Source organism: Hemiscyllium ocellatum, chromosome 20, assembly GCF_020745735.1.
Source record: "Hemiscyllium ocellatum isolate sHemOce1 chromosome 20, sHemOce1.pat.X.cur, whole genome shotgun sequence".
Taxonomy (NCBI): Eukaryota; Metazoa; Chordata; class Chondrichthyes; order Orectolobiformes; family Hemiscylliidae; genus Hemiscyllium; species Hemiscyllium ocellatum.
The window spans coordinates 1,986,886-2,275,243 of NC_083420.1; the positions used below are offsets into that span (position 1 = coordinate 1,986,886).

The 288,358-nt window shown below is 42.1% G+C and overlaps 3 protein-coding genes and 2 long non-coding RNA genes across 9 annotated transcripts; 3 read left to right on the top strand and 2 right to left on the bottom strand.

The window, feature by feature from the left end:
• Positions 1-1,781: 1,781 nt before the first annotated feature.
• Positions 1,782-170,975, top strand: smg1 (SMG1 nonsense mediated mRNA decay associated PI3K related kinase). 3 transcript variants are annotated; one of them, XM_060840420.1, is made up of 63 exons: positions 1,782-2,093; positions 32,811-32,974; positions 45,216-45,368; positions 47,677-47,813; positions 48,014-48,072; positions 49,287-49,500; positions 49,841-49,966; positions 50,045-50,117; positions 51,748-51,845; positions 54,642-54,815; positions 55,074-55,298; positions 55,861-55,962; positions 59,400-59,669; positions 62,251-62,381; positions 63,020-63,181; positions 63,326-63,444; positions 63,524-63,611; positions 63,733-63,834; positions 65,385-65,525; positions 65,657-65,856; positions 68,353-68,549; positions 68,964-69,128; positions 70,016-70,170; positions 78,139-78,287; positions 82,156-82,357; positions 87,046-87,155; positions 88,734-88,881; positions 89,970-90,129; positions 90,559-90,679; positions 91,501-91,749; positions 92,233-92,520; positions 92,613-92,757; positions 94,352-94,490; positions 95,742-95,963; positions 106,002-106,182; positions 108,306-108,467; positions 111,314-111,531; positions 112,880-113,034; positions 114,766-114,988; positions 117,295-117,541; positions 119,209-119,438; positions 120,764-121,012; positions 125,188-125,326; positions 125,420-125,529; positions 125,652-125,870; positions 129,736-129,929; positions 132,488-132,660; positions 133,631-133,910; positions 134,855-135,127; positions 136,850-137,084; positions 137,184-137,410; positions 138,400-138,556; positions 139,137-139,326; positions 140,924-141,393; positions 142,001-142,141; positions 142,782-142,934; positions 143,894-144,073; positions 148,860-149,087; positions 151,937-152,148; positions 158,185-158,291; positions 159,028-159,207; positions 159,577-159,683; positions 168,640-170,975. In XM_060840420.1, the coding sequence occupies exons 1-63, from the start codon at positions 2,029-2,031 to the stop codon at positions 168,715-168,717; spliced, it is 10,971 nt and encodes a 3,656-aa protein (XP_060696403.1). In that variant the 5' UTR covers positions 1,782-2,028; the 3' UTR covers positions 168,718-170,975. The 3 variants fall into 3 exon arrangements, with proteins under 3 accessions (XP_060696403.1, XP_060696404.1, XP_060696405.1); XM_060840421.1 differs by having other exon boundaries at positions 92,649-92,757; XM_060840422.1 differs by lacking the exon at positions 1,782-2,093 and adding an exon at positions 39,552-39,656 and having other exon boundaries at positions 32,929-32,974.
• A 5,052-nt stretch (positions 170,976-176,027) lies between these two features.
• On the top strand, positions 176,028-188,527 carry arl6ip1 (ADP-ribosylation factor-like 6 interacting protein 1). Its single transcript, XM_060840098.1, has 6 exons — positions 176,028-176,199; positions 179,247-179,380; positions 181,705-181,824; positions 183,941-184,058; positions 184,855-184,939; positions 187,046-188,527. Exons 1-6 carry the CDS (start codon positions 176,158-176,160, stop codon positions 187,162-187,164), a joined length of 618 nt encoding a protein of 205 aa, XP_060696081.1. The 5' UTR covers positions 176,028-176,157; the 3' UTR covers positions 187,165-188,527.
• Positions 188,528-193,506: 4,979 nt separating this feature from the next.
• On the bottom strand, positions 193,507-200,627 carry LOC132825111 (uncharacterized). The gene is made up of 3 exons (XR_009645750.1): positions 200,561-200,627; positions 199,838-200,037; positions 193,507-196,679 (listed from the first exon to the last, which is right to left on the bottom strand). It is a non-coding gene; the product is annotated as an uncharacterized LOC132825111 (long non-coding RNA).
• Positions 200,628-210,659: 10,032 nt separating this feature from the next.
• LOC132825112 (uncharacterized) lies at positions 210,660-222,219 on the bottom strand. The gene is made up of 3 exons (XR_009645751.1): positions 222,052-222,219; positions 212,684-212,785; positions 210,660-210,915 (listed from the first exon to the last, which is right to left on the bottom strand). It is a non-coding gene; the product is annotated as an uncharacterized LOC132825112 (long non-coding RNA).
• Positions 222,220-222,683: 464 nt separating this feature from the next.
• On the top strand, positions 222,684-234,774 carry rps15a (ribosomal protein S15a). Of its 3 annotated transcripts, none has more exons than XM_060840102.1 (5): positions 222,684-222,762; positions 223,448-223,585; positions 224,209-224,288; positions 225,469-225,554; positions 234,645-234,774. In XM_060840102.1, exons 2-5 carry the CDS (start codon positions 223,453-223,455, stop codon positions 234,736-234,738), a joined length of 393 nt encoding a protein of 130 aa, XP_060696085.1. In that variant the 5' UTR covers positions 222,684-222,762; positions 223,448-223,452; the 3' UTR covers positions 234,739-234,774. The 3 variants fall into 3 exon arrangements, with proteins under 3 accessions (XP_060696085.1, XP_060696084.1, XP_060696083.1); XM_060840101.1 differs by lacking the exon at positions 222,684-222,762 and adding an exon at positions 222,769-222,853; XM_060840100.1 differs by lacking the exon at positions 222,684-222,762 and adding an exon at positions 222,808-222,900.
• Positions 234,775-288,358: the final 53,584 nt, after the last annotated feature.

Sequence of the window (288,358 nt, forward strand, 5' to 3'; positions counted from 1 at the left end):
CTGGCAAATGTAGCAGTACGATAACTCCATAGTGGGTGCTACTGAGACGGCATGGAGGCCCATAAAGAACAGGGAAAGTGTCAGAACCAGAAAAATCCTTGGCTTACTGGGCAACAAGATATCAACCGGGACAGGGATGAAAGGAGGGAGATATTGAAGACTAGGTGGAGTGGAACAACGAGGTTATTTCATACGAGTGTGTCCCCAGTCTGCACAAGGCATCCTGCCCATCACAATGCATCCCCTTTCTTACCAACAATAAAATTGTAAATAAAAATTCCACATTCACCCACCTTCCATTGCCCAGTAGAATTGAACTGAGGGCATCAAGTGGACAATACTTGGCCAGACCTTCAATAGACCAAAAGATGAATGGGCGACACTTAATACCTTATGTTTCTTTTAGGTGCAGTGAAGATGCAGAATGTGAGAAAGCGTGAACCCTGGGGATGACAGCCAAGAGCCTGTTGTTGGTGACAAAAGGTGAAGCATCAATAAAGAAATATAGGCCAGATTGAACAAGGACTGGACTGCTGGACAACACCAGAAGCTGGACAGATGGAAGAATGAGAATGAGAGTATGCAGAGAGGTTCATTGGCACTTTACAGATTCTGGCCAATTATGGATATATTGAAATTAATTCTGGGAGTAAAGTCACATGCCTCCCATGTCATTACCCCTACACCCCTCCCCTACAACACCCCATTATCCCACATGTTCCCCCATCCTGCATCACCACAGCATCTCCCTATCATCCCCATCTTTCCCACATTAACATCAATAGACAATAGGTGCAGGAGTAGGCCATTCTGCCCTTCGAGCCTGCACCACTATTCATTATGATCATGGCTGATCATCCTCAATCAGTATCCTGTTCCTGCCTTATCTCCATAACCCTTGATTCCACTATCCTTGAGAGCTCTATCCAACTCTTTCTTAAACGAATCCAGAGACTGGGCCTCCACTGCCCTCTGGGGCACAGCATTCCACACAGCCACCACACTCTGGGTGAAGAAGTTTCTCCTCATCTCTGCCCTGTATTTTTAAGCTGTGTCCTCTGGTTCAGCACTCACCCATCAGCAGAAACATGTTTCTTGCCTCCAGAGTGTCCAATCCTTTAACAATCTTATTTGTCTCAATCATATCCCCTCTCAGTCTTCTCAACTCAAGGGTATACAAGCCCAGTCGCTCCAGTCTTTCAGCATAAGGTAGTCCCGCCATTCCAGGAATTGACCTTGTGAACCTACGCTGCACTCCCTCAATAGCCAGAATGTCTCTCCTCACATTTGGAGACCAGAACCGCCCACAGTACTCCAGGTGTGGTCTCACCAGGGCCCTGTACAGCTGCAGAAGGTCCTCTCCCCCTCTTGTGAGGAAGGCCTTCCCATAACCTGCACCCACACCATCGACTGCGTGTTCCTCTAGCCCCATCACTGCTCACCCCCTCCTTCCATGACGTACCCTCCCCCCTCCGCTCCCCCCAATACCCCTTCCAGCATCAGCCCCTCCCCCATCATATTCCCCCTTCCCCAGCCCCGCCCCCAATAGCCCCGCCCCCACATTCTCCCACTGGCCCCTCCCCATTAATCCCTCCCCCACATCGCCCCATTAGCCCCGCCCAACCATCCCCACTGGCCCCGCCCCGTCGGCCCCACCCCCCCCCCACTCGACCCAACCCCAATTGCCCCTCCCCCGCTATAGCCTCAGGTTCACACCTCAGGTCGGCGGCGTCACTTCCGGCGGGCGGTTTTTCCCTCTCTCCTGACCCCTCCCCCCTCCTCTTCCCCCCCCGGAACCTTGATCCAAACGGAACGGAAATCCGCGCGGCCGGAGCAGGCGGAGGCCGGGGGAGGGGGTTCGCGGTGACTCAGACAGCCCCAGCCGCCCTTGGCCGCGCAGCTCCGCAGGCCCGGGCCTAGAGAGAGAGGGAGAGAGACACCCACCCACCCGCCTACCGAGGGAGAGGGCGAGGAGGAGGAGGAGGAGCGGCTTCTTCCCCAGGCGGGGGACATGTTGTGGCGAAGGGAATGAGCCACAGAGCCCTGAGCGCTCGGGTGAACAAGCGGCAGCGCTGGAATGACTGGGACCCGAGGTGAGGGAGGGGGCGGCCTAGTGCGCTTTCCGATGCCCCCCCACCCCCCCATAACACCCCCCACCCCTCCATAACACCCCCCCACCCCATCTCTCTTTCTCCCCGCAATCCGCTCCTCTCTCTATCAGCTTCCCCCCCCCGTCTCTGTCTCCCCCCATGTCCCCTGTCTACCCCCCCATAAGCTTCATCCAATACTCCTCCCTCCCTCCCTCCCTCCCTCCCTCCCTCACTCCCTCCCTCCGAAATACACACTCCCTCACTCCTCCCTCCCCTTTACGTTTCCCTCCCTCATCCTCATTTCCCCCGCATCGTTTTTCCGCCCCCTCCCCAATCTCTCCGTCCCGGCCCCTCTCTCCCTCCTCCTTTACCGCCCGGCAGCGCCGTTCTCCCACCCCACCCCCCCCCCGCCCTTTCTCGGCCTGCTTCCCCACGTGAGTCCCAGGATGCAGCCAGGGCCTAGTCCCTGTCAAATACAATAATCCCAGCGGCTGGTCAGGGTGGGTGGGGGGTGGTGGGGGGGAGGAGGGGGGTGGGTGGGATCGTACCAACGGCAATAAAATGAAGCATCTGCACCCAGGGGACCAGTCAAAATCAAAATAGTTAAAATAATTGACAGCTCTTGTCCATCGACATTCTAGTCAACGAAGGGGTTGAGAGAGGGAAGATTGGTTTCGTTTTAATGAGTTTGATCATTTCTTCGCTTAATATGAGGCATACCAATACTTTTTTCTACATGTCACCCAATACTTGCATTACCTCGATTTTGTTTTATAGCTTTAAGTTTTGGTGTTTCAGTTTGTTCAGTTTCTCCATGATATCATCTTGTGCTCAATGAAGTTTGTTGTATGTACTTACCTGAAAACTGAATATTATAGTTGATATTTAATTCGAGTTTAATCTTTGTAAAGCTAGCTGTTTTGTCAGTTTGGTTTTGCATGGTATAGGTACTGAAGCAGTTTTCTGTTCCAGAATTTATGGGGATTTCCAGGCAATGCATGTCCTAAGTTGTTTGCACATCATAAAGTGGAAAGTCCTGGCACATTTGGATTTTTACAAAATCAAAATATTACTGATGCTGGAAATAGTAAATATGTTTGGCAGCATCTATCAATATAAACCATTAATGTTTTGACTTTCAGCACAACCGATGAGCAGAGGGATCTTGGTGTCCATGTACACAGATCTCTGAAAGTTGCCACCCAGGTAAATAGTGCTGTGAGGAAGGCATATGGTGTACTGGGCTTTATTGGTAGAGGAATTGAGTTCCGGAGTCCTGAGGTCATGTTGCAACTGTATAAGACTCTGGTGCGGCCTCATCTGGAGTATTGTGTGCAGTTTTGGTCGCCATACTATAGGAAGGATGTGGAGGCATTGGAATGAGTGCAGAGGAGGTTTACCAGGATGTTGCCTGGAATGGTAGGAAAATCTTATGAGGAAAGGCTGAGGCACTTGGGGCTGTTCTCATTGGAGAAGAGAAGGTTTAGGGGAGATTTGATAGAGGTGTATAAGATGATTAGGGGTTTAGATAGGGTCGACACTGAGAACCTTTTACCGCTAATGGAGTCAGGTGTTACTAGGGGGCACAGCTTTAAATTAAGGGGTGGTAGGTATAGGACAGATGTTAGGGGTAGATTCTTTACTCAGCGGGTTGTGAGTTCATGGAATGCCCTGCCAGTAGCAGTGGTGAACTCTCCTTCTTTATGGTCATTTAAGTGGGCATTGGATAGGCATTTGGAAGTTATTGGGCTAGTATAGGTTAGGTAGGATTCGGTCGGCGCAACATCGAGGGCCGAAGGGCCTGTACTGCGCTGTATCTTTCTATGTTCTATGGGAAAAGTTTAAAATATAACCTGTTTTTAAGCAAGTATAGGAGAAAGGAAAATAAGTGTGTGACAAGATTGAACAGGAGAAAATAAATGGAAAACTGAAATGATATTTGGGTTATAAACATTTTTAAGATTTAAAAAGGACCTAAAGAATATTTTGATGTGGGGATGGTGTGTGTATGAAATGACTTGTCAGGGGAAGTGGTGGAGGCTGGTACAATTACACGTTTAAAGGGCATCTGGATGGGTATATGAATAGAAAGGGTTTAGAGGGATATGGGCCAAATAGGACTCAATTAATTTAGGAAATCTGATCAGCATGTATGAGTTGGACTGAAGGGTTGGTTTCCTCTATGACACTAAATCCTGCACAAGCTTCCACCTACATTTTAACAGGCTACAGTTGGAATGTTGAGATGTGAAAGCTGTTTTGTGCAAGAGACAGTATTTGATTAAACTATAACTTTTGATAAATGTCCTATTATGAAGATATTATGTCAGCTAAGTTGTCATATTTTGATTTTCATTACTGTGACCTTTTGCTGTTCTTGGCAGTCTTATCCTGAGCATGGGTTTTCAGAAACGCAATGTTATTAAATTCCAAACCTGCTCTCTTCTAATTTTAGGGATTTTTAATTAAAAGATAACTTCCACTTGATAAGTACAAATTTGTCTATTTCTGTTGGATGTGAAAGCAGTTTCTTGCCTGAATGCTTTGTGTGCTGATAGGCTTGTACTAAACAAACCAGTCATCACTGTACTTCCTTCGAGAGTTAGTGCCATAAAATGCACATGCTCCTAATTCTACAGGCTGGGTCAAAACTATTTTAATTATTATTTTTCTTTCAGTAATTGCCCATTAATGACCATTTTGGTAGCTTGAAACAAGTTGTTGTAATATAATGCACTTCCTTTATATTGTTACCTTTTGGGAAGATTACAGAAGTTGATTGTGGTGCTTATGTGTGAAGCTAAAAATATGTGGAAGAGGTTGCAGTGAGACATCTGAGGAGTAAATTACTGCATAGTTAACAGGAATATCGAAGCTCAGCATTTGACTGTATAATTATTTCCCTCTTTTCTTCACTCATGGGGTGCAGAGGTCCCTGGTTGGCCCAGCTATTTTGCCCATTCCTAGTTGCCTGTGAGAAGATGGTAGTGGATCACTAAAAGTCATTGCTGTTTGAGTTCCAGGATTTTAACTCAACAACACAAACAATGGCAACATATTTCCAAATCAGGATGGTGACTTGGAGAGAGGCTTGCAGGTAGTGATGTCCCCACGTATCTGCTGCCCTTATTTAGATGGTAGTGTTGTCTGTTTTGGAAGGAGCTGTCTAAGAAGCCTTTGTGATTAACTGTAGTGCATCTTGTAGATTTTGCACATGCCACTACTGAGTGTTCATGATGGAGGAAGTGGATCTTTGTGGATGTGATGCCAAGTTAGTGGGCTGATTTGTCTTCGATGATAAATTCCTGAGTGTTATTGGAGCTGCACCCGTTCAGGCAAGTGGCGAATACTCATTCTAACTCAGGAGTATGATGGAGTTTTGCCTTGTAGATGTTGAACAGACTTTGGGGAGTCAGGAGATATTATGTGTCGCAGTATTTCGAGCTTCTGATCTGCTTCTGTGTTTATGTGGCTAGTCCAGTACACTTCCTGGTCAGTGGTAACCTCCAGAATGGTGATGGTGATTCCACTAAACGTTAGGAGGAGATGGTTAGATTCTCTTTTTGGAGGTGGTTATTATTTGGCACTTGTGTGGCGTGTATGTCACTTGACACTATGCAGTAATCAAGCTTGAATATTGATCAGATCTTGTTGTATTTGGACCTGAACTGTTTTAATATCTTAGGAATTTTGAGTATCCCTAACTCTAATGTTATGATGGCGGGAAAGTCATTGAAGCAGCCTTGGGCCATACTCTTAAGCGTTCCTGCACATATACCCTGGAGCCGAGATGACTCACTTCCAACAATCACAATGAGATTCCTGTATGCCAGGTATGACTTCAACCATAGGAAAGATGTTCCAGATTCCCATTGATTGCAGTTTTGTTAGGGCTCCTTGATGCCAGACTTGTTCAAATGCAGCCTTGATGTCAAGGGCTGTTATATTCTCAGGTCTCTTGTCCATGTTTAAAACAAGGCTGTAATGGAGTCAGGAGCTGAATTGCTCTGGTGGAACCCAAGTGAAGCATTCGTGCGCAGGCTATTGCTTCGATGGTGCTGCTTGATGTCCCTGTGATGATGATACCTTCCATCACTTTACTGATAGAGAATAGACTGGGGCAGTAATTTTGTTTTATTTATTCATGGGATATAGTGTCACTGGCTAATTTAGCATTTATTGCCCATTCTCTAATTGGGTCTGGAGTCACATGTAGGCCAGACCAGGTAAGGATGGCAGATTTCCTTCCCTAAAAGATATTAGCTTTAATGTCATGTACTCACATGAGTACAGTGAAAGGTTCACAAGGTGTCATTTACAGCACCATCTTAGTTACAACGGTATCCAGGTATAGATACTTGAATAAATGCTTAGGAAAAAAATTCGAAAAATAAAGAAAAATGTCAGGCGTTGCAGACCTAGAAAAGTACAACATAGTATAACTAGAAAAAAAAAGTTCGGGATACTGTCTTTCATGATAATAGTAAAAAAGAATTTAAGACAATGTCTACATCATTTCACAGCCCTGGGCTCAGGGATGAGACTGGTATCCATGATACTGGGGACCAATGGAGGAGGCTACGATGGACCATCCACTGGGCACTTCTGGCTGAAGTGTCTCTTTTGCACGGGAGTCCACAATTATTAATAGGGATATTTATGAAACCTCCAGCATTGAGTCCTCTTAATTATCCTCTACCATTCACAGCTGGATGCAGCAGGCCTGCAGGACTTCAACCTGATTCATTGGTTATGGGATCACTTAACCTTGTCTGCTGGTTGCTTATGCTATTCAGTACAAGTCCTGTTTTGTATCCTCCAGATTGACACCTTAGTTTTAGAGATGCTTGGTGCTGCTCCTGACATGCTTTCCTGCACTCTTCATTGAACCAAGGTTGATCCTTGGTTTGGTGGTAATGGTAGGCCCGGGGGAATTGTTACGCCATGAGGACGCAGAATGTATTGGAATAAAGTTCTGCTAATGGCCCACTGAGCCTTGAAGATGCCTAGTCATGAGTTGGTTGATCTGTTCACAGTCTAATACATTTAGCACGGTGATAGCCTCTGTCGTGATGTGTGGCAATATGCATACTGTGAAGATGGGGCTTTGTTTCCACAACAACCCTTTAATTGTCTACTCTGACAATGTCTTTCAAGTTGGTCTCCTGTGTCTTGTAACTCTGCCTTTACTCTTGGCCCCTCCATAAGATGTAGGAGCAGAAATTAGGCCATTTGGCCCATTGAGTTTGCTCCAACATTCAATCATTTCTGGTTAGTTTCTCAATCCCACTCTCCTGCAACCCCTGATCCCATTAACAATCAGGAATCTGTCTTAAATGTACTTAGTGACCTGACCTCCACAACTTTCTGTGGCAATGAATTCCAGAGATTCACCACTGTTTGGCTGAAGATGTTTCTCCTCTTCTTCATTCTAAAGAGTCTTCCCTGCACTCTAAGGCTGAGCCATCAGGTCCTAGTCTCTCCTAATGGAAACAGCTTCCCAATGTCCACTGTACCCAGGACTTCCAGTACTCTAAGTTTCAATGAGACTGTCCCTCACCCTTCTAAACTCCATTGAGATCGACCCAGAGTCCTCAAATGTGTCTCATGTGTTAAGCGTTTCATTCCTGGGATCATTGTTGTGAACTTCCTTGGGACTCCATCCAGAGCCAGTACGTCCTTCACTCGTTCACTTATTCACATGCTTGTATCTCCTTGCCTGCCTCTGACTCTTTGATTCCAACTCCCTCACCTGAAGTGATTCTGTGGATGAACTATTAGCCGTCCAGTGGCTGACTGCAGTTCATTGCTCTGCATTTTTCGGTTACCTCTTTTCACTCCCCACTTCTAGGATCCTGAGGGGATTTGAGTGGGTGGGTGTCGAAAGATGTCTCCCCGTTTTAGGATGCACTTGAGAACGCAAATAAGACTACTCATAGGAAACGGAGGTGAGAACTTTGTTTAAGGATTGTTAGTGTGTACAGTTCTGAGGGCAGTGTTGCCTGGCACACTGAACATAGCATTTGAGAGAGACTCTTGATTGGAAGAGGGGTCAGAGTGTGCAGGGTAGACAAACCTGAGGCAAGGGGAGCAATGGCCTAGTTGTCTTATTGCTGGACTGTTAACCCAGAGACCCAGATAATGTTCTGGGGACCTGGGTTCGAATTCTGCCACGACAGATGGTGCAATTTGAATTCAATTAAAACAACAATAAAATCTGCAAGTAAGAGTCTAATGATGACCATTATAACCATAGTTGATCATTGGAAAAACCCATCTGGTTCACTAATGTCCTTTAGGGAAGGAAACTGCCTTCCTTACCTGGTGTAGCCTACATGTGATTCCAGACTGTCAGTAATGAGGGTAGACGCTTATCTGCACAGTGGGCAATTAGGGATGGGCAATAAATGCTGCCTAGAAGTGATGATTGCAGATGCTGGAGATCAGAGACAGGTGTGTGGTGCTGGAAAAGCACAGCAGGTCAGGCAGCATCTGAGGAGTAGGAGAATTGATGTTTTGGGCATAGGTCCTTCATCAGGAAAGATCACTCAATGCTGCCTAGCCAGCGATGTCCTCATCCCGTGAATGAATGAATTTTTAAAAAATCAAATTGTCAAGTGGCAAAACTAACTTGAGAGGCTGAGTGGCCTATTCCTGCCCTTAGTTTGTATGTTTGTGTATCAAACCACTCTTGGGTGCTGACAGCATTTGAGATCAGTGTGCGAGTAAATAAATGCACTTCTCTCCATGTTTGCCTCCATATTACCCACTCAGTCCTAAGCAAACTCCTGACCATGTGTGATCTTGTGGATGATTACGTTAACAGTGTGGTTCCAGTGTGACTGGAACTTGGCTTGTATGTGATGACACATGGCAATTTACTGAAGTCTCACTGTCTAGTTATACATTCCACCACCTGTCCCACTCAGTCATGGTGCTTTTGTGGCCTAGATAGGGAAGGGTGCAAGACAGGTCACAATCAGCGTATCTATACAGGAGTGAGGGGACATATTGGAGCTGGGGGCGGGGGGATCAGTTTGGGACTTGGGGTGCGCAGCAAAGAAAGAGAATTACAGTGTGTTCTTGCGCCTCAGATTGAGACCCAATTTTTGCTTCCACTTTTAATTTGGCCCATAATCTAGGTTAGCACTCTGTGAGCTATTGAGGGAATGTTGGCAGTTGCCTTTTAATTTTGGAGTTAAAACGTGTGTGTGTGTGTGTGTGTGTGTGTGTGTGTGTGTGTGTGTGTATGTAAAACATCCCATAGCACTAAAGCACAGTGTTTTCCCAGTGTCCTGGCTAACTAACACCCAGAACAGATCAAATCACTTCATTCACTGGTGTTTGTTTCTTTGCTGCATGTGGTTTGGCTGCTGCATTACTAAAGTGACTATACTTTATTGACTTTGACACCCTGAGATGGTGACAAGTTCTAAAATTTCATCTTTTATATCACTACTTAGAAAATGTAAAAGTCATAACTGATAGTTTTGCAATTGATTTTTGTTGATTTTGATGTAGTCAACTGCAGCATCCTTCATTCAGTATGGTGAACTGCACACTACTTTGGTTTTTATTCACTTGTGGGATGTGGGTGGTGCTTGCTGGACAGTATTTGTAATCTGTTCCTTGTTGCCCCTTGAGAAGGTGGTGGGGGTGAGCTACCTTCTTGAAGAGCCACAGTACATGTGCTGTAGGTAGACCCACAATACCCTTAGTAGGAAATTACAGGATCTTGACCTTGGTATGTTTCCAAGTCAGGATGGGGAGTGGCTTGGAGGGAAATTGCAGACAATGAGGTTCCCATGAACCTGGCTTGTCCTTCTGGATGGCAGTGGTTATGGGTTTGGAAGGTGCTGTCTGAGGATCTTTGATGAATTTCTGCAGTGCATCTTGTACATAGTATACGCTGTTGCTACTGACAATTGGATGTAGCGCAAATCAAGCAGGCTGCTTGCATGGTGTCAAACCTGCATTGTTAGAGCTGCACCCATCCAGGCACATGGGGATTGTTCCATCACACCCTTAAATTACACCTTGTCGACGATGGACATGCTTTGAGAAGTCAGGAAGTGAGTCGCTTGCTACAGTGTTCCTGTGCTGTAACCTGCTCTTGTAGCCAGTGCATATGTGTTGAGTTCAGTTGAGTTTCTGGTCAATGGTAACCCCCCCCTCCCCCCGGGATATTAATAGTGGAGGATATTGCCATCCTATGTATTGGGGCTGAGCTTAGATTGTCTAATATTGGAGATAGTCATTACTTGACATTTTCATGGCATGCATATTACTTGTCTCCTTTCCATCTGGATCTTGTCTTGGTCTTGTTGCATTTGATTGCTTCACTATCTGAGGAGTCACAAATGGTGCTGACCATTGTCTGCAGTCATTGGCAAACATCTATACGTCTGACCTTTTCGAGAAAAGCTGATTGATGAAGCAGCTAAAGATGATTGGGCCTCGGACACTACTCTGTGGAACATCTGCAGAAAGGTCCTGGAGTTGACATGACTGACTTTCAATGACCGCGACCATCTTCCCACATACCAGGTATCTCTCCAACCAGCAGAAAGTTTTAACACCACCCCCCACCCCACCCCCGCCCCCGCCCCAGCCCCCCCAAGATTCCCATTGATTACAGTTTTGCTAGGGCTCCTTAATGACACACTTGGTTGAATGCAGCCTTGAAGGGCTGTCGCTCTCCCCTCCCTTCTGGAATTCAGCTCTTTTGTCCATGTTTGAACCAAGGCTGGAATGAGGTCAGGAGCTGAAGGGCCCTAGCAGAGCTCAGACTGGGAGTTGCTGGCAGGTGCTGCTTGATGATACCTTCCATCACTGATGATTGAGATGATTACTGATGGAACGTAATGTATTCTGAGCCTTATGTGAAGGACATATAAGAGCAATGTTCCACCTTGTCAGGTTGATGCCAGTGTAGTAGCCGTACAAGTACAGCTGGGCTAGGAGAGCAGCAAGTTCTGGAATGCAAGTCTTCATTGTTGTTTCTGGAATGTTGGTAAATTGACTGCCACTAATCTTGGTTCCCATCCCAAATTCCACATCCCTACTGCTGACTTTACTCATCTACCATTTTCTCTGTTTACATCAGACTCTTCCCAGTCATTTTTGTTTTTTTTTTAAAAAAAAAAGAACGATTTAATAGAATGTTGAATTTGCTGGCAAGGCCAGTAATTGTTGCCCATTCCAAATGGTCATTGAAAGGATTGCTTGGCTGTTTTAGGTCTCTGTTGCATTAGCAAGTTGCTGTGGGTCCTGTGTCATGTAGTAAGACTGGTAGATTTCCTTCCATAAGCATGTTGGTGAACTAGATTTTTTTAAAAATGAGAGTTGATCATAAGAGACTAGCTTTACATTCTATATACCTGTATATGATTTCTTCATTTTAGATTCCATCTTCTGTAGTGGTGGGATTAAACCCCATGCCCAGTACTTCCATGATACAGACCCTATACCTCCACCTTTTTCATTATTAATATCTGCCCCTGCCAACCGTTAGTTGTTGAAACATTTGTTCAGCCTTTGTGACCTCTAGACTCTGCAATTCTTATCTAGATACTCTTTGTCAGGGTTCTGCCTGACCCGCTGTGATCTCCAGCATTTGTTCTTTTCACTACAGATTCCAGCATCTGTAGTAATTTGCTTCTGTGATTCTTATCTTGCCCTCATTTGGCTTCTCTTTATCTGCCCTCCATAATTTATAGCTCATAGTCATTTTTCTGTCACCCATCAGGTTGCACTTCATCAGTTTAGTGCTTGCCATTCTTATGCTGGGTAATTATATTTAAACAGAATCAAGTCCACACTTTTATGTGCAAGGTTACTTCCATGTTCGCACTCCACTGATGACTAGCTTTCCATGTTTATACAGCCACTTCAGTCCCAATTAACGAATATATCCATCATTTGTTCCCTTATTCCATTAAGTCTCAGGTATAAATTCAGACCAGATTGGATGAGAACAGACTTGTGTGGGCTTATCTACTCCAATCCTCCAAATTTGAAAGATCTAACTCTTGGTTTTTCCCGCAATGCCCTTTCCTTGCTATCTCTGATCTGCTTCAAAAGTGAGGACTGCAGATGTTGGAGAGTCAGAGTTAAAAGGTGTGTTGCTGGAAACGCACAGCAGGTCAGGCAGGATCCGAGGAGCAGGAGAGTCGACGTTTCGGGCATAAGCCTTTCATTCCTGATGGAGGGCTTATGTCTGTAAAGTTGACTGTCTGTCCCTCGGATGATGCTTGAACTGCTGTGTTTTTCCAGCACCATGCTTTTCGACTCTGCTTCAGAACTGCACCTTGATAATTCATTGCTCCTTTGCCTCCATCCTTTTACGTGTAATTGTTAGCAACTGTGCTTTGTACCAAGTTACCTAACTTCACACTGTAGAATTCGTTTTTGTCTCTACACATTCCTTTCTTCAATGCCCTTCAGAAAGTCCACCTTTTTGGTCAAGTTTTCAGTTGTTCCCCCCTTTGGCAAGAATTCAGAATTTGTGTTTGTCAATTAAGGATGTTACATAAATGTGGGATATTATGCACGTGCTGAAAGTAATGAGCCTGATCTATGTAATATTATCAATGTGCCACATCCTTGGTCTCCCATTGCTGTGGTCATTATTATGGTTATGTTGGCTTTATTGTCGGAGTGTCAGGGTTGTGAGTTCCTTCACTGCTCCAAGGTGGACTCAACCCCATTATTTGAGCTTAAGGTGCTGGTTCCCAAGAAGAATTATATTGCTATCTGTGAGCTGCTCTTTGAGGGAGTAATGATGGTTAAGAAGGATGTGAATGCACCAAAACACCCAAACCTGGCAGACAAAAATGGTCCTAACTTGCATATAATGAATGTCATGCAGTTTTTGCTCCTTAACATAATCTCAATTTCACTTTGTTTGATGTATCTTCTCCTGGTACTTGACAAATAAGGTCATCCAATGTCTGCATGACTACCTTCCTCCTGAAAGTGTTCTTGCTATGTTGGCAGCCTTGTCCTGAGACTGCCAGGTAAAGGCCTGAAGGTCTAGTGAGGACCATTTTTGCAGTGAGGCTGATGGATGCACTTTGAGATGGGCTGCTCTCCTGGGTGTAGGCATAAAAGCTGGAACTGGTGCAGCTACAGAATTCCAGTTTAGAGGTGGTTATGGACAGTCTCAATAAACGTGTTTTGTTTGTTGCTTAAAAATAAAGTCAATTGAAAAATAAAGAATTGTTCTTGCTATTTTCTTGTAGTCTGATCCCAAGCTGCTATCAATTTCTTTTCCAATTCGATAAAGTGCAGCACTGGAAAAGCACAGAAGCTCAGGCTGTGAATGTCTTGATGAAGCGTTCTGCCTGAATTGTGGACTGTCTTGCTGCTCAGATGCTGCCTGACCTGCTGTGCTTTTCTCAGTGCCATGCTTTATTGACTCTGACTCTCCAGCATCTACATTCCTCACTATCTCCTAATTCCTTCTCCAATCAAGGACCATTAAATATGTTCTTCTTCTCTAGCTGGCAGCGGAGGCATGGTTCAGTTTAGATTATTAAGTATGTTTGGTCGGGGTCGATATAAGACAATTTCAATAAAATTTTATAAAAGCTGAAAGAACTGTGGATACTGTAAATCAGAAATAAAAACAAGCTACTGGAAAAGCTCAGCAGGTGAGGTAGCATCTGTGAAGAGAAATCAGAGTTGGCCTTTCGGTTCTGAGGAAAGGTCACCCAACCCGAAGCGTTAACTTTGATTTCTCTTCACAGATGCTGCCAGACCTGCTGAGCTTTACCAACAAATTCTTTTTTTTGTTCATTGAAGCTTTCTTGTTCTTTGATTTTCTATTTTTTAAAATTAAAATATTCATGCTTACACATGAGATATTAAAAAAAATAGAATATGCACAGGTGTAGTTTTGAAATTTGCTTATCATGTGTTCTACTGTGTGAATTTGTTTTACCTTTGGTATGCATTCTTGAAATTTGACAGTTCTAAAACTTGAGATATTTACTTTTAAAGAACATTTGATCATCTTTCTATTTGCTTGTAACTAGATCTATTCAGAAGCAAAACAGATTTTGATCTTTACTCACCCAGCCTTTGAGCCTTTTGTTCACCATTGCTCTTGTATTTCAATGGGATTTTAATGCTGACCATTGGATTTGTTTTCCTCCAATATGACAAATATAATAGTCACGAGCAACTCAGGTGAAAGACCACAGCCATGTTAAACAATAGTGGGCATTAATTACTTCAAGGCAGAGCAAACATCAGCACTTCTCCTTTCTAGTTCTGGTTAGTACCTGTTATTCTCATGAAATATTCTATTTTTTGGAATGGCAGAGAGTAATGCAAAATACTGATTTTTAAAAAAAGTTAAATTTGTGACAGGTGGACAATTCTGCATAGTTTGTTCCTGGAAGGAAAGATTATTTTAAAATCAACAGAAGTGGTGTTGCTGACTAATATTTCACAATTGGATGATTGTTTCATCTCCATTATTTATCCAAACTTTCTAATCGTGTCAAATAATTTTCACCTGTTCGTTGCTAAGCCACTATTATAATGAGCTGAAATTATTCAAATTCAGTTGCAGGTTTGTCACTTCAGAATCAAGATAGTTCAAGTGTTTTATGTCCACAGACCCTGCAAGTGGCTTGGTTTTTATATTTGAGGTATGCATTTGCAAATTCTTGTGAAGGTCATGGGAAGTCAATTCCAGGTTGTAGTACTGGGGATTAACCTTATTATACACTGGATGCATGGTAATGTTTGTTTAAAAATATAGCTCAGCAGTGATCTTTCCAGCACATCAGTGGTTAGTGAACTTTTTGAGAGGATATTAAGTTAAGATCAAATAACAAACTTGTGAAATTAGTTTGCAATTAAGCTGATATTACTCTGGAATTTTAGGCAAGGCTCTTCATGATCTAAGGTTATTAATAGACTGCTGGCCATGTGTGCCACAGGTATTAGAGTAAATTTAATATTAATCCTTGAATGTTTCATAAGGTTCTTCAATACAGAATGTAGTTTCCTTTACTTTTTCATGTGCAAAGTTAACTTTAGTTGAAAATATTTATCCAATTTCTTTTTCTGCAGAAAGTGCATGTTTATTGTCCATCCTTAATTATCATTGAGAAAGTGGTGATGAGCTGTCTTTTGAACCACTGCAGTTCATCTGTTGCAGGTACTGCCACAGTGCTGTTAGGTAGGGGAGTTCCTGGATTTTGACCTATTGATGGTTAAAGAATATTAATTTGGTTCCAAGTCACAATGTTATGGCTTATAGAAAAGCTTGCAGGTGGTAAGGTACCCGTGTGTCTGCTGCACCTGTTCCTCCAGCTGGTTTAGTTTAGAGGTTTGGAAGCTGTTGTTGAAGGAGATTTAAGTTGCTGAAATGCATCTTGCATAGAATGTAGGCTGCTGTTACTGTGTGTTAATGGTGTAGGGAATAATTGTTGAAGGTGGAGGCTTGGGTGCTCATTAAGAGAGCCGCTTAGACCTGGAAGCTTTCAAGCTGCTTGGAAGAAAAAAAATAAAATGCTGCAGATCATGCAAACATTGGTAGGTTTGGCAGCATGTGTGGAGAAAGAGTGAAAGTTTCTTTAGCTCTTCTGACTATTCTGAAAATGCATCATATTGGACTCACTTCATTTAAGGAAGTAATAAGAGCCCATTGGGAAAGTCAAAATGAAATCCATCAGAGTCAGCGTATGGTGTGAAGGCTAAGCCATGTTTGACTAATCTGGTAGACTTTTTTGAAGATAAAACAAGCAGTTTAGATAATGGGAATCCTATCAATGTTTACCTGGACTTGTAGATGGGATTTGATAAAGGGCCATGTGAAAGCTAAATACACAAGCTAAAGCCACAATGGATTATGGGGTAGTTTATTAGATTAGCTGACTGACAGAGAGTTGGGATAAATAGGTCTTTTATTTTTGTTTGGCAAAATGTAACTAGTGTGGTGCCACAGACCTCGGGCCCTGGCTATTTATATTTGTGATACCTCAGGTATGAAGCAGTCCTCATCCTGGACAATATCCAGACCTTGGGCTGTCAGAGTGGCAAGTAACATTTTGTGGTGCACAAATGCCAAGCAATGACCACCTCCAATAAGAGGCAATCTAACTACCACTCCCTAGACATCTAGTGGGGATTTAACCCCAATATCAGCATCCTGGGAGTAATCATTAACCAGAAACTCTAACTGGATTTGCCAGATTAGATACAACGGCTACAAGATCAGGTCTGAGGCTAGGAGCATTGCAGCAAGTAACTCACCACCTGACTCCTCAAAGCCTGTTCACAATCTATAACACACGAGTCAGGAGTGAAATGGAATACTCCCCATTTGACTGGATTAGTGTGGTTCTAACAACACAAACTTGACACCATCCAGAACAAAGCCAACTTGATTGGCACCCCATCCACACCCTTTACTGCCAGTGCTCAGCAGCAGTTTGTATCTCTGCAAGATGCACTGCAGAGATTTGCCAAATATCCTTAGACAGTACCTTGCAAACCCATGACCACTTTCATCTAGAAGGACAATGAGGCAGATAGCATCACCAAATGCAAGTTCCTCCCCAAACCATTCTTTCACTGTCACTGGGTCAAAATCCTAGAATTCCTTCCCAACAGCATTGTGTCTACCTATGGCTTGTGAACTGCAGTGGTTCAGGGAGGCAGCTCTCCACCACCTTCTCCAGGTGCAACTAGGCATGGGCAATAAATGCTAACCCAGCTAGCAACACCCATGTCTAACGAGTGAATAGAAAATGTTAGTGACTTGGGTGTGAGGATGGAAGATGCTATAGCCAAATTTGTACAGCATTTTGGTCTAACCCGTCCATGCCGACCAGATATCCCAACCCAATCTAGTTCCACCTGCCAGCACCCAGCCCATATCCCTCCAAATCCTTCCTATTCATATACCCATCCAAATGCCTCTCAAATGTTGCAATTGTACCAGCCTCCACCACTTCCTCTGGCAGCTCATTCCATACCCGTGCCACCCTCTGTGTGAAAAGTTGGCTTCTTGGGTCTCTTTTACATCTTTTCCCCTCTCACCCTAAACCTATGCCCTCTAATTCTGGACTCCCTGACCCCAGGGAAAAGACTTTGTCTATTTATCCTATCCTTGCCCCTCATAATTTTGTAAACCTCTATAAGGTCACCCCTCAGCCTCTGACGCTCCAGGGAAAACAGCCCCAGCCTGTTCAGCCTTTCTCTACCGCTCAAATCCTCCAACCCTGGCAACATCCTTGTAAATCTTTTCTTGAACCCTTTCAAGTTTCACAACATCTTTCCAATAGGAAGGAGACCAGAATTGCACGCAATATTCCAACAGTGGGCTAACCAATGTCCTGTACAACCGCAACATGACCTCCCAACTCCTGTACTGAAAATGTGTTGCTGGTTAAAGCACAGCAGGCTAGGCAGCATCCAAGGAAAAGGAAATTCGACGTTTCGGGCCAGAGCCCTTCATCAGGATTCCTGATGAAGGGCTCTGGCCCGAAACGTCGAATTTCCTATTCCTTGGATGCTGCCTGACCTGCTGTGCTTTAACCAGCAACGCATTTTCAGCTCTGATCTCCAGCATCTGCAGACCTCACTTTTTACTCCCAACTCCTGTACTCAATACTCTGACCAATAAAGGAAAGCATACCAAATGCCGCCTTCACTATCCTATCTACCTGTGACTCCACTTTCAAGGAGCTATGAACCTGCACTCCAAGGTCTCTTTGTTCAGCAACACTCCCTAGGATCTTACCATTAAGTGTATAACTCCTGCTAAGATTTGCATTCCCAAAATGCAGCACCTCGTATTTATCTGAATTAAACTCCATCTTCCACTTCTCAGCCCATTGGCCCATTTGGTAACCCTTTTCGCTGTCCACTACAACTCCAATTTTGGTGTCATCTGCAAACTTACTAACTGTACCTCTTATGCTCGCATCCAAATCATTTATGTAAATGACAAAAAGTAGAGGACCCAGCACCAATCCAAATGGCACTCCACTGGTCTCAGGCCTCCAGTCTGGAAAACAACCCTCCACCACCACCCTCTGTCTTCTACCTTTGAGCCAGTTCTGTATCCATATGGCTAGTTCTCACCTATATTCCATGAGGTCTAACCTTGCTAATCAATCTCCCATGGGGAACCTGGTCGAACGCCTTACTGAAGTCCACATAGATCACATCTATCATTCTGCCCTCATCAATCCTCTTTGTTACTTCTTCAAAAAAGTGGGCGGCACGGTGGTTAGCACTGCTGCCTCACAGCGCCTGAGACCTGGGTTCAATTCCCGACTCAGGCGACTGACTGTGTGGAGTTTGCACATTCTCCCTGTGTCTGCGTGGGTTTCCTCCCACAATCCAAAGATGTGCAGGTCAGGTGAATTGGCCATGCTAAATTGCCCGTAGTGTTAGGTAAGGGGTAAAAGTAGGGGCATGGGTGGGTTGCGCTTTGGCGGGTTGGTGTGGACTTGTTGGGCCGAAGGGCCTGTTTCCACACTGTAAGTAATCTAATCTAATCTAATCTAATCAAAACTCAATCAAGTTTGTGAGACATGATTTCCCACACACAAAGCCATGTTGACTATTCCTAATCAGTCCTTGCCTTTCCAAATACATGTACATCCTGTCTCTCAAGATTCCCTCCAACAACTTGCCCACCACCGAGGTCAGACGTGTCTGTAGTTCCCTGGCTTGTCTTTACCGCCCTTAAACAGTGGCACCACGTTTGCCAACCTCCGGTCTTCCGGCATCTCACCTGTGACTATCGATGATACAAATATCTCAGCAAGAGGTCCAGCAATCACTTCTCTGGGGGCTTCCCACAGTGTTGTTGGGTACACCTGGTCAGGTCCTGGGGATTTATCCACCTGAAGAAGGGCTTCTGCCCAAAACGTCGATTCTCCTCCTTGGATACTGCCTGACCTGATGACCTTTTCCAGCAACACATGTTTCAGCATTTATCCACCTTTATCCTTTTCAAGACATCCAGCACTTCCTCCTCTGTAATCTGGACATTTTGCAAGATGTCACCATCTATTCCATGCTACAAAAAAACGTGGGATCGTTACTTGCAATGAAGAAATAAGAAATGTACAACTGGCTATGTATAGTGTAGGTGAATGGGCCAAAATGTGGCAGATGAAGTTCAATATGGATAAGTGTGGGTGTCCTTTTTATCCTTTTCTAAAAGAGAAGCTGATTACATTTAGGGCTGGATGTGGGCAGTAGGTGAGGGTGAGTTTGTTGGAGTAGAAGTCACCATAACCTGTTCACATTTTGCTGGTTTTAACTTTTGGAATGGAGCACGCAATTATTTAGATCAAATTCAGTTAACTAAGATTATCAATTTGGAATTTGGTTTTATCGTGGAGCCTGATAATTTTAACATTTGAATGGATTCTTAAAAACATATTCTGGTTCAAAATGCTGAGCTTATTTAGCATAGATTTTTCTTCTATTGTAATAGATCTCTTTGAAGATTGTATAATTACAAATTGATTTTGGCTTATGTTGGGAAACTTCCATTTTAAGGGAACAACAACAAAGCACTACTGACTCTCCTAAGAAATTTCAATTGCCCAGGAATGTTTTTTTTAACATTGTCGTGGAATGCTCTGAATGGATGTTATCTAGAATGTATGAACATAGAATGAATCCATCTCCATGGCAACTATTAGACTTGTCATGTTTTTGAAAACAAGAAGTTGAACATTAAGAATGCAAGCATATTAATAATGTGACATTAAGACAAGACAAAAAATGTTATCTTTATGCATTTCTTTAAGTAGCAAAATTGAGTTGCGAAATAAGTGGTTACTTCATTACCGCTGGAGATTACTGGATTCTTGTTAGTGTACTGTACTGGCAGTAACCAGTCACACGTGTCAGTGAACATGAATGGTAAAGTTAACAATCCTGATGATTAAGTGATTTTAACAAAGTTGAATATGACTTGTTGTACATGGAGAGCGTATGGGTTTTGAACAAATAATGTTTCTGACAGCTGGTAGTTGTTTTTATCATCAATTGGTTGAGTGTTGCTGGCTAGGCCACCTTTTTATTGCCTACCCCCAGTTGTTGAGAAGATGATGACCTGCTGCCTTGGACTACTGCAATCCGTTTGCTTGTATCTTAATCAATTTGGAAGCTAGACATCTACAGTTTTGTAATTTGAAAAATAGTGGAATGAAAATTGAAGGGTAGAAGAATTTGACTGGTGTGTTTTTTAAATTTTAAATATTTTTGGCAGTCTTGTGGTGAAATGGTAGTGATCCTACCTTTCAGCCAGAATGACTGTTCAAGTCCTACCTGTGCTGTGGGTGTCATAACATAAGTTATTTTTTTATTTTGAGCATCACATTTTTCCCTTAAGGAAGCTTTTAGCAAAGGATTTAAGATGCATCAAGTCTAGCAAAATGACCACCTGTAGTTGTTTGCCAAGTTTATGAGCACATTTTTGCAGAGTTTTTACTTTTATTTGAGCTCAAAGTATATTTTTTAAAACCAAAAATGTGATTATTGAGGCTTACCTAAGAACCTTCCACTGTATTGATAGTTTTGAACAACACAAGACGTGTTGGGGAGCAGTTGCAACTTTGCTATAGTAAACAGTACCTTAGTGAGTGACCTGACTTGGCCTTCAATTGATGACTTCAGGGACCATCAGTTATAGAGTCATAAAGATGTACATCTCTTGAACAGACCCTTTGGTCCAACTTATCCATGCCGACCAGATAGCCAACCTAATCTGGTCCCATTTGCCAGCACTTGGCCCATATCCTTCCAAACCCTTCCTATTCATATACCCATCCAAATGTGTTTTAAATGTTGTAATTGTACCAGCCTCCACCACACCCTCTGGCAACTCATTCCATACACACACCACCCTCTGTATGAAAAAGCTGCCCCTTAGGTCTCTCTCAAATCTTTTCCCCCCTCACCCTAAAGCTACGCCCTCCAGTTCTGGACTCCCCCCACCCCAGGGAAATGACCTTGTCTACTTATCCTATCCATTCACCCTCATGATTTTATAAACCTTTACAAGGTTGTCCCTTAGCATTCAACACACCAGGGAAAATAGCCTCAGAGGCTGGCACGATGGCTCAGTGGTTAGCCCTGCTGCCTCAGCACCAGGCACCCCGATTCGATTCCAGCCTTGGGCTACTGTCTGTGTGGAGTTTGCACATTCTCCCCATTTCTGCGTGGATTCCCTCCGGGTGCTCTGGTTTCCTCCCACAGTCCCAAGATATGCAGGTCAGGTGAATTAGCCATGTTAAATTGCCCATCGTGTTAGGTGTATTAGCCTGGGTCTGGGTGGGTTACTCTTCGGAGAGTCGGTGCGGACTTGTTGGGCCGAAGGGCCTGTTTCCACACTGTAGGGAATCTAATCTAATCTAATCTATTCAGACTTTCCCTGTAGCTCAAATCCTTCAATCCTGGGAACATCCTTGAAAGGGTTCAGGAAAGATTTACAAGTTTCACAACATCCTTCCAGTAGGAGGGAGACCAGAATTGCGCACACTATTCCAAAAGTGGCCTAACCAATGTCCTGCATAGCTGCAACATGACCTCCCAACTCCTGTACTCAATACTTTGACCAATAAAGGAAAGCATGCCAAATGTTGTCTTCACTATCCTATCTACATGCAACTTCACTTTCAAGGATCTATGAGCCTGCACTCCAAGGTCTCTTTGTTCAGCAACACTCCCCAGGACCTTACCTTTAAGTGTATAAGTCCTGCTCTCGGTTGGGTAGCTCTCAGTGCGCTGCTGTCCTTTGTCCAATCCTAAACAGTGCCAGTTATTAATATTAGAGTGTAAAAGTTGAAGTCTCTTGTGATGATCCACTTAAAGGGAATTGGACAGCCTCAGTTCTTGCTCCTATTGACAATTAGATTTAGAAGTTCTCCCTGCACTCATGCCTGTAGAATGTTGCATTTGCTGCTTTCCAAATGTGATCTTTGATATGAAAACCATGGAAAATTTTAGGATTTCTTTAAACCCCAGTTTGGAAGGAAATAAACTGTTTTGGTTGCAAAATAGTTGTAAACGAAGGAGTCCATTGAAAATAATTGGGTTAAAAACTGATTTCAAACGTATTTATCTTGGCTAGTGCATTTAAAGGTTATGATTTTGGTAATGCAATTCTACTGATGTCCAATTTAAGGGAGTTGAGGAAAGGAAGTATTCAAAAGCAAGATTGTGCTAGCTTAGTGGTTGTGTTACTAGAATAATAATCTTAACAAATCTCACCATGGCACTTTGAGAATTTGAGTTTAGTTTTAGAAATCTGGCAGTAGCAAATGATTCCATGAAACTCTGATAAATGGAAAAATGTCATAAATTGACTTATTAATTTCTTATCCACCCACACTATACTAAATATTGAATTTTTGATCTGTGTTGGATTAGAACATAGAACATTACAGCACAGTATAGGCCCTTCGGCCCTCGATGTTGCGCCGCCCTGTCATACTAATCTGAAGCCCATCCCACCTACACTATTCCATGTACGTCCGTATGCTTGTCCAATGACGACTTAAATATACTTAAAGTTGGCGAGTCTACTACCGTTGCAGGCAAAGCATTCCATACCCTTTCTACTCTGAGTAGAGAAACTACCTCTGACATCTGTCCTATATCTATCACCCCTCAATTTAAAGCTGTGCCCCCTCATGCTCGCTGTCACCATACTTGGAAAAAGGCTCTCCCTGTCCACCCTATCTAACCCTCTGATTATCTTGTATGTCTCTATTAAGTCACCTCTCGACCTTCTTCTCTCCAACGAAAACAGCCTCAAGTCCCTCAGCCTTTCCTCGTAAGACCTTCCCTCCATACCAGGCAACATCTTAGTAAATCTTCTCTGCACCCTTTCCAAAGCTTCCACATCCTCCTCATAAAGTAGTGACCAGAACTGTACACAATACTCCCAAGTGTGACCGCACCAGAATTTTGTACAACTGCAGCATAACCTCACGGTTCCGGAACTCAATCCCTCTATTAATAAAAGCTAAAACACTGTATGACTTCTTAACAATCCTGTCAACCTCGGTGGCAACTGTTAAGGATCTGTGTACATGGACACCGAGATCTCTCTGCTCATCTGCACTCCCTAGAATCTTACCATTAGCCCAGTACTTTGCATTCTGGTTACTCCTTCCAAAGTGAATCACCTCACACTTATCCGCATTAAACTCCATTTGCCACCCCTCAGCCCAGCTCTGCAGCTTATCTATGTCTTTCTGTAACCTACAAACATCCTTCGTCACTATCTACAACTCCACCGACCTTAGTGTCATGTGCAAGTTTACTAACCCACCCTTCTACACCCTCATCCAGGTCGTTTATAAAAATGACGAACAGCAGTGGACCCAACACTGACCCTTGTGGTACACCACTGGTAACTGGACTCCAGGATGAACGTTTCCCATCAACCACCTCCCTTCTTTCAGCGAGACAATTACTGATCCAAACTGCTATATCTCCCACAATCCCATGCCACCGCATTTTGTGCAATAGCTTACTGTGGGGAACCTTAGCGAATGCCTTGCTGAAATCCATATACACCACATCAACCGATTTACTTTCTTCTACCTGTTTGGTTACCTTCTCAAAGAACTCAATAAGGTTTGTGAGGTACGACCTACCCTTCACAAAACTGTGCTGACTATCCCTAATCAAATTATTCTTTTCTAGATGATTATAAATCCTATCTCTTATAACCTTTTCCAGCACTTTCGTAAGGCTCACTGGTCTATAATTACCAGGGTTGTCTATACTCCCCTTCTTGAGCAGGGGAACCACATTTGCTATCCTCCAGTCTACTGGCACTATTCCTGTAGACAATGACGATTTAAAGATCAATGCCAAAGACTTGGCAATCTCCTCCCTGGCTTCCCAGAAGATCCTAGGATGAATCCCATCCGGCCCAGGGGATTTATTTATTTTCACATTCTGCAGGATTTCTAATACCTCTTCCTTGTGAACCTCAATCCCATCTAGTCTAATAGTCTGTATCTCAGTATTCTCCTCGACAACATTGTCGTTTTCTAGAGTGAATATTGTCGAAATATTCATTTAGTGCTTCCACTATCTCCTCTGACTCCACACACAAATTCCCACTACTATCCTTGATTTGCCGTAATCTTACACTTGTCATTCTTTTATTCCTTAAGTATCTATAAAAAGCCTTCGGGTTTACCCTGATCCTATCTGCCAACACCTCCTCGTGTCTCCTCCTGGCTCTTCTGAGCTCTCTTTAGTTCTCTCCTGGCTACGTTGTAATCCTCAGGTGTCTTAACTGAGCCATCACATCTCATCCTAACATAAGCTGCCTTCTTCCTCTTGACCAGAGATTCCATTTCCTTCGTAAACCATGGCTCCCCTGCTTCCTCCCTGTCTGACAGGTATATACATATCTAGGACACACGAGCTTTTCCTTGAATAAGCTCCACATTTCTAATGTGCCCATTCCCTGGAGTTTCCTTCCCCATCCTATGCTTCCAAAATCTTGCCTAATTGCATCGTAATTGCTTCTCCCCCAACTGTAACTCTTGCCCAGTGGTATACACCTATCCCTTTCTATCACTAAAGTAAACATAACAGAATTGTGATAGCTATCACCAAAGTGCTAACCTACTTCCAAGTCTAACACCTGGCCGGGCTCATTACCCAGTACCAAATCTAATGTGGCTTCGTCCCTTGTTGGCCTGTCTACATACTGTGTCAGGAAGCCCTCCTGCACACGCTGGACAAAAACTGACCCATCTATAGTACTCGTACTATGGTGTTCCTAGTCAATATTTGGAAAGTTGAAGTCCCCTATGACAACTGCCCTGACTCTCTCACTCCTATTGAGAATCATCTTTGCTATCCTTTCCTCTACATCTCTGAGACTATTCAGAGACCTATAGAAAACTCCCAAGAGGGTGATGTCTCCTTTTCCTGTTTCTAATCTCAGTTGACGAGTTCCCAAACATCCTTTCTGCAAGTGTAATACCATCCTTGACCAACAATGCCACACTGCCCCCTCTTTTGCCATCTTCTCTGTTCTTACTGAAACATCTAAATCTTGGAACCTGCAACAACCATTCCTTTCCCTCCTCTATCCAGGATTGCTCATTCTAAACTGATATTTTATTTTAGAATGTTACAGATGTCGTGCATGCAAGTTCCATGTAGTTTGTTCACTAAAATAATTGTGACCAACCCCTTCATTCAGAACATGCTCAAGTCTATACCTTTTTTTGACATTAGCTGAGATGTTTTCTGATCGGGAAAGTTTTTGTGTTAGCTGGTACTTTTGAAAGTTGATTTTTGATCCAGAAGAAATGACAGTGAACTCAATTTGCTAGATATCTTCTGACATTTTGAATGTCTTTGTATTGTCCAGGCTTTTGTTTTACATAGGACACCTGGCAAAGAAATGAGCTATTCAGCCTTACCAGTCTGTACTAGAGTTGATGTACCATTTGAATTTCCATCTTTCCTCCCTCAAATTTGTCGTCATAATCTGCTGTTACTTTCTCCCCTGCGCTTGACTTGCTTTCCCTTATTTAATTTGCTCCCTATTATGGCAAGTTCTACATTCTCTTCATTCTTTGAATAAACATGTTTATTTTCCCTTTTCCATTTCTTGGTGGTGATCCTATGTTGATGACCTCGAGTACTGCTCTGGCCCATGAGAGGAAACATTCTTTCTCTGATCTCTCAGGATCCCTTATAATTTACAGTTCTCCATTAGGTCACCCAATTGGATATTTTCTCAAAAGAAATGTCACCTTGCTTGTCAGACCTTGATATGTAAACCACTGCATTCTGGTAGTATTGTTGTAATTCTGCCTTCTCTTAACTAAATGTACAGTCTTTGATTTATCTGTGACTTCATATGCTAATTATTTGTCCATCTGTAAGTTTATAAATGTCGGTGTGTGGTTTGGAGAGGAACTTGCTGATGGTGTGATCCCATGTCCTTACAGCTTCTGCCCATCTTGGTGGGATTGGTCATGGATATGTTGCTGCACTGTATCTTGTAGGTGATGTACACAGTGGGGCAGCACAGTGGCTCAGTGGTTATCACTGCTGCCTCACAGCGCCAGGGTCCCAGGTTCGACTCCAGCCTCTGGGTGCTCCAGTTTCCTCCCTCAATCCAAATATGTGCAGGTCAGGTGAATTGGCTATGCCAAATTGCCCATAGTGTTCGATGCATTTGTTAGAGGGAAGTGGGTCTGGGTGGGTTACTCTTCGGAGGGTCAGTGTGGACTGGTTGGGCTGAAGGGCGTGTTTCCATACTGCAGAGAATCTAATCAAAACTGCAACTCTGCATCTGTGCCGGAGTGAATGAATTGTTGATATTGTGATGATCTCCCAATTAAGCAGGCTGTTTTATCCTGGGTGGTGTTCAGCTTTGTGTTATTGGAACTGTGCCCAGCCAGGCACTTAGAGAGCATTCGATTGCACTTCTGATTTGGACCTTACGTGGACCTGGGTGAGCAGGTTTTCAGGAGTCAGGAGGTGATGTATTTACTGCAGGACTCCTCTCCTCTGACCTGTTTCTGTAGCTGCAGTACTGATATGGTTGGTGCTGTTCAGTTACTGGTAAACAGTAACCCCCAGGATTTTGATACTGAAGGATTCAGCAAAATAACCTCATTTTACATCAAGATGTAAGGGGGGGCAGGAAGTCCCTTTTGTTGGAGATGGTCATTGCTTAGCATTCGTCTACACATTTATTACTTCATAAATGTCAGAGTCTCGCTGCACTTGGGCACAGATCACTTCAATTTCTGAAGTCCTGTATAGTACTCAACATTGCGCAGTCATCAGTGAAAATCCCCACTTCTGACCTTGAGAGAGGGAAGGACATTGATGAAATAGTTGAGCCTAGCACATTATCCTGAAGAACTTCTGCAGAGCTGTGCTGGAGCTGAAATGACTGACTTCCAATCACAACCATTATCTTTTGTGCTAAGTTATACTCCAATCAATAATGAATTTCCCCCTGATTACCATTGACTGTAGGGCTCCTTGATGCTGTACTTGGTCAAGTGCAGACTGATATTAAGGACAGTTGTTCTTTGCTCAACTTTAGAGTTCAACACTTTTATCCACGTTTGGATTAGAACTGTAGTCAGGAGTTGAGTAGTCTTGGTGGAACCCATACTGAGTGTGAATGAGCAGCTTAATGTTGGATAAGTGCCATTTGATAACACTATCAATGTCACCTTCAATCATTTTTTGTTGATGTTGAGAGTAGACTGAAGTTGCAATTGTCCTGAGTGGAACTTTTCTATTTGCCTGCAGGCATACTCGGCCAATTTTCCATATTTTTGGTGGATGCCAGTGTTGTAACTGTATCAGAACAACTTGGCTATTCTGGAGAATGTCTTCAGTACTCTTGCTGGAATTTTGTCAGGGCTCATAGTTTTTACAATAGCTATTACCGTCAGGTGCTTTTTGATATCACGTGGAGTGAGTCATATCGGCTGAAGATTGGTATCGATGATGTTGGGACCTTGAGCTTGCCAAAATGGACCATCCACTTTTCTTTTGCGCTGCAGGGCTAAGCTCCTGTTCTTGAGACTGGGAATATTTGTGGAGCATTGTTTAATCGTTCACCACCATTCATGAATAAACATAGCAGTACTGCCGAACTTAGATTGGATCCATTGGATGTCAGATTGCTTCACTGTGTCTAATAAATGCTAGTTAAGTTGCCAGTGATGTCCAACATGGGCAGCTGAGGAGTTAATGGAGGCTGGTCTAATGTTGTGGACTCTTGGGGAACTCCCTCTCAGCTAGGATGCCACCACCTCTAGTGGGTCTGTTCTGCCGGTGGGGTAAGACAGCAGGGATGGTATCTGGGACATTGTCAGGAAAATATAATTTCAAGAGAATGACTGTCAGCCTCCCAATTACATGCCCCTCCCACCCCCCGCAAAAATTAGTAAGGAAGACTTGACAGAGTCAACAGGACTGGGTTTACTGTTGTCACTTCTGATGCTTTGGTCAATTTTCTATGCTATTTCTTGAGTTTTGTCAACACCTTGGAATTCAAAGTGTGTCCTTTTGCAATTCAGTCTTGATTATTCAGTGTATTCTGAACCTTGCCCCCTCACAGTTTGCTTAAATACCCATTTGGTTGTAGATAATAATGTTTCATTTTCTGAATGAGGTTACTCAGCTTACAGGTGTTCTAGTTGCTGTATTAAAAGACTGCTTTTGGGTTTAGTCCCGTGAGGATTTGTGTACTAACCATACCACCCTTTTGGTCCATATTGCTCAAGGGAAGGCAGTAGTTGGGTTGAAGCTTGATGGGAAGTTTGCAGGAAATGCACACTATTCCATCAGTACTCTGAGCTCACTGTTGCAAGAAAGGAGTTTCACTTAGCTAATGTATTTGGAAAGCTTGTCAGATGCATTTGTATTTTTGAATTCTTTCTTAAGAAACAGCCATGATTAATTGTTCCATTCATTTGCAATACCATGTAAAATAATCTGGCTTACCAAGGGAAGAGAAATCTGAGCTTCATTCTGAAACCAGGCAGTTGACCTTTCATGTGGGCACTTTTTACATTTTTGTAACTTTCTTTTATGCTTTTTCCTTTCCCATGCATATATACATGAGGTTTTTTGCAACAAGATGATTGAACATATAGAGTACCTTCTGGAATTGGGGGTGGAGGTGGAGGTAGCTGAGTAAAAGGAAACGGTGAATAGGGAACCAAAATAGGTGCTGCCCACACATTAGTGGGCCTGTGCAAGTACAGGTCTGTTGCTTATGGTGATATGACTGAGAATGATGAAGCTGGGTGTGTTGAGAGCTGACCAGGTTGCCCAATGCAGCATTCCTCAGGTGGGTTGGGTGAATGTGATGCATGGCAAGTCCATCATAAAGTAGTGGGGTGCCAAAATTGGTTGTTGAATTCAGTCTGATTTGTAATCTTAGCAATCCATTGTTGCTGAGTTACCAGATTGCTTATCTGATGTCTGGTACAGGATGCACAGAAATTTTCTCCAATTAAGTATTCAGAGCATTGGAGCTATTGTTTTCAATCGCTGCCAAATTCCATTCCCGAACTGCCAACACTATCCTTCTGACTTACTATCTGACAAGCCCGTCTCTCCACAAGATTGGTGTTACAGATGATCCTGAGATGAGCTTCTGACACCTCGGCCATCCGTTTGTAAGATTACCTCTATTCACTTTGTTTGCATTACTCAACTTCCCAATTTGACTGACATGCTGCTGAAGCTTATCCATGTCTTTGTTACCTCTGGGCTTGATTATTTCAACACACTCCTGGCTGGATTCATACTTTCTACCCTCCATCAGCTTGAGGTTATCTGAATTCCTATGAACCGTGCCTTATCTTGCTGCAAGACCTATTTCCCCGCCACACTCATGCTCACTCTTTTAAATTGCCTACCAGTCGAGCCATGTCATTGAATCATAGTCATAGAGATGTACAACATGGAAACAGACCCTTCAGTCCAACCTGTCCATGCTGACCAGATATCCCAACCTAACCTAGTCCCACTTGCCAGCACTTAACCCATACCTCTCTAAACCCTTCCTATTCATAGACCCATCCAGATGCCTTTTAAATGTTGTAATTGTACCAGCCTCCAACCACATGTCTTGAAAATTCTCATACTCGTTTTGCTAGTACATGGCCCTGAACTTCCTATTTCTTTATAATTATCTCAAATTTAACAGAGCTCTGAGATATCAGCTCTCCTTTAACTTGGGGCTCTTGGCCATTTCCAATGTTTCAACAACGATTTTTGTGCGTCTGATTTTGGAGGAACAAACATGAGCAAAAATTAGCGAGAGGTGTAAAAGAGAAGTAAGCAATAACTCAATTTTGAATTTTAAGGAAAACGAACAGACCTGAAATTAAAATGTACGCAAAAAGCATAGCAAAATTAAATAGCATTGCTGAAAATTGTGACTTGAAGACACAATTTATCTGGATGAGAAAAAAAATGGTAACTGGAGATGCAAATTCTTCCAAGAAGCTGTGCCATGATTTTTACTTGTTACAAAGCCATCAAGCAGCCTAATAGTTAATTACAGTCAATTCTCATAGTTAAAACAGTGACTGCACAGGAAGCTGAAGATTTCAACTAAACAACGCAACAGGAAATGAGCGAATGATATATTTTAATAGGCTCATTGATCCTTAAATATATAAGGTGGATCAGGAAATGTTTACAAATAAGTCGAACTGAAATTCATATTCTGTTTCAATCTCCTAATATTACAAGTGGGAGTCATTGTTTGCTGCCTGTTCAAATTACCATGTTGCTGCATGCACTGTTCAGTTGGCACTTATCATGTTTCATAATTTTATCATCAGTTGTCCTCAGGATTGATGTGATTTGTCTTGAAATGTCTTTCAAGGTGAAAGTTCAAAACATTTAGATTCTCAGAGGTAGATCATCTGGAATCAGGCAGATGGAGATTAATGTGAATGGGAAGTTCATTTTCCTGAGAGAACAGCAAGGGATTTATTTTCCTTAGAGAGCATTAGGGGTTCAGTCAGTCTGTTATGGAAGCAGATTTTGCAGCTAACAAAAGAACGAAGGATTGTGAGGTGCATGGCGACCCAATGGACCTGGAAAATCATTTCTAAAAGAATGTGGTGGTGTTGGTGGGTTGCAAAAGACTCCAAGTTGAAATTTGTTATACCATAAACAATTTCATTGGGCCTTTTTGGGCCTCATGCCTTTAGGCCAGTATTGCCTCTTCCTCCTTTGGTCGCCTTGTAGTCTTAGTTGGAGGAGAGTGGGAATGCAGGATTGAACAGCGTAGCAGGTCAGGCAGCATCCAAGGAGCAGGAGAATCGACATTTCGGGCATGAGCCCTTCTTCAGGATTCTCCTCCTTGGATGCTGCCTGACATGCTGTGCTTTTCCAGCAACACATTTTCAACTCTGATCTCCAGCATCTGCAGTCCTCACTTTCTCCTGCAGGATTGAACAACCAATGTTTAGTAAACAGAGGCAAGGGCTGGAATGAGTATACAGAAACAGACTTAGCAGGTCTGGTAGCATCTGTAAAGGGAAGGCAGACTTGATATTTCAAGTCCAGTGACCCTTCAGAACGAGCAACTACCATTTTTGTTTGATTTCCAGCATCTGCAGTTATTTGTTTTTTGGACTGGAATGAATGTGTTGAGGCATGTTTCATTCACTAGTTGCTGCCATACCACTACAATTTGTTTTCTTCCCTTAAATTTACTTTTGTGTTTTTCATAATTCCCTACTGAAATGACAATCATACCAGGGGCATCCCTTTTCCCAATCCTCCTCCTTTCATTTAGCAAGCCTTCTCTTTTCTCTCAAACAAATTCCAGCTCTAATATTTCCCTGGATTTATAGTTCAGTCTTCGATGCTTTCTCATCTATGGAGGAGTAGTGTGCACAAGCAGCAAAGCTTTGGTGACAAATACCAGATTTCTTTAGTTGATTGCAGTAAATGTTTGGGCTGTATAATTACTGTATCTGAGATGGGTAATTAGTGAAGCTGACCCAGTGATGAATAGAGAAAAGCTCAGGTTCTTATCTGCTCAGTTGTGATTAGTTGGTTTTCTATAAGCTGCCATTGTTGCCCCTGCTTCAATGTGGATGCCAGTTTCATGGTCAGCGCCTCTCTGGTGACTCAGGCTACTGCTGGAGCCACAGATCTTTGGGCAGGGAGGACAAGATTTACTGTGAAGAATGGCATGTTCTCAAGACAGGCTGTTTGTCTCTTTCCTTCTGCTTTTGTTGTTGGACCAGGCAAACTCTGGTGTGGAGAATTTCTGACCTAGTTTGGTGGATGAGGTGCAGTCACCAGTTCCCCTGTCATTCCAATGTCAATTTGACCCCCTTTCACTGGGGCCTTTAGGAGTTTCTTAAAACATTGTGTCCTCCCTGAAACTAGATGTCATCCTGTGGGTTGCACTCTGGCCTGGGGGCAGATGTTGCTATTCTTTAAATTGAGATGGTGCAGTGTTGATTCTCCCATTGCTTGGGTGACTATGGGAGAGGGGAAATTAGAGCGCACATGAGTATGTCTGTCTTGTCTCGACTGATCTATCTGATTTTCAAAATGGCTAACAACTTAATCTTTCTTGGAGGAATTGTTTTCCCATGGGTACTAGAGGAACAAATTTAATTTTTCAAAGATTATATTCGATAATTTTTCAAGGGAATTATAGAACTGGTTTGTTTTAAGAGCTTTATTGATGCAGCCTTCGAAAGTGCATCCAACACGTGACCAATCTGGTGGGTGTCATTCTTATTGAGACTGGGATGTTTTAAGTCTTGGCTCCTAATTAGAATTGACCAAATGTTGTAAGTGAACAATTTGTGTACTTAGATTGGAGCAAAATGCAAATCAGTGGCCCTGGAACGGGCCGCACAATCATCCCGTTTTTGGGTGTCACGTGCAACAATATAGTTCAAACACCGTTTGGAACTGCAGTCTTTCAAGCCAGACAGTAAGATGGTGTAGTCCCTACAATCGGGACTGTTAATGAAACTGAATTGTTGTGTTTTTAGAGCAAAAATCTTGCAGCTTTTGCAGGTGCAGGATTTTGTAGTTAGCCTCTATGCTATGTTTACTAAAGAGGGATTTGAATTCATGCTGCTTGATTGTATGTTAAATATTATAAACACTGTACTACCATTATATTTTTACTTCATTGTATGTTTCACTTCGTAGGATTGACAGTGCAACAGCTGACCAAGACAGTTTAAAGTATCCTTTGGCCAGGGATCGGGGCAGTTCTGCCTCTTACGGATTGCATTCTGCCAGTTCCGCCAGTGTGTCTCGGTATAGACACGATGATATTCGAATCCTCGCTGGATTTCAGAATGAAGAAGGGGGTAAGACGGCTTAAAGCCTCAACTATTTTCAACTCCAATTTCCTGACATTGAAAATCAAACTCCTTAATGGTGCAATATTTGCTGCTTGTATAGATTTTGGTTGAGTGTTTTATTCCCAACACATGATACTCAGTGCGTGAGCACATATTTTGGTCTGTAATGAACAACAAATTATTTGAGTCTCCTTAGGGTTCTGAATGTGGAAGCATTGCGTTATATTTGATAGAAGCAGTTGTGATCAATTGGTGGTATTTACCTGAGTCAGAAGATTGTGGTCCAACGTCTATTCCAGGATCTGAGCATCACAATAGAGGCCAAAATCTAGAGGGGGTGCTGTCTTTGCAATGAGACATTAAATTAAAACACTTACGCTCCCCAAGAGAATGTCTAAGAGTCAATGGCATTACCTGAAAGAAGTGCATGGAAATATGGTGTCTGTAAATCCTAACCAACAAGGCCAGTTATCTGGTCGCTGTTGCCTTGCTGATTTTGGAAACTTGCTATGTGCAAATTACTGCATCACAGTTGTGACATGCTTCAAGGATTGTTTTTTTTGGTGGAAAGTGCTTTGGAATGTCCTGTGATTGAGAAAGGTTGCATATAATTGAAGTTTTTCTTAAAACCTGCTTGGCTACTGCTTTATGGCTCTTGTGCATTTTCCATGTTTAGTTTTTTTAAAACAAACTCATGCTAGGACAGAGTGTAGCTGGTTTTGAATCAAAATTTATATTTTTAGTAATAAACGGAATTTGTTTATCTCTTTCCTAATTTCACATTTACACAATACTGCTGCTAATACTGATGTTAGAAGTCCCAAGGTTTATTCATTTATTTTTTTTTTAAAAAAGCAGTTGCGTTACAGGCCTCTGATTATTATCCATTAGATGAAAATATGCCAACGGAGAGACTTGCTTCACTTCCCTCTGAAGTGATCACTAGATTGATGTGGGACTGAAGTCTTTTAGATCAGAGTAGTTAAGGGTGATGGCTTTTCTGTAAAACACAAGGCAATAGACAATAGGTGCAGGAGTAGGCCATTCTGCCCTTTGAGCCAGCACCACCGATCATTATGATCATGGCCTCAATCAGTATCCTGTTCCTGCCTTATCCCATAACCCTTGATTCCACTATCCTTAAGAGCTCTATCCAACTCTTTCTTGAAAGTATCCAGAGATTTGGCCTCCACCCCCCCGCCCCCCCGGTCGATGTTCTTGCCGTTTGAGCACTGTAATCGTTTCCTCGTTGGTGGCCATGCCTGCAGCTGTCTCAGCTAGAAGGTCTGGAATTCACTACTTGTGGAATAGACAGGCAAAGGGGCACTTGTGAACCTGTTTCTTGATCGGTCCCCATTGACCAAGCTTCTTGGTTAACAAAGCTCCAATGTCTCCCCTTGTGGCCTGTGCCAAGTTTTGTTTCATAGTATTTCATCGTGTTTATTTGTATCTTCAGTCCAATGCAGGGTTTCACTTGGAGCTGGTGTACTTGGTCACTGCCTTTGTGCTGTCTGACACAGCATGCTAGGCCAGCTCCCTGGGGCAGCAGCAGGTATACCGTGGTCTGGATCTCCTGGGATCTTACCGTTGTCCCGTTTCCTGCCCCTCAGTCGAAGCAAAACACTCAGACACAGTATAGTTTTACCTCCTTCATCTTTATACCGGGCCCTGGAGGGAGAGAACACCGAGATGAGTTCTCGGTTGTCTTTGGAATAGCAGTTTCCTCATGAATTGTACAGTCATTTTACAGGGAGGAACATCCAGATAAGGCAACATACATGTTAATTGGGTGACCATTACAATTGGTGAGTGTCAATAGCAAAGATTAAGCCATCTGATGTTACACAATGTATTTTCTTAACCTTAACTGGCTTCACATAATGGGTACTTTTCACCTTGTTAACTGACCTTACATACTGAATGCTTCCAATATTGTTTGTTTTATAGGCTTTTTTATTGAAAGATAAAGGAAATTTTTAAACCTTTTTTACAAAATTACAAAGTAATACAAACAAATATAAACACTAATATACAATTAAATGTATATAAAAAAAACCAAAGCACAACAAAAAAAGAAACAAAAACTCCACTAACTACTAATCTATCCTACAAACAACCAAAGCACAAAATAAGATTGTGCATTACTTGCATTACTAGTAAGAAATAACATAATTAAGTACATACTCAAAATGGATTAACATAAAGTCATAATAAAACCCATATTTATATGGGACTCCTCCCCCAGGGGTCCCCAGACCAGCTTGAACCACTACCACAGCCAGACAAAAGCCCTTGACAATATGGCTGAAATATCAGTGTCTATATAATTCAAAAAGGGGTACCATATTTTATAGAATAATTCAGTTTTTTGGTGCACCATATTTGTGAGGAAGTCGAGGGGTATATTCCATGATTAACCTGTGCCAATTCGAAAGTCCTGGAGGGCCCTCAGCTGCCCAATTCACTAAGATATTTTTCCTTGCACAAAAAGAGAGAATGGAGAATAGTTTCCTCCCGTGCACATCCATGGAGGGCAGATTTGAGAAGCTCAGGAAAAGAGACACTGGATCCAATTCAATCTCTGTTCCCACCAACATTCGCTACTCTGTCCCAGTATTAGCGGATCTTGTGGCATGTCCATAAACAGTGCGTGAGAGTGCACACTTCTATTTTACATTTAGGACACATTGGGGATGTTCCTACCCTAAATTTTGCAGCTCGTTCTGGTGCTATAGAAGCCCTATGAAGTATCTTTAATTGAATAGCTTGAGTTCTGTTAGAAATAGAGATCATTCTGGCATTTTCCCACATTTCTGAAGGGATTTCTAACCCCAGTTCCTTGGTTCCATGTTTTAAACAGTCAATCCATGTCTTTCGATACCTAGTTAAGTAATGAGTGATAAAGAGTACTGACAGAGGGCGGCCCCATCGGCCGTAGCCCTCTTCTCTCCCTATCCGATTTGTAGGGACTATCCAATAACGTGGTCTTCTGTATATAATCTCGGATTTGAAAATCCTGAATAAGGTCTCCATTAGGCAGTCCAAACTTCTGGTGCAGCTCAAAAGACATCATAACCTCTCCATTGAACAGATCCCCTAAGCAAGAGACAAAGATTCAAAATCCCATACTCCTCTATGTTTGGATTAGATTAGATTACTTAGATTACTTACAGTGTGGAAACAGACCCTTTGGCCCAACAAGTCCACACCGACCCGCCGAAGAGCAACCCACCCAGACCCATTCCCCTGCACTTACCCCTTCACCTAACACTGCGGGCAATTTAACAGGGCCAATTCACCTAACCTGCACATTTTTGGACTGTGGGAGGAAACCGGAGCACCCAGAGGAAACCCACGCAGACACGGGAAGAATGTGCAACCTCCACACAGAGTCCCCTGAGGCAGGAATTGAACCTGGGTCTCTGGCGCTCTGAGGTGATCCAAAGTTGTAAATGGATCCTTTGTGGCTGAAGTGCAACATTGCTGGATAATGCAAGGGATATTGGATATTTAGGTCTCTTAGACGCTTCTTCACCTCATCAAATGCACTCTTCTTGAGGACCACGGCTGGAGAAAAATCCTGAAATAACATAATCCTGGAACCCTTGTGCATCATGGCCTGGGGATCCTTCCCTAGGACTCCGGAGGCTTCCAGGAGCATCTGCTTCTCTCTCTAACATTGGAGCCGAAACAGAACAGTGCGGGGGCGCTGGTCCGACCCAGACGTGCGTGCAGCAATCCAGTGGGCCCACTCCACCTGTACCTGGCCTGATCTGGACTCCAACTTTAATATTTGAGGGAGCCATTGCTCCAAAAAATCTGCAAGCTGGCCTCCCTCTTCCTGTTTGGGAAGGCCCAGCAACTGAAAATTTTTCCAACGACCCCGTTTATAGAGGTCGTCGATGTGCTCTTCCAAGGTCCGGACTGTCTGCTCGGCTGATTCGGAAGCAGTTTCCGAGGTCGTGGCCTTTTGCTCCGCCCCTCCAACGCGTTGACTGAGCTTTTCAATTTCTCCAGTTGTGCTGCAGAAGCACAACCGAGAACAACTCGTACCTGGTGCTGGACTCTTCGATGAAGGCGTCAATTCTCTCCTGCAGTTTGTTGATCATGGAGATCAGTCTCACCTCTGCAGGTAAGTCCCCCGAGGTGGCCACAGACATCTCTGGTACCCCTGCCTGTTGCAAACTGCGGGAATTTTTGCCTTTAGTCATTTTAAGAACAACACCAAACTGTTCAACTTTGATGTAAAATGACTATGCTGGGCAAAAGCTATTTTAAATGATTTACAAGGTGAGGTGAAGGTGGGTGCCCCACTTTGCCCAAGTCTTAGGTAGAGCACTACAGACTCAGACTTGCTGGGTTGCCGCCATCTTGAATCTCCAGCTTCCAATATTATTAATTGGCTGTCTAATTTATTAACCCATTACCCTTGCCTCCAGCACCCCATTGTTAACTGCAAGCTCTTATCTGAGTCTTGCTCGGCTGAACCTCTTGTTTCACAAAACTCAGAACTGGTTCAGAAATGATTTACTTGGATGTTGGCAGTGTTTTGAGGATTTGAGCTATAAGGAGAGGCTGATTGGCTGGGGCTGTTTTCCCTTGAGTGTCGGAGGCTGAGGGGTGACCTTAGAGAGGTTTACAAAATTGAGGGGCATGGATAGGGTAAATACACAAGGTATTTTCCTTGGGGTGGGGGAAGTCTAGAACTAGAGGGTATAGGTTTAGGGTGAGAGAAGAAAAATTTAAAAGGGACCTGGGGTGAAAATCTTTTACACAGTTTGGTGCGTGTATGGAATGACCTGCCCGAGAAAATGGTGGAGTCTGGTACAATTACAACATACAAAAAGCATCTGGATGGGTATATGACTATGAAAGGTTTAGAGGGATTTGCGCCAACTGCTGGCAAATGGGACTGGATTAGGTTAGGATATCAGGTTAGCATGGGTGAGTTGGACTGAAGGGGTCTGTTTCCATGCTGTACATCTTTGTGACTCAATGAATGTTATCATATTTGCTACGGATGAGGGTGAGATGAAGTTCCATGATTGGATGTGTATATTTGTGATATGACTTGCTTTATTTCTCGTGTTAAATCAGTTACCTTTTTGAGTGCTTTTTCTCTGATCTGTCGGTGTATCGAAGGATGTTTGCAGTCTTGGGTGTTCGTTTGCCTCCATGAACTAAGGATTCTTAACATTAATGCTCTGACTTCACGTAGTTAAATTAGTAATAACTTCATTTATGTAACTGTGAATGAGTAGTAGAGAATTGCGTTACAGTTTGCCCTGCCAATGTACAGTATGCTTATGTTCATTGTATGCATCGTGTTATGACCCAGGGTAAACCCTTCTGCTAATTTAAACCAGCCACACAGAAAAGATACAACATGTGCTGTAATCTGTTAAAATTCGAGATGCAAACAGCTATCCCAGAGGTCACTCATTAAAGTAAAAATGAACAACTTTATTCTTTAAGCCCAACAGAGAATATTAAAACCAACAACTATTTACACCTCCATTCTCTCAAACCTGACTTTTACCTCCCACTCTACAATACTAGTCCGATTTTTAAAAAAAACATCCCGATTAAGATTTTCCAAAAAAAATTCAACCTTCAAAACCAGTCAGCTGTTGAATCTTCAGTTTGAATCTTCCTGTACAGATTTTTCTGTCATCTTTTTGATGTTCTGCTACAAACTTCTTTTGGATAGGTACCTTTCAGAGAGCCGTTCTGCTGGCAGTCTGTACTTGGTGACTTGGCAGTTCTACTGCTAGCTGTTCAAAATGTCTGGTTTTATACCCTGAAACATAAGATCGTTTCATTGGTTTTAATTTTATCAAATTATTAAATTCAAATTTTATTGGATTCTGGGATTTTGAGGCATAATTTAAACTGGCTGAATTTGAATTTGTTTTTGTATCATGGCAACTCATCTGTACCAGATGTTACATTGTTACCGTGTTCAGAACGTTTTGTGCTGTTGCTAGCTTTTCAACTCTCTTAAAGGTACAGTGCCATTAAACCTTCGTAACAATAGCTAGATTAAAATTTTTGTCATTCAGTTTTAGATGGATTTGCAAACGCAGTTTACTGAATGGTACTTTCTGTTTAGTTTTGTCACTTCCAGCTTCATTAGTTTATCTAATATGCACAAGTGGCTTTGTCTGTTTAACACCTAAAAATTGTTAATCCCATCAGACATACTTAATTTTGCAACTTTAACTTAAAATGACTACAGTGGTTGTGCTTGCTTTTCTGAAAGTGCAAAGGTATCTAAATGTGGAGGTGAATAACTGGAAACAATACAAGTATTATGTCAACATTGTTTACACTAGCAGGTTAAAAGGAATAGTCACATAAAACCACAGCATTGAGGGAAACAGACTGTGTAACTGGTAGCCTGAGGGACTGCAGATGCCATATTGAACTAGCATGATGACTCTCAGCATGGTAATGATCCCAAATGTGCTGTATAATGTGGCATTTGTTTGTATTTTTAATTATGACTAAGGAATAATTAGAATTTGTTTGAAGAAATTGCTTGGGGCCTTTAAACTCTGCCCCTTTCTCTCTTTTCCTGTAGAAAGGAGGTCAGAAAGAGTAAAAGTGGGAATGAGAGCAGAGATTCTGCTATAAAGGGAGAGAATGAGCAATGGACAGTGTGCCGTAAGAGCCTTCCTTATGTCAGGTATGGGACTAGGTTAATATTACATAAAAAGCTGAACTTGGAGCACTGGGAATGTAACAACCGTTCATTTAGCTGTATTAAAGTATGAATGAAAGTGAACCAAGAGGAGACCAGATGTGGGGAAGGATCAGAACCAACAATATTGGAGAGGACTGCACTAACTTAAACAAAAACATGTTATACTATAGAAATAATGAAAATCACATAATGCTAGAGCTAGTGTACATTTCAAAATTAGAGTTTACTTTCTGTATTTTCTAAAGTGACTGAAAAGCAATGAATCACCAAAAGCCGTAGACCACACAGTCCAAGTTGCTTTGTTAAAATGTTTATTTTATGAGCGCTATTTCATGACCTATCTCCGCTGCTTCCCTATTCATGCTTTCCCAGAACATTGCAGCTCATGGCCAAGCAATCTTATTGGACCCTGATCTGCATATTTATCATGGAACTTACTGCCTATCTCTCGTGGGTATTGGTCAAATAATGCAGATTACTGTCAGGAAATGATAGGAAGACATTCAGGGTTCAACTGTATCATTTTAGCGCTTTCATCAGCTGGGACGTAAAACTGGTTTACAGGGCGAGGGTTGTGATGTGTCAATTAGACCATCTACACAATACATGTAACGATTGCTAGTTGTCAGTTTTATAATTCTAATCCATCTTGTTTGTATAGAGCTTTTTACTTTTTTGATGTAAAATTTAGAGCAATTTACTTTTTAAGTGTTCGTTCTGGTTACGAAGAGAACTGTATACCTGCACAGATGCATCTTGTCACAGGTGAAGCCAGTGAATATTCCATTGTGTTGATCGCCTGATTGTGAATAATGTTTTGTTCAAACTTTTGGTTCAGTTCAGGAAAGAAAGCTCAGTGTGTCAACACTTTTTAAGATCACCTGTTTAGAGTCATAGAGATGTACAGCATGGAAACAAACCCTTCGGTCCAACCCGTCCATGCAGACCAGATATCCCAACCCAATCTAGTCCCACCTGCCAGCAGTCGGCCCAGATCCCTCCAAACCCTTCCTATTCATATATCCATCCAAATGCCTCTTAAATGTTGCAATTGTACCAGCCTCCACCATTTCCTCTGGCAGCTCATTCCATACACGTACCACCCTCTGTTTGGAAAAAGTTGCCCTGTAGGTCTTTTTTATACCTTTTCCCCTTCACCCTAAACCTTAGTTTGGATGCATTAAAATAAATGAATTCCTGGAGCTACCACACCATACAAGCAAGGCTATAGGTTTGGTGTTGGCTGCAGAGTTTCTGAGCCATATTGTTCAGCAGAGACCTGGATTGTTAATGGGCTAATTTCAAGGTTTTTGTTTGGATACTTATCAAACTTAGTGCTGAACAATCCCAGACAGGAACATTTTTAGGAATTGGTGAATAATGCTAGATGCTTGATTGAGACTACCCAAACTTGTTTAAATAGCTGTGGAGGGTTCTCATCCCATTGGTCTAAATGGAATTTGCATTCCTGTAAGAGGTGGAAAAACAAGCTTCTCCAATTCCTTAATAAAAATAAAGTGCTGGATAAAATCAGGTCTGTTAGTATTTATGGAAAGGGAAGCAGAGTTAATGTTTCAAGTCCCAAATGGCTCCTCTTCGGAAGACAACCTCTTGTAAGAGGACATTAATGTTGGTGTATGTGTTCTTCAGTTGATGTGTAGGATCTTCCACAGACAGTGGTGCAACACTGGTGCCTCCTGTAGGTTATCCATGTTTTATTCCTGTACTGAGGTGGCAATCATGGCTGTGTGGTAGACCGTGATCTTGTTTCAGATTTTATGTTGCCATCTTCAAACATTGGATTTTTCAGATGGCAAAGGCTACACCAGCAGATTCCAGCTGGCATTCCTTGTCAGTGCCTGCCTTCTGTGAAAGGTAACCACTGAGACATTGAAAGTGTTTCACATTTTCCAGGCATTCCATGTAAATTCTAATCAACAAGACTGAAGTATGTATATTAGGAGCTTGCTGGTTGGGAGCTTTTCTCTTTTTAGTGTTGAGAACCACCTTGTCCTGCCTCAAATACGTCGGCAATTTCTGGGAACCCTTTTCTGACGACACTTCAGCGTCAGGTTATTGAAGCTCAGTGACTGAAGTCGTGTTGGTCTTCACTTTTGATTGGAGTCATCGGAGATTAACCATCCATCTGATAAGTAAGCTGCATTCCAGAGAGGACCTCATCTCTCGTAAAGTGGAGCATGGGCAGCTGGAGTTAGAGTGAACTAACAATCTTGCCTGATATTTGCCTTAACCTGAAAGGGATCTGTAGTCGGTCCACATGCTAAGGATCACTGCTTGCATATCATCATGCTGGCAGAGGATAGTGATGAATTTTAGCGGGCATCCATTCTTTCAAACTACCCCTCAATTTAAAGCCGAAGTCCTTTGTCCAGTTAAATAACAATCTGTGAACGAGTTGATATTAGATATGGTGACTTTCTTAAAAGTGACAAACTATGAAAATCATTTAACCTCAGCCTCTTGATGCTTTAAATCCATATTGAAATTTGGGAATAGCAAGTGTAATGAATCAGTTCAGAAGAGTTCTTGTATAATCCACCCTGTGAGGGAGCATTAGGAGATGCTTCTGTTGCTTCCACAGGTGGATTTGTGTTCTTTCTTGAAGCTTGTGATAATCATATCACCTTGAGCACAGAAGACTTTCCTCTTCATTCCAGATCTTTCAGGCAAGAGTGTGGAGCTGTAATTCTGTCTCCTCTCCTTTGTGTTCAAAGGTTTCGGGGGAATTCCACCACCTGTTTTGTTGCACAGGTGTGAGAAGGCTTTCATCACCACATAAACCAAGCTTATCCCTAACTGCATGTTAAGGGATGGAGTTGAAAATCCTCTGATTCTTGATTTTAAAAAAAGTTTTGAATGCTCCCTTCGATGGGTGTTAACACTTTCCTTTCCCTAATTCGATCTTCCTCATCCTTAGACTTCAAAGGAGTAAGTCTTTGAGTACTTCAGCCATAAATATTCCTTGACTGTGGAAAAGCTGTGAATATCATTCATGTCAGAGTGCTGTTGTCTACTCACCACCTGTTCTTCACGTTCCTCTGTATATCTGTGCCTTGTTGGTAAGCCCTGTTTCTTTTGCTTTTGGTTTGGGTCTAGAACATCTAGCGGCTGTTGATCTCCTGATTATTTTCATCAAACAAGTCCCAATATTTTCTCTCATAAAATTTGTTTTTTTCTTGCAGGGGCTTGAGGGCATCCCAAGCACTCTGGCCACTTCTGTTTTTCAGTTAAGTTTGACAGTGTTTTGGCCCTTAAGGCATTGTTGGAATTGGTCTGTTTTATTGGGATCCTTCAGAGTTGCAAAGTTGATTTTCATGGAATTCTGTTTTGCACCTGTCATTTGGGAGGCAGTCTGATGGACTTGATTGAAGGAATAAGTTGGTGATTGGTTAACGTCTGTGATTCTGAATATGGGCAAGACTTAATCGATCTGGTTCTAGTGTTTGGAATGTGTTGTACTTGGCTGCTTGTATTTGAATACGCAGATCTGGCAGAATATTGTGATGATGAGCCTGCATCCTTCACATTTGTTTAGGAAAAGAATATCGTTAGAATTGAGATATCCAAATTTCTATTTTGCTAGTCATCCTGTTTCATAGGTTGGAATTTCTTCCAACTCTGTCATTGAACTATCCAAGAAGAATAAACCTGTTCTCCTTTGGAGTACAATGGAAAATTTGGTCAAGTTTTATGGGAGAACCTTCTTTGATTTCATCAGTGGTGTGTTTGAGACGTAATGATAAAGCACTTGCTGCTTCCAAGAAGTAACTTGAAAGCTAGTTGACAAGCTCTTTAATAGCATGCCCAACTCCGTGAACTCTGTATACTTCTGATTTTCCCTTTGAAAAGAAAGTATAGCTCCCTGAGTGTTCCTTCACCTGCTCTCTTCAACTTGCTGGGTCTCTCTCAGTTGCTGTCACATAGCTGGAGTTGTCTGGCAGTAAACACCGTGCGAGGCTCTGTATGTTCACTTGCATGAGACTTGTGACTTTCCAGGTCCCAAGCCCCTCTACTTGTATCTTGCATACTTCTATAGCAGAAGATTAACTCTGCACCTGGCTATGGAGTTGGAAGAGGTGAGGGAGACTACTTTTCAGGCAGTAATACAAATGAAGAACTGTAGGTGCTGGAAATCTGAAGCAATAACAATTGCTGGAGAAACTTGGCAGCTGTGGCAACATTTGTTGAGAGAAAGCAGTCACTGTTTTGATTCTAGTGAGCTTTCATTTTAGCCTTGTCCTCAAGGGATGAGCAGAATGTGTCCTAACTAGGACTGCTCAGTCGCAGTTAAGGTTGCTGTCTCTTCCAAGTGGTAGACTAAGTTGAAACTTCCACCCTGCAGGCACTCTGCCTCTATTCCTGATAAAGAGCTTTAGCCCGAAATGTCGATTTTCCTGCGCCTTGGCTACTGCCTGAACTGCTGTGCTTTTCCAGCACCACTCTAATCTAGAATCTGGTTTCCAGCATCTGCAGTCCTTGTTTTTACCTGAAACTTCCACCTTGCCTGATCTAGAAGCTTCCAGATGATGCCAGTCTTTTCCTGTTGCTATTTGGCTGTTGAATGGCATGAAGGGTGTGGTTGGAAAGGAGGATGCTGTGTATGGTATCCTGTTTTTTCCAGTGTACATTCTTCCTCTTTAAATTGCTCTGGGAATATTTATTGGAATCTGTTGTCAGGTTTACTTCTCAAAATTCATGTTTTGATTTTTAGACTTATACTTCAAAACGTAAAGCATGAAAAATAAGTCTTTCCTAATGAAAGACCACTCTACAGTTTGGCAGTTTACCAGAGTAGATTCTTTGGTCATCACAATCTCAGTACTATCAGCAAGTTTTATTTCTGAATGTCCCCTCATATTTGCTGTGATGGGCAGAAATGATTAGCTATTTGATTTAATAGAAATGTGTAAAGACCTGGCATTTGTGATGTCAGACGACTGCTCTATTGTCAGCATTTGCCATCATTACTCAATCTGAAAAAGTAGAAGTCCAGAAAATGAACTTTAATTCCATCCTCCTCCAACAGCTGAAGAATTAAGGTCCTCTGAAGCAGAATTCCTAAACGCTCAGCAAATTGGAACCAAATTCTCTTTGAGAGCCACAATGCAGGTTTGATACTTGTTACTGACTGAGGTGACCACAAAGGTTTCATCTTCTCAACCTTGTCCCTCAGCTGAGGCGTGGTGATCCTCAAGTTAAACTCACCACCAATTGACTGGAGGGCAGCCCTTTGGTGCTCTGGCACTATGGAGAGTTTACCTTTGTTTTTAATTGTCATAGCATTGCTTTATATAGCTAATCTTGCTGTAAAAGCCACCGTGAAGCATTGTTGAAAAAGGTCTCTGGTTTTCAGAAGTGTATATTGTAGAAATACACACCGTACGAAAGTTACAGCACAAAAAGGGGCCTTTGTGGTCTTTACACTGATGTAGAATTTAGTGTTATTGATACTTTTCATAAAGATCACTAAGCAAAGCCTACCAAAATTGAGTTTTAGTTGAAATTTAATTTTTTTTACAGGCAGATATGATATCAATGGAGGACTTGGTGAAAATGCTTATGGTCGGAAGTCGCTGGGGCAAGAGCTGAGGGTTAACAATGTGACCACGGATGTAAGCAGTATTCAGCATGGGAGTCGTGCTTTAGCCACAAAGGAGATGAGGAAATCACAGGGTAAGAATTTTATTAATCTGGTATCTAGATAATAGCTCTCACTGGTGTACTTTTATTGTGATGAGGTGAGGTACAAAAGCTGTCCAGTTCGTTAGGATCTTTGCTTTGTTGCAATACCTGGCAATACTTTGAGAGATCTTAAATGTTGCTGAAAGAGACATGAAGTCGAAGCTCTTCGTCTGGAACTGGTATTCCTTTTTAGCAGTGATCAAGTTCTGTAAATGCCAAGCAATTATTTGAGAGTTCTCAAGCATGAGTTTCTGGTATGTACGCATTCAAATTTCTGGTCCATTCACAGTAGAATGGAAGTGGCATATTTCCCTGCGCAGAGAGATTACTTTGTGTTGTTTAATCGAGTAAAGGATAAGTGGTTACTCTAGTATTTTAGCATTGATTATCACAGCTCTGGGGAGATGGTGTGCCAGTTCTCAAAATGAGAACCACTTCAGTAATTGCTTCGGTTTCGGTGCATGACTGTTTGGTTTAAAAAATAGAAAAGTGTAGCATTTTAATGGATAATAGCTCCATCTTTACTTTCTCTATCTGAGTACGTGTTCTTTAATTGGCATCCATAGAACAGGCTCAGTACACATACAGGCTGAGGTTACCAGGCTGAGGTTACCAGGCTGAGGTTACCAGGCTGAGGTTACCAGGCTGAGGTTACCAGGCTGAGGTTACCAGGCTGAGGTTACCAGGCTGAGGTTACCAGGCTGAGGTTACCAGGCTGAGGTTACCAGGCTGAGGTTACCAGGCTGAGGTCCCACCTCAACCTTGTTGCTGACCTGAGATGTGGTGACCCTCCGGTTAGGCTGACACCAATTGTCATGAGGGCAGCTCTAATTGTCCTCTGGGACAATGGCAACCTAACCTTTTATTTTACTTGCTCTTTGTCTTGAAAGTACAAATTTATTTTTCTTTATTTATTCACGGGGTGTGTGTGGTGTTGGCTATGCAGCATTCATTGTTTATTCCTAATTACCCAGAGGGCAGTTAAGAGCCAACCGCATTGCTGTGGGGCTGGAGTTACATGTAGGCCAGACCAGGTAAGGATGGTAGTTTCCTTCCCTAAAACATCATTAGTGAACCAGATGGGTTTTTCCAGACAATCGACAATGAATTCATGGTCACCATTAGACTCCATTCCAGATTTTGTTTTTTGAATTCAAATTCCATCAGCTATTGTGGTGGGATTCATACCTGGGTTCCCAGAACGTTATCTGGGTCTCTGGATTAACAATCCAGCAATTAATACCAGTAAGCCTTTGCTTCCTGATAGTTGAACCCATAAAAGCATTTTGGGACTTTATGACAAAAGAACATGAGTGAAGATTGTGTACTTTAAATTCAAAGATGTTACCAGCAATATTTCCTAGAAGTTGCACAACCATGTAGCTGCTGGGAGGGTCCACATCCATGATTCTTGTACACATGCATTGTCTCATGGATCTGGACATTTTGGGTATGCACCTCAGAGCTTGGGGCAGCATAGATTACTCGATTGGAGAAAAAGAATGAGATAGGACTGTCTGCTAAATTCTCTCCTGAATGATTCTGATCTGCTGTTCAGGTTATGTACCCTGATTGACTCACTCTGCCAAGCACTAGCCTTAACACACATCAAAAGCATATCCTATCTAATCTACTGATTCTTTATGTTTGAAACCCTCAATCAAACATGTACTAGACTGTTATTCTATGCAAGATTGATTTGATTGAGGTTTTTCAAACTTAAAGAATTAATTTTATCATTTAATAGTCACATTGGAGTGCAGGGAAGGAATAGGCCATTTGGCCCTTTGACCCTGTTCTGCCATTCAGTAATGGTATAGCTGGTCTGCTTGTGGCTTCAAGTTCACTTTCTTGTCTGACCCTCATAACATTGCCTTGAATTTGTTGCATGCCCCAGCCTCCACGGATCCCAGAGCAAGAGAATTGTTGACTAACCTCTCATAATCCTCTGAAAGAAAATATCATCGTTGACCTGGATGGGAGCCCCCCCCCCCCCAAATCCAGGATGGAGTTAGTTTGTCTGTTGAAGGGCGATGAGTAAAGAGTGTTTCTTTGCATGAATTATTGCTGAGACCTGGAATAAACCTTCCTGAAAGAAAAGGTCACTTAACTTCCAAAATTGAGATTGTTGAATTTTTGTTGGGCAGGGGGTATTGGAGGTATGGAAATCAAGATGGGGAGGTGGAGTTAAGATTCAAATCAGCTCTGATCAGACTGAAGAGGTTGAATGGGAACTACTACTTTTCCCATGTTATTCACTTGGTTTATACTCAACTTTGTCAAACTGTTTAATTTATAGAGCGATCTTTATCTTATTCTGATGAGTCTCGACTGTCCAATCTTCTGCGGAGGATTTCCCGTGAAGATGACAGGGAGCGTCGGCTGGCTACAATAAAGCAATTGAAAGAGTTTATTCAGCAGCCAGAAAACAAAGTGGTGAGTTTTTTAAGAAAAGTGAGATGGAAGTGCACATGTTAGCATCCTAAGGGACAGGTGAATGTTGGGCCTACATGCTAAATGCTAGCAGCTCTCCAGTTGCTGCTTTCTAAGATATAAACATAGGGGAAATCGGCTACAGAGTCAGGTTTCTAATTTTATTGTATTTGTTGTATAATTGCAATTTTATCTTCTTGCAGGTTCTAATTAAGCAATTAGACAATGCTCTGACTGCAATACAGGATGTGCTTAATGAGAGGTAAGTGTGAAAATACATTGGTTTTGTCAGAATTTGTAATCCTTTTAAGGAACTTTATGCTTTTTAAAAAAAGATAAAATTCTTTCTTTGGGCATAATTCTCTCTAAAAAGTACCCTTGAGTTGTTTTGTATATGCATCCGCTGGATATTTCTGGAGCTCGGTTTGCTTTTGTGGATGGAAGAAAATAAATCCTTGTGTGAATTTTAACATTCCCATATTTACATAATATGAAAAAGTCATCGATTGCATTTGCTGAAATTATCTTTACACATCATTTCCAATCGTTTTAATTTAGCCAGTTCTATTTGGTACTACTTGGAGATTTAATTTTTAAGAGATTTGTAAAAATCCCAATCAGGCATTTGACCACAGAGTTCCTTCTGAAAATGGGACCTCAGATTAGCATGTCCTTTGGTGTTACGTTGATGCTCCAAGATACTATCTGGTGTCTTTTTAATTTGTGGACTATCATGTGTTATAAGACTGTAATCTGTTATACATGTAAACCAGGTTGCTAAGCCACTGATCTCAAAAGATCCTAATCTTTGAATAGTTGACATTTTTAGTTTACTGTTCTGGGATCTGTATAAGGCATTGTTTCCAAAATGTGTTCCCATGTGACCCTGTTTTTGAGGTTTGAAAGCTGCTCCAGTCCCTTGGTAAGTGATGGGGGAACAAGGAGAAGAACCTTCACAGCCGAGGCGGGGTGCTGTTGGTCATTGCTGCATTGGAGCTAGTGACACTGAAATTTCAGTTTGTGGTGTCATTTGGAATCCCAACCTCCACTCAGGGAAGTCCTGGTATAGAGTATTGTGTAAAATTTGCTTCGGCAGTAACTTACCTTTCATGGAATTTATTGTCTTGAATAATGTGTGAAGTGCTTTCAATTCAAACTAAACTCAGGTTCCAATTACAGTTTTGTGTGACTTTAAAAGTACAGTCAATGCTTAAGGGAAGTGGCTGTTTATTAATTCACTTCTACCATTGCAAATCCCACTTTTTGATGACCAGTTGATGGATTTTTAGTCTTGTTTGTGACTTGTTTCATTTGTTTAAATGAGAAAACAAATTGAATTTTTGGGGATAGCTGTAATTCACTGTAAACTCAGAACTCATTATTTATTTAAAATGTGTCTATATATATATATATATATAGAGCCTAGGTACATACATGCAGTGCAAGATATTAACACTTTTAATTTTTTTTCAACAGTAGTAAACTACTTCATGAACTACGACAGGAAGGAGCTTGCTGCCTTGGTTTGCTGTGTGTATCTCTGAGTTATGAGGCTGAGAAAATCTTTAAATGGATTTTTAGTAAGTTTAATTCTTCCACCAAAGATGAGGTAAAACTTCTGTACTTGTGTGCCACCTACAAAGCATTGGAAACTGCAGGAGAAAAGAAGGCATTTTCATCTGTAATGCAGGTTAGTCCTTAATTTTATGATCTTTCCTTAAAACTGAAATTAAGAATATTTTATTATAAATTCACTTTTGATACTAAAATATCTCATTTTGTGGACACACGTTAATGTATTTAGATAACGTGGAGAGCAGATTTAAGGGTGCTAAAAGGTTTTTGAGAGCTGTATTGCGTTTTGTGAAATTATCAAACTTCCAAAAATATTTTGCGTATCATCATTGAGAACTTTCTGTTTAAACTATTTTAAAACTTCCAAAAAGCATGAAAAATGGTAGTAAGCTGTCATTGAACACAGGTAAATATTTGTTTAGTTGGAACTAATTTAGTTTTTTTTCCCTGTCTAGCTGGTGATGGTTAGCCTGCAGACTGTTTTGGAAAATGTCGACACTCCAGAGCTGCTGTGCCAGTGTGTGAAGTGCATTCTATTGGTGGCTCGTTGTTATCCCCATATATTTAGTACCAACTTTAGGGTAAGAATAATGAAGGAAAAATTGAATCATAATTAAATTTTCTCAGTAAGCTGATATCTGATGCTTTTTATTTTAAAGGACACTGTAGATATACTTGTTGGATGGCATATTGATCACACTCAGAAACAATCGCTTACGCAACAAGTGTCAGGTAAAATATGGATTTACCCTAGTATGTTCTTAGTCGTTTAAAATTCTACTTTGAATTGTTAGCTATTTGAACAAAGTAGTTTAGGTAACCTGAAAATGGTATTGGCAGCAAGATCGATATCAGTAAAGTGAAATTTGAAACCAAGTACCATGTAACCATTTTCACTTAAATTATGTGTTTGAACCATTTTGTTCTAAGAATGCTCACCTTCATTATATGACCATCTCTTTTGGTTTGTATTTTTTTTATCACTTAAGGCAACTTGGTCTTTTTTTTATCTTTAGGTACTAATTGGTTGTCATTAACCTTAGTCATGATTAACAAAATAGAGTGTTTTTGGATGGTTGGTAATCTTTCCAGTTGCATTCAGAGAATCACTTGCAGTGAATGCTCATTCTGTTCCCTCATGGTTACCTCTAAGATCACTCCATGAGTCTATCCTCTTTGCCCTTCCTATTTCCCATTTATATGGTGCCCCTCAGTGATGACATTGAAAGCAGGGCATCACTATTCATAAGTATGCTCATGGTGTGCAGCTCTCATCACCGTCTCTGCTAACACCCCCACTGTCCAATTTGGCCGACTCCTTGACTAACATCATGTTCCAGATGAGCAGAAATTTCCTCCAAGTTGATGTTGAGCAGATTTTTATCTTCTAGTCTCTCCTGCACTTTTCTTTCATACTAACACCACTCTTTCCCGACCATCTGTCAGGTCTGAAGCTGCCATCAACTTTGAGCAGGACTTCTGACTGCATTTACCTACTAAAATTACCTACTTTCACCTCTATATCACTGACCAACTCAACGCTCATCCACACCTTCTGTTACCTCTGCATTTGATCATTTCGATTTGCACACAGCCAGTTTCCCATCTTCTGCAGACATGAACTTGAGGCCATTGAAAGCTCTGCCTGTGTCCCAACTAGCCATTTGTCAGCCTTGTGCACATTGACCTACATTGGCACCTAATTAAGGAACCTAAGTTTTGAAATTCTCATTGTTGTTTTCAGATTTCTGTATAGTTCTCCTCTGCACAGTCTCCTTCAGCTCCACAATCCCCTGACAACTGTGCTCCTCCAATTTTGACTCTTAGCATCCATGATTTTCATTGCTCCACAGTGGATAATGACTTCAGCTGACAAGGTCCTCAGCTCAGGAATACCTTCTCTAAGCACCCACCTCTTGTTCTTCTTTTCATTCCACTTCTTATAACCTGCATCTGACCAAACTGCTATGTTATCTCCCCATATAAATCAGTGTCAAATTTGTTAGCACTCTTATAAAATGCCTTTCCTATATTGAAGGCTCTGATGCATGCTCCTGCTGTTGGTGTTAAGATAATTAATTAATCTACTTTGAGAACTGTCTATTACCTGAACAAATGTTCAAGCCAAGAATTTTAACAACACCTTCTATCTGTTTTTAAAACAGTATTATGCTGCATTGATGATACAGTGCAACTTGCTAATGCCTTGATGATGATTATGCTCATTAATTGCTAGCTAGTCTCTTACTAGCTTGGTTAATAGTTGTCATTATTTTGTCACAAGCTCTTCTATGAAATTTTTAACTTGCTTTGCACAAGAACCCTTAAATTAAAAAAAATTATGGGATTTGTTCACACAAAGGTTGGCTGCAGTGTTTGGAACAGTTCTGGGTTGCAGATCTTGGATTTTCCACAACCCTTCTGGGGCAGTTTTTGGAAGACATGGAAGCTTATGCTGAGGTACGGTAGAGTCTTGACAATTGTGAAATTGAGATGGCCTTCTACATGAAAAAACTGACTCAGTTGTGTGAAACCGCTTCCTGTTTATTACCGGCTTTTTTTTTTAAACCAAAATAAGGGTTCAAAAGCTTTAACAAAACTAATAACTTTGGATACAGGAGATCTGAAACAAAAGCAAAGTGCTGAAGAAATTCAGGTCTAGCAGCATATGTGAAGAGAGGTCAATGCTGCAAGTTCAGTGACCCTTCATCAGAACAGCAAACTGGACTTGAAACGTTAACTCTGGTTTTTCTCTCCACGGTTGCTGCCAAACCTAAGTTTCTCTCACACTTTGATTTTGGCCCAAACAATAATTTGTTTTTTTTTCATAATTTGATACTGCTTAGTATTTAGATCTATTTTCACCATTCACTGGAAGCTACCTGTTCTTTTTTTGAATTATGAATTCATGAAATGTTTGAAGGCTTATGGACAAGATATTTTTCCAGAAAGTTCTGTTGATTTTATTGAACTATTATGCTGTAGTCTCTTAGAATGCCATTTCAAGAATGCATTGGAGAGTAAAGTTCAGTAAAAGAAAGGAGGGAAAAGTGAGGTCTGCTGATGCTGGAGATCAGAGCTGAAAATGTGTTGCTGGTTAAAGCGCAGCAGGTCAGGTAGCATCCAAGGAACAGGAAATTCGACGTTTCGGGCATAAGCCCTTCATTTTCAACTCAGTAAAATCTAATCTAAAAAGAAAGGCAAATTTGTATTTGTAAAGGACTTTTCTTGTCCACTAAATGTCTTTGATATTTTACAAGTGGCATCTAATTTACACTTAGCAAACTCCTGCAAATAGGAATATGTGAAAGACCAGATCCCTTGATCTGTGTGATGGTGATTTGCATCCAGGCTAATATTTATACCTCAATGAGAATTCACCTGCTGTTACGTTTGTAATGACTCCACACCATTCTCGCTGATCAGGTATTGTCTGTGTCTGCCAGAATGAGCTAACAGGTTTTTTTTATGGTTGTATTATGGAGCCAGCTAATGAGAGTACTGACCAAGTCAGATCCTCGATGAAACCTGGCTTGATAGATCAAATGTTTTATTTCAATGTAATCATCGTTTGTTAAAACATAAGCACATAAGGCTCCATGATTAGATTTAACGATAGAACAGAAGTTCATTGCGCAGAAGGGAAAAAAAACCTTAATATAGAGCACAGTTTGAAAGATCTTAGAGCACATGATAAATACCACCTTGTCTATCTCCAACACTGTACCTTTGCAGTTTCATAGCTAGAGCAAGTACCCCTTCACCTCAAACTTTGTAGCTGGTTCTCTTCAATTCTTTTGTCTGAACTATGAAGCTGTTTTAAATATTCACAAAACTGAAAGCTTAGATTTGCTCTCATAATGACCTTATGATTGCGAGTAGTGTGCTGTGTTCTGGAGAGCTATTGTAGTGCAGTGGTAGTATCCCTATCTGAGCCAGGAAACCTTACTTCTGGATCAGGTGGGATTTGAACTATGTCATACCATTTCTGAACAGGTCAATTAGGAAGTATCTATGCTCCTGGTCTGGAAGTTGCATTAATTGACTTTATACTAAAGTAATTTTTTTCCATGGATTGTTTTATATTCCGTTTGAGGAGAGAAATTGTATTATGGGATTGTAAGCCCAGTCAGATTTCATCCGAACTGCTTCAAGATTGGTTTCTTTCCTCAGCTAAAAACAGCTCTTGATTATACAATATTTACACGCCCACCCTAAATGCAACACAGTACTAACAATCTTTCATACACATTCCACGTTTCCCTACTTTCTGACAATTACTGGATTACTCCGTCTTCTTGACCTGCAATCATCTTCCTGACCTCTCTGTCCCCACCCCCTCTCCGGACTATCGCCCTCACCTTAACCTCCTTCCACCTATCGTATTCCCAACGCCCCTCCCCATGTCCCTCCTCCCTCCCTTTTATCTTAGCCTGCCTGGCACACCCTCCTCATTCCTGAAGAAGGGCTTATGCCCGAAACCTCGATTCTCCTGCTGCTTGGATGCTGCCTGACCAGCTGCGCTTTTCCAGCAACACATTTTTCAGCTCTGATCTCCAGCATCTGCAGTCCTCACTTTCTCCTAATTACTGGATTAGATCAATATTTTGGAAGGACTGACTAATTACTTTTCAAAACCCTTGTATAAAAGTACCCAATACCATATACCACTGTTTTGAAGTTCAAATTCTGAAAACCGAGTCTGTTATTTTCAAAACACATGCTTGACAGTTGGTGCTTTCAAGCACTGTCTGTAAGCTGTTTACACCAGGCTAAACCGTGAGCACTCTGGTGAGGAGTCTAACACTCTTGGATGTTGAGTGGTGACGCCAAATGAAATTGACCGATATATACAGCTGATCCACATCCGAGTAGCAGCTAAGTATAAATAGTACCAAATTTGTTGGATTGTCACCAGCTGGAACTCCCTTCCCGACAGCACTGTGGGCGTACCTACCCCTCATGGGTAGCAGTGGTTCAAGAAGGTAGTTCAGCACCACCTTCTCAAACGCAGTCCGGGATGAGCAGTAACAAGTCCTACGTCTCTGTGTGAAAAAGTAATAACTGGCATGTGATGAATTTTCCTCTGAAATTTGGTTTGGTGTGTGGTAAACATTTGTGTCAGGGCAGTGGTGGCCAATAACAGATTGGTCACAAATTCCTGCTCACTGCTGTGATTGATGGACAAGTGTCCATAAAAAATTAATTTCTTCACAGCTCTTGTGTGGTGAACAACTTGATTATTTGCATTTACAGGATCTGAGTCACGTGGCCTCTGGGGAAGCAGTTGATGAGGACATTCCACCTCCTTCAGTCTCGTTACCGAAGTTAGCAGCACTTCTGAGGGTGTTCAGCACTGTTGTGAGAAGCATTGGAGAACGTTTCAGTCCAATTAGAGGCCCTCCAATCACTGAGGCTTACGTGACAGATGTAAGAAAATGTATTGAGGTTATTTTTCTAATCCATCTCCTTGCTTACACTCATCTTCAATAGCTCTAACTTTTTTTTGTAAAACTTCTGTCTCCTTTGGATTAAATTACAAAGTATAAAAAAGTAGGCTTCTCTTTGAATCAGATCTAAAATCTTCATTGTCTCTTGATCCATCCCCATATCAAAGTTCAGAGAGCCACATGACTGGATTATAATATTTTGAGGGTATTTTTTAAAACTGTTTCTCTTTTATTCTAGGTTCTCCTGAGGGTTGTGAACTGTGTGACCACGGCAAAACAAGTTTTCTTTTCTGAGGCAGTATTGACCGCTGCAAATGAATGTGTGTGTGTTCTGTTGGGCAGCATGGATTCGGATGTAGCCAAACATTGTGAGATTACCATTACTTATGGATTGGATCAGCTGGACAGTTGTCAGATGTTTGGTGCTGAGTACATCATCTCTGTTTTAAACTTGTTAACGCTGGTGAGTCTATTAGATAGTTGAGGGTTTGTTTTTGTACCTGTTGTGATTAGCTAGAGCATTATAATTTGGATCTTGCAGCAAGCAAAAGCAATTTGCACTTGAGGCGTTCTCATAATTTCAGGGCATCTCAAATTACTGCACAATCTATGAAGTGCTTTGAAAATGGAGCCACTGCTCTAGGAAAACTCAAAAAGCCAAAGTATTGACAACTGAGTCCCAAAAATGTAGAGAGTAAGGTACATAATCTGGTTATAGTGATGTTTGATGTGGGATAGATTTTGGCAGGATGTCAGGAAGTGTTCTTTACTTTTCAAATGAAAATACAGAATTGTTTGCCTCCTTTATGATGGTAGATAGGGCCAGAGTTTGGTATTTCACTTACAAGGTGTATATTTAGCTCTAGAAATCTCAGCCCAGATTTTGTGCTTCCATTTGTGGCATGGGATTTGTATCTACCATCTTCTGATTCAGAGACTAAAATATTGCCACTAACACCTGTAACAACCATCTTGATTACAGTATATAATGTCAAAATTCAAAGAAAAATGATTTTGTTTTCCAGATTGTGGAACAAATAAATACAAAATTGCCAGCATCATTTGTTGAAAAACTGTTTTCACCACAGTCTAAGTTACTTCAGCTCCGTTTTCACAGGGAGAAAGAGGTATGGTCGTGGATGGATGAGTCGAATGCGCTGTTTAATAGTATACAATGATCCTAACAAAAACCGAAATTGCAGAAAAACCTCAGCAGCTGTGGAAAGAAGTCAATTAATGTTTCAGGCCCAGTAACCCTTCTTGAGAACTGATGGCAGCTGCACTTCACTCAATTGAGTCAACAGCATTAGCTGCTCACAGTGAGGTCTCCTCTACATTGAGGCATTGAAGGCACAGAACACCTATGTTTCATTTGCAGAAATGACATTGAGCTTGCTGTTGTCTGCCACTTCAGCACATCACCTCCTTCCCTGGCCAGCAGCTCTGTCTCAGGCTTGCTATAGTATTCCAGCAAAGCTCGAAAAACAGCACCTCATTTTCTGCTTGGGAACTCTACAGTCTTCTGGAGTCAATATTGAGTTCAGCGGTTCTAGAACTTGTGGCACTTTCTCCCATGTCCCTTTACCCCCCCCCCCAACGGCTTTGTTATCACAGTCTGCTATTACAAATCCCTACCCTACACATCAGGCCTTGTTATCACACAGGGCAAAATTGAGGACTGCAGATGCTGGAAACCAGAGTTTACATTAGTGTGTGTTGGAAAAGCACAGCAGGTCAGGCAGCATCTGAGGAGCAGGAAAATCGGTGTTTTGGGGATAAGCCCTTCATCAGGAATTTTTATCTCAGTCTGCAATTACATGTCCCTACCCCACACACCAGACCTTGTTATCACGCAGTCTGCTATTACATGCAACCCGTTAGCGGCTATTCATTCTCCTAGGCTGACCGTTATCCACTCCTTTGTCCAATTGTTTTGTGGCCTCTTTGGGCTCTATCTCTACCTATCATTTACTCTTTATTACCTCCACCCATCACCCTACCTTCTGCATAAATACCAAATTTTCCCAGCTACTATCAGTTCTGAAGAAGCCCTGAAATGTGCCAGACCTGAGTTTTTCCAGCAATTTCTATTTTTCTTTGATATCCTGCATCCGCAGTTCTCTTTGCGTTGTTTATATAAAGATCCTAATTTGGTTTATGTGATCATTTCATATAGTATATTGGTTTGTTGAACATGTGAAAATATAATTAGTTATTAGATCTGCTAACCCTTAAAGTTTCTACTTTGCATGTAATTTTGAAGTTGACTTTTTTGATAACTTCAAAATTATTTTGAAGTGGTAATAAATCTTTAAAAAGACTAGAACGTACTGAGTGTTTTCTTTGCAGATTTCAAGGCTGCCTTGAATTCAAAGGATGCTACATATTGAAATTAAATGGTTGCATTTAACTAGAGTGGAACTTTATACAAGGCTGCTTTTACAATAGAGTTTCCAGTGAAATTGGGAGGCTGCAAGCATGATCTGTTAAGACTGTTGTAGAGAGATGTTGCGACGTTACAGAATTTATAGATAGTAAACTAATGTTTAAGCTAAAACTGAAAAATGTAAGTATTGAACATGATGGCGATAGGTTGTCTGCGGCATTTGAAATACTCTACCAACTGTTTCAAGTGGTTCATACACTGATCTGATCATTTGTGAATACTTTTGTTCATACAATGAGAGTTTCATAAAATGAAGATATTTTGTAATGATTTCAAATGAGTGCTTAACTGTCTTTTTTCCTGTTGGGTGGAGTGTGAGCAACATGTTTTGCAATGAAACGTTACCACCCTTAATTAGCACAGTGGGCAGCTGATGTTTTGCACAACCACTTTCAATACATACAGAATAATGATAAAAACTTATAAACTAGGAGAAAGTGAGGACTGCTGATGCTGGAGATCAGAGTCGTGTGTGTGGTGCTGGAAAAGGACAGCAGATCAGGCAGCATCCGAGGCGCAGGAGAGTTGACGTATCAGGAATCACAAGCCGTTCTTGATGAAGAGCTTACGCCTGTAATGTCGATTCTTCTGCTCTTTAGATGCTGTCTAACCTGCTATGCTTTTCCAGCACCACGCTCTAGAAGCTTATAAGCCAATGTCATGGAGTGATTGGTGTCAGAAATATCAATTCCTAATTTTTCTTTTTTTATTTGTACTTAAATCTTAACAGACCTGTTTATTTCGACCATGAGATGTTAAAGCAGAAATAAGCCATTTAGCCCATTGAGTTTGCTCCACTGTTTAATGAGATCATGATTGATCTGATAATCTTCAAGGAGAAAGTGAGGACTGCAGATGCTGGAGATCAGAGCTGAAAATGTGTTGCTGGAAAAGCACAGCAGGTCAGGCAGCATCCAAGCAGCAGGAGAGTTGACGTTTCGGGCATGAGCCCTTCTTCAGGAATTCCTGAAGAAGGGCTTATCCCCGAAACGTCGACTCCTGCTCCTTGGATGCTGCCTGACCTGCTGATAATCTTCAACGCCACTTGACTTTTCCTCATATCCTGTTTCCTTACTGATTTAAAAATCTGTCTCAGCCTTGAATATACTTTATGATCTAGCCTCAAGCCCTCTGATAAAGAATTCCACAAATTCACTACCCTCTGAGAGAAGAAATTCCTCCTCATCTTTGTCTTAAATGGACAATCCCATATTCTGACACTATTTCATCTGGTTCAAGACTCTTGGAGCAGGGGAAACAACCCGTCTGAAGTCCCCTAAGGGTTCTGTATGTTTCAAAAGGGTCATCTCTTGTTCTTCTATATTTGAATAAGTACAGGCCTAATCTACTCAACTATCCTCACATATAGAGTCCCTCTATTCTTGGTATCATGTTAATAAATCATCCCTGGACTGCCTCCAGTGTCAGTATAGATAAGGGTTCTGAAAACATGAATGATTTATCATGTGGGACTACAAACTGTTGAGCTGCTCTTTCCAATCTCAGGTAATTGCCTTGGAGCTGTGTTTGATAGTTCAGTGTGTACTAATTTGTAAGATGTGTTTCTTCTTCGTAATGTAGGGGTAGGTGAAAATCAGTGTTGGTTTTATTATTTTCTTATAACCTGAATTTGAATATAAAAGCAAACCTTGTTTGTTCTGAATACTATTTAGATTTGAGTATCTTCTGAGGCTGCAATGCCCTTCTAATCTGTTTTTTTTTTAAAACCAGCAAAATGTATCAAATTGCTGACTGTTGAACTAAGATGTCAGTTCCTGTTTCTGTGTTGCTGTAAATCTGTCATATTGAGATTTCCGACCACTTTGTGTGAGAAACACACGGAAGAAGTTTTGCTCTCATTAACTCAGTGGCCCTGTATCTCTTCTGTTGTAATGTGGATTTGATCCCAGTTGAATAAAAGGGCTGTAATCGTACATTTTTGCTTCAAATATTATGCCAATTAAATCCCTGTTCACTGGTTTTTGTATTTGAATGTTTTGCATTAAATCTTTTTAGTGAGATGTTCAATTATGTTTTTCTAGTAAATTAACTTTAATACTTTTATTGAATGTCAGTAATTTTTTTTGTCAATTTATCTATCTATCTTTTCCTATCCAGGTTGTTTCAGCAGCACAATATGTGTATCAAGCTGTGCTAAGCCTGAAGAATATTCCTGTGCTAGAGACTGCTTACAAACTTATCTTGGGGGAAATGACATGTGCACTTAACAGTCTCCTTCAAGGCCTGACTCTTCCTCTCGTCTGTTCAGAGATACAGCATGAAGCTTTCAGGGACAGAACATTCAAAGAGGAAAATGCAGAGTTTGTAATAATATTTGACTTAAGTGCCCTTACTACAATTGGAAATGCAAAAAATTCCTTGATTGGTGTAAGTATTACCCTGATACCGAAGAGTTAAATTAATTATGTACTTGTATGGCTTCTCATGAAATTAGACTATATCTTGCTGAATCTTTTCTCAAATTTTGTTCACACTCTCACAGCGAAAGGATTAAGCTGGAGATCTGCTTTAGGTCATATACACCATTGCCGTCCATTTGGGGGACCTACGGAGAGCATTGAAGTAACAGCTGCCTTATTTTTCCACATTTTTGCTTCCATGAGAAATGCCTTGCTAGACTCTCCTCGGCCATAATAGAAATGTTGTCATCTCTGGAGATATGATCCCAGTTGACATTAATACCAGACAAGCCAGTTCCCAGAGTGAAACCAAGTTTGTTCGATTTTAACTTTGCCTTTTTTAAAACTGTTGCGTTTGGTTACTGAACACATCCACAAGGGACTGCCAGTGACTTTTAGAACACAATATTAAACAAGAAAGTATGAACTAAATAATAGACTAAAAGAAAGGTTGAAACAATTCCATGTGACATCAGAAAATCATTCAAATTCACACTATTCCTTTAATCAGAGTAAAATCCTTACAAACACCCTGTGCAGAGTGAGGATTAACTCCACAATAAAAATCTTCGTTCAAACCTAGGTTAGTATGGTTGCAGTTAGTTTCCTTGTGGCAAATCTTGGAGCTATGGATATGCAAGTGAATATGTAAATACTGCTTAAGTATTGAGACATTCGTGACTCAAACACCCTTTCAAGCAGTCGGTTCCAGACACCCACCATCCTCTGGATGAAAATAATTCTCAACTTTTCTTAGTCTCAATCCCTCCCACTATATTGCCTCTTACTTTTCCATTTGCTTCTGCTTTGCCCACTTGACCATTCCATTGATTTTCCACACAGGGACTGCTGTTTTCCAAGACCAGGAAACAGTTTGCGAGTGTGGTGAACTTGAGATTCCTGTGCTGTTTGCCTGCTCCCCTTGTTTAGTCTGCTGGTCACCCATTCTCCCTCTGTTTGCACCTGATGAAGTATGGAGGTGACCACATCATCTACAAACATCTCAGCCATATGATTGCACTATAGTAACCTCCCAGGTACCACTCAAGCTCCAAAACCCACGGCACATGTGTTCTGACTGAAGGCACCTCCTGACATGTGACTGTCCAGACCAGCAGGAACCTCCAGGATTTCCCAGAATGCAGATGTGTAAATCACAAATGTGCCTGAGCTTCCAGGTGTCTAAGCTAAATAGAATATGAAGCCTTAGTTAGATTTTACCCTTCCTGCTACTCAAATATAAGCTCGCAAAACCTTTTGTTTTCAGACAAGCCGCCAGAACCCCATAATTTTATTAAGCAAAAGAAGTTTAGTTTGGAAACTTTGGAATATGAATTATCAACTTAAATTTGTTGAGCTGTACTTATGGTCTTAATTTGAAACTGTACCCATTTGCAAGAGATGGGAAAGATATCTGTCTACCTGCTCTCCTGTGACACTATACTTTGCTTTTGATGAATTAGCCTCCCATTCTAGTTTTTCTAGTTTGGGATATTTTTGCTTTTTTTTTGAAACCTTGCTCCCATTGCTGCCAAGTCCCATACAGATCCATTCATTAAAATGCACATAATCAAAGCAGACTTCCAGCCAGGAATTCCAGGGTTGGAATATAAAAGCACTGTTGTGCTACTGAGACTTTATAAAGCTCTGGTTAGGCCCCATTTGGAGTACTGTGTCCAGTTTTGGTCCCCACACCTCAGGAAGGACAAACTGGCACTGGAGCGTATCCAGCGGAGATTCACACGGATGATCCCTGGAATGGTAGGTCTAACATACGAGGAACGGCTGAGGATCCTGGGATTGTATTCATTGGAGTTTAGAAGATTAAGGGGAGATTTAATAGAAAATTACAAGATAATACAGGGCTTGGAAAGGGTGGACGCTAGGAAATTGTTTCCGTGAGGCGAGGAGACTAGGACCCGTGGACCCAGCCTTAGAATTAGAGGGGGTCAATTCAGAACAGAAATGCGGAGACATTTCTTCAGCCAGAGAGTGGTGGGCCTGTGGAATTCATTGCCGCAGAGTGCAGTGGAGGCTGGGACGCTAAATGTCTTCAAGGCAGAGATTGATAAATTCTTGATGTCACGAGGAATTAAGGGCTATGGGGAGAATGCTGGTAAGTGGAGTTGAAATGCCCATCAGCCATGATTGAATGGCAGAGTGGACTCGATGGGCCGAATGGCCTTACTACTGCTCCTATGTCTTATGGTCTTATACCACTCAGAACAAGTATAAGGTATAATTTTGTAGCATGCAAAATGCAAATGTGAATTCTAATTAACATTGTGAACAGCAAGGTTTAAGAAGTGTTTTACAGCCTAGTTGTCTATGTGTAAGATATGTCAGTGAATACTATCCCTAAACTATGCATAAAGTTTTAAAGGTTCAATGTTTTAAAGCCTTTGTTTGAAATATGCAACATGAACAAGTTATGAAGTTCCAGAAGTACATTTTCCTAATCACAAATAACTTTTTGCAGTTTTTTTTGGGGTAGTTATACTTTTGCATGTTAATCGTTTTCAAGAATGTCTTGTGTCTTTCCCATACAGATGTGGGCTCTTTCTCCCACTGTGTTTGCCCTTCTCAGTGATAACCTTACAATTGTACATGCCAATCTTGCGGTTCATTATCCTGCCATCCAGTATGGAGTCTTGTACACTTTATATTCCCATTGTACAAGGTATGTCTACTCTTGTCACATTGGTGTAATTTCTTTTAATTGTCCTGTATAATTTCTGTTTCTTTCATTCAATAAAGTTAAATGACATTTTAACTAATGAAAGTATCTTCCATTTAAAGATTAATTTATGTTCCTCTGTAGTGCAATAGTAATTAATTTGTGGGGAAAATTGTAATTCTTCATTTGATTTGCAGACATGGAGTTAGTTTCAGCCTATTGAGACGTAACTTATTTAACCTCCTTCGTATCTGAAATTGCGTATTATAACTTGGTACATGATTTTAATTTGTGAAAGATGTTTTGAAGGTTTAGATTGTTACATTAGTAGGAGTGAGAGTTGGCAAATTATGGCCATGCAGCAAGAATTTTGGCCCAGAGGATAAAAGAATCCGCATGTTTAACGGGGCAGGTAGTTCGTGCTTCAGAAAGTTCAGCTTTGCACTAGAGCTTTGATATGCATCTACTTGTATGTTGTTTATTTTAAGTAAATTCGTAGGAAGCTGTGACAGCTAGAATTTGGTTGAAATCTCTATTTTTCTTTGAAATTCTAGCAATTTTCTAAAACTTCTTTTCTGGAAAAAAAATGGTCCAATGGTTTTTTTGCCTTTATGTAGAAATTGTTTACTTTTTATTTGCAGGCATGATCATTTCATATCCAGCAGTCTCAGTTCCTCGTCACCTTCTCTGTTTGATGGTGCTGTTATCAGTACTGTCACCATGGCAACAAAGAAACACTTCTCCATCATACTGAATCTTTTGGGAATGTTGCTCAGTAAGGATATCTTAAACCATGACGCAAGGTAAACCAGATTTTTTTAAAAAAACTTATTTATTCTTTTCCACCGAAACCTTTTGGTTTGAATTTTTCCATTGCAAATTCTTAAACATATAAGAATTATATACTTGGTTTACTTTCTTTTAAAACATGTTTTGAATCTCATCAGGAGGTTATTACTAACCTGGGCATTGGAGGTTACCATTTTAATGAAGAAATCAGAAACTTACGCTCCCTTGTTTGCTATCCCACCTTTTCACAAATTCTGCAAAGGGCTGCTATCAAATGGTAAGATTTCTGTCGATGAATGACTTAATCTTAATTTTTTAAAAAGCAATGTTTACATATTATTCCCTTTCTTAAACAGCTGTTTATGAAGATGCTTCAATCTGTCTGCAAGCATGCAGCAGCCTACAAATTATTTCTACTTCCTTGCCAAATGATCTCTTGCAAAGGTAGAACTTGAATTTAAAAAATCTTGCCATTCGTAACTCTTTGATTTGTGAGAATTCTTTCAGTACTCAGTTTTTCGGAGCCATGCCTAAAATTCACAAGCTGTTGCGTTTTGCTACACAGATGTGTCGATGTGTGTCGTGTACAGTTGGTTCATTGTGGAGTTCGTGTTAGGCAGGCTTTTGGGAAACTGCTGAAGACTATTCCTCTGGATGTTGCTTTAAGGTATGATTAATTTTAAAAGATTTTTTAACCATCCCTTCCAATATTGATTTGTAGAGACTTTGTTTATTGATCTAAAGTTAATTAGATTGTTAATGATTTGGAAGAGGGGCAGAGTGTATTTTCCTAATTTACTACTGATGCAGAAATAAGTGGGAGGACGTTAGGAATCTACAAGGGGATATAGATAGGTTGAATGAGTGAGGGAGTACTTGACAGAGTTTAATGTAAGTAAGTGTGAGATCCTGTAATTTTTGCAGAAAGAATCAGAAGGTAGACAATTATTTAAATTGAGGGACTCCATACAAGCACAGTGCAGAGGGATCTAGGTGTTCATGTGCTTGAAACACAAAAGATTAGCATTCAGATGCAGTAAGTAATTAAGCCAAATAAGGTTCTGGCCTTTATTGCTAGAGTTTACAGTTTAAAAGCAGAATGTTTTGGTACAACTGAACAGGGTGCCGTTGAGGCTGCACCTGGAGTACGGTGTGTAGTTTTTAAGAAAGGGCTTTTGCCAATGTGTTACTTTCAAGATTTACAAGGCTGATTCCTGGGTAAAGGGGGTGGTTTATCAAGAATGGCTAAATTGGATAGGCTTTTTTTCATTGGAGCTTAGAAGGGGGGTGATCTTATTGAAACAGACAAGATTCTGAGGGGAAACCAAAAGCAAGATACACTGGATGCAAGAAATCTGAAATAAAAACAGGGGGTTCTGGACGACATAGTGGGTCTGGCAGCATCTGGTGAGAGAAAGCTATCTTTTCAAGTCAGATATGACTCTTCAGAACTAACAACAACTTCCACAAATTTAACAAGTTCTTTCAGAACACCACGGCAGCTGCCTATTTTGGAAAACAGGAACAATCTGAATGCTTTCCTCATTTGTATCCTCAGAAATTCCTAATATTATGCCTGTAAGTCGTCATCACAACTAGAGTATCAAAACCCTTTCTATAATATGATTGAAACACTGTGCCGTATCCTTGGTCTAATAAGGATTTAAAGCAGGGTTTAATATAACTCTTCTACTTTTCAGTTCTGTACCTTTAGAAATAAAGACCGTTGCTTGTTTTTCTATTATTACTTTGCTGATCAACGTCATATTGGTTGATGTATTTGTATCCAAAATATTTGTTCCTCTACTCAACTGGGACTTTGATCCAAGTAATAAGTGACCTCCTTTCTCTTCCCACAAAAACGTACTGCCTCTCATTGAACCATCATGAGCTCGTTTGCCAATTTTTGGCCCATTTTGAAAGCTTATTAACATTGTCTTGTGATTTGTTACCCTCCCTCAGTGTTGACTATCCTTATTCTGCCTGTGTCAGAGGGAGAAAAAAACAGCAGTGGCATCTCCAAATTTAAAAATACAAATCATGAATGTAAATTATGAACAACAATGGCCCCAGAGAAATCCCACACTTTTTACCACAATGTAGTTGATTTTTCCAGTAAAGTCAGACTTTACTCTTTGTACAAAAACTTTAACTTTTATTAAAATGTGTAAACAATAGGACACTGATTATAAAATTGAATATATTTTTTCTTCACAGTAACAACAATCACACAGAAGTACAAGGGATCTCACTGGCTATAAGTAGTCATATGACTAAAGCTCCAAGTAACACATTTCATCCTCAGGACTTCTCTGATCTAATTAGTTTCATTTTGTATGGAAGCTGTCACAGAATTGGGTAGGTTTGAATGTTATTTTTAAATCCCTTTGCAAGTTTTTCATACTCCATAATCAAGTAATTGGCACTTCAGACTCTCAAATGTTCCTGATTGCCTCATGTAACTGGTGTAAGCTTTCCTTTACTTGCAGCAAAGATCATTGGCTGGAGAGACTGTTTCACAGCTGCCAGAGATTGGACAAGTATGATCAGTCATCTATTCCACGCAACCTGTTAAAGACAGAAGCTGTGTTATGGCAATGGGCTGTGTGGGAAGCAGCGCAATTTACTGTGCTTTCAAAACTACGGACCCCATTGGGCAGAGCACAAGATACATTCCAAACAATTGAAGGTAATAGATCACTGTATAGTCATATGCTATTATGTTTGCATTTCAAGTCTTATAGGGAATTCAGTCACTTGAGCTGTTTTCCATGAAACTTATCTCTTCCTTCCTTGACTGAACTCCCGACAACCCAACATCCTTTCCTAGTTCACTTGGGTAATGATATTATAAACATTCTTTTTCAACTACAGTCACCTTCCTTTTTAAACTAACAATCCATTCCCTTTTCAAAAAAAACTTTTTTTTTGCAACTTCGGCTTAATCTTTCCAAGCAGGTGACCAAAATACTCTCTGACACTTGATTTCCTTGACCTCGCCATCTCCATTTCAGGGAATAAACTGTTCATTGCCATCCGAAGAAACTTCACTGCCTTATGAGGAAAGGCTGAGGGACTTGAGGCTGTTTTCGTTAGAGAGGAGGAGGTTGAGAGGTGACTTAATTGAGATGTATAAGATAATCAGAGGGTTAGATAGGGTGGACATTGAGAACCTTTTTTCCTCAGATGGTGACAGCGAGCACGAGGGGACATAGCTTTAAATTGAGGGGTGATAGATATAGGACAGGTCAGAGATTGTTTCTTTGCTCGGAGTATTAGGGGAGTGGAATGCACTGCCTACAGCAGTAGTAGACTCGCCAAGTTTAAAGGGATTTAAATGGTCATTGGATAAACATGTGGATGAGAATGGAATAGTGTAGGTTAAATGGGCTTCTGATTGGTTTCACAGGGCAGCGCAACATTGAGGGCCGAAGGGCCTGTACTGTGCTGTAATGTTCTGTTCTATCCACTACAAAGCCGCCGATTCCTATAGCAACCTTCGCTCCAACTCCTCACATTCCATGTCCTGCAAGGATTCCATCCCATTCTCCCAGTTTGCCTTTGCCTGTGTCATGTCTGTTCAGATGATGCTGCCTTCCAGAACAGTGCTGCTGACATGGCTTCCTTCTTTCATAACCGTGGTTTCCTGCCCGCTGTGATTTGACAGGGTCCTCAGCCACATCTGATCTATCACCCGTGCTTCTGTCCTTGCCCCTTCCCATCTCTCTTAACAATGTGATCGAGTACCACTTGTCCTCACTTTTCATCCCATCAGCATCTGCATTCAAAGTATCATTCTCCACTATTTCCGACAACTTTGGAATGCCACCACTAAACACCTCTTTCCCTTGCTCCCCAATTTGTATTTTGCAGGGACTGTTCCCTCTGGGGCAACCTCGTCCCATCCTCAACACCATTTTGATGCAAATATCTGTCAAAAAAGAAATCAGTCTTGCTTTTGAATCTGCTGCCGCTGTCGTATTATTCCTGCACTCAGCTCTTGCTCCCTCAGCACCCACCTTTACCCAGTAGGCTGACGCCACTCATGGTTGTGCTCCCTGGATGTCTCCCTAGAAATGACTATCGGAAAAGACTGTGGTGAAATGGTGATACTGCTGGATTAGTAATCCAGAGTTCCAAGATAATTCACAATTGCTGGTGAAATTTAAATTCACCTAAAACTAAACAATTGCCTCTGCAATTTATCAATTTGGTGATTTATAAAACTAGTCTCAAAAATGGTGATCGTAAAAGTATTGTAGGTTTTTGACAGCAATCAGTCTGATTCTGAAATATAAAATACACAGAAAATGGTGGAGAAACTCAGCAGTCTGGCAGCATGTGTTAACAGATAACAGTTTGAGTTGATGATGAAGCAGTCCTGAAGCGATCTCTTGGCTTAAATGTGCATGAGAACTCTGCCTTCACAGCTCTCTGTGACAGAGTTCCACAAACCTGTAGGAGGAAATCTTCTCTCTTCACCCCCACCCCCACTCAGTTGTAAATTAGCACCTCTTTATTTAGAGACAATGCTTTGTGGTGCTAGAGTCTCCCACAAGGGGAAACATTATTTCACCATTTATTCTGTCAAGACTCTTCAGAATCTTCTGTTTCAGTGAGAAATGTTCGCTCTGTTCCTCGAGCCACACGTTACCCGACCTGAGCTCCGCCAGCATTTTCTCTTTATTTCAGATTTCCAGCGTCTGCAGACTTTTGCTTTCTTTTCAGTGACTCTCCCATGCCCTTTTTGAAGGAAGGAAATCTGCCATCTTTATCTGAACTGGTCCAAAATTATCTCCAGGTGCACAGCAATATGGTTCACTCTTAATTGTTAGAATGGCCACCAAGCCACTCAATTCCGAGGCAGTTAGGGATGAGTAACAAATGATGTCCATTCCATGAAAGAATAAAGGGAAAAAAATCGGCGTATGGCTGCTAAGACAGTTTTCTCAGTAGATTGGGTATTTTCTTTTGGTTAGGGGATCCCCTTTCTCAGGGGTCTCAGTATTTTAGTCTTTTCTTTCCCACCCTGGTGAATAATTACCTCAATATTTGTGAAATGGCAATCTGTCTTCCAGTAAATTCTTATTTTGGAGTGCTGAGTTCACTTATGTTTTGCAAATGTAGCATTCTGATCAATTGTTGTATGTTCCTAACCTACCAAATTTGACTCTCCAAATTCCAGGTATTATTAGGAGTTTGGCTGCACATACCTTGAATCCTGACCATGACATAAGCCAGTGGACCATGGCTGACAATGATGATGGGCATACTAGCAACCAGCTGAGACTTATTCTTCTACTTCAGTTTTTGGAAAACCTTGAGAAGTTGATGTACAATGCATATGAAGGATGTGCTAATGCACTTATGGCACCACCAAAGGTTAACATGAGTTTTAATCCCATTTCAAGTCTATTTGTATGGATTGCTCAAATCGTTCAGACTCGGAAAATACAGTACATGGTGTAACAAAAACACAAGCTGCTGATATCGTAACAAAAGCACTTTGCTGGAGAAACTCAGCGGGTTTGGTAGCATTGTGGTGAGGAAGCAGAGTTTAATGTTTCATGTCCAGTGAGTTTTCACCAGACCTGGTCTGATGATGTATCGCCAGACTGGAAACATTAACTCTGCTTTCACCCACAGATGCTGTAAGCCCTGTGGAGTTTCTCCAGCAAATTTTTTGTTTCAGATTTCCAACATCTTCAGTTTTTTCAGTCACATTGTGTGTATTTTTGTCTTGCACCGTTGGCACACTATGTTCTGCTTTCATTTATTTATGATCCTATGTTGCAGGTTATTAGGACATTTTTCTACACAAATCGCCAGACGTGTCATGACTGGTTAACACGGATCCGAGTGGCTATAATGCGGGTTGGCTTGTTGGCTGGGCAACCAGCTGTGACAGTCAGGCATGGGTTTGATTTGCTGACAGAGATGAAGAACAGCAGTGCATCTCAGGTATGTGAAACATCTCCCTGATCATGCTAAAATATAAGGAAGCTGCCTACAACCTGGCATTAAGGTATGCTTTTGGGATCGAGTTTGAGGCGAATCAAAGTGGAGCATTCTAGCTGCACGATTTACTTCCCTATCTTCGACAGTCAGGATGGATTCGATCTAATAGCTAAAGTGGAAAACTAGAAACAGTTCTTATGAAGAGTTGATTGGAATATTAGCTGCTCAGTGATTACCTTTAGGAGACAGACCAAGAAACCATCTAAACAGCAGCCCCTGGAATATACATAAAACTGGAGTGATCCATTGACCAAATGCCTTAAAAATGATCAAGACCTATCTGAAATCATTGTCTCACTTCAAAGTATGCAGTAGGCAAAACTTGAGAGGAAAGATCACTCCAGTTGAATAATCAACTGCAATAGTGCACAGATTTAATAGGAGGCAATCAAAATCCACTTCCATTCACCAGGCAGGTTGTAACTAATAGTTGGCAATCAGCATTACACAATTACCTTGAAATCTTGAGGTTTACATTTTAAGTGGGTTTTGTAATGTCTGGTTTGAGTTTATAATTTGGTTAGGTGATATAACAGATTTTTACTAGCATCACTTATCTGGCATCACTGAAGCAAATTCGCAGTTGAACATAGTTCACATAACAAACAAATGTAAATCCTGGAGTACTCTGAGTAATATCATTTGAAACATATTCATTTTATAATGTTTCAGTTATTTCATCTGAAATGATTCTGGCAAAAATGTTAAACCAAATCTGAGCTTTATTGTTCAAAAATCAGTACCTTTCATTGTCACAGCTTATTCATTTCCACTTCTAATGGCATGTCTTGTCCAATGCAGATAATAACCATTTTGACCGTTTTTATCAGGGAAATGAAATGGAGGTAACAGTTATGATGATTGTTGAAGCACTGTGTGAGCTGAATTGTCCTGAAGCTATCCAAGGAATGGCTGTCTGGTCTTCTGCTGTCCTTGCAAAGAGCCTTTCATGGATAAGTTCTGTGGCACAGCAAGCCGAAGGAAGGTATAAGTTGTTTTATTTATAAAGTTTTTTTATTTTAAATTCATTAAGTTTGTTGGTCTTCCTTGATTAATGTGATCCTAACCAGATGCTGCAAGATTGACCTTATATACTTTATCAACTTTTGAACAAAACATTCTATATATCTCGAAATAAAGCTCAGTGTAACAATTCATTTTAAGTGAAGAATTGAGTACAAATTAACAAACTTGACAAATTTCAAATAAAAGTTTAACAGTAGTAATACAGGGAGACCTTAATCATTCCAGTTTGAACTGGGAAAAGCTTAATGTTAAGAGTATGAAAGGAAAGGAATTTCTGATATGTACAGAACAACGTAATTGTCGTCAGTTCACCGGGAAATTAAGGAGGCAGGTAAGGTTGTATATTCTGTGAAATAAATAAGGAAACACGTGATAATTTAGATAACAGCATTCACTGTAGAGGAATAATGGAGACAGATCAGAAAACATCAAGGGTAACATTGACTAAGTGGGAAGACAATAATTTCATTGACTTCTGTACGTTTTGACTTTTGAGTTAAGCCCAGATTACAACTTTACTGGCTTGTCGTGGTTCTTGCTTCCTGCTTAGACATTGAGCCCACAATCGACACTTGGTTACTGGTCCCTGTTTCTCCAAATTTGCAAATATAGAATTCCATTCCTCGACTGGATAGCAAACTCTACTAATGTCACTTTCAAATTGTTTGCATGCCTTGATCTCTGAAAGTCAGTGCGTTGTTCACCCTTTCCAATCCAGAACGCATAGCATAATCAGTGATGTACGATTCTGATTGGCACAGCAGAGATGAAGTATATTTTTGATTTGGTTTTGGGGTGTGTGGTCAATCTGTAATTGGCCCTTGAGGGCGATGGGCATCAACTGATATCACCTCACCTGCAATAGGAGGGTATACTTTTGTTATTTTCCTTGGCCTGTTATAGAGTCAGAGTCATAGAGATGTACAGTATGGAAACAGACCCTTCGGTCCAACCCAATCTAGTCCCACCTGCCAGCACCCAGCCCAGATCCCTCCAAACCCTTCCTATTCATATACCCATCCAAATGGTTCTTAAATGTTGCAATTGTACCGGCCTCCACCACTTCCTCTGGCAGTTCATTCCATACACGTACCACCCTCTACATGAAAAGGTTGCCCCTTAGGTCTCTTTTATATCTTTTCCCCCTCACCCTAAAATTATGCCCTCTAATTCTGGACTCCCTGACCCCAGGAAAATACTTTGTCTATTCATCCTATCCATGCCCCTCATAACTTTGTAAACCTCTATAAGGTCACCCCTCAGCCTCTGCTCCAGGGAAAACAGCCCCAGCCTAGATTAGATTACTTAGTGTGGAAACAGGCCCTTCGGCCCAATAAGTCCAACCAACCTGCCGAAGCGCAACCCACCCAGACCCATCCCCCTCCATTTACCCCTTCACATAACACTACGGGCAATTTAGCATGGCCAATTCACCTAACCTACACATTTTTAGACTGTGGGAAGAAACCGGTGCACCCAGAGGAAATCTACGCAGACACGGGGAGAATGTGCAAACTCCACACAGTCAGCTGCCTGACGTGGGAATTGAAGCTGGGTCTCTGGCGCTGTGAGGCAGCAGTGCAAACCACTGTGCCGCTTGTTCAGCCTCTCCCTGTAGCTCAGATCCTCCAACCCTGGCAACATCCTTGTAAATATTTTCTGAACCCTTTCAAGTTTCACAACATCTTTCCGATAGGAAGGAGACCAGAATTGCACGCAATATTCCAACAGTGGTCTAACCAATATCCTGTACAGCCGCAACATGACCTCCCAACTCCTGTACTCAATACTCTAACCAATAAAGGAAAGCATACCAAATGCCGCCTTCACCATCCAATCTACCTGCGACTCCACTTTCAAGGAGCTATGAACCTGCACTCCAAGGTCTCTTTGTTCAGCGACACTCCCTAGGACCTTACCAGTAAGTGTATAAGTCCTGCTTCCATTTGCTTTCCCAAAATGCAGCACCTCACATTTATCTGAATTAAACTCCATCTGCCACTTCTCAGCCCATTGGCCCATCTGGTCCAGATCCTGTTGTAATCTAAGGTAACCCTCTTCGCTGTCCACTCCACCTCCAATTTTGGTGTCATCTGCAAACTTACTAGCTGTACTTTTTTATGCTCGCATCTAAATCATTTATGTAAATGACAAAAAGTAGAGGACCCAGCACCGATCCTTGTGGCACTCCACTGGTCACAGGCCTCCAGTCTGAAAAACAATCCTCCACCACCACCCTCTGTCTTCTACCTTTGAGCCAGTTCTGTTTCCAAATGGCTAGTTCTCCCTGTATTCCATGAGACCTAAGCTTGCTAATCAGTCTCCCATAGGGAACCTTGTCGAACGCCTTATAGATCACATCTCCTGCTCTGCCCTCATCAATCTTCTTTGTTACTTCAAAAAGCTCAAATCAAGGTTGTGAGACATGGTTTCCCACACACAAAGCCATGTTGACTATCCCGAATCAGTCCTTGCCTTTCCAAATACATGTACATCCTGTCCCTCAGGATTCCCTCCAACAACTTGCCCACCACGGACGTCAGGCTCACTGGTCTATAGTTCCCTGGCTTGTCTTTACCGCCCTTCTTAAACAGTGGCACCACGTTTGCCAACCTCCAGTCTTCCAGCACCTCACCTGTGACTATCGATGATATAAATATCTCAGCAAGAGGCCCAGCAATCACTTCTGTAGCTTCCCACAGAGTTCTCGGGTACACCTGATCAGGTCCTGGGGATTTATCCACCTTTAACCGTTTCAAGACATTCAGCACTTCCTCCTCTCTAATCTGGACATTTTGCAAGATGTCGCCATCTATTTCCCTACAGTCTATATCTTCCATATCCTTTTCCACAGTAAATACTGATGCAAAATATTCATTCAGTGTCTCCCCCATCTCCTGTAGCTCCACACAAAGGCCGCCTTGCTGATCTGTGAGGGGCCCTATTCTCTCCCTTGTTACCCTTTGTCCTTAATGTATTTGTAAAAGCTCTTCAGATTCTCCACAATTCTGTTTGCCAACGCTATCTCATGTTCCCTTTTTGCTCTCCTGATTTCCCTCTTAAGTATACTCCTTCTGCCTTTATACTCTTCTAAGGATTCACTCGATCTATCCTGTCACTACCTGACATATGCTTCCTTCTTTTTCTTAACCAATCCCTCAATTTCTTTAGTCATCCAGCATTCCCTATACCTACCAACCTTCCCTTTCACCCTGACAGGAATATACTTTCTCTGGATTCTTGTTATCTCATTTCTGAAGGCTTCCCATTTTCCAGCCGTCCCTTTACCTGCGAACATCTGCCTCCAATCAGCTTTTGAAAGTTCTTGCCTAATACTGTCAAAATTGTCCTTTCTCCAATTTAGAACTTCAACTTTTAGATCTGGTCTATCCTTTTCTGTCACGATTTAAAAACGAATAGAATTGTGGTCGCTGGCCCCAAAGTGCTCCCCCACTGATACCTCATTTCCTTATTTCCCAAGTGTAGGTCAAGTTTTGCACCTTCTCTAGTAGGTACATCCACATACTGAATCAGAAAATTGTCTTGTACGCACTTAAGAAATTCCTCTCCATCTAAACCTTTAACACTATGGCAGTCCCAGTCAATGTTTGGAAAGTTAAAATCCCCTACCATAACTCCCCTATTATTCTTACAGATAGCTGAGATCTCCTATAAGTTTGTTTCTCAATTTCCCTCTGACTATTAGGGGGGTCTATAATACAATCCCAATAAGGTGATCATCCCTTTCTTATTTCTCAGTTCCACCCAAATAACTTCCCTGGATATACTTCCAGGAATATCCTCCCTCAGCACAGCTGTAATGCAATCCCTGATCAAAAGTGCCACTCCCCCTCCTCTCTTGCCTCCCTTTCTATCCTTCCTGGAACATTAAGCTGCCAGTCCTGCCCATCTTTGAGCCATGTTTCTGTAATTGCCATGATATCCCAGTCCCATGTTCCTAACCATGCCCTGAGTTCGTCTGCCTTCCCTGTTAGGCCCCTTGCATTGTAATAAATGCATTTTAATTCATTAGTCCTACCTTGTCCCTGCCTGCCCTGACTGTTTGACTCACTTCTGTTCTCAGCTGTACCAGTCTCAGATCGATCCCGTTCCTCACTATCTCCCTGGGTCCCACCCCCCACCTTACTAGTTTAAATCCTCCCGAGCAGCTCTAGCAAATTTCCCTGCCAGTATATTAGTCCCCTTCCAACTTAGGTGCAATCTGTCCTTCTTGTACAGGTCACTTCTACCCCAAAAGAGATTCCAATGATCCAAAAATGTGAATCCTTCTCTCATACACCATCTCCTCAGCCATACATTCATCTGCTCTATCCTCCTATTCCTGCCCTCACTAGCTCGTAGCACCGGGAGTAATCCAGATATTAGCACCCTTGAGGACCTCCTTTTTAAATTTCTACCTAACTTTGTGTAATCTCCTTTCAGAATCTCAACTTTTTCCCTTCCTATGTCATTGGTTCCAATGTGGACAATGATCTCTTGCAGGTCCCTCTCCCCCGTGAGAACATTCTGCACCCTCTCTGAGACATCCTTGATCCTGGCACCAGGGAAACAACACACCATTCTGCTTTTTCTCTGCTGGCCACAGAAATGTCTGTCTATACCTTGGACTACAGAATCCCCTAACGCAATTGATCTCTTGGAAGCCGACGTATCCCTCGTTGCATTAGAGCCAGTCTCAATACCAGAAACTTGGCTGTTTGTGCTACGTTCCCCTGAGAATCCATCATCCTCCACATTTTCCAAAACAGCATACCTGTTTGAAATGGGTATTCCACAGAAGATTCCTGCCCTCGGTGCCGACCTCTCTCACCCTTCCTGGAGTTAACCCATCTATGTGACTGTATCTGAGTCTTTCCCCCCTTCCTATATGCCATCCATCTCACACTGTTGCTGTTGCAAATTCCTCATCGCTTCTATGTGTCTCTCCATTTGATCCACTTAATCCGATAAGATTTGTGTAATATGACAGATATAATCCGCAGTAACCCTTAAACTCCCTTTAAACTCCCACATCCTTCACAATCTACAGATTCAGAAAGGAACACCGTCTTATTCCTCTACAAAACACTGCCCCAGGTTAAATTAATAGCTATGGTTTATATTTTAAGTTTAATCAAGAGACTTATCTCCAAAAACATATTATCAAGAAAGAATCCACTATACTCACTACTGCAGCCTTTCTCTGGGACAGACTTAAAACAACAATTAACTTATCTGATTCTGTGCTGTGAACTTTGCCCAAACCGGTTCCTCAAAGATTAGTTGTGAATTTCACTGTTTAATTTTCCCAGATGCACTCCGATGTCCAGCGATACACTAATTCAAACAGCGAAAAGCAGAACTGTGCAGGTTCTCTCTCTCTCTCTCTCTCTCTCTCTCTCTCTCTCTTCCCCCCCCCCCCCCCCCGCACTGTCCTCACCATGTGCTTCCTTTGTCTGCTCTTCTCCCTTTTAAAACGGCTGTTGTTTTGACTTTTTTTTCCCAAAGTTCCTAAACAATGCAACAACATATAAAACAGGAATTGCTGCTCCTGGAATTGTTCAGGATGGGGGATTATTTGTTGTCATGAACATGCTCATAGTTTCAGTTTTTGCTCAATTGGTGCCGGTTCCTCATTAGATCAAGCACCCATCTCTGATTATTTTCTGAGGCCATTTCTTTGTTTTTTTTGTCCCTGTGGTTGTGGGTGCTTGGATCAATTTTCTCATCTTCTAAAACATGATGCAAGGGAAGAAAAAACTTAAAGCTATGTGAAGCTAATACTGAAGATCACAAATTATTAATATAAATTACAAAACCAGTGATATACATTAATACACACTGTTTATTATGAACTTGCAGTTTATGTGCAGTGTATAAAGCGGGAGATAGTGAGATATACATGTGCATTCAATTAATACATAGTCTTATTTGACAACCTAAAGGATTATACAGTTACAAATATAAGTACATGTTGTTCCAGTATTAACTCTAATAGTTTATTTAGCCCAACATTATCTTCTAAAACATCCTGAATTAACACAAAACTAATCTAGAGTATGGAAGTTATTTCTCCGTCCTACCTTCCAGGCCTTTACTGATAACACCAAATATTTTCCTGATAAAAGACTTAATAAACTGAATGGACTTAAGCCCTTAATGCAGCCTTGAAGGTTGAAAGTTCTTGCAGTATAGCTCAATGAAATGTGAAATGTCCAGGTGGAGTTTTTTGCCAAGTAATAAGCAGAATCACTTCTATATTAGTACCAAGGTCTACCTGGGCTGCAGAGTTGAAAATTGTGGTGCTGGAAAAACACAGCAGGCCTGGCAGCATCCGAGGAGCAGGAGAATTGACATTTCGGGTATAAACCCTTCTTCAGGCTTATGCCCGAAACATCAATTCTCCTGCTCCTCGGATGCTGCCTGGCCGGCTGTGTTTTTCCAGCACCACAATTTTTCAACTCTGGTACTCCATCTGCAGTCCTCACTTTTTCTCCTACCTGGGTTGCAGTCAAGTAGAATGATATAATATTAGGTTAATAATGAGTGCATGTGTTTATAACTAGACTTAATTATCATAAGATGACAGGAGCACAAATCGGCCTCTTGGACCATGGAATCCGCTCCACAGTTCAATGAAGTTGTAGCTGATGTGATCCTCAATTCCACTTTCCTGCTTTTTCTCATAACCTTGGATTCCCTGATGAAATGTCAATATTCCTACCACACTTTAGAAGGGAACACTGAAATTGTGAAAGGCCATGCCATAATAAAAGCTGCAATGAAAACAAAGGGAGAATAAATTGACAAATAAGTTGTGTTTCTTGGAGTGAAAAGGTACAAATTCAAAAGCTAATGCTGCTTGGATGGCGAAGGGAACCAAAGTTAAAATAAAACAGGAAAGGTGAGTTCTGACAAATGTGAAAAGCTTTCAACTAATAAGCAGGAAGATTATGGAAAGTACAGGAAGGAATTTAAAAGGTCATTATGTAAAATTGTAAAAAGATGTGTAGACCAGATTTTAAGTTTTTAAAAAAAACCTAAAATAGTTTCTCGATGTGCAAAGCATGAGCAATTAGCTTGGGACAAAAATGTCTTCATTTAGAGACAGAGGGCACAGCGAATGTTTTGTGCCTGGCTTCACAAAGGAATTGATGGTCTGGAAGGAGATGAAAGTAATGAACCAGGTAGTCTTATATTAAAAGGATAGGTGAAAGCTGCTAAATCTCTTGGATGGAATACCATTGATGATTTGAAAGAAGTGAAATTGGCACCAGTTGTCTTAAGCAAGATTATAAAGAAGAACTTTTTTAGAATTACGTCGGCTGACTCCGTCTCACCCATGTACCTTTTGGTAGGGTAGGCAATCCTTCCACACTCTGCCCTTGGGTGCAATTATTGTGGGAGTACAGAAATGAATTGATTTTAATTTTCCTATCCCACAGACCCATGATTGTGTTCCTTGAATTATTTGTGGTTTTAAGAATTAAATCTTTATTACTCTTGCTAATTTTTTTGTCACTTTTATTTATTGGAATATCAGTTTTTATTTTATGTGGTTGCAACACGATGTTTGAACTGGTCCATTGGTGAGATTTTTTTTCCTCCGTGTTCGATTTGTAAATGATACATTAGAGAGTGTGTGTACTTTTCAGGGCTTTGTTTTGGCACCCTATGAGTATGAAAGTGTGGAGAAGCTGACCTGATGGTCTCATTGTCTCTCGTTGACTTGGCTCCTTTTGATAGAGCTTAAGATGTTACTCGAGAGGGTGAAGTAATATTATGTGGGTTCTGACTTTAGCTTTTTAATTTTCTTGCTAATATTTACTTTGGGGGGTAAAATGTTATGCTACAGTTTGTTATACAGCCCTTGAAATATCTTCTAAAAATGCGGTTTGCTACATGACTTGTATTCTATCACCTTCAGGTTTGAAAGGGCATCAAATGAATACCAGGAGCAACTATGTGCCATGACTGGAGTAGACTGCTGTATTAAAGGTCTTGATAAATCCCTTCTCAAAGTATCCATTGCCAGCACTGGTAGTAACCTTGCCAGCCCGAAGCATACAGGGAATGGTGAGTGAGAGTTGGTAGACCAAATATGTGAAAAATGATACGTGATGTTCTTTATTTGAAAGAAGAATGAACTAAAGAAGGATTTGGTGTCTACTTTGTCATTATCGTGTGACTAGCTTGGGTAGCATAAACACTGCTGAAAATGTGTTGCTGGAGAAGTGCAGCAGGTCAGGCAGCATCCAAGGAGCAGGAGAATCGACGTTTCGGGCATGAGCCCTTTTCCAGCAACACATTTTCAGCTCTGATCTCCAGCATCTGCAGTCCTCACTTTCTCCTGGCATAAATATTGGCCAAATTACCAAACCTCTCAGTTGGGGATTATTGTGGAATGAACAGGATCATGGAAATACAAAATTCTTTTTCATTTTGTATAAGGGATGAAACATCAGTAGTACCTCTCTTCTGCTTTGGGTTGGTCTGACATTGCGAAAATGCCTTAAAAATGTCTTGTTTATAAGATTGGGTGATTTCAATACAGAAATGACAGCAGCATCTCATTGTTTCTATTCCACTAGTAGCTGTGTGACTTTTTTTTTCTGTGAGGTATGTGTAACTATTTCATCCTGATATTGCCAGGTCTCTAGTTTTTTCCTCACAAGCTTTACAAAACATCAACAATTTCCACTCTGCCATTTTGAGCAGTCTGATTTTTTGTTCTCCAAATGGAAGTTTGCTATATTTCATTCGGTGAGAGACTTGACATTTTCCTATATGAACAGGAAAAGTGATTTTGCTTTTTATGAAAGAAAAAACCTGTTAACAAGACCCGATAACAGCATTCTATTTTGGCACTCCTTGTACTCATGCAGCCATGGAAACGAGCTCCTCGTTCCAATCAGTTCATGCTGCCAAGAATCCCAACCTAAACTAGACACACCTGCCTTGGTCCACACGCCTCAAACATTTCTTATTCATGAACTTGTCTTTTAAACATTGTTACTGTACCCACAGCTGCCACTTCCTCTGGGACTTCATTCCATACACAAGCCACTCTTGGGGGTGTGGGTGAAGAGTTGCCCCTCGTGTCTGTCTTAAATGATTTTTCTCTCACCTTTAAAAATGTGCCCCCTAGTCTTGAACACCCCCACCTTGGGGTGAATGGCAGGTGTCGCTTCCCTATCTATACCCCTCATGGTTTTATAAACCACCTACACTCCAGTGAAGAATGGCCCAGCCTATCTCACCTCTCCTTCACCTCAAATGTATGACTCATTCGTGTTTAACTAAACTATGAAAGCAATGCATTTTACTGTGATACCACTTTGCCAGGAGGAAGCTGTTCTCAGTGAGACATAATCAGTGTTTACGAGCTGCGTTTTGGGCTGTACGTGTACAGCTTTTTAAAAAACTAATGAAAGTGTGCTGCCATTCTGGCTAGTGCTGAGCTGGTGTAAAGCTGCAACCTAAAACATTGAATAATCTACAGCTGAGTGCATTATTCAGATGGAAGCTGTGTTGTACCATTGAGCAAGTTTCATTGCCAGTTCTGTCCCTTTCAATCACCTTAATGTGGCTATTATTTTATAGAATCCCTACAGTGCAAGAAGAGGCCATTCGGCCCATTTGAGTCTGCGCTGACCCTCCAAAGAGCATCCCACCCAGGCCCAGCCCATATGTCCTAACCTCCTAACCCCACATTTACGAAGGCTCACCCACGTAACATGGACACATGGGGGCAATTTAACCTGGCCAATCCACCTAACCTGCATGTAGAATCACTGTTGTACAGCACAGAAACAGACCCTTGTCCATGCCAAGGAAGTTTCCCAAACTAAACTAGTCCTATTTGCCTGCGTTTGGCCCTTATCTTTCTAAAATGTACCTATCCGTGTCCAAATGTCCCTTAGGTATTGTAATTACACCCATCTCTACCATTTCCTCTGGCAATTCATTCCATACACACACCACTCTGGAAAAAGTTGCCCCTCAAGTCCCTTTAAAGTCTTTTCCCCCTCACTGTAAACCTATGTTCTCTAGTTTTGGACTTCTCCACCCTGGCAAAGAAACCTTTTGCCATTCACCTTATCCTTGCCCATCATGATTTTATAAACCTTTGAGGTCACCCCTCAGCCTCTGATTTTCCAGGGGGAAATGTCCCAACTGATCCAGCCTCTTCTGGATCTATAACGCAAACCTTATAGTTTTGATAATATCTGTGTGAATGTTTTATTGCACACCCTATAGCAGGGCAACCAGAATTGTATGCAGTACTCCAAATGTGGCCTTATCAGTCAAAACTGAAAGAACTGTAGATGCTGCAAATCAGGTAGTGTGTAAAGGCTTGGTATATGGGTTTGGGGGCTAGGGCATAGGAGAGTTCCGGCTCTAAAATGATTGAACTCAATATTGAGTGCAGAGGGCTGCAGGGTCCCTGAGCAGAAAATGAGGTGCTGTTCGTCCAGCTGATGCTGAGCTTCGCTGGAGCACTGTAGCAAGCCCGAGACAGAGATGTTGGCCAAGGAACAGAGTGGGGTGTTAAAGTGGCAGGCAACTGGAAGCTCAGGGTCTTTGTTTGTGGACAGAATGTAGGCGTTCTGTGAAGCGGTCACCCAGCCTGTGCTTTGTTTCCCCAGTGTAGAGGAGACCACACTGTGAGCAATGAACACAGACTAGATTGTGTGAAGTGCAGGTAAAGTGCTGCTTCACCTGGAAGGTGTGTTTAGGCCGTTTGGATACTGAGGAGGGAGGTGGTGAGTGGACAGGTGTTACACCTTCAGCGGTTGCAGGGGAAGGTGCCAAGGGGCTGTAATGGGGTGTTGCCAGTGAAGGAAGAGTGGACAGAAGAACAGTCCTAGTGGAAGTTGGACAAGGGAGGGGCAGGCTACTTCTCAGAACGTCTACATGCTGCCCACGCAAAATACCCTGAGCTTGCAGTTGTCTGCCACTTCAACCACCCCTACCCACCCAGTTCCCTGGCCAACATCTCTGTCTCAGGCTTGCTGCAGTGCTCCAGCGAAGCTCAGCATATGCTGGAACAACCCCTAGTTTCTGCTTGGAGACCTTGTAGCCTGTGGACTCAGTATCGAGTTCAATCATTTTAGGGTCTGAACTCTTCCATGACCCAGCCTCCAGCCCCATACACCAAGCCTTGTTATCAGTCTGCCATTACGCACCATCCACTGGTAGCCACTAATAGTCTCCATTAACAGCTATTCATCCTCCCAGCTGAATTGTTATCCACCCCTGTCTGTCCAACTGTCGTCTTTGTTTTTGGGCTCTATCCCCACCTACCATTTACTCCTTACTCCTCCCTCTCTCTCCCCCACCCTATCATCTGCATGTAAACCTGCACTTTCCCAGTTACCATTAGTTCTGAGGAATGGTCACTGGCCCCGAGATGTTAACGCTGATTGCTCTTCTCGGATGCTGCCAGACTTGCTGAGCTTTTCCAGTATTTTGCTATTGTTTGCGGCATTGTACAGCTGTAACACGTCATCCCAACTCCTGTACTCAGTGTTGTGACTGATGAAAACAAGTGTGCCTAATGCTGCCCTCACCACCCTGTCCACCTGTGATGCTCTTTAAAGAACTATGTACCTGCATCCCTAGGGGTCTCTGCTAACACTCTCCAGGACCATACCATTAACAGTGTAAGTCCTACCCTGGTTTGTCTCTCGCTTATCTAAAGTAAACTCCATCTGCCATTCCTTGGCTCATTTGCCCAGCTGATCAAAATCCCATTATATTCTAAGATACCCTTCTTCACTGTCACTATACTCCAAACTTACTAACCATGGCTCCTATAGTTTCATCCAAATGGTCTTGTAGACAGCAGGAGTACAAGGTGAATCATCTGACTTTGCTGTAATTTTATTTAACAAAAGCTGCAACTTTTATGTCATGATTAATGGAGCTTTGTTTTCTACAGCTGAAAGCAAGAAAACTGTCCTTACTAAACAAAGTGATACTTCTCCTGAAGTTGTGAATTATTTGGCAAATAAAGCTTGTGAATGCTATATTTCATTATCTGACTGGCCAGCTGTGGAAGAATGGCAGAATGGTATCCTGGCATTGAAGAAAAGTACCAATGGGTCCTCCATCCACCTGAAAGCTGATTTCAACTACATCAGGTCAGAAACTTCAGGCAGTAAGCTTTATTTTTCATAAAATGTGGCATGTGTTCTGGCAAAGTTCTGGGGTTGCTTAAGACGTTTTTATTCAGTCAAACCACATCTATTTTGGCGATGTGGTTTATTTTAAATTAACTTAAAATTTGTGACTTTGTTTACGTTGGCATTTTTAAGCAACCCTTCATGTATGTGTTCCAAGAACAACAACTCCAGCTTCGTGAATGGGAAATGCTGCCTGCATCCCAAAACAGCTCTCAGCATGTTGATCATTGTTTAAAGTTTTCTCATGTTTGTTCATTCCTGGGATGTGCGTGTTGCTGTTCAACAATTATTGGTGGCTCAGTGGTTAGCACTGCTGCCTCACAGCTCCAGGGTCCCAGGTTCGATTCCAGCCTCGGGCGACTGTCTGTGTGGAGTTTGTACATTTTCCCCTTGTCTGCGTGGGTTTCCTCCCACAGGTGAATTGGCCATGGTAAATTGCCCATAGTGTTAGGTGCATTAGTAAGAGGGAAATGGATCTGGGTAGGTTACTCTTCGGGTCGGTGTGGACTGGTTGGGCCGAAGGGCCTGCTTCTACACTGTAGGGAATCTAATCTTCATTTCTGTTGAGTGGTGATGGTGGGTCACCAACTTTAATTACTGTACTCGGTCTGGTGAAGGCATTCCACAGTGCTGTTACTAGCAGCCTCCTGGATCCCAGTGACTGAAGAAATTGTGATATAGGCACGCATTAGGCTGATGCCTTGCAGAGGAACTTCATCCTAAACATCTGCCTTTTTTGGTGTTGTAAGTCCAGAACTGCCTGACTAGCTACCAAGAAACTGTCGGGAAGCAGTGCATTGTATATGTAGTCAACCCATGGTATGCTTTCAAGGCAGGCATTAGTAAGTTCTGGCCACCTGAAGAAGGAGCAGTGCTTCGAAAGCTAGTACTTCCACATAAACCTTTTGGACGATAACTTTTTTTTAACTTTATAAATTGAATGTCATTTTTGTCTGCAAAATTGTAAATGGAGCAATTGGTGAGGCAGCCCAATTCTGATTTTATGACAAAGGGAAGATTATTGATGAGTCAGCCAAAGATGATGAAGAATGCAGATGAAATGAAGCAATTTGGCCCATTACGCTTGTCTGGTCTTTAGTAAAGCCAGCTGATTGATCCAATTTTCCTTTCTTTCTTTAGATCCTTCTTCAGTCATGAGATGTGGGCATTGGTGATAGGCCCAGCATTTAATACCCTCCCCGATTTCTCTGAGGAGCTGATAGTGAAGTGGGTTCAGGGAAATTCACCCAGTGGTGATGTAGGAATGATTATACTTCTAAGTCAGGAAAATGGATAACTTGGAAAAGGCTGTGCTCCCGTGCATCTTGTCCTTCTAATTGATTGAGGTTCTGAGTTTGGGAGGTACCATCTATGAGACCTTTGTGATTTTATTGTAGCACACCTTGGGGGGCCCCTGCAACCAATATTGATGTGGTCAGATAATGGTCCTTGACTGCAGTTTATTTTGGTGCAAATATATTTCAACCACTAGGAAACATTTCCTCCTCCATCCCAATTGAGTTCAGTTTTCTTTGTCGACTTGATGCAGTAAGAGTTCATGTGCTGTCTCAATGGCAACCTCTTTGTCTCTTCTATCCAGGAATTCATCTTTATTTTCTCTCTCTTGGCCCAAGGCTGTTTGGGGTTTGTAATTAAGTAGCCTTGACACCCAAACTGAGTACTGCTGAACAAGATATTGTTCAGTGCCTCCTCCATTCACTCTGCATATTATTAGGAGTAAGCCAATAGAGAGATATTTGACCGGATTGCATTTAGTCCTTATTGTCGACCTATCTGAATAAATGTGCATACTTTTGGGTCCTTACTAACGTTGTTGCTCTACTCGAACAATTTAGCGAGAGATATGGTTGGTTAGTTCCAGACTAAAGGTCATTAGCTGGGATAATATGAGCCCATACTCCTTGCTGGATTCTGTATACAGCTAGTTCTTCGTGTTATGTGGAGTGAATTGAATTGGCTGCAGATTGTTGTCACTTATGGTGGGACCCTCAAAGAAGACACAGCCAGAATTGAAGCTGTCTTAACCTCAGTTTTTAAACAACAAAAGTACCGAATGCAGAGTACTGCTGCCAGTTCAGTGTTGGCGATGACTTTGATTAGTTTCTAGGCATAAGAGTAGTCCTAGATTTCATTAAAATAAATGTGCAGCACACAGAACTTCTACTTCTACTTAGTGACTGCATTGGATCAGATCTGAGGATGAGAATAGTGACTTTGCTTTCAAATTGGCTAATTGGTGTTTTTTTTAAACTTGCAAAATTTTTAACAACGTAAGCATTAAAGGAACAGGAAATATTTTCTTTTGCACTTCTTCCTAATTAATAGTGACTGTAAGTTGTTTTCTTCCCCTGATTTCCTTGCAGTGAAAAGCATTCAGTGATAAGCGTGCTGTGGTGATTGATGCATGTGTGTAAGACCCAGAGGGGAAGCACTTTGATATTGAAATGTAAAATGAGATCTGGGAAATGAGCATTGAGAAATGAGTTGGTTGAGTGAGATAGCAGAGGCTCAGTTGGTACCTGTTGACCCATAACCCGTGACCATACTGCCTATGAGAGCAGCCTTCGAGGCGGATTCATGAAGGAAAGATAATTAGGAATAGAGCAGTGGTGTAATATTTGTTGAGATGATGGTTGATCTTAGATTAGATTACTTACAGTGTGGAAACAGGCCCTTCGGCCCAACAAGTCCACACCGACCCGCCGAAGCGCAACCCACCCATACCCCTACATTTACCCCTTACCTAACACTACGGGCAATTTAGCATGGCCAATTCACCTGACCTGCACATCTTTGGACTGTGGGAGGAAACCGGAGCACCCAGAGGAAACCCACACAGACACAGGGAGAACGTGCAAACTCCACACAGTCAGTCGCCTGAGTCGGGAATTGAACCCGGGTCTCAGGCGCTGTGAGGCAGCAGTGCTAACCACTGTGCCACCGTGCCACCCACTATCTCTTGACCATATGACCTGCCTTTGCCCTAATTCTTCATACCTTCATGAACTATACCTTAGCAATGTAAGATTTTAAATTAGTTCACTTAAAATTAAAATCAGTCGCTGTTTACAGAAGTGTTTAAATTTCCTCCAAACGTTACCATTCAGTGTGTAGAAGTATTTTCTTATCTTACTCCTGAAGAATCCGCTCCTAATTTTGTGATAATGTTCCCTGCAGATTCCTCAACCAGTGGCAGTCATTTCTTCTAGTCTACAGTGATCTCTTTCTCTTCATGCCTTGAAAGCAATAACAAAAATAGTGTTATGTGAAGTCTTTCCCCTTAATTTAACCTTGATTCCTGCAATTATTCTGGTATATTTATGCTGCACTCCCTCCAAGGCCAATGTCAGCCATTAAGGCTTTGATGTCCAGAACTACCCTTGATACTGGCAAGTGTGGTTGCACCAGCCTCTGCTTCGATGCCTTCTGGAATTCTGTATGAATAATGTTGGTAAATGCTCCCTTTCCGCTATTTTGTCACTACTACAAAGAATTGGTATAACCTTCCCACAATGCACACTGGCACTGTTTGGTTGAAAGCATTCAAGGTGACAGTCTTGCCTTTGTTATAAACTTGAATAATTTCCTGATAACAGATGTCTAGGTTAAATGCTCTTAAATCCCTGATGTTACTTTATTAACTTCTCAAACTACTCCTTCATTCACCGTAATTTGCTTTTGTATAATTTTAATGGCTTAGTGGTTCGTGATTTGTTTGTATTTATCGTTGTCACATGTACTGAGATAAAGTGAAAAGTATTTTATTATGTGCTAATCAAGCAAATCATACTGTACATAAGTTTGTCAGGGTGACAGAACAGAATATAGTGTCACAGCTACAGAGAAGATGCAGAGAAAGATGAACTCGAATATGAGAGGTGCATTCATAAGTCTAATAACAGCAGGGAAGAAGCTGTTCTTAAATCTGTTAGCATATATTTACAAATTTTTCTATTTTCTCTCTGATGGAAGACGGTAGAAGAGAGTATAACCAGGGTGGGAGGGCTCTTTGATGATGTTGACTGTTTTCCCAAGGCAGTGCGAAGTGTCAGTGGAGACAGTGGAAGGAAGGTTTTTACAATGGGCTGAGCTCGTGGAAGCTTTTCATCTGGTTTAGGATTTCTCTGTTCGGTCACTGGTTCGGAAACACTAACTCTGTTTTCTCTCCATAGAAGTTGAGAGACCCACTGAGTTTCTCCAGCAATTTCTGTTTTTGTTTCAAATGGTAAATAGGTATTAGTATTAAGCCCATGAGACACCGAAGCAAAAGCATGTGATCCAGTATATTGTTTCTGCTCTGCCATTCAATGAGATCATGATCTTCAACTCCACTTGCTCGCCTTTCCCCATAGCCCTTTGATTTCCTAACTGTTTAAAAATCTATCTGCCTTCCATGCACTTAATGACTCAGCCTCAACAGCCTCTGAGAGAAGAAATGTTTCCTCATCTTTGTCTTAAATGTGTGACCTCTGATTCTGGGATTATGCCTGCTTACCCTGTGGGAGACTCTAGGAGTAACAATCTTTCCGCATTTACCTTGTCAAGTCATGTAAGAATTTTAGTTTGAGAATTGATCTAAAAACACTAAGATGCAAGTATATTGAAGTCTTGTTATTTTGTTTCAGAGCCCTTGGAAGTTTTGAGTGTGGAGATTTCCCTGCATGTCAGGAACAGCTGGAACTGTTACCTGGGGAGGACATTAACTTCATCAATGGAGCTGTGAAAGAAAAATTAGGTATGAACGTGTACATCCCACCTGTGCCCCAGTTCAGCTGTCTTTTCCTCTATAGAATCGTTACTAATTAAATAGGAGTACCAGCAACAAATTTGCATTGTGATGATACTACGGCTTGAAGAGATGTATTTGTCCTGTTGTTTTTATTATGAAGAAAGGTTGAGACAGTACATCTCTATGACTCTGACCCGATAAGATGGTAAGCTGTCTGCTCAGAGCCAGTGGAGTAAGCAACTTGAGGCCTTGGGGTTTCTTTTTAAATTTTGAACAATAGAAGCAGCCTGAATGGATGGAGTCAAGCTCCCACCGAACCAGGCTTTTTAGAGTTAGGTTTCAGCAGTTGCTGGGGTCTTGAAGCTGAATGTGGAAGCTCTTATTCCTCTCTCTGTTACAGCTAAAACCTGGGGTTCTCTTCCTCCTACTAGAATTGAATGTGAGACAATTTCTTTTACTGAATTTACCTTTGCCAAGTGTGTTTATGGGATATTTCTGTATGGAACAGTTAATTGATAATATATCTATTATTTTGTTAAGCATTTCAATAGTTAGACTTAAGCCAATTTTTTTGTCTGTATTTTAACTGTAGTGTAAAAATAGTGTGTTTTACTTAAGATTGAGTTTGACCAATCAAATTGCATCTGGAATGCCTTACACTTTACAATAAGAAAAGGTTAGGGTTTGATCTTGTCCATACTAGTATATGCACAGACTATCTTGTTCAGTCCTTTTGCTACCATTCAGTTAAGGTCATGGTTGACATGTGCCTCAACTCCTCTTTGCTATTTTTGCCTTCCTTTCCTTCATCTAACACATTATTATCTCTGTTCCAAAAATTTCAAATATTCATCCAAAGCCTATTAATTCCATTTGATTTTCAACACCTCGAGCAGATTCCCCACTCAGACTTTTAAATTGCAAACTACACAGGAATGCAAGTTGTTTATGAATGTAGCCTCATAATTCATCTCTTTTCGCCTCTGGAGAATCAGTGCTGTACCCTTCCACAGGCAATATGTTCCTGAGATCCACTGACCAAAGCCAACCTGGCAAGACTCTGTTCAACACTCCTTCACTGTCCCTGAAGCATGTATACTGAACTGGATACTCTTTAAGATAAATATATTAACATGACTTCTAGAGTTACCTCTAGAAAATCTTTCCTTCCATTATTTACCAAATTAATAGCTGTTCTTGGATGTGCTTGAATCATTTTTTTATTAGATTCCCCACAGTGTGGAAACAGGCCCTTCGGCCCAACCAGTCCACCCAGATCCTCCGAAGAGCAACCCACCCAGACCCATTTCTCCTCTGAATGATGCTCCTAACACTACGGGCAATTTAGCTTGGCCAATTCACCCTGACCGGCACATCTTTGGACTGTGGGAGGAAACCCACGCAGACACAGGGAGAATGTGCAAACTCCACATACAGTCACCCAAGGTTGGAATCAAACCTGGGACCCTGGTGCTGTGAGGCAGCAGTGCTAACCACTGTGCCACCCGAATGTTCATCTGCATGTTCAAATGAGGATGTTTATTGATTAAGTTTAAAATAAATATTGAAAACGTATGTTTGTAGACATGAAAAAGCTACTTCCGAATGTGATGAGTCCTGACCCAAGGGAACTTCAGAAAGCCATTGAGGTTCAACTAATGAGGAGTGCTGTTTGTTTTTCTTCAACTATCGAACAAACAGAGCAAGAAAAGAAGCACCAGAACAGCACGGAGTGAGTGCATCCGATAGTGTTTGATAGTCATCTACATTTTATTTCTATTGCATTGCACTGTGAGTCAGTGAAAAATGTTCATGGTGTATTTGAAGGGCATAAGAAATAGAAGCAGGAGATGTTGCAGCCTATTGAGCCTCCTTCTGCCAATCAAGCAAATCATGGCTGGTTTTGAACTTCACTTGCTTACTCGCTTCCTGAATCCCTTGACTCCCAAAGAGACCAGGGAAAGAGAGCGTGAAGAGGTCTCACCTCCTGTTCAGTTCTAAATTATCATTCCTTCATCACGAAACTGTGCCACTGTTGTAGGTTCTCTTGTCAGGAGAAATAACTTCGGTGTCTACTGTTAGGAAAGATCCTCCAAAGAATCTTGCCAAATGGTAGTGCTTGATCCTTAATCCAACGTTCCATTCGTTCTGGCTGTTCAGTGCTAAACTTGACTGCTCCCAATTTTGTTTTTTTTTCCCCTAAATCTGTGTTTGAACACACATACATACACGCGCACACACACGCACGCTCGCTCACTCTTGAACAATTGCAGCCATGACACTGCATGTTTATTTCTGGAGAGCTCCATCTCAATTACTTGGCTGAATTTAACTGAAACTTTTATTACACCATCACATGTATTTTTAGTCTAAGAATACTTTGGTCATCTCCCTGATTAATCAGGCAGCTGTTAGCTGCTGCATGAGACTTTTGTTTCTCCTTAGGGATTCTGAAGCTAGGGCAAATAACACCATCTTTGTGTCATTTAACTGAAAAAAAAGGTTTACCAGTATTGAAATCTAATTGGGTGTCTCTAACTCGGCGCTTAGAACATTAACTTGGTGTAACTACTGTCAGTGCTTTAATGTATACAAGAAATTCAATTGTACTTTTCTACTCCCACCGTTCTCTGATTACCATCGATGCTGCTTTCTGTGCACAGGCAACAGGTACTATCACCTTTTGGTGCTTTTCCCAAACAGGATGCATTAAAAGCTGATAGCTAGAAGAAAATAAGGATTTTTCTAAAAATACTAACTATTGGAAATTGTACTTTTCAAAAGTAACGGAGTTGGTGTTGATTCAAATTTGTGATTTAGAAATACGGTCAGGTATCTGAAGCAGATGGCACGGGTTGCTGTTGGACCATTGAGACTGTCCACCTTATCAATGGCGGGGTCTCTGCCAATGCTGAGCACTCTACAGCTGTATTGTTCAACTGCACTTGAGAACACTGTGACAAACAAGCTGTCCACGGAGGTAAGTTTGTAGACAGGACTTGTTTAACATACTGTGATTACATGACATATTGCATAGAGCATTATATTGATGTTTAGTCTTGTCAGATGTTTCACTGAATAACTCCAGGCAAATTGTTATCAATATATATATCTGTTACTGTCCAAATCAATTGAATTTCACGTTTCAGTTCTTATCCATAATCCTTTATGTTGTACAATGCAAGGAAGTAAGGGATTTTTGTTCAGCATGGAGAAACTGGTCACATCTTGTTTGGTCACTGCTTCTGGAATTGTCACTCTACTTTGTCTGGTGTTGAGTTAGAACTCTGTTCAGGCTCCCCTGATGATAACTGAATTGTTTTAAAATATGCGTTAACACATAATTGGGAATGGCTGTGTAGTTTGTACCAACTTGTTGAGTTATGGAAGCCAACTGTTTTTGGTCTAGGATTGTCTTCTACCACTCTACAGTGAAGCTCTACAATCCTGTAGACAGCATGATGTCCGTCCCTGGCTTCAAGCTTTACGATACACAGTATTCCAAGCCCGTATAGCTGAAAAATTGAAAGGTAAGCAAAATATTTAATAGAAGAATAACAGCATTATAAAAGCATGCTACTTGATTGATAATTTTCTTAACTGCCCCCAAATTCCATTGACTTTACTCGTTTCCTTTGCTTTTCTGCCTTCTTGTGCTTTCCCCCAATTCTTCGTTGTCTTCCACAGCCCCCTACTCCTTCCTGCTTCTCCCCCCTTACACTGCATAATCATCAGATAGGTGAATCCCTATATTTTCCTAATGCCAGTCAAATCCAAGAGCAAATAAATAACTGAAAGGAGCTGAATTCTTAAGGATTTTTTAAAAAAGACATTCTATTGGATAATTGGGCAAGATATTGTCAAAGAATATTGAATTAGAATTAGGATCCCTAGTGTATGGAAACATGCCCTTTGGCCCAACAAGTCTGCACCAACCCTAGTATCCCATCCAGTCATTTTCCTATATTTACCCCCAACTCATGCACCTAACCTATACATCCTTAAACACTACGGGCAATTTAGCATGGCCAATTCACCCAACCCGCACATCTTTGGACTGTGGGAGGAAACCAGAGCACCTGGAGGAAACCCACAGACACGGGGAGAATGTGCAAACTCCACACAGGCAATTGCTCGAGGCTGGAATTGAATCTGGATTCCTGGTGCTGTGAGGCAGCATTGCTAACCACCGAGCCACCATGCCGTCCCTGTAATGTTTCAGATTCTACATATACATTCCTTAGGATGTTAAGGCACTGGCTGTCTGAAAGATTAAATTCATTTGTCGGGAGGAGCATGTAGTTTGGGTATTCAAAATTACTCTCAATTGATATTTTTGTTTTGTGTCCAGGATCCAGTACTTCAATTAATGGACATCTTATGGAACTTGGGCTCACAGCTGTTAAATTTGCTCGGAAGCAAGGGAATGTCCTTTTGGCCACCAAGCTCCTGGAGCAGTGTAGTAAGACTTCATTAAGTGGTGCTAACACAACTCAAGACTTAGTCCATTTGTTCAAACAAATGTCACTGCATGGCACTGTTCATGAAAAGTGGGGACCAGAGCTTGATATTGAGAAATCAAAGCTGTTGTACACTGCAGGTAACTAAAAGGGGATTTTTGCATTTTATATTTGTATTAAATCTTAATATTTTCTGTCTGCCCATCTTCATTTTGGCCTGCATTTAGTCACCTTTAAGAAAAGAGGCATAGAAATAGTCTGCTTTTAGAATCTTGCTACAGCCCAAGATAATTATTTTTAACCTCTTTCCCTTGAAATATAAATCTATTTTTCTTAAAGAATCCCAGTCATGACATGAGCTGTTTGCCTTGGCCTTAGCAAGGGCTGCTTTAAACTAGATGTTGAACTGTTTAACAAGAGTTATGGGAATAACATTTCTCTTTTAGTAGCAGCTGCCTCTGCCCTACTCAGCCAGTGCAGTGAATGCATTAGTACTTTCTGTGGCGAGGTTCTTGCTGACTTGACTCTGGTGAAATGTTTTGACTGAATGCATTATATCAGTCTAACAGGACTTTGCTGAGAAATTGTTACAAGTATCTGAAATATTTGATTCATGTCAATAGGTCATTCTACCCATGCAATGGAAATGCTGAGTTCTTGTGCCATAGCATATTGCAAATCCTCTAAAGCAGAATCGGCCGTAGCCAAGTCAATACTCACCTTGACCAAGTGGATTCAGGCAGAATGGAAGGAAATGTCAGTCCAGCTAAAGCAAGTTTTCAGAGCTCAGCAGCAGAAATCTCTTACTGGCCTGCCTACTTTGGCAAAAAGCATCCATACTTTGACTGAACTGACCCCTCCTAGCCTAATGGAGGAAGCAGCTTGCCCCAAAATGGTGGTTGAATCAACAGGTAAATGTCTTGATCTTTCATAGCAATACGCAAAAGCTTTGGATACATTTTAGCATGCTATTAAGATTGAATTCAAATTGTTCTATTTTCAGTGAATATTGGGGTTGGAGAACCTGATTTTGTTTTAGGGCAGCTGTATCATCTATCAGCAGTTCAAGCGCCCGAAATAGCCAAGTCCTGGGCAGCGTTGGCCAGTTGGGCTTACAGATGGGGCAGGAAGGTGGTTGATAATGCAAGGTAAGTGTGTGGATATTTTAGTTTCTAGATTATTCCGTTTCCCATAGGTTGGCACATGGGCCTTAAGAAACCCAGTCTGGTTAGAGGTCAGGAATAATTTACCAAAGCAGAGACATGTAATTCTGTCCCTGTTTTATTCATCTATTTTAATCTTCCTATTTTTGATATTATATAGCTCATTGCAGAGAGGCAAAGTCAATTGGAATGTGGGAGTTTCTGTGCAATATTGGCCGTGGAGCTGGAAGGTTCGAGGTTACTAGATTCATGTAACATGCCATAATTATGTACAAATTAAAAAGTGTTGATTGCAAATCGAAAACTGAAAAAACTGCAGATGCTGTAAATCAGAAACAAAAGCAGAAATTGCTGAAATAACTCAGCACGTCTGGCAGCATCTGTAAAGAGAAGTCAAAGTTAACATTTTGGGTCAACTGAGGAAGGGTCACTTGACCTGAAACGTTACCCTTGATTGCAAATCAGTTGTCTTGGCTTTAGCTAGGATATCAAAAATTGACGCTGTGCTGAGAAGATTCAGTAAAATTATAACCAGAATGTGGGACTTAAGTTACAGAAACTGGAATTGTTATCTTTAAACATAGAGAACATAAAGGGGAAATTTTCATAGAAAATCGTGCACTTGTATAGCATTTTTCAGGACACAGTGTCTCTGTAACTGATGATGTACTGTATAAAGTGCATTCACTGTTATAATCTGTGAAAAGGAGCAGCCACTTTGCGTGCACAGGTGCCACAAGCAGCAAAATGGTGACCAGATAATCTGTTAGTGTTATTGATTGAGGGATGAATATTAGCTTGTACGCTATGGATAACTTGTTGAAGTAGTGGCTATGGGATATTTTACATCCATCTGAAGAGGCAGGTGGCCTCAGTTTAGTGTCTTAATTGAAAATGGCACCTATGTGAGTGCAATGTTCTCTCATTCCTACATTAATGTTAGCCCAGAGTTTTGGTACCTAAGTCTTGGGTTGGGACTTGAACCTGGAACCTTGAGATTAATGTGACTGTGCTACCAGTTTAATTAAAGGTGAGACAAAATCATGACTTGATTGTGTAAATAGAGAAATCATTTCAGTGGTATATGAATCAGTAATGAGAAAACACAGCTCTGAATTGTAAACAAAAATCTCAAGCAAGATGGCAATTTTTTAATGCAATAACTCACTCAGGAAAGCACGAGTGCTGGGATTAGATGCAGTAAGAACTTTTAAAAGGGTATTGGATTAGTATTCAGAGGGGAAAGATCTGCAGATTTGAAGGAAGGAACTAGGAAAGGCAAGAATCAAAGCCAGCAAAGGGGTGATGGGTTGAATGGCCTACTACTGTGTGTCTATCCATGTATGATGATACTATGTTGTGTACATATGCATTTATATAATAGGAAAAGACTGATGCCCTGAGACAAGAACAGGAACACGAAGTCTGTTTTGTGGTCAAGGAGTGTTCATGCACGTGGCTTTTTTTAGATATTTTATTGATTGGAGATTGTCAATATTGTGGCCTATTTATACTAAAGAAAAATGTGTGTGGCTCTTGTAAAGCATCAGGATTTATTTTTGGGTCTGTTTTATTATAGTCAGGGTGAAGGGGTTTCACTTCTGACCAGAGAGAAGACCGATGTTCAAAATCTACTTCCAGAAAACACATCTGAAGAAGACACAGAAACTATTTATGGAATTTTGGGGCAAGCTTTGTGTCGACCAACAGGAATTCAGGTAAACGGTTAAAAACATTTCCTTTTGTTAGCGAGTTTTGAGAAGATTTATTGTTCAGATTGAGGCTCTGGATGTAAGTTTGCTCGCTGAGCTGGAGGGTTTGTTTTCAGACGTTCGTCACCATACTAGGTAACATCTTCAGTGGGCCTCCGGACAAAGCACTGCTGATTCCTGCTTTCTATTTATATGTTTGGGTTGCTTTGGGTTGGTGATGTTTCCTGTGATGTCTTTTCCTATGGTGATGTCATTTTCTGTTCTTTTCTCAGGGGGTGGTAAATGGGGTCCAAATCAGTGTGTTTGTTGATAGTGTTCCGGTTGGAATGCCGTGCTTCTAGGAATTCTCCTGCATGACTCTGTTTGGCTTGTCCTATGTTGGATGTGTTGTCCCAGTCAAAATGGTGTCCTTCCTTATCTGTATGTAAGGATACTAGTGAGAGAGGGTCATGTCGTTTTGTGGCTAGTTTTCTGCCTGATTATTCATGGCATAGCGTGCAAGAACTGTAACAAACACTACATTGGACAAACAAGCAAAAAGCTAGCCACCCAAATACATGAACGCCATATAGTCACAAAACGACATGACCCTCTCTCACTAGTATCCTTACATACAGATAAGGAAGGACACCACTTTGACTGGGAAAACACATCCATCCGAGGACAAACCAAACAGCGACATGCACGAGAATTCCTAGTAGCATGGCATTCCAACCGGAATGCTGTCAACAAACATATCAAGTTAGACCCCGTCTACCACCCCCTGAGAAAAAGAACAGGAAATGAGATATCACCAACCCAAAAAAGCCCAAACACATATTCTTCTGGAGGCTACTGAAGATGTTACCTAGCATGGTGACGAAACGTCTGAAAATGAACCTTCCAGCTCAGCAAGCAAACCCACATCCACTTCCTTTTGTGTTCAGAAACAGAAATTATTGGAAGAATTCAGCAAGTCTGGCAGCATCTGGAGAGAAATCAGAGTGAATGTTTCCAGTCAAGTCACACTCCGAACTCTCTGTAATTGTGTTGGTTATTTGTGGTTAAATGGCTTCAAATTTTTTTGTGCTGAAAGATAATTATCTAAGTTGTATAGTGAACAACTGAGTACAAACCGTTACTTGGAAAAAGTAATTTGTTTAAATTTGTATTTTCTCATATTTATAAAACAAGTAACTCTACTTCCTCCTCTTAATTTGAATTGAATCAGAGCTTAAATTTAATTTTAGCTTCATCTTTTGTAAAATTTGTTCTCAGGATGAAGACTTGGCCTTGCAGATAAATGATGATGAAGAAGATGACATGGTGGAGGTTATTTGGCGTCAGTTGATGACTAATTGCCCTTGGCTTGGTGACCAGGACGAGTGTGTCGTGGAAGGACTAATTGAAGTGTGGAGAAAAGTTGTAGATAGGATATTCAACCTTTATAAACTCTCTTGCAAGGCATACTTCACTTTCCTTAAACTGAATGCAGGTCAGGTTAGTAACCAAATTACCCATTGTGCAAATTGGTCTTACACTTTCGAGAGGAGGCAAAATGGGATACCTACTGCAATCAATTTGACAGCTTTGCTTGATCAATTTGCTTTTTAAATGAAAACCTTTTGGAGTTTTGTGCTAATGTCATGTCTTGCTAGGTTTTCATTTAAAGTCTGATTTTAAGACAGAAACTCTAGGAGGAGCTTTGTGCTCACTGGTGAAAGTCATTGTCTAGATTAATTCCATTAAATTCCACACAGTGTGGAACCAGGCCCTTCAGCCCAACGAGTCCACACCGACCTTCCAAAGAGTAACCCATCCAGACCCATTTCCCTCTGACTAATGTGCCTAACACTACGGGCAATTTAGCACGGCCAGTTCACCTGACCTACACATCTTTGGACTGTGGGAGGAAACCCACGCAGACACGGGGTGAATGTGCAAACTCCACACAGACAGTCACCTGAGGCTGAAATTGAACTTGGGACCCTGGTGCTGTGAGGCAGCAGTGCTAACCTCTGAGCCACCATGCCACCATCTACTTCTGGGATTTGCAAGAAAGGCTCAGAGGTTGGAGCTTTTATTGGAAACTGTGATTTTTAGGTTGACCCTGAAAAAAATGTAGACCTTGTTACCCTTACATATTGCTGTGGTGATTGATATGATTTCTGATATCTTGGTGACTTTTTTTTGAAACTGACAATCTAACCAAACAACATTTCCTTAGGTGAATCCTTTGGTCATCTGAGGAATGTATTTTTAGCCAGTCCAGTTATCCCTGATTCATTACTGTGCCTGGTTTGTTGTGCTCCTGAGCATCTATCATGTAATGACATTTTTGTGTAGCTTGGTATGACTAGCCCGGAAACCGTGCCATGAAGTAGCGGATCAAAGATGCTGTGGGAGATCTACAGAAATGTTTGTATCGTTCAACCTGTGTACTTGTGGAAGTAAAATCATAAAGAGGAGCCAGAATAGGCTGTTTGCCTCCATGAGCCTACTTTGCCACTCAATAGGATCTGGCTGACCTGACATTCATCTTTTCCATTATCTTCTCCTTTCCTGTGATTTCCCTTCCCTAATGATCTCTGCCCCACAGCTCTCTTGGCAAGGACTTCCAAAGCCACTCAGCCGCTCGTGAGAAGAAGTTTCTTTTCACCTCAGTCTGTAATAGGCATCCCTTTATTCTGAGACTATGGTCACAGGTCCGGCTGGACTCTCCCATGAGGGAAAATATCACCTCAGCATTGACCCATTAAAGACCCTTAAGAGTTTGATTTGTTTAAAATCTGATTGAAGATTTGTAGCTCGGGTATCCGTTGTTGTGGTTCTGCTCGCCGAGCTGGAAGTTTTTGCTGCAAACGTTTCGTTCCCTGGCTAGGGAACATCATCAGTGCGGTGGGAGCCTCGTGTGAAGCGCTGCTTTGATGTTTCTTCCGGTATTTATATTGGTTTGTTCTTGCCGCTTCCGGGTGTCAGTTTCAGCTGCAGTGATTTGTATCTGGGGTCCAGGTCGATGTGTCTGTTGATGGATGTTCTTGCCGTTTCCGGGTGTCAGTTTCAGCTGTAGTGGTTTGTATATGGTGTCCAGGTCAATGTGTCTGTTGATGGAGTTTGGGGATGAATGCCATGCTTCTAGGAATTCTCTGGCTGTTCTCTGTCTGGCTTGTCCTATGATAGTGGTGTTTTCCCAGTCAAATTCATGTTGCTGGTTGTCTGAGTGTATGGCTACTAGAGATAGCTGGTCGTGTCGTTTTGTGGCTAGCTGATGTTCGTGGATGTGGATTGTTAGCTGTCTTCCTGTTTGTCCTATATAGTGTTTTGTGCAGTCCTTGCATGGTATTTTGTAAACTACGTTAGTTTGGCTCATACTGGGTATTGGGTCCTTTGTTCTAGTGAGTTGTTGTCTGAGCGTGGATGTTGGCTTGTGTGCTGTTATGAGTCCTAAGGGTCGCAGTAGTCTGGCTGTCAGTTCTGAGACACTCCTGACGTATGGTAGAGTGGCTAGTCCTTTTGGTTGTGGCATGTCCTCGTTCCGTGGTCTATCTCTTAGGCATCTGGTGATAAAGTTGCGTGGGTATCCGTTTTTGGCGAATACCCTTGGCGAACTATACTGGCCAAGGGACTCAACTACAACCACAGGGATGCCAACACAGCAGACTTCCTAGCAGCACTAGAAAGCACACTCAGGAACAATGGACTGACAGAAGAGACACAACAAACAGTGAGACAAACGGTCGTACCCATGATGATAAGAAAACGACAAACACATAACCTCAACACCAAGGAGAGGGAAGCACTGAAAAATGACAAAAACATAATCATACTACCGGCAGATAAAGGCAGAATGACGGTCATCCTAGATAAATCTGACTACATCAGTAAAGCACAACAACTACTCGCAGACACCAACACCTACCAAATGAAGGATTCCGACCCCACACCACAACTCACCAATAGAATAATCAACACACTAAGGAATCTACAAAAAAACGGACAGATAACCAAAGCGGACCAGCAAAGAATGAAACCTGAAAGCAACAACACCCCCAGATTCTATGGACTACCCAAAGTACACAAACCAGACATCCCACTCAGACCCATAGTATCACTACCAGGGACACCAGCATACAAACTGGCCAAAGAACTACAACAAAAACTGAAACACCTAGTCAGCGGATCCAAACACTCCATACAATCAACACAGGAATTCTTGGACGTCATCAGGAAGACACACATAGACAAAGAAGAAACCATGGTATCATTCGATGTGACGGCACTGTTCACTTCAATTGACAAAACCCTAGCCAGAGAAACAATAGCCAACCTACTGGACATACATAACAGAACACAGGAGGCCAAACCTATCAACAAGGACGGCATACTTAAACTACTGGACCTGTGCCTCACCACACACTTTACATTCAACAATCAGATATACGAACAAATCAACGGAACACCCATGGGATCACCAATCTCGGGACTCATAGCAGAGGCAGTTATGCAAAGATTAGAACATACAGCCATACCACAAATCCAACCCAAACTCTGGATCAGATATGTTGATGACACCTTTGTAATCATCAAAAACACAGATATAGAAAAAACACACCAAATCATCAACGCCACACTCACAGGAATCCGATTCACACGAGAAGAGGAAAAGGATAGCCAACTCCCATTCCTAGACGTGTTAGTAGAGAGAACACCCAACGGAGAATTCACCACAAGGGTACACAGGAAACCAACACACACAGACCAAGTCTTAAACTATGAAAGTAACCACCCCAACACACACAAACGAAGCTGCATCAGGACACTATTCAAAAGAGCCACAACACACTGCAGTACACCAGAACTGCGAAAAGAGGAAGAGGAACATCTATACAAGGTATTCGCCAAAAACGGATACCCACGCAACTTTATCACCAGATGCCTAAGAGATAGACCACGGAACGAGGACATGCCACAACCAAAAGGACTAGCCACTCTACCATACGTCAGGAGTGTCTCAGAACTGACAGCCAGACTACTGCGACCCTTAGGACTCATAACAGCACACAAGCCAACATCCACGCTCAGACAACAACTCACTAGAACAAAGGACCCAATACCCAGCATGAGCCAAACTAACGTAGGTTACAAAATACCATGCAAGGACTGCACAAAACACTATATAGGACAAACAGGAAGACAGCTAACAATCCGCATCCACGAACATCAGCTAGCCACAAAACGACACGACAAGCTATCTCTAGTAGCCATACACTCAGACAACCAGCAACATGAATTTGACTGGGAAAACACCACTATCATAGGACAAGCCAGACAGAGAACAGCCAGAGAATTCCTAGAAGCATGGCATTCATCCCCAAACTCCATCAACAGACACATTGACCTGGACACCATATACAAACCACTACAGCTGAAACTGACACCCGGAAACGGCAAGAACATCCATCAACAGACACATCGACCTGGACCCCAGATACAAATCACTGCAGCTGAAACTGACACCCGGAAGCGGCAAGAACAAACCAATATAAATACCGGAAGAAACATCAAAGCAGCGCTTCACACGAGGCTCCCACCGCACTGATGATGTTCCCTAGCCAGGGAACGAAACGTTTGCAGCAAAAACTTCCAGCTCGGCGAGCAGAACCACAACAGTTTGATTTGTTTCAATGAGATTGCCTCTCGTTCTTCTAAAGTCCAGTGAGTAGAGATTGTCTATTCAACTTTGCCCATAAGACAATCCCTTCATACCAGCGATCATCATAGTGAGCCTTCTATGAACTGCTTTCAATGATTATATCTTCCCTTCAGTAAAGGGACCAAAACTGCTCTCAGTATTCCAGGTGTAGTCTCACCCGCATCTTGTAAAGTTGTTGTATGTCTTCCCTACTCTCAGGCGCTGATCCCCTAATAAGTACAGTTGCTGGAGTTCACAGTGAAGCTCTACATTCAAGGATGTTTGTCACCAATAGCTGCAGCTTTACTGAGTAGTTTCCAATATTTCTTTCATCTTGGATCCAACTGTAAGAAACTCAACGGTTAGCCACAATGTTTAAATAAGTTTACCTTATGGTTATTTCTAAATTTCATCTGTTGTAGAGTGTCTTTTTTTTTCACAGACATGCAGGTGATCAATAGCATTTGAGAAATAAGAACATGACCTTACACAAAGAACAGTACAACACAGGAGCATGTCTTTCGGCCCTCCAAGCCTGCGCTTCCACATTTTGCTCTTCCCTACTGAAACTGTCTTCACTTACAGGATCCGTATACTTCTATTCCCTTCCTGTCCATGCTGCTTTAACGCTGCTATTGTGTCTGCTTCCACCACCACCTGAGGCAATGCATTGCAGGTATACACCACCCTTAGTGTGAAAAGATTTTGCTCACACATTTGGTTTAAACTCCTTCTCCTCTTTCCTCTTCTACTACCCAAACTCCGCCTTCCTCTTCCTTTTCCCGCCACCTGTCCCTTGAATCTGTGTCCCCTAGTAATTGACCCTCCACCTTAGGAAAAAGCCTCGTACTTTCCACTCTATCTATGCCATTCACAATCTTAGGAACTTCCATTAGGTTGCCCCTCAGCTTCCTCCGTTCCAGTCAAAGCACCTTTCTTCATTGCTAAAATCCCCTGTACTAGGCAACATCCTGCTAAACCTTTCCTGTATCCTCTCCAAAGCATCTGCATCCTGTTGGGAGTGTGATGATGAAAACTGTACGTATGTATTGCTCGTACTCTGGGAGCATTTGAGTTATCAAAAGGCAAAGATAAAGAAGATTCCTGATTATTGCAGCAAGTAATTTTGAATAATTTCTCCCCAGCGCTTTTTAATGTTGTCCTTTTCAGAGAAAAAACATTGAACTTGCTTTAGGGTTTGCCTATTGGTTGGATTTTTGAGGTCTGACTATATTCCCTATAATACTGGGACCTGGATTCAGAATGGAGAAACTACCAGACAGCAACCATCCAAAAGATCTGTGACTTCCGGGATCCATGAGCAACTCTTAAATTTGTGACACCCTCTGGAAAATTGAATATTTAATTTCTGCCTTCACGAGATTTCAGCATCTCTGGCAAGAATTTACTGATCATCCCTCATTGTTCTAAAAAGGCCCATCAAGAGCACAGTAAAGAATCAACCATATTATCGTGAGTCTGGAATTTTCTCTGGACAAGAACGAGTGAGGAGAGGAGATTTGCTTTTTTGAAGGACATTAGTGAGCAAAATGAGTTTTACGACAGTCAATGATAGTTAATGTGGTCGTCATCACAATTAAGCTTTATGTTTCAGATTTATTAACTAAATTCAAATTTAACCAGTCACTGTAACGGTACTGAACTCATTTCATTCACCTGGGCATCTGGTTTACTGTTCCAGTGATGTTACCATTATGCTACCACCTCCCTTACATTATAATAACATAATGTAATTTCCTGTAGTTCTGGATACAATCCACTTTTCTGGAAAGTCACCTAGTATCACAGAGATTGATGGCAGTGGTGAGCCTTGGAATTATACTGGTGAAGGAATGTTTACACTGGGATCATTGCTGGGCAAGATACTGTAGCATTCATTTTAACAACGCTGACTTTGCAGAGTGGCTCATACTGGCTGAAAGGAAGGCTTTGGTCATTCCAGGAGATGTTGAAAGGCATCACTGTTAATTGTTGTTTTTCTCTCGAGCAGTGGGTGGCCAATGGTTTTGGTAACAGTTGCGGTTTCAATGGATGTAGAGTTCAAGTTGACTGCTTCCAGACAATTGAGGGAGCCAAAATTACCTGAAGTCCTTCAGGCAAAATATCTCTTGGAGTATTTCATGGAGTCAGACTTGATATGTAAATGCCTGTTGCTGACCTGACACCGGTAGCCAGATTTGTTTTTTTGAAAGGAAGATTTGTTAGATCAAAACCCTTGTGTCCAGGATTCACATTTTCTGAAAATCATGCAATCTGAAAGGGAAAATCATTTGTATTGATCACTTCAAAGAATTTTACAAATCATTATCAATGAATTATTGACCCGGGACTGGATGTCCACAGATAGTGGATTCGAGTTGAGGTGACTGGTGATCTGTACACAGTTGACATTTTTCCTACTGATCCACGTTTCTGTTGGAACCTGATGCTCATAAAATGAAAAAAATTGTTTTTTTTAATTGCAAAAGTTCATCTATTTATGGTAAAATGTTTTGGAGGAAAGTGTCTCAAAATACTTGAAATTAGAACAAATAACTCCAGTCTGGCAGCATCTGTGATGGTGACCCTTCTTCAGAACTGATAGTTTCTTGGAAAAGGTGATAGATATGCTGGAGACGGGGCTTTGGGTGGCGTCTGATAGAAAGGTGTGGACAGAACGGGTGGAGATGGAGGCCACAGAAAGAAACTTGGGTGACAAAAGGAGTGGTTGGTAATAAGCCAGGGATGAAGAAAAGCTGGTAATGGGGACCATGAGCAGGTGAAAATAGATTGGCTATACTGAAAGCAGCCAAGTCAAGACAGTGCCTGGAGTATGGGGGTGGCTAAAGGGCATAGGTATTCATGCTGAAAAATTATTGAATTTTTAAAATTCATTTGTGGGATGTGGGCATCGCTGGCTGGGCCAGCATTTATTGCCAGTCCTTGATTGTCTGGGAGAAGGTGGTGGTGAGCTGCCTTCCTGAACAGCTGCAGGTCCATGTGCTATGGGTTGGCTCTCAATACCATGAGGGAGGGAATTTTAAAATTTTGTCCTAGCGACAGTGAGGGAGTGGTAATATATTTCCGAGTCAGGATGGTAAGTGACTTGGAGGGAAATTTGCAGGGGGTGGTTTTCCCACTTAGCAGCTGCCCTTGGTTGTGTGTTTGGAAGGAATGTCAGTGGCGGAGGGAGTGGATGTTGTGGTTCTGATCGCTGAGCTGGGAATTTGTGTTGCAGACGTTTCGTCCCCTGTCTAGGTGACATCCTCAGTGCTTGGGAGCCTCCTGTGAAGCGCTTCTGTGATCTTTCCTCCGGTATTTATAGTGGTTTGAATCTATCGTTTCCAGTTGTCAGTTCCAGCTGTCCATTGCAGTGGCCGGTATATTGGGTCCAGGTCGATGTGCTTATTGATTTGAATCTGTGGATGAGTGCCATGCCTCTAGGAATTCCCTGGCTGTTCTCTGTTTGGCTTGTCCTATAATAGTAGTGTTGTCCCAGTCAAATTCATGTTGCTTGTCACCTGCGTGTGTGGCTACTAAGGATAGCTGGTCGTGTTGTTTCGTGGCTAGTTGGTGTCCATGGATGCGGATCGTTAGCTGTCTTCCTGTTTGTCCTATGTAGTGTTTTGTGCAGTCCTTGCATGGGATTTTGTACACTACGTTGGTTTTGCTCATGCTGGGTATCGGGTCCTTTGTCCTGGTGAGTTGTTGTCTGAGAGTAGCTGTTGGTTTGTGTGCTGTTATGAGTCCTAGTGGTCGCAGTAGTCTGGCTGTCAGTTCGGAAATGCTCTTGACGTATGGTGTTGTGGCATCTCCTCGTTCCGTTGTCTTTCCCTTAGGCATCTGTTGATGAAATTGCGCGGGTATCCGTTTTTTGTGAATACATTGTATAGGTGTTCTTCTTCCTCTTTTTGCAGTTCTGGTGCACTGCAGTGTGTTGTGGCCCTTTTGAATAGTGTCCTGATGCAACTTCGTTTGTGTGTGTTGGGGTAAACTTTGAAAACAAACGAAGCTGCATCAGGACACTACTCAAAAGGGCCACAACACACTGCAGTGCACCAGAACTGCAAAAAGAGGAAGAAGAACACCTATACAATGTATTCACAAAAAAACGGATACCCGCGCAATTTCATCAACAAATGCCTAAGGGAAAGACAATGGAACGAGGACATGCCACAACACCATACGTCAAGAGCATTTCCGAACTGACAGCCAGACTACTGCGACCACTAGGACTCATAACAGCACACAAACCAACAGCTACTCTCAGACAACAACTCACCAGGACGAAGGACCCGATACCCAGCATGAGCAAAACCAACGTAGTGTACAAAATCCCATGCAAGGACTGCACAAAACACTACATAGGACAAACAGGAAGACAGCTAACGATCCGCATCCATGAACACCAACTAGCCACGAAACAACACGACCAGCTATCCTTAGTAGCCACACACGTAGATGACAAGCAACATGAATTTGACTGGGACAACACTACTATTATAGGACAAGCCAAACAGAGAACAGCCAGGAAATTCCTAGAGGCATGGCACTCATCCACAGATTCAATCAATAAGCACATTGGCCTGGACCCAATATTCCGAACCTGCAGCAGACAGCTGGAACTGACAACCGGAAGCGGCAGATTCAGACCACTACAAATGCCGGAGGAAAGATCACAGAAGCACTTCACAGGAGGCTCCCAAGCACTGAGGATGTCACCTAGACGGGACGAAACGTCTGCAACACAAATTCCCAACTCGGTGAACAGAACCACAACAATGAGCATCCGAGCTACAAAGTTTGGAGGGAGTGGATGTTTATGGATGTAGTGCCAATCAAGCGGGAGTTGTTTTGTCCTGGATGATGTCAAGTTTCTTGTGTTGTTGGAGCTTCACCTATCCAGGCAAATGGGGAGTATTCCATCACACTCCTGACTTGTGCCTTGTGCCTTGTAGATGATGGACAGGCTTTGGGGAGTTGACATTTGCTGCAGTATTCCTAGTCTCTGACTTGCTCTTGTAGCCATTTTCTATATGTAGTGAGTTCACTTGAGTTTCTGGTCAATGGTGAAGATTGTGGGGGACTCCGTGACGGTAACACCATTGAGTTTCAAGCAACAATGGTTAAATTGTCTCATATTGGTGGTGGTCATAGTCTGTCCTTTGCAAATATTAGTTATCGATATGGAGTTCTGAATGGTCCCCAACTGAAAACAAGGTGGTGTCCTTTTGCACCAGAGCCCCTCTGGAGCATTGCAGCAGGCCTGAGAGACCAATGTTGGCCACAGAACAGGGTGGGATGTTGAAGTGGCAGGCAACAGGAAGCTAGGGGTAATTTTTACGTACAGAATGTGAGTGTTCCGCAAAGTGGTCACCCAGTCTGTGCTGCTCTCCCTAATGTAGAGAACACCACTTTGTGAGTAGCAAACATAGTAGAAAATACTAGTGATAAGAATAAGATGTGTTCACAAAAGAGAAAACAATCTTTGTGCAATTTAAAATTAATCTTTTGTGGATTAAATCTATTTGGTGAGAGCATATATATCGATTAAAAACGTGCTGCTGATTGGATATTATTGATGAACAAATATGGGTCTACTTTGCATTTGAAATTGCTCTTTGTTTAAAAAGCCATTATATCAGGGTTTTAAAGTTCCTTTGTCTATCTTCATTTCTCCTGTAGCCCCATCAACATTAAATCTTTAGAATATTTCCTACATTGAAAATTATTTTGCAAAATGTAATTTAATCTATTGGCCTGTTTAACATTTTAATCCATTCGTTTTGGAAAGTAAATTTGTAAAAGGAGTTGAATTTTTACGCTGTGTCTTGCTACATTTGCAGGTCCATGTGGATGGTGAAGATCCCAAGGTGATGCTTAATAATACCCCCACCAAGCAAAGCAATGATGATGTCATTGTGATGGCTACTCTGAGGTTGCTAAGATTATTAGTAAAACACGCTGGTGAGCTCAGAGAGGGCTTGGAGCATGGTCTAGCTACCACTCCCACAGCTCCATGGAGAGGCAAGTATCAACTGGAAATGACAAGTCGCCTCACATCACTGACGCCAAACTTTCTGTTTATAGCCTACAGTAAAGCAGATTGAAGTGAGGTCAATATTTGGGCAGCCTCGTTATAAATGGAAGTGATGCAAGAGCAAAGTGATGTCTTATCAAAGTGACAGTTTAAAGATTCCACATTGACTCTGGTTCTTGGTACTGTTCTGATTTGCTTGAAGAATTTACAGCTACGAGTTGAAGGTTATTGTAATACTGTGTGAGAGGCATCAACATACAAAAGTATTAATAAACCTGGAGAATTTGTAATTAACTAATTTTAGTGAAGGTGAATTTAGGTAGGAAGAGAAGAATTCAGGTGCTACTTAAATAGGGTGGAGGAGCAAATAAATTTGCATAGCTCACTAGAACTATCCAATGTTATTTCGAAAAAAAGCACATTTTGAGGGACAAAAGCGCTACTTTTCTGCTCTGTTAAACCTATCTGAAACCTTGGACAGACCATAGTGTACACAGTTCTGGTTTCTGTGTTCTGAAGGAACTAGCACCTAGAGATTATTTTTGAGAAAATGTTGAATAGACTTCAAGACCTTTTTCTATAAGAAGAGAGAAGTTATGTCGGAAATTTGGCATGTCGTTAGAACGTCCATATTGCCGCCATGAAGAATAATTGCAGCCAGTATAAGTGTTATTTAGACAGGATTTTATAAATTTGTGGAGGTGCTGGTATTAGATTGGGGTGAACAAAGTTTAAAAATTGCATAACACCAGGCTATAGTCCAACAGGTTTATTTGGAAGCACAAGCTTTCAGAGTGCTGCTCCTTCAGGTAGCTGTGGAGCAGCATCATAAGACACAGAATTTATAACAAAAGATTAGTGTCATACAGCTGAAATGATATGTTGAACAAACCTAGATTGCTGTTAGTCTAATGATAATGATAAATTTGAGGGAGAGAAGAGTAGGAAGATTTGTTAATGGGGTGAAATGAACAGCCTGAAAGGAGGCTTGTATGACCAGAACCAATAATTGTGACTTGTAGGGTTTCATGAGACTGATGGTGTCTCTCAACCTTAACTAGGTGACCTCCTGAGAAGTAATGGTCTTGGAGCATGCTTCCTATAAAATATCTGTAGTGCGCTTGGAAACTCTAACATAATGGACCCAGATCCTTTCAATGTCTTTCACTACAGTTTAGATGAGTCTTGGACTGCATTTCTGCCTCAGTTTGTTATGTAGCAATCTGATTCTGTAAACGGACAGTTTATAAACCAGTAACAGGAAATTATTCTCAAGTTACTGATCCAAAGAAGGCAATGGCTGCAACTGCCTCCCCCCTAATCTATTTGCCATTTATTTGGAAAATCCCTTTGGATTCAGTGAACAAACACGTTATGCAGTAAAAACTTTAGAAACTTAAATGATTTTCTTGAGAATTTAGAAGTAATATAAAGCTTATAAGTAATTGTGTTCAAAATATATGCAGAGTTCCTCTTGAGCTGAAACATGATGAAACTTCACACAGTCATAAGGCCCTCTGAAGATTAGCAAAAAGCAGCAGGTTTCAGCAAAAGTTAATCACTGTGAGATATGATAAAATCTCCAAGTTCCTGGTTGAAGTGAATCCTAGAGGCTTCATTAAGTGCATAATTCTGTCTTGCACTCAGTTGAGGAAATGACCACTGTTGAAGTGGTATTCAATATCAAACATATCCCCATAGTTTCCATGTATCTGCAGCAAGTGAATGAACAGATGTCTTGTGCACGAAGCCTGTTTTAGCTTTAAGCAGTCACTACATTTTGTTTATTTTTTTGAAAAACATTCAATAGAATGGTAGTCCTGGAAATGAGAGAAAGTGTGCAAAATCCTATCAGAACAGGCAATGCATACCGCTTCAATAATGCTGTAGCTTTAGGCAGTCATTCAGCTTTGTGTCTGTTAGATAATAAAGCAAGAAATTATTTATTCAGTTTTCATGAGAACGGAGTACAAAATTGCTGATTTGTATTTATTTTTGTATGTTATCAAATCATATTTTTACTGATGACTTTGTTACACAATAATTGAGCTTTATATTGTCTCCATGTCTTTGCAAAGAATGTTTATATTTAGTCTGGTCTTTGTTTCAGGTATTATTCCACAGCTGTTCTCGCGTTTGAATCACCCTGAGGTTTATGTCCGCCAGAGCATATGCAATTTGCTGTGTCGAGTAGCTCAGGATTCTCCTCATCTTATCCTGTATCCTGCTATTGTTGGCTCAATATCACTCAGTGGTGAATCCCAGTCCTCTGGTAATTAACATTTCTGTTGAAAATGTGTTGCTGGTTAAAGCACAGCAGGTCAGGCAGCATCCAAGGAATAGGAAATTCGACGTTTCGGGCATAAGCTCTTCATCAGAAATTAACATTTCTGTCTAGATATTAACCTGCTGTTAGCAAGGCCACTAGTAGAATTATAACTGACTTTAATGAATACATATTTAAACAGAAATAACTTTGTTACCCTAACCGCAAAAAATGCATTGAAATCTTGTTTCTGTAAATTATTAAAGGTGGAACACTTGTAATGTCCTTCTGTTTTGCTTTACAAATATTCCAGAAATATTCCTTTTTTGCTCATTTTTCCTTCTCTCGTGGGTATGTAGAATGTCACGAGAATGGTGGAAGCCAGTTGCCTACTAACTAATAGATAAATGCCCTTTCACTTCTACACCAGTATGAAATACTTTGAGCATGAGAGACTTATCAGTGAGGGAGCACTTTGGGGCCAGGGATCATAATTCTATTATTTTTAAAATAGTTATGGAAAAGGATAGGTCTTAACTAAAAGTTAAAAGTTCTAAGTTGGACTAAGGCCAATTTTGACAGTATTAGGCAAGAATGTTCAAAAATTGATTGGACGAGGCTATCTGCAGGTAAAGGGGCAGTTGGAAAGTGGGAGGCCTTCAAAAATAAGGTGATGAGGGTCCAGCGATTGTAAATCCCTGTTAGGCTGAAGGGTAAGGCTGGGAGGTGTAGGGAATGCTGGATGATTGGAGAAATTGAAGCTTTGGTCAATAAAAAGGAGCATTTGTCGGGTGTACAGCTGGGATCCAGTGTATCCCGGGAAGTGTGTAAAGGTAGTAGGAGTATACTTGTGGGAAATCAAGAGGGCAAAAAGGGGACGTAGCTTTGACACACATGGTTAAAGAGAATCTAGAGAGATTCTACAAATACATTAAGGGCCAAAGAGCAACTATGGAGAGAATAGGGCCCCTCAAAGATCAACAAGGCCATCTTTGTGTGGACCTGCAGGAGATGGTTGAGATACTAAAGTACACCATGTTAATATTTACTCGGAGACGGATATGAAAGCTTGAAGACTTGGAGAAATAAATAGTGAAATCTTGAAAAGTGTCAATATTGCAAAGGAGGAAGATGCTGGGCATCTTAAAATGCAGAAAGGTGGATTAATCCCCAGAACCTGATCAGGTGTACTTTAGAACTTTATGGGAAGCTAGGGAAGTGATTGCCTAGTGATGGACCCCTTGCTGAGATATTTGCATTGTTGATAGCCGCAGGTGAGGTACCGGAAGACTGGAAGTTGGCTATTTAAAGGTGGTAAGGAAAAGCTAGGAGACTATAGACCAGTGAGCCTGACATCAGTTGTGGGTGGGTTGTTGAAGGGAATTTGGAGAGACAGGATTTACGTATTTGGAAAGGCAAGAACTGATTAGGGATAGTCAACATGGCTTTGTGCATGGGAAATCATGTCTCGCAAACTAACATGATTGAGTTTTTGTTTTGAAGAAGTAACAAGATTGGTGAAGGCAGAGTGGTGGATGTTGTCTGTATGGACTTCAGCAAGGTGTTCGATAAGATTCTGCATGGTAGCCTGCTTAGCAAGGTTAGATCACATGGAATCCAGGGGGATGTAGCCATTTGGATATAAAATTGGCTCGAAGGTAGGAGACAGAGGATGATGGGAGAAGGTTGTTTTTCAGACTGGAGGCTTGCGACCAGTGGAGTGCTGCAAGGATTGGTGCTTGGTTCACTGCTTTATGCCATTTATATAAATGATTTGCGTGTGATTTTAGGAGGTATAGTTAGTAAGTTTGCAGATTACTTCAAAATTAGTGGTATAGTGGACAGTGAAGGTGGGCTCTCTAAGGTTACCAAGGGATCTTGATCAGTTTGGCCAATGGGCTGATGAGTGGCAGATGGAGTTAAATTTGGGTGAATACAAGGTATTGCGTTTTGCTACCACAAATCCAGGCAGGGCTCGCAGATTTTGTGGTGGGGTCTTGGGGTTGTGTTGCCATGCAGAGAGACCTTGTGGTGTAGGTATTTAGTTTCTTGGAAGTGGAGTCACGGCTAGATAGGGTGGTGAAGAAGGCATTTGGTCTGCTTGCCAATATCAGTCAGCGAGTTGACTATAGGAGTTGGGAGGTCATGTTGTGGCTGTAGAGGTCATGAAGCCATTTTTGGAACATTGCATTCAGTTCTGATAACCCTATTACAGGAAAGATGTTCAACTTAAAAGAAAAGATTTACCAGGATCTTGGAGAGTTTGGCTAGAAGGAGAGACTGATTAGGATGGAGCTATTTTTCCTGTAGCATCAGAGGCTGAGGAGTGAACTTAGAGGTTTACAAGATCATGAGGATAGGGTAAATAGCAAAAGTCCCCCCCACCCCCCCAGGGTAGGGAGTCTAAAACTAGAGAGGGAAACTATTTAAAAGTGGCTACCTTTTCACGCAGAAGATGGTGTGTGTATGCAATGAGCTGCCAGAGGAAGTGGTGGAGGCTGGGACATTTATGGCATTTAAAAGGCATCTGGATAGCTATATGAATAGGAAGGGTTTAGAGGGATATGGACCAAATGATGGCCAATGGGTCTCTATTAATTCAGGAAATCTGATCAGCATGGACAAGTTCAACCAAAGTTTGTTTCCATGCTGTATAACTTTTTAAAAAAAAACTAGTTCCAATTGTGCCAAATGAATTTTAAGTAGTCCTTAGTATCAAATCTTGGAGCATATGCTGAGAGAGCTGCTTTTTAATGGCTAATTGAGGTTACTGTCTTATGTCAGTTCAATTTCTTTCCAATTAATCTTGCTCCTTCACATCTAAAAAAAATTTTGTCACATTTCTTCTTCAGGAGCCAAACTGTCATCTGCAATTCCTACCCTGCTGAGTAATATCCAGGCTGAAGCTCTGTCTGGGGGTGAGTGTGAAGAAAATAGTCCTCCTGGATCTCAAGACAGTATCAAAGATGAACAGAAAACTTGTTTTAATGAAGATCAAGCAATGATGCAGGACTGCTACAGCACAATAGTAGATAAACTGTCATCAGCAAATCCTACCATGGTCCTACAGGTACTGTGAATTTTGTTACTAAATTGCAGTAAGAATTATAGTTTTTTTGTTTAGACTGTTCACTTTCAGAGATTTTCTGAAAATTTTATGCTCATGTATCTTACAGTCTCATCAATGAGGGAGTCAAGGGTTATGGGAATAAAGCTGGAAAGTGGAGTTGAGGGCTATCAGATAAGCTGTGATTTCTTTTGAATGGCAGAGTAGACTGGATGGGCTGAATGGCCTGCCTCTCCTGCATCTCATGGCCATATTGCCAAAATCTGTCCAAATCGGGAACTTGGTGAACTCAGAACAAAAGTAAAGGTATAGTACTTTTTGATGGCCGCCCCCAGATATCAGGATGACAACATTCAATGGAGTTTTTAAAATGAATTCATACTAATGACTGAAGCTGGAAAGCTGAGTTACTTTATACAGAGATGTCAACTGCTGAAGCAAGTGATCCTGTCAATTGTATTCTGGAAAATGTTAGCACGTGCCACAATCTGAAAATGCCACTAGTCCAATATTGGATCTCAAATCTTTACCTACAAAAACAATATAAAGTATTCAGATGATGGAGAACAGAAGTAAAAGCAGTGCTGGAGAAACTCAGCTCTGGCAGCATCTGCAGAGAGGGAAAGACTTAACGTTATCAGTTCAATATGACTTCTCTTCAAAATTCTAGACCTGTTGAGTTTACACAGAACTTGGATTTTATTTCAAATTCTCCACCTTCCTTCCTCCAAAGTTATTTGTGAATTAGTAGAGGAGCCATAGTTGTTAGTGATTATGTAATTAGTTATGAAGCTGCATTTAATAATTTTACCTTCTTTCCCCACAAGCCTATCTCTGAAGTTGGGGGCATGACAAACTTTTGTATTATTAACTTCCACTCAACAAATTTTGAACATTAATCGCAATGCTTTTTCATAGCTCATTTATTCCCACTGAGTTGTGCTTGAAAATAAATTATTTACCTTCCTCCATCAATGCCCAAGAATTAAAATCTGGGTGCCAGCTGTTGATGGTGAGTGGGTACGAACTGAAATGCTGACATTTCGGTATTGGTTGAGTATATGGTTGCACATGTGGATTTACATTTGTTAATTCTGGCTATACTTGGTAAATGTCAAAGATCCCAAAATACTTGGTTAATATTTATACAATCTTTCAACCCTGGATCCTGTTGAAAACTGAGTCCTTTTTTATTTAAATCTGAAGTGACTTCTGCAGTTTGTGAAAATACTGACGTGTAAACTTACAGACTGAAGATTGAGTGTTCACTTAGTCCATGTTTTTGAATTTATGGTGATCTTAGGTGAGAAGGTTTAATCTATTTTACCTTCTCGATGTGCTGGTACTGCAGGTCCAGATGCTGGTTGGAGAGTTACGGAGAATTACTGTACTGTGGGATGAGCTTTGGCTTGGTGTTCTTCAACAACAACACATGCATGTGTTACGACGCATTCAGCAATTGGAGGATGAGGTGAAGAGAGTTCAAAACAACAATACTCTTCGCAAGTAAGTGTTTCAAAGCTAGATGGAACCATCACAACAATTTGAATAAATTGTTCAAAAATAAAATACCTGGTTATGGTCCAACAGGTTTACTTGGAAGCACACTAGCTTTCGGAGCAATGCTCCTTCATCAGGTGGTTGTCACAAAGTGTGCTTCCAATTAAGCCTGTTGGACTATAACCTGGTGTTGTGATTTTTAGGTTTACTTGAAATTGCAAGCTTTCAGAGCTCCGCTCCGTCCTCAGGCATGGTATGATTCCTGAGGGAGTGCTCTGAATGCTTGCAATTTCAAATAAACCTGTTGGACGACACTTGGTATCTTCTGATTTTTGACATTGCCAATGTTGGACTGTGGACATCGCCACATGATAAACAATTTGTTGCATTCAGAACACAAACCTTTTATTTTCCGGCCATTTATAGGGCTAACCATGGTGCAAATAGAATTGGAAGTGTCAAAATGTTACTGCATTCAAAGTTTGTGCAACGATTTGTAGCTCGGGTGCTCGTTGTTGTGGTTCTGTTCACCGAGCTGGGAATTTGTGTTGCAAACGTTTCGTCCCCTCATCCGCTGATTCGATCAATAAGCACATCGACCTGGACCCAATATACCGGCCACTGCAGCGGACAGCTGGAACTGACAACCGGAAGCGGCAGAGACAAACCATTGTAAATGCCGGAGGAAACATCACAGAAGCGCTTCACAGGAGGCTCCCAAGCACTGAAGATGTCACCTAGACAGGGGACGCAACGTCTGCAACACAAATTCCCAGTTCGGCGAACAGAACCACATGTTACTGCATTATTAAAGTATGGCTTTGGTCAGTTTGGTGTTCTTTGTGTCTGAGTTACATCAATAATATGTCAAACTTCTTTCCGGTGGGAATCATTTATGATAATTAATATTGAGAATATATTCCATCATTTATCATCTTTTAGTTTTGAAAACAATCTTATTTGAAGGATATATATATTCCTAATGAAGAGCTTATGCCTGAAACATAGATTCTCCCGCTCTTCGGGTACTGCCTAGCCACCTGTGCTTTTCTATCACAGCACACTCCCCTTATTGGAAGGATGTAGATTATCCTAATTTTATTTATTCATTCAAGGAGTAAGGCTGTTGCTGGCTAGGTCAGCAATTATTACTCATCCCCAATTGCCTAGAGGACAATTAAACAGCAACCACATTGCTGTGGGTCTGAAGTCACATATAGGCCAGATCAGGTAAGATGGCAGTTCCTTTCCCTAAAGGACATTAGTGAGCCAGATGGATTTTTTTTTTATTCCCCTGACAGTTGGTAGTGGAGTTGCAGGTGTCATTAGGCTCTTAATTCTAGATGTTTATTAAATTCAAATTCCACCATCTGCCATTGCAGGATTAAAACCCAGGTCCCCAGAACAAGACCTGGGTCTCCGGGTTAAGAGTCCAGTGATAGTCCTGTGAGGCCATCATAGTTTTTTGATTAGAGTTGTTTATTAACCAAAATGTGCAGCTTTATTTGCTTACATGAAAATGAAGTGCTTGGAGTTCAGAGAACATTTTTGAAAGTCCTGTTAGATAATTATATGTGACTATTCTTTTGTGTCACCTTTGCAGGTAATTCCTCTGTTAAAACTGTTTTGTTTTCAACCAAGATATTGGGCTGATTTTGGGTGAGCACTTGATGGGCTTTGCAGCATAAAAGCTCTTTTGTTTACGTAGAATCATTTCAGTCTTAACTTCTTTGATAGGGAAGAGAAAATAGCCATTATGCGGGAAAAGCACACAGCTTTGATGAAGCCAGTGGTATTTGCTCTGGAACATGTGTGCAGCATTACTTCAGCTCAGGCAGAAACTCCTCATGAAAAATGGTTTCAGGACACCTACGGAGAACCAATTAATAATGCTTTGGAAAAACTGAAGACCCCATCAAATCCTGCTAATCCTAGCAACAGTTGGTTGCCATTTAAACAGGTAAGATATTAAAAGCAGAAAGGATTGCACACGTAAGACCATGAGCAAGACTGTTTTATTCAGTTTTTAAATTGGTGGAACTTATTCTCAGGAAATGTGTGTACAATGGGATAGAATGTGCTGTCAGTGTTCTGTCTAGGTATAGTATTTTAAAGTTAGCTTCAAAGTTGTATTACTTGAGTGCTAGATAGTAATTTTCATGTCATGGAAGGACAGGCTACAGAAGTAAAGAATTAGGAAGGAGAAAGTGAGGTCTGCAGATGCTGGAGATCAGAGCTGAAAATGTGTGGCTGGAAAAGCGCAGCAGGTCAGGCAGCATCCAAGGAACAAGAGAATCGACGTTTCCTGAAGAAGGGCTTATGCCTGAAACGTCGAATCTCCTGTTCCTTGGATGCTGCCTGACCTGCTGCGCTTTTTCAGCTAAAGAATTAGGAAGCCTAGCCATTATGGGTGGATTGATGGTAGTGCATTTTATGTATTGTTGTTTAACCTATGGTTGCATCTCATTTTTAAAATCCTCATCCTTATTTCCAAGTGACTCCTGATGCCTTCCTATTTCTGTAACTTTGTCCATCTCTATAAGCCTTTTACATCTTTGTGCTTTTCCAGTTCTCGTCTCCTTGTATGTCCTTTAATATTACTTCTCCATCCAAATGTAGTGCTTCAGCTGCCTTAGCTCTGAGCTCTTGAGTTCCTTACTAAAATATTTGTGCTTTTATTCTTCATTCTTTATTTTAAGATAACCAATCGCTTTGATTCAACTATTGATTATTTGACTTTATCTCTTTAGATGGTTTCACTAAGTAACTTACAGTTAGCAACTTTGGCTGGTTTACTATGTCAAATGTAAACACAAGCGGTGGTGTGGGAAAATTGTTGGCAGGAATCCTGAGGGACAGGATTTATGTTATTTGGAAAGGCAAAGACTGATTAAGGCTAGTCAACATGGCTTTCTGAGTGGGAAATCATGTCTCTCAAACTTGATTGCATTTTTTGAAGAAGTAACAAAGAGGATTAATGAGGGCAGAGCGGTGGATGTGATCTATATCAACTTCACTAAAGCATTTGACAAGGTTCCTCATGGTAGACTGTTTAGCAAGGTTAGATTACATGGGATATAGGGATAACTGGTTGGTTGGATACAGAACTGGCTCAAAGGTAGAAGACAGAAGGTGGTGGAGGAGATTTACTTTTCAGACTGGACGCCTGTGACCAGGGTGTGCCTTAAGTTTGGTCCACTGCTGTGGATGTGATGTGGATGTGAACATCGGAGGTATAGTTAGTAAGTTTGCAGATGACACCAAAATTGGGGGTGGAGTGAACAGTGAAGAAGGTTCCCTCAGAGTATAGTGGGATCTTGATCAGAGAGGCCATAGGGCTGAGGAATAGCAGATGGAGTTTGTTTAATGGAATGAGGTGCTGTATTTTGGAAAGGCAAATCAGGGCAGGACTTATACACTTAATGGTAAAGTCCTGGGGAGTGTTGCTGATCAAAGAGACCTTTGGAGTGCAGGTTCATAGTTCCTTGAAAGCAGAGTCGCAGGTAGATAGGATAGTGAAGGAAGTGTTTGGTATGCTTTCCTTTATTGGTCAGATCATTTAGAATAGGTATTGGGAGGTCATGTTGCGGCTGTACAGGACATTAGTTAGGCCACTGTTGGAATATTGCGTTGAATTCTGTCTCCCTGCTTTGGAAGGATGTTGTGAAACTTGAAAGGGTTCAGAAAAGATTTACAAGGATGTTGCTGGACTGGAAGGTTTGAGCTATAGAGAAAGGCTGAATAGGCTGGGGCTATTTTCCCTGGAGCTTTGGAGGCTGAGTGGTGGCCTTAGGGGTTTATAAAATCGAGGATTATGGATAGGGTAAGTAGCCAAAGTCTCTTTCTCCAGGGTGGGAATCCAAAACTAGAGGGCATAGGTTTAAGACGAGAGGGGAAAGATTTAAAAGGGACCAAAGGGCAACTTTTTCATGCAAAGGGTTGTGCGTGCACAGAATGAGCTGCCAAAGGAAGTGGTGGAGGCTGGTACAATTTCAACATTTAAAAGTCATCTGGATGGGTACATGAAAAGAAAGAGTTTAGAGGGGTATAGCCAAGTGCTGGCAAATGAGCAAAGATTTATTTATGATATCTGGTCGACATGAAAGAGTTGAACTAAATTGTCTGTTTCTGTGCTGTACATCTCTGACTCTAAGCGGAAGGTGTTGTCGCTAGTATAAAGCAAGGATTTGAATTTCCTTAGTTTTTAAAGTAAATTAGAAGAAAAACCTTGAGACATGTAAAATATCAAATGTGAATGTTTTGCAGATAATGCTGAACTTACAACAGAGAGCTCAGAAGCGTACCAGCTACCTGCTGCACCTGGAGGAGATCAGTCCACGAATGGCTGCAATGTCCAATACTGAAATTGCTTTGCCAGGTGAAATCTCAGCCAGGGATGCAGTCACAATTCAGAGTGTTGGTAATACCATCACAATCCTTCCCACCAAAACCAAACCAAAGAAATTGATGTTCTTGGGCTCTGATGGAAAAAACTACCCATATCTGTTTAAAGGTAAAATGAGAATAGCTGTCCACATTTTATACTAATATTTAACTTTGATTCTTGATGTTGCTGGTCCCTATTAATTATCACTCACTGGTAGCACCCAAATGAGGGAGCAAATATAATTCACTTTTTTTGTACTATCTGATTTAACAGATCTTCTGTCCCAGTGTTACAATGCATGCATAGTTTAATTTAAGAAATGTCCAATATTTAAGCTGTTTCTGTGGTATAGAAGTTCAGAAAAGTTAATAAATTAAATATGCAGCACAGAAATAAGCCATTCAACCCATCCGATCTATATTGGGGTTTATGCTGTACACCAGTCACCCATCCTTGTCTGTCATTCTTGGGTGCGGTGCTCTATCGCTGTGGCCTCATACTAATTGACTTGCCATCAAATGTGTTTTTTTAAAAGTTTTTTCATTGGATTGGGGTACTGTTGGTAATGTCAGGATTTGTATCCATAACTGCCCTTAAAACCAAACCATTTGTGTGACTATGCAAGAGTCAGGCCACACTACTGTGGGTCTGGATTTGCGGCTGTGTCAGATTGGGTAAAGTGTACCAATTTCATTTCCTCAAGGACTGGTGATCCATGTGGGTCTTTTGTTTAAGTACAATTGATCATTAGTGATCACCATGTCTGAGATCAGCTTTTAATTCCAGGTTTTATCAATAGCAGTCCACTGAAACTGCTGGGATTTTAATGAATGTCTCCAGAGCATTAGACTAGGCTTCTGGATTAAAAGTCCAGTGACAATATCTCAATGCTAGTATTTCCCTCATCTCTGCTTTCATCTCAACTATTCCTGTATTTCTTAATTAAAAATCCATTGTTGTCAACCTCAAGTAGTTTATTGAATTTAGGGAGAAAAACAGCAAACTGTTTTCTCTTGCTGCTTAAAACACTTTAAACATATTCTCTATCTCCTCCTTCCCTGCACCTTCCCCACGCATATGCACACGCACACCCCCTCCTCCACATTTTGCTGAAATACCTTGACTCCTTTCCAATTCATGGTTTGATCAGTTTATGGAATAGTTTTAAAGCAAATTGTTTCTCAAAAATGTTACCATGCAGGAGGAGAGCATTCACATTATTCACTATTTTAAAAACATTATCTGAAGACATCACAGCCTCCAGTAAAAATGTTATGAGCAAATACTAAAAGGGCTGTTATCTTTATTAATTGTGCTCTTCAGCGTTCTCTTGTTAACTGTATTAGATTAAATGAAAACCAGGAGGATCATTGTCTTGGTTCACTTTTCAATTGTGAATGAACCGAAGTAGCTATAGGAGTGTGGCAGCTTGGTGTTAGCTCCATGATAGCGGGTTCTAATGGCTTTATAAACCAATCTGGTGAAGGAGGCAACACTCCCCTTGTCCCTTGACAACAGTAGCTTCTTTGTGAAAGATGAGAGTGGTGGCAAAATATTCTCAAAATCATTCTCACAGTAAGTGCTTTCTAGTCATCGGCTCCCACTTCTTTGACAATGTAGATCATATCACTGACTTTACAATTGGAAATTTAATTACAAATTTTATGTAGGGTCAACCTTAGTGAGGTACAGTTTAACATTATGTAGTGTGTATTCTTATGAAAATTATCTTATCAACTTTGCCAGTGTTTAATGTAAGTGACTGGGTTATTCCCCTTTCCTTCTGTTCACAGGGCTGGAAGACTTGCATCTGGATGAACGAATAATGCAGTTTTTGTCAATTGTAAATACCATGTTTATAAAAATCAATCACCAGGAGACTCCTCGCTTCCATGCCAGGCATTACTCTGTAACACCACTGGGTACAAGATCAGGGCTCATTCAGTGGGTGGATGGTGCCACTCCCCTGTTTGGACTGTACAAGCGTTGGCAACAAAGAGACGCAACTTTACAAGCACAGAAGGTATGCTGTAGCTGTTTGGTATTTTCGGATTTAAGTCTGGTTTCCAGACTGGAGAAGTGGAGATTCCTGACAATCTCAATAGTAGAAGCCTTGTTTAAAACCATAGAAGTTTACTCATCATATAAGATAACCCCATTTCTACAGCATCAAATAATATTTTTGTTTATTTCCCGTGTAAGTCTACGCTTCTTCAAACACAATCAGCTGCACACTCATTAATGGTTAGCCTTCATTATCCACTCCATTAATCCATGTTTTATTTATCAAAATCTCTTATCTGCACAAGCAGGTGATAGGGACTGTGTTTCAAAGCTGTCTGGGAGTTAAGACATGCTTACCCTTTGCATCACAGGCCAGTGACATTTCAAAATGGCAGCCTCCTGTACCAATGTGATTTTATAGTTGGTGCATAAGTTAATCCATGTCTATAGGGATTTTAAAGGCTTCAAAGGTCAACTTTTGCACTGGTATCTGCATGAACTCTTTGCAAGCTCTGTCTGATATACCATCAAACTGATTACCTGACCAACTAAATATTTTTCATTAGCAAGCTGCAACCAATGAGCATAAGGGTGATACCTGAGGATCAGTGGAAAGTGGGGTTTAGAACATGTCTAGGGTTTTGCTGGAAACCCACCCCTGATAAGAGAAAGGAGACGAATGCTTCTAATCCTTCCAGCTCCCCAGCAGTTTGACAGGAGTACGTCTTGTATTGACTAATTGATGACTCCGGTCCTGGGCTTGCTGCTGGCTAGCTGATGGTGTGGTATTCTCCTTCCATCTTTAATTACTTTTGCATTACATCATGGATGCTGTCGATTTTAGAATGTCAATATGGCCCATGCCGGTTTTTCTCATTCATGTCCTGATGTGGAGTAGTAAATATTAAAATGGCTGAGAAGGGATTGGGTTGGAGCCGGGTGATAACCTTGTTGAATTTTAACTTTGTTAAAAGCTTTTCTTGCTGAGTAGAATGGGATTCAAAATTGATTCCTTGAGTTTGTGACACCAGAGTTATGCATTTGCTTTCTCTAAAGGTTTATGTCAATGTAAAGCTTTAACTGTCGAGTTTTCCAGAGTTGAGAGTGCTGGTGCTGGAAAAGCACAGCAAATCAGGAAGTATCAGAGGAGCAGGGGAATCGATGTTTCGGGCATAAGCCATTCCTGATGAAGGGCATATGCTGGAAATGTTGATTCTTCTGCTTCTCGGATGCTGCCTGACCTGCTGTGATTCTCCAGCACCACACTCTACTCTGATCTCCAGCATCTGCAGTTCTCACTTTCTCCCTGTTCAGTTTTCCAGAATGGTTTGTTTCTTGTTTCAGAACCAGGATTCTTACCAGGCAACTCAAAACCCTGCACTGGTGCCCCGACCCAGTGAATTGTATTACAGCAAAATTGGACCAGCTTTAAAATCAGTGGGTCTTACTCTTGATGTCTCACGGCGTGATTGGCCTTTGAGTGTAATGAGTTCAGTCTTAGAAGAACTGATGGAGTCCACACCTCCGAATCTACTTGCCAAGGAGCTGTGGTGTTCATGTACCACTCCAGATGAATGGTGGAGCGTTACACAGGTATGAGAAAAGTCTTAAATTGAGTAAAAAGACAACAACTCTGAAATCTTTACCTACATCTAAGCGTTTCCTGTATGAGAAACATTTGGGCAATGATAAATAGAATGCAGCAACACTGACTGATTTAGCATTTGAATACAATTTCATGTGCAAGAAATCAATATTCTATCTATATTTGAATATTGAGTAAGTTGTTTCAATATCAGTGATCTAATAGTCTTATGCCTGACTTGCTTCATCTTCAGAGACCAGCGCATTTGGTACATTTGTGATAATTTGGTATAATTACTGAAATTAATTTATTCCCAAGTTTGCATTCAGCCATTTGGGTGTTACAAAATAAGTTTAAATTTGGGTCACTGTCATTCAGTGCAGTATTCAGTATCCTGACAGCCATACTTGGAAATATTTCCCCTTGGACTGAAAGGAACCATTTACAGTAGTTTCAAGAGTGTGAAGATGACTCTTCACTGAGGTTTGGATGTCTGAGTCTTGTTGAGATACCCTATTGTCCTATACTTGCTCCTGACTAATGCACCTAACCTACACAACCCTGAGCTCTCTGGGCAGTTTAGCATGGCCAATTCACCTAACCTGCATATCTTTGGATTGTGGGAGGAAACCCACACAGATACTGGGTGGAGTGCTGACTCCACACAGACAGTTGCCTGAGGCTGGAATTGAACCTGGGTCCCTGGCACTGTGAGGCAGCAGTGCTAACCACTGAGCCACCTTTCTGATACTTTTAATGAGATTGTTCCACTAGTTTTTGGGTAGTACAATATATCTTGTATTTTTATTTTGTGTAACAAACTTTTATATTCTTTTGTTAAAATGTACACTAACAGCATCTTGAAGGGAGGCAGTGGCATTGCGCTATTATCACTAGGTTATTAATCCGAAACTCTGATGTTCTGGGACCAGGGTTCAAATCCCACCGTGGCAGATTGCAAGTGGGGGGGGGGGGGGGTAGTTAATCCAAATACAATCTGGAATTAAGAATCTAATGACCATAAAACTATTGCCAATTGTTGGAAAAACCTACCTAGTTCACTAATGTTCTTTAGGGAAGGGAACCTGTGGTCCTTCTCTGGTCTGCCCTATGTGTGACTCCAGACCCACAGGAATGTGGTTGACTCTTAACTGCTCTCAGAGCAATTAGGGACGAATATTAAACGCTGGCCCAACCAATGATACACACATCCCATGAGTGAATTTCAAAAAAAAGTTCAGTAATTGAACTGTACGGTAAAGAGAAAGAACAATAAAACTTATGGTTTAAGGCAGGTTTCTTTCTGGGATCTGGTTTGTCCAATAACAGCTGGGGTCATTATGAAAAAGGCAAAGCAATTGGTGCCCTTGGATCGACTACAAAATTATTTAATCAAAAACAAACAATAATTTAAAATCAGTTTCTGATGAAGGGGCCTGGTCCTGAGCTCGGATTGTGCAAATGGCTTAGACCCCTACGCTTAGAAAACATTGTGTTTCAGTTAAATTGTTGTAGTAAAAGTCACCAAATTTCCCTCAGTATTTATAATCAGCAATTTCTCATCTTGTGATTTTGATGCCATTCTCTAAATTTCACAATTTGGCTGATTCTTTAAATGGATAATACTCAGTTTTCCATGATTTTCTTCTCCTGTTTATTTAGTGAGGATCAACTAGGAAGAAAGGAGCTTACAATTGTATCACACCTTTTGCACCTTCTGGCAATCTGATTTGATTTGTGATGGCTGAGAAGTAAATATTTGGCATGATACTCTGCGATCTTCCTGTGTTTTGAATAATGCCTTGGGGGTGCTTAACACATTTATGAACATGTAGATGGGCCTCAGTTTGCTGTTCCTTTTAAAAGTTTTCTTAACTGAAATTCCTCATCTTTGGGGTTGATAAAATGTGGAGTAGGAAAAGCACAGCAGGTCAGACAGCGTCAGAGGAGCAGGAGAGTCAGTGTTTTGGATCAGGGCCCTCCCTCATCCTTGGAACCATTGTCACATCTTTCTATACTCTTTCCACTGCCTCCAAATCCTCCCTAAAGTATCGTGCCCAGAACTGAACACTGTTCCAGCTGAGGCTTAACCAGTGCCTTGTATAAGTTCACCAAAACTTCCTTGCCTTGTAATAAAGGCTAGATCAGTGTGTACTTCAGTAACTGCTCTGTCAACCTGTCCTGCCACCTTTAAAAACAAATGCACATATGCACCCTTTTGAGTTATACTCTTTATATTGACTTCATGTTCTTCATGTCAGAATGAATTACTTCACATTTCTCTGCATTGAAGTTCATCTGTCACTGATCTGCCCATTCCACCAACTCATCCTTCTGATGTTCTATACTATCCTCCTTTTGTGCAGTGCTTCCACGTTTTGTTTCATCTGCACATTTTGAGATTGCGCCCTCATCTCCAAAGTTTAGATAATTCATATACGTGAGGTAAAACAAATGTTGCAACTGACTTTGGGGAACTCCAATACAAACCTTACCTGTGCTTGAAAAACTCAATCCTGACAATACAGTCAGTTATACAGTGCGGAAAAAGACCCTTTAGTCCAATTTGGCCACACCAGCCAGATATCCTAGATTAATCAAGTCCTGTTTGCCAGCATTTGGCCCATATCCCTCTGAACTCTTCCTGTTCATATACCCATCCAGATGTCTTTTAAATGTTGTAATTGTACCAGCCTCTTCCACTTCCTCAGGCAGCTCATTCCATGAATGCACCACCCTCTGTGTGAAAAGGTTGCTCCTTAGGTTTCTCTTAAATTCTTCTCTCTTCACCTTAAGCTGATATTCCTCTAGTCTTGAATTCCCCTACCTTGGGAAAAAGAACTTGTCTCTTTACCCTAACCATGCGCATCATGATTTTATAAACCTCCAGAAGGTCACCCTTCAGCCTCTGACACTCCTGGGAAAATAGCCCCAGCCTATTCAGCTTCTCCCTATCGCACAAACCATCCAAACCTGCCACATCCTTGTAAATCTTTTCTGCACCCTTTCAGGTTAATAACATCTTTCCTATAGCAGCCAATCTTGTATCCATGTTGCTACTACTATGTGCAGTAATCTAGCTCACAAGAATAATGTGCAGCGTTGTGAAATGTGTTCTGGTCCATTTTCTTCATATCAACAGCAATCCCTGAGCATCCCCTCTGTTAACCCAACAAAAAAAACCTTCAAGTTAGTTAAACATCTCTCAGGAGATCAATGCTGGTTCTTCTCAGTTAACAGGCGTTTCTCCGTGTGACTGTTCTCAAAACAATCATTTGTTTCTCGAAGGTTCACAAGTATCAAAGCTAAACTAACAAGTCAGTAATTATTGGGTTTATTCTAACACTCTTGTTCACAGAAGAGTGAAATGTTTGCAATTCTCCAATTCTTCAGCACCTCCCAAGTCTAGGGAATGTTGAAAGATTATTGTTTGGTACTCTGTAATTTCCATGCTTGATACTTTGAATATCCTGAATGAATGTCATCTGAACCCAGTCTCTTGCCAACATCTAAAGAGAGATTAAATGATCAATTACCTCCTTATCAATTTAAAGTTGGCATGATGGCTCAGTGGTTAGCTCTGCTGTCTCTCACCCAAGTTCAGTTCCACCCTTAGCCAAATATCTGTGTTGACTTTGCCCATTCCCCATGGGTTTCCTCCCACAGTCTAGGGATGTGCACATTAGGCAGACTGGCCGTGCTACGTTATTCAGTGTCTAAGGATGTGTAGGCTAGGTGGGTTGGCCGTGGGAAATGCAGGGTAACAGGAATGGGGTGTGCTATTTAGACGGTCAGTGTGGGCTCTCAATGGCCTGCTTCCATACTGTAGTGATTCCATGATTTTCTGTCTCATTCAGAAATTTTTAAAAAGTTGTCTAATTTTGTTTCACTAAAATGCTAAACTAAGGTATAGGAATTGAGTATTTGATCTTGAGCTACCTCGGGCTCAAGAATTCCCTTCCAAAAACCTCTCTGCATCTTGACTCCCCTCTCTTGTACGGTGCTTCTTTAAAACCTTCATGTCTGACCAAGCTGTATGGTTATGTGATCTAATTTTAATGTGGCTTAGTGTTGAATTTTGTCTGATAAGCCTCTTGTTGTACTAAATCCATTGTGGAAATTGAGTTTACCCTAAGAGCATAACTTTCTCATTTCTGGTGATGGAATAATGTTTTATTTGCAGTCATATGCAAGATCAACTGCAGTTATGTCTATGGTGGGCTATATAATTGGACTTGGTGACAGACACTTGGATAACGTACTCATTGACATGACAACTGGAGAAGTGGTGCACATTGACTACAATGTTTGCTTTGAAAAAGGTAAACTGAATACTGAATAATTTTCTGTAACACTTATTATTCCTTCATCTTTGGGCATAAGGGTGTGATTGTTTTGCTTTTAACTACCTTTAGGCAAAAGCCTGAGAGTTCCTGAGAAGGTTCCATTCAGAATGACTCAAAACATTGAAACAGCGCTTGGTGTGACTGGAGTCGAAGGATTGTTCAGACTTTCTTGCGAGCAGGTTAGCTGAAAATTTGGGTCCTACAGCATTGTACATGCACACATTTAATAAATTGATCTTGCCACAAAATAAACTAGGTGCAGGTGCTGTTTTTCACTTTTCTGTTGTTTGTTCCCCTTCAGGTAGTTCAGATAATGCGCCGTGGTCGAGAGACCCTCTTGACCTTGCTGGAAGCTTTTGTATACGATCCGTTGGTGGATTGGACTGCAGGTGGTGAAATTGGATTTGCTGGTGCTGTATATGGTGGAGGTGGTCAACAAGCAGAAAACAAACAAAGCAAGAGGGAGATGGAGCGAGACATTACCCGCAGCCTTTTCTCTTCCAGGGTTGCTGAAATTAAGGTACGAACAGTAAATATTCCACATCAAGTATATCTTGAGCTCAAAACGAGGAAAGTCAGCCTCTTGTAAGTGAATATTTGAATTAATAATTTTATTTTATTTCAGATGTTTTCATGATTAGACATGAGACATACTGTTCAAATGACCCAGTACTTGCACTCAGGAGGCATCCATTTGCCTGACCAGAAAAGAACAATGCAGAGACTCCATATGGCTTAGCCCTGTTAATTTGCCAGGATTTCTTATAGCTGTCAGATGTTGAGTAATGAGAAAGGCAACACATCTAGACCTGCATCTGGAGTAGGGATATACTAATCATAGAATTCGGGTAGCATGGGTTCGATTCCCATCTCTGGCAACTGTCTGTGTGGAGTTTGCGTATTCTCCCTGTGTCTGCGTGGGTTTCCTCTGGGTGTTCCAGTTTCCTCCCACAATCCAATGATGTGCAGGTCAGGTGAATTGGCTATGGAAAATTGCCCCTTGTGTTAGGTGCATTAGTCAGGGGTAAATAATAGGGAAATGAGTTACTCTTTGAAGGGTCAGTGTGGACTTGTTGGGCCAAGTGGCCTGTTTCCACACTAGGGAATCCAGTCTAATCATACTAATGAATTCAATGCAGTATTCCCAGCTTTGAAGGAAGGGCATGATTGGCAACTAAATATTCAAGGATATAGACATTTCAGACAGGATAGGGAGGGAAGTAAAAGGTGGGGGGAGGAGTTGCATTGCTGGTCAGGGATGATATCACAGCTGTACTAAAGGAGGACACTATTGGAGGGCTTGAGCAGTGGGGAATTATGGGTGGAGCTGAGAAATAAGGGTGCAGTTACTTTGTTGGGGCTGTATCACAGACCTCCCAACAGTGAGCATGAGATAGAAGAACAAATAGGTAAACACATTATAGACAGATGTAGAGGCAACAGAGTAGTGGTGTTGACAGATTTTAATTTCACCAACATTGACTGGGATACACTTAGTGTCAGAGGTCGGGATGGGGCAGAGTTTGTAAGAAGTGTCCAGGAGAGTTTTCTAGAGCAGTATGTCTATAGTCAGATGAGGGTAAAGGCCATATTGGACCTGGTACTGGGGGATGAGCCAGGCCCAGTGGTAGATGTTGCAGTGGGGGATTTCTTTGGGAACAGTGACCACAGTTCTGTAAGTTTTAGAATACTCGCAGACAAAGATGACAGTGGTCCTAAGGGAAGAGCACTAAACTGAGCCAAGGCCAATTATATCAAAATTAGGCAGGAGCTGGGAAATGTGGGTTAGACACAGCTATTTGAAGGGAAGTCCACTTTTGATATGTGGGAGGCTTTCAATGATAGTGCAGGATAGGCATATCCATTTGAAAACAAGGGATAGGAAGGTGGATGACAGGAGAAATCGTACGACTAGCCAAGAGGCAAAGGGAAGCATCCATAAGGTCCAGGCAGCTAAGAACAGAATAGGCCCTGGAGGAATATCGGGAGAGTAGGACCAATCTTAAATGAGGAAATCAAGAGGGTCAAGAGAGGTCTTGAAATAGCTTTAGAGAGCAGAATTAAGGAGAATTCCAAAGCATTTTATTCTTATAAGAAGCAAGCAGGTAACTAGAGAAAGGATAATGAAGGAAGGCGGTGTGTTGAACCTGAGAGAATGGGTGAGATTCTGAATAATTATTTGCATCAGTGTTCACTGAGGAGAGGGACATGATGAATGTTGAGATTAGAGATAGAAGTTTGATTAGTCTGGATCACATTGACATATGGGAAGACGTGTTGAGTAGGCTAGAAGTTATGGTGGACAAATCCCCAGGACTGGTTGGAATCTATCCCAGGTTGCTGAGGGAGGCTAGAGAGGAATAACTGGGGCCCTGACAGATATATTTGTGGCATCCTTAAACAGAGGTGAGGTGCTGGAGGACTGGAGGGTTGCTCACATCGCCCTGTATAAGAAGGGTAGTAGGGATATTTCGGGTAACTGCAGACCAGTGAGCCTGATGTCAGTGGTGGGAAAGTTGCTGGAAAAGATATTGAGGGATAAAATCTATCCATATTTGGAGAAGAATGGGCTTATCAGTGATGGGCAACATGGTTTTGTGGAGGAGAGAGAGTGCCTTACCAACGAGGAGTTCTTTGAGGAAGTGACCAAGTTGATAGATGAAGGAAGGGCTGTAGATGTCATATACGTGGACTTTTAATAAGGTGTTTGATAAGGTTCTCCATGGTAAACTAATAGGGAAAGAGAAGTCACATGGTGTGCAGGGTGTTCTAGCTAGGTGGATAAAGAACTGGTTGAACACCAGGAGACAGGAGTAGTTGAAGGGAATTTCTTGAAATGGAGAAAGGTGACCAGTGGTGTTCCACAGGGGTCAGTGTTGGGGCCACTGTTGTTTGTAATATACATAAATGATCTGGAAGAGGGCACTGTTGATATGATCAGTAAGTTTGCAGATGATATGAGGATTGGTGGAGTAGCAGAAAGCATAAGGGACTGTCAGAGAATTCAGGATGATATAGATAGACTGGAGAGTTGGGCAGAAAAATGGCAGATGGAATTCAATCCAGACAAATGTGAGGTAATGCGTTTTGGGAAGTCTAATTCTAGTGAATTATATAGTAAACGGAAGAACCTTGGGAAAAGTTGATGAGCAGAGAGATCTGGGAGATCAGGTCCATTGTACCCTGAAGGTTGCTGCACAGGTGTATAGAGTGGTCAAGAAGGCATATAGTATGCTTACCTTCATTGGAGGGGATATTGAATATAAGAGCTGGCAGGTCATGTTAACATTGTACATGATGGTTTGGCCGCATTTAGAATACGGTGTACAGTTCTGGTCGCCACATTACCAAAAGGATGTGGACGTTTTGGAGAGGGTGCAGAGAAGGTTTACGAGGATGTTGCCTGAGGTTGAGTAGGTTAGGATTGTTTTCATCAGAAAAAGGAGATTGAGAGGGGTACTGATTGAGGTCTATACAGTCATGAAGGGTGAAGGATTCACTAATGAGAGGTCATGCTTTCAAGGTAAGAGGTGAAAAGTTTAAGAGGGATACACACAACAACTACACACGGAGAGTGGTAGGTGCCTGGAATGTGTAGCCAGCAGAGATGGTAGAGGCAGGCTGGGTAGATTCATTTAAGATGCTTCTGGACAGATGCATGAGTCGATGGGGAGCAGAGGGATACAAATGCTTAGAAATTGGGTGACAGGTTTAGTCATTTGGTTTGGATCGGCTCAGGCTTGGAGGACCGAAGGGCCTGTTCCTGTGCTGTAAATTTTCTTTGTTCTTTAGTCTTGGTTGAGGGTCTGAACCGCAAAAAAGGGCTGTTTTTGTAATTGTGTGTGAGATGGCCTTGAGAAAGTTGGAAGGTTGTAGGGCTGATTATTCCGACCTGGCTGTTCCACAACTTCCCAATTCTGCAGTAAATGGGAAGCCAGGGAAGTTCACTCCCTAACACAGCTGGGGTGAATTAAGACTGAATTATTTGCACACCGATACTGTGGCAATTACTTGTCAGTGTACAGGATGGAAAAAAGGTAAAAGAAAATGGCAGAGACTGAACCTGGACCTTAACTGCAATACATTTCCATATCTAAATGTTTAATAGTCAACTGAAGAGCATCCGTTATTGCTGAGGTAGTTAATACAGAAGTAGGAAAAGGCTGCAAATTTGCTTTAATGCTGTCCTGTCTCAACTTTGAGGAGAGACCATGCTCCTGAAGCTAGAGACTTTTGCAATCTTGGATGCTCAAAGTCATGGATTTCAAATTGTTTAAAATTAAATTCAAAAGCGGGCAACTGCTTGAATTTATTTGTCTTTAACTGTGAACTGAGTGTTTCGTTTTCTTAATCTTTTACTTTTCCCCCTCATCCATTACATTCAGGTGACCTGGTTTAAGAACCGAGATGATATGCTGGCAGTCATTCCTAAACTTGATACAAGTCTGGAGGATTATCTCAGTCTCCAGGAGCAGTTGACAAAGGTGGAGAAACTGCAGGGTAAATTGCTAGAGGAAATCGAATTTCTGGAAGGTGCTGCTGATGTTTCTGATCATCCCGCGCTCACATTGGAGCAAAGGTACGCCTCTTTTCAAAACAATATGGATAATTACTTGGTCGGTTCTCTCAATTAAAGGATCTTTTTGATTTGATTTGATGTATTCTGAATTTTCCTGAATACAAACTGTATAAAATCTAAACTGCGTCTGCAGTGTGCACATTACATTTACATATGTTTCTGTAATGTTGCCAAATTGTTTACAACTAACATACTAAACTTTAAAACATTTTCACTGATCAGCAAATATGCTGAAAATTGGCTGAAAGATACTAAAATGATTAGAGCCACTATTAAGGATAACTCAAAGCTGCTGATAACAAGCTACATCACTCAAATCTGACTTTCTAAAATTTGCTTAATGCTTGAGTAAGCCAAATTATGTTCCAGAAATTAAAAATTATCATCTTGATAGCCTTTCTGGGTAAGAACAATAAAAAGTAAGCTCTTACTGAAACACAACTTTAGAATCCGAGGAAAATATTTCTCATGGTTTGTAATTACATGAGAAGACTATGTAAAATTGGAAAATGCTTTCTTTACTTCCAAGCTTCTCTTCAGAAAGTTTGAGCTGGTCACGTAAAAGAATCCATTCTCTAGTGCAGTAATAGTGTTCCTGCCTCTGAGTCAAGAGGACTGCCCCCTGGTGGTAATATTTCTGAACAGGTTGATCAGAACATATATATTAAAGAGGAGCTGGGTTCTTCCCCAGCGGGGGCTTGGCCTCTGGACAATCCAGGGGAAAACAATCCAGAAAGGAAAGAGGGGAATGGATGTGTGCCGTGGTTGTGGGTATGTTTGCCGAGGTGGGAAGTTGATTTGTAGTCATTTCATCTCCTGTCAGTGACATTTTCAGTGCTTTAGATCCTCCTGTGAAGCGCTGCAATACTGTCTTTTCTGGAAATTATTGGTTCTGTTTCTGCTGCTTCCAGTTGCCAGTTCCAGTTGTTCATTGTAGTTGCCGATGTATTGGGTCGAGGTCAACGTGTTTGTTGATCGTCCATGGATTGAGTGCCATGCTTCGAGGAATTCTCATGCTGTTCTCTGTTTAGCTTGTCCTATGATTGCTGTGTTGTCCCAGTCGAACTTGTGGTCCTTGTCATCTCTGTGTCTCCTCGGGACAGCTGGTCGTGACATTTAGTGGCTAGTTGGTGTTGATAGGTGTGGATTGTTAGTTGTCTGCCTGTTTGCCATATACAATGCTTCATGCAGTCTTTGCATGGAATCTTGTAAATTGCGTTAGTCTTACACATGATGGTCTTTTTGTCCTGGTGAGTGGCTGTCAGTTTATGGGCTGTCATGAACCTGAGTGGTTGGAGAAGTCTGGCTCAATTCCAAAATGTGTTTTATATAAGGTAGCGTGGCTAGTGAGTTAGGTCATGGCATATCCTCGTCATGTTGTTTGTCTATGCTGCAGATGTTTATACTAAACTATAGATTCACAATAAAATCCTTGTAAATCTGAAAGACTAATTCAACATATGGATGTCTGTGAAATACTTCAGGTATTATACTGAGTAAGTTGCTGCCCATTCTACATAGAAGGCTGCATAGCTGAGCTCAGTTTTAAAAATACACTGATGTTCAACCTGTTTTTTATGCTATAACCCAATAGGTGTCCAGTATCAGAACGGTTATGTTATTGGATTAGTAATCCAGTGTCTTGGGTCAACGATGCAGGTCCTATCATGACAGCTAGAGATTTCAAATTCAGTTTATGAAATAAATCTGGGGTAAACAGCAAGCCTCTGCAGTGGTGATTATGAAGCTACCACCTCTGGGTCATTAATTTCCTTTCCAGAAGGAAACCTTGATGCCCTTGCCTATCTGACCTAAGCATTACTTCAGCCCCACAGAAATGTGCACTTTAGGGGAAGTGACAGTCTTGTGGTATTATTGCTGTATTGTTAGTCCAGAGACCCAGGTAATTTTCTCGGGACCCAGGTTTGAATCCTGCCACAGTAGATAGTGGAGTTTAAATTCAATGAACAACCAGGAAGTAAGAGTCTTAACGATGACCATGAATCTGTTGTCAATTGTCAGTGTACCTAGTTCATTCATATCTTTTAGGGAAGGAAAATGCCATCCTTACCTGGTCTGACTCTCGGCAATGTGGTTGATTCTTAACTACTCTCAGGACAATATGGGAAGAGCAATAAGCCCTGGCCTGGCCAGCAATGGTCATTTCCTGTGAATGAATAAGCAAAATAACTAACTAAGCCACACACTTAATAATTAATGTTGTGGACTGTACATTCTCAATCAATTTATGGACAAAAACGTTGGCCTTTACACCAATAACTACATCCCATGAACAAACTGGAAACAAAAATATCCTCTGAATTATTCATTTTATTTTCTGTTGCTTGTGCAATGTGTTGGATATAAATGATTAAACCTGATGGAAATGAAGCAAAACAATTTGAAGGTAAATACTAATGTTTTGTTCTGGGACTTGGTATTCCCAGATGGGAGTTGAGGTTCCATCCAGTGGAACTTTCTTGTACCTGCAAAATTTCTGAAATAGCAAAAGGAGTCACATTATCCATATTATAACTGTTTGTTGGTCTTGTATTTAGGTATTCAGAACATACCCAGCTGCAATCTCAACAACTGGCTGTACAGGATGCTATTCAAGTGAAGTTGAATGACTTTGAACAGTGGATTGCACAATATCAGGCTGCCTTTGCAAATCTGGAAGCGACACAGCTTGCAAGTCTCCTTCAGGATATCAGCACTCCGCTGGAGCTAGGTAATGACTATTCACTAGTAAAGCTGAACCACTAGGACATACAGATTTCAAGTGTAAGCTATCTTGTATTGTCAGACTGAAGTTTAGTATCCTATAGAATGCCCAGAATTAATTCAACTAGTGTGATTTTAAACGATATCTTTCACGGGCCTTCTATTTTCATATAAGGAAAAGGGTCAATCTGAAATGTTCTTTGATCAGTTTTTGCTGAGTTTGGTGTTGATGATAAAATTAGTATTGCAGTAATCCTACCAGCAATCGTGTGGGATTTTGTATGTCATTAGCTGGTGTGTTGCATGTGTGTAAATTGGGGCACTTCAAGTTTGTTTCAATACCGATCTAAATCCGTTTCCCTGACAGTGTATGGTGTGAACAGACATTTGACTGTTATATTTAGTCAGCATTACAAGTTAGTCTTAAAGGCAAACGAGCAGATTAGGAATTGTTTTCGTATTTGTTTAAAATGTAAAGCAATGCCCTTAGTGCAGTAAAGCTTCCTTAGTGAGGAATACCTGGAAAGGGTGGGGTTGTCTGCTGAGGAAGGGTTGGTCCAACTAAGCTTTCAGCTGCTGGAATTTACAGGTTACTTAATTGAAATATTTAAGATCCTGAAGGGGCTGAGCGGGGGAATCTCTGAAGAATATTTTGTTTTGTGGGAGAATTTTGAATGCGGGATCACTTTTTCTAAATAAGTGCTCACCAATGAGAATTTTCTCCCACTCATTTGGACTCTTTCCCCAAAAAAGGTATATTTAAGATTGATGTTGATAGATTCTCGCTAAGGAAGGGAGAAATTTTATCAGGCATAGTCAGAAAAGTGGATTAATTGCACCAGCCATGACCTTAGTGAATAGCAGAGCAAGCTTAAGAGGCCAAGTGGCCTTTTGCTTTGAATTCCTATGTTAATGTACAGTGTGCTAAAGTGAATGTCTTTCTGGTTTGAACATTTTCCTTGTTTATTTTCACACAGGTGCTCCAAGCTATGTACCAGCCACGACCTTCCTGCAGAATGCAGGCCAGGCCCACCTGATCAGCCAGTGTGAACAGTTGGAAGGAGAGGTTGGCGCACTGCTGCAACAACGTCGTACTATCTTACGTGGCTGCCTGGAACAACTGCACAGCTACGCTGCTGTGGCTCTGCAGTATCCAAAGGCTGTTTTCCAGAAACATAGGATGGAACAGTGGAAAACATGGATGGAAGAACTGATTTGTGATATGACAGTGGAACACTGCCAGGAACTGTACAGAAAGTGAGTTTTATGCGAATTGTGGCCACAAGTTAATTGGAGATTGAACTGAGCTTCCTTGTAAATTCAACAATCCTGTCCAGTCAATGTGAATACAATTGGCTTTGCTGTAATAGATAATCTGGACTTAAGCGGGATCTTGATTTTGTCATCTAAGTTAATGAAGAAAGTAAGCATGGTGCCCATTTCTTTTCATTGTCTGGTGATCTCTTACATAGTATTTAAGAAGCTTAGGTGGAGACGGAGATATGTGTTTATAAAATCCTAATATTCAAGTTCATAGGCACCTGGGAGATTAGTTTAGATTCCGTACAGTATGGAAACAGGCTATTTCACCCAACAAGTCAACACCGACGCTCCAAAGAATAACACATCCAGACCCATTCCCCTACTCTATATTTACCCCTGACTAATGCACTTAACAGCATGGGCAATTTAGCATGGCCAATTCACCTGACCACATCTTTAGACTGTGGGAGGAAACCGGAGCACCCAGAGGAAACTCACACAGACACTGGGAGAATGTACAACCTCTACAGACAGTCCTCCGAGGCTGGAATCGAACCCAGGTCCCTGCTGCTGTGAGGCAGCAGTGCTAACCACAGAGCCACCGTGCCGTAGGGAGGATTTGTCATTGGAAGATGCTGAAAGGTAACAGTACCTGGCAAGCTGAACCCATGTGCAGCCACTCTGGTTTGTTCAGGATTGTGGATAAAGTTGTTCTTGAATGTGCTTGGGTGCACGCGGCATAAACGTACTTGCCAACTAGTTGCAGATGGGAACAATTGGCTCAATTACAAATCTCCAGAAGAAATAGAATTTGATTTGAAGCAAATGTAGTGTAAGCCTCTACATGTGAGCCAGTACAGTACAGTGTTATTGTAAGCAATAAAGCTCAATGGGACCACATCTTTAGTATATGCAACATTAACGTGTTTGTTTCCTAGGTATGAGATACAGTATGCCCCTCAGCAACCTCCAACAGTTTGCCAGTTCATAACTGCTACCGAGATGACACTCCAGCATTTTGCTGCCGATGTTAACAGTCGATTAATCAGACAGGTTGAACGTCTGAAGCAGGAATCTGTCACCCTCCCGGTTTGCGAAGAACAATTGAAGGAAATTGAGCGCTGCATAAAGGTTTTTCTTCTTGAAAATGGCGATGAGGGATCCTTGAGTCTTGCTAGTGTCATAATCTCTGCCCTTTGCACATTAACAAGGTATAGTCTGACTGTTATACTGTAGCTCTTAACTGTAACCAAGAGAAATAAAAGCTTATCTTAAGAATTGTTATTTTAAAGGAATTTAAGATGATTTTCCAGGTTGTTTTAATTGCCTTCATTCAACGCTACATTTGTCACAGTGTTGGTCTTTTTACGAGGTTACTGTGTCCTTGAGGTTTTTTTCCCAAAGAGAGGGGGTAATTGGCCAGGCTCCAACTAGGTTGAGTTTGAAAGGTTTATTGGGGCCCTAAAAGATAAAGCCTCTGGCCTAAAGCTTTCATGTCTTTAAAAACAAACTGGTATAATCAAAGAGGACAAGGAGAATGTGAGGACTGCAGATACTGGAGATCAGAGTGGAGAGTGTGTTGCTGGAAAAGCACAGATCAGGCAGCATCCAAGGAGCAGGAAAATCGATGTTCCAGGCAGAATCCCTTCATCAGGAATGAGGCTTGTGGGCTGGGGAGCTGAGAGATAAATGCTGGGGGGTGGGGAGGGGGGGGGTGGTGGTGGTGGTGATTGTTGTCGGAGCTGGGGGTAAGGTTGCTGAGAATGCAAAAAGTAGATGGTGAGGGAGAAGGTGATAGGTCGGAGTGGTGGATGGAGCTGATAGATGGGAAAGGTGATGGACGGGTCATGAGGGCGGTACTGAGCTGGAGGCTTGGGACTGGGATAAAGTGGGAGGATAGGAAATGAGGAAACCAGAGAAATCCACATTTATCCCTGTGGTTGCAGGGTCCCAGGGCAGAATATGAGGCGTTTTTCCTCCAGTTGTCGGGTGGTACAGGTTTAGCAATGGAGGCAGCCCAGGACGTGCATGTCCTTGGTGGAGTGGGAGGGGAAGTTGAAGTATTCAGCCATGGGGCAGAGAGGTTGGTTGGTGTGGCTGTCCCAGAGGTGTTTTCTGAAACTATCTACAAGTAGGCGTCCTGTCTCCCCGATGTAGAGGAGTGCACATTGGGCGCAACGGATACTGTAGATGACATTGGCATTGACTCTCCTGCTCTTCTGATGCTGCCTGATCTGTGCTTTTTCAGTAAGACTTTCTCAACTTGAATCAAAGGTGTGTGCCCTGCTAGCTACATAACTAGCCTCCGTTTAGATTAGAGTTTTTGATTCCGTTCAGCAGCAGTGTTTGAAGAAAGGCTGCTGGTTCTCTCCCTCCTGCTGACTTCGTAACCTGTAAGCTTTTTGTGTCGTATTCACTCTGTGCTAAGTGGTCTGTTTATAGGGATTGTTGCAAGTGTTTTCAGAACAGCATCGCTAAGCGGGGATAGTCTATCGGGTTTTTGGCTAGTATAGGCTATCTGGTATTCTGTTTTCTGTTCTTTGTGTTTCATTCCAGAATTTTGTAAATAAATTCTGTTTGTTTAAAACTTGGCATTCGAATCAGCTAATTTACTTTGGGAATATCCACTGTACACTTACTGAAACAAATAGCAAAGTTACAATCTGGGCTACCTGCTTAAGGATGTTTTGAGGGATCGGGCTGAGTTCGTAACATTTTAGGGGAAAAATGCTTTTAGACAAAACTAGTGAACTGTCATTGGTTTGAATATCTGATGTTTCTGACATTTTGGAAATATAACCCATTGCTGCAGATTAAAAATCCTAATTGAAGTAAAAATGGAAGGTTGGTTTGTTGTTAAGTAATTTGTGCACATAGTACATTGTTGAGGATGCGTGTGTCCATCCTTAACTCTTTCTTCAATTATGTTCCAGACGCAACCTCATGATGGAAGGAGCTGCTTCGAGTGCAGGGGAGCAACTTGTTGATCTGACTTCCAGAGATGGTGCTTGGTTTTTAGAGGAGCTGTGTAGTATGAGTGGTAATGTAACCTGTCTTGTACAACTTCTTGAGCAATGCCAGCTGGTTCCACAGGATCTTGATATTCCAAACCCAGTGGAAGCATCAGAAGCTGTGTATTTGGCCAATGGAGTATACACCTCTCTGCAGGTTAGTGCAGCTAAAGGACGTTTCTCAGGTGTCAATAATCTGCTGACTTAATTCAAATAACTTAACCCTTTGTTAATGATTGGATATGATTTTCAACAGGAACTAAACACCAACTTCAGACAGATTATCTTTCCAGAAGCTCTTAGATGCATGATGAAAGGAGAAAATACATTGCAAAACATGCTTAATGAACTGGATAATATTATTGAACAGACAACTGATGGTGTTTCTTTGCAAATGCTGATCGATTCTCTGCAGGCGTATTTGAGAAACGCTGCAATGGGAATGGAGGAGGAAACCAATGCCCATTATATTGATGTTACCAGGTAAATGAATGGTTGCTTAATGCATTCCTTATGATGCTGATGCTTTACTTTTAACAGAAGAAAATGTGAGCTATGTTTAACAGTATATCACGCTACTGTTATTTATTTTCTTCGCCAGTAGCCTGGTTCTGTTATACTTTGAGCTAAAGAACAAGCAGCTAATACATGGTCCTTTATGCTAATTATTTTGCTGCTTATTCTACTACGAGAGGTCTTGAGGCAACTATGCCACATAATTACATGTAGTTATAGTAGCAGTGACATTGGGAGTGCTTTATACAGGTTAATTTGATATTGCTAGAGATTAAATAATTTCTTGAACTGTAGTAAAAACTTGGAGAATACATGGAATGGTATTGAATTGCCACAGCTGGTGGGGGATTTGTCTTGTGGTAATGCATGTGGTGGGCATGAGGTTTCAGATACGTATTGCAGCTACAGTTTTCTGTTGGCATGAGAAGCTGAATTATCCCTGCATATAAATTGAGGTGCCTCAGTAGTACAGATGCTGAAAATTAAAAGCAAAGTGCTGGAGAAACTCAGCAGATCTAGTAGCCTCCATGGAGAGCGGAGCAAAGTTACCGTTTTGGTTCGGTTGACTCCTCTTCACAACAGAGTTAACTTTGGAAACATAAGTGAGGTTTGGGTTGGCATCTATCCTATTGCCTGTTGAGAGGATACTTCAGTCAAATTCAATGCATACTTGCTGTGCTCAAAGGTCACTGTAGAGGGCACCACATTTTCAGATTTTTTTTTAATAATTGCACCTTCTAGTCCAAAATTACACAGAAAATCATGTTCCTGAAGGCTGATACCTTCTGCCTTTCTATTGAAAAGTTATCAGAGATTTTATTTAATATCATGAGAGTTGGATATAAGTTAGCTCCTTTGACACAAGATGCAATTTTGAGCCAAGTTCATAACTTTAATGCCTGCAGTCAAAAGTATTTAGAGCAGAGCCTTTATATTTGCTATGTTTGTCCCTATAGGATGCTGCGTGCCCAGTATACTGAATTGATTCAGCCAAGAAGCGTGGATGTTTCAGTGGAACAGACACCTAAAATGTCAGCTGGGCAAATGTTACTTGTAGCTTTTGATGGGATGTTTGCTCAAGTGGAAATTGCATTTGGTTTATTAATTGAGAAGGTAATATGTTTGTGTATATTACAAATCCCCAAATTGTTGTGCTTATATTGTGTAGATGTGGCTTAGTTTTCACACACTGAAGATGTAGTTGAATTGAAACTTTTTTCTTGTACCTTCAACTGTGTGTACTCTGTGTTATCCGATTTTGTGAAAGCATTTATCAAGTTATGATATGGTATTATTGTAGACCACCTTGTTCCTGATTACAGTATTTAAAACACTATTATTTCCTTCATGTACAATGCAGGTTATTAAAGCAATAATATAAATTTAGCAACACATATTGATCTGTAACAAAAATAGTAATTGCTGGAAAAGCTCAGCAGGTCTAACAGTGTCTGTAAAGAGAAATCTGAGTTAACGTTTCTGGTCCAGTAACCTTTCCTCAGAACAGACCCTTCTGAGGAAGGGTCACTGGACCCAAGGTGTCAACTCTGATTTCTCTTTCCAGATGCTGTTAGACCTGCTGAGCTTTTCCAGCAATTACTATTTTTGTTTCTGATTTACAACATCTGCAGTTCTTTTGGTTTTTATTTGTGTTGATCTCTCATTTTCAATTGTGTAATAATTATCCCTGTAGTTGAACAAGATGGAGGTACCATTGGCATGGCGGAAGATTGACATTATCAGAGAGGCCCGCAGTACCCAGGTCAATTTCTTTGATGATGACAATCACAGACTGGTGTTGGAAGAGATCTTCTTCCTGAAACGGCTACAAACTATAAAAGAATTCTTCCGACTTTGTGGTACTTTTGCTCATACGTTATCAGGTAATACTTGAAAGTTTGTTTTAAAATAATTCATATTATATAGAAGTTTGTTATTGCTGTTGTGAAAGGATACTTTAACACATGTATAAGGATGATGTCCACTTTTGAAGTCTGAACACAAGCAGCTGTCTCCACAGTTCATGCAGACGTGTATTAAAGTTGGGTTCTGTTGTACAACATAGTTATACAAAACAAGGTTAACGTTATTTGAAGTCAGAGTCCATTCATCAGTCTAATGATGGTAGGGACAAAGCTGTTCTTGAAATGTTGGTATGTGTTCATGCTTCTGTATCTCCTGCCTGATGGAAGATGTTGAAAGAGAGCATTACCAGAGTGGGAGGAGTCTTTCTTGGGCAACAAGAAGTGTAAATGGAGGCTGTAGACAGAGGGTTGGCTTCCATGATGATGGGGGTTGTGTGCAAAACCTTCTGTACTTCCTTATGGCCCTGAGCAGAGCAGTTACCATACCATACCATACCATACCATTCTGCATCTGGACAATATGCTTCCGATGGTACATCTGTAGAAGTTGGTGAGGGTCCTTATGGGCATGCTGAATTTCAGTTCTGAAGGGTTGTCCTTTCCCTCTGAGGTTGTACTCTCTGGTCCTACTCGTGGAAACATCATCTCCACTCAGTATTCTCTAAGTTAGAATGGATCCCCCTCATCCTTCACAACTCCATTGAGTACAGACCCAGAGTTGTCACCTGTACCTCCTATAACAAGCTCTTCATACCTGGGATTGCCAAAACTGCTCTCAATATTCCAAATGGAGGAGAAAGTGAGGTCTGCAGATGCTGGAGATCAGAGCTGAAAATGTGTTGCTGGAAAAGCGCAGCAGGTCAGGCAGCATCCAAGAAACAGGAGATTCGACGTGAAGGGCTCATGCCCGAAACATCGAATTTTCTGTTCCTTGGATGCTGCCTGACCTGCTGCGCTTTTCCAGCAACACAGTTTCAGCTCAATATTACAAATGCAGACTGACAAGAGTCTTGTATTCTAATCTTCCTGAAATGAATGCTAACATTGCATTTGCCTTCCTAACTGAATGGGCAAGTTAACCTCGAGAATCCTATTTCAGGATTTTCTTAAGTCCCTTGGTGCTTCAGATTCTGAAACCTTTTCCCCATTGAGAAAATAGTTTGTACCACTATTCTTCCTACCAAAGTGCAGACCCTCACACTTTCCCACAGTAAATGCTTTCTGCCACTTCTTTGTCCACTCTCCTGGCCTGTCCAAAGTCCTCTGCAGCCTCCCCACTTCCTCAACACAACCTGTTCCTCCACCTGTCTCTGTATCATCTGCAAACATAGCAACAACAGCCTCAGTTCCTTCTTCCAATTGATGTGTACTGTAAATTGTCCCAACATAGACCCCTAAATCCGGAAAAGGACCTCTCTCTCTCTCGCGCGCGCGCTCTCTCTCGCTCTACCCTGATTTCTGTTGGTCAGCCAATCCCCTATCCATCCCCTAGCGCCGTGGGCTCTGTCTTATTTAGCAGCCTCGCGTGTGGCACCTAAAATGTTTAACAAGTGTGTTTATTTTGAGTCGCTATGAATTCTCATTTGTAATGTGCACACTGTATTTTATTCTCCAGGGGCTATTCCTCTCGATGATCCCAGTTCGTTGAATGGTCCTGTACCAATGGTTAATGTAAAATCCATGTACAGAAGTTCCTGCTTCAGTGAAGATCAAATGGCCAAGCCAATAAAAGCTTTTACAGCAGACTTTGTAAGACAGCTTTTGATCGGCCTGCCAACCCAAGCCCTTGGCTTAACTCTTTGCAGTTACATCAGTGCTCTTGGTGTGGACATTATTGCACAGGTAGAAGCCAAAGACTTTGGTGCTGAAAGTAAGGTCTCTGTGGATGACCTTTGTAAGAAAGCAGTGGAACACAATATTCAGGTTGGCAGATTTTCGCAATTAGTTATGAACAGAGCCACTGTTCTGGCCAGCTCATATGACACTGCCTGGAAAAAGCACGACCTGGTTCGCAGGTTAGAGACTAACATTGCATCATGTAAGACCAGTTTTCAGAGGGTGCAGATACAGATTGCAATGTTTCAGGTAAGCTCTTGCTTTATGTTTTTACTCTCATTCTGTTTAAAGGCAAAGCAAAGTGTATGGAATACCCTTTGTTTGAACTGTCTCCTCTCCATCTCCCTCTCCATTTAGCAGACTCCACAGACACCAGATATGAAGAGTATTCTTCTACTGCAACAGAACAACCTGACCCTCTGAAACTTCACTGTAAAAGATTCACATTCCCATTTCTGATGTTAGGCAGCTCTCAATTTATTCTTCAAACTAACTTGAAATTTGATCCAATGTGTATGGGCAGTTCCCTATAAATCATTGTAGTGGGCAAGCAGTGAGGTAGATTCTTTTGAGAGGTGTCGAGATTGGAGCTACAGTTTCTTTTTAAGATTGAACTTATTTGATATTTATGCATTTAAAAATAATTTTTAAAAACTTCACTCTTCTTGCTGTCTTCCTTACCATTATCTTTATTGTAAGATCACTGTTAAGTACTCAGCATTAGAAATTTTTCCATACAATTGAACGTCTTGCTTAAAAATGCAGACTCGTTAACAGCAATGTTCTCTGTATGTATTTTGAATTCATATTGTGTGTAATTGATCTGTGTTGACTATATTCCATTCACTCCTAACAGTGGCAGCATGAAGATATTCTTATCAATAGAACCCAGCCTATTTCCACTGTTACACCTCCACCTCGCTCAGGCATTCTATCCAATATGAAAAAGAAACTGCATGCACTTAGTCAGCTGGAGGTTTCTGTTGCTACCGTACAGGTAAATGACTAGCTTTGTGCGACATGGGCAGGAGACCTTTCTCTAGTGTGACTGGTGCTGTCGGTCAAAGCTAACAACTGGGTAAAGTAACTATTATCCCCGTATTTTGATGGTCTATCTGGGGTGGCTGGAGATATTAACTTGTATGTGCAGGCCAATAGTGAGCCTTCAGCATTGTTGGCCATTGTTGAACTTTTGTTACACACAGATTGACATAATTGCAAATCTATTTACAATTTAGAATACATAACTCAAGCACATTGTTGAAAATCTGGTCTTTATAAATGCCATGAATTTGACACACCCAAAATCACAGTGGATTACAAAGCTGATGTCATTGGAATGCAAAAGACATCTTTTACAATGACATGGGGATTTTGTCACTTCAAGATAGAATTTCTCAAGTGAATGGCCATGGGTCAAAGCTTGCCAGGCCAGATGATGTTATCCAGGACTAGAGAATTGCGCTGTTGCCTCAATTATAGAAATTTAAATACATTTGTGTTCTTTTACTTTAAACTTTAATGATGAAATATTTGCCATTTATGTCTTTTTTTTGGTGCCTAGAAATGTGTTCATATAAAAAAAACTTAAAGTTTATCACCTAATCATTTTATTTAACAAATTTTGAATCCCACAGGAAAAGCTGGCAACTTTAGAAGCTAGTATTGAGCAGCGTTTGAAATGGGCTGGAGGAGCGAATCCTGCTTTGGCTCCTATTCTACAAGATTTTGAGGCCACTATCACTGAAAGGAGGAATATGGTCATGAAGGAAAGTCAACGAGCAAACCAAGTATGTGTAGCATTGTTCTTTATGAAAGCTAAAACCACATTTTCACTGATGTTGAGTGATTTCCATCAGCAATGCTGCTTAGATGTTCCCTATACTATAAGGAGCCATGTTTCTCAGATGTTGTTTTCTTTCCCCACTTTCAGCTCCATGTGTCTCTTGACAGATCTTCAGAAAAATTCAAAGCTAATATTTGTTTGAGCGATTTATTATCCATCCCTAATTGTTCTCAAAAAGGTGCTGGTGAAGCAGCACCTTGGGTCACTGCGGTCCAGGCAGTGTAAGTGCACCCACAGAGCTCTTTTGGGACATAATTCCAGGATGTTGACCTAATGACACTGATTGAACAGAGATATAGTTCCAATTCCAGATGGCTTTGGCTGGAAGCGGAGCGTCTTGTGCATGTGCTATCTTTGTCCTTTTAGGTGGTAGAATTTAATAGTTTGGAAGGTGCTGTTGAGGGAGTCCTGATGAGTTGCTGCATAGCATCTGGTAGTTACTACACACAGCTGTCACTGTGTGGCAGAGTGAATCAATGGTGAAGGTGTTAAATGGGGTGCTAATTAAGTGTGCTCATTCAGTGTTGGAACTGCACCCATCCAGACTGCATCACATTCCTGTCTTGTGCCTTGCTGGATGGGCTTTAGGGAGTCGGGAGGTAAGTTACTCACGGTAGGATTCCTAGCCCCTGACCTGTTTTTGTAGCCACAGTATTTATGTGGCTGGTAAAGTTCAATTTCTGGTCAGTTGTAACCTCCGAGAGGACTTCAGTGGAAGATGGTTAAATGTGCTCTCTCTGCCAATATCCAGCACTTGTGTGGCTTGAATGTTACTTGCCATTTAACAACCCGAGCCTGTGATGTAGCTTCCCAAAAGTGAACTTTTGTTTAAAAGAAGTTAATGCTTAAAAGAATCAAGGATTTTTTCTTCAGCATTGTTAACAATGTTTTCCATTTCTTCAGGTAACTTTCCTCTGTAGCACAATACTTCACTTTGAAAGTTTGCGAACCAGGACCCCAGAAGCCTTGAGTTTGGATGCAGCGTTATTTGACTTAATTAAACGGTGCCAACAGATGTGTTCGTTTGCATCACAATTTAGCAGTTCAGTCTCTGATCTTGAACTCCGCCTGCTTAAGCGCTTGGTGAGTTGAAAATAATTTTTTGTTCCAGTAACCCTGTAGTATATAACTGTGCATCTTGGCAAATGGTCAACTTTACTGAATAAAGCTTGTTGAAAGGTGGTCATGTACAGAGCCCCGTTAAGGAAAGCCACTCGCCTGGAAACTTTCTGAAGCTGCTGGTTGGTTATATTCATGAGTCTTGACAATCTTAGATGCTTTTGAGGCACATACATTAGAATTCAGATGATGATTTATGCTGTTAATATGAAATATTTAATCATGCAGCTCTCAAATGTCACAGCTTATCATAAAATTATTTTAAAGAATTTGTTGTAACTTGAGTTATTTGACATGATACATCTCTTTGCTTTATTTTTTGACTTCCCTCTGTTTCCCAACGATCGGAATGACTTTTCCATTCCGCTACCCACCAATATTTGACAGAGAGCAAGAGTTCCTGATCTGCCATTTTTCAACTAATTGTTACCATATCTTGAACAGCACATGAAGCGTAACCAGATGATCCTTTGTTTTCTCTTACCTCACCTCTACTTACTGCTTATTAGCACGATTGAGAATTTGTGTGGCTGCTTTGTGACCAAAGCAAAAATGAGGACTGCAGATACTCTGGATCAGAGTCTAGATTAGAGTGGTGCTGGAAGAGCACAGCAGGTCAGGCAGCATCCGAGGAGCAGGAAAATCGACGTTTCGGGCAAAAGCCCTTCATCAGGAATGAAAGCAGGGAGCCTCCGGGGTGGAGAGATAAATGGGAGGGGGAGGGGGAGGGGGCTGGGGCTGGGGCTGGGGGGAAGGTAGCCAAGAGTACAATAGGTGGATGGAAGTGGGGATGAAGGTGGAGCGGATAGGTGGGAAGGAAGATTGGCAGGTAGGACAGGAAACGAGGACAGTGCTGAGCTGGAAGGTTAGAACTGAGCAAAGGTGGGGGGGGGAGGGTGGAGAGAGAGAAGAATGAGGAAACTGGTGAAGTCCACATTGATGCCCTGAGGTTGAAGTGTTCCGAGGCGGAAGATGAGGCGTTCTTCCTCCAGGCGTCTGGTGGTGAGGGAGCGACGGTGGAGGAGGCCCAGGACCTGTCCTCAGCAGAGTGTGAGGGGGAGTTGAAATGTTGGGCCAAGTGGAAGTAGGGTTGATTGGTGCAGGTGTCCTGGAAATATTCCCTAAAGCGTTCTGCGAGAAGGAATGCAGACTCAAGATTTTTGTGCCAATGTCATGCAGTGACAAGAGAGGTTTTGTCAACACTGACTGTCACTCTCACTTTGCCTCCTCTTGTCCCTCCTTGGCCTCTGCAAAGCCCTTGGACAACTGCAGCATTCTCTTCCACACTTCTCATGGTGCTGCATTGCTGGATTCCATGTACAATTCCACTCTTAGCTGTCCCAGTGCAGAGCATTTCAGTCATAGCACCTCACAGTGGTTGTACCCTGAATCAGAAGTTGTCTGCTAATTTAGAAATAGTGTTCTATTTCTGGGGATAGACTGGTTACTAATGTCCGCTACAAACCCACCAACTCCCACAGTCACCTAGAATATACATCCTCACGTCCTGTATCCTGTAAAGACTCCATTCCATTTTCCCAGTCCCACTGTCTCTGTTGTATATTTTCTAATGATGATGTCAACTTTGACAAGGGGGCCTCCGAAATGTCTACCTCCTTCCTCAACCGAGGATTTTCCAGCACTGTTGATGACAGGGACCTTGACTGGGTCTGATTCAATTCCCACGCTTCTGCCTTCACCCCCTCCCACAGCAGTGATAGGGTTCCCTGGTCCTTACCTACCATCCCAACAGCATCCGCATTCAAAAGATCATTAACCACCATTTCAGCCATCTCCAGCGAGAAGCCACAATCAGACACACATTCCCCTCCCCTCCCTTGTCCACCTTCCACAGGGAGTATTCCCTCTGGGCCACTCTTCCTTCACTCCCAACAACCCCCCACAGCCCCACGGTACCTTCCTTGACAATCACCAAAAGTGTAACACCTGCCCATTTACCTCCTCCCACCTCATATCCAAGGGCCCAAACACCCCTTCTAGGTGAAACAGCACCTTCATGCAATCTTGTCTACTGTATTTGCTGCTCACAATGTGGTCTCCTCTACGCTGAGGAGACTAAGTGGGTGACTGCTTTACAGAACATCTACGTTCTTCCCACAAAAAAGACCAAGCTTCCAGTTCCCTGCCACCCTGTTCCCTGGTCAACATCTCTGTCTCAAGCTTGCTGCATTGTTCCAGTGAGGTTTAGCACAATCTGGGTGAACAGCACCTTATTTTCTGCTTGGGGGCCCTGCAGCCCTCCAGACTCAATATATAGTTCAGTAACTTTACAGCCCAGCCTCCTCCATGATGCTAGCCCTCTACCCCTTGTGATCATTGTCTGCCATTATACATTACCCATTGGCAGCCACTAACAATCTCCATTTAACATCTATTCACCCTCCTAGTCAGATCATTATCCACTCCTTTGTCTGTCCAACTGTTCTTTGTCTTTGAGCTCTATCCCTACCTATCATTTACTCCTTACCACCCCAACCTACCTTCTGCATATAAACCAACACTTTCCTAGCTACTATCAGTTCTGAGGAAGGGCACTGGACCCAAGGCGTTAACTCTGATTTCTCTTCACAGATGCTGCCAGACCTGCTGAGCTTTTTCAGCAATTTCTGTTTTTGTTCCTGATTTTACAACATACACAGTTCTTTTGGTTTTTGTTTATGAATTGTGTTTTGGATTCCAAAGTCTAAATCATTCTGTATATTGCAAATAAGAACAGCACAAGCACAGATGCTTTGCATTAGATTAAGTTCCCTACAGTGTGGAAACGGGCACTTCGGCCCAACCAGTCCACACTGACCCTTCGAAGAGTAATCCACCAAAACCCATTTCTCTCTGACTAATGCACCTAACATTATGGGCAATTTAGCATCAACAATCCACCTGACCTGCACATCTTTGGACTGTGGGAGGAAACTGGAGCACTGGAGAAAACCCATGCACACACGGGGAGAATGTGCAAACTCCACACAGACAGTCGCCTGAGGTTGGAATTGAACCTGAGGTCCCTGGTGCTATGAGACTGCAATGCTAACCACTGAGCCACCATGCTGCCCCACTTTTCATCATCTGCCTGTCTGAATTGCAGCTTTTTTGCCTGTATCCTGAAAGCAGGAAGTGGGTTAGTTGGCAATCTGTTCCACGACTTGTTCCCTGTCTCAACAGATTCTAATACTATTAATGGGAAAGAGAGAAAGGATACTTGACTTAATCTAAACTTTGGAGTTAGCACAGCTTGGTATTTATTCATCTTGTCATCTGGAAGGGAGTTGCACAAATCTTTTTGCCTTTGGGCTACACTAATTTATAACTATCTAACTTGTGGATTGAACCTGAGTTTTAAATCTATTGGATGTAGGTTTGCTGGCTGAGCTGGAAAGTTCATTTCCAGACATTTTGTCACCCTACTAGGTAACATCTTCAGTGGGCCTCAGGTGAAGCATTGCTGATGATTCCTGCTTTCTATTTATATGTTTGCGTTTCTTTGGGTTGGTGATGTAATTTCCTGTGGTAAAGTTACTTTCTGTTCCTTTTCTCAGGGGGTTGTAGATGAGGTCTAACCTGACGTGCTTGTTGATAACGTTCTGGTTGGAATGCCATTCTTCTAGGAATTCTCATGCATGTCTTTGTTTGGCTGGTCATAGGATGGATGTGTTGTCCCAGTCGAAGTGGTGTCCTTCCTCATCTGTATGTGAGGATACTAGTGAGAGAGGGTCATGTCTTTTTGTGGCTAGTTGGTGTTCATGTATCCTGGGTGGCTAGTTTTCTGCCTGTTTGTCCAATGTAGTGTTTGTTACAGTCCTTGCATGGTATTTTGTAAATGACATTAGTTTTGCTTGTTGTCTGTATAGGATCTTTCAAGTTCATTAGCTGCTGTTTTAGTGTGTTGGTGGGTTTGTGGGCTGCCTTGATGCCAAGGGGTCTGAGTAGTCAGGCAGTCATTTCTGAGATGTCTTTGATGTAGGGGATAGTGACCCCCATCTACCACCCCCTGAGAAAAGGAACAGGAAGTGACTTCACCACAGGAAATGACCTCACCAACCCAAAGAAACCCAAACACACAAATAGAACGCAGGAATTTTCAGCATTGCCTTGCCTGAGGCCCACTGAAGATGTTACCTAGTAAGCTAACGAAACGTCTGGAAATAAACCTGAACTTGAGCGACAAATCTTTTAAATCTATGCTAATTCACCTGCCTATATTCCAAATCTCTCATTCTTACCAATAATGCGATTTAGGATTTACATTGGCATAATAGTGATATGAGAATAATGCCTTCCACACCTTGCCCAGCAACATTCCAACTGATCTGATCTAGACATTGAGAGTTGATATTTGACAGCCAGTGATCTGTTCCTGGGAGCATTAATGTTGCCAATAGATACAAATTTACGAACGAAGTCAGATATAAGTTTCATGTTTCTTTGTTTCTCTGTTGCATATCCATTTAGCCCAACGAGTCCATCTCTTTATTTATCTCTACTTAATGAAACAAGCAGATAGGAATTTTTTTGGAGGTAGGATTGAAGCAACATCGTGTAATCTACCAATGCTGTCAGGCATGACTGACAGACTGATGATCTGGGGACTGAGTTTAAAATTTTGTTGCACTAATCCAGCAGCTGATTCTGGAAAGGTAGCCTCGCGCACACATAGAAATGAGATTCTCATTATCGCAATCAAATACCCAAAGCAGTTTCAATCAAGTGTGATGTTTACTATTTATTTCAGGCTACCAGTCTTGAACATCCCATAGGAAGTTCTGAATGGCTTTCCTCTGCTCACAAACAACTGACTCAAGATATGTCAACTCAGAGAGCAGTGCAGTCCGAGAAGGAGCAACAGATTGAAGCAGTTTGTGAAACAATACAGACGCTGGTGGATAATATTAAAACTGTGCTTACTGGCCATAACAAACTTTTGGCAGATGTTAAACACCTACTTAAAGCAATGGCAAAGGTAATGCCTTCATTAGTTTTTTGGGGGGATTGGCTGATATGGCTTTCAGACTTTATTTCTGCTTTTGTGGTCTACTGACTATTTTACTTGTAGTCTCCAAATCCATTTAAACTGTCAGGTTTCCCAGACAGTCTATGTTTACATTTTCCATACATTCTTAATTTTATTTTAGAAAGAATTTTGCTTTCTATTCACAAATGTTCAGAGGTCGTCTATTGATTCTGTAAGTTAATGGAAAACAAAATATACAATGAAAGGTGTGAGAAAGTAGTATATGGTTGGAGCAACCTCTTCCAAGTTGAGTACTGTAGATGTTGACAATACTATTGTTTGGAATGTTGGTTTCAAGCTTCCTTTAGAAGTGGAGGATCAACCTGTAGCAAGTGTTGGGGAAGTTCATATGGAAAAATTCTGGAACAGCCAGAATGGTTGGCTAAATCACCTTGCTGTGTAATTTGACAGTTTGATGCCACAAGGCGACCCCCGCCCTCCGTTATCTGCAGGTCCAGATACCACAGTTTCACTCATCCGTGGTTTACTGTGGTCCAAACATATAGGGAACCTTTCAGAACCAGGGATCAGGAGGCTGCCAGGAAAACATGTTTCCCATTTAAATGAATGGGATCGCTCCTATCCATGTGTACAGGGGGCTACTGTGTTCCATAACTTTGACAGTTTAGCAAGATGGTGATGTGAATCACTTGATAAATCTTGCCGTTCACTCTGTAGAGTGTTTCCTGGAGCTGATTGGTTACAGTTGGTCATGAGCCTCTATTTCAAGTGACTAAACCATCCACCTTTCCAGGAGGGATGTTGATCTACTCACAAACGAATTGAGGTTTCTGCATATGTAAATGAGTAAACATCTGTTTGCCCAAGTGAGACACAGAACATGCACATGAAATTAGACCAGAGTTCAGTCAGGCTAACCAGGTTTTCATCTCTTGAAGAATTAATGGAGAAGATACATCTGCTTGCTTGGGGGAGACCCAATGAAGCAGTGTGCCTAACCAGGCACTTAACCTTCAAGCCTTCCCTACAAGTGTCCAAAATGTAGCCAGTCAGCAGCTCCTCAGTGCCCCCAATAAGAGTGCCGGTTGCTGGCAGCACTGCTGTTAGCCAATTGTGGAAAGGCCCCAAGCACAGCTGAGTGATGGTGCAGCAGAGGTGGCAAGGCAAGGATGGCTGTCAGTGACCATCCTCCTGCCTAATCCCGGTTCCCCAATCGGCTATAGAGTCCCTGATGGGGAGGTTCCCACCCCCAACAGGTTTTGCTGGGCTACCTTCTGAGACTCAGATTATACAGTACAGAACATACCCTTCAGTCCATTGAGTCTGAACTAAAAATAGAATAGTTCTTATACTAGCCCCACTTTTTCACACTAGGCTGAGACCTGTGTGCCCTACTTTTAACCATCCGAGTTACCAATACATTGTGGTGGCCTCATATGCCTATCAGCGGATCATTAATGAGCCTGACTGCATCCTCTCCTCAGTGGAAGCTGACACAAGACCTCTCACAGTTAAGTGGGCCCAATTGCAGTCTCTTCCATGCATTACATCCAGTCCTTAATGTTTGGTAATATACAAAAATTAAACTGGTCACTTAAACTTTTAACTCTCTTCCAAGCACCTCAACCTTAACTCATAATTACATGTAAGATCACATTTGGAAATGGTCTGAATTTGTTTCCTCAAGACAGCTTTTGTATGTGTTCTCAGATGCACTAAGTGAAAGTTAATCTTTTATTATTTAAACATTGCATGTGAATTTGTAGTAGTAATTGAAGTTTTTGTTTTTTCTGTAGAGCAAATTTCTGATCTAAATTATTGCTATTGATGTTTAACCTGTATTTATACTTAATTTGATCAAGGTTTTAATTCTGAGACTGTTTTGGGATTGTGACAGTGATAACAGCTGGTTTTCAGATTTAGTTTGCACACAGTGGCCAAAATGTGCACACTTTGCATTCTCACTCACATCTTGTGTATGAATAGGTAAATCCAGATTAAGCAGTTAGGTTTCCAGCAAATTCCAAAAGGCAGTTTTGGAATGTTTTAAATGCAGAGAAATGACCTGATCTAGGTCAGCGTTTGACTTAAGCTTGTGGAACATACTGAACCAAGTAGAAAGTGAGATTGTTCCAAAGAAGTTTTAAAAATATTAATCAAAATGTCTCTGAAGAAACTTGGGCAGAAGAACCGAAGATTTAGATAACTTCCTTGTCAAACTAACTTGGTCAAATGTAGGCTGAGTCTGTGTTGTAAATGTTCAAAATTGCAGTGATACAAATGTCCTGTTAACAGCTGAACTGCCGCATAGTTCAATACATCAGAGTTTCCATGACAGAAAAGTAGAATTTGTCATTCTGTAAGTTCATACCTTGGTGTCAGCTATGACCACATTGTCCCCAACAGTCATTCTAATCTGCAAAGAAGACTGACAGTTTTGTGTTAATGGGTTCTTCTCTCCATGAACTGGACTAAGTGTTACTAAAGCTAATTCCACATTCCAGACTTTTGGCTCATATAGAAAGGAGAATTTAGTTCATTTTGTCCTGATTTAAAAGTGCTTTCACCTCGGATGCCCACTGCGTGCAAACTAACTTTGGCCATCTATGTCTTGGTTTTCTGTCTTTTTAAAATAACTTTCTGTACATTGACAGTATCCATTGACTTTCTCAGTATCTAAGCACACTAGTTTTCTGAAGTGATCAGTCATTGCAATCATTTGGTCAAATGTTTTCTGTTGCAAAAATAAATGGAACTGGCAGCAAATATATTTAATGTGGGGAAACTCTCGTGAAAAGAAAATAATGTTTTCTCATTTTTTTGGCACCTATTAAAAGGATGAAGAAGCAGCTCTAGGAGACAATGAAGATGTTCCCTATGAGGACAGTGTGCGTCAGTTTTTAGCTGAATACAAGTCTTGGCAGGATAACATCCAAACTGTGCTGTTCACAATAGTGCAGGCTATGGGACAGCTCAGAAGTCAGGAACATGTTGAAATGCTGCAGGAGATTACACCAACTCTAAAGGAAATGAAATCTCAGAGCCTAAAGTAAGGAAGATACTAAAATTATAATAAGTTATACAACTTGTTTGGCACTTTGGTTTGACCAATCTCCAGTAAAACTTGAAAGACAATGTCTTTTGATACCAGTCATAAATGTGCAGTTAGCAGTTGAAGCATGCTATTTTTCTGAGAGTATACATGAAATTAGGACCAAACGTTAACCATTTGTATATTGCTTTTCACAGACCATTGTCTTGATCCTAATTTGCATTTATTTATATTAGGGTGAAATAATAATGAATTTGTAAGCACTTTATTTTGCTTTTTAAAACTTGCATAATTTATTCACCACTGGGCAATCGTGCCACCTTGCTTTCCATTTCCCCTCTCTCTTTGTTTGTAGTACGTAGCTGATTTGTTTAAGTTCGTGTCCTATTAAATATTTTTGCACGGCTCAGTGCAAGTGATATTTTCAAACAGCTTGTGTACAGCCTGTGCAGGAACTTTTCATTTACTACTTGGGTGTGCAGCTTACTGAAATCCATTTACCTCGTCTCTTGAATAACGTTAAATGTTGCAGTAATATATTATCTAATTTAGTGTTCTAAAATTTGAAATTGATGTGACTCAGTTAATGTTTTAATTGTAATTTTAAAACTTAGAACATTACAGCTCGGTATAGGCTGTTCAGTTGTCGATGTTTTGCCACCCTGTGAAAATAATCTGAAATCCATCTAACCTACACTATTCCATTCTCGTCGGTATGCCTATCCAATGACCATTTAAATGCCCATAAAGTTTGCGAGTCTACTACGGTGCAGATAGTGTTCCATGTCCCTACTACTGAGTAAAGAAACTGCCTCTGACATCTGTCTTATGTCTATCCTCAATTTGAAGCTATGCCCCCTCATGCCATCCATCACCAGGCTCTCACTGTCCTCCCGATATAACCCTCTTATTGTTTTGTATGTCTCCATTAAGTCGCTTCTCAGCGAGTCCCTCAGCCTTTCCTTGTAAGACCTTGCCTCCAAACCAAGCAACATTTGAGTAAATCTCTGAACTCTTTCCAAAGCTTCCACACCCTTCCTATAATGAAGTGACCAGAACTGTACGCAATACTCCAAGTGCGGCCACACCAGAGTTTTGTACAGCTGCAGCATGACCTCATGGTTCTGAAACTGTCCCTCTACTAAGCAAAGCTAACACACCGTATGCCGCTATAACCCTGTCAACCTAGGTGGCAACTTTCACTATCTATGTACTTGGATACAGGGATCTCTCTGCTCATCCACGCTACCAAGAATCTTACCGTTAGCCCAGTACTTTTTTTTCCTGTTACTCCTTCCAAAGTGAATCACCTCACACATTTCCACATTAAACTCCACTTTCCACCCCTCAGCCCAGCTCTGCAGCTTATTATGTCCCTCTGTAACCTACAACATCCTTCAGCACTGTCCACAATTCCACTGACCTTAGTGTCTGCAAATTTACAAACCATCCTTCTACACCCTCATCCAGGTCATTTATAAAAAATGGCAAACAGCATAAAACACAGAAAAGTATAGCACAGAGCAGGCCCTTCGGCCCACAATGTTGTGCCAAGGATTATTCCTAATCTAAAATAAAATAACCTAACCATCGCACCCTCAATACACTGCTATCCATGTGCATGTCCAGCAGTCGCTTAAATGTCCCTAAGGATTCTGCTTCCACCACCACTGCTGGCATTGGATTTCATGCATTCTCTGCGTAATGAACCTTCCTGTGAGGTCGTCTCTATATCTTCCTCCTCAGTCCATTTCTGAGCTCCTTTCTAGCAAGCCTGTAATCCTCTAAAGCTGTGCTAGATCCTTGCTTCCTCCACCTTACGTAAGCTGCCTTCTTCCTTTTGACAAGAAGCTCCTCTGTTCTCGTCATCCAAAGCTCCTTAATCTTACCCCTTCTTACCTGTCTCAGAGGAACAAATTTGTGCATCACTCACAACAACTGTTCCTTAAATAGCCTCCACATGTCTGCTGTGCCCTTTCTGTGGAACAATCGCTCCCAGTCTGTAATTCCCAGATTATGATAGTGTCATAATTTCCTTTTCCCCAATTAAATATCTTCCCTTGGTAACTGCTCCTTTCCCTCTCCAAGGCTATGATAAATGTGAGGCAGTTGTGATCACCTGTCACCAATGTGCTCTCCCACAGCGAGATCTGACACCTGTCCTGGCTCAATGCTGAGCACCAAATCCAAAATGGCCTCTCCCCTCGTTGGTCTGTCTACATACTGAGTAAGGAAACCCTCCTGAACACACCTGACAAAAACAGCCCCATCCAAACCATCTGCACTAAGGAGGTTCCAGTCAATATTGGGAAAGTTTGAAGTCACCCATAACAACAACCCTGCTACATCCTGCATTTTTTCCAAAATCTGCTGGCTTATGAGTTCTTCAATCTCCATACTGCTATTAGGGGGTCTGTAGAAAACCCCCAATGAGGTGTGGCCCCAAAGCAAATCATTGTGGGACACCACTGGTAACTGAACTCCAGGATGGACATTTCCCATCAACCACCATCCCGTGTCTCCTGTCAGCTATCTAATTTCTGATCCAAACTGCTAAATCAACCTCAATCCCAAGTCTCTGTAATTTGTGCAATAGCCTACCATGGGCAACCTTATTAAATGCCTTACTGAAATCCATCAACACACACCAACGTCTTTACCCTCATCCACTTGTTTGGTCACCTTCTCCAAGAACTCAATAAGGTTTGTGAGGCACAACCTACCCTTCATGAAACAGTGTGGATTATCCCTAATCAACTTATTCCTGGCGAGATGATTCTAAATTCTATCTCTTTTAACCTTCTCCAACACTTGACCGACAAGCGAATTAAGGCTCGCTGATCTATAATTTCCAGGGTGTCTCTACTCCCCTTCTTGAACAAGGGAACAACATTTGCTATCCTCCAGTCTTCTGACACTATTCCTGCAGACAATACCGATATAAAGATCAAAGCCAAAGGCTCTGCAATCTCCTCCCTGATTTCCCAGAGAATTTTAGGATAAATCCCATCAGGCCATAGGGACTTAGAAATTTGGAAAGTGTGAAAATAGCTAACAGCACCTCCTTGTCAACCTCAATCCCACCTAGCCTAGTAGCCGGTTTCTCAGTATTTGCCTCAGTAACATTGTCTTTTTCCAGTCTGAAAATTGACAAAAATGTTCAATTATGGCTTTCCCTATCTCTTCTGACTCCATGCATAACTTCCCACTCCTGTCCTCGATTGGCCCTAATCTTACTGTTGTCATTCTTTTATCCCTTATATACCTGTAGAAAGCTTTAGGGTTTTCCCTGACTCTATTCGCCAACAACTTCTCATGTCCCTCCTTGCTCGTCTTAGCTCTCTCTTTAGGACTTTACTGGCTACCTTGTAACTCTCAGTTGCACTGACTGAGCCTTCACATCCCATTCTAACGTAAGCCGCCTTCTTCCTGTTGCCAAGGGATTCAACTTCTTTAGTAAACCACAGCTCCTGCGCTCGACACCTTCCTCTCTGCCTGGCAGGTACACACTTAGCAAGGACACGCAGTAGCTGTTCCTTGAATAAACTCCACATTTCTATTGTGCCCATTCCCTGCAGTTTCCTTCCCCATCCTATGCATCCTAAATCTTGTCTAATTGCATCATAATTGCCTTTCCCCCAGCTGTAGCTCTTGCCCTGCAGTATATACCTATCCCTTTCCATCACTAAAGCCCTAAACATAACTGAATTGTGGTTGCTATCACCAAAGTGCTCACCCACCTCCAATTCTAACACCTGGCTGGGTTCACTACCCAGTACCAAATCCAATGTGGCTTTGCTGAAAATGTGTTGCTGGAAAAGCGCAGCAGGTCAGGCAGCATCCAAGGAACAGGAAATTCAACGTTTCGGGCATAAGCCCTTCATCAGGAAGGGCTTATGCCCGAAACGTTGAATTTCCTGTTCCTTGGATGCTGCCTGACCTGCTGCGCTTTTCCAGCAACACATTTTCAGCTCTGATCTCCAGCATCTGCAGACCTCACTTTCTCCCCAATGTGGCTTCGCCCCTTGTTGGCCTATCTACGTACAGTGTCAGGAAACCCTCCTGGACACATTGCACACAAACTGACTCGTCTAAAGTATTTGAACTATAGCATTCCCAGTCAATATTTGAGAAGTTGAAGTCCCCTATAACAACTGCCCTGTTGCTCTTGCTCCTAATGAGAATCCTCTTTGCTATCCTTTCCTCTACATCTCTGGGACTATTCAGAGTCCTATAGAAAACCCCCAACAGGGTAACCTCTCCTTTCCTGTTTCTATTCTCAACTCATAGTACCTCAGTTGACAAGTCCTCAAATGTCCTTTCTGCAACCATTAATACTACCTCAGTGGATGAGTCCTCAAACACACTCTGCACCTGTAATACTGTCCTTCACTAATAGTGCCATACCATTTTCTCTGTTCTTACTGAAACATCTAAATCCCATAACTTGCATCAACCATTCCTGTCCCTGCTCTACCCATGTCTCTGAAATGGCCACAACATCAAAATCCTAGGTCCCGACCCATGCTGCAAGTTCACCCACCTTATTCTGGATGCCCCTGGCATTGCAATAGACAGGAGGCTCCAGAGCACTGATGATGTCGCCTAGCCAGGGGACGAAACGTTTGCAACAAAAACTTCCAGCTCGGCGAACAGAACCACAACATAGACACCCTTCAAATCAACCTTTTGCTTGCCAGTGCCTCCTTATGACCCTGAAACCTTATTTCAGACCTCCCTACACTCAATCTCCTCTATATTTGAACGGCAATTTAGGGTCCCATCCCCTTCCTGAATGAGTTTAAACCCACCTGAAGAGCATTAGCAAACTCCACCCCCCCCCCCCCCCCCCCCACCTGCCCGCCTCCTCCTCCTCTCTCCCCCTCCCTAAAATGCTAAATCACTGGTGTCAGCACCATCCTCACTCAGACCTTTCTGAATTAAAACAACCACATCCATTGGGAGTGGGTAAATAGGAATTGTTGGCTTGCTGTCCACACTGTTGTATCCATCAATTTTAATGGATAGAAATTTGTGGAGAGAGAAGATCCTATTTGTGGCTGGATTGCTGCCAGGAAGCACAGTTCATAAAAGCTTTTCACAGCAAGATAATCCAATTCAGAGTCTATGAGGATTTGAACCTGTAACCTTCAATCTGCCTGAGAAATGAGCATTTTTAGAAAATGCATCAATTCATTGTCTGTTGTAATGACCTTTTATCATGTCATCTAATTATTTGGGACCTACCACTATCCACTGGCTCGTGGATAAATGAACCTTTGTCATCTGGCACTTAAACCACATTGGTCAAGAAGGCTTTGTCCTTTGGTCCCTTATCTGTGTGCAGTTAGTTACTGGTGATGGTCTCAGTATTCGCTTCCATTATCTCAGGTGGTGAGAGGCTGGTAGGAAAAATGTACTAGAGCAGTCATCAGATGAAGACCGGATTCTGCATAGCTACAAACTCCGCTCCCTGCTTTGCTGGTGCTCTGTTTAGCCTGATATGAGCACGGGGCAATTGTACTGTTTGCCACTAGAATTAATTCCCCATGTGCCTTCAGCAGGAGAGAAAAGAGCAGGAGATAGAAAAAGAAGCAGCATCTGATCACCAGTTTTTACACACCCCGTGCTTTATTCACAAATTACAAGCAGGACTGTGAATAACCATCTACAGGTGTTCTTTGATAACATGAATTCACTAACACGATTGACGAATTGAGGATATCATTTCTAAAGCACAAACTTTTAAAATGTGTGTTGACTGTAACACAGTTACATTGCCAGCACTTTCAGGGCAGTTTCTAAAGGGCGAGTGTTCTATAACATGGGGTGGCACAAGAACACAACCATTGTGTTATAGAAGAGCTACCTGCATTTCATTAACCCCAATTCATGTAGCCTGAGTTTAAATTTACAGTTCACTAGTCTCTGAGGAAAGTATATGCTAGTTCACCAATAGTTGTGATATTCAGCTGATTTCTATCTCTTACAATTGAAAACAAGGCAATTGTAACTTTTGTCCTTGCCTTTCAGTGTCTACAATGATCTTGTCAGCTTTGCATCTCCACTAGTCACAGATAAATCTAACGAATGTTCAAGCCCGACTTCTGTCTCTGCCTTTCAGCCCAGTTTTGCAGCAGGTAAACATTCATGTTCAACTTCGCATTGAATTTTCAACCTTCACTTGCTACTCCCCTGAAGTAGTGCTGACTGTAATATCAAGAAGTCCTTGAAACTTATAACATGTATTTATTACATAGTAAATGATTAACCATAAATTTCTTGTGGTATAAATAGTTTTGTTCATTTGAAATTGATGCTCTAGTATTTGTCTGGAAGAGTGCAGGATGAAAAACTTTGCATGCACTATTCGGTCATGACACACACTTTCAAATAGACTAATGGATTTGTATTGTTCAAACAGAATAGTAGCAGAAGTAAGCCATTCGGCCCATCAGGTCTGTTCCCCCGTTCAATATGTCACAGCTGATTATTCAATTCAGTACGCTGTCTACTTTATATCCTTTGACCCCTTTTAGTCTGAAGATCTAGGTTTACTTATTGAAATTCTTCAATACAGAAAGAGGAATGATTCTTAACTCTCTTATCACAACTGCCTGAGGGAATTTGCCAACTTTTGAATTTGAGTTTTATTGTTGATTAGGTGCCTCGTTGTGACTGCACAAGTTCACTCATCTCTTCCTGCAGGTTTTGAGTACAATTTTTATTGCATTAGAACACTGGTCTTGGAGTACTGTGTTTAATCCACTTTGCTGTCCTCTTTCTCAAAATAGAATTTTTTTTCTTTTAATCCATTACTTCCTATAAATAAAGCAGGCAATTGCTTTAAGTACCCAACATCGTTTGTTTCTGCAGCAGTTCGCAGCAGTACAACTCAAAAGACACAACCAGAAGTGATGTCACAGAATGCACGGAAGATGGCTCAGAGAAACCTCGCTGCTTCAGCAAATACTCCCCCAGGAACATCCTTAGGGCTGGCAAAGAATGTTGCTCCAAGTCCTAAGAAGGCAGCCAGAGATCCCAAGACTGGGAAAGGTAGGTTTCCTTTCACAAATAGATTGATGTCATTTCCAACCTGAACCCTGACCTTACTGCTCCAAAGACTTTTGGAATATAAAGAGACTGTTGTACTTTTTGTGTATGTCCTGAAAGTATAATGTTGCTGGTTCTGGGAATATGAAATGAAAAAAACCAAGCTGCTGGAAATACTCAGCCACTCTGGCCTCACCTATGGAAAGTGAAACATGTTTGTTATTTTAGATTGACCTATTGAAAGACTTTTTCTTTCAGTTGATGTCTGATCTGTGCATTTTCTGTTTGCCTTTTTATTAACTATTGTACTTGCTAAGATGTCTAATTTAAAGCAAAATAGAAGGTACAAGTTTTATCATCTTTGTATTTTAGCCGTTCAGGAAAGGAATTCCTACGCTGTCAGTGTGTGGAAAAGAGTGAAGGCCAAGTTGGAAGGTAGAGATGTGGATCCCAACAGGAGAATGACTGTTGCTGAACAGGTACAACATTGTCACGGCATATTTGTCTCTTTAATGATATGTCTCTGATAGGAAACCCAAAGTATAACATCTGCTGTTTTTGTATGTAAATAGGATATTGTGGTGGTGACAAAGTTTTGTTCAAGATCTAGATTGCAAGGAGGTTTGTCATTATGGGAAAGAGCAATTGGTGTTGAGAGGGAGAGTGTTCCAGAGCATTGTGCTATTTCAGCAGACAGCCCAGCTGTCAATAGTGAAAAGGAGGGGCTGTGTCAGAGCCAAAGGTGGAGGATTGAATTTCACTATTGTGGTTCTGGTTGCGAGCTGGGAATTTGTGTTGCAGACGTTTCGTCCCCTGTCTAGGTGACATCCTCAGTGCTTGGGAGCCTCCTGTGAAGCGCTCCTGTGATCTTTCCTCCGGCATACGTTTTGTGTGTACAAACTCCCATGCAAGGACTGCACAAAACACTACACAGGACAAACAGGAAGACAGCTAACGATCCGCATCCATGAAAACCAACTAGCCACGAAACGACACGACCAGCTATCTTTAGTAGCCACACACTCAGATGACAAGCAACATGAATTCAACTGGGACAACACTACTATTATAGGACAAGCCAAACAGAGAACAGCCAGGGAATTCCTATCAACAAACACATCGACCTGGACCCAATATACCGACCGCTGCAGCGGACAGCTGGAACTGACAACCGGAAGTGGCAGATTCAAACCACTACAAATGCCAGAGGAAAGATCACAGAAGTGCTTCACAGGAGGCTCCCAAGCACTGAGGATGTCAACTAGACAGGGGACAAAACGTCTGCAACACAAACACAACAACGAGCACCCAAGCTACAAATCTTCTCACAAACCTTGAATTGAATTTCACATTAGAAGAAGAGGTTCAGCACTGGGATGGTTTAGGTTGAGGAGGGAAGGATGAATGAAAACATGATGGTCACATAGTGACAGGGATGTGATGCTGAGCAGGCAGTGCTGCAGTGGGACAGTGTGTCAGAGGTTGGCAAAGAGGGCAAGTGAGGAAACTGAGACAGAGTCATTTGGGTCATGCAGCATTGAATCAGACCCTTTTGGTCCAACCAATGCATGCTTAACATAATACCCAACTCCACTTTCCCCAGCTGCCTGCTCTTAGCTCATATCCCTCATTCCTAATGAAGGGCTTTTGCCCGAAATGTTGTTTTTCCTGCTCCTCGGATGCTGCCTGACCTATGCTTTTCCAGCACCCCACACTCGACTCTAATCTCCACCATCTGCCTCACTTTAGCCTCAGATCCCTCCAAATCTTTCCTATTCATGTACTTCTCCAAATATCTTTTAAACTTTGTGTACTCGCAACCACCACTTTCTCAGGAAGTTTATTCCACACAAACCACTTTGTTTAAAAAAGAATTTGCCTCTTAGTTTTTTTAAGTCTCTCTCCTGTCACCTTAAAATGTTTAAGTAATAGTTGCAATGTAAAAGTGAAGGCTGGTGAAATGAAACTGAAATTAATAATTTTACAATGATTGGTCATTTAAGCGGGCATTGGATAGGCATTTGGAAGTTATTGGGCTAGTATAGGTTAGGTAGGATTCGGTCGGCGCAACATCGAGGGCCGAAGGGCCTGTACTGTGCTGTATCCTTCTATGTTCTATGTTCTATGATATTTGATCAATTCTGGATTGAACAAAACACCCAAGCATTATCTGGTACAATCATAAGCATACATATTTGAAGTAGGCTATACAACCCTTTGAGTCTAGAGTAGAGTGGTGCTGGAAAAGCACAGCAGGTCAGGCAGCATCCGAGAAGCAAGAAAATTGATGTTTCGGGAAAAAGCCCTTCAGAAATATACAACCCTTTGCGTTTGTTCTGCCATTCAATAAGACTGTGGCTAATGGCCTCAACTCCACCTCCCTGCCTACCCTGGTAACCTTTTAGTCCCACTCCACCTTAGAAATATTCCATGGCCTAGCTTTGATTTTCTAAGGAAGTGTGTTCCATAAATTCTCAACCCTTCCAGAGGAAAAAGTTTCTTCACCTTGATCTTAAACGGGAGGTCCCTTATTTTTAAACTGTGTCCCCTTGTTATCTTTCCCACAAAAGAAGCCATTGTTTCATCATCTGTGTTCCCAACAGGATCCTATAGATTCCAGTAAGACTCGCCTTGTTCTGAGGTCTGCTGGATACCAGCCCAATCTCTCCAATCTCCCTCCTTAACATGGCTCTTACCCTCACCCCAATGCAGCCATAAGTTGAATGAACCTTCTCTTTGCTTTTTTTGCAATGATGTCCTTATCTTAAATAACAAATCCAGATCTGTACCCAGTACCCAAGCTGTACCACCCATGCCCTGTTTAACTGTACAGTCTCTACTTTTCCATTCCATTTCTCTTGCAGTAAGCAGCAACCTTCCATTGGTCTTCCCAATTACTTGCTGAATTTCCAAGCTTGCTCCCTGTTGGGTCGTCAGATTGGAGAGCAGCAAGATGACCATGGAACCAGAGTTATTATTTTAAGAGGTGACACAATGGCTTGCTTTCTGTTGTTGAACTGGAGAAACCTTAAGCTGACCTAAAGTTTGTCAGAAGATGGTGCAGTGTTGAGCTGAGCATCATAAGAATATAGAACAGTAGCTAACATTGATGTATTGATGGATGCTGTCACTGAGGAGCAGAGTATTGTTGGAAAGCTGAAGGCACAGCCTTGGAGTCTCGAAGTGACCATGTCAGAGACTAAAAGCTGTTTTTAGGAGATTTTGCTGGCTTCAGTGGATCAGGTAGGTGCGGCCCCACCCAGAGCTGTACTGTGAAACAGAGGATCTCGGATGTACAGGCTGGTCTCTATTAATTTAGAGATATCTGCTAACTTGTGTGTTCTTAAGTATGAATTACTTCATTTTGCAGTCCTCAAGCTGGGTGCATATTGTGAAGCAAGGCAAATCTGTCTCACATCTTTCACACAAGTTGAGCATTAGACATCCCAAATGCATATTGCTTTTCCAAGTTGTAAATGTGGCATGATGTCAAATGCATCAGAGGCCAGTTTAGAGATAGGACAAATGCTGGACTTCATTTGTAAGTAATTGTTGTTGTGTTGGCTTCTACCAAACCTGGGTTCAACTGATTCCACCGTGAGTGTGCACCCAATAGATGGATTCCACCGTGAGTGTGCCACCAACGGAGAGACTTCACACCGAGTGTGCCTGGAGACTGCAGCCATTTCAGGAAGGAAGCTCACCACCTCAAGCAGTGAGGATGGGCAGTAAAAAGCTGGCTCAGGCAGCAATACCCACATTCGGTGATTTTGTTTTTAAAAAAGCAGCCAGATAAAGGCAAATGGCCAAAAATTGTGTCCAAGAAGGATTTTACGGAGTGTGTTGATATGCAAAGCAAACGATCGAGCGGTTTAGGGAGGAATTCCTTTTTCAAATAAAAAGTGGTAAACTAGCAGATAACAAAAGATTCTTGTACTAAGATAAGTAATTGGCAAGGATGGATCATTAAGATAGGGAAACTGCAGCATCATTGAGGATGGTAGCCAGCAGTAGTGATACTGAAGGGCTTATGCTCGAAACGTCGAATTCTCTATTCCTGAGATGCTGCCTGGCCTGCTGTGCTTTGACCAGCAACACATTTTCAGTCACAATCCAGATGCCTGGAATAATGATCTGGAAATATGGATACTTGATCCCACACATCACAAACTTTGCCATTAAAAACTCACCTAGTTCACTAATGTCCTTCAGGAAAGAAATTCCATCATCTGTACCTGGGCTAATTACAGTAAGTATCGGTTGCTTAATGTTTCTCTGAAATGGCTTGACAAACCACTGGGTTGTATCACATTGTTACAAAGAAAGGCACGGAGTACCTAGGCAGCATGGTGCAGCAGTTCACATAGGCAGCTGGTCACCATCCTGTGGATGGCAGTTAGGGATAAGTGCTAACATTGCCTTGCAATTCATGTTACAAGAATCAATAAGAATTCAAGTTACCAAGTGGCAGCTCATCAATTTATTTGAAACAGCAGTAGTTTAATAATCAGCAGAATTGTTTTCTGCATAGATCTTCAGTATGACTATGAGCAGTGTAATTTGAAATTGCAAATTACGTTTGGCATGCAACACTGTCTCTATCAGTAGCAAGTTCTAAATTTCCTTGTTAAAAATCACAACAACAGGTTTATTTGGAAGCACTAGCTCTCAGAGCGCCGCTCCTTTGTCAGGTGGATGAAGAAGCAGCACTCCAGAAGCTAGTGCTTCCAAATGAATGTGTTGGACTATAACTTGGTGGTGTGTGATTTTTAACAAGGAAATTTGGAAGTCCAGCATTTGTTCTATCTCTAAACTGATCTCTGATGCATTTGACATCATTGTCATATTTACAACTTTGAAAGGCAATATCCATTTGGGATGCCTAATGTTCAACTTGTGTGAAAGATGTGTGACATATTTGTCATGCTTCACAATATTCACCCAGCTTGTGAGGACTGCAAAATGAAGTAACTTCCCAGTTAAGAACACACAAGTTAGCAGATGTCTCTTTAAACTGATTGAGACCAGCCATCCCACTGTTTATCAGAGGCTCTCTGTTTCACAGCACAGCCCTAGGCGGGGCCACACCTACCTGAAATGAACCTGTTGGACTATAACCTGGAGTTGTGCAATTTTTAACTTTGTACACCCCAGTCCAACACCGGTATCTCTAAATCATAAATTTCCTTGACCTGTGATCTCATTTAGGATCCGGTAATCTGGTTGCTGTATCATATCTGCTAAATTCTTCTTCAATCCACAGTCTCCACACACAAACTTAATGTGACAGGGCATAGGTTCCCCAGAGTTTGTCTACACATGAAAATGCCAGTATTGCAGACTGAACTATACTATTTTTCTTAATTCAGCATGTGTCTCCTGACACTCCCACGGGTCTGAGTTAGCTTTGTGTGATGAGCATCCTGAGAGGATTGTACCAGACTGTCCTTTACAAGAAAGCGAGGAACAAAAGAAATTCTTTGCAATGTAATAAATACAGTAGCAATGATAAATGCTGTTATCCATTTGCAGTAATGTAAAAAGGAAATCCTGTGGAAAGCCAAGCTGATCTGAATCTGACCATGAACCAGGATACTGGAGATTTGAAATAAAAACTGAAATTGCTGGAGAAACTCAGCAGGTTTGGCAGCCTATGGGAAGAAGGCAGAGTTAACATTTCGAGGCTGGTGACTCGTCATCAGAATGCTGAATTAAGAAAAGATTCACTCCAATCTGCAGTCCTGTCATTTTAATGTGGAGACAAACTCTGGGGACCCCATGCCCTGTTAAATTAAGCTTGAGTGTGGAGAATGGGGATTGAAGAAGAATTTAGGAGGTATGATACAACAAGCAGCAAATTATTTGCTGTAAATGAGATCACGGCCTAAGGAAATTCAGTTAAAAATCTCACAACACCAAGTTATAGTCCAACAGGTTTACTTGGAAGCACTAGCTTTCAGACCTAGTTACCTGATGAAGGAGCAGCACTTTGAAAGCTAGTACTTCCAAATAGACCTGTTGGACTATAACCTGGTGTTGTGATTTTTAATTTTGTTCACCCCAATCCAACATTGGCAGCTCCATATTAAGGAAATTCAGATCTCACTGCTGATAGAGACAGCGTTACATACCAAACTTAATTTGAGATTTAAAATTGCATTGATCATAGTCATACTGTGAGGATCCATGCAGAAAACAGATGATTACACTGATTATTAAACCATTGCTGTTTCAACAAAACCATTTTCACTCTTGCAAGATAACCTGTACTTTCTGGTGGATGTAGTAGACCTGAAACATTAACTGTGCTTTCTTCCCAGAGATGCTGCTGTTTCTGTTATGAAACTAATCATGGTTGGCTTGCAATTAGAATTATAATAGTGCTCCTTTTTGTGTTTTTAATGACAAAACAAACTGTCTCTATGTTTGGATAAACATATTTTCATGTTTGAAATACTGTGCGATATGCAATTCTTAAGATACCTAATGCTCCATTATTTTGCAAAATGGTTTGTGCCAACCACAATAGCGCACCTTGCCAAATTTGTGTCGGTTCACAATATTCGCCTATTGCTGTTGAAGCTGGGTTATTCGAGGCTGGGATTTTTAATCAGTAAGGAAATCAAAGGTTACAGTGAAAAGGTAGGTGAGTGGCGTTGAGGTTTATCAGATCCAGCCATGATTTTGTTAAATGGTAGAGCAGACTGGATGGGCTACATGGCTTACTCCTGCTCCAATGTCTTCTAGCCTAATGCTCCAGTGTGCCACGCTGTGAACGGTCAGGGTAACTGTCATGTAGGGGATGATCGAGCTTGGAGCCCTTTTGGTTTTGTACAACTGGAGGAAACCTGACTAGAGAGATTCAAACATGGAGTTCTGGGAAAGATTCAAACATGGAGTTCTGGGAACGATGGAGCAGGTTTGGGAAACAACAATGCAGGTTCAAGAACTTTGGAAAATTAAGGAAGGTTGGAGATAGAATGGAGTTTGCCAACACGGAGGTGGTCAAGGGTTGGTATTTTCAGGACCAAGGTGATGACAGCAGATTTAAAGGAGAGAGAGAGACAAAAACAACAGCAGAAGAAAGCAAAGCAATCCCAATGTCTGCTAACATTGGAATTAATAAGATCATGAGAACAGGAGGTAGACTTCATGGAAAGGTGAGTACGGAACGAGGGGATATGGGAGAAAGCTGAGAAAGATACAAGTTCAGAAAATAGTGAAGAGTATTGGCCAGGTGAGCTAGTGGAAGGTGTAACATGCCAGCAGATCACATCGCCTTGATCTTGGTGACAAAGACATCCATTTGCTATTGAAGGGGCGAGGAGTTTAAGACTGCAGTGGTGAAATGAAGTTAGAGATTATCTGTGTATCCCAAAATGATCTTGTATGGGTGATTGGTTTTACCAACATAGAGCGGGCCATATTCGGTTTGTAGTCCAGGGAGATTCACCAATAAGACCGTAATACATCAGCAGAAATTAGGCCATTCAGCCCATCGAGTCTGCTCCGCCACTCAATCATGGCTGATAGGTTTCTCACCCCATTCTCCCCATAACCCTTGATCCCCTTGAACCTATCTATCTCTATCTTAAATATACTCTGTGACCTGGCCTCCACAGCCTTCTGTGGCAATGAATTCCATAGATTCCCCATTCTCTGGCTGAAGCTGTTTCTCCTTATCTCTGTTCTAACGGGTCTTCCCTTTACTCCAAGGATATGCCGTCTGGTCCTAGTCTCTCCTGCCAATGGGAACATCTTCCCAACATCCACTCTGTCCAGGCCATTCCGTATTCCGTAAGCTAAGCTCTTCATTCCTGGGATGTGAACTTCCTCTGAGCACGCTCCTGGGCCAGTACAGCCTTCCTGGGGCCCAAAACTGTGCGTAATACTCTACATGTGATCTGACCAGAGCCTTATAGGGCCTCAGAAATACATCCTGGCTTTTATATTCAAATCCTCTCAAAATTAATGCCTTTATTGCATTTGCTTTCCTAACTACTGATTCAACCTACAAATTTATCTTGAGAGAATCCTGGACTAGAATTCCTAAGTCCCTTTGCACTTCAGATTTCTGCATTTTCTCCCCATTTAGAAAATAGTCCATGCCTCTATCCTTCCTATGGCTGCATGACCTCATACTTTCCCATGTTGTACTCCATCTGCCACTACCTTGTCCACTCTCCTAACCTGTCCAAGTCCTTCTGCAGCCTCCCTGCCGCCTCAGTGCTACCTGTCCCTCTATCTTTGTACCTTCTGCAAACTTAGCCAGAATGCCCTCAGTTCCTTCATCTCGATCGTCAATGTATAAAGTGAAAAGTTGTCCCAACACTGAGCCTTGCGGAACACCACTTGTCACAGGCTGCCATCCTAAGAAGGACCTGTTTATCCCCGCTCTCTGTTTCTGGCAGACAGCCAAGCTTCTATCCATGCTAGCACCTTGCCTCTGACCCCCTGAGCCCTTATCTTACTCAATAGCCTCCTATGCGACAACTTGTCAAAGGCCTTCATGAAATCCAGGTAGATAACATCCATTGGCTCTCCTTGGTTTAATCTGCACCTGTGGGTGGTTAGTTGTCTGCTCTGTCCTTTCAAGTTTGTGTCCCTTCATTTAAGTTGAGTGGAGCTGGGGGCTGTGTCAGAGGGATTGGCAGGGTGGTTGAGTGTGGTTGAGCAGATCAGTAGATGCAGATGTCTTGTGTCAAACGGTGGGCCAAAGACTAGTCGTGGTTGTTTTGAAGTTGTAAGTGAATTGGAAGAGGGTGTTTTCTGGAACAGATTTAGGAGAGAATAGGGTTAGGGTATGGAAGTAGGATGTGGGTGATGATTAATCCAAGCACATGATCAGAGATGGCTATGTCTGTAATGGTTAGGATGAGCTAGCAAGTCCAGGTGGGATGGCAAGCTCAAGATTACTGTGGCGCTGGAAAAGCACAGCCTTCAAGAAGCAGGAAATTGATGTTTCGGGCAAAAGCCCTTCATCAGGAATCCTGCTTATGCCCGAAACGTCGATTTTCCTGCTCCTTGGACGCTGCCTGACCTGCTGTGCTTTTCCAGCACCACTCTAATCTAGAATCTGATCTCCAGCATCTGCAATCCTCACTTTTGCCAAGCTCAAGACTATCGGGAGTGGCCACAATCTGACTGGGTGGCTCAGCAGGTCTGATGGGCTGAATGATTTACTCTCACTGTTTCTTGTAGGTTTTTGCATATCTCAAAGTTAAGATGCTTTTTCAAATTTGAGTCTCATGAGTAAAATTGATTTCTTTGCCTATTCTCCAAATAAATATGTCGACTATAAGGAAACTGTTTGAGTTTGTCCCCAAGCACCAGCTTCAGTTTTGTTTTATTTACAATCATTGGGCTTTAACCCATATTTCTGTTAAGTTGGTGTATCAGTTTTTAAACAAAATTCTTATTCATTGTATTTTCTAGGTTGATTACGTGATTAAAGAGGCTACTAATCTAGATAACTTGGCACAGCTGTATGAAGGTTGGACAGCATGGGTATGAACTGGAATACAGTGGATCTCTCTGGTTCAATGAAGTCAGACATCCACCAGAATCAACTCAGCCACAGGCATCTATAGCCGTACCATGGCCGGTGTTGATGTATTCTGGGGCTTAATCTGAGGTAATCTAGGAATCCCCGTGCATTCGGAGTGATTAGTCAGAAGGCTGCACTCAGGGATATGCTTATACGGTCTGCACCCCAAGGTCAAGGGCCATAGCGCCCAGGCTGAATTACATGATTGTCTTTCTGTCATACAAGAACTGCAGAAGTATCGAGGGGGTAGGTGCAGAAACGGTTGCTATCCTACTGAGTACAGAGTGATTTTGAAAACCTAAATTCCATCTGCCCTGTGAACATTCGAGTCACAAAGTACTAAACCCTACTGAAAGGTAATTGAGAAAACTGGGGTCCTGAGGAAAGAAATCTCTTTGATTCACGTGATTCCAGTTGGATAACGACTTCACTGGCTGACTTGCCCTTGAAGATGGCCATCCAGAAAGAAACCCAAGGCTGGGAGAAACTATGGACTCCAGAAGCAGCCCAAAAACTAAGATTGGATAATACTACACAAGACTTGTGTGAGGAAGGTGACACCACCCTGATCTTTTTGTTCGCTTTCTCTTATAGGTGTATGCTAGTTCAGCAAAGTGCTTCTCCAATGCCTGTAATTCTGTTTACTGTGATTGAAATTCAGTAGTAGTCATCACCCATTTTAATGTAAACATTTTGCAAGGTGCACAATCTGGAAGACTACATGAAAGCATTGACAAATTCATGGTAAACTAAAGGGTTAGGTGTTTCTATGCATACACTTTAAAGTGCTTTTTTTCCTTCCCGTTTTGTTACTTGGAAATAAAAGGTCATGGATATTTTTGTGTATCTTTATCATGCAGGTTTTGCCATTTGTATGAATAAAAATGCTGAATAAACCCTCAAAAATGTATTTGAAAGTGACACCCCATGATCACAAGTGTTTTTTTAATTAATCTTGATTCTTTGGCTTTGTTTTTGCTTGTGCTTTTCCTTTTTATTCTGCTCTTTCTCAGTGATCCCAAGTCAGCATTATTTCGAGGTGTTTAGAAAACATCTGCTCTTTCTACGCACTCACAACCTCACTCCTTCATCCTCTGGCTTTTACTAGCCACACACTCTTTGCATCCAAATGCCCCCAACCCAACTTGCTCTGATGATCAGTGCTGTGTTTGACATGCTGGTGATTTCATCATTTCATAAATGCTTTGGAGAAATTGCTTTGGACATTATAAATCACAAAATGAAGATTGAAGTTCCTTTCACACACCCATCCTTATTGTATTGGACTTATTTTTAGCAATGTAGATTCTTAACTGTGTTTTACATTTAGCTGGCAAAAGTGATAAAGAATGTCTGTTGGTGGAGGTATATGGTGTGTGGTACTTTAAAACTGTCACAAAATGGTTTAACTTCATCTTGTAAAGAAAATCATTTCTCAGCATTATACAGATTGATACAAACCATCAAATCACACATGCTTGCCATATCATTTTGATTGCAACTTCCTGCATCTATTACTAATTTAAAGTAAATTAAATGTACTTTTAAAGAAGTTATTTGAGAGAATTACAGTCTCTCCTCCCTCTTCATTTAAAAAAAAAATATTTTTCTGGTTCCTATCATGAAACTGTCCTCCAGCTGAAAGGTTGCAGTGGACTAGATCTTGCTTAGAATTCTTTGCCATATTTTACTTCGCCATCTGTCAGTAAGCAGTAAGAGCTAATGTTTACTGTTGAGGATTTTGTCCTCTCCCACTAAGGGATTCCCAAACCAAGTGTGGTCAAGAATGTGCAAAACTGATGCATACAAACAATAGATTACAAGTGTCAGACTGAAATTCTAACTCTAACTCTGACTTTGACTTTGGAAAGGAAGTTCGGTCTACTCATTTTGGAACAAATGAGCTGCTGAAACCTCTTTATAATATGATGCCATCCTGATAAATGTAAAATTAATTTACCAAAAAATGATGAAAGGAAGTTATGCATTTAATTTGACATGTGGAGCAGTGACTACACTTCCGAAATACTTCATTGGCTGTGAATCGGTTCAAGATATCCTGAGGTTGTGAAAGGCGTATGTAACTGCAAATTCTTTCGTGGAGAAAATTGAATGGGAAATGGTGCGTTTGATATCTGTACTTGAATATGAATCCTGTTTGTATTATGCACATTGTTTATAAAATCTCAACTAATTAAAATGATAAAATATTGAACTGCTACAATTTACATCCTGGACCGTATTTCCAATAAATTTATTACATTCACAGTGATCCTGGCATTAGCACTATTTTCTCTCTTTTCCCTGCACATCCAGAAAAGAAAAACTGGTAGGAAGAGAGAACGTTGAAATCCAGTTTTACCCTGCCAAAGGTCTGACGTTATTTAAATTAGATTACAATTCGGGATTCTCTTGCACACCACAGGAAAACTGTCATAAATTGCTATTTGAAGTTGGATTATTTTACTTGTGTTATTTTATAAGAGTTTTGTTTTCTGTGTGCAGCAGCTTTTTTCAAAAAAACCAGATGAAGGCAATAACGATGAGTTCATTTCCTCCGTGAAGTTCTCTCTCTACTTATTGAAGAAAGTTACTAACATCATGCACAATGAAAGGGGCTTGTAATGTTGAAACAAGGATGCAGTTAATGGGAGTGAGTAAGGACTGCAGATGCTGGAAATCGGTCGTGTATGGGGTACTGGAAAAGCATAGCATCCAAGCAGCGTGACAATTGACGTTTCAGGCATAAGCCCTTAATCAGGAATGAGGCTTGTGGGCTAGGGTGGCTGAGAGATAAATGGGAAGTAGTGAGAAAGCAGTAGGTAGTTAAGGTGATAGATCAGAGAGGAGGGTGGAACAGATAGATGGGAAAGGTGATGGACAGGTCAGGGTTGCAGTGCTGAGTTGGCTTGCTACGGAGGGTGGGGGGAGAGGGGATGAGGAAACTGTTGAAATCCACCTTGGTCCCGTATGGGAGGGTCCCAAGGCAGATGTTGAGGCACTCTTCCTCCAGGTGGTTAGGCTTTGGCAATGGAGGAGGCCCAGGACCTGCCTGTCCTTGGCAGAGTGGCAGGGGGAGTTGAAGTATTCAGCCATGGGGCGGTGGGGTTGGTAGGTGCGGGTGTCCCAGAGATGATGTCTGAAATGATCTGCAAGTAGGCATCCTGCCTCCTTGATGTAGGGGCGACCACATTGGATGCAACGGATACTGTAGGTGACATTGGTGGAGGAAAAAATAAATTTCTATCAGATATGGAAGGATCCTTTGAGGCCTTGGATGGAGGTGAGGGGAGTGGTGTGGACACAGGTTTTGCACTTCCTGCGATAGCAGGAGGAGGTGCCAGGAGTGGCGTGTGGGCTGGTGAGGGGCATGGACATGACAAGGGAGTGGTCTCTCTGGAACGTGGTGGGGATGGGGAGGGAAATATATCTCTGGTGGTGAGATCTGTTTGTAGGGAGCAGAAGTGGCAGAGGATGATGCAATGTATGTGGAGGTTGGTGGGGTGGAAGGTGAGGACCAAGGGGTTCTGTCCTTGTTGCATTAGGAGGGGTGGGCTTCAAGGGTTTTGGTGTGGGAAGTGGAGGAGATGCATGGGAGGGTATTGTTGACCACTTAGGAAGGGAAATTGCAATCTTGGAAGAAGGATGCCATCTGGGATTTTCTATGAAGAGAACAGATGCGGCAGAGGAATTGGGAATAAGGGATGGTGTTTTTACAAGAGGTAGGGTGGGAGAAGGTGTAGTCTAGGTAGCTGTTGGGAGTTGGTGGGCTTGTAGTCAATGTCAGTGGTTAGTCTGTTGCCAGAGATGGAGAGGTCCAGGAAGGGGAGGGAAGTGTCTGAGATGTCCGGGTGAAGTTGAGGCTGGGGTAAAAGGTGTTGGTGAAGTTGATGAGCTGTTTAACTTCCTTGTGGGAGCATGAGGTAGCACCAATACAGACTTCAATGTAGCAGAGGAATAGGTGGTGGGTGGTGCTGTTGTAACTAGAAGATGGACTGTTCTACATATCTGACAGAGGCAGGTGTAGCTGGGGCCCTTGCAGGTGCCCATGGCTACCCCTTTGGTCTTGAGGAAGTGGGAGGATTAGAAGATGTTGTTTAGGGTGAGGACCAGTTCAGCCAGGCGGGTGAGGGTGTCAGTAGAAGGATACTGTTTGGGACAGCGTGAGAGGAAGAGACGGAAGGCTTGGAGGCCTTTGTTGTGATGGATAGATGTGTACAGGGACTGGATGTCCATGATAGGTAAAAACAATGACTGCAGATGCTGGAAAACAGATTTTGGATTAGTGGTGCTGGAAGAGCACAACAGTTCAGGCAGCATCCGAGAAGCAGCAAAATCGACATTTCGGACAAAAGCCATGAGGTGTTGGGGGCCAGGGAAACGAAAATTTTGGAGGAAGTGAAGGGCATGGATGGTGTCCTGAATGTAGGTAGGGGGTTCCTGGATTAAGGCGGACAGGATGGTGTCCATATATGTAGAGATGAGTTCAGTGGGACAGGTACAGGCTGAGACAATGGGTTGACTGAGGAAGTCAGGTCTGTGAATCTTTGGTAGGAAGTAGAAACGAGCAGTGCGGAGTTCACTGACAATGAGGTTGGAGTGAATAATGCCTTGTAAGAATATGGCTTCAGACATTTTTCCTGCAAACTAGCTCTTGAGGCCTAAATCTAAGGATGGAATTGAGTAATGACTTGTATTTTTATGAAGCTTTCTCTTAACTACAGCAGTGTACTATGGTTAACAATCTAACCTCCATCTGACTTAAAGCCCTTAGGTTTCCATTTCTTAACGAGCTGAAAACTCAGTGCAATTTGCAAGGTGCCATCTTTGCCTGAAGTTGAAAAGTTTTTTTCCCTCTGGTTCAGGTAAATGTTACTACTTTTACCCTGTGCAGGATCCTGATCTCCTTACTGTTGGTTACTCTTCCCATCCATTAGTGAATACAATTAAATTTGAGTTTATTTCCTTGACAATTAAGATTTTGTTTAATTCACTCCTGGATGTGGGTGTTGCTAGCTGCCCAACATTTAGTTGCCTTTGACGTGTTTGTGGTGACCTGTGTTCTTGAACCATTACAGACCCACTATGCTGATTAGGGAAGATTCCAGGATTTTGACCCAGTGACAGTGAAGGAATGGCAATGCATTTCTCAGTCAGGATAGTGGTGTTCCCATGTATCTACTGCGTGTGTCTTTCTAAATATCGGTTTGGAAAGTGCTGTCAAGGAACTTTGGTGAATTTCCACAATGCATCTTGTAGAGATCTGAAGTGGGGTATTGTATATTTAAGTACTTACTCAAGCATAATTTTACTATCATGAAAGTCATTTTATTCAGATTTCAGAAAAGAAATCTGAATAGGTGTTCAAAATGTTATAGTTTGTACAGTTGGCTCACCAACTAATCAACATCCACCCCTGTAACCATTCTCTGTAAAGGAGGGATTAGATTAGATTACTTACAGTGTGGAAACAGGCCCTTCGGCCCAACAAGTCCACACTGACCCGTCGAAGCGCAACCCACCCATACCCCTACATTTACCCCTTACCTAACACTACGGGCAATTTAGCATGGCCAATTCACCTGACCCGCACATCTTTGGACTGTGGGAGGAAACCGGAGCACCCGGAGGAAACCCACGCAGACACGGGGAGAACGTGCAAACGCAACACAGTCAGTTGCCTGAGTCGTGAAATGAACCCGGGTCTCAGGCGCTGTGAGACAGCAGTGCTAACCACTGTGCCACCGTGCCGAGGGATTAGAAAATTCTTCCCATTGATTCTTGTGGAGTTTACAGAACACTGCTCTAAATAAGCTGACTTGGCTCTACTAGTTTTGGATACAGGATTACTTGATGCACAAGTTTTTTTTTAAAAGAAGCAGCCCAGCATGTCACTGATCTAAAGTTTTACTATCCTTCATTAATAAAGTACCCAAATTTCAACTTTTATACTATCTATATCAACATTCCCTTTCTTCATAAAGGACCAAGTTATGATTCTGAACTGGGACTAGTTTTGCAGCTGTTTCTGAGTTTTTTTGTGTGTGTGGTGGTTGTGGGTGTTTTTAAAAATATTTCGTTGAAATGCACATCCAAAGCGATTAGATTGGCAACTCGGACTCTACTTCGTACCTGTGGGGGTAACAAAGACAGCAATTTTCAATGAAAAGCTAAGATTCGCAGAATTCAAGGGACTTTGACTTCTAGAAAAAAATTAAGTCAGTCAATGAGGCAAGATGGCAAAAAGTGAGTACTGCAGATGCTGGAAATCAGAGTCCTGCTGAAGAGCTTTTGCCGGAAACACCGATCCTCCTCAGACGCTGCCTGACCGGCTGTGCTTTTCCAGGTTTCCAGCATCTGCAGCCATTGTTTTTACCTTTTCCAGCGCCACTCTAATCTAGACCATGGGGGCAAGAGGACGGATCTGGAAACTATGGATTGTTACTCGATCCAAGCTATCCTCAGGTAATGATGTAATGAAGCAAATCCACTTGTAGCTAGAAACTACGCAGCGCAATAAACTGCTGTTTGCTTCCAGAGATGGGAATAAATGCAGGCAAATGTTCACCTGTGACGCTGGCTCTGTGCTGCTGCCCTCACAGCTCTGCCTGACCCCTGCTGCCCCTAAACCCGAGGAGGTGCTCACTCCCCCCTCCCTCCCACCCACACTCCCCCCTCCCTCCCACCCACACTCCCCCCTCCCACACTCACTCCCTCCCTCCCACACTCCCCCCCTCCCACCCACACTCCCACCCTCCCCCCCTCCCTCCCACCCACACTCCCCCCTCCCTCCCACCCACACTCCCCCCTACCCACACTCCCCCCTCCCACCCACACTCCCCCCTCCCACACTCACTCCCTCCCTCCCACACTCACTCCCTCCCTCCCACACTCCCACCCTCCCTCCCACCCACACTCCCTCCCACACTCCCCCCCTCCCTCCCTCAGGCTGCTGTGACCAGAGGCTCCAGTTTGATTGGTCAGTATTTATTTATTTACTGGTTTGTGTCCGAGGATTTTAAAGACACAGCAATAAGTTTTCAGATTGTGGGGAATAGGAACCATCGCGATGTTGTTTGTGGAGAGACCGGGAGCAGTTACACCGCCGTCTGTTACTAACGGGGACCACAGACCGGGCTGCTCTACTTCCGTGATGGTCACATGAGAACGGTCACGTGGAGGGTCACGTGACCAAGATGGACTTGGGGCGGGGCCACCGTGTCATTTAAATTCCGGCTGCGCGGATCTCAGGAGCGGAGCCTCCACTGGCCAATCAGGTGTCCGGCTCCCGTGGGACTCGGTCCAATCAGCAATACCGTGCGCGGTGACACGTGCGGAGCTAGACCAATAGGGGGCGAGCAGCCGCGCAGGCGCAGTAAACGGGCGTCGAGAGGGATCGAGCAACGATGGCGAGCGGCGACGGAGACAATAAAAGCAGCAACCGCCTGGTGAGAGAGACACACCCCCACCCCCCACAGACACACACCCCCCACCCCTCACAGACATACACCCCCCACCCCCCACAGACACACACCCCCCACACACACACACCCCCACCCCCCACAGACACACACCCCCCACAGACACACACCCCCCACCCCCCACAGACACACACCCCCCACCCCTCACAGACATACACCCCCCACCCCCCACAGACACCCACCCCCCCACAGACACACACCCCCACACACACACACCCCCACCCCCCACAGACACACACCCCCCACCCCCCACAGACACACACCCCCCACAGACACACACCCCCCACCCCCCACAGACACACACCCCCCACCCCTCACAGACATACATCCCCCACCCCTCACAGACACACACCCCCCACCCCCCACACACACACACACCCCCCCCCCCACAGACACACCCCCACCCCCCCACAGACACACACCCCCCACCCCTCATAGACATACATCCCCCACCCCTCACAGACACACACCCCCCACCCCCCACAGACACACACCCCCCACCCCCCACAGACACACACCCCCCACCCCCACAGACACACCCCCTCACAGACACACACCCTCACCCCCCACAGACACACACCCCCCACCCCCCACAGACACACACCCCCCACCCCTCACAGACATACATCCCCCACCCTCACCCCCCTCCCCCACCCTCCCCACAGACATACCGCACCCCCCACACAAACACATCCTCATACACCCCCCACCCTCGCTCCACTCCCCACCCCCCACACCGACACACTCCACCCCCACCCCCATATACCCCCCACCCCCCCACCGACACACACCCCCCACCCTCATACACGCCCCCACCCCCCACAGACACACACCCTCATACACCCCCCCCACAAACACACCCCCCCCACCCCCACATCCACCTCTCCTCTCCCCCCCCCCCACATCCACCTCCTCTCCTCCCCCACCCACATCCACCTCTCCTCCTCCCCCCCCCCCACACATCCACCTCCTCTCCTCCCCCACCCACATCCACCTCTCCTCTCCTCCCCCCCACATCCACCTCCTCTCCTCCCCCACCCACATCCACCTCCTCTCCCCCCCCCCCCCACACATCCACCTCCTCTCCTCCCCCCCCCACATCCACCTCTCCTCCTCCCCCCCCCACATCCACCTCCTCTCCTCCCCCCCCCACATCCACCTCTCCTCCTCCCCCCCCCACATCCACCTCCTCTCCTCCCCCACCCACATCCACCTCTCCTCCTCCCCCACCCACATCCACCTCTCCTCCTCCCCCCCCCACATCCACCTCTTCTCCCCCCCACACATCCACCTCTTCTCCCCCCCACACATCCACCTCCTCTCCTCCCCCCCACACCCACCTCTTCCCCCCCCAACGCAACACTCCCATGCGCTACCCGCCCCCACCCTCCCCACCTAACCCCTCACACGCACTCCTCACCACACACCCAACCCCCGTTTCAAAATTTTCATCGTTGTGTTCAAATTTCGCTGTGGTTTTTCTCCACTGAAGGAATATGCCATTCCTGTCTCCTTGGGTACCTATACCCTTTGAGAATTTCCTTTCTAAATCTCTCCTGTTTAGGTTCTTCTGTAAAACCTTCCTCTGACCAAGGTCTCGGTCTTCTGTCTCCTGGTGTTCTGCCTAATGTGTTTCAAAACGTGTGGTGCTGGAAAAGCTGAGTAGGTCAGACAGCATCCGAGGAGCAGGAGAATAGACCATTCAGGCATAAGCCCTTCATCAGGAATGTCCCATCAACTTCCTTATGAAGGGTTATGCCTGGTACGCCACTCTCCTGCTCCTCGGATGCTGCCTGACCAGCTGTGCCTTTCCATACCTTCCGACTCTGATCTCCAGCATCTGCAGTCCTCACTTTCTCCAACATGAAATCTGTTGTTAATGTGGCTATTTTATCGGTTCCATGGTTTTATAAAAACATTTGTTTTTAATCCATCATATTTCTTTGTTTCTGGGGTGGGAGCTTTGATATTTTGGTGGACAAATTTGGAATGTGCAGTTGCTGACTCTTTTCTGGGGAAGATTCTTTGTTTTGATTGGGATTTGTGCAGTTTGCAGTCACTACTGGATGATGCCGTCTCCTGCAGGAATACTCAGAGGCAATGGTGATGTCACAAACAGCAATGTACTTATCTTTAACTCAGGCTGGGCTGCCTCATTCAATATTCTATCGTGTTACACTCATATGTCAGACTCTCATTATCAGGGAAAGTCAAGGCATTATGTATCATGTCATTAGGACTGAAATTATGCAAACATAATAGTTTCAGCACATTTAAAATGGCCATCTCCTTTAATATATTTGTCCGTTCAGCACTGGTGTAAATTAAAAATGTCTCTGGTTGATGTTAATTAATCACAAAAGATTCTCAAAGAAGGACATGTGACCAGTGATATATAACATTTCAGCGCAGTGTTATACTCAGCAAGCAGTCATTGCTGAAAGTGTTGATACAAATTTTGTCACATTCTTATGGAGATTTTCCATCCATAAAATTTAGTTGCTGAAAGAAATGATGGAGGTGGGTACACTTTAAAAAAACATTTGGATGTGTACATGAATAAGAAGGGTTTAGAGGGAATTGGGCCAAATGCTGGCAAACGGGACTAGATTGGGTCAGCATGGACGAGTTGGACCGAAGGGTCTGTTTCTATGCTGGATAACGCTGACTGTATTTGAAATGTATTCACTGGAGTTTGTGTTTGACTGTTGTGAATTGAGAGTTGAACAAACCTAAACACACAGGTGACCTTTTGAACCGTTAAGTTCAGTCGGGTATGTGCCCATCTGATTCACAATGTTGGCTGATGTTTTTACCATACAATCAACAATTATGATGATTATTCAAAACATCAAATATTCATAAGGTTTTCACTTTGGCACCATTAATGGGATGAACAAGTGTTATGTGGATGAGTTATGTGTTTTTTTTAATACTAATTAGGAATATTACTATATCCTATTGTTTAAAACAATATTAAAAAAAGAACTCTTGACATTGACTTGATTTTTCAGGCTGCGGAAACTGCCCAGCTTGAAGAACATTTGGAGGGCTGGGGAGAAGTGATGCTTGCTGCAGATCGTGTCCTGCGTTGGGAGAAACCCTGGTTTCCTGCTGTAATGATGCTGGGTGTGTCAGTGGTATTTTTGTAAGTATTGAGGTAGAATCTGCATTTACATTGTGCCCTTTTTCATGAAAATCTATTCCAAAGCGCTTTGCTTAGTTCTAATCAGATACAAAATGGACATTGACCCAAAGAAAGGGTTTGGCACAGATGACTCAAAGCTAGGGAGTTTTAGTCGGGGGGAAAGGTGAGTTTAAGAAAGATCTTTAACAGAGTGGAGAGAGAAGTGAGTCAGGGGTTTCTCGTGAGAAGACTCCTGAAGGCATGTTTGCTCATTCTGGACAGGAGGGAAGTAAGTTATTAGCTTGCAGGATATTTGATGATTCTCCTGTAAGTGTTTTTCTGCAAGTTAAGAAACTCTAATTGTGGAATTCCTGCTGTTTTGCCTGTTGGAACTCGTCCCAGTGAAAACCTTAACACCAGATAATACCAGCCCAACTAGTATAGTTCTCACAGCTCAGACAAAACAGGGATTATGAACCCAGAGCTATTAGTGAGTGTTTTGTTAATGTTTTCTCTTTATTCTTTCATGGGTACTCTGATAAAGCTAATATTTGTTGTCCAGTCCTAACACCCTTGAATTGAGTGGCTTGCTCAGCCTTTTCAAAGGACATTTGAGAGAGCTGTGGGCCAGGTCTTGCGAATGCTCGACCAGATAAAGGACATTAGTACACCAGATTGCTTTAAAGGTCTATGGATGACAGTTTCATGATCACTACTATTTATGGGGTGAGAGAAATTTGCCGGGGTGGTGGGTTTGATCTGTTTTCTGCAGTTCACATTTAAGCTTCAATGTACTTTGGCAGTTATCCAGACTTTAACTGAAAACTAAAGGATTTACCTTTATACAGGTTTGATTAATGTTAAAGACTTGATGACAGGGAGTTCATTAAAAATGAGTTCCATCTCCAGTTAAAAGAAGGACCTCTCATGAAGATGCCTTTTATCGGTGGAAACAGGTAGTCGGTTAACAATACTGTTAGCAATACCTCCTCCTGTACTGTTCAGGCATCCACTAGATTAGTTAATTCTGTAAATAATCATCATTTCATGTGACTGCTGTACGGTAACATTTAGATGGTGTGAAATTTATTTTCATTTTGTGGTAACCCACTTGGTCAGTTTCTCAGCTGTGTTCATGATATGTTGGTGTCAGCAGATATTTAGAGTTAGCAACCAACTTTACACAGTACTATTAAGGTTCCAGTTTAGCAGATTTACGTTCCGTGTAAAGGATGGGCAAACTCTCTCCAACTATTTTGCCTCCTTGTTTAATTATACTGTAATAAAGCTTAATGCTGTACAAAAGATGAATATTGTCTGTATTAGTTTGAATAAAACTGCCAAATAACAGCTTAGTCACAAAGCTTATCGTGGTCATGGTTTCATTTGCCAGCAAGTTCATGATTAAGATGTGGTTGTTAATCTCCAGAACTTGCTGGTTAACTCTATACTGTGCTGTTTATTTTGCAGACTTGCACTGAACTTCCTCATTTTTAAGAACTTGGTGGGTTTATATGCTGGTTGTCAAATAAATTCTCAACAGAAGCTTAGGGCTGATGTTAAGTGCAAATAACTTTTATGTGATCACCTGTTGCTGCAGTAGCAATTGACTCCTCTTGCATGTAAGAATTGAGTACAATAAATATTGGGTTTATGAGGTAGATCACAGTGAGAAAAATATTTGACTTGTTTTTAACACCATCTCAGATATAATGTGGGCTGTAAAAACTTGTTAGGGAGTTCTAAAATCTAGTCTGTGTTTATCTTTTCATTTTCGTAACATTCCAACAACTCTCATCATGAATACCGTTTGAAATGCTGTGACTTACGTCGGCAAACATAACTCAGCATCCTGCGCTTGCACGTTAGGTAACTCCAAAGAAAAGACTTAGCCAATTCAGTAAATTCTCTAGACATTTTCTCCTCAACTTCCGAAGGCAACCAGACAAGTTTCAGGAGTTTACAGAGCGTTCGTAACAGTGGAACCAGCCTGTTTGTAAACGCCTGTAGTAAATCCATATCCATTCTGTGGTTCTGTTAATTTCTGGCATTTAATTTAATATTTTTGTCTATTCGAGATTTTCTTCTGTTCACTTTAAATATCTATAACCTGCCAATTATAAATGAACATTGATGTTCTGATTGCTTGGCTAATGATGGAAACTTAAATCAATGTTTAGTAGCCTCAGTAAATTCTTCTGGATTAGATTCTGTGATAATTGAATGATCACATTCCCCACCTCACCACCTGGCCCTCCCTGCCAACAGTTGCATTTGAAAATATAAAATAAACAAAGAAATACGCATAGTTGGCATAATTTCTACAATGTGATTTCCCTTCACAGACTAATCTTCTGGCTGGATCCTTCAGTGCTGACTGGTGTTTCATGTGCCATTATGATCATCTGTTTGGCAGATTACTTAGTTCCAACTGTTGCTTCCAGGATGTTTGGATCCAACAAATGGTGAGAGATTATTTCACACTTCCACTTAGTGACAATCTGTCCATTTGTCTGAATTCTGTTGTCCATTCACTTTGCTAAATTTGTCATAAGTTTAATATATTTAAAAAATATAATTAAACTCTGATGTTGTAGAGCTCCCTTGTGGTTGGAGCCAGATCTGAATTCAGTCCAAAGTGATGGGAAACTCCTGACTTGAGGTGATCTTTTCATCCAACCTCAGCCTTGCCGGCTGGTGAAATGCCTCAGGGCAGCATCTCTGTAGCTATTCTTCAGTCCAGCAGAACACACTCCATCTTCACCAAATGCCCATGTGCATGTTTAGAGTCATAGAGATGTACAGCATGGAAACAGACCCTTCAGTCCAACTCATCCATGCCAAGCAGATATCCCAACCTAATATAGGCCCATTTTCCAGCACTAGGTCCATATCCCTCTAAAAGATGCCTTTTAAATGTTGCAATTGTACCAGCCTCCACCACTTCCTCTGGCAGCTCATTCCATACACGTACCACCCTCTGCATGAAAAAGTTGCCCCTTAGGTCCCTTTTAAATCTTGTCCTCCTGCCCCCACCCTAAACCTCTGCACTTTAGTTCTGGACTCCCCCATTCTAGGGAAAAGATCTTGTCTACTTACCCTATCCATACCCCTCATGATTTTATAAACCTCTATAAGGTCATCCCTTGGCCTCCAATGCTCCAGGGAAAACAACCCCAACCTATTCAGCCTCTCCCTGTAGCTCAAATCCTCCAACTCTGGCAACATCCTTGTAAATCTTTTATGAACCCTTTCAAGTTTCACAACATCCTTCCAATAGGAGGGAAAGCAGAATTGCACACAGTATTCCAAAAGTTGCTCAACCAATGTACTATACAGCCGCAGGAGGACCTCTCAACTCCTATACTCAATGATCTGACCAATAAAGGAAAGCATACCAAATGCCGCCTTCACTATTCTGTCTACATGCGACTCCACTTTCAAAGAACTATGAACCTGCACTCCAAGGTCTCTTTGTTCAGCAACACTCCCCAGGTCCTTAGCATTAAATATATAAGTCCTACCCTGATTTGTCGTTCCAAAATGTAGCACCTCACTTTTTTTGCCACTCCCAGCCTGTTGACCCATCTGATCAAGGACCCATTGTACGCTGAGGTAACCTTCGCTGTACAGTACACCTCCAGTTTTGATGTCGTTTGCAAACTTACTTACTATACCTCCTGTGTTAACATCCAAATCATTTATATAAATGACAAAAAGCAGTGGACCTAGCACCGATCCTTATGTCACACCACTGGTCACAGGCCTCCAGTCTGAAAAATAGCCGTCCACCACCACCCTCTGTCTTCTACCTTTGAGCCAGTTCTGTATCCAAATGGCTAGTTCTCCCTGTATCCCTTGAGATCTAACCTTGCTGATCAGCCTCCCATGGGGAACCTTGTCAAACACTTTAGTAAAGTCTACATAGATGATGTCCCAACAGGATTGTTGGATATTACTCTCGGGGTAGGGCAGGGAGGGAGAGGGGGGTGCATGGAGGGGGACCTATAGCAATAGGAAAACTGATAAGTGTATAACACATGGTTCTGGTATAAAGGTTTTTATTTAAAATGTTCTATGCTGTATTTTGTTTGGAAAAGTTGTACTGTTTTTGAGCACACCATATTCCTTGTACAGAGATGTGGATTGTATTAAACAGTTGGGATTTGCACAAACAGGAAGAATTTAAAATATTTGACTCATGGATATATATGACAGTGGTAATGTTTTTTTCTGCACATGAGAGATGTGAAGGCTGTGGTTTACTACTTATATTTGTAGATTGAGCTTATCCCTGGTGTCAAGTAATGTTAAAGAAACTTGAAAATTTCAAGTACTAGATGAAAGGAGGGTGAGGGTGAGAATTTTTACCAAACTTGTAATGGCATTTGGAAGCACAGTACCTTTGTGAGCACTGGAATGTGCCGTAAAGCTCTCCTTACCTATCCGCTTGCTGACTACTTTGTAGTTTTGAAGCCACCTAACAGAGAGACGATTTTCTTTTAAATAAATTGACACGGGTATTGTCATGTCAAGGTTTGGGCAGTCTTGAAATGCTTCATATTTTGCTTGGATCAACAGGACTACAGAGCAGCAACAACGCTTTCATGAAATCTGCAGCAATCTGGTGAAGACTCAGCGTTGGATTGTGGGCTGGTGGAGACGTTTGTTTGCTCTGAAGGAGGAAAAGCCTAAAATGGTACGCAGAATTCTCCCAGTCAATGAACAGAACTCTTTTTTTTAAAAAATCCTTGGCTTAATTCCTAATGCTTTGCCATGGCCTGCAATTTAAAACACAGCTGTAGTAAAAATGGTTTCTTTAACAAATGCCTCAGAGGCTCTTTCCCCTTTGTTTTTGTATACAATTACGTTTTTGTAATGGACTTGAAATTCAATGAGTAAGATTTGAACTTTACCCAGATAGCTGTTGAAACCCCTCTTGTTTTTTTTTTGCTGAACAATTAAGTATATAATTGGAAGTCTTTGACCTGACACACTTTGCTTTTATTCTGTGGGTGGCAACAGGTCTTTATTTGGTTTTCTCCCATCAGGGGTTTCAGCAGAATCAGAGTACAGTATGGCTAAATGTACTTGAGGGATGTACTGTTCAGTGCGTTTTCCCCAGATAATGTGCTTATCCTGCTGGCTGCTAGTGTTATTAGATTAGATTACTTACAGTGTGGAAACAGGCCCTTTGGCTCAACAAGTCCACACCGACCCGCCGAAGCGCAACCCACCCATACCCCCACATTTACCCCTTACCTAACACTACGGACAATTTAGCATGGCCAATTCACCTGACCCGCACATCTTTGGACTGTGGGAGGAAACCGGAGCATCCGGAGGAAACCCACGCTATGTTGGATCATCACTGATCAACTTGTCATGGTAATCTTCCTAACTCAGAATAATGGAGGAACGTTACCCGTTTTCTATTCTGGAGTACAAAATTTGCCTATTAAGCAGAAAGTAATTTCTAATATTCTTTGCTTTAGTATTTCATGACTGCGGTAAGTGTTCTCTCTGTGGTGGCTTGGATTGGGCAGCAGGTTCACAACCTCTTCCTCACCTATTTGATTGGTAAGTTGTTAATGAGTTTTCATTTTATCATTTGCCTCGTTAATTGTGAAATCTGGGAATTCTGTATTGAGATGGTCATACAGCATGAAAACAGACCCATCAGTCCAACTAGTCCCAATTATTCCTAAAATAAACTAGTCCCACTTGCCAGCATTTGGCCCATATTTGATGATTTTGGATCAAGAGCTGGCCCTTGGTATTTATACCCTGTGCGTGGTTCCTGTGTCCAGGTCAGGTTGAACTTTGCAGTGTGACATTACACTCCTGAAGTAGATGTTGTGCCATATTAAATCAGGTACACACCAGGTGAGGCCACCTGAAGTACACTGTTTCATTATGAATTCTTTTCTCTTCCTGAGCTGGAGTCCTGTTGTGAAATTCATCAATGAATGTGACCGAAAAGATCATTTCCTTGACTGACCCACCCAAGTCGATAAGCTGTTTTTACAAATGGACTCTTGCTTTCACTAAGGCTCTGCTTAGTCATTCTGATTTAACGCAGTCGAAGTGGAGAGTAATGCAGTCTGTGAAGCAGGAGGTCCACCTCACCTATCCTTTTCAGCTTTTGTAATCATGTCCTAGAAAATCATACATTTCTCATGGATCTCATTTGCCCACTTGAAAGGGCAATGGTTCAGTTGTCAGCCAGTTTTATTGGATCAGAGTGGTGCTGGAAAAGCACAGCAGGTCAGGCAGCATCCGAAGAGCAGGGAAATCGACATTTCGGGCAAAAGCCCTTTATCAGGAAATAAGGGCTTTTGCCTGAAACGTCGATTTTCCTGCTCCTCGGATGCTGCCTGAACTGCTGTGCTTTTCCAGCACCATTCTAATCCAGAATCTGGTTTCCAACATTTGCTGTCATTGTTTTTACCTAGCCAATTTAACTGGACATGGTCACTGCCTGGCCCTTGTGTGGAGAGAATGTGAATCACCAACCCAGGCCTGGATTTTTGACCAGACCTTACTCCATATGGACATGGACCGCTGCAGTATCTGAACATCATGCAATCATTAATGAGTCTCCCCATTTTTGATTAGTAAAGCAGCTGAAGATATTTGGGTCAAGGGCATACATTCTGAGGAAAAAGGATTCGCATGGCTCAGTGGTAGTGTCCATATTTCTGAGCTAGGTTACCTGGATTCAAGTTCCACCTGCTCCAGTGTGTGTCTAACATCTTTGAACAAATTGATTAACATAGCTGTATTCTGAGAACTCCTGTAGAGATGTCCTTTGTGTCCATCATTAGCTATGTTTATACTCTTCTAAAAGTTTAAGCAGACTTACCCCACCCTGCCTGAGTGATACATTGACTTTATTTAGGGCAGGCAAGTTGGCCCTTAAGTACATCCATGTGATAGAAAGTACACTTGGTGAATTACACCTGCTGGCTGCTTCCAGAGCCAAACCAATTACTGCCCCAGGCTCCTTGTGCTGGAAAAGGAATTCTTCTTTGGTTTGGGAGGGTGGGTAAGATCAGAAGTATGTTTAAGTTAGATTAGTCTGCAGCAACGTCTCTTGATGTTACGGTAGACTGCGGGGCAGTTTCACATGTGTGCTCACTCGGAACTGCATGTGTGCATTGTTCCAGACCCTCTCTACTCCTCGGCTTTCCCCAACCCCTTCATTCGTGGCCCTATCTGTTAATGCACATGTGCATGGTCACAGAGGGAGAGCACATATGCTCTGCAGTGTCAGTAAATGTAGCCTGAAAAGTTGACTGAGCATTTTAAGATTTTACTTTGCATCTATTTTTAATAGATTACAGAACCTAGAATGATAGCTGCAGCAATTAAATAAACTTGAAGCTTTGTAATTTGACATTTCTTCAGCTGTGAGTTTTTATTCTAACTAAAATGTAACATGAGGAAAAAAAAGCTAGCACTTTATTAAATTTTGAAACATCTTCCTCGGATTTTAAGACTGGTCTTGTTTTAAACAGGCGACTTGTATTTCTCTGTTCCTGTTGTAATCTGATAGAAGGTGCTTTTTGTTTTGCTCACTTCCTCCAACCACATTAATATAATCTAATGAAGGCAGGTCTTATCATGAGAGTTATCAGATTCCTTCCTCCTTCACAGTATAAAATAACCTCTTGTTGTTTTCAGTGAGTTTCATACTCTTGTTTCCCGGTCTGAATCGGCATCGACTGATCACAAAATATGTGGGAATGGCTAGACGGGAAATTAACAAGCTCCTGAAGCAAAAAGAGAAGAAAAGTGAATAACGCAAACTGGATTTGTCACCGTTAAAAATGAATTTGATTACTTGTGACCTTAGTTGGCAATTCTTGCTGAATCAAAAAGTACAGCGCCTCGTGTGTGTTCAGCGATAATAGCTGCATTTGGAGGGGAAAAGAGAAAGCAAAATATGTGTGTATAGCAAATGAGCATCGTTTATTTTCTCATTATTTCAGATCAGGAGTTGCTATTTAGTTCTCAACCAATGTTTTCTCTCCTTGTATTTGTGATGTTTTGAATTAGTTTTTGTTCCAGCCATGACTGCACTGAAAGTTTAACCAGAAACTATTTGTTACTTGGAGTTGTGGAGTTGCTTGATATCTGTGCATCACCTGTCATCTTGCTGGAGCATTTGCATGCTAGTGAGAGCCAGTTGTCAGTATCAGAAACAGTATATTCACTATGACTACTGTGTGTAATTGTATGTTTGAAGTCACATGTAAATAAGGCTGTGTTTTGCTCTCTGTAAATGTTTTTATGTATATTTGTGGTTAATGTACATTTTAGTTGTTTTTAACTATAGCCTTTGAGGGTTCTTGCTCAATAAAGCACTGAACAGGTGGTTTACACAGAAATCAACATTAATTCATCTTCCATCGACTAAAAGCTGTAATCACCTCAGTGTGTGGGAAGTAAGCAACATGTCCAGCCTCATCAATACATGTACATTGCCATGCCTGGTCATGTCATCAGCTAATCTTTACTGGAGCTTCATCTGGTTCATTTGAATTGCAATGAATTAAGTGGAAGTCCACCTCCATGTGGAGAAGGGCATTCTTTTGATGCCTCTTGTTTGGCTGGGTATTGATCATTCTTTTTCATGCCATCCTTTACTGACGCTGCATCATGTGTTTCTGCTGAGGAAAGTGAAACAACAGAAATTCTGAAGGGAACTGTTTTGAAAGTACAATGACATCCTTCACTTGGGGTTCTTTAGTCTTGCTGACGGTGTACAGCTAATTGTTCTGGGTCATTACACTCCTGAATTTCACTGACCGATATCATATTTGCTCAGTATTGCTCTCTATCCTTTACAGGGTAATACAGATTTACTATCTTTGCTTTCCCCTTGCTCCTCAACTAAACTCATAACCTTCTAAAGCTATCATTCTGATTGCTGCAGGTTTCCTCTTTGTGAAAGGCTGGCTTACCTTCTTTCAGAAATTATTTGGAGAAAAAAAATTTAATCTTTACAATGAAGCTTGTGTTAGCTCTTCAGTGATTACAGTTGATGATAAAAATGCACGTTAAAAATGTAATAGATGTTAAATTGTGTATTCAATGGGAAGAAGTAGCTATAATTGATCTTTCTAAAATGTTATACTTCCAATGTTCTAATACTATTTAATACATTTTGGAGTTCAGCCTGAAGTAAAATCTAATAAAGTGTTCTGTAACTCAATGTTTGTTTTCATGTCTACTCAAAGTAATCAATAATTCTAATATTATTGTATTTAAATACTTAAAACTAATTCTTTTATTTTATTCAGGGTGCTGTGTTATCTGGCTGATTTTTAGCACCAGAACCAAATAATGAATAATTAGCCAAATGGATTGTTCTTATTCCCAGTTTCAAGAATCTGCAAAATGTTGCTTTTTTTGGTGAACTACTTTTGTAATTTGAACAGTAGTGCAATGGTTTATTCATTGCAGGTTTCAGGGAAGCATTGACCTAGATTTTCTGCTGACAGTCATAATTCAGTTGTAGTTGGAAGGTGCACATGGGGACCCTGTGGAATCCCTATTGAAGTAAATGCCCAGGAAATTGAAGATTCTGTAGGGCAATTTCTTTCCACCTGGAACATTCCAAAACTCTCCATTTAAACCGGAGAATTCAGAGTTCAGATGATATTATAGATGCATATAGCACAGAAAAGACCCTTTGTGCCATCTGGCATATCTGCCACTAAATGTTTGCTAATCCCTGTGACCCATATTCTTGAAAGTTGTGGTATCTGAAGTGTTCACTCAAATGTTTTTAGGCTTTCTAAGATTTCTGGCCTCCACTACCTTCCCAGCCAGTGCATTCCAGATTTCCCAACACCTACTGAGCAAAAACGTTTTTCTTCCCCAAATCCTGTCAATCTCCTGCCCCTTACCCTAAAAGTATGCTCCCTTGTGGTTGACCCCTCAACCAAGGGGAACAGCTGCTCTCTTCACCCTGTCCATACCCCTCAATCTTACATCCCCCCCATCTTCTCTGCTCTCGTGAAAACAATCCAAGCCTGTCCAGTCTCTCCTTATAGCAACATCCTCTGGTGCTATCGCATCCTTCCTGTAGTGAGCAAGTGGTACTCCAGCTGTGGCCTGACCAATGCTCTGTATGACTCCCAATGTTACCTCCCTGCTCTTACATTCAGTGCCACAACTCTCGACTGCAAGTATCCGATGTGTCTTCACGATATTATTCATATGTTTTGCTGACTTGAGGGATCTGTGAACTATTACCCCAAAGTCCCTGTCCACCTCTGAATCCCAGAGCGATGAAATGAAATCCTGAAACCCGGCGTGGTGAGTAGGTGTAGGTGAGTTCCTGTACAGTGTGACTTACCTTGTTCTTGCTGAGTGCCGGTGAGGAGTGATGTTACACTTTGGGCTGGTGCCACATGCTGAGCTGCTGCTTTTGGCATTCTCATAATGTTATAACCATCTCATTTCTAACTCCTCAGGCAACTGTAAGCAATGCTATTGCTTTCCTTTTAATTCTCTTTTTGTATAGCAAGATTACATTTTTCTTTACTCTTGACACTATCTTAGGTACAAATCTTAGTCAAAGGTAGCCATTGTTTAAAAACTTTTCACCGTAGTCCTGTACTTCTATACTGGAGTACAGGTGACAATAAAGGATATTCTATTCTACCCAGTGTTGTGCCATTCATTAAATACTCCATCTTGTTTCTTCTTCTACCTTATACTTAACAGGGTTAAATACCACCTGTCATTGGCCGGCCAGTCATGACCAACACATGTATAACCCTGTAACCTACAAACATCATCTTCACCATTAATCACTCCACAAATCTTGCTGTCAACTGCAAATTTGCATAACATTTCTCCAACATTTTCAACTGTATCACTTATGTATGTAACAAGCAATAAGGGTCCCAGTGCTGACTCGTGTGATAACACTACTGGACAGTCTTCTCCCAGTACCCTTTGTGTCCTATTACTAAGTCAGTTTCTGGTCTACCTTGCCAATTCCATGTGCTTTAACCTTCTCAATGTGGGACCTTGTCAAACACTTCCGTAAAATCTACATAAACTGCATGAATTGAACTTGCCTCATCCACACATGGTCACGTTTTCAAAAAATTCGAACAAATTATACCCATGCTAATTAATTATCCTAAGTCTGACTTTTCAAGTGGGTATTAATTTGCACATTCAGAATTTTCTGCAATAGTTTCCCTATCACTGACGTGAGACTCCCCGGTCTGTAATTTCCTGGTTCATCTCTACCATCTCCCTTAAAAACTACATTGTCCCTTGTTGGGCCTGCTACGTATTGATGCGCAAAAAAAAATCCCCTGGATACATTTCAATAAGTCTGCTCCCTCTAAACCCTTGAGAGTATAACTATCCCAATATATGTTGGGAATGTTGAAATCCCCCAGTGTAATTACCTGATTGTTTCTCTTACACACCTCTGTGAGCCATCTACATATTTGCTCCTCTATTTCCTGCTGACTCTTTGGGGGTCTATAATGCACTCCCAGTAGAGTGGCTGCCTCCTTAACCTTCCTTAGTTTTACTCACAAAGCCTCATTTAAGGACCCTTTGAATATATCATCTCTTATCACACTAATTGACTTGCTGCTCGTTGGATGCTGCCTGAACTGCTGTGCTCTTCCAGCACCACTGATCCAGAATCTGGTTTCCAGCATCTGCAGTCATTGTTTTACCTCCATAATTAATAGTGCTACACCACCATCCTTTTTATACCCTCCTCTGTCTCGCCCAAAATTCTACAGCTTAGAATGTTGAGTTGCCAGTCCAGCCCTCAACCAAGTTCCTGTGATGGCAACAATATTACATGTCCATATATCAATCCACACCATCAACTCATTGGTCTAACCTACTACACTCCCAGCATTAGAGACCATTCAGGCTTGCTGTCCTATCTCGACACTCAACACTGATGAACTTACTCTACCTTACTTACTTTGCTGTAGAAAGATTTGTATCTGTTTCATCAGTATTCTGTGTCTCCTCCCTCTGCCAGAATCATTTAAACCATGACTAAACCTTCCAGATTCCTAACATCCTCCCCACCTCTTCACCCAATACCACTACCACCTGCCAGGCTAGAACTTGGTTTGCCTTTGATAGAATTGGAAAATAGCTTACCATTTGTGAGGAAAATCTGGGCAGAACTTCCTCTATCTGCACAAGATTCCAGGCCTCATATAATCCAAACCATTGCACATTTTGCACAGGTTTTGACATCACGAAAGATTAGATTGACTATGAATATATTTTCAATAAATGAAATGACTGGATTCTGAAATACATAAATATCTATTGTATCTAGTCTATCCCTCACCACTGACACTCAGTAGCAGCGGTCTGTACGGGCAGTTCTGGTATAATGCGTGTTTCGATAGCACAATTTGGCTATAACTTTGCTGAAGAATTAGAGAACTGTTTTGGAGAATGTTTACCTCCGTTGGCAATAGGATGATTCCAGCAGGGATCGGTTTGCGCGCTTTCTTCTGTGCATGTGCCGTTGTGCGCGCCAAAATCTCCATGTGGCTCTGTGCGTGCGCCGATGTCAGCTGCTAACAGAGCAGCTTCCTGCGAGAGGTACTGTATAGAGAGCAGCTTCCTGTGAGAGGTACTGTACAGAGAGCAGCTTCCTGCGAGAGGTACTGTACAGAGAGCAGCTTCCTGCGAGAGGTACTGTATAGAGACCAGCTTCCTGCGAGAGGTACTGTACAGAGAGCAGCTTCCTGCGAGAGGTACTGTACAGAGAGCAGCTTCCTGCGAGAGGTACTGTATAGAGACCAGCTTCCTGTGAGAGGTACTGTACAGAGAGCAGCTTCCTGCGAGAGGTACTGTACAGAGAGCAGCTTCCTGCGAGAGGTACTGTATAGAGACCAGCTTCCTGTGAGAGGTACTGTACAGAGAGCAGCTTCCTGCGAGAGGTACTGTACAGAGAGCAGCTTCCTTACATTTTTAAATGTACTGTGTTAAATTGACTTTTGTTAATAAATATGATTTCAAACTTCATTCATTGCATTACACATCTGGGTGATTGTGAGCAATGGTGAGTGATATTTTTTTCCCAGTCTACCCCTCACCCCACTTTTCCCACAGGCCCCATTATTTGGGAGTTTCTCTGGAACGTAACTATACATTATAGGAGAACTACTTGTACTATCTACAAGATGCACTGCAGAAATTCACCAAAGTTTCTCAGACAGCACTTCCAAGAAGAAGGACAAGGGAAGCAGATACAAGGGAACACCATCCCCTGCAAGTTCCCCTCCATGAAGTCATTCATGACTTCGAAATATATAGTTGTTCTTTCACTGTCACTGGGTCAAAATCTTGGAAGTCCCTCCCTTATGGCATTGTGGGTCAACCTACAGCACATGGACTGCAGCGGTTCAAGAAGGCAGCTCACCCCCACCTTCTCAAGGGGCAACGAGGGACAGGTAATAAATGCTGAGCCCAGCCAGTGACACCCACGTTCTACAAATAAATATATAAAAAATAAACTGAGGTTAAGGCACTAATCAGCAGCTAATTAAATAAAAGATGAATTTAAAATACAAATAGCTAGCTGACAGTCTCAGCACTGTATGTTTGAGCTACACTGCAGAGTGTAGGATATTTTAGTTGCTGCTTTGAAATGGTAGAGTTAAAAGGGTTTATGGGCCCATTAAGAAGAGAAACTGCATTACACTGAGAAAATGACTAATGTATTAAATGAGAACTTAACATCAGTTTCACAGAAAGAAAAATGCTAGAAATACATAGCAACCTACAAATAAGCCAAGTGAGGGTTTGATAACAGAATCCATAGAATCCCTACAGTGTGGAAGTAGGCCCTTCAGCCCAAGTCCACACTGACCCCCCATGGGTAACCCACCCAAACCCATTCCCCTACCCTATTACTCTACATTTTTACCCCTGACTAATGCACCTAACCTACACGTCCCTGAATACTACGGGCAATTTAGCATGGCCAATTTACCTAACCTGCACAATTTTGGACTGTGGGAGGAAACTGGAGCACCCAGAGGAAACCCACACAGACACAGGGAGAATGTGCAAACTCCACACAGTCACCCCAGGCTGGAATCAAAGCCGGGTCCCTCCCTGGCACTGTGAGGCAGCAGCGCTCACCAATGAGAATTTTTCTCTGAGGATTTAGTATTTTGGTGCGTGTTTAGAGTCTAACCCTATTTAGTCTCCCAAAGTCAGGCTGCTGGAGCCCATGGAATTTTGTGCAAGAATTCTTTATTTACAACGTCATTCACTCCCTCTTCTCACACTCAGATAGAGCCTTGCCACTCTCACAGCCCAATATACTCAATTATGTGGCACTGACATCATCCTTCCATCAGTACACTTCACTTATTCTTCTGATGTTAAGCCCAACCCTCTACAGTTACTCGGTGGAATTCAGTGAAAGTGGAGTCATTGAATTTATTCGATACAGTATTAGAGAGTGGATTGTGGAGTGTTGTGGCAGATGGAAAAATGGATTTGAGACCACAGCTGGATTAGCTATGATTCTACTGAATATGGAACGTCCTGCTGCTGTTCTATGTTCTCTTTTTCTGGATATTCCTTCCCCATGCTGTCACATATATTCATTCGTGAAAATCAGAATGACTCTTAGTATTTTTGTTCACATTTAAGTATAATAAAGCCACTCATTTTCTTTCTTAACCTCACAAAAACATGTCCCATTGTCCATTTATTATCACAGCACATAAACAGTTAAACATTCACTAACCTGGTCAAGCATATCCTTACTAAAAACAAACCTGTTGCAGTCAAAAAAGGAGAGAGAAAGCGGAGGGAATCATTCGCTGCCTCCATGATTGTGATACTGGTTACTGACAGAACCATCCCTGAACAGAGAAGGTGATCCTATATCCTCATCACAAGGACTAGTTACTTCCAACCTGGTTACATTGTCCACCTCTACTCTCCACTCTCCCTCAGCTCACCTTCTGCCGAAACTCTCTGTTCTGTTAGTTCCAAGTTCATGACCAATTTTGCAAGCTCCATAAACATAAAGGCGACCCAAATTGTGCTGACAGAGTCTTGCACTAAATCTCAATCATCACCACTGTGCTCTCTCACAATACACTGGCTCCTGTTCTACAAGGCCTCCATTTTAAAATTGTCATTCCTCTTTCAAATCCCTCCATGATCTGGTCCTGCCCAGTGATTGTAACCTCCTCCAGCTCAACAAGTCTCTGAGGTCACTGTATTCCGTATATTTTGGCTCCTGGTAAGGCCTTGATTTCAGCGCTCCAACACTGGCTGTCTCATATCTTCAGCTACCTCCCCCTTCAACTCTGCAATTCCCTCTCAAAATCCTCTCACCTCCTGCTTCATGCCACTCCCGTAAATCTCTGACTAAGCTTTTAGCCACCTATCCTAACGCTGCTCTGTCGAAACGTTACCGAATCACTCCTGGGGCATTTGATCAGGTTAAAAGATGCAGCATATAACTTGGGGAAGAGGCGGAGGGCGTGGTGTGGATTGATGCATTGTCAGTGGACCATCCAGAACCAATCACTCAGCCTGTGTTTTCCTCAATAGTCTTGAAGCTTCCATAATCTTAAAAACTGTAAATGGAGACTTCTCGGACTGCTCTTTTATGACCAGGTTATTGGAATCATATCATTGCCTCCTTGTTTGACCACTACATGTATAAAGTCAAAATGGCTAAGTTGAATGATAGGTTTGCATAAGTTAATCAAGTAACTAAAGCATCTTTTGCAAGACAACCACCTTTGTCTATACTCAAGTCAATTTACCTGATCTGGATTTAAAAGTAGTCTCAGGAATGGTGACCTTGCAACCATTATCATTTGTTGTAAAATCCCATCTGGTTCACTGATGTCCTTGAGGGAATGTAATCTGCCAACCTTACCTCTGGTCTGGCCTATGTATGACTCCAGATCCATAGCAACTTTTAACTGACCTCTGAAATGGCTCAGTTCAAAGGTTGGTTCAAAGGCAGTTAGATGTGGGCTTTGCTGATGACATTCATACCTGGTGAAGGAATAAAGGGAAACACTGCGAAACAGCATTCAGCACATTAACAAGTTACTCTTTTTGGAGGGGTTAAGCTTCTCCTGTTTGAGACAATTTGTGAACATCCAGCTGACATGCTTTTCACAGAGTGTAATGGTGTTCAACAAGCACCTGGTGGGATGGTTCCAGCTTACCAGTGGATTAAGGTAAGAATCAGCACAGGAGAAAGTGGGTGGAGTAGGTGAAGCAGGTACATGAATGTAGTCACATTCCACAAATCGTTTGAAAAGGGAAGAGAGGTTGGTGCTCAGCAGAGACATTATCAAATTGTGAGACTCCCAACTAACAGTCAAAGTGAACAGCTCAGATTTTAGCCTGTCCACCTTACATCATTACCCCATAGCCACATGGAGAAGTGGTGGTGAATAGCACAAATGCATTTAAGGGGAAAACTAGAGAAATAAATGAAGAAGTAAAAATTAAGATTTGCTAATCAGGTTAGAGAAACAACATTGGGAAGGATATGTACAAATACAAGTGAAACCAAATGACCTGTTTTTACACTGTGTACACAATGTAATTCTCAGATATAGAGGGTCTGGTGGCACACTGGCACTGTCCTTACCACTGGGCTAGAATGCCAGGTTCAAGCCAAACCTGCTCCAGACTGTGTCATAACACATCTGAACAGTAAGATTAAACAATCTAAAAATTAGTGCAGTATTAGAGGACTTGGCATGTAATGACCTTTCTGTATCTAAGGCCTATTTTCTCATTGCCTTCAAACTTACTTATTCCAAAATTATGAAAATTGATCATTTACACTGAACCAATCCAATGTCACATGTACCAATTTACAAAGTGCACTAATGTCCCTCACTGCTATATTGCATTGGTGTTGTTTACAGTCAATTTAAAGGTTTCAGTATAATACATTACATCTCACTCAGTGGTAGCAGATAGATGGGTTAACAATGTTATACATATACACAGGAAAATCATTCAGCTCACTTAACTATCTTTCAATTACAAATTAAAAACATTTCCAATTTGAGCTTGATTCAAGGTTATAAAATCTGACAGGTTGTGAAATTTAAAAGGACCCATAATGTGAGTTGGAGCCAGACTCTACCCTTAGTATAAATAATAATGAATCCGTTCAAATTTCAGTACAGAAAGGAACGATCATAAAAGCATTCACGTTGCCTTGAACACTGTTGAAGCCAGGCTCCTGACTTTCTCTTGTAGTTTGTGTGCTGAACACTGGGGCCTTCCTCACCTACAGACAGGAATGAACAGTGTCAATCAATCACTTAATGGAAGAAATCGGAGTTTGAAGTAATATAGCACGAACATAGGTTTGTGAGTGTCACCCTCACTGGTGATGTTAAAGTAAAAATATTTCCTGATATCATCAGCACAAAAATGGAATGGGTTTCAGGGACAGGAAGTGAAGGAGATGCGGTGGGGAAAGCTAGGAAGATGATTAGCCGTGATCTAATTGACTACAGCAGACTCGACTGGAAAAGGTGTACATCGTTCAGTCGACATTAATGCGTATTAAATGCTCCAAAAGGTTGAAGCTGGCTGCCTTAATATTTACTTGATTGTGATTTTTTGTGTTAAAATCTCTGTGTAAGAACAATGAAAGAGATAACAGATGAGATGTGACCTTAGAACCTATTTGTAAGCTAAAGGGTAAGATGAATGTGGAACTACAAACTTGCAGTAATTAGGTTATTGACAGAAATGTAAAGTTTAGAACCTTTGGAAAGCTGGGAGCTAACTCTAGGTGCCTGAATGCTGGGCCTGAGGAGGTCCATCAACTTACCAAAGACTTGAAACTGATCCAATGATATTGGCCAGGGCAAACTAATAGGATGTAGCCAGTGCGTGTTGATGGGTATAAAAGGAAGAGATGACAGAACATGTTGACAAAAAGAGACGGACATCATCAATAAAATACAGTAAAAGGGGAAACTGTGCCCTGAGTGCTCAGAAACAGGAGCCAGGCCTTGCTGTAGATTGACTGCTGTTATCAAGTATTAACTTTCTCTTTATTTGTGATATTTAAACTTTAAATTGATTAAGGAACAGGATTCTGTACTTTCTAGGTCAGAAATGATGAAATATCCTGAGTGAAAATGTTGGTCTGTTATGGTACAGAGCTATTTCCGAGATTCTAACGAGATTTCACAAATCTGCTGAACTATGTAACACTTTCACAATGAATGTACAGTATGTTTACTGGTCAAATCAATCTCTCACTGCATCACTTAAACTACTTTCATCTTCCATTAATTTAGTTATTTTTATCCAAGAAAGTTTTCCTGATGTATCAAAAAACAAATAAACTTAAGTAAAAACTGAAAGAACTGTGGATGCTGGAAATCAGAAATGGGAACAGAAATTGCTGAAAAAGCTCAGCAGATCTGGCAGCATTAAAACGCACGGGAGAAGGTGATCAGGCCCTAAACTTATTGTAGTTGATATTGAGTCCTGAAGGCTGCACGGTCCCCAAGGGGAAAATGAGGGGCAGTTCTTCCACTTGTGCTGAGCCTCACTGGGGCACTGCAGCAAAACTGAGACAGAGATGTTGGCCAGGGAACAGGGTGGGGCATTAAAGTGACAGGCAACAGGAAGCCTGCAGTCACCTTAGCAAACAAAACATAGGTATTCCACAAAGTAGTCACCCAACCTGCATTTTACCTCCCCAGTGTAGAAGAGTCTCTGAAACTGAAGTAATTATGTGTGTTTCTTTAATGAAAGTCCAGCCCTGAATTTCCAGAGTGGTTCTCCTGAGTTCTCACTGTCACTTCAATAAGAGACTATAGAGCACCAGAGAAAAACAGTGGTCTGAGCTGGGATTACCCTGGTACAATGTCAGGGCTGACATTTTTATGTATTTTGGAGTCTAACCCACTTTAGGAACAAAGTCCCTAGTGTCAGTGAAGTGTCTTCCTGTTTCAGTGTTCAAGATCTTAAAATATCACAATATATTCTGCAATGTCTCCAGCACAACAGAGCTGTTCTGGTTATTTTAACTTGCACACCACTGTCACATGCTCTGCCAATTAAGAGAATGTCTGGAGAAGATAGATGTGACACATGTTTTAGAGGCAGCAGCATCAGATGCTCAGTCCAGCCACGTCCCTATGTCTGTGCTGGATGACTCTATGTTGGCACTGTCTCACCAAAAGCACTGAGCTGGGTAGTCAAGCCAATGAGAACAGTGAAGTCTGCATGATTTTCCTTCACTTTGATGAAACCAGAGTTCTGAGCAAGGAGCACTGGACCCAAGGCGTTAACTCTGACCTCTCTCCACAGATGCTGCCAGACCTGCTGAGCTTTTCTAGCAATTTTTGTTTTTGTTTCAAATCTAGTTACACTCTGGTACCTCGCTCATCCAATGGTCTGTCTGTCTGTCTGTCCATTGAAGTGGATGGAATCTCGCTCATGGGACTGACTCTTTGAACAGCAGGATGGAAATATTCCCAGTGTCCCAACCAGCTAAGACTTATCCATAAACTAACACCATCACACTGAACCACAAAGTCAATATAATTGCTGTGTCTGAATGGTCGGGTAGTTGTTTATTAAACGAGAGTGATTATACTTCCAAAGTCATGCACTGGCTGTGAGCACTTGTGGAGAAGTAAGACACACTGCACCGATGCAAGCTGTAGATGGAGTGAGTGGCAGGTGAGTGCTCTGTGAGGTTTCCTATTGGAGTCTGCACATTGTTCCAAAATCTGAACTGGTTACAGTTACTGCACTAATTATCAAAAGCCACTGGCTGAAAAACACATAGAGTTAATTTATTCATGATTTATTCTCTCGAACACCAAAGTTAAATATAAATATGAAATCACAGCAGGGGGAGACTGGTCAGCTCCATGAGCTTGCTCCAAAATCAATAAGAGATCAATAAGCTGATCTGTTTGTGTTTGGAATTCTACATTCCCATCTATCCCTGATAATACTTGGTTCACATGTCTAACAAGAAGCTGTCTTCCTCTGCATTAAAAATAGAGACACCTCTGACTCTACAGTCTTCTGAGAGTTTCAAAGTCGCAGATTAAAATTCTCCTCATCTCTATCCTAAAAGGACAATACAGGAGGTCCCTGATTTATGAATGTAGTCTCACACAGGGGTGTAATTTTAAATCCCCAACATACAGACATTCCCTGTTCCTATAAACAGCTGCTTTACATTGTCTACATTGTGTTCTCAGTTGCTTCCAACTGCACTTATGAACAAACTCCAGAATGGGACCTATCCACAGCCCGGGGACTGCCTCTCGTACAAAGTTACACTTCAATTCTACTCTTACTTCAAAAAGTAATTTCTAGGCTAGTATTTCAGTCCTAATTGTATTTACAGTATTTACATGATCTTGTAGTTTAAAGAAACAGGTTGGAAGAGGCACTACATACCCGTAATGATGTTGTGAGTGGGTCTCTTGGGCTGAAATTCAGCAATATTAGCAGATGTTGGATGATGGACCCGGATATTATGCACTGAGGAATAAGAAGTGCAGTAACTTGCACTGCTACTCTTAGGGTTGGTGATTTCTTTCATTGCTAGGCCCCGCATATTTTTCATTCGATTTTCAACAATTGTTTTGTTCAGAATTCTGCGCTTTTTAAAAAGAACAAATTTTAGTATTTGTTTGAAAATTGCACTTCTTCCAGAATACACAAAATTAGAAAATTAATTTAAAATATATCTATGAAAGATATGTTTAATATTACGCCTAATATTTGCTTTAACTAATAAAGCCTAATAGTAACAGCTAGATGTAAAACTTTGAAACTGGAAGTAATGTTGAAAACCTCAAAAATTAGAGAGTAAACAAATAAAGAAAAACTAACTAATCCTCTCCAGGCACAGCCTGTTAAACAGAGATTTTAAACCTTCTGCCCAGTGCTGGACCACAAATTCTCTCATCAGCAGTTCAATCTTACTTCCTTTCAGTGGGTGACTCAGGGACAGTTGTAACTCACCAAAGCTCTTCCAACAGCGCCTTCCAGACTATTTACCTTCTAAAGGAACAACGGAATACTATCACCTGCAGATTCTGCTCAAGCCACACACTGTCCTGACACTGGGTCAAAAAACCTCAAACTCTCTCCTTAATGATACTGCGTATGACCTACCTTTTCCCCTGAAATGCAGTGTTCGAGGAGCTAGCTCCTTGTCACCTTAAAGGCAATTAGAGAGAGGCAACAGACATCAGTCTATGCAGCAATTCCACATTCCATCAAATAACAAAAACAGGAAATCCTGTCAATCAAATCCACTTGAATTCTTGAACCTCTTTTTAAAAGAAGTGTTTTAATAAAATGAGTTCCCCTTCCGGTTGATTATCTATTTTTAAAAACACTGTATTGTTTGCGCGTATATAGCCCTTTGGGGCAGGTGTGGGTATTTAATCATTATTTTTCCTGGTTTCACTTAACCAATCTCTCAAAGTCTATAATTATGATGCCTGGTCATAACTTTCTACGCCTAAGGCTAGCTTTTACATCAATTTAGAACCTTGGAATGAAAAGAAAGTGAAGAAATTTGGTGAAACTCCTGTTTCTAAGAATAACTCTATTCTCACCAAATCAGAATGCTTGCTGTACATAATTCCATTCAAAACTTGGTTTACTTATTTTCTGAAGTTTGCTGAATGTAACAATTCCTTCTAACGTTGGTCTTGTCAGTGCCCTGTGTGGCTCACAGGAAGAAGCTTTGTTCTACTTTGAATTAAGGACTCAGGTTGTACCACTGTCCATTGTGTTATATCGACGGAATCAAGATCATGTGCAATTAAAAGAAAAAGTGAACCCACGATTTAAAACCTAACTTTACAGGAAAATAAAATAATCTGATAATGGGACAATGACATTTTTCAGAAAAAGGTTACACAAAGATATTCACAGAGTTACTAAGTGGCCAGGTTGTGAAATTACTGAGTGACAAAGTGATGTTGTCGAAACACGTAGGGATGTAAGAAATTATAAGGAGGAGAAAAAGGCACAGAAAGTGGAACAAACACTTTCCACACAAAGTCGTGGTGCAGGGAGGAAGTGAATGCCAATGCAAGATTGGTAATTAAATTAGCTAGAAGATGAATGATACAATGTTCTTTAAACTTTGGAAGATATAACCCCATATTTAAATTAACAAGGAAGTTTAAGAGGGCATGGGCTCAAATTTATAGCATTTGTTGCAATATTTTATTTTTGACACTGAATCAGAAAGAAACATCAATCAATAAAACAGCTTATACAGAAATTAACATTTTAAAATAATTAAAATACAAAGCTAATTAACAGGAAAAAATGGAGCAAAACCTATTACGTAATGACAAATAGTGAAATATATAGTATTAAAAACACAGCCATCTCAAGTTCTCAAACTTACTGGTATAACATCTTTCACAAAAAAGGTTTCTCTGTGTGTAGTTACGTGTTCTTTTTCATCTGTATTCATACCAAGGTGTTTTATTTCATCAGGGTAACCAGAATATTTGATTATAGGTTGAGCTTTCTGAATAATATAATACTAGTGAAAGAAATGAAATATATGTCAAAAAAGAAAAAATATGAAAATAATATTCTGCCAGCTTAACTGCTTTTAAAATATTAAATCCCTATTTCCAAGCTCAGGGCATTTAAAAAATCTATTGGAGAGATGAGTAATGGAGCCAAATGAAAATGACTAAATGGGTGGGGGGGGGGGGGGTGAACAAGATTATAGAGTCGTAGAGGTGTACAGCACGGAAACAGAGCCGTCCATGCTGATCAGATATCCTAAATTAATCTAGTCCCATTTCCCAGCACTTGGCCCATATCTTTCTAAACCCTTCCAATGCAGGACTGTCAAAAACAAAACAAAGGACAGATACAGATAAGGAGAGAGGGTGGTGGGAGATGAGGCACTGGGATGAGGGTGGAGGTGGGGAGAAGAGGGCAGTTAAGACAGATTAATATGCTTCTATTTCCACATATATCTTCCATATCCCATGGAGATGTGGTATAGCAACAATTCTGAACGAATTGTTCTGACTGATGGAGCAAAGTGAAAAGCCAGACTCTAAACAGTTCTGAATGCTGAGCTTAACCCCCTAACGACAACATTCTGCCCAGAGTAAAAGGCAACATTCAGAATAAGATCCACCGAGAGAAACAGTTCAGGATAAAGACAATCTCAGAGCCAAGACAAAGTCAGAGAAGATGCTGAAAAGAGGGCTAAGAAAATTTCAACATTTCCAAAAGGCACTCAACAAGATGCTGCACAAAAGGCTGCTGCATAATTTAAAGGTGCAAGGAGTTACAGACAATATATTAGCATAGATAGAGGGTTGGTTAATTAACAGCAAGCCAAAAGTGGGGATAAATGAGTGTAAATCTGGTTGGCGATCAGCGACTAGTGGTGTGCCTCAGGGATCGGAGTTGGGACCACAATTATTTACAATTTACATAGAGGATTTGGAGTGGGGGACCACGTGTGGTGTGTCGAAGTTTGCAGATGACACAAAGATGAGTGGTACAGCAAAGTGTGCAGAGGGCTGGGAAACTTTGCAGAGGAACATAGAAGGTTTAAGTGAGTGGGCAAAGGTCTGACAGATGGAATACAATGTTAATAAATGTGAAGGCATCCATTTTAGCAGGAATAACAGCAAAATGACTATTATTTGAAAGGTTAAAAATTGCAGATGTGCAGAGGAATCTGGGTGTCCTTGTGCATGAATCACAGAAGGTCGGTCTGTAGGTACAGACAGGTAATTAAGGAGGCAAATGGATTTTTATCCTTCATTGCTAAAGGGATTTAGTGTAAAAGCAGGGAGGTTATGTTGCAGCTATACAGGGTGCTGGTGAGGCCACACCTGGACTACTGTGTGCAGTTTTGATCTCCTTACTTGAGAAAGGACGGACTGACACTGGAGGGGGTTTTGGGGTGGGGTGCAGAGGCAGTTCACTAAGTTGATTCTGGAGTTGAGAGGGTTGGCTTATAAGGACAGACTGGGCTTATATTCATTGGAATTTAGAAGAATGAGGGGGATCTTATAGAAACATATAAAATTATGAAGGGAATAGATAAGATAGAAGTAGAGAGGATGTTTCCACTGGTGGGTGAAACTAGAACAAGAGGGCATGACCTCAAAATAACAAGGAGCAGATTTTGGACTGAATTGAGGAGGAACTTCTTAACAAAAGGTTGTGAATCTTGGAATTCCCGGCCCAGTGAAGTAGTTGAGGCTTCCTCATTGAACGCTTTTAAAGCTAAGGTAGATAATTCCTTTACTGTTCAAAAAAATTAAGGGTTATGGTGACTGGGTGGGTAAGTGGAGCTGAGGCCACGAAAAGATCAGTTATGATCTAATTGAAGGGTGGATCAGACTGAAAGGGCCAGGTGGCCTATTCCAGCTCCTAGTCCTTATGTCCTAAAATCAAAAACAACTCTGCTCTGACATAACTGAACTACAGGAGAATCACTGGCTAAGCTGCAGCTGAAGTAGTTTGATTCTAGCCACATTTTTGGAAAGCTGCCAAAAGATCGGAGAAAATGCAAAACAAATTGATTAGAATTGGACGGCAGGAAAAGGGACTTTTACATGGAGTGACTGAAGAAGCTGGGACTGTTTCCCAGAGCAAGTTTGGAAGACATTTGATGGAGGGGTTCAAAATCATAAATGATATAAAGGAGAAACACTTCCCAGCGGCAGAAGGGTTGGTAATCAGAAGTTAAAAATCACACAACACCAGGTTATATTGGAAGTACACTAGCTTTCGGAGCTCCGCTCCTTCACAACAACCACCTGACGAAGGAGCGATGCTCCGAAAGCTAGTGTGCTTCCAATTAAACCTGTTGGACTATAACCTGGTGTTGTGTGATTTTTAACCAGGACTATAGGGTGAGAAACCTGTTCCTGTATAAAATAGCACTGCTCTGTAACATGGTGCTAGCCATTGAAGACATGCTTAAAGTTGGCAACTCTGAGAGCATATGATTGCTTGCTTCACGCATCGATGTGTAGATATTTGCTTCACGCATCGATGTGTAGATATTTGATTTAAATTGTTGATATTCCCATGAAGGCCGTGACCTAATCTGTGGCACAGAAATTAAAGTCGTTGGTAACTGTAATTCCAGCTAGAAGAACAATTTGTACAATGTACTGTTGTGTGACATTCTGATAGCTTGCTTTCTGAAGATAAATCTTTTCCTCAGTTAAATGCAAACGCAAGTGTCTCAGCCTGTATGATATGGGTAAGCAGGTGGGTGTCACTCTGCTATTGTGCAGCATCTACCAGCCTGGCCTTCTTACACTCTTTGAAAGCAATGAAAGAAAGCTGAGAGCTGACCAATAGAAAATTTAATCTAATTGGATTTTGCAAATGTCTGCCTACAGTAAATGGTAGAAAGGCTGACAGTACAGCAGTTGACGTTCATGTGCTCAGCATGTGAACTTCCTTTGACCTTTGCTCTGGTGCCAAGTAATGGGATGCTTGTTGTAAAGATGTGATAACCACTGAGTACAATGGAAATAGCAGAATTTAGGACAGGTGACTTCACCACTCTTGTAACACTATATAAAACAATCACTTCGAAATCAAATAGGCTGGGTAACTTCAGAAATGATACTGGCATTCAATTCATTGAAGCCCTGGGTAAATTTTATGCCCCTGCTCATCTCCAAAGTCAGTCATTAACACAGGGTTAAAAATTATATACAACACATCCAAATATCCTATATTAATGCAGTAATGTACAAAGAAGCAAATTAACTCATCATTCCCACATTAATACATATTTATCAAGTTGACAAAGCTATGAGAACATATAGGAATCCTCAGTTTTATTGATAAAGCCATAATGTTGCTGAACAAAGAGACCTTGGAGTGCAGGTTCATAGCTCCTTGAAAGTGGAGTCGCAGGTAGATAGGATAGTGAAGAAGGCATTTGGTTTGCTTTCCTTTATTGGTCAGAGCACTGAGTATAGGAGTTGGGAGGTCATGTTGCGTCTGTATAGGACATTGGTTAGGCCACTTTTGGAATACTGTGTGCAATTATGGTCTCCTTCCAATTGGAAGGATATTATGAAACTTGAAAGGGGTCAGAAAAGATTTACAAGGATGTTGCCAGGGTTTGGAGGATTTGAGCTATAGGGAGAGGCTGAACAGGCTGGGGCTGTTTTCCCTGGAGCGTCAGAAGCGGAGGAATTACATGATAGAGATTTATAAAATCGTGAGGGGCATGGATAGGGTAAATAGACAAGGTCTTTTTCCATGGGGTGGGGGAGTCCAGAATTAGAGGGCATAGGTTTAAGGTGAGAGTGGAAAAGTTTATAAGGGACCTAAGGGACAACTTCTTCACACAGAGAAAGGTGCGTGTATGGAATGAGCTGCCAGAGGAAATGTCATAGAGTCATCGAGATGTACAGAATGGAAACAGACCCTTCGGTCCAACCCGTCCATGCAGACTAGATATCGTCTGCAAACTTACTAACCGTACCTCTTATGCTCTCATCCAAATCATTTATGTAAATGACAAAAAGTAGAGGACCCAGCACCAATCCTTGTGGCACTCCACTGGTCACAGGCCTCCAGTCTGAAAAGCAACCCTCCACCACCACCCTCTGTCTTCTACCTTTGAGCCAGTTCTGTATCCAAGTGGTTAGTTCTCCATATATTCCGTGAGATCTAACCTTGTTAATCAGTCTCCCATGGGGAAACTTGTTGAATGTCTTACTGAAGTCCGTATAGATCACATTTAGATGGTAAATATTCAGCCTGGTGCCCAGTAACAAGTGGAGTTCCGCAGGGATCAGTTCTGGGTCCTTTGCTGTTTGTAATTTTTATTAATGACTTGGAAGAGGGAGTCAAAGGGTGCGTCAGTAAATTTGCAGACGATACGAAGATTGGTGGAGTTGTGGATAGTGAGGATGGCTGTTGTCAGCTGCAAAGGGACTTAGATATGATGCAGAGCTGGGCTGAGGAGTGGCAGATGGAGTTCAACCCTGTCAAGTGTAAGGTTGTCCATTTTGGAAGGACAAATAAAAATGCGGAATACAAGGTTAACGGTAGGGTTCTTAGTAAAGTGGAGGAGCAGAGGGATCTTGGGGTCTATGTTCATAGCTCTTTGAAAGTTGTCACTCAGGTGGATAGGGCTTGTAAGAAGGCCTATGGTGTATTAGCATTCATTAGCAGAGGGATTGAATTCAAGAGTCGTGAGGCGATGATGCAGGACCTTGGTAAGTCCACATTTGGAGTACTGTGTGCAGTTCTGGTCGCCTCACTTTAGGAAAGATGTGGAAGCTTTGGAGAGGGTGCACAGGAGATTTACCAGGATGTTGCCTGGAACGGAGAATAGGTCATACGAGGATAGGTTGAGAGTGCTAGGCCTTTTCTCATTGGAACAGCGAAGGATGACAGGTGACTTGATAGAGGTTTATAAGATGATCAGGGGAATAGATAAAGTAGACAGTCAGAGACATTTTCCCCGGGTGAAGGGTGGTAGGTATAGGGGGGATGTCAGGGGTAGGTTCTTTACCCAGAGACTGGTGGGGGCATGGAATGCGCTGCCTGTGGGAGTGGCAGAGTCAGAATCATTAGTGACCTTTAAGCAGCAATTGGATAGGTACATGGCTGGGTGCTTAAGCTAGGACAAATGTTCGGCACAACATCTGTTCTGTGCTATATTGTTCTATGTTCGATCTACCGTTCTGCCCTCATCAATCCTCTTTGTTACTTCCTCAAAAAACTCAGTCAAGTTTGTGAGACATGATTTCCCACGCACAAAGCCATGTTGACTATCCCTAATCAGTCCTTGCCTTTCCAAATACATGTACATTCTATCCCTCAGGATTCCCTCCAACAACTTGCCCACCACTGACATCAGACTCACTGGTCTATAGTCCCTGGCTTGTCTTTACCACCCACCTTCTTAAAAGTGATAGAGGCTGGTACAATTACAACATTTAAAAGGCATCTGAATGGGTATATGAATAGGAAGGGTTTAGAGGGATATGGGCCAAATGCTAGCAAATGGGACTAGATTAGGTTAGGATATTTGGTTGCATGGACGACTTGGACTGAAGGTTTCCATCTGTAATCTCTTTGACTCTATGAGTACAAGAGCAAGAAAGTTATAAAGTTAGAAATCACACAACACCAGGTTATAGTCCAACAGGTTTAATTGGAAGCACTAGCTTTTGGAGCGCTGCTCCTTCATCAGTTGGTTGTGTCAACCACCTGATGAAGGAGCAGTGCTCTGAAAGCTAGTGCTTCCAATTAAACCTGTTGGACTTAACCTGGTGTTGTGTGACTTTTTAACTTTGTACACCCCAGTCCAGTACCGGCATCTCCAAATCAAGAAAGTTATACTAACCCTTTATAAAGTGTTATTGAGGCTTCCTTTTGAGAATTGCATTTAATTCTGGACATCAACTTTAGGAAGACAGGATGCAGAACAGATTTGCAAGAATAGTGCCCGGAATTGAAAATTTCAGAGATTCAAGTGCAGAAACTGGGATGTTTTCTTTGGAGCAAGGGAGGCGTTAAAGGAGGTTGGAAGAGGAGTATGTTTTATTAAATAAAGTGTGTTGTTGTAATCTAAATGGGCAAGGCTGGTGGAAGCAGGTTCAACAGTAACAATCAAAAGGGGACTGGGTTTTAAAATAGGGGTCATGGAGAAACAGCGAGGGAGAGGTGATAATTGGACAGTTCTACAGTGCTAACAGGGGTAGAATGAATAAAACTAGCTTCCTTCTTAGCTGCATCTACTTTCACAATTGTACAATTGTGAAAGGAAGTTTATCTGTGATAGCAGTTAAGGAATTACTGAGAGAAGGTGACTTTGTATTTGTTTCATACCAAAAAATCTGCTCACCCTCAATGAACCCACAACCCCTGACCTGGAAAGTAAGTACCATTATTAATTAGGCTGTAAGGGCTTTGCAGTATTTGAGATTGAGCTTATCCCTTTACCACCATGTAACCACGACTAAATCCACTGTCTCTGTGGGCCAGCCCTTTATTTACAAATACACTTACATTGCATTAGTTCCAAAGATCCTGATAATATTGTGGCAGGATTGAACATGCTTTTGTACATTCACAAATAGCACCAGTTGATTATTTGGCAAAGTGTATATTCAATGTGAAAAGCCAGTATCTTTGCAAGAAAACATCCCGCATCATAAATACTGAATTTTGCAAGAAGCTTTTATTTGAAACATGTATAATCATACAGTCATACAGCACAGAATCAGACTTTTCAGTCCAACTTGTCCATACCAACCAGGATTCCCAAACTAAACTAGTTCCATTTGCCTGCATTTGGCATATATATCTCTAAACCTTTCTTATTCATGTACTTGTCCAAATGTCTTGTAAAAGTTGTAATTGTACTCGTCTCTACTTCTGCCAATTCATTTCGTATACGTACCACCCTCTGTGTGAAAAAGTTACCTCTCAGGTCCCTTTTAAATATTTTCCCTTTCACCCCAAAGTGATGCCCTCTAGTTTAAACTCTCCTACTGTAGGGAAAAGACCTTGGCTATTCACATTATCTGTGCCTTTCATGATTTTATAAATATCTAAAAGGTCACCTCTCAACCTCCAACACTCCAGTGAAAGAAATCCCAGCCTATCCAGCCTCTCCTTATAATGCAGATCCTCCATTCCTGGCAACATCCTTTCAAATGTTTTCGGAACCTTTTCCAAGTTAACAATATCCTTTCTACAGCAGGGCAACCAGGAACTGTACACAATACTCCCAAACGTGGCCTCACCAATATCCTGTACAACTGCAATATGATGCCCTAGCTCCTATACTCAATAGTCTGAACAATGATGATAAATGTGCCAAACGTCTTCTTAACCACCCTGTCTGTCTTCACTGGAGCATAGGAGGTTGAGGGATGCCCTAATAGAGATTTGTAAAATCATGAGGGGCAAAGATAAATTGAATAGCAGAGCTCTTTTTCCTAGAGTAGGGAAGTTCAAAAATAGAAGGTATATTTTTAAGGTGAGAGGAGAAAGATTTAAGAGGACCTCAGAAGCAACTTTTTCACACAGACAATGGTTCCTATGAGGAATTAAGTGGGAGATGCAGGTCCAATACAATATTTAAAGGACATTTGGGCAAGTACATGAACAGGAAAGGTTCAGAGGGACTTGGGCCAAACGCAGGCAAATGGGACTAGTTTAGTTTGGGAAACTTGGTCGGCATGGATGAGATGGACCAAAGCATCGGCTTCTGTGCCGTTTGACTCTATTCTCAATGATGCTACTCAGTAAAGCGCAAATCTTCAGCAGCACTGTATTAAATTAACATTATTACAATAAAGCAGCTCATCCTCCAAGCTTTTCCCCCACATGGTTAATGCTCTGCAACCTAAAAAGGGTAAAAATAAAGCTTTTTAGTAAGAGCTTCCAACTAACCAAGGAACAGCACACCAAATCCAACAACCTGCTATGAAAACCCTGTTCACATTTTGAGCTAAATTGTATCACAGCAGCCAAGACAATCCACAACTTTCAAAAACTCTATGTCCTGATGTTAATGGTTCCATTTCAAAAGAATCCAGGATCTGAAGAGAGATTTTACCAAGAAGTAATCAGTTCTTCCTTTGGCTGTACTTAATATATATTCAGGTTCTGTTGAAATATGTCCATTAGTTTTTGAGATATTTGTTTATAGCTGAACAGATCGATAGGGACAAAAACCATTACTTTTCCTCACCTTCAGTGGTGAAAGTAATAAAATTAGCTATAATTTATTTCAGAATAATATGCTGTAACTAATAGTGACATTATGGTGTTTCAAAATAATACCAACATTTAAAAAATGGTATTTGTTTGTTCTTGCTGGTCTCAAAATTTTAATTTCCTATTGATTAGCATGTAATACAAAGGAATTGACAGTGTTTGATGTTGGATTCTGGTCCATACTAGAAGAAGCAATAGCGACCAAAATTCAAACACCGAGCACATTTTAAAAAGCGCCCTGATGGAATGTCCTGCGCACACGATTAATGTTATATTCCCACGGGGTGAACAATGCACCTCATTGAAAATAGTGCACAGTATTGTTGCCATGTGTTATGGATATAAAATAGGAAAGTAAAAAGGAGAATTGAGAACAATTGATTTGAGTGCAAAAGGAAGTGTTTAAGGCAGAAACAGTTCTGACCGAGAGCATTCAATGCTACACTTATTATCAAAATTAATTCAGATTCAATACCTTTCTTTCAGGGAGCTTACTTGCTTATAGGAGCTTGTATAATCTGATACTGCGGGTTTTTTTCCCAGTGTCAATGTACTTCGATGCATGGCTCTAGTACCAAAGTGGCTCACAGGCTGCATCTCCTTTGCAACATTTGTGCTGTAAGGTTGGTCCCTGACAACGGTCATTTCCTTGGCCTGGTCAGTGAGAATTGTGTGGGTGCTGCAGCCTTTGCCAAACCCAGTTAATATTTGTGTCCATTCATGATTTGACATCTTGTAAATTTAATCTGTAAATGATATATAAAAACCACATTTAATTTGAATACACCATATTTATAAGTTCTTATGCTGAATTAATATCTTCAAGTCAACAAATGGTCAAATTGTGTAATTTCCTGATTTGAAAAACTTTTCTCACTAATAGTATTTGATTTGTGTTGTATAATTCATTGAGGACATTATAAATTGCTAATGGAACGAATTATAGATGGTTGAGTAATAAATTTGGAATTTAATTAGCTTATTTAACATCTTAAACTACTAATGCAGAGCTCAAGCAATTCAAAGAATTCTGTCTGCATTGTTGGTCTTTATTTTTAGCCTCTTTCAACTCACTCAATAAAAAGCTGGAAAGTAGAAAATACTTGGTGATAATATTTATCTATAATTCCTGAATTCAACACAATTTTGCCATATTTTGTAAAACCAATAGAAGACAGTTATCTCATGCTACTTTTGCTGATCTAGAGGTAAAAAAATTACCACCACCTATCACCCTTCAAAAATCTTTGAAACAAAGCTTCCCCAGTTAAGCTCAGGATTTTCTGCATTTAATCTATGTGGCCTGGGACAGCCGTGACAGCTGTTGCAGTTCAGCTGTAACAAGATGAGAAATTGCTCAGCAGGTCTGGTAGCATCCGTGGAGAGTAAGCAGAGTTAATGCTTTGCCCAGTGGCTCTTCTTCAAAACAGTCAGAGAATTCAGGTCTGATTAAGGATCATCAGACCACACACAGACCAGATAGTTAACTACAGAAGCAATCATCCCACACCGACAAATGGAGCTGCATCAGGATATTATTTAAACAGGCCACAATACACTGGACCCAGGAACTATGAACAACAGAAGAAAATTACCTACACAGCATATTTGAGAAGAACGGGTACCTGATAAACACAGTCCGCCGATTCTGAAACAACAAACCCAAACAAGTAGACACTATCCTGATCCCTTGGCATCATGATAGCCCACAAACATACCAACACACTGAAGCAGCTACTGATGAACCTAAAGGACCCTGAACCAACAACTAGCAAAACAAATGGCATTTCCAAAATGCCCTGCAAGGACTGTAACAAACACTACACCTGACAGACAGGCAGAAAACTAGCCACCAGGATACATGAGTACAAATTAGCCACCAAAAGGTATGGTGGCTCTCACTAGTATTCTTACATACAGACAAAGAAGGACACCACTGTGACTGGAACAATGCATCCATCCTAGGACAGGCTAAACAGAGACACGCACGGGAGTTCCTAGATGCCTAACATTCATACTGGAGCTCCATCAATAAACACATCGATTTGGACCCCATTTACCAACTCTGAGAAAAAGAACTGGAAATGATATCACCCACCTCAAGAGACCAAGACACATAAATAGAAAGTGGGACAGAACACCAGCGCTTCACCGGAGGCTCACTGATGATGTTACCAAGCATGGTGACAAAACATCTGAAAACAAACCTACCAGCTCAGCGAGCAAATGTACAACCTGAGGATCATCAAACTCGAAACACTGACTTTGCTTTCTCTCCACAGGTGCTGCTGACATGCTGAGTTTCTTCAGCAATTTCTGTTTGTGTTTCTGATTTCCATCATCTGCAGTTCTTTATTTTACTGTAGTGCAACTACCATGTCCTGTTGCTAAGGTACAATCTGCACGGTCAATCACTCCTCTCATTAGGGAGCAATGGCCTAAATTTAGTAGCAGAAATAAGAATGTGGCTATCACTGTCATCACTACTGGGGACTAAATCAAACAGCAACTTACAGAATGAACATGTAGTTAAAGGTGAAAAATCAGTTGTCTGAGCTGTTCTGTCAGATGTCCTGCTGCACCAGAAACTGGAATAAACTGGTATCTCGTGAGATTCTGCATTCAAACACAAAGAATATAAATTAAATATGTAAGTGATGGATACTCACTAAAAGTAATGGAAAAGAAATACTTTCAAGTGGAAGTGATTTTTGTCTTACTAAAAACTGAAAGAACTGCAGATGCTGGAAATCAGAAACAAAAATGAAACAAATTGCTGAAAAAGCTCAGCGGGTCTGGCAGCATCTGTAGAATGAAAGCAGAATTAATGATTCAGATCTAGTGACCCTTCTTCAGAACTTTAAGTCTTATTTACCTCCAGGAATTCAGTCTTGCAATGAAATTAATTTGTAAGTATGGTGTATCATTCTTAGGTGGACCTCTGTCCAAATAGAAATGTCCATTAGTTATCCTATCTTCGAATTAAATGTATGGTTTAAAGCATAACCATTTGTAAGCTGACATTCTCAACATCTTCCTGAAAGTTACAGCCTAACTACGGGAAGGATAACTACTGCTGCCATAATATCCAAATTTCAGCATCTTACACCATCTTTCCAGAAAAACAACCAAGACCTCTCTTTAATCTTTACAGTTATGTCACCTGGGCCTGTTGTTAAGCAGATTTCAGAACAGATCATATAACTTCCCCCCATTTCATTTTACCCTTCCAAAACATAACAATCTTATAAATGTCAGTTGTAATATAGAGGAAATAAAAGACAGAAAAGGGAGAAAAAAAAATTTGATAAGATTTCCAGCAATTCATTGTCATGTTTTTATTCATTTTCTGGGTCACAGATATTCCTTGGCAATTATTAGCAATTATCATGGAATTGAAAAGGTACTTTGGCTGCAAATTACTGAACTTACTCTCTTTGAAGATGTTCTGGACAGTCTTTCAGGAGTCTGAGTCATTTTCTGTATAATGCCTGGTCAACAGTCTACGTAGTACCACAGCATTAATATAGCTATCCAATAGAGTGTTTGGTCAATGACTTCCCTCTACCTCTAAATATTGATGGTGGGTAACTTGGCAATGGTCGGGAACTTGTTTTAAAGACATAGTTGCTACACATCTGGTATGAATATTACTTGGCTTTTATCATTCTGAGACAAGATGTTCTCCAGAACCTGTTACAAGCCAGCATTGTCTATTTCATTATCTGAGGAATTGCAAATGGAGCTAAACACCAGTACAGTTGTCAGTGAAGAACTCCACTTCTGACCTTATGATCGAGGGAAGGTCATTGTTGAAACAGCTGAAGAAATCTGATCCTAATACACTGTTGTGAGGAATTGCTGTAGTATGTCCAGAGGCTAGAATGATGCGTCACTTTGATTCCATTAGATCAGGCTAGATTTGACCCAAGGGGCAGAAGGGGAGTTTCTTAGACCACAGAACTTTCCAATGTTGCTGTTAAATTTTCGTTAGATCAAAGTCAGAATTGGAAAACAGAAACAAACAAATATGAAGCAAGGAATTGTTAACTAGGCAGTGAACTGAAATATTCAATTTCGCAAGTCTCATTGAACCAAGATTGACATTACAGGTGATTCAATACCGAATGTGACTGGGGAAAAAAAACCTGCCTGTACAGAGCAGGCAGATGGCTTTGAAATTTCCTCATAGTGACATAATGATTTCATCAGTCGGGCTCCATGTGACTATGATTTTCAGCTGGAAGTATCTTTATGTTCTCATGGTCACTTACAAACACTTTCAGGTTATAAACTTCACTGATACTGCACAAGGTCTATTTGATAAATGCAGAATGATAAAATGTCTTGGTTCAGCCTGACAATATTTTTGACTTCTCCACACATACTAATGACATGCACAATGAGTCTCCCAGTTTTAAACACTTCAGCAGCTGGTCTGCCCTGGCATTCGGCCCATTAGCTTTCCACTCAGTTTACAGACATTCAACAGGTGCTGGACACCAACTTTTAACACACAGTACTCTCCATCTCCACAACCAATAGGTTACTCTAATACTATATGATCTGAAATGTGGTAACATTATCCACAATAACACTTCATACTGCTAAGAGTATCCTTCACCCATTATTATAACTGACCCTCATTATATACTGTGAACATAAAACTGTCCTGAATTTTTTTTTGTACATTTGCTTGAAGGTAAGTATTAATTGTCAAAGTACTCTCAAATGCAGTGATCATGAAAGTTTTCTCAAAAAGAAACAAAATAATGAGTACTGGGAAGTATTACAGCCAGATTACACTGGGAAACAACTGAGACCCTCAGATTGGTCACGCTGGTGATGAGCAAATGTGCAGGCCTGGGAAAGGAACTTGTTAACTCCCTCTGACACAGTGGGTTATGTTTCACTGATCACACTGCACCTTCAAGCAATGCACAACCCAGCACCTGGTTTTTGTATTTATTCACTTGTGTCGCTAGCTGGTTTGGCACTTCTTGTTCATCTCTAGTTGCCCTTGAGAGGGAATGGCATTTTCCACCTTCTCCCAGACCCTACATTTCCTTCCCTCATGCACACTCATTCCCTTTCCACCTTGCCCACATTACATCATGACAGAACATATAAGGCCCTTTGGCCCACTATGTCTGAACTGAAAACAAATCCCAGCACATGGTGTGTATCTTTCTATTTCCTGCCTGTTCATGTGTCTGTCCAAATGGTTCTTAAATGGTGCTACTGCATCTAGTTCTACTATATCCCCTGGCAGCACATTCCGGGCACTGACCACCCTCTGCATAAAGATCTTGCCACGCACATCTCCTTTAAATATTTCCTTTCTTACCTTAAACCTCTGCCTCCTAGTATTTGACATCTGCACACTGAGACTGACACTGCCATTTTTTGGACAGGCCCACCAATCAGACAGAGATAGGGCCATCCCGGGGGCAAAAGTCCTGCCTAGTGGACAGGTGGCAGCTGCTACCCATGACAGTGTGGAGGCCGTGGGCCTTTCTCCGAAGGATACCCCTAGGAATATGAAAAGCGTGTTGCAGGAAAAGCACAGCAGGTCAGGCAGCATCCGAGGAGCAGGAGAATCGACGTTTCAGGTATAAGCACTTCATCAGGAATTCAGCCAATCATTCCTGATGAAGGGCTTATGCCCAAAATGTCGATTTCCCTGCTCCTCAGGTGCTGTCTGACTGGCTGTGCTTTTTCAGCACTGGACTTTTTGAGTCTGATCTCCAGTATCTGCAGTCCTCACTTTTTCATGGAGAACCCATGCTATGCGTTAGCAACTTGGAATGAGTGAGGGTTTGTGGAATGGTGTGATTGCAAAAAGAGAGTAGCAGCTGAGTGGTTGAAGTGGGTGATGGGGTGGTCAGGGGAACATTGACCATGAGCCTGCTCATGCAGAACCTGATGAAGGTGGGAATGCATCAGAGTTCACGTGCAACATTATCCTGCTACCCTTGAATATCCATCCAATTCCACGCACACTCTAACAAAAGCAGAAGATTCTGTCCCAGGGTTCAGGTCTACTGTGTTTGCAGGATTAGATAAACACAGTTCCTAATGTGCTGCAGTTACATGTTCTGTGATCAAAAGTGAGTGAGTTAACATTTGTTTCATACGCTCAACTGCCCTTGAGAAGGTGGTGGTGAACCACTGCAGTCCAGTTAAAGTAGGTACACTCACAATGCTTTTAAGTGAAGGGGAAGGAACAAGTGATATAGTTCCGAGTCAGGATGGTGTGCGGTTTGGAAGGGAACTTGCCGGTGGTGACGTTCTTATGCATCTGCTGGTATTTTGTTGTTGAGTGATAGAGTTCATGGCTTTGAAAATAGCTGTCTCAGGAGTTTTGGTAAATTATTGTTGCATATCTTGTAGATAGTATATACTGCTGCCACTGAATGGTGGTGGAGGGAATGATTGATTAGGGAAGGTGGATAGGGTGACAAATCAATGGTCTGCTTTGACTTACTACTTGAATCTACTAATAAGACCAGTCAGAATATTCTAATTGTAAAATCTTAGAGTTGGTGCAACTTTTTTTTAAAATTAAAAATTCATTCGTGGGATAAGAGTGTCACTGACTAGGCTAGCATTTACTGCCCATCCCAGAGGGCAGATTAGAGTCAACCACATTGCTGCGAGTCTGCAGTCACCTGTAGTCCAGAGCATGTAAGGATGGCAAGGTGCTTTCCCTAAAGGACAAGAGTGAACCAGATGATCATCATCAGACTCTCAATTTAAATTCCACCATCTGCCGTGGTGGGATTCGAACCCAGGTCCCCAGAGCATTACCCATGTCTCTGGATTAACAGTCCAATGGCAATGCCATAACGAGTGGAAGAAACTGCTCAAGATAGTGGTCAATGTGACAAGTGTAAAGTCATCCTACAGAGTCAAATCAGAATATTTTATTGATGGTGAAAGACTGGCAACTGTGATGCACCAATTGGATTTAGATGTTGTTGTACATTCATCACTAAAAACTAGTGCACATTCTTTTTTTAAAAATCAAGAAGATTAATAGAAATTTGGACTTTATTTCAGGAGGGGGTGGGACATAAATGAGGCTTTGCTTAAACAGAGCCTTGTTCCACCCTAAGCTGGAATACTTATCAAGATCTGAATCTCCAGAAAACTATTTGTCGAGAGGGAGTCGCCCACAAATTTCCAAGAATACTTGTATAAAAACTGCTAGTGAGACCAGGCTGTTTAAACTTTGTAGGTAAAAACAATGACTGCAGATGCTGGAAACCAGATTCTGGATCAGTGGTGCTGGAAGAGCACAGCAGTTCAGGCAGCATCCAACGAGCAGCGAAATCGACGTTTCGGGCAAAAGCCCTTCATCAGGAATAAAGGCAGTGAGCCTGAAAGCGTGGAGAGATTTTGTGTATATTTTCTGTAGTTAGGAAGGTTATCAGATGATCCAACTAATGTTATCATAGTTACAATATAGTACAGAGAAACCACATCTCTGGTGAGGTAAACTGAAACAAAAGCAGTGCTCGCTTGAAAATAGATGACGATAAATCACTTCTCCCAGAGGGTAGTGAACTTCCTCGCAAATAGCTGTTGAGGCTGGGTCATTAAGAAGGTTAAGGCTGAGATAGACAGATTTTTAATAAGGAAGGGAATGAAGAGTTATGTGGAAAATGCAAGAAAGAGAAGTTGGGAATTTTCATATTAGCCATGATGTCATGGAATGGCAGAGCATACTCGATGGGTAGAATGGCCTGTTTTTTATGGCCTTAATTAAAACTCTAGCATTTAAGAGCGAAATCAGAAGGAGTCTTGTCGAAGCTGTACAAGATGTTGGTAAGGCCATACTTGGAGTTCTGTGTGCAGCTCTGGTTGTCCTACTATAGAGTCAAAGAGTCATGCAGCACAGAAACAGACCTTTCGGTCCAACCAATCCATGCTGGACATAATCCTAAATTAAATTAGTTTCACCTGTCTGCTCCTGGCTCATGTCCCTCCAAACCTTTTCTATACACATACTGATCCAAGTGTCTTTTAAATGTTGTAATTGTGCCCACATCCACCACATCCTCTGGAAGTTCATTCCACACGCGAACCAACCTCTGTGTAAAACAACTGCCTCTCGTGACTTTTTAAAATCTCTCTCCTCTTACTTTAAAAATGTTTTGAAATCCTCCATTGCAGAGAAAAGATAACTACCATTAACTCTATCTGTACCTCTCATTATTTTATAAACTTCTATCATGTCACCTCTCAATCTCTTACGATCCGGAGAAAAAAGTCCTGGCCTATTCAGCCTTTCCTTATAACTTAAACCTTCCATACCCTGTAATATCCTGGTAAATCTCTTCAGAACCCTCTCCAGATTAATAATATCCTTCCTATTACTGAGCAACCAAAACTGGACACAGTATTCCAAAAGAGGCCTCAATGCACCTCCTGTACAACCTCAACATAGTGTCCCAACTCCTTTATTCAAAAGACTAAGGAATGAGTGTCAAATGCCTTTTTAACCAGCTTGTCGATATATGATACAAACTTCAAACAAATATGCACCCACACCCATAGGTCTCTCTGTTCAACAACACTATCCAAGGGCCTACCACTAATTGTATAAGTCTTACCCTTGTTTGTTGTACCAAAATGCAATATCTCCCATTTATTCAGACTAAGAAAGGATACTATTAAATTGTGCTCCTTCAACTTCCAGGATATCAAAACTACTTTCCTCTTGTACAAGATGGCACATCCAGAGCTCAGTGCTGACCTGTGAAAAGACCTCCCGGTTGAATCACATGTGGAAAGGCCACGTAAACTGATGGCATTAAACTGGCAGAATCTGGAGACAGACTCTACAAACTCTATCTGACCTCAACTTCACAAAGAACATAAAGAATTTCCAATTCTGCCTGCCAAGTAATTGTCATTTTGGGCAGGCTTTCCTCTGTTGCAGGTGATGACAAAAATAAACAAAACATAAAACTGCAGTAAATTGAAAAATGCCACAAAAATTTTGCTACACTTTGGATGTTGTCTGAACTGTTGTGCTCTTCTAGCACCACTAATCCAGAATCTGGTTTCCAGCATCTGCAGTCATTGTTTTTACCTATAAATGGAATGAGCTGCCAGAAGAGGTGGTGGAGGCTGGTACAATTACAACATTTAAAAGGCATCTGGATGAGTATGTGAATAGGAAGGGTTTAGAGGGATATGGTCAAATGCTGACAAATAGAATTAGATTAATGTAGAGTATTTGGTAGGCATGGACAAGTTGGACCAAACAGTCTGTTTCCAAGCTGCACATCTCTTTGAGGCTATAAGTATGCATAACCAGACAGTATTAAAAACTAAGTCCAGATAACCAGAATGCTATGGCTCTGACTGCACTTTTCTTACACAAAAACACAGCAATGGCTATGCACTTCAGGTGACTCGCTGAGAAAAATAAATTCTTGCTCTAGTTATATCATTTCTGACTCTTCAGTAAACCTTGAGCACCCCTGAATGCCACCCTTCCTTAGTTCATAGCACTGGAAGGATAGGAGAATCCTGAGATTTACCAAATGGATTTGGGAATGAGGAATTTTAGCTACAAGGCCAGGTTGGATATTCTCTTTTGTATAAAAGAGGTTGGGGGGAAATTCGATAGTGGTGCACCAGTTATGAAGACTTTGGACAGATAGCATAAGGACACAGATTCAAGGTTTTGTTTAAGACATACAGTGGTGTGGGCGTGTTGAGGAAGAACATTATTTTATGTAATGAGTGGTGATGGCCTGGAATTCACCGTCAGTGAAATACGTAGGAGCAGAGGTGACTGATGATTTCAAAGGAAAATTGGACAAGGACCTGAGAAAAATGACCTTGCACAGTTACAGGGATAGAATGAGGGCATGACACTGACTTGGCCTACCTTACAGAAAACAGAATCAATAAGTCAAATAGCCTCCTTCAGTGTCATAAATGACTGTCATCAGCTGGTCAGAAAACACAAAGAAGCACATTCTGAGCACAGTTTTGGCATTCTGAGCCTGTTCAAGTTTTCTGCATTTTCACATCTGGCATGTCAAAATAGAAAATCTTCTTGAATATTTTCTGTAAAGACTTTGAAGGAATAATGATAGAACAGCCATGATCATTTTTCACATCTGCCCCATACTGCTAAATGGAGAACTTGAAGGCAACGTGATAAATTAAATGCTGATACAAAAAAGAACAAGGAGGCAGAAATATCTTAACTATGAACTTGATTACAGAACTGTAGCTGTACATATGCAATGACTACAAATATATTTCCTTTCATCTGATGATAGATTCATAGTAAAATCATAAGGGTAAGAGGAATGTCATAATAAGAGGAGACAATTTCAGTAAACATGGGAAAATATTCCAAGTTATTTTGCTCATTAATGTATTTTGAGAAAGGGAGATAAAAGATCAGCAAGGCAGCCTTTGTGTGGAGCCGCAGAAAATGGGGGAGATACTAAACAAATATGTTGCATCAGTATTTACTGTGGAAAAGGATATGGAAGATATGGACTGTAGGGAAATAGATGGTGACATCTTGCAAAATGTCCAGATTACAGAAGAGGAAGTGCTGGATGTCTTGAAATGGTTAAAGATGGATAAATCCCCAGGACCTGATCAAGTGTACCTGTGGGAAGTAGAGAAGTGATTGCTGGGCCTTTTGCTGAGAAATTTGTATTAGTGATAGTCACAGGCGAGGTGCCGGAAGACTGGAGGTTGGCAAAAGTGGTGCCACTGTTTAAGAAGGGTGGTAAAGACAAGCCAGGGAACTACAGACAGGTGAGCCTGACCTCAGATGGAGTTTAATCCAGATAAATGCGAGGTGCTGCATTTTGGGAAAGTAAATCAAAGCAGGACTTATACACTTAATGGTAAGGTCCTAGGGAGTGTTGCTGAACAAAGAGACCTTGGAGTGCAGGTTCATAGCTCCTTGAAAGTGGAGTCACAGTTAGACAGGATAGTGAAGAAGGCATTTGGTGTGCTTTCCTTTATTGGTCAGAGTACTGAGTAGAGGAGTTGGGAGGTCATGTTGCGGCTGCACAGGACATTGGTTAGGTCACTGTTGGAATATTGCGTGTAATTCTGGTCTCCTTCGTATCGAAAAAACGTTGTGAAACTTGAAAGGGTTGAGAAAAGATTTACAAGATGTTGCCAGGGTTGGAGGGTTTGAGCTATAGGGAGAGGTTGAACAGGCTGGGGCTGTTTTCCCTGGAGCGTCGTCCAGAACTAGAGGGCAGAGGTTTAGGGTGTGAGGGGAAAGATATAAAAGAGACCCAAGAGGCACCATTTTCATGCAGAGGGTGGTACATGTATGGAATGAGCTGCCAGAGGATGTGGTGGAGGCTGGTACAATTGCAACATTTGAGAGGCATTTGGATGGGTGTATGAATCGGAAGGGTTTGGAGGGATATGGGCCGGGTGCTGGCAGGTGGGACTAGATTGGGTTGGCATATTTCGTCGGCATGGACAGGTTGGACCGAAGGGTCTGTTTCCGTGCTGTACATCTCGATGACTCTAAATGAGTGGTCTGGACAAACCTGTCAATTTCCCCTTCAGACTTTTCTTTTTAAGAGAAAGAAGGCCCAACTTGCACAATCCTTCCTGAATATTGTAATTCTCAATTATTTGTTCATAATTTCCTGCGTTAAACTTAGTGGTTATGGAAACCAGAGCTGCACACAATATTTTATACATAATGCTGCCAAAATTTGCATGAATTTGGCATCACCTCCTTGCTTTTCAATAATGTTTCTACAGAATAATCCCCAATATTTTGTTTTACACCTCTATACGCTTATCAAATAGCACTTTCTCGTAGTAGTTTATTCATCTTTATATCTTTACTCCATTTATTTTCTTACCTTCCAAAGTATCAGTGATCTGCTTCTTTATTCCTTCTGTCAAAATAAAGTACTTCACACTTCCCCAGGCTGCAATATATTTTTCCTAATCCTCCCACTCTCCATTTCAAGGCCAATAATCACTTTTCTTTCTAAATAAAAAAGCAATTTTGAACCAGGGATTCACTTTTGAAAATAAAACTTCTTAAACTTTTAAAGAAATGTAATGATTTCCATCCTGTTTATTGCCAAAATTATTTTGAAATAAAAAACCTAACAAGGTATTACAGATACTGAGTACAGGAGATTATTAAATTATTTAAAAAGAGAAAGATAACGTGTTTCTGTGCATTTATCTTTCAGAAACACTGAAGGGGAATTTGTTCCTTAAATTTTGATTTAATTCCCTGTATTTTATTTTAATTTTGCTCTCTGAGTTTTAATTTAGTTCCCGGTATTTTAATTTTTAATGTAATTTCTTGCCATCGCTAATCTGAGAGAAGCCTGAGGCCTGAACCGCCGCCGTTGCTAAGTTACCAAGTCTGCTTAATCGTTCCTGAGCTATCGAGACGGTCGGAGGCGGGGAGTGGGGGTGAATGATTCGATGGTTGATGAGAAAGGCTGGAGGACCATGAGGAGCACGCGGACGTGATGAGCCCTCGCGAGATTTAGAAATTCCCCATCAGGCGATGCGGCCGACGCTTCCTCCTCTTTCGCCATATTGACCAAGCGGTAAGATGTCAGCGGGCTCTGGCTGGTGGTAATCGGCTCTGTATCAGCGCCATCGTCGGTGCTGGCGCGGACCTTTCCCGTTCCCCTTCAAGTATGTGATGTGGGGATTCATCTGGTGCGACTATGGGCTGGCAAAACGTGCGTCTTCCGTGTAAATATTGTGGTGGATTGTGCCCCCCCCCCCCCCCCGTCTTGTGCGTTCGGTTCAATGGAAGGGGGAGGAGCAGGCTGCAGGGCGGGAGTGAAGGCCCCGGGGGATGAGGGAGTGGTGTTGGAGATCCTACTGACTGTAGGGGATGCCTTCACCCCACTATACCATTGGCTTCAGTTTCCTTAGGGAAGGCGATAACGTGGATCTGGGACTGGTACAGGGGCACGAAGATGAGGCAGTCTCCCCCATCCCCATGTCATATCCCCCATCTCATTGCCCCCCCCGCATCCCTATCTCACTTCATCCCCCCCAATCCCCATCTCATCTCATCTCCCCCTCCCCCCCCATCCCTATCTCATCTCATCTTCCCCCCCCCCATCCTTATCTCATCTCATCTCCCCTCCCCATCCCTATCTCATTCTCCTCCATCTCTTCCCCCCCCCCCTTCTCCTGTGCCTCCTGCAGCTGATTGCTTTTTTTTCTTTCAATAATTCATAAGGGCAGCATCTCTAACCTGTTCTCCCTTTTCTTCAGGCATCATGGTGCGCATGAATGTTCTTGCTGATGCCCTCACCAGCATCAACAATGCAGAGAAGCGTGGAAAACGCCAGGTTCTCATCCGGCCATGCTCCAAAGTGATTGTGAGATTCCTGACTGTAATGATGAAGCATGGTAAGATGGTTTCTCTCACTGCTTTGGTTATTGTATGCTGCACTGGGTAGGATGGGATTCTTTATCATAGTCATGATAGACCCTTAAGTCCAACTTGTCCATGCTGACCAGATATTCTAAATTAATCTAGTCCTATTTGGCCCATATCCCCCTCAATCCTTCCTAGTCACACATGCACCCAGATGCCTTTTAAATGTTTTAATTGTACCAGCTTACACCACCACTTGTGAAAAAGTTGCTCCTGAAGTTGGCGATGAGCCCGTGGAATATAAGTGCAATGCTGGATCTCGACAGCTCATTGCCACAGCGTTGTGGAGGCAAAATCACTGTGTATTTGAGACAGGTAGCGAGGTTCTTGAGTGGTAAGCAGTTTGAGTGTTATGAGGAGAAGATGTGTTTCTCAACCCTGTCAGCCAAGATCAAATGGTTGATTGTGTGGCCTAATTCTGCTCTTATGTTTTGTGGTGTCTTGGGCTGTGTTAGTGATCCTGTACCACTGTTATGTAGAGCATGATGGGGGTGATATTAATGTTTTGAGTCAGGACTGTCGGTTAGCAATTTATGGAACTTTTAAAAAAATACACTAATTTCTTGGACATCAAAATGTATATTTTTATTTACAGGCTACATTGGAGAGTTTGAGATTATTGATGACCACAGAGGTGGGAAAATAGTTGTCAATCTCACTGGCAGACTGAACAAGGTGAAAAAAAATTGCTTTCTCACGATTTGCAATTATGACCTTTCTGCAGTTTTCCTGTTGTGTATGTGACTCCTGTGCTTGTGTTAAGATGTATGATTGCTTTCTGATGCTCTGCTCACTTTAGTTAGGCAATGGTGTTTTTCCTCTTTCCCGGGTCTTAATGGTCTTTTTAGTTTTGACTTTCTAGAAGTACTAAACTACACTGTGCGAGTGGCTCAGTGGTTAGCACTGCTGCCTCACAGCGCCAGGGACCAGAGTTTGATTCCAACCCCTGGCGACATTCTCCCTGTGTCTGCGTAGGTTTCTTCCCACGGTCCAAAGATGTGCAAGTTAATTGGCCATGCTAAGATTGCCCATTGTGTTCAGGGATGTGCAGGTTAGGTGCATTAGTCAGGAGAGATGTAGAGCACTTGCATGGGGGAATGGGTTTTCATGGGTTACTCTGGGCTGAATGGCCTGTTTCTGCACTGTAGGAAATCTAAGGTTCTGGTCTATGATACTTCCCATCTCTTAAATGGGAATCAATTATGTGTAACAGCCTCAAAGCTGCAGTCTTTACCAGATAATCTGTTTTTGATGTTTGAAGCAGAAATATTGTTGGTCTCAATTTGTGGAACGACATTCTGGCTATTGAAGGAGTGCAGCGTAGGTTCACAAGGTCAATTCCTGGAATGGCAGGACTATCATGTTGAAAGATTGGAGCGACTGGGTCTATTTACACCTGAGTTTAAAAGGCTGAGTGGGGATCTGATTTGAGACGTATAAGATTATTAAAGGATTGGACACTCTGGAGGCAGGAAGCATATTTCCGTTGATGGGTGAGTACAGGACCAGAGGACACAGTTTAAAAATAAGGGGTAGAACTGAGTTGAGGAGAAACTTCTTCACCCAGAGAGTGATGTATGTATGCCCCCAGAAAGCTGTGGAGGCCAAGTCTCTGGGTACTTTCGAGAAAGAGATGGATTGGGATCTTAAAGATAGTGGAATCAAGGGTTATGGGGAGAAGGCAGGAACAGGGTACTGATTGAGGATGATCAGCCATGATCATAATGAATGATGGTGCTGGCTTGAAGGGCTGAATGGCCTGCTCCTGCACCTATTGTCTATTATTGTTTTAAGTGGATTGTACTTCTTTATTATCTGGATTGACTCTTTTTGTTTGTTTCTTGTTCCTTGATAGTGTGGTGTCATTAGCCCCAGATTCGATGTTCAAGTAAAAGAGCTCGAAAGGTGGCAAAATAGTCTCCTGCCTTCCCGTCAGTTTGGGTAAGTCGTGCTGTAAACTCCTGAATGAGAGAATTCACTCTGGTGTTTCTACCCTGGGATCAGACAGCTTTTGTGACGTGTTGATATGCACTTTGCCTTTCTACATTGTTTTGTGAATGATGGGAACCCAGATCTGGTCTTCTATGGGGTTTTTATCTCTCACATTGGAAGCATGAGAATCAGCTGGTTCATTGGAGAGTGCAGGAGGGCATGCCAAGAGCAGCACCAGACATAACTGAAGGTGACGTGTCAACTTGGTAAAGCCACCAAACAGGATTGCTTACATGTCAACAACATCAGCAGCAAAGCATTCCACAACCAATGGATCAGATGTAAGCTCTGTAGTCTTGCCGCATTGAATCGTGATTGGTGGTGGATGTTTAAACAACTCGCTGGAGGTGGGGGCTCCACAAATATTCCCATCATCAATGATAGAAGACCTCAGTAAGGCTGAAGCTTTCGCAGCAATCTTGAGCTGAAATGTTAAGTGGAAGATTCATTTCTGCCTCCTCCAGTGGTCCCCAGCATCACAGATACTAGTCTTCAGCCGATCTGATTCACTTCACGTGATATCAAGAAACAACTGGAAGCACTGGATACTGCAAAAGCTATGGACCCTGACAACATTCCAGAAATAGCACTGAAGACTTGTGCTCCAGAACTTGCTGCTCCCGCTGGCCAAGCTGTTCCAGTACAGTTACAACACTGGCATCTACCTGACAGTATGGGACATTTCCAAAGTATGCCCTGTTCATAAGCAGGATAAATCCAACCTAGCCAATTACCTCCCTATCAATCAGTCAATCAGTGAAGTGATAGTCATCAATAATGCTATCAAATAGCACCTCAGTGATGTCAGTTTGGGTTACACCAGGGTCACTCAGCTCCTGACCTCATAACAGCCTCAAAAAAGCTGAATTCTAGAGTAGAGAGAGTCCTTGATATCAAGGCTGCATTCGACAGAATGTGACATCGTGGAGCCCTAGCCAAACTGTAATCCATAGATATCCTGCACAGGCTCTGCAGTAGTTGGAGTCATACTGGCACATCAGACTATTGTGGTTGTTGGAGGTCAGTCATCTCAACTTCAGGGCATCTCTGCAGAAGTTTTTCTGGGTAGTGTCCTAGGCCCAACCATCTTCAGCTGCTTCATCAATGACCTTCCCTCCCATCGGAAGGTCAGAAGTGGGGGTGTTTGTCTGATTGCACAATCACTGTTTATCATTTGTGACTCCTCAGATACTGAAGTAGTCAGTGTTCACATGCAACAAGTTCTAGCCAATATCCAGGCTTGGACTGACCAGTGGCAAATAATGTTTGTACTTCACACACGTCAGGCTCAGGGGTTAGCACTGCTGTCCCACAATGCCAAGGATGCATGTTCGATTCTAGTCTCTGGTGACTGAGAGTGGATTTTGCACTTTCCCCATGTGTCTGCGTGGTTTTCCTCCGGGTGCTCCAATTTCCTGTCACAATCCGAAGATGTACAGGGTAGGTGAATTGGCTATGATAAATTGCCCATAGTATTCAGGGATGTGTTGGTTATGTGTAGTAGTCAGGGGTAAATGTAGAGTAATAGGATAAGGGAATAGGTTTAGGTAGGAAACTTGTCAGAGAGTCAGAGTGATATACAGCAGAGAGATGTACAGCATGGAAACAAACCCTTCGGTCCAACTCGTCCATGCCAACCAGGCATCCTCACCTAATCTTGCCCTATTCGCCAGCATTTGGCCCATATCCCTCTAAAGCCTTCCTATTCCGATCCCCACGCAGATGCCTTTTTAAGGCTGTAATTGTAGCAGCCTCCAGTTTCCTCTGGCTGCTCATTCCCTACACATACCTCCCTCTGCATGAAAAAGCTGCTGTTCAGGCCCATTTTAACCCCCCCCCCCCCCCCGAAAAAGGCTTTGTATATTTACATTATCCATGACCCTCGTGATTTCATAAACCTCTGTAAGGTCATCCCTCAGTCTCCGACGCTCCAGGGAAAACAGCCCTAACGTATTCAGCCTCTCCCTACAGCTCAAATCCTCCAACCCTGGCAACATCCTTGTAAATCTTTTCTGAACCCTTTCATGTTTCACAACATCTTTCCAATTGGAAGGAGACCCAAATTGCACACAATATCCTGAAAGTGGCCAGACCAATGTCCTGTACGGCCGCGACATGACCTCCCAACTCCTGTACTCAATACTGTGACCAATAAAGGAAAGCATACCAAATGCCGCCTTCACTATCCAATCTACCTGCAACTCCACTTTCAAGGAGCTATGAACCTGCACTCCAAGGTCTCTTTGTTCAGCAACACTCCCTAGGGCCTTACCATTAAGTGTATAAGTCCTGCTAAGATTTGCTTTCCCAAAATGCAGCACCTCGCATTTATCTAAATTAAACTCCATCTGCCACTCCTCAGCCCATCTGATCAAGATCCTGTTGTCAGCAAAGATCTCCTCTATGCAGTGCACCTCCAATTCTTGTCATCTGCAAACTTACTAACTCTACCTCCTATGTTCATATCCAATCATTTAGATAAATGACGAAAAGTACTGGACCCAGCATCAATCCTTGTGGCACTTCACTGGTCATAGGCCTCCAGTCTGAAAAGCAACCCTCCCACTACCATCCTCTGTCTTTTACCTTTGAGCCAGTTCTGTATCCAAATGGCTAGTTCTCCCTGTATTCCATGAGATCTAACCTTGCTAATCAGTCTCCCATGTTGAACCTTGTGGAACGCCTTACTGAAGTTCATGTCCACTGCTGTGCCCTCATCAGTCCTCTTTGTTACTTTTTCAAAAACTCAATCAAGTTTGTGAGAGATGATTTCCCATGCACAAAGCCACGTTGACTATCCCTAATCAGTCCTTGCCTTTCCAAATACATATACATCCTGTCCCTCAGGATTCCCTCCAACAATGTACCACTGACATCAGGCTCACTGGTCGATAGTTCCCTGGCTTGTCCTTGTCACCTTTCTTCAACAGTGGCACCGTGTTAGCCAACCTCCAGTCTTCCAGCACCTTGTGACTATCAATGATGCAAATATCTCAGCAAGAGGCCCAGCAATCACTGTAGTTTCCTACAGAGTTATTGGGTACACCTGATCAGGTCCTGGGGTTTATCCTCCTTTATGCGTTTTAAGACATCCAGCACCACCACCTCTGTAATATGGGCCTTTTTCAAGAGGTCACCATCTATTTCCCCACATTCTGTATCTTCCTCTTTCCTTGCTCCACAGTAAACGTTGATGTGAAATACTTGATTAGTGGGTCCACACAAAAGCTGCCTTGCTGATCTTTGGAGGGGGGGACCTATTCCCTCCCTAGTTAGCCGTTTGTCTTTAAGGTGTTTGTAAAAATCCTTAGGATTCTCCTTAACCCTATTTGCCAAAGCTGTCTCATGTCCCCTTTTTACCCTCCTCTTTTCCATCTTAAGTATACAGGAAGTCCCTGACTTACAAACGCCTTGTACTTACGAACAGACCTCCAGCTCTTCATTTTTAAAAATCCATTGTGTACGATGTTTCGTCCTAATGAGCGGGCGGACTAATTAGCCCATACCTGTTCTGACTTACGCACACATTCGACTTATGAACAGCAGAAAAAAACAATTTGTTTGTAACCTAGGGACTTCCTGCACTCCTGCTGATTGGTGTGGACCTGTTGGGCTGAAGGGTCTCTTTCCACACTGTGGGGATTCTTATATTCTAAGAGACAATCTGCCTCCCCCCCCACCTTTGACATTTAATCCCCTGCTGTCCCTGATCAGAAACTCAACTGGACTCGCCACATACTTGCTATGGCTACAACAGCAGGTCAGAGGTTTTGAATACTGCTGCAAGTAACTCACCACCTGACTCCTCAAACCCTGTCCACCGTCTACAAGGCTGAAATCAGGAGTGTGGTGGAATACATCCCACTTGACTGGCTGAGTACAGCTCTAACAATACTCAAGGCATGACACCATTCAGGGTAAAGCCAGCTTGGCTGGCACCACATCCGCAAACAGCCATCATCGACACTCAGTAGCAGCAGTGTGTACTATCTACAAGGTGCGCTGCAGAAATTCACCGAAGATCTCAGGCAGCACTTTCCAAACTCATAATCTCTTCCATCTGAAAAGACAAGGGCAGTGCACACATTGGAGCATCACCACCTTCAAGTTCCACTGCAAGCTGCTCACCATCCTGACACTGCCAGGACATTTCACTGCTCCTTCGCTGTCACTGTGTCAAGACTGTGGCATTCCTTCCCTGGAATCTTTGCAGATTCCCTTTCGATTATTGCCAATAGACACCTGAATCATGAATATTGGGAGGTGCAGTTTGGTTTGGTGTCTCGGAAGTGGATTGATTTATCACCTGGCTAACACTTTTTGAAAATAACATGTATAAATGAGTCATTAGTCTACTCAAAATCAGTTTGAATTGAATGTTGATGGAAGATTTGCTCACTTAGAAACTAGGAGAAAGTGAGGACTGCAGATGCTGGGGATCAGAGCTTAAAAATGTGTTGCTGGAAAAGCGCAGCAGGTCAGGCAGCATCAGAGGAGAAGGAGAATCGACGTTTCGGGCATAAGCCTTCTTCAGGAAGGTAAACTGTTGTGTTACTCAGTGAATTGGAGGTAGCTTGTGGCTATTGGCATCAGTAGCTTCCTTTGTCTAGTCAGTGTTGCATCAACTGTACCATGATCTCTGAGAAGAGGTGAAATGTAAATTGTAGTGATCTGGGAGATTGAACTTTTTTCTGCATATCAGTGCCCTCTAAACTTAGCACGTTAACTACTAGCCAGTTAACTCAGTCTATCAATATCTGTAACCTTCTGGGTGACACTCACCTGGATTTAGAGTGCTTGCAGTGAACCTGTGCTGCTCACCGACTGGAGTTATTTCAGATGAGTATCTGGTTTTAGAAGAAAACCTTGTAAATTCTAGTTTTTTTTAATGTGCCCTCCGAGTTTTTCCTTGCTGGGTTGAATTATTCCCCGAGAATCTATTCCTTCTCTTTTGTTTTGAAAAACATCAGTTGTCACCTTGATAGTATTCCCTATAAAGCTTTCACTTGTTTTCCAGCTCTTCCTGCATTTCATCCATTTGAAATCGGGGAATTATTTGATTCTGATTACTTGTAACATTCTAATCTGTACCTCTATGAATTGTTGGATAGGAAGGCAGGATATGTGTATTTGATATGACAAGTTGACCTACCTTAATTGAAGCCACTTTCTACATTGCATGCCAAGGGCTTGGTTCTGGCTGAACCAGAATCCTGGGTTGTGCTGATGTTTCCACGCTTAAAAGATGGAATAATGCCCTCTTTCCTCCTAACACTTTTATCTGTTCTCCCTTGAAGTTGGAGTGTTAGCAGGCAATTTGGCCCATCAAATAGCACTCCATCTAATCGGCTACACTAGTCTGAGGGCAGTGTTGCAGTTGGTCTGTCAACACCAATTGCTTCATGAGACGTTAGAGTAGGTGCACGTGTAGCATATAATGTTGCCATCAATCCTGCAGCACTGTTTAAAGATTGTAGCTGATTCTGGGCTTCAAATCCATTCTCCCACCTGCTTTCCCATATCCCTAAGTTCTGCCTTTTGCCTTTGATATATTTAACACTGGAACATCTGCGGTAGAGAACTCCAAAGATTCGCACCTTTTTATTTGAAGAATTTTTTCCTTATCACAGGCATAAATGATTGTTCACATATCTCAACTGTTTTCCTGTAGATTCATGTGCATTAATCAGTCCCTTTCTACTGCTTGCATTTTGTTATTTGCTGATGGGATGTGGGCCCCTCTGGCTAGGCTAACATTTATTACCCATCCATAATTGCCCAGAAGGCAGTTAAGAGTCACCCACATTGTTGTGGGTATGGAGTCACGTGTTGCCAGACTGGGTAAGGGTGACATTTCCTTCCCTGAAGGACATAAGTGAACCAGGTGCAACAATTGACAACTGTTTCATGGTCATCGTTAGGCACTTATTTCCCGATTCTTTATTGAATGTAAATTCCACCATCTGCCATGGTGTGATTTGAACCCATGTCCGCACAATATTAGCTGTGTTTCTAACGATAATACCACCAGGCTATTGGGAGTGGAACAACTTTTTTTTGCTCTTGATTAGACTTGGGATATGTTGGGCAGGATTTTATTTCCAGATTTCTTGGGAAAGCTTCAGTGGTGGATGTAAAGTAAAAGTTGTATTTTTTCATTTTGATATGCATTATTCAGGTTCCTGGCTGGCTGGTTTGCTTTTCCCTGTTGAATCTAAATCTTGCTAAACAGCAAAATCTAGGTCAGATTTAGAGAATTATGTATCCTGTACAGAAAGATTAACTGCTCAGTATTATTTGTATAGATGCAGCTTTGTTCATTCTTGCTTATGTTAGGCATTCCACCACTTCATTACTTATGTATGACATTAACCCTGTGTTTGCCTCGTTTTAGTCAGTTTGGTTATGACCACAAGGCATTCATAGTCTGTGATCAGAATACTGGGCAATCCTTTGCTGTCACCACCACCACCATCCCCATTTCTCTTTTTTTTTCCCCCACCCCCACCCTTTTATATTGCCTGCAGAAACTCATCCTTTTGCAATATAATCAGGTTTTGCTTTTGTTTTTTTGGTATAGTTGGCAACGTTAGATGAGTACAGTAATACACTTCAGTTGGATGATATGGCAAGCTCACTAGGATTGAAATCCACAGGTCCAGGTTAGTGCTTGGGAATGATGGGTTAAAATCCTCCCTTTATCATTTCTTCATAGAAACCTTCATACATTGTGGAAGCAGGCTGTTCAGCCCATCAAGTCCATACTGACCCTTTTGAAGAGCATCCCACCCATTACCTTCTCCTTTAACCCTGCATTTCTCATAGCAAATCCACCTGGCCTGCACATCCCAATTGCTGGAATTTTAAGTCAATTTTACAAGTTTTTGAATTGCGTTAGGGACCCAAAAGTATTGTTGTAAGAACCCATCTAGGTCACATGTCTTTTTGAGGTGGAAAATTTACCATCCTTGTCCGGTGTGGTGCATGTGTAACTCCAGACCCACAGCTGTGTGCTGATTCTGAAGTGTGCTATCAAATAGCTGTTCAGTCACTTCGAGGTAATTGGGGTTGAGAAATATATGTTGGCCTTCAGTGGCACCCGCATTATATGAAATAATTTAAGTTTACAGGTCAAATTTATTTATGAAAGAATCGTTTGTCACAGGGAAAAGCTCTACGCAGTTATTGACCAGAAGTACTGATCTACTTGTATCAAAATTAGCTTTTAAAGTTATTAGATAGCCTCAACACTCAACTTAGATGTCCTTTGAATTTGCCCTTGATCAGAGACTGAACTTGGAGTAGATATGTGTTGGCTACGCATGGGGAGGGGTCAGTGTTCTGTCAACGTTGATGTGATTGATGCTGTCACAAGCAAAAGTTTACATATGGGCTTCTAATCCTGAATGAGGAATAACTTCAAATCGAACGGATTGGATTGGCAGATTGAGCCTGCAAATGTGTTGCTGGTCAAAGCACAGCAGGTTAGGCAGCATCTCAGGAATAGAGAATTCGACGTTTCGAGCATAAGCCCTTCATCAGGAATAAGAGAGAGAGAGCCAAGCCGGCTGAGATAAAAGGTAGGGAGGAGGGACTAGGGGGAGGGGCGATGGAGGTGGGATAGGTGGAAGGAGGTCAAGGTGAGGGTGATAGGCCGGAGTGGGGTGGGGGCGGAGAGGTCAGGAAGAGGATTGCAGGTTAGGAGGGCGGTGCTGAGTTGAGGGAACCGACTGAGACAAGGTGGGGGGAGGGGAAATGAGGAAGCTGGAGAAATCTGAATTCATACCTTGTGGTTGGAGGGCAGTTTACATGAACACTATCTCCCAGTTTTTAAAAGTTCCACTACACTTTTTGCTTTGTAATTCAAAAGGAGTATTCAGTTGTACGACCTAAGGCACACAGTCATACCTCTTGAACATATGCCTATTTTATTTCAAGGTCCATGAGCCTGTGTTGAGTATGCACATTTCTTGGTGGACAGGAGGAGAGTGTGCATGATATTCACTTGAGGCTTGGACTTTTGATCTTACTGAGGAATCAATACAATTCCCTCTTCATTTTCCCCTCCGTCAGCATCTGGTCAGTCTTGTAATGGTCTGTTTGTTTTTTAAACTTTGCAGTTTGACCTGATGTCATTCTTAATGATTGCCAAATTCCATACCAGAGTTCTATCAGACTGTAGGACTGCACACTCCTTAAGAGGTGACAGGTGGTTTAAGCTGAGGGTCACCATGCCTCAGGGTGACGGGAGAGGGATTGAGAAGGAAAGCCCATCATGGTAACCTCAGCTGGTGCACAAACTATCTGTCCAGCTAACTGCTCCGCTGCCACTCCATATAAAATCAGTAGGTTGCAGTGGACACAAGGTGGGGCAAATAGCTTTTAAGAGTGTATTTTAACTTATTCAGTAAATGATTGAAGTGGAGTTCTGATAAGTTTTTAGTCTGTTAGGGTACGGGGTGATGTTGAAACCTTAGTTTTCTTGTTAAATTGCATTGTTAAGATTGAACTTTGAACCTGTTTGCAATTTTAGCAGGTTATAGTAGGGATGGAGTGTACTAGTAGACTGATCTGAGCAGGAAAGTTTTTTTTATGCTTTTTGAGTTGATCTAAGTCTTGAAATTATGAACATTGTCATATGTAGAGTAAGATTGCTTTTTAAACCTTGTAAAGATTTAATGAAAGGTTGTATTATAAATTTACAATGCAAAAATAGCTATATCAAAATTTAAGATTTGCTTTGCTTGGTTCAGTCAGAATGTAGAATTGTTTTAGATTATTTAGTATGTTGCCAACAGCCCATGGTTCAACTGTCTTTGAGGGATGGTTCAATTTTTGTTTGCAGACGTTTGAATACACAACTACAGTCAAATGTTTAGTCCTAGATTAATGCTCATGTTCATTACAGTTACGTAAGACATTCTGGCCGATTGTCAGAAAATATTTGCTTGCAAGTCTGTGTGGCTAAAAGTGCTTTCTAACTTCAGATGGTTATGGTTTTAGGTTGAAATTGAGAAACTCCACTTTTGACTTTTCTAGGTACATTGTCCTAACGACCTCAGCAGGGATCATGGACCATGAAGAGGCCAAACGGAAACACACGGGAGGAAAAATTCTAGGATTCTTTTTCTAAAACGTGCAACCTGTCTATAATAAAACATTGAAACCACTTGTTCTGTCTGTCTTTAATCAGGCTATGAAATTAATACATGAACAAGCAATGGAATATTTTAAACAAATGGTGCTGGAGAAATTTAGCATCTCTGGAGAGAAAACAGTAAACATTGAGTTCAGTGATGTTATCAATTCTGACAGAGTCACCAGACTTGATGTTAACTTCGCTTTATCCCACAATGCTGGCAGGCTCATGGAGTTTGTTTCAGTCCTTAAGTGTCTGTCTTTCTTTGTGTTTCATTCAATGGAATGCTTGGCAGTTTTTTTTAGAATGTGCAAGTTTGCAGCCAAGGGACAATGTTTGTTTATCTTTAACAGATTTTCTCCTCTCCTTGCCCTTGCTAATGAACTAGATCAATAACACCTTGCCTTTGTACAGATAGGCTATCACATGTTTTTGAAATCTTGCTGCGCTCTTTCCAGTTCTGATCTTATACACATCACCATTTAATTCACTCACATGTTGTCAGTGACGCAAGTTGTTCGGGGTTTAAACTCTGGAATCTCCTCCAAGTCTTGTCACCTTAACACTCTTTCAGGAGGAAAAAGATTAACTGGTTTTTGGTTACTTGTCTTAAATCTGCATGGAGGAGAAAGTGAGGACTGCAGATGCTGGAGATCAGAGCTGAAAATGTGTTGCTGGAAAAGTGCAGCAGGTCAGGCAGCATCCAAGGAGCAGGAGAACCGACGTTTCCTGAAGAAGGGCTCATGCCCGAAACGTCGATTCTCCTGCTCCTTGGATGCTGCCTGACCTGCGCTTTTCCAGCAACACATTTTCAGCTCTAAATATGCATGGACTCCTATTTCAAGTTTGGTTTGCCTCTGACTAGTTTTGTGAAGCTATTTTTACAAACTACTTTTTAAATTGTAAAAAAAAACATCTTTAGACTTGATCCTTAATGCAGGTCTAGGTACCAGCCTCACTCCTACAGTAACATCGCTGATTCTTGGCAGTATGGGATGGGTAGCTAGTGCCTACATTGTGAGAATGAATACAGTTGGTTCTGCTATAATGTGTCTTTCTTCAATGCAGTTGAAGAATTTGGACTGTTACCTGTAGAATGCGAACTTTCCTGACCTATATTGGCTATAATATGATTTTCTTAACGTGAAATCGCAGGAGGACAACTATAGTATTATAGTTGATTCCGATATAAAACACTGCAGGATTTAAAGTTAAGAAAGTCAGAACTTTGTGCCCAATATATTATGACAATTGTAGTAGAGAAATTTTGTTTGTTGTTTTGGCCAGGTTTTCTGATATTCAAGTTTATAGGTGATAACTGTATCAGCAAAACAAATGGCACAAGCATTTGCTGAAGCTATAGACAAGAAGGGAAATACAGAGCAACTGGAATTATCTGAAGGACCTGGGCAGGGAGTCATTTGGTTAACCATTTTGTTTGGTTAATTGAATGCAGGGTAACCTAGTTTAGGTAAGCATTGGGACCTTGCAATCTTGTCGGATAATTCAGTATTCAGATAATCAAGGTTCCTCTGTCAATAAGCACATGAAGAGGTTGCGTGAGCCACTAGGTGATGCTGTGTACCACAGCGAAACAGTTACTAAAAAAGAACAAAGAAAATTTACAGCCCTTCGTCCCTCCAAGCCTGAGCTGATCCAAATCTACTGTCTAAACCTGTTGCCCAATTCCAAAGCATATGTATCCCTCTGCACCCCATCCTACTCATGCATCTGTCCAGACTCAAATAAATCTAAGTTCCTGTCTTTACCACCTCCGCTGGCAATGTGGCCCAGACACCCACCACCCTTTGTGTAAAGTACTTGTCGCATGCATCCCCTTTAAACTTTCTACCTCTCATCTTGAAAGTGTGACCTCTCGTTATTGAATCCTTCACCCTGGGGAAAAAGCTGGTCTCTATCAACCCTGTCGAAACCCTTCATGATTTTGTAAAGCTCAATCAGGTCCCCCCCCATCTCCTTTTTTCTAATGAATTCAAACCGAACCTACTCGACCTCTCTTCATAGCTAGCACCTTCCATACCAGCCAGCATCCTCGTAAATCTTCTCTGCACCCTCTCCAAAGTGTCCATGTCCTTTTGGTAATGTAGTGACCAGAACTGTACACACATTCTAAATGCGGTTGAACCACTGTCTTGTACAATGTTAACATGATCTGCCAGTTTTTATACTTAATACTATGTCCAATGAAGGCAAGCATACTATATGCCGCCTTAACCACTCTATCCATCTGTGTAGCCACCTTCAGGGTACAATGGACCTGAACTCTCAGATCGCTCTGCTCGTCAACTTTTCCCATGGCTCTTCCGTTCACTGTATAATTCACTCTAGAATTAGATTTCCCAAAATGCATCACCTCACATTTGCCTGGACTGAACTGAAGAGCTTTTGCCTGAAACGTCGAATTTCCTATTCGTTGGATGCTGCGCTTTAACCAGCAACACATTTTCAGCTCTGAACTCCATCTGCCACTTCTCCACCCAACTCTCCAGTCTGTCTATATTCTGTATTCTCGGACAGTTGCTTATGCTTTCTGTTACTCCACCAATCTTCGTGTCATCTGTAAACTTGCTGATCATACCAACAATGTCCTCTTCCAGATCATTTACGTATATCGTAAGCAACAGTGGCCCCAACACTGACCCCTGTGGGACACCACTGGTCACCTTTCTCCATTTCAAGAAACTCCCTTCAACTACTACTCTGTCTCCTGTTGCTCAACCAGTTCTTTAGCCACCTAGCTAGAACACCCGGCACACCGTGTGTCCTCATGTTCTCTTTAGTTTCCCGGGGGATCTTGATCAAATGCCTTACTAAAGTCCATGTATATGCCATCAATAGCCCTTCATCTATCAACTTGGTCACTTCCTCAAAGAACTCTATTAAGTTGGTAATGCACGATCTCCCCTGCACAAAACCATGTTCACTGATAAGCCCATTCTTTTCTAAACATAAATAGATCATATCCCTCAGTACCTTGTCCAGCAACTTTTCCCACCACTAACATCAGGTTCACTGGTCTGTAGTTACCTGGAATATTCCTGCTGCCCTTCTTGTCCAGGGGACAACATGAGCAACCCTCCAGCATCTCACCTGTATTTAAGGATGCCACAAAGACATGTCAGGAGCCCAGATATTTCCTCTCGTCTCTCATCAACGTGGGATAGATACCATCCTGTCCTGGGGATTTATCCACCTTAATAACCTCTAGCCTACCCAGCACATCTTCCTTACTTTTATGTCCAAGTGATCCAGACTAATCAAACTTTTATCTCTAATCTCAACATTCAACATGTCCCTCTCAGTGAACACTGATGCAAAGTAATCATTCAGAATCTCGCCCATTCTCTCAGGTTCCACACAGCCTGCCTTCCTTTATCGTTTAGTGGACCAATTCTTTCTCCAATTACCTGCTTGCTTCTAATATAAGAATAAAATGCTCTGGGATTCCGCTCGCTAAAGCTACTTCATGACCCATTTTAGCCCGCTTGATTCCTCATTTAAGATTGGTCCTACCCTTCTGATATTCCTCCAGGGCCCATTCTGTTCTTAGCTGCCTGCACCTTGCGTACGCTTCCCTTTTCCTCTTTGCTAGATGTACGATTTCTCCTGTTATCCATGGTTCATGAATCTTGCCGTTCATATCCTTTCTCTTCAATGGGACATGCCTATCCTGCACTATCTTCAACCTATCTTTAAAAGCCCCACACATCTCAAATGTGGACTTACCTTCAAATAGCTGTGTCTAATCCACATTTCCGAGGTCCTGCCTAATTTTGATATAATTAACCTTGGCCCAGTTTAGTATTTTTCCCTCAGGACCACTCTCATCTTTGTCTATTTGTATGCTAAAACTTACAGAATTGTGGTCACTATTCCCAAAGAACCCCCCCCCCCCCCACTGCAACTTCTACCACCGGGCCTGGCTTGTTCCCCAGTACTAGGTCCAATATGGCCCCTTCCCTTGTTGGACTATTAAAATCTCCCATCACTACCCTATTGCCTCTACATCTGTCCATAATCTGTTTGCCTATTTGTTCTTCTACTTCACGCTTACTGGTAGAGGTCCTAGCTCCACCCATAATGCCTCACTATTCAAGCCCTCCATGGTGTCCTCCTTTAGCACAGCCATGATATCATCCCTGAGCAGCAATGTAACTCCAACTCCCCCTCCCCCCACCCTTGGACTTTCCTCCCTATCCTGTCTGAAATGTCTATATCCTGGAACATTTAGTTGCCAATCATGCCCTTCCTTTAACCAAGTCTCTGTGATTGCATTAACATCATATTCCCAGGTGCCAATCCAGCCCTAAGTTCACCTGCCTTACCCATTATTCTCCTCGCATTAAAGTAGATGCACTTCAGGCCATCAGTCCTTTTGCCACCACTCCTACCTTAAATAGCGGATCTGCAATTGGTTTTCTGCTGAGAACCACTTTGCCCCCAAGAAAGCACTCTCCTCCAGGGTAGTACTAATATTTGGTTATCAGGGAGCTGTGCGAGGCTACGATGAGAGCAAAATGCCAGTTCAACTCTTTCAGAACATCCTGACTCCTTTCCAAAATCAAGCAAAGTTAGGAACGCACATAAAATTTCTTTGAGACATGGGCTGTGGATGCCATGATTTTTATGTGCATCAGGCCATTGCATGGGCATGTGTGATGATGGGTTATGTTTTACATACGTAAAACAAAAAATTGGGGCTTGAATTTTAACCTCCGTTTAATGCCTTGCAGAATCTGATCGGAGGTCATTTAAAATAACCTGAATTTTGAGAGTTATCTTGCACAGTATGCCAAGTTTAAGTTGAACCAAAAAATGCTTAAATTGTGAACAATGACATGTTACAGTGTGAGGTCCCTTTCTTAGAGAGATCCATTCTATTTTCATTTCCCTGAATTAACTGGTGTTGTGGAGTCATAGAGATGTACAGCATGGAAACATACCCTTCGGTCCATGCCGAACAGATATCCCAACCCAATCTAGTCCCACATGCCAGCACCTGGCCCATATCCCTCCAAACCTTTCCTATTCATATACCCATCCAAATGCCTTTTCAGTGTTGCAATTGTACTAGCTTCCACCACTTACTCTGGCAGCTCATTTCCATTCACGTCCCACCCTCTGTGTAAAAAAGTTGCCCCTTAGGTCTCTTTTATATCCTTCCCTTCTCACCCTAAACCTATGCCCTCTAGTTCTGGACTCCCCGATCCCAGGGAAAAGACTTTGTCTATTTATCCTATCCATGCCCCTCATAATTTTGTAAACCTCTATAGGGTCACCCCACAGTCTCTGACGTTCCAGTGAAAACAGCCTCAGCCTGTTCAGCCTCTCCCTGTAGCTCAGATCCTCCAACCCTGGTAACATCCTTGAAAATCTTTTCTGAACCCTTTCAAGTTTCACAACATCTTTCCGGTAGGAAGGAAACCAGAATTGGGCGCGATATTCCAACAGTGGCCTAACCAATGTCCTGTATAGCTGCAACATGACCTCCCAACTCCTGTACTCAATACTCTGACCAATAAAGGAAAGCATACCAAACGCCGCCTTCACTATCCTATCTACCTGTGACTCCACTTTCAAGGAACTGTGAACCTGCACTCCAAGGTCTCTTTGTTCAGCAACACTCCCTAAGACCTTACCATTTAGTGTATAAGCCCTGCTAAAATTTGCGTTCCCAAAATGCAGCACCTCACATTTATCTGAATTAAACTCACTTCACAGCCCATTGGCCCATCTAGTCAAGATCTTGTTGTAATCTGAGGTAACCCTTTTCACTGTCCACTCTCCAATTTTGCTGTCATCTGCAAACTTACTAACTCTACCCTCTAATGCTCACATCCAAATCATGCAGCATCAACAAAAGTAAGCCCTACGTTGGTTGTAAGTTACTGGGATGTGGAGACAGGAGGAGCAGTCCTGGAAGCTCAGGATTTAACAAATTACATCAATGCCCCGACTCTCAATTGCTACCACCCCTTGACCAACGTCCTGTCCCCCCAAACCCCAACCTTTTGATTCTTCCTCTTCACCCCACCACCACCCCACTTTAAACTTCTATTGTTTGATCCCCAGTTTATCTCCCAACTTTCTTGACATCATTCCTTCTCTGACCTGATCCTTGTGCCCTACCTCCTAACAATTATTGGGCTTTGAAAGATTGCTAATAATATCCATTCATTAATGTATTGAGCATGTTTAGGGTTCAGTCACCAATCTTATAACATTGGGTAACCAGTTATTGATGCTTACCCTTTGAGAAATATGACAAACAAGTGTGTGATTGTCAAAGACAAAGAGGAGGTTTCTTAAAGCTGACAGTTTGTTAATCATTTGAAATATTCAGACAGCAGGGTACCCTCAATGCTCCCAAGAGAATTGAGAATTTTTGAAGGTAATCTTATAGATAAGCCTAAGATTTCTGTAAGGTGTAGGAACAGAAATAGGCCATTCAACCCATTAAGCTAGCTTCACTATTTTATGCAAACCTCTATTTCTGCCAAAGTATGTAACCTTGCATTTTCACGTTATGTTCCAACTGTATTATGGGATGATGGTGGCTGAGTAGGACTCCTGCGCTGCAGCTCATCTGCTCCTACTGCTTTTCTTATTTCTTGTCCTGAGCTTGGGCGGCATTGGTGTGGAACCTCAGCACAGACTCAAAGATGCTGTGCATAGACCTTGTGGCGAAATTGAGCTTTTACTTAGTTGGTGTGTGCATGGGAGCTAGTATCAGAATTGGCAGCTGATACAACAGCGGAGGCGATGTCAGTGGAGTAGACCCCTGCAGCGAAAAATAGTGCTTGACATCAACGTTTGGTTCGGTCCGGTGTCGGCAGTGTCAAGGTGGTGGAGAAGGGATGGCAATAAGTCTTAGGACTGAATAACTTTGTTTTTGTTCTTCAAACTGTGTGAGATGTCTCTGGATTGTGGCAATGATGAAAATGTTTTTCACTATTTTGCCATTTGTCCAACTAAGATACATGACAGAAACAAATCATTCACTGGACAAATTTATGTGCAGTCACTTGACCTTTCTATATACTGGATGTAGGTTTGCTCACTGAGCTGGAAGGTTTTTTTCAGACGTTTCGTCACCATACTAGGTAACAGCTCAGCGAGCAAACCTATATCTAGAACCACAACCTGAACTACAAATCTTCTCACAACCTTCTATGTACTGTCTGTGCAGACTCAGATCCTCACTACCTACATTACAGCCACTGTGATCTTACCACTTTGCCAGTCACTCTAAATCTGTTCTCAATCCTTTTGCCAGTGGGAATAGTTTCATTTTCTACTCAATCCAGATCCCTCATGATCTTTAAAACCTTTATGACACTTCCACTTGATCTTTACCTTTCAAAGAAACAGCCACAATCTCTGTCCTACTCTCATAACTAACCTTTCTCCTGATTGGAGGTATTCTTTGACAACCTCAAACTCTCTCTAGTGTGTTCGCACCCTGAAAAGTGGTGTCCTCAACTGTACCCAGTACTCCAGTCGAGGGGGCTTCATTTGTGTTTTATGCAAGTTCAGCATCACCTTGCTCTAGTACTTGCTGCTTTACATTTCTATTCACCACACTCAAATCTTGACAGACCCACAGATAATAAAATTGCCAGCTGGAGTCTGGTATGGTTGCAGCTACAGTCCAGTTTTAATGTGGGGGTTCAATTTTTTTTATTTTGGATGTTTAAGTGAGTTAGATATCAGTTGCAACTGAGCGCAGTTATTGTGGAATAAGGACAGCTTGCAGTGCCTGTGTTTTAGTTAGGCAGTTCAGAAGTGAATATAAAATAAATCTGTAACATCAAGATTTTTAAAATTTGGAACATTGAAAAATTCCCGTGATGAATATATTTTCTGCACCAAGCACATTAGAGACAGATGTCCTTTTTACTACTTGTGGTTTATTTCCATTTAGATGGTCCCCTATCCTGTAAACATGGTTCTCTAATGAGAATATATCCTAGACTGTCATTTTCTCTGCTAATTGTTTTAATGTATCCATTTTCATTCAGGCAATCATAATACAACCAACAGTGAGAACAAAACATCTGTCCCATTACTGACTGAATCATCATTGTCGAAAATTGACTTTATATTATTCTTTGTACTTCGACATATCTCCCCACGTCAGGATATTTAATAGCTTGTCATCCGAAATGCCATCGACTCCATAAATGAATATTCAAAATTAGACTTTAATTGTTCAGAGAAGAGAGAAGTCGCTGTAAATTAGCAAAAATAATTCTGTGCTTTTGTTCCTGCAGATTTTAATTATGAAGTAATTGTCTGGAATATTGCACAATGTGTTTCTTCAATATCTAATTTTACAAGTCACTTGGCAAATTAATGTTTTCCCTTTGTGCAGAATTTTCATTTAAAAAACAAATAAGCAATACTTTTTATTCTCCCTTTTGTTAGTATCGAATGTTTCTCATTTGCAGTCTTTGGAATGAGGTATTTGTGTGTAACTGGCATGCTTTTTGTTCAGTAATGTAAACTGTTCCTAATACGTTCATGCTAATAGGGATTCAAAGACGATGATGCCTAAAATGTTGAATCTACACCCATGGAGAAACTACTCCATTGGACATTGAGGCTATTTTGGACAGCATTTCACAATGATAACACTATGACCAGAAGAAATAGGAACAGGAGTAAGCCAAGATTAGAGTGGTGCTGGAAAAACACAACAGGTCAGGCAATGTCCGAGCAGCAGGAAAATCAATGTTTCGAGTGTAATCTTGACTCTAATCTCTAGCACCTGCAGCCCTCACTTTCGCCCACAGACATAAGCCATTCAGTCCTTTGAGTCAGCCCCACTATTCAAAGGTTTGTGGCTGATCCAACATTCCTCATGTCCAATTTCCTGCTCTTTCCCTGTAACCCTTGATTCCCAACTGATCAAGAATCGATCTCAGCCTTAAACCTACACCACGTCATCTACCAGGATGAGATTCCGTGGTTGTCTCTGCAGGAAATGTCCCAGCTGGCCTCTAGCATACATTTGGCTTCAGGCTGGTTGGCCTCATTCTCATTCCTGGCGTCTTGCCCAACCGAAGCCCGTTTATGAGCAAGGCAGTTAGCGATTGTGGCTTCTGTCAGTGTCCTCCCTGCCACCTTCACGTGAAGATGGTTTGTTTTGGATTGTACTCCCTGTTGAGGGCCTTTAAACCTGAGAGGTCAGGTACCATTAGCATTGGTATTGAGCACGCTAAGTCATCCAACCCTCAGTCCATTGGCTAGAAGCTGACGATGGTGCTGGGAAGCAGGGTGCAGTTGTCTGCAATGATGACCACCTTCCTTTTTTTTCCACTGAGACGGTTTCTCCACTTCCCTGATCCATGACTCAGAAATGCTTGAGTTAGTCTGAGTGGCTGCTAATATTTTCACATTCATGCATTGATGTATGACTCCTTCTACATCCCTGTTACCAGAAGCAGCAACGTTCCTATGTCTGCCATGTCAGTGAGACACACTGAGACGTGCCTTGCTTCATGCTGTTAACTCTTATTTTATTTTGTCCTGGGACATGGACCTTGCTGGCTGAATTTATTGCCTGTCCCTAATTGCTGCTTGAGAAGATGGTGAGCTGCCTTCTTGAATCGCTGCAGTCCATGTGCTGTGGATAGACCCACAATGTTCTTAGGGAGATATCTGTCCTTGCCCCTGTTCAGTAACATCAGCGTAATGTCACGTTCCAATGTCCGTTCCTTCCTGGATGTTGTCAGTTATCTGTTGGGAGTAATAATTGTATTGACTCTGGTGCACCCTCTCAAGTTGAACTTCCTGTACTTTCAGGAGGAGGAGGAGGAAATAAAAAGCATCATCCTAATGGATTGTGTGGATGGCCTTTAACAATGAAAAGTTATTTTAGCCTTTTAGCACAAAGCATATGGAAACCTCCTGATTTTGTATTAACTCACAGATATATAGGGGCTGTTTGCTAATAATCAGAAGCCTGTACCCATTGTGAAATTGGCTGTACTGACTATTCAGTTTGGCAATCTGTGTGAAGGCTCCGAATTATTTGGTGATTACAAATATTAACTCCATTAAATTCACGTCACTCTATGGAAACACACCATGTATCATTATTTGAAATAATGAGCTGGATTGGAAATAATGTACGCAGTGGTCCCAAAGAGCTCACTCTGCAAACACAGTCTTCCCTTTAAAGAAGGTGCCCTTTACTTTTCACTTTTCATGCTTCATCAAAAGCATTATTCAACAAATTCATTAACAAAATAGTTGAAATAGCAACATGTTCAGTTTAAAGAAAATTGGGCTGTTAACTTCTATTCATTTCATTTCCACCTTTCGCCCTTTGGTCTCAATAAAGCGATCCTTAATACTGCCTTCAGAAACCAAAACACTTTCGGCAGATATTTTTGTATTTTACTTTTATCTCCACCCAATAAAATAGTTGACAATGTTGTTTGAAATTTTTCTTTATTCACTCGTGGGATGTGGGTGTTTCTGGCTGGGCCCAGTATTTATTACCCGTCCCTAATTGCCCCTGAGAAGGTGGGGTGAGCTGCAGTCCATGTGCTGCAGATTAGACCCACAATGCCCTGACGGAGCGAATTCCAGGAGTTTGACCCACTGACAGTGAAAGAATGGTGATATATTTCCAATTCAAAATGGTGAGGGGCTTGGAGGGGAGCTTGCGAGGGTGGTGTTCCCATGGATCTGCTACCCTTGTCCTTCTAGGTGGAAGTGGTCATGGGTTTGGAAGGTGCTGTCTGAGGATCTTTGGTGATCTTGTACAGTGCATCTTGTACATGGTGCACACTGCTGCTACTGGGCTTCGGTAGTGGAGGGAGTAGATGCTTGTAGTTGTGGTGCCAGTCAAGTAGGCTGCTTTTGTCCTCGATGTCAAACTTCTTGCGTGTTATTGGAGCTGCCCCCATCCAGGCAAGCAAGGGTGATGGTGCACAGGCCTTGGGGAGTCAGTGGGTGAGTTACGCACTACTATTATTAGTAGTATTCCTATGCTCTTATCAAAAGACTCAGTGAAGTTGTCAAAGATTATGGTCACAAATGTGAAGCGTATTCATTTAACTCCCAGCAGGATATTTGAAGATGACATTGCTCAGCCTTCAGCCACACCTTACACAGCTGACTGGCTTGACAAAACCAAAGCCAAATCCACAGATTCAGTCTCAGTACACTGCTGGTGTAGGAAATGGCACACTACACCTCCACCATCGACAAGGAATGGTTCTGAATAAGGGATCATGGGCCTGAGCGTTATTGCAATAAATCAAGTTCCTGTTTATGTTTCTTTGAATTCAATTTTTATAATGTTTATGAGTCGAAGATGGGATAACTGTGCGATCTGTGAGGTTTAGTGCACTTCAAAAGATCGGTGTCTTGTTGCTTAAAGAGGTTATTCATCTTTGTTTAACAACGTTAAAATTGAGGACAATGTTTATTGCATGCAAGCTGTAAAGCTGTCCAATCCACTGATGTAATCATATCAAAGAAATAGGGTAAACAAAGGATACTTAACCCTCAGGTTAAGATCAGGGTAAAGACAGCCTGGAGCAGGCTAGGTCTTCGGGGAGATAGGGTGAAGTTGAAGAAGGTTTTCTAGTATTAGTTTAATCGGTGTGATTACCAGGAGAGACTAACTGCATTTACAGTTTTAAGCACGGCTTTGGTTTCAGGCAGACAGCAAGTGCTGCTGTTAGCAGACACCAGGCCATCGGGCAGGACAAGAGCCTGTAAGTCATTGATCATTGAGAGTGATAGTGAAGGAAGCTGACAGTCTCTGGGAGCTGAGAAGGAAGCCAACAGTCTCTGGGAGCTGAGAAGTACTCAAAGGGACAGTGATAATCTTAGTGATGTTAGCAGTCCGAGGAAGAGCTGGAATTGTCTCGCTGGGATGCTGGGTTATATTCAGAGAAATCCAGTGGCAGACAGCTGCCATTGAGGCATTCCCAGCTGGAGCAGAATCTGAAGGAATTCTGAAACTGTATCTCTGAGAGTGAAAAATTGGAATCCTTGTAAAGGAAACAAAGTTGTAATGACCGTGGCTGGACAGAAACATTGTGGAGTGTACCCGATACAGGCACCTCCCACCTTTATTTGGAGGAGGCTACATGCACCCAGCAGCTCCAGCAGTGGATGCCTAAGGATCACCCTGCCACCAACACGCCAACGCCTGGTTGGGTCCGATCGATCAGGGTGATCTAGACAAATCATTCCATTGGTGGATGGTGAAGACCCTCCCAAAAGGGTGCCAAGACTTTCAGGTATAACAATGACCACATCATCACCCTCAAGGTGGTAACTTGAGACCAATCACTGAAATGGGACCACCGGGAGAAGACCAGACAGTGGTCATCAGGTGGATCAAGGCCAGGATCTAGTGTGGTGGGATATGATCATCCAGAGTTATGGCAAAGCGCAAGATAGTTTTATAGTGTAAATTGTTAGTTTATAGTGTACTTTGTTATAGTATTAATTGTGTTAAATAGTTTTTAATGAGTCAACTCAGTTTTTTTTACTAGATATGAGTTAAAACACAGTGTGGCAGATGCAAACAGAAATTGCTGGAAAAGCTCAGCAGGTCTGGCAGCATCTGAGGAGAGAAAGCAGTGTTAACATTTGGTTTGAGTGACCCTTTCTCAGAGCTGAATCATAATGAATTGGTGACCAACATCTGGGAGTCACTGAGAAATATGTGGGATCTAATTTGGCCGTATTTGTTATTTGTTGTGCTCTTTGGGGTGTTTGACCACAGTTCGCCTTTTATCATATTTACCTCTTGGTAATTCCAGATGTTAGAGTATACACTGGAGTAGATTGTTTTACTTTTGTGACTGTGTATAGTAACTTTTACTTGCTTGTTCAAAACCATGGAATCATATGGCTTTATTCTCTTTGTAATCAGGATCTCAGGATCTCAAATCTTGTCCACGTTAATGAAAATGATGTCCCGGGTCCCCAACTAGACCAGAGCACCATGTGCTGGTCCTATCTGGGATCATAATAAAAGGAGTGCATAAAAACATTCAACTGGAAGCTGCAGTGGGCCATTCAGCACCTCAAGCCTGCCCCTGCATTCAGGTAAAAACAAGGAATGCAGATGCTAGAAACCAGATTCTAGATTAGAGTGGTCTGGAAAAGCACAGCTGGTCAGGCAGCATTCGAGGAACAGGAAAATCAACATTTCAGGCAAAAGCCCTTCATCAGGAATAGAGCCTGAACTGCTGTGCTTTTCCAGCACCACTCTAATCTAGAACCTGCCCCTGCTTTCAACAAGACCATGGATGATCTGCTCCAGGTTTCAACTTCTCTTTGGCGTCAGTTCCTTATTCATTTAAATACTTTTCAGAGGAAGGAGATGGACCTTTGAAAGTGAGCTAGTCTCCATGGCTCTCTGGAGCAGAGAATTTCAGGCATTCACTCCCCTCTGAGGGTCCCCATGTAACAATGTCCCCATGTCAGAACCCTGTTTGTTAATTTGTTACCTGAAAAGCCACATATACAATGAGGAGGTTTTAGTGCTGAGAATGTTAATTTAGCTGCAGTTTGAAGTTGGGTCAGGTGATATTGATAACAAGTGTTGGGTCTCGCTTTCATGTGACATCTGAGGTGGGGAGGAAGGGCACTGGTGGGACACCTGAAACATTTCTTTTTGTGGTTTCGGTTAATTTTATGTTCAATTGGATGAAGGAGCTCCCATTGCCCGTGAACAGAATTGCACTGTGGAGGAGGAACACAGTTCATAAATAAAACTGTTTTTGAACTCTGTGGAAAGTTACAGAAGCAAAGTGCACCTCCCCCCCCCATTGCTTTGGAATTGCAAGACCACACTGAGTCAGTCAACAATGTTGGGGGAGGGGGGAGGGGTAGAGAGGTGGGGGTCGGGCGTGGTTAACAAGCCAAGCTGCAAACAGCTCCATGTAAAGGTCATACCTGGTACATGTGGTAACTTCAATGGAGGTGAGGTTGTGTTCTGCTTACATGTTACACTTGTACATGCTTAGCACATAGGATCCAGGCTAACTCGGCAATACATCTACATCTTTCCTAATTGTTGCTCAGCTGTCCCTGGCATCGCCAGCAGCTCTTCCTTTCTGTGATTCACATTTTCAGCTGTGATTCTCAGGCCCCCAGAGGTGAAATCTGGAAATTGGAATCCTCCTAAAAATGTGTTCAGATGGTTGGCAAAGGCACAGAAAGGTCTATAGTGGGGCATGAGTGATGCAGGAGAGTGTGTGGCTGACTGAACTTCCCAGAATATACCTCGGGGTGGGGGGGTGGCACCGGCTTACCAGTTGCCTCCACCATTGAGGTTCAGGAATGATGACGACATCACTGCATAAGGTCAAAGGAGGAGGAATGGACACACCACAAATTCAATCTGTGCAATGGACAATCTGCAGCTAAAGGTCACAGCCAGGTATAGTATATAGATTCCTGCCACCAACTCTGATTTTGCCCATTTTTTGTTGACAGACTGCAGTCATACCTGGCACATGTGGTAACTTCAATGGAGGTGAGGTTGTGTTCTGCTTACATGTTACACGTGCACATGCTTAGCACATAGGACCCAGGCTAAATCGGCAAGTTTGATCCAGAATTGGCTTAGCGACAGGAAACAGAGGGTGTCAGTAGGAGGCTGTTTGTGTGAGTGGAGCCCAGTGTTCAGTGAGGGTTCCTCATTGTTCATGATACATTGATATAAACAGTATAGATAAGAACGTGCTCGGGGTGATAAGTTTGCAGATGACACGCATAATCAGTCGAGTGGTTGATGCTGAGGAGGAAGGCGTTAAGTGACGGGGGGTGTAAACAGATTGGTCAGATGGAGAGATCAGTGACAGATAGAATTTAACTCTAATCACTGAGAAGATGCACTTTGGATTGAGGAACAAAACAAGGGGAGTACTCAATGAATGGTAGGGCACTAGGAAACTCAGAGGAGCAGAGAGATCTGGGATGTTTGTCCCTGAATGTGGCAGGACCGGGTCATTGAAAAGGCCCAGGAGACACTTGCCTTTATGAGTCGTGGCATAGACGCTAAGAACAGGGAGGTGATGTTGGAGCTGGACAGGCCAGTGAGGCCACAGCTGGAGGACTGTGCAGTTCTGGTCCCTACACTATCGGAAGGATGTGATTTGCACTGGGGGGGGGGAAAGGGGGATTCACTAGGATGTTACCCTGCGATGGAGCAGTTTAGCGATAAAGAGAGGCTGGATAAGCTCAGGTTGTTTACTTCAGAGCAGAGAAGGCATATAAGATTGAGGGAATAGACAGGGTTAATAGGAAGCAGCTGCTCCCTTAAACTGAAAGGCCAATAAAAGGGGGCATCATTTTAAAGGTAGGAGGTTTAGAGGGACTTGAAAAGTGTTTACCCCCAGAGGGTGGGGGGAGGGGGGATTCTGGACTGCACTGCACTGGCTGGGAGGGAAGTTGAGGTGGGAAACCTCACAACCTTTAAAAAGTGCTTTGAGGAGTTGCAATGTCCATAGCATTAAAATATATAGACCAAGTTCTGGAAAATGGGACCAGTGTAGATTTGATGTAGCTTTGGCAGTATTACTCAATGAGCTGAAAGGCCTCCCTCTACAATATGTTTCCATGTGTCTGTCACACTGTTGGTGCAAGGAGCAGAGATTGTTCTGATTAAGCGTTTTTCAGTGGACTGTAGTGATTCAAGAAGGCAGCCCAGCACCATCTTATCCAGGGCAACTAGGGTCAGGCAATACATGTTGAACTGGCTAGTGACAGCCATGCCCCATGTGTGAATGATTAAAAACACAGCTCTCTTAGAGTTGTGACAGCAGTCAAGTATCTGCAGTGGGCCTTGCATCCTCCTTATTCTCCCCCTTAAGGATCTTCCTTCCCATATTCAAAATCCTCTTAACTAAACGTTTTGTAATAATCATTTGGCCAAGTGATACAATATGTTATAAGCTGTACTGCAGAATCTCACCAGGCTTTACCAGATGAATCTTTGCTGAAAAGGTTCAATGTTTCTGAAAGCATGGGTCTGGTTATCTTTACGACTTTGCAAATGAGTTGTCAGCTTCAGGTAAAGCAGAGAGCCTGAGTTGCAGTCATGGGGAAATGGACCATGGCTGTATTCTGGAGTGATTGATTGCAATGGTCATAAGCCCAAAAATAAAAGCAAAACTCTCCAGATGATGCTGATGGGAAATAAAATCAGAAATTTCTGGAGAAGCTCAGCAGCACTTGTGCAGAGAGAAACAGAGTTAACATTTCAAGTCTGGTATGACTCTTCAGAACTCTCACATTTGCAGAGGTCAAGGAAGGATTGCCAATTTTCTACTCAATGTCCTCAGCAACACTCCCTAATGCGTCTGATTGGCTACCTAGGAGATAGAAGTTTGATTAGTCTGGATCACATTGACATAAGGAGGGAAGATGTGTTGGGTATGCTAGAGGGTATTAAGGTGGATAAATCCCCAGGACCAGATGGGATCTATCCTAGGTTGCTGAGGGAGGCGAGAGAGGAAATAGCTGGGGCCCTGACAGATGTATTTATAGCATCCTTAAACACAGGTGAGGTACCGGAGGACTGGAGGGTTGCTCATGTTGTCCCCCTGTACAAGAAGGGTAGCAGGGATATTCTGGTTAACTACAGACCAGTGAGCCTGACATCAGTGGTGGGAAATTTGCTGGAGAAGATACTGAGGGATAGGATCTATTTATATTTAGAAAAGAATGGGCTTATCAGTGATAGGCAACATGGTTTTGTGCGGGGGAGATCATGCCTTACCAACTTAATAGAGTTCTTTGAGGAAGTAACCAAGTTGATAGATGAAGGAAGGGCTGTTGATGTCAGATACATGGACTTTAGTAAGGCATTTGATAAGGTTCCCCATTGTAGACTAATGGAGAAAGTGAAGTCACATGGTATGCAGGGTGTTCTAGCTAGGTGGATAAAGAACTGGTTGAGCAACAGCAGACAGAGAGTAGTAGTTGAAGGGAGTTTCTCAAAATGGAGAAAGGTGACCAGTGGTGTCCCACAGGGGTCAGTGCTGGGGCCACTGTTGTTTGTAATATACATAAATGATCTGGAAGAGGGCATTGTTGGTATGATCAGCAAGTTTGCAGATGACACGAAGATTGGTGGAGTAGCAGAAAGCATAAGGGACTGTCAGAGAATACAGGAGGATATAGATAGTCTGGAGAGTTGGGCGGAAAAGTGGTAGATGGAGTTCAATCCAGGCAAATGTGAGGTGATGCATTTTGGGAAGTCTAATTCTAGAGCGAATTATACAGTAAATGGAAGAGCCTTGGGAAAAGTTGATGAGCAGAGATATTTGGGAGTGCAGGTCCATTGTACCCTGAAGGTTGCTGCACAGGTGGATAGAGTGGTCAAGAAGGCATATAGTATGCTTACCTTCATTGGACGGGGTATTGAGTATAAGAGCTGACAGGTCATGTTAAAATTGTACAAGACATTGGTTCGGCCTCATTTTGAATACTGTGTCCAGTTCTGGTCGCCATATTACCAAAGGGATGTGTACGCTTTGGAGAGAGTGCTGAGAAGGTTTACGAGGATGTTGCCTGGAATGGAAGGTACTAGCTATGAAGAGAGGTTGAGTAGGTTTATTTGTTTTCATTTGAAGAAAGGAGATGGAGGGGGGACCTGATTGAGCTTTATAAAATCATGAAGGGTGTAGACAGGGTGGATAGAGACAAGCTTTTTCCCAGGGTGAAGGATTCAATAATGAGAGGTCACGCTTTGAAGGTAAGAGGTGAAAAGTTTAAGGAGGATACATGTGGAAAGTACTTCACACAGAGGGTGGTGGGTGTCTGGAACATGTTGCCAGCAGAGGTGGTAGAGGCAGGCACGGGATATTCATTTAAGATGCGTCTGGACAGATGCATGAGTAGGTGGGGAGCAGAGGGATACAGATGCTTAGGAATTGGGCGACAGGTTTAGACAGTAGATTTGGATTGGCTCAGGCTTGGAGGGCTGAAGGGCCTGTTCCTGGGCTGTAAAATTTCTTTGTTCTTTGTTCTATTCCATATCACTGCTCCTGGGATCTGTGGATCATTGTGTGGCTGATGATCCTGATCCCAGAGCCTGATCTCCTCTTTAGCAGGTGTTTCCGGGAAGTGGAATTGGTCCTTGGTCCCAAGATCATTGGCATTCCTTTCTCCAGTTCCTTTTCCGTACTTTCTCTTGCCAGTGCATGTTCTCAGAGAATTGTGTCTCTTCATTCAAGAGTTCGCTCCAAGTCAGTTTCTTCTGAACGAAGATCTCCCATACATTGACACCTTTGTTGCATTTCCTGAGGGAATGGACTTTCCAAAGTCAGCATCTTCAAACAAAGTAGCAAACAATGGGGTGAAGTTATTCTTAAGGAATAATTCCAAATGGAAAATGACAAATTAGCAATTGGGTAATTTCCCATTCAACCTTCCCTTATCCAGCTTACAACCTTTTGTGATAAATATCACCATCTCCTTTCAGATGGATACCTTTCCTCATTAATCTGGTCAGAAATGATCTCATACACCACTGAAACAGGTAGGTCTTGAACCCAGGCCTCCTGACCCAGAAGCAGGGACGACATCACCTTGAGAGTCCATATACTTGTGGATCGAGATTCAGCAGAATGAAATTTGGACCCAGACCAGGAGCTGTCAATGAGGATCATCATGAAAGTGTGGAGCGGTGTTAAATATCAATCAGTTTTGTGTGACAAAATCTCAATGTCTTATTTAATTAAAATGTTTTCTTTAAGGAAAAGAACAGTTTTAATTGTTAAATATAGTGCTGGTGAATTTTGGTTACAGTCTTGATCCACCTATGTAACTTTGTACCAAATGCAATTGGTTTTAGCTAAATGGAAAACCGTTAGTGACTAAGATCTCAAAGTAATGTAGTCTTATCCCAGACTCTGTCCAACATTTATAACAGAACATTCCAGCACAGTACAGGTGCTTCAGCCCTTGATGTTGCACTCCCTGTGAAACCAATCTGAAGCCCATCTCACCGACACTATTCCATTCTTGTCCATTTGCCTATCCAAGACCATTTAAATATCCATAAAGTTGGTGAGACTACAACCGTTGGAAGGCAATGCAGTCCATGCCCCTACTACTCTCTGAGTAAAGAAACTACCACTGACATCTGTCTTATATCTATCACCCCTCAGTTTGAAGCTATGCCCCCTCGTGCTCGCCATCACCATTCTCGGAAAAAAGCTCTCCCTGTCCACCCGATCTAACCCTCTGATTATCTTTTATGTCTCAATTAAGTCACCTCTCAACCTTCTCTCTAACGAAAACAGCCTCACGTCCCTCAGACTTTCCTTGTAAGACCTTCTCCCAATACCAGGAAATCTCATCTGAATCCTTTCCAAAGTTTCTATATCCATCTTACAATGCAGTGAGCAGAACTGTACACAATACTCCACATGTGGCTGCACCAGAGTTTTGTACAGCCATAGCATGACCTCATGGTTCCTCTACTAGTAAAAGCTACTACACTATATGCCTTTTTAACAGCCCTATCAACCTGGGTGAAAGTGAGGACTGCAGATGCTGGAGATGAGAGTCGAGAGTGTGGTGCTGGAAGAACACAGCATCTGAGGAGCAGGAGAATTGACATTTTGGGCATAAGCCTTTCACCAGGAAAGAAGTTCAAAATATTGATTCTCCTGATCCTGGGTGGCAACTTTCAGGGATCACTGTACATGGACACTGGGATCTCCCTGCTCATCCACACTACCAAGAATCTTACCATTCACCCAGTACTCTGCATTCCTGTTACTTCTTCCAAAGTGAATCACCTCACACTTTTCCACATTAAACTCTATTTGCTGACTCTCAGCCCAGCTCTGCAGGTTTTCAATGTCCCTCTGTAACCTATAACCTCCTTCGGCACTATCCACAACTGTACCGACCTTAGTGTCATCTGCAAATCTACTAACTCATCCTTCTACGCCCTCATCCAGGTCGTTTGTAAAAATAACAAACAGCAGTGGACCCAAAACAGATCCTTGCAGTACAGCACTAGAAACTGAACCCCAGGATGAATATTTCCCATCCCTCTGTCTTCATTCAGCTAGCCAATTTCTGATCCAAACCGCTAAATCACCCTCAATCCCATGCCTCTGTATTTTGTACAATAGCCTACCGTGGGGAACCTTATCAAATGCCTTACTGAAATCCATATACACCACATCAACTGCTTTACCCTCATTCATCTGTTTGGACACCCTCTCAAAAAACTCAGCAAGGTTTGTGAGGCACAACCTACCCTTCACAAAACCTGTGATGACTATCCCTAATCAATGTATTCCCTTGGAGAAGATTATAAATCCTATCTTTTTTAACCTTTTCCAACACTTGACCCACAACCGAAGTAAGGCTCACTCATCTATAATTACCAGAGTTGTCTCTACTCCCCTTCTTGAACAAGGGAACACCATTTGCTATCCTCCAGTCTTCCGGTACTGTTCCTGTAGACAATAATGACATAAAGATCAAAGCCAAAGGCTCAGCAATCCCCTCCCTGGCTTCCCAGAGAATCCTGGGGTAAATCCCATCTGACCCAGGGGACTTACTTTTTTTCACACTTTCCAGATTTGTAACACCTCCTTGTGAACCTCTATCCCCTCTAGTCTAGTAGCCTGTACCTCAGTATTCTCCTCGACAACATTGTCTTTTCCAGTGTGGATTAGGCTCATTTGTCTTTGATTTTCTCACTCTGTATCATTCAGGTCTAGCAGACTCTCACATCTATGGGAAGTGACTGTCCATAGCCCCTGAACTAGGAAGGGGTTGTTATGTGAGCTGAACAGTATTGTGTTTGACATTCAAGTATTTTCTTAATGCACATTTTTTCCCCAACTACAGCCCTTTACCTAGAAGTTTCTCCATAAAGTAAAAATTAGGATCTACTGCTCATTATGTTCCTTTGTTTAACTGCTTCAATATGCACAACATGACAGTACCAGATGGACTGTCTTCAAGAGCGTGAACAAAAATGAAATTAAAAGCTGGGAAAATTGTGGCTGTGATTTTTTGCAGCTCATTAAATATCGATGATTGGAAATAATTAAAAGACCTCGCTGTGAGTACTCTTGTAATGCAGTGATCATGTCCCTGTGTCTAGGCCAGAAGGTCTGCATCCAACTGCAAGCCGCCCCTAACACATCTACTGAGGTCAGATTAGTTACAAAATACAAAAGGATATTGTTCTACTGTAACAAACTCAGAAGCTGTAAACCTGTTCCCTAGCAGCTTTAATATTGAGATCGATATAAAGGAAGCAACTTAACAACTATTAATCAGGATTAAAGTAATAATTTGACTTTGTGAAAAGTAGATATGGAGCCATTGGAGATTAATGGTGGGAAGCCTTGAGTTGATAAAGGCTTGGAGTCGGGATTATGTGCTTGGAATGAATATTGTGAAAGTGGTCAATGAGATCTGGCTGTGAAGAATTTTGGCAATTAGCTGTTTCAATGCTGACTGTTGATCATATCACAAATTTTGGAAAATTAACCCTTTGAGTTACAAGAGAACAGATTTGTATCAAAATTCAAAGTGAATGTCATAACGGAAGAACTTTTAAGCAGAATATCTAATTGGTCAAATAATAAAAAGGATTGTAATTGGGAATCAGACAGCTACATGTCTATTTCCCATCAGGAGAGTCTGAAAACTCTCTACTTCTTCCTCAAACAGATGCGTGTACTGACCTGTCCCCATCCACCATCTCCCCTGCCTGGCTGAACCTGTCCTCTCCCTCAACAATGTCTCCTTTAACTCCTCCCACTCCCTTCAGGTCAGAGGGTGGCTCTAGGTACTCGCATGGCCCCTAGTTACACCTGTCTCTTTGAGGGGAGGGGTATGTGGAGCATTCCTTTTACCAGTTCTATTCCAGCCCCCACCCATAACTCTTACTCCGATATATCAATGGTATCATCAGTGCTGCTTCCCTGTCTCATCCAGAATTGGAGAAGTTCTTGCCCTATCACAGACCTCAGCATCGGCGCTGCAGCATGCCAGAAAGCTGGTGGTTCCTGGGTCCTAAAGCCCACCAGTCAGGGAGTTCTGCTCCTGGGCAGATTCAGCATTGAGAGGAAAATCCAGTTTCATCTCTTTGTCACAGAATCAGGAGAGAGGTCAGAGGGTCCCATTGCCCCACCCCACTTCCTGTAGTCTCACAAATCAGATCTAGTGAGGATCCTAAACCCAGTTAGCAGGACACCAGTGTTACCCAGTCAGGAAACAATACTCCTTTCCCATTCACCAACCATGCTAGTGATCCAGTCGTTAATTATCAATCTAACGGTCTAATTGCTCATGCGTTGAGTCCTCATTAGACTTTCTCAACCAACACTCAGTTGCCGAGATAGTGAGAAACAGGTGATTGAGGACAAAACAGCCCCATTAAGTTCTCTCCCCAACATCTCTCTTGCCAAATCCAGGGAGGGAAGAATTGAGCCCAAAATCTTATATTAAAACTTTGAAAACGGTCATTCATTTTCAGATTAGGAGAACATTTACTGTTCTGACACTGATGAGCAAGTCAAGCTTTAGTCAAGTATTCATAATGGCTACAACTGTTCAACAATGGGTCCTTGGAGGGTCAATGGTACTTCAAATAGGGCTAATTTATTTTTTATTCATTCACAAGATGAGGGTGTTGCTGGCTCGGCCCAGCATTTATTGCCCATCCCGAATTGCCCAGAGGGCTGTATAAGAGTTGACCACATTGCTGTGGGTCTGGAGTCACATGTAGGCCAGACCAGGTGAGGATGGCAGTTTCCTTCCCGAAAGGACATTAGTGAACTAGATGGATTTTTCTTGACAATCAATAATAGATTCATGCTCATCTTAATTCCAAATTTTTAAAAAATTGAATTCAAATTCCATCATCTGCCATGGTGGGATTCGAACTTGGGTCCCCAGGACATTACGTGGGTCTCTGGATTAACAGTCCAGCGATAATCAATCGCCTCCCCTTTGATGTGAACATCACCCTTGGAGGGTCAATAGTAGTTCAAATAGGGCTAATTTATCTTTTATTCATTCACAAGATGAGGGCGTTGCTGGCTTGGCCCAGCACAGATCATCACACCAAAGATCAACCTGATCCAGAGGGAACGTTAAGGTGAAATTTGCTGATATTGTTCAAAATCTTGAAGTGTTTTGATTGAGTAAACAAAATGAAGCATTCTGAGTGGCAGAAAGATTGAAAACATCAGAGGCTAGATTTATAATACATGGTAAAAACGTAGAGATGTCGTTAGGAATTCTTTTATTTCCCAGTGTGTTGTCATGGTGTGGAATGAAGGAGCTCAGAGATCTGGGGCCTGAAGGTACACAGCTCTTCCCAGCTGGGAGGGTTAGATGACTTTGGCCACCTTCTCTCAATGTGTTGTCTGGGTGATTGTCAGGTAGTACAATTATATACATTTGTAATCAATGCAACTAAACATCATTATCAGAATGTGGAATAACACAGCGGAAGTATAATTTTAAATATAAATTCAAATATAAAGGTATTAAAGTTAAATCAGAAAGGGTGTAGGTGTTAACAGCTGACTGATTATTTATCATGTTACTCCAATACACAATATCAGATGCAAAACGATACTGTGGACATGACAACTGAGAGAACTCCGAGGCTCTGGAATTGACTGTTAAAGACCATGTCTAAAATAGCCCAGACATGCAAGTGCTACTTATGAGGATCTAAACGCAGTTCATTGAGACTACTGATCTACAAAGAAATAATCAGAAATTTGATTCTATTTGATAAAGGAAGAGAGAGGTAATGGGCTAAAAGCTTAAAATATTAAACAGTAATCAGTATTGAGATGAGAGCAATTTTGTCTAAAATCAGGATAGCAGCACAGCATCAAAGAAATTCTGAACTAAAGAAAGCACACGTTAACCTTAATTCAAGGTAAAATTCTTCACATTTAAATATATCAATACCATTGGGAACGATACAGAGTTAGCTCATTCCTTGATTTGAAAGAATGCTGCACTTTGAGGCTGGAATAAGAAACTAGATTAATAATTGATTATACTCTCAGAATGGCTGTTTCCATCCTTGAATTCCTGTTCATTTTGCTGGATTGCAGTGGAATCCCTACAGCAGGGAAGGCGGCCATTCGGGCCATCAAGTTTACACTGAACCTCTGAAGAGCACCCCACCCCATCCCTGCATTTTCCACAGCTGATTCACCTAACCTGCACACTGAGAGGAAACCCACCCAGGGAATATGGAAACCACAAAGACAATCACCTGAGGCTGGAATTGAACCCAGGTCTCTAGCACTACAAAACAGCAGTTCTAACCACTGAACCATCATGCTGCCCCATTGGAGGGTGGATGTTCGGAATGGGAACTCAATTTAACTATAAAAATCAAGTCTTTAGTTCAAACATAAGTCATAACAAGAGAATAGTTTTACAGTGATAACAGCTTTGCTGCAGTCTGCTTTCTTTTTATGGAAATGTTGTGTAAATCCCCAAAACTAGAATTGTCTTAAATTAAACTCAGGCTTTTCACTTCCCACAGTAAAATTGGACTCATGGTAATGTAAAAATGTTTTAAAGTGGAAAAGCTATTTTTTCGTGATTAGACAACAACCAGTCAGTGTTCTTAAGGAACATTCCTTATTTTGTACAAAACCAAAATGCTGAGGATGTTGAGAATCTGAAATAAAAGTGGCCCTATGGAGAAGGGTCATCAATCGGAAACATTGAGTTGGACTTTTAAAGTGTGGTTGAGGACCTGGATTATTTCCAGGACCCGGCCCTCGTCTTGAAATGAAAATTCCCAAAATAAATGGGATTTCAGCTTGATGCCCAGTTAGTGGCAGTGTGTAGCTGCACATCATGAGGGGCAAGATCAGATGGCAGCCATGTTGGATCCTGCTGCTGGTTTGCCGAAGATAAGAAGCAGCAGTTTCAGCAGGAACAGAATGGTTCAAATGGTCAAATGCGACGTGTATGGCCCAGTGCAGGATCCCAGGCTTTTCACAGTTTAAGAAACTTTCACTTGTTTCTTCTTTGAACCTGCTGTGTTAGAGCTAACTTGAACTAAACTGTTTGGGGTCACTGAATTCATGTTCGACAATGGCAGTCTCACCTTCCCTGGTCTGTTGACGAGGCCCTGACGGAGCTTAATGAGCTGGTTTTTGGAGGTAAGCATTCCCCAGTCCCTACCTCAGAAAGTTACTGCACATCTTGGAGGTGTCTGGGTTTAGGGATCTCCTCTAAGACTGCAATTTTAAAATTGCAGTCACACCCTATCCTGACACACTGTCCACAGGTAAGCCCACCCGTCCACCTATGAACTCTCTTCCCTTTCCATAGAAGCTAAAACACCCGCTGAGTAATTCCAGCGTTTTCTGTGTTTTTGTTCATACAAGTCCGTACCTACATCTTGCAGTGAGACTGTAGTGTCACTTTACAAGTTTCTAGCAGTCCCTGAACAATGTGAAAGATCCCTCTGAGTGAAAACAGCAACATTTCCCACTGTATGCCTCTCCTGCTGAGATTTACTCCAATACCAATGGAAAACGGATTAAAAACCCACTGGCCAATCTCAGTGCAGCCCCACATGAGCTCAGCACTGAGAAGAATGGGATTTGGAGTCTAGAGGGGAAACTGAAGCTTGTAGCAATGTTATAAGACCATGACATGGAAGTGGAAGTAAGGCCATTCAGCCCATCGAGTCCACTCTGCTATTTAGTCATGGCTGATGGGCATTTCAATGCCATGTACGCACTTTCTCCCTGTAGCCCTTAATTCCTTGCGAGATCGAGAATGTATCAATCTCTGCCTTGAAGACATTTAACGTCCCGGCCTCCAATGCACTCTATGACAATGAATTCCACAGGCCCACCACTCTCTGGCTGAAATGATTTTTAATTAAAATCACTGAATTCAAAATCCCATTTTAGACAAATTACAAGGTCACCTCTTGCTGAAAATCATTGCTGTCTGGACAGCATGTATTACCCAGAGGGCAGTTAGAACAAGGAACAATACCTCTCCGCCCCCACCCCACTCCGGCCTATCACCCTCACCTTGACCTCCTTCCACCTATCCCACCTCCATCACCCCTCCCCCTAGTCCCTCCTCCCTACCTTTTATCTCAGCCTGCTTGGCTCTCTCTCTTATTCCTGATGAAGGGCTTATGCTCGAAACGTCGAATTCTCTATTCCTGAGATGCTGCCTAACCTGCTGTGCTTTGACCAGCAACACATTTGCAGCAAGGAACAATACAACATGGGAACAGGCCCTTCGGCCCTCCAAGCCTGTGCTGTCATATTTTGTCCTTCCAGACTAAAACTGTCTTTCTTTACAGGATTCACATCCCTCTATTCCTTTCCTATTCCTGTGTTGGTCCAGGTGCTTCTTGAATGCTGCTGTTGTGTCTGCTCCCACCATCTCCTCTGGCAGGGCCTTCCAAGCACTCACTACCCTTTGTGTGAAAACCTGCCTCGCACATCTCTTTTAAACTTCCCTTCCTGGCACCTTGAACCTGTTGTCCCTTAGTAATTCACCCCTCCACCCTGGGATAAAGCCTCATACTTTCCACTCTATCCATGCCACTCACAGCTTGTATACTTCTATTAGATTGCCCTCCAACCTCTTGCGTGCCAGTGAAAACAAACCTGGTCTATCCAACCTTTCTTCATCACTAAAATCCCCCAGACCAGACAACATCCTGGTAAACCTGTTCTGTACCCTCTCCAAAGCATCCACATCCTTCTGGTAGTGTGGTGACCAGAACTGTGTGCAATATTCCAAGTGTGGCCTACCTAAAGCTCTATAAATTACAACCTCATTGCTATTGGTCAGGAGTCACATGTAGGCTAGACAAGGGTGACAGATGTTCTTCACTAAAGAGCATTAGCAAATCAGAGGGGCTTTTGTAACAATTGACAATCAACTTGGACACCATTAGAAGAGCTTTCATCGAATTCCAGTTTCATTATTTACTCTGGTGGGATTTGAACCTGTGTCCCCAGAGCTTTAACCAGAATTCCTGGAGGGAGGTGATGGCCCAGAGATATTATTATTGGACTGTTCATCCAGAGAAGCAAGTAATGTTTTGGGGACCTGGGTTCAAATCCCATCACAGCAGATGGGAAATAACAATCTGGAATTACTGATGAATGTGAATTCTTTTCCGATTATTGGGAAAAACCCGTCTGGTTCACAAACTCTCCCATCAGGGAAGGAAATCTGCATTCACTATTTAGTCTGGCCTATGGTGGCATGGTGTCTCTGTGGTCAGCACTGTTGCCTCACAGCGCTAGGGACCTGGGTTCGATTCCTGTCTTGGGTTACTGTGTGGAGTTTGCACATTCTCCCCGTGTCTGCGTGGGTTTCCTCCGGGTGCTCCAGTTTCCTCCCACAGTCCAAAAATGTGCAGGTTGGCTGAATTGGCCATGCTAAATTGCCCATAATGTTAGGTGCCTTGGGTAGGGGAATGGTTCTGGGTGGGTTACTCTTTGGAGTGTCACTCTTTGGAGTGTCAGTATGGACTTGTTGGGCCGAATGGCCTGGTTCCATACTGTAGGGAATCTAATCTTAAAAAAAAGTGACTCCAGACTCTCAGCAATGTGGTTGACTGTGAACTGCCCTGTGGGTTATTAGGGATGGGCAATAAACACTGGCTTAGTATTTAAAGTGAAGAGAAAATCAGGCCTTGTGTAAAAAGCCAGCTGCTGTTGCTGGGAGGGGACTGCATATCCTGGGAACCGTTCTTTTATGAAGTTAACACGGAGTCACCTGGAGATGTTTCCAACTTGTTTTCAGCACAATGGAATGTCTGGAAAAGGACTGAAAGTGTTTGGAAATGGGAATTCAGCACATAACTTCAGATTCAGAATAGTTTCAATCTCTGGGACTCTGTCCCACTCATCGGACTGTTCACCACTGGGCTGGGGTTGGTGAGACCGGTGCCATAGAATCAATGGTAGAGCTCTGAGTGCCACCGTTACCACAATCCCTGACAGAGAGAAGGCTCTGTGAGCGTGTATAGATATACATTATGAAGTTTAAGTTAATAGATTTATTCATTAGTTTGCATATGTCTGAAATATATATTAAGTTAACAAATTGCCTCATATTAAAGTACCAGTGTCTTCTTGTGTTAATTTTGATCAGATTTTAAAGAGTCCTTTAGCTACTTTCAGCTGAACAATTCAGCTTTTCCCCAGGGTTTGCAAACAGGTCATTGTCCTTCCTGGTCAGTTCCTGTCTGTACATCCACTTGGAACATAGGAATCCTCAACGCTGGAGCCAATGAGTGAGTTGTTAGAATTTACAGAAGACTCAGGGATTGGTGATGCTTTCTGCCTCTCACAGGACAGAATGTAATTGCTAGCTCAGTTTCCAATGTACTGCCTCAATGTAAGAGCTGTCTGTGTATAACCTCTGCCAGCTGACCACGGGAGGGAAAAGACGATTAATCAAATCAATATTTTGGAAAGTCAGCAAAATAATGCAAGATGCAAAAGGGATGCAATTCTCTTAATTGTCTAGAGCTGATCTAACAGATTGTATCATTTTAAAACAAAACAGCAGCCAGGAGGGAGTACTGGTGACAAGTGAAACAAATCTCCTCCTGAGAGAATAAACACAAGTGGCAATTTATCATTCTAATTGAAATAAACAGCTGACTGAGTTCCCATTGTCGTAGAAGCCAGCTGATCTTATTTCAGTAAAGATCCCATATAATGCTCATTAAATCTTTCACTGGCATTGACACTTTTTCCAAAATATTGTGCTCAAATGCATCATCATATGACGTTCCGGTCAAATATACCAATACTTAGCTTCTGTATTTTACTTCATTATTAGCAGCCGTGAGGTCAGCACCTGAGGAAATGATTATCTCACGCTAGAGAGCGTGCAAAAGAGAGTCATGTTTTCATCCCCCCCACTGCAAGAGGAAATATCTGCTCTAAACTTAACTAAGGGTGTTGGTTAGCTCTGCTGACTGGACAGCTGCTCTCTAGTGTAGAGTAACACCAACAGCATGGGTTTGACTCCTGCCCGAGCTGGAGTCACTGAAGGTCCTTGCTTTCTCGATGTGAGCTGTGGTGACCCTCACCAGTTGGGTCTCTCCCTAATGATAGAACCATGATACAGCAGGATCAGGTACCGCTATCTTTTATAAAGGGACCAGTCTTGTAATTACAGAAACATGGTTTTAATTTCTAAATTGACAGAATCTATGGTAGCGACATATCTCAGACTTTGCACAATGGAAATTGTGAACTCACAAAATGTCTATTCTGTTCTGTTCTTTAGATATTAGAAGAATTACATCTCTTGGATCTGAAATGTGGAATGTAACTTTGATTGTAAAATAAAACTTAAAGTACCTCCCCAGTAATTCGGTGTTGAAAAACGTGGTGTTGGAAAAGCACAGCAGGTCAGGCAGCATCCAAGGAGCAGGAGAATCGACGTTTCAGTAATAAGCCCTTCATCAGGAATGTGGAGGGGGAAGGAGGGTTGACAGATACTTAGAGGGATGGGGTAGGAATGGGGGGAAGGGAGCTGGGAATGTGATAGGTAGATGCAGGTGGGGGATAATTGGGACAGTCGGAGTGGAGGGTTGGATCTGGGATGAGGTGGGGGGAGGGAGATGGGGAAACTCATGAAGTCAATATTTCCACATCGATTCTACTGCTTCTCAGATGCTGCCTGACCTGCTGTGTTTTCCAGCACCACACATTTTGACTATGACTCTCCAGCATCTGCAGTCCTCACTTTCTCCAGTAATTTACTAAAGTGAAAAATAAAGAATAAACTCCATTTCATTCCAAACAGAGTGACTTGCAAAATGTGTAAAACAAATGTCACCTTTCTATAGTATATAGAGCTGAAAATGCGTTGCTGGTTAAAGCACAGCAGGTCAGGCAGCATCCAAGGAGCAGGAAATTCAACCTTTCGGGCCAAAGCCCTTCATCAGGAATGAGGAAAGTGTGTCCAGCAGGCTAAGATAAAAGGTAGGGAGGAGGGACTTGGGGGAGGGGCGATGGAGATGTGATAGGTGGAAGGAGGTCAAGGTGAGGGTGATAGGCCGGAGTGGGGTGGGGGCGCAGAGGTCAGGAAGAAGATTGCAGGTTAGGAGGGCGGTGCTGAGTTCAAGGGAATCGACTGAGACAAGGTGGGGGGAGGGGAAATGAGGAAACTGGAGAAATCTGAGTTCATCCCTTGTGGTTGGAGGGTTCCCAGGCGGAAGATGAGGCGCTCCTCCTCCAGCTGTCGTGTTGTTATGGTCTGGCGATGGAGGAGTCCAAGGACCTGCATGTCCTTGGTGGAGTGGGAGGGGGAGTTAAAGTGTTGAGCCATGGGGTGCTTGGGTTGCTTGGTCAGAAGCAGTGTCAGGAGTGGGATACTTTCTATAGTATATACCCTATGTTTCAGAACAGTCAATTTTTAAATAATTTTGAACATCTACAGAATATTTTCAATAGCTCAAGATCATTATTCAGCTTAATAAGTTTGAGGAGGAACACCCCATGATAACATTTCATGGTGGTCTAATTATCAAGTTAACACTTTAACTCCCCCTCCCACTCCGTCAAGGGCATGCAGGCCCTTGGACTCCTCCATCGCCAGACCATGGCAACACGACGGCTGGAGGAAGAGCGCCTCATCTTCCACCTAGGAACCCTCCAACCACAAGGGATGAATGCAGATTTCTCCAGCTTCCTCATTTCCCCTCCCCCCACCTTATCTCAGTCCCAACCCTCGGACTCAGCACCGCCTTCTTCACCTGCAATCTTCTTCCCGACCTCTCCGCCCCCACCCCCTCTCCAGCCTATCACCCTCACCTTAACCTCCTTCCACCTATCGCATTCCCAATGTCCCTCCCCCAAGTCCCTCCTCCCTACCTTTTATCTTAGCCCGCTTGGCACACTCTCCTCATTCCTGATGAAGGGCTTATGCCTGAAACGTCGATTCTCCTGCTCCTTGGATGCTGCCTGACCTGCTGCGCTTTTACAGCAACACATTTTTCAGCTAATTGCCAAGTTACCCAATATTAATGAGTTGTTTCTGATTACAAATGGTCAACTTTAACATTCATTTTTTATAAAGGAACTTTGCTTGCTAAATCAGACTAGCAATTTGGTCTTTATAAAAATTCTCTCACAGGACATTGGCATTGTGGGCTGGGTCAGTATTTATTGCCCGTCCCTAATTGCCCCTTGAGAAGGTGGGGGTGAGCTGCCTTCTTGAACCGCTGCAGTCAATGTGCTGTGGGTTGACACAAAATGCCTTTAGGGAGGGAAATCCAGAATTTTGACCCAGTGACAGTGAAGGAGATTTGGCAAAAAGATGGTTTTATAATAATGTGTCAACTGAGTTGGCTGTAGATTTGGCAACCAATTTTTTGGTTCTTTGTTTGCCATAGAGCCACAGAGTCATAGATCCATATAGCACAGAAACAGATTAGATTCCTTGCAGTGTGGAAACAGGCCCTTTGGCCCAACAAGTCCACACCGACCCTCCAAAGAGCAACCCACCCAGACCCATTCCCCTACAATTACCACTTCACCTAACACTACGGGCAATTTAGCATGGCCAATTCACCTAATCTGCATGTTTTTGGACTGTGGGAGGAAACCGGAGCACCCGGAGGAAACCCACACAAACATGGGGAGAATGTGCAAACTCCACACAGACAGCTGCCTGTCTTTTGATCCAACTCATCCATGCCGACTAGCTATCCTAATCTGATCCATTCCCATTTGTCAGCACTTGGGCTATATCCCTCGAAAGCCTTCCTATTCATTTACCCATCCAGATGCCTTTAAAATGTCATAATTGTACTCAACTTGGCAAGAGTAGCTTCTGATGTGTCAGCTCTGATGAAAAGTCATCTAGACTTGAAAAATTAGCTTGCTCTCTTCCCGTGCATACTGCCAGACCTGCTGTGATCTTCAGAATTTGTTGTTTTCAGTCAAGTCTGATGCCTTGATAAACTCAGAACAATTCTCCCAAGCCCTTGTTACCATCCTTGTGACTTACAGTTTAAAATTGTAATTTTTCATGAGATCACTGGCATTAAGATGGGTCAAAATTCTGGAATTCTCTCCTTCAGGGCATTGAGGGTCAACCTACAGCACTGCAGCAGTTCAAGAAGGCAGCTCATCCCCACCTTCTCAGGGGGCAACTAGGGACAGGTAACAAATACTGATCCAGGCAGTGATACCCACATCCCATGAGTGATTAAAGTACAAGGTTTGAAGCCTAAAACGGTTTCTTCCATAATCACATTAAACACCCTCCATTTTATCGGATTCGATATTTTAATCAGTTCTACACAACAGCTCTATTTTGTAATTGACTCAGATGTTACATGTTATTTATTGCTTTTGCCTCAGTTTTGCTAGTTCTCACCCTGAGCCTGGCTCTTACACTCGATCAAATGCTCTCTGGCAAATGTTGTTCATCTCCTGTAAAGATGACTTGTATTTAGCGTAACACAAATCACTGAGAGAGGTATTAGTGATAGGAATTCCAGCAGTAACTGCACTGCAGTATCGAGCTTTCTCTGCTGATTTATTGCCCAACCCTGTTTCTATGTGCCCCCTGTTACTGACATCACTTGACAATTCTCTCTGTGTAGTAAGAGTCTGCAGGAGCCAGTGCCAGACCCTGCAGCTGAAAGCCAACATGAAGCACACATTGTTTTTATATCTTGTCAATACTTTGATTATAAAACTGAAGTTTTGGTGGCGCAGTCAGCACGCATTTGGACCATTGAGTTTGGGGATGTTCCTTTTTACCTCGGATTGGGTTCAGAGAGATCCCATAATTTGTGAATTCCATTCTGCTTCCCTTAACCTTACCTTCCATCTGAATTCTCCCATCCACATTCACAACTGTTCCTTTGATCTTGTACCCTCACACGGTCTCCATGTTCCCATCTTCCCAAACACAGTCGGCATGTCTTTAATCACAATCTGTTTACCCACATGACCTGCGTCCCTCATTCAACCCTACCTTCTCCTACAATTGTGACAAGGAGACCCTGGCTCCCTCCTCTGCTGCTATTGATCTGCGTAATCAGTCCCTCAGCCTCACCTCAGGCTTCCTTACTTCCAGTATAGCCCTTTCACCCTCTCGAGAGGGTTAGACAGTTAAACAGTTAGTTTCTGAAAGGGTTAAGTCACATTAATTCACATCACAAGGTAAAACATGCTATCAAGGTAATGGACTCTTCTGGAAGAGCTAATCAGTATTGTCCCAGCTCTGTGTATCCCATTAACTGTATTCTTATGATAAGCTTAATTATCTCAAGGTGACAATCATATATATTAGACATAATGTCACTAGCTATTAAATAATGTCATAAACCTTTCCTGTTCATCTTGATTGAACCTAGCTTCTGCTAAATGCCTTTCTCCACCTGGTATCAGGAGCTCAAATGTTACAAGAAAGGATTAGTGATGGTGAATGTACCTGGGGGATTGCAGATGACTCGAGCAGAAGCTAACATGTGGCATATACAGGCAGTGCCAGCAAACACCGTTCACTGTTATTCAATGGTCACAGTAATAGACATTGGAAAATTCCAATCAGCTGCAAGTTACAATAGAACTTACATTTTCAATGCCCTATGGTAAATGGTGTAAGACTGAATCTATGTGCTAGTTTTAGACAATCAAGCAATACCTCGGCAAACTGGCTTTTAAACAAGCGATGTAATTAAACTTCAATTTGCAAACTTCTGACCATCTTGTGACACTGAGATTTTTGATCAATGTCTAATGCATCTTCCATTTGAGTGGTTTCTTACACTCGGTCTCGGGGTATGATCTGGCAAATGGGATGTAATGTGGGAAAATGTTAACTTGTCCATTTTGTCAGAAATATTTTTTAAAAATCATATAATCTAATTGCAGAGATATTGCAGAGTCCTGAGGGAACTGGGTGTCCATGTGCAGGGACCTTTAAAATGTCACAAGCTGATGCAGTAAATAGCCCTGAAGACAACTGGAAGGCTGCCTTTGGATCTACAGGACTGGAATGTGAGTATGGATTTTCAGCTCGAATAACCCGAACAGTTCTGTCTGAAACTCTCCTGGTTTGGAAACTTCACAAACTGAAAAAAACTATTAGTGCAGGGATTGGCTTTTTCTGAACTGAGAGCTGCTAAGAGACACTAAAAATTGCTTTGATCGCAACTGTTGAATTTATTCAACTAAAACTCTGATGATTTCTAAATTGAACTGAAAACAAACAAATGGCTTGATGTGTTTACACTGCCTGTCATCAACTCAAAAGTGTAAACACCTTATTATTTGAAAACTTCAGAGTTTCTCCCAAGCCCTTGATTGCAGTCAGCTGTCTTCTTGGAACATTGAGATCCCTGTTCCAGAAAGACTTTCTGATCATTTTTTTTAAAAAGCCCATATCCGTATGCTTCTCTTAAAAATAATTAAGTATTCCAAAATTAATGATAATATATTTTACACATCTTTTCTAACACAATTAAAAAACATTGGTTTGTATGACTGTGATTGGATATTTTCCAACGTTGTTATTTCTATCTCATGTTGGTTAAGTTCATAGAATCCCTAAGTGCAGAAGCAGGATACTTGGCTTATCAAGTCCAACCAACCCTCTGAAGAGTATCCTGCCCAGATCCACCTCCCTACCCTTTCCCTGTAACTCTGCATTTCCCATGGCCAATCCACCTACCCTACACATCTTTGGACTGTAGGAGGAACCCTGGGCACCCAGAGAAAACCCACGCAGACACAGAGAGAACATGTAAACTCCATGAATCCCGGTGAATCAAATCGAGGTCCCTGGTGCTGTGAGGGATCAGTGCAAACCACTGAGCCACGTGCTGCCCCAAATAACGCAATAAGGATTTGAATTATCAACGATTTCACTTCCTAATGCATTCTCCAATCCAACAAAGAGGTTCTCTCTTTACAAAACCTCAATAATCTTGTTAAAATAGCATACTCGTTAGATAAGGTCAAATTCCATTTGATGCTTATTCATCCCAAGTACCAGAAAGCTGATCTTGCTTGATCGATCTTGTGTCCTGTTTTAGACACTAGAAGGAGAACCTTGTATTTTAATCAATCACAACAACTATTGCAGCATGACCCTGTCACTCACCCTTGATTTTGAGGTGACAATTTACTCAAACTTTAATCTTATAGAGTCATAGAGTCATATAGTCATATGCATGGAAATGGGCCCTTCAGTCCAACTCATCCATGCCAGCCAGGCTTCCCAAACTAAACTAGTCCCACGTGTCTGTGTTTGGCTCATATCCCTCTAACCTTTCCTATTCATATATCTGTCCAAATGTCTTTTAAATGCTGTAACTGTACCTGCATCTACCACTTCCTCTGGCAGTTCATTCCACACACAAACCATCCTCTGGGTGAAAACGTTGCCCCTCAGATCCCTTTTAAATCTTTCTCTTCTCACCTTAAAATGATGCCCTCTCGTTTTGAACTTCCCTCCTCTAGGGAAGCAACCTTTGTTATTCACCTTAACTATAAGCCACTATCTGGTCACCCCGCAACCTGCTGCGCTCCTGTGAGAAAAGTCCCAACCTGTTTTTATAACTCAAACCCTCCACTCCCAGTATCTCCTTGGCAAATCTTTTCAATCCCTTTCCAATTTAATAATATTCTTTCCATAGCAGGGTGACCAGAACTGTACTCCAAAAACAAACAGGTTTTTGTGATCAATTGACCCCAATTTCATGCTAGCTTGAACATTTATGTAATAATGTTGACCCATCAGTAGATCACTTTTAAGATAAAATCTTCAATTCAATTCACCAAGGCAGTGACTCAGAAGAGCGCAGTTCCATTGTGGTGGTCTCCATTTACTCATTTATACACTTATTCATATCTGAATGAGGAAGCTGAGTATTGCAAGGAGATTGGACATTCTACACAAGAAGGGCTGATCTTGTGGTAATTGCTGATCTCACTAACTTATTTTCCACTTATTTCAAAAATACTGAAGCCAATTACGCCTTCACTGTGGCCATCAGATGAAGTGACGTTAATGCTAGTCAATTAATTGAATCTCAAGCTTCTCATCAATTTAGGATTAACAAAATCACTTGGTCTATTTACACAGAGAGAGCCTGTTGAATTTTTTAAGGCTTAATGTTAAGCCTCTTATTACTAAGTCTGTTTTAAATTGTGCTAAAGACAGCAGTGTACCAAACTCTCTATTTCTGTGTGATCAGGAGTCATTTTCATAATTCAGGTCATGCCAACATATTCCATCATACACTTCTGCCCAGAATACTCCTTCACCCACTCCAGATATTTTCTGATCGACCTGTTCAAAGATGGTATTGCATACCTTTGGAGCAGGTGAGGCTTGAACCCAAGTCTCCGGACTTAGAGGCAGAGACACTACCATTACTGGAGGGATAGCGTTTAAAAACAGGGAGGTTATGTTGTAGCTGTACAGGGTGCTGGTGAGGCCACACCTGGAGTACTGTGTGCAGTTTTGTCTCCTTACTTGAGAAAGGATGGACTGGGACTGGAGGGGGTGCAGAGGGGATTTCCTAGGTTGATTCCGGAGTAGAGGGGGTTGGCTCATGAAGAGAGACTGAGTAGACTGGGATTATATTCACTGGAATTCAGAAGAATGAGGAGGATCTTATAGAAACATTTACAATTAGATTAGATTAGATTACTTACAGTGTGGAAACAGGCCCTTCGGCCCAACAAGTCCACACCGACCCGCCGAAGCGCAACCCACCCATACCCCTACATATACCCCTTACCTAACAATGGGCAATTTAGCATGTCCAATTCACCTGACCCGCACATCTTTGGACTGTGGGAGGAAACCGGAGCACCCGGAGGAAACCCACGCAGACACGGGGAGAACGTGCAAACTCCACACAGTCAGTCGCCTGAGTCGGGAATTGAACCCGGGTCTCAGGCGCTGTGAGGCAACAGTGCTAACCACTGTGCCACCGTGCCGCCCACTAATTATGAAGGGAATGTATAAGATAGACGTTGAGAGGATATTTTCACTGGTGGGTATGGCCTAGAATAAGAGGGTATGGCCTCAGAATTAGGGGGAGCAGATATAGGACTGAATTGAGAAGGAACTTCTTCACCCAGAAGGTTGTGAATCCATGGAATTCTCTACCCGGTGAAATAGTTGAGGCTACCTCATTGAATTTTTTTTCAGGCGAAGATAGATAGAGTTTTGAACAGTAAAGGAATTAAGGGTTAAGGTGAGTGGAACTGAGTCCATGAAAAGGTCAGCCATGATTGTATTGAATGGGGGAGCAGGCTTGATGGGTCAGATGGCCTACTCCTGCTCCTAGTCCGTATGTTCTTATAGCACCACAAGTCCTCTCCCTTCACCCATTTTACTTCTTATTGCTGTTAAAATTGGAATGGCAAACTTAAATGCTATTCTTTGTTTTGTCTAAATGACTCTAATAAATTGCAATTTCTAGTCGGCTTAAGCATTACACCATATTTAGATATTTTTATCCCAGGCTTGACATCATGTATCTCACTCTGACTGTCTTGAAATGTTAGGCATATTGCTTTGAGTAAGAGAGGTTAAGGCCAATTATAGATAATGTTTCCATTAAGCTTGAGGGGAAATGGGTGTCCAGTGGAATTATTGGAGAGTGATGGGGACCACTGGATGGTGTGTGTTTGCAGTGTGTGTATTGAATAAGAGGGAGGTCAGAAACCAAAGTAGGAAGGAAGGTACAATGCTCACGTTTTTACTTCGTGAATACAACTTGACATCTTATTTTGAGACATAATGGGTTGCTGTTAGTGTGCTTTGTAATGCTCTATCTCCACAGATCTGAGCCCATTAGAGTCATGCAGCAGAGAAACAGGCCTTTCGGCCCACCATGTCTGTGCTGACCAACAAACACCAAGCTACACTAATCCCATTGACCTGCACTTAGTCCACGGCATATCCTGCCCTGGCATTATAACTGCTTACCTAGAGATTGGTTAAATATAGTGAGAGAGTATCTGGTTCCACCACCCTCTCAGGTAACACCTTTCATGATTCTACCACTCTCTGAGTGAGTGAAAAATTCTTTCTTTGATCTCCTCTAAACCACTTACTCCTCAGATTAAACTTTTGCTTTCTGATCTTAAACACATCTGCCATGAGGAAGATAGTCTCACAATCTACTCTGTCTCTCTTAGAAAGTAACTTTAAACAGAACATGGAACATTACAGTACAGTACAGGCCCTTCAGCTCTTGATGTTGCACCGACCTGTGAAATTAATCTGATCCCTGTCTAACCTACACTGTTCCATGATTGTCCAAATGTATGTCCAAAGCCCATTTAACTGCCCTTAATGTCGGTGAGTCTATGCTGTTGCAGGCAGACTGTTCCACGCTCCTACTACTCTCTGAGTAAAGAAACTATCTCTGACGTCTGTCCTAAAGCTATCACCCCTCAATTTAAAGCTCTGTCCCCTCGTGCTAGCCTTCACCTGTACGGAATCATTTCATATTTTTATGGATTTAAATTGCATTGTTTTTAATATGAAAGAAAGTTAAACACATGTTTGCTCTTTGGAAGCCAAACAATAGATTATATTTTAAAAAGAACAATGAGAATAGGTCAAGATTTAACAAAAAGGTTATGAAATGAGTCTCCTGAAAGAGTTTGAACTTGTCTATTTTTATACAATGTTGTAAATTCTCAAATAATGGATTTGAAATATTTGACAACTTGGTGAAAGAGCTCAGAATCTTCAACTTGAGTAAAGTTAGAATATTGATTGATTAGGTCATTGCAATATCCTGTACAATGTCATTGATATTTACTGTAATACTGGCATGTGTCAGAAAGACTGCAGGTTATTGCAAACAAGAGGGAATGATGCTAACTGTAACAGCAAGACGATTTTATGGTGTTGGTGATTGTAAAAAGATGGTCTAGATATAGAAGATGGTGAAATTAGTGACTTTGAAGGGTTAGGTAAGACACAATGAAAAGAATGGACAAAAATGTCCATGAGTGGAGTATTCATTTCTCTCTGGAATAAGCCATGTTCTCAATTATTGCTCCAAAATTGCTCTTGTTAAAGAAAGGTTACATGGGAGTTATACGGTCTTTTTGGTAAAGCCTATCCCATCAGCTGTTAAAGTAACTTCTTTAAAAACTTGAAAAATAATGATATTCCTGGCTTGATACTTGGCCCACTGTGCTCTGAGTAAGACGGTATAGATGGGCTGCATCTTCACAGCATTTTCTTCAGCTAGTAATAATCCCCATTAGCTACCACTCATTCTCCCAGGCTGACGTTTAAATGCTCCTTTGTTGGTTCAACTGTCCTTCTCTGTCTCTAGGCTCTGTTCCCACCTCCCCCAGCCCTACCATAATCTTCTGCATAAACTATAACTTTTTCGCAGCTACCGTCAGTTCTGAAGGAAAGTCACGTGACCCAAAACATTAACGCTGCTTTCTCTCCACAGATGCTGCCAGACCTGCAGAGCTTTTCCAGCAATTTCTGTTCTTGTTTCTGATTTCCAACATCCGCAGTTTTTCCAGTTTTTCACATTTTCTGAGGAGCAGCTGATAAACCTTCAGCTCCTTCCTAACACGAGTCAAAGTTACAAAGTGGCAAGTCATTTATCTGCAGGGATCCATTCTCTATAAATTATCTAATATGACCTTTGAATTATTTTGAATTATCCAGGAGCTGGGGAGACTATCGCTCCCTAGGCCTCAGTTAATCCCTGTATTCTTGCCAAACAATCAGCACCGTTTTCTGCTGCAATATAAATTGTTGCAATCATTTGAGATTTGGCATTCTTGCACTAGTCCTGATGAAATGTCTCGATAATTTGCCTCTCTCTCAGCAAGATTTAAGTTCTGAATTGTCAAAAAACTGGGTTTCTAATCTGGCAATTTATTACAAAGATGTATCAGATCTGTAATTGTGTTGATTTCATTGCTTCTAACACTCAGAGCTACCATGAAAAGTTGTAGAGTATTTCTCTAAGTCCTAGTAATTTCTACCTGTCTGGGCAATTTCATGGTGAATAAATTTTGCTGTAAACCCTACAGCTACAGCTGTTTCAGACTGAAGATCAACAGATGGCAATTAAGAGGTTTGTAACTATTTGGAAAGGACATTTACAGATTGTTAATCTTTTCTTGCTCTCTGGTCATAAATATCTTACTAAAAACCTGATCAATTTGTAACCAAAGAAGTATTTTATTTGTGTAATAGATTTGATGGTAACGGATTCCAAACTTGCGTTGCTGAATCAGATACAGGACAACTTACTCATTGTCTGAATATGAACTATTGATGCTTTGGTATTAATTAGATCATCAGAATTATTCAAGAGAAATTCCACTGAAAAGTCTTTCCACGCTCTAATGAAGGTGATTGTGTGATAGCAGAATGTTCTAGTTCTGCTGTGAAAACCATTGATTTATTTTACACATCAGGACAAGACAAGGTCAACTCTGTGAGACCAAGGAAGAACAAAACAATTTGCATTTGTATATCGCCAGGTGCTGCCCAAAGCGCTCCACAGCTAATGAATGAAGAACAAAGAAAATTACAGCACAGGAACAGGCCCTACGGCCCTCGAAGCCTGCGCTGATCCAGATCCTCTATCTAAACCTGTTGCCTATTTTCTAAGAATCTGTATCCCACTGTTCCCTGCCCATTCATGTATCTGTCTAGATACATCTTAAATGACACTATCGTGCCCGCCTCTACCACATCCGCTGACAACGTGTTCCAGGCCCCAACCACCCTCTGTAAAGAATCTCCCACACATATCTCCCTTAAACTGTTCCCCTCTCACCTTGACCTTGTGACCCCTAGTAATTGAATCCCCCACTCTGGGAAAGGGCTTCTTGCTATCCATCCTGTCTATACCTCTCATGATTTTGTCAGCCTCAGTAAGGTCCCCCCCACCTCCATCTTTCTAATGAAAATAATCTTAATCTACTCAACCTCCCTTCATAGCTAGCACCCTCCAGACCAGGCAACATCCTGGTGAACCTTCTCTGCACCGTCTCCAAAGCATCCACATCCTTTTGGTAATGTGGTGACCAGAACTGTACACAGTATTCCAAATGGGGCCGAACCAAAGTCCCATACAACTGTAACATGACCTGCCAACTCTTGTACTCAATACCCCGTCCGATGAAGGAAAGCGTGCCGTGTGCCTTCTTGACCACTCTATCGAATTGCCACCTTCAGGGAACAAAGGACCTGAACACCCAGATCTCTCTGTACATCAATTTTCCCTAGGGCTTTTTCATTTACCGTATAGTTTGCTCTTGAATTAGATTTTCCAAGATGCATCACCTCACATTTCCCTGGATTGAACTCCATCTGCTTAATCTCTCCCATCTATCTATATCCTGCTGCATTCTCTGACAGTGCGCTTCACTATCTGCTATTCCATCAATCTTAGTATCATCTGCAAACTTGCTAATCAGGCCAACCATACCTTCCTCCAGATTATTTATGTATATCACAAACAGCAGTGGTCCCAGCACGGATCCCTGTGGAACACCACTGCTCACAGTCTCCATTTTGAGATACTCCCTTCCACTACTACTCTCTGTCTTCTGCTGCCCAGCCAGTTCTCTATCCATCTAGCTAGAACACTCTGGATCCCATGCGACTTCACCTTCTCCATCAGCCTACCATGGGGAAACTTATCAAGTGTCTCACTGTAGTCTATGTATATGACATCTCCAGCCCTTCCCTCATCAATCAACTTTGTCACTTCCTCAATGAATTCTATCAAGTTGGTCAGACATGACCTTCCCTGCACAAAACCATGGTGCCTATCACTGATAAGCCCATTTTCTTCCAAATGTAAATAGATCCCATCCCTTAGTATCTTCTCCAGCAGATTCTTTATCACTGATGTCACACTCACTGCTCTATAATTACCTGGATTATCCCTGCTACCCTTCTTAAATAAGGGGAGAACATTAGCAATTCTCCAGTCCTCCAGCACCTCACTTGTGTTCAAGGATGCTGCAAAGATGTCTGTTAAGGCCCCAACTATTTCCTCTCTCGCTTCCCTCAGTAACCTGGGATAGATCCCATCTGGACATGGGGACTTGTCCACCTTAATGACTTTTAGAGTACCCAACATGTCCTTCCTCATTACGCCAACTTGACCTAGAGTAATCAAACTGGGAATTATACACCAGTGAACCTTATTTCGGTTGTGGGTAAAGTGTTGGAAAGGATTATAAGAGATAGGATTGATAATCATCTACAGTGGAGTAATTTGATTGGAGATAGACCACACAGTTTTGTGAAGAATAGGTCGTGCCTCACTACCCTTATTGAGTTCTTTGAGAAGGTGACCAAACAGGTGGATGAGGGTAAAGTGGTTGATGTGGTGTATATGGATTTCAATAAGGGGTTTGATAAGGTTCCCCACGGTAGGCTATTGCACAAAATACAGAGGCATGGGATTGAGGGTGATTTAGCAGTTTGGATCAGAAATTGGCGAGCTGTAAGAAGACAGAGTGTGGTGGTTGATGGGAAATGTTCATCTTGGAGGTCAGTTAATAATGATGTACCACAAGGATCTGTTTTGGGGCCAGTGCTGTTTGTCATTTTTATAAATGACCTAGATGAGGGCGTAGAAGGATGGGTTAGTAAATTTGCAGATGACACTAAGGTTGGTGGAGTTGTAGACAGTGCTGAAGAATGTTGTAGGTTACAGAGGGACATAGATAAGCTCAGAGCTTGGCTGAGAGGTGGCAAATGGAGTTTAATGTGGAAAAGGGTGAGGTGATTCACTGAGGAAGGAGTAACAGGAATGCAGAGTACTGGGCTAATGGTAAGATTCTTGGTAGTGTAGATGAGCAGAGAGATCTCGGTGTCCATGTACATAGATCCCTGAAAGTTGCCACCCAGGTTGATAGAATTGTTAAGAAGGCATACGGTGTGTTAGCTTTTATTGGTAGAGGGATTGAATTTTGGAACCACGAGATCGTGCTGCAGCTGTACAAAACTCTGGTGTGGCTACACTTGGAATATTGTGTACAGTTCTGGGGTCACTGCATTATAGGAAGGATGTGGAAACTTTGGAAAGGGTTCAGAGGAGATTTACTTGGATGTTGCCTGGTATGGAGGGAAGGTCTTGTGAAGAAATGCTGAAGGACTTGAGGCTGTGTTTGTTACAGAGAAGAAGGTTGAGAATGACTTAATAGATACATATCAGATGATCGGGGGTTAGATAAAGTTTTTCCTTGGATGGTGATGGCTAGCATGAGGGGACATTGCTTTAAATCGAGGGGTGATAGATATACGATAGATATCAGAGGTAGGTTATTTACTCAGAGTAATATGGATGTGGAATGGCCTGCCTGCAACAGTTGTAGACTCGCCAACTTTAAGGGCCTTTAAATGGTAATTGGATAAGCATATGGATTATAATGGAATAGTGTAGGATAGATGGGCTTCAGATTGGGTCAGCACAACAGCGAGGGCCGAAGGGCCTGTAATGTTCTGTGTTCTATGATGTGGAAGCTTTAGAGAGGGTGCAGGGGAGATCCACTATGATGCTGCCTGGACTGGAGGGCATGTGTTATGAAGAAAGGTTGAGGGAGATAGGGCTTTTCTCGTTGAAGCGAAGAAGGATGAGAGGTGACTGGATCGAGGTGTACAAGGTAATGAGGCATTGATAGGGGATAGCCAGAGACTTTTTCCCAGGGTGGAAATGGATATCACAGCGGGGCATAATTTTAAGGTGTTTGGAGGAAGGTATTAGGGGAGATATCAGAGGTAGGTTCTTTACACAGAGAGGGGTGGGCACGTGAAAGGCACTGCCAGCATTGAGAGTAGAGACATTAGGGACATTTAAGCGACTCTTGGATAGGCACATGCAAGTTAGTGCAATGAAGGGCATTTAGGTTAGTCTGATCTTAGAGTAGGATAAAAGGCTGGCCCTTCATCGTGGGCAGAAGGGCCTGTACTGTGCTGCACTGTTCTATGTTCTAACATCTATCCCTAACCTCAACATCCATCATGTCCCTCTCCTCAACACAAAGTACTCATTAAGAATCACACCCATTTTCTCTGATTCCACACATAATGTTTCTCCTTTGTCCTTGAGTGGGCCAATCCTTTCTCTAGTTACCCACTTGCTCCTCGTATATGAATAACAGGATTTTCCTTAACAATGTTTACTAAAGATATTTCATGACCCCTTTTAGCCCTGTTAATTCCTCATTTCAGATTGGTCCTACTTTCCCGATATTCTTCCAAAGCTTCGTCTGTCTTCAGTCACCTAGACCTTATGTATGCTTCCTTTTTCCTCTTAGCTAGTCTCACAACTTCACCTGTCATCCATGGTTCCCTAACCTTGCCATTTCAATCCCACATTTTCACAGGGACATGTCTGTCCTGAACTCTAATCAGCCTCTCTTTAAAAGCCTCCCACAAACTGAATGTGGATTTACCCTCAAACAGTGGCTCCCAATCCACATTCCCCAGCTCCTGCCGAACTTTGCTGGCATTTCCCCAGTTTAGCACTCTTCCTTTAGGACTTTGGTCTTTGTCCATAACATTTTAAAACTTATGGAATTGTGATACTATTCCCAAAGTAATCCCCTACTGAAACTTCACCCACCTGGCCGGGCTCACTCCCCAACACCAGGCCCAGTGTGGCCCCTTCCCGAGTTGGACTATTTACAGACTGCTCTAGAAAACCCTCCTGGATGCTCCTTACAAATTCTGCTCCATCTAAACCTCTGACACTAAGTGAATCCCAGTTAATGTTGGGAAAATTAAAATCTCCTATCACTACCCTGTTGCTCCAACATCTCTCCATAGTCTGTTTACATATTTGTACCTCTGTCTCACGCTCCCTGTTGGGCGGTCTGTAGTACAGCCCCAACATTGTTACCACACCCTTCCTATTTCTGAGCCCTGCCCATATTGCCTCACCACTCGAGTCCTCCATAGTGCCCTCCTTCAGCACAGCTGGGATATCCTCTCTGACCAGCATTGCAACTCCTCCACCCCTTTTACCTCCCTCTCTATCCCACCTGAAGCATCGATTTCCTGGGATATTTAGTTGCCAATCATGTCCTTCCCTCAACTAAGTCTCAGTAATAGCAATAACATCATACTCCCAGGAACTGTGTTTATCTGCCTTACCTACTACACCTCATGCATTAAAACAAATGCACCTCAGACCACCTGTCCCTCTGCTCCCTGCCTACTCTTCCCCTTACTCACGCTGACTTCATTATCCAGTCTCTACAGACTTTAGTTACTAACCCCTTACTGTTCACTTGGTTCCCATCCGCCTGCCATATTAGTTTAAACCCTCCCCAACAGCGTTAGCAAAAGCACCCCATAGGACATTTGTTCCAGTCCAGCTCAGGTATAGACTGTCCAATTTGTAATAGTCCCACCTCCCCCAGAACTGGTCCCAATGTCCCAAAATTCTGCACAAGCCACACATTCACCCTGCCTCCTCTTTCATTTCTACTCTGACTAGCACATGGCACTGGGAGCAATCCTGAGATGACTAGTTCTGAGGTCCTACTTTTTAACTTGGTTCCTAACTTCCCAAATTCTGCTTGTAGGACCTCATCGCTTTTTTTCACTCTCCACGTTCAGAATGACCTGCAGCCGATCGGAGACATCCCTAACCTGTGCATCTGGGAGGCAATATACCATTCAGGAGTCTCGTTTGCGATAACAGAAATGCCTATCTACTCCCTTTAAAATTGAAACCCCGTGACTATAGCCCTTCGGCTCTTTTTCCTGCCTTCTGTACAGCAGAGCCAGCCACGGTGCCATGAACCTGCTATTGCTGCCTTCCCCTGGTGAGCCATCTCCCCCAACAGTATCCAAAATGGTGAGCCTGTTTTGAAGGGAGATGACCACAGGAAACACCTGCACTACCTTCCTGCTCTTACTCTGCCATTTGATCACTCATTCCCTTTCAGCAATCCTAATCTGCAGTGTGACCAATTCACTAAACATGCTATCCACCACCTCCTCAGCATCGCTGATGCTCCAAAGTGAGTCCACCCGCAGCTCCAGAGGCGTCATGCGGTCTAACAAGAGCTGCAGCTGGACACACTTCCTGCACATGAAGGAACATCAGCTGGATCCGGAGCTCCCACATTGAGCAAGAGGAGCATAACCTTAAGCTTAACTTAGTCCACCTATAATATCAAATGATAAATTAAAAAAAGAATTTTTTTTACCAACACATGATGATTAAAAAAATGAAAATCCTTACCTTATTAACACAAGAGTCTTTTTTTGTTTTGGTTGTAGTGTAATGAAGTACATTTGGAGCGCAGTGATTATTGTAATGTAGGAAATGTGACCAATCGGGGTCAGTATCAGCAATCACTCAGTCACGGGTCAGATTGCCCACCCAGAATGTCCCATGTCACTGACACAACATTCTATGGATCCTCATGTGGTGGATGACCCTGATCCGAGAGCCACATGTGACAATACGACAGCTTTAACAGATGGGTTTGCTCCTGACCTTTTTTTATGAAGAGAGGTTGGACTGAGGTAGTGAGTGGTCTGCTCAAAGCCAATACAAAGTAAACAGCTTGTGAGGTCTTGGGTTTCTTTTTAAAGTTGGAACGAAGGATGAAGTCTGAAGGGAGGAACCAAACTCCCACAGAACCAGGAGTTTAGTTTAGCTTTCACTAGCTGTTGGGGTGTGAAAGTTGCTACACCACCCTCTCTCTCTCTCTCTCTCTTTACAGCGGCTAAAAGCTGGAATTACATGTGAGACAATCTATTTTACCAAGGGTGTGTTTATAGGATGTTATCATGTTGGACCAGTTACTTAGGGCGGCATGGTGACTCGGTGGTTAGCACTGCTGCCTCACAGCACTAGGGACCCGGGTTCGATTCCAGCCTTGGGTGACTATCTGTGTGGAGTTTGCACATTCTCCCCGTGTCTGTGTGGGTTTCCTCCGGGTGCTCCGGTTTCCTCCCACTGTCCAAAGATGTGCAGGTCAGGGTGGATTGGCCATGCTAAATTGTCCCATAGTGCCCAGGGATGTGCAGGTTAGGGTGGATTGGCCATGCTAAATGTCACAAAGCTGGTCCTTTTTTTTAAAAGCTGTTCCTTTTCTGAAGGATACGGTGTACTTTATTTTTCTCAGAGGGGTCATAAATCCCTCCCGGCTCCGAGGTTACTAGTTTGATAAAGAGATGAGAAAGGATTTTGAGAGGTCTTTTGTTTATATGTAAACAGATGACACTTCTGGCCAAAGTGGTCATGTTTTAGAAGTGACCTGTATAATTAAAGGGGCGTGGTCAGCTCTCTAGCTGAGCAATTCAGTCCAGAATTAGTAGGAGTTCAGCTGTGTGAGAACAAGCTCTCTCTCTTCTTCTGCCCTTCTAACTTCAATCTGTAAGCATCTGTTCCATTGATACTGTTTTTTAAAGAGGATTTGCTTATTGGGACTGTTGTGTATATTCAGAAAGCATAATTAAGTCTAGTTTGGATAGACTGAGTTCTGTTGGGGTTCTTTATTCTGTTCATTGTGTTTCATTGTGTAATTTTATGAACAAATGTTTGTTTGTTTTAAAACCTGGTAGTCAACCTAGCTAACTTACTCTGGGTAATTTTTACTGTACACTAAACAAATTGCAAAGTTATGGTCTGTGTTGCCTGCTTAAGAATGTTTTGAGTGGTCTGGCCTAGTCTATAACATAAATTACCCAAAGTGTGCAGGGATGTGTAGGTGAGGAGCATGAGCCATTGGAAATGCTGAGTTACAGGGGTCTGGATGGGAAGGTTTTTTGGGGCACAGTGTGGACCTGTTGGGCCAAATGGCCTGATTCCACCCTGTAGAGATTCTGTATATGTTAATTAGTAGTGACAGTGGGGATAGATAAGTGGCAGCAATTTCAATGAACAAATAATTAGTTGAATGTGTTGAGGAATAAGCATTGACTGACACATTCAGAAGGATTGCCATGTCCTTCTCAGAATATCGATATCATCTCCTTACAGAGTGGAGCCTCATCAAAGAGCCACCACATTGACCTTGCTGATTTCCTTTGATAATGAACTCAGTGTCAGCCAAAGTCTTGTGCTTCATTGTTTGATGTGGGTCTCAAACCCCAGAACCTTTTGTTTTCAGGGAACCAAAGATCCTCAGACAGCATCTTCCAAACCCACGGCCACTTCCATCCAAAAGGACAAGGGCAGCAGATACATGGAAGCACCACCCTCTGCAAGTTCCCCTCAAAGACATTCACCATTCTGACTCAGAAATATATCGCTATTCCTTCACTGTCACTAGGTCAGAATCCTGGAATTTCCTCCCTAAGGGCATTATGGGTCCAACCTACAGCACATGGACTGCAGCGGTTCAAGAAGGCAGTTCACCCCCACCCTCTCAGGGGTAACTAGGGACGGGGCAATAAATAATGGCCCAATCAGCAACAATCACATCCCATAAAATAAATTTTAAAAAAGCCAGGTGAACTCTGCATCAAGGATTCTACACTTTTATGCCGTAAGGTTGGGAAAAGCAGATTTGAAGAAGATTTTGTCATGTTATTGTTGACATCCTGCAGCTTGTTCCTGTAAGGTGGGTTAATCTCCCACAGTGAGTTATTGCTGGTTTTTGGTCGTGGGGTTTTAGGGCTGATCATTCACTCACAGAGCTAATGGCTTGAGTTTGGGACTTTGCACACTCTGAATTCAATTCTGTCATGATGAGTAGAGATTGTGTGCAGGTCTGGGCACAGCGACAACCTTGTCTACTCCTTACATGTGATGTGAATTAGGGGGTGTGTGAATTAGGGGGGGTGTGAATTAGGGTGTGTGTGAATTAGGGGTGGGAGGGAATTGGCTGGGGGTGTGTGAATTAGGGGTGTGTGTGAATTGGGAGAGGGGTGTGTGAGTTAGGGGTGTGTGAATTAGGAGTGGGTGGGAATTGGGAGGGGGTGTGTGAATTGCGGGGTGTGAGAATTGGGGAGTGTGAGAATTGGGGAGTGTGTGTGAGTTAGGGGTGTGTGTGAATTGGGAGAGGGGTGTGTGAATTGGGGGTGTGTGAATTGGGAGAGGGGTGTGTGAATTGGGGGTGTGTGAATTGGGAGAGGGGTGTGTGAATTGGGAGAGGGATGTGTGTGAATTGGGAGTGTGTGAAATGGGAGTGTGTGTATTGGGAGAGGGGGTGTGTAATGGGAGAGGGGTGTGTTTAATGGGGGAGGAGTGTGTGGAAATTGGGGAATGTGGAAGGGAGAACCCATTTTACATTTAGATTGGGCAGTTTTACAAAGCAGATAGGACAGGGTTCCACACCGTGTAGATGTTGTGAGGAGTGAGCAAGTCAGCTCAAGATTTATTCACAAGCTGCTGTCAAAGGGAACACCCTCCAGGAAATCTCCTTCCACTTTAGACTCGAGTCTGATTTGGTATTGAATTACACGTCAAATATGGGGTTGTGACTTGGAAATGAGTCTAAAGTAGTCGCTTACAATATTCACCTTTAAATTCTGACAGTTTTGAGCTTTTTTAAAATGTCAACTTAGTCAAAGATTTTTCTGAAACAGAAATACAACTTGCAGTTTGAGGAAATGGAATGTGGCCTGAATGTAATACAGTACAGAGTGAGTCTGGTTAATGGGTTCGAATCTCACCAAGGCAGACTTGGAATCAATGACTGTATGGAATAAAATGCCAGTCTAACGGTAACCTTTAAACTATTGATCGATTATTGTAAACATCTCCGTTGCATAAGAAAATCTGCCATCTCTACCAGGTCCGGCCTACACGTGACTCCAGACCCACAGGAATGTGATTGACTGTTAACTGCCCTCTGAAATGGCTAAACCAGCCTCTCAGTTCAAGGGCAATTAGGGGTGGGCAATAAATGCTGACCCTGCAAGCGTTGGATATGGATCCAGTTCAGGCCTTGGAGGGAGGAGGTGACTTAAAGTGCAAGAAATAGGTGTTGGGGGCTGGTAGTTGAGAGGGGCAAAGTGATGGGTAATTGAGAGTGATGAGGAGGATGATAGGGAGGTTTCATTGGGTGGAGATAACTAGGAGGGCTGATGACAGGGGTGTTTGGGAGAGTTGGAAGGAGGAACGATTGGGAGTGTTTGGAGGTAACTGGTGGGGTAATGGCAGGCAGTGATGGGCTGGGAGACTGGTCATTGCACACAGTCTCATCACTGCAGTAGAGCAGGAGATTGTCCAGATTCCATTTTTTGGTCAGTGTTACCTTCTTAGTGACTGCCCTTCACAGTCCCTTTCAGCTGCTCAGCTGCCTCAGCCCATGGGGAGCAGCTTGGTTCAACCCCGCACAGCCTGGGGAGAGCAGGGCCAACCAATTAATGAAGCTACTCGAGAGTCAGGCTGTGCGTCTGGGTGGGATGCCCTTCGGAGGGTTGGTGCAGACTCGATGGGCTGAATGGCCTCTATCTCCACAGTAGGGATTCTAGGAATCTATGAGTTTGTTCAGTGACGCTGACAGAACGGTGATATGTTTCCAAGTCAGGATGGTGAGTGGCTCGGAGGGGAACCTGCAGGGGGTTGTGTTCCCATGTATCTGCTTACCTTGTCCTTCTAGATGGAAGTGGTTGTGGGTTTGGAAGGTGCTGCCTGAGGATCTTTGGTGAATTTCTGCAGTGCATCTTACACACTGCTGCTACTGAGTGTCGGTGGTGGAGGGAGGGGATGTTTGTGGATGTGGTGCCAATCAAGCGGCTGCTTTGTCCTGGATGGTGTCAAGCTTCTCAAATGTTGTTGGAGCTGCCCCCATCCAGGCAAGTGGGGAATTTTCCATCACACTCCCACTTGTAGATGGTGGACAGGCTTTAGGAGTCAGGAGGGGAGTTACCCGTCGCCTCTGAGCTGCTTGTCTTTCTCTGATATTCCATCATCCTCCTGCCTTGAGATGCAGACACACACTTCCTGACATATTGGATGTCACAGGGACCTGTATAATGCTTCTAAAATGGGTTTAGTTTTTACCAATTTACAGGCTACGATTTCATTAATGCTATCCGATTTCTTAATTGCTCATGTATTGGTTATGTGATGTATTAAACTTTCAATATAAGAAAAAATCCTTCTGTGTCTAATGCCCTATTATTAAATAAATTAAACACAGCCTATACATAAAATTAAACTTATTATATAAGCATATTAAAGTGTTTGTGTGTTAATAGCTGTTAAAAGAATTGGTGTCTGATGCAGCTATAGCAAATTCTTGAACTCAGAGAAAGTACTTTTAAGCATTCTGGCATTTCAAATTCAACGATTTAAGAAGTGGGGAGAGATTATTCACACAATGGCTGAAGGATTGTATTGCCTCCACCTGGTGGAATTCTAATTTCCTTTTAGTAAAAGAATTCATTATTTGCAAGCAGAACCAGCTTTAATTAGCATATAAATGAGCCAGGGGATATTAACAGTTACATCTGGGGTAATTCTGTGTTGCTTTAACTGATAACCTGTACCTGCTGTTCCCATTGATTTTCCATAACTCTGAAGTTGATTAAGCAGAGGAGAAGGATTAATAGATAGTTAATTAAAGTTTTTTCAAGAGTCCTTAACTCTTTTCTTCCATGACTGTATCATGCATTTTCACTACAAACAGCAGCTTGTCCATTTACTGTTTTAACATTCTGTAACACTATGGAGGTTTTATGTGAAATAAAAATGCAATGATATTTACAATATCACATTTCCACTAAACTGGATTCTCTGAGTCATTAAAGTAAACATAGTCTACATTGGGAAATATAGCTAAGATTTTGACAGAACTAATTGGGGAAAAAGATACCTCACATATATTGGTAGGATTGTGACTCTGCAGTTAGCAGGGTCATTATGTCATTGAGCTGTCCAGCACGGAACCAGACCCTTCGGCCCAACCCGTCCATGCTGACCAAATATCCTAATTAATCTAGTCCCATTTTCAGCACTTGGCCCATATCCCTCCAAATCCTTCCTCTTCATATACCCATCCAGATGCCTTTTAAATGTTGCAATTGTACCAGCCTCCACCACATCCTCTGGTAGCTCATTCCATACACACACCACCCTCTGCATGAAAACGTTGCTCTTGAGCCTCTTTTAAATCTTTCCCCTTTCACCTTAAATCTATGCCCTCTAATTCTAGACTCCCCACCCCAGAGAAAAGACTTTGCCTATTTATCCTATTCATGCCCCTCATAATTTTGTAAACCTCTATAAGGCCATCCCTCAGCCTCTGACACTCCAGGGAAAACAGCCCCAGACTGTTCAGCCTCTCCCTGTAGCTCAGATCCTCCAACCCTGGCAACATCCTTGTAAATCTTTTCTGAACCCTTTCAAGTTTCACATCTTCCCTCCGCATGACCTTGTGGCTGTAAGAGCTGCTCCTTTTTGAGGTTTTTTCAGTGTTGGAGCTGATTTCCTCAAATTTGATGAACAGTAATTAATATTTAATCAATCATAACATGGTTGATAAGGTGATCAATAAGTTGCATTGCTTTGGGACTTCGGGAAAAAGAAATCAAAACAACGGCATTTGAGAAAGGAGGAAGACAGACAAAGGCAGTGAACATGTGGGAAGTAAATCAAATGGAGAAAAACCATTAGCAAAACAAAATGATGGGCTGAAGGGCCTGTTTCCACACTGTAAGTAATCTAATCTGTAAGTAATCTAATCTAATGATCTTGCTCTTGGAAAGTGTTAGCACAAGAACTAATATATCCTCGAGATCTAATGGTTTCTATTCAATAGTTTTATAGGAATGGGTGAGAGATACTTCAACAACAATCTTTCAGCTCTCTCAATTTAGGAACTGTCCCTTTAGGTACAATTAAACACAGTACAGCACAGGAACAGGCCCTTCAGCCCATCAAGTCTGTGCCAATTCCAATCCTTATTTTGACCTGCTACTTATTGCCCATGTGTGGTTTCTATCCCTTTATTCGCCTCCTGTTCATGGGTCTATGAAGGTACTCCTTAAACATTACTAACATGCCTGCTTCCACTACCTCCACTCCACACCGACCAGATATCCCAACCCAATCTACTTCCACCTGCCAGCACCTGGCCCATATCCCTCCAAACCCTTCCTATTCATGTACCCATCCAAATGCCTTTTCAGTGTTGCAATTGTACCAGCCTCCACCACATCCTCTGGCAGCTCATTCCATACACAGACCACCCTCTGTGTGAAAAGGTTGCCCCTTAGGTCTCTTTTATACTTTTTCCCCTCTCACCCTAAACTGATGCCCTCTAGTTCTGGACTCCCCCATCCAAGGGAAAAGACTTTGTCTATTTATCCTATCCATGCCCCTCATGATTTTATTAACCTCGATAAGGTCACCCCTCAGCCTCCAACACTTGAGGGAAAACAGCCCCAGCCTGTTCAGCCTCTCCCTATAGCTCAAACCCTTCAACTCTGGCAACATCCTTGTAAATATTTTCTGAACCCTTTCAAGTTTCACAACATCTTTCCGATAGGAGGGAGACCAGAATTGTATGCAATATTCCAACAGTGGCCTAACCAATGTCCCGTACAGCTGCAACATGACCTCCCAACTCCTGAACTCAATACTCTGACCAATAAAGGA

What these genes read in the sequence shown, in the direction of transcription:
- smg1 (XM_060840420.1), top strand. Translation starts at nt 2,029, where the DNA reads ATGAGCCACAGAGCCCTGAGCGCTCGGGTGAACAAGCGGCAGCGCTGG. An exon ending in CATTTTCATCTGTAATGCAG is followed by an intron (nt 49,501 to 49,840) that starts GTTAGTCCTTAA and finishes TTCCCTGTCTAG; the next exon opens with CTGGTGATGGTTAGCCTGCA. An exon ending in AAGCACCAGAACAGCACGGA is followed by an intron (nt 88,882 to 89,969) that starts GTGAGTGCATCC and finishes TTTGTGATTTAG; the next exon opens with AAATACGGTCAGGTATCTGA.
- rps15a (XM_060840100.1), top strand. Translation starts at nt 222,861, where the DNA reads ATGTGGGGATTCATCTGGTGCGACTATGGGCTGGCAAAAC. An exon ending in TCACTGGCAGACTGAACAAG is followed by an intron (nt 224,289 to 225,468) that starts GTGAAAAAAAAT and finishes GTTCCTTGATAG; the next exon opens with TGTGGTGTCATTAGCCCCAG. An exon ending in CTGCCTTCCCGTCAGTTTGG is followed by an intron (nt 225,555 to 234,644) that starts GTAAGTCGTGCT and finishes TGACTTTTCTAG; the next exon opens with GTACATTGTCCTAACGACCT.
- arl6ip1 (XM_060840098.1), top strand. Translation starts at nt 176,158, where the DNA reads ATGGCGAGCGGCGACGGAGACAATAAAAGCAGCAACCGCCTG. An exon ending in ATAAAAGCAGCAACCGCCTG is followed by an intron (nt 176,200 to 179,246) that starts GTGAGAGAGACA and finishes TTGATTTTTCAG; the next exon opens with GCTGCGGAAACTGCCCAGCT. An exon ending in AGGAGGAAAAGCCTAAAATG is followed by an intron (nt 184,059 to 184,854) that starts GTACGCAGAATT and finishes TCTTTGCTTTAG; the next exon opens with TATTTCATGACTGCGGTAAG.